This window comes from Saccoglossus kowalevskii, chromosome 4 (assembly GCF_978046115.1).
Source record: "Saccoglossus kowalevskii chromosome 4, keSacKowa6.1, whole genome shotgun sequence".
NCBI classification, from domain to species: Eukaryota; Metazoa; Hemichordata; class Enteropneusta; family Harrimaniidae; genus Saccoglossus; species Saccoglossus kowalevskii.
In genome coordinates, this window is record NC_140644.1 from 33,766,709 (window position 1) to 34,022,986 (window position 256,278).

At 33.6% G+C, this 256,278-nt stretch overlaps 2 protein-coding genes across 2 annotated transcripts; both read left to right on the forward strand.

Annotated features, from left to right (window-relative positions):
• Nucleotides 1-116,720: 116,720 nt before the first annotated feature.
• Nucleotides 116,721-189,613, forward strand: LOC102801589 (uncharacterized). Its single transcript, XM_085498397.1, has 99 exons — nt 116,721-116,901; nt 120,246-120,326; nt 120,472-120,558; nt 122,775-122,846; nt 122,947-123,027; nt 124,266-124,583; nt 125,125-125,451; nt 125,573-125,668; nt 129,009-129,107; nt 129,364-129,462; nt 130,170-130,250; nt 131,661-131,762; nt 132,229-132,330; nt 133,302-133,403; nt 133,774-133,872; nt 134,410-134,475; nt 134,766-134,867; nt 135,840-135,941; nt 136,314-136,412; nt 136,950-137,015; nt 137,307-137,408; nt 138,379-138,480; nt 138,851-138,949; nt 139,487-139,552; nt 139,843-139,944; nt 140,915-141,016; nt 141,388-141,486; nt 142,024-142,089; nt 142,380-142,481; nt 143,454-143,555; nt 143,928-144,026; nt 144,564-144,629; nt 144,921-145,022; nt 145,993-146,094; nt 146,466-146,564; nt 147,102-147,167; nt 147,459-147,560; nt 148,531-148,632; nt 149,004-149,102; nt 149,640-149,705; nt 149,995-150,096; nt 151,068-151,169; nt 151,542-151,640; nt 152,178-152,243; nt 152,534-152,635; nt 153,604-153,705; nt 154,077-154,175; nt 154,713-154,778; nt 155,069-155,170; nt 156,143-156,244; nt 156,617-156,715; nt 157,253-157,318; nt 157,609-157,710; nt 158,687-158,788; nt 159,159-159,257; nt 159,795-159,860; nt 160,150-160,251; nt 161,222-161,323; nt 161,695-161,793; nt 162,331-162,396; nt 162,686-162,787; nt 163,758-163,859; nt 164,231-164,329; nt 164,867-164,932; nt 165,223-165,324; nt 166,295-166,396; nt 166,768-166,866; nt 167,404-167,469; nt 167,760-167,861; nt 168,832-168,933; nt 169,305-169,403; nt 169,941-170,006; nt 170,297-170,398; nt 171,369-171,470; nt 171,842-171,940; nt 172,478-172,543; nt 172,833-172,934; nt 173,905-174,006; nt 174,378-174,476; nt 175,014-175,079; nt 175,370-175,471; nt 176,443-176,544; nt 176,916-177,014; nt 177,552-177,617; nt 177,910-178,011; nt 179,162-179,263; nt 179,634-179,732; nt 180,271-180,336; nt 180,627-180,728; nt 181,700-181,798; nt 182,169-182,267; nt 182,804-182,869; nt 183,784-183,882; nt 184,253-184,351; nt 184,889-184,954; nt 185,868-185,966; nt 186,339-186,437; nt 186,978-187,049; nt 189,294-189,613. Exons 1-99 carry the CDS (start codon nt 116,721-116,723, stop codon nt 189,611-189,613), a joined length of 9,855 nt encoding a protein of 3,284 aa, XP_085354523.1.
• Nucleotides 189,614-193,597: 3,984 nt separating this feature from the next.
• Nucleotides 193,598-243,458, forward strand: LOC102804954 (uncharacterized). The gene is made up of 35 exons (XM_085498398.1): nt 193,598-193,640; nt 193,745-194,065; nt 194,192-194,260; nt 194,616-194,705; nt 196,651-196,740; nt 196,945-197,067; nt 198,530-198,652; nt 213,168-213,485; nt 213,615-213,710; nt 214,247-214,327; nt 215,412-215,507; nt 216,519-216,614; nt 219,062-219,157; nt 220,117-220,191; nt 223,181-223,276; nt 223,609-223,683; nt 224,465-224,779; nt 225,198-225,572; nt 227,655-227,759; nt 227,859-227,948; nt 229,089-229,190; nt 230,056-230,157; nt 230,776-230,853; nt 231,685-231,759; nt 232,265-232,345; nt 233,372-233,680; nt 234,866-235,159; nt 235,273-235,368; nt 236,525-236,830; nt 237,348-237,668; nt 238,179-238,259; nt 239,927-240,295; nt 240,412-240,559; nt 241,445-241,507; nt 242,240-243,458. Exons 1-34 carry the CDS (start codon nt 193,598-193,600, stop codon nt 241,485-241,487), a joined length of 5,178 nt encoding a protein of 1,725 aa, XP_085354524.1. The 3' UTR covers nt 241,488-241,507; nt 242,240-243,458.
• The last annotated feature ends 12,820 nt before the right edge of the window (nt 243,459-256,278 follow it).

Here is a 256,278-nt window from a genome sequence, read left to right on the forward strand (position 1 = left end):
AAATAGGTAGCATGTACTAAGCGGAACGCCAACAAATAGGTAGCATGTACTAAGCAGAACGCCAACAAATAGGTAGCATGTGCTAAGCAGAATGCCAACAAATAGGTAGCATGTACTAAGCGGAACGCCAACAAATAGGTAGCATGTACTAAGCGGAACGCCAACAAATAGGTAGCATGTCCTAAGTGGAACGCCAACAAATAGGTAGCATGTGCTAAGCAGAATGCCAACAAATAGCTAGCATGTGCTAAACAGAATGCCAACAAATAGGTAGCATGTGCTAAACAGAACGCCAACAAATAGGTAACATGTGCTTAGCAGAATGCCAACAAACAGGTAGCATGTGCTAAACAGAATGCCAACAAATAGGTAGCATGTGCTAAGCAGAATGCCAACAAATAGCTAGCATGTGCTAAACAGAATGCCAACAAATAGGTAGCATGTGCTAAACAGAATGCCAACAAATAGGTAGCATGTGCTAAACAGAATGCCAACAAATAGGTAGCATTTGCTAAGTGGAACGCCAACTAATAAGTAGCATGTGCTAAGCAGAACGCCAACAAATAGGTAGCATGTGCTAAACAGAATGCCAACAAATAGGCAGCATGTGCTAAACAGAATGCCAACAAATAGGTAGCATGTGCTAAACAGAACGCTAACAAATAAGTAGCATGTGTTACGCAGAACGCCAACAAATAGGTAGCATGTGATCAAACAGAACGCCAACAAATAGGTAGCATGTGATCAAACAGAAGGCCAACAAATAGGTAGCATGTGATCAAACTGAACGCCAACAAATAGGTAGCATGAGATCAAACAGAACGCCAACAAATAGGTAGCATGTGCTAAGTGGAACGCCAACAAATAAGTAGCATGTGCTAAGCAGAACGCCAACAAATAGGTAGCATGTGCTAAACAGAATGTCAACAAATAGGTAGCATGTGCTAAACAGGATGCCAACAAATAGGTAGCATGTGCTAAGTGGAACGCCAACAAATAAGTAGCATGTGCTTGCTATGCAGAACGCCAACAAGTAGGTACATGTGCTAAACAGAACGCCAACAAATAGATGTCATGTGCTAAACAGAGTGCCAACAAATATATGTCATGTGCTAAACAGAATGCCAACAAACAGATGTCATGTGCTAAGCAGAACGCCAACAAATAGGTAGCATGTGCTAAGCAGAACGCCAACAAATAGGTAGCAACTTCTAAACAGAGTGCCAACAAATAGATGTCATGTGCTAAACAGAATGCCAACAAATAGGTAGCATGTACTAAGCGGAACGCCAACAAATAGGTAGCATGTACTAAACAGAATGCCAACAAATAGGTAGCATGTACTAAGCGGAACGTCAACAAATAGGTAGCATGTACTAAGCAGAACGCCAACAAATATGTAGCATGTACCAAGCAGAACGCCAACAAATAGGTAGCATGTACTAAGCGGAACGCCAACAAATAGGTAGCATGTACTAAGCAGAACGCCAACAAATAGGTAGCATGTGCTAAGCAGAATGCCAACAAATAGGTAGCATGTACTAAGCGGAACGCCAACAAATAGGTAGCATGTACTAAGTGGAACGCCAACAAATAAGTAGCATGTGCTAAACAGAATGCCAACAAATAGGTAGCATGTACTAAGCGGAACGCCAACAAATAGGTAGCATGTCCTAAGTGGAACGCCAACAAATATGTAGCATGTGTTAAGCAGAACGCCAACAAATAGCTAGCATGTACTAAGCGGAACGCCAACAAATAGGTAGCATGTACTAAGTGGAACGCCAACAAATAATTAGCATGTGCTAAACAGAATGCCAACAAATAGGTAGCATGTGCTAAGCAGAACGCCAACAAATAGCTAGCATGTGCTAAACAGAATGCCAACAAACAGGTAGCATGTGCTAAACAGAATACCAACAAATAGCTAGCATGTGCTAAACAGAATGCCAACAAATAGGCAGCATGTGCTAAGTGGAACGCCAACAAATAAGTAGCATGTGCTAAACAGAATGCCAACAAATAGGTAGCATGTGCTAAGCAGAATGCCAACAAATAGCTAGCATGTGCTAAACAGAATGCCAATAAATAGGTAGCATGTGCTAAACAGAATGCCAACAAATAGGTAGCATGTGCTAAACAGAACGCCAACAAATAAGTAGCATGTGCTAAGCAGAACGCCAACAAATAGGTAGCATGTGATCAAACAGAACGCCAACAAACAGGTAGCATGTGATCAAACAGAACGCCAACAAATAGGTAGCATGTGATCAAACAGAACGCCAACAAACAGGTAGCATGAGATCAAACAGAACGCCAACAAATAGATAGCATATGCTAAGTGGAACGCCAACAAATAAGTAGCATGTGCTATGCAGAACGCCAACAAATAGGTAGCAAGTGCTAAACAGAATGCCAACAAATAGGTAGCATGTGCGAAGTGGAACGCCAACAAATAAGTAGCATGTGCTAAGCAGAACGCCAACAAATAGGTACATGTGCTAAACAGAACGCCAACAAATAGATGTCATGTGCTAAACAGAGTGCCAACAAATAGATGGAATGTGCTAAACAGAATGCCAACAAACAGATGTCATGTGCTAAGCGGAACGCCAACAAATAGGTAGCATGTGTTAAGTGGAACGCAAACAAATAAGTAGCATGTGCTAAACAGAATGCCAACAAATATATGTCATGTGCTAAACAGAGTGCCAACAAATAGATGTCATGTGCTAAACAGAATGCCAACAAAAATGTGGCATGTGCTAAACAGAATGCCAAGAAATAGGTAGCATGTGCTAAACAGAATGCCAACAAATACGTAGCATGTGCTAAGCAGAATGCCAACAAATAGTGAGCATGTGCTAAACAGAATGCCAAAAAATACGTAGCATGTGCTAAACAGAATGCCAAGAAATAGGTAGCATGTGCTAAACAGAATGCCAACAAATAGGTAACATGTGCTAAACAGAATGCCAACAAATAGGTAGCATCTGCTAAGCAGAATGCCAACAAATAGCTAGCATGTGCTAAACAGAATGCCAACAAATAGGTAGCATGTGCTAAACAGAATGCCAACAAATAGGTAACGTGTGCTAAACAGAATGCCAACAAATAGGTAGCATGTGCTAAACAGAATGCCAACAAATAGGTAACATGTGCTAAACAGAATGCCAACAAATAGGTAGCATCTGCTAAGCAGAATGCCAACAAATAGCTAGCATGTGCTAAACAGAATGCCAACAAATAGGTAGCATGTGCTAAACAGAATGCCAACAAATAGGTAACGTGTGCTAAACAGAATGCCAACAAATAGGTAGCATGTGCTAAACAGAATGCCATCAAATAGCTAGCATGTGCTAAACAGAATGCCAACAAATAGGTAGCATGTGCTAAACAGAATGCTAACAAATAGGTAGCATGTGCTAAACAGAATGCCAACAAATAGGTAGCATGTGCTAAGCAGAATGCCAACAAACAGGTAGCATGTGCGAAACAGAATGCCAACAAATAGATAGCATGTGATAAACAGAATGCCAACAAATAGGTAGCATGTGCTAAGCAGAATGCCAACAAATAGGTAGCATGTGCTGAACGGAATGCCAACAAGTAAGTAGCATGTGCTAAACAGAATGCTAACAAATAGGTAGCATGTGCTAAACAGAATGCCAACAAATAGGTAGCATGTGCTAAACAGAATGCCAACAAATAGGTAGCATGTGCTAAACAGAATGCCAACAAATAGGTAGCATGTGCTAAACAGAATGCCAACAAATAGGTAGCATGTGCTAAACAGAATGCCAACAAATACGTAGCATGTGCTAAACAGAATGCCAACAAATAGGTAGCATGTGCTAAACAGAATGCCAACAAATAGGTAGCATGTGCTAAACAGAATGCCAACAAATAGGTAGCATGTGCTAAACAGAATGCCAACAAACAGGTAGCATGTGCTAAACAGAATGCCAACAAATAGGTAGCATGTGCTAAGCAGAATGCCAACAAATAGGTGGCATGTGCTAAGCAGAATGCAAACAACTAGGTAGCATGTGCTAAGCAGAATGCCAACAAATAGCTGGCATGTGCTAAGCAGAACGCCAACAAATAGGTAGCATCTTCTAAGCAGAACGCCAACAAATAGGTAGCATGTGCTAATCAGAATGCCAACAAATAGGTAGCATGTGTTAATCAGAATGCCAACAAATAGTTCACTTGATTTAGTAAGTGTATTTCAACACCATCTTTGAAAGATCGTCATTCAGAATCAAAATCAAATCATTCGATTTGCGGTTCACGTTCTGTCCGCGTCTGTCACACAGTGAAGATCTACAATCAAGGATTCATTATAAAAAAATAAAATTTCATTACCAAGTACTATATGATATGCGATAACAATTTCACGGAAAGCCAGCTTTCGCGCTTTTCAAGCGTTGGAAACGATCCCATTTTTACCCATCAATCGAACATATTTCTAAACAATAGCGTCACAAACGCAGCAAAAGGTTTAATTGAATACATATATCGTCAATACGCACGTTATACATGAACAAGGACACCGAACGGTTCATTGTGATTTGCGAACATCGTAAAGCACGTGATTAATGGCGAATGTACATTATTTTTCCATTTACGGATATTTTTTCACTACTAATTTCAAATGTTCTTTCATTTTTCATTTACGGATATTGTTCCACTACTAATTCCAAATGTACATTTAATTTCCATTTATGGATATTGTTTCACTACTAGTTTAAAATGTTCATTTATTTTTCATTTACGGATATTGTTTCACTACTAGTTTAAAATGTTCATTCTTTTTTTCATTTACGGTTATAGCTTCACCACTAGTTTCAAATGTTCATTCATTTTTCATTTACGAACATTGTTTCACTACTAGTTTCAAATGTTCATTCATTTTTCATTTACGGTTATTGCTTCACTACTAGTTTCAAACATTCATTAATTTTCATTTACGGTTATTGTTTCACTACTAGTTTCAAATGTTCATTCATTTTTCATTTACGTAATCTGTTTCACTACTAGTTTCAAATGCTCATTATTTTTTCATTTACGAATATTGTTTCACTACTAGTTTCAAATGTTCATTCATTTTTCATTACAGATATTGCTTCACTATTAGTTTCAAATGTACACTCATTTTCCATTTATGGATATTGTTTCACTACTAGTTTAAAATGTTCATTTATTTTTCATTTACGGATATTGTTTCACTACTAGTTTAAAATGTTCATTCTTTTTTTCATTTACGGTTATAGCTTCACCACTAGTTTCAAATGTTCATTCATTTTTCATTTACGGACATTGTTTCACTACTAGTTTCAAATGTTCATTCATTTTTCATTTACGGTTATTGCTTCACTACTAGTTTCAAATATTCATTAATTTTCATTTACGGTTATTGTTTCACTACTAGTTTCAAATGTTCATTCATTTTTCATTTACGTAATCTGTTTCACTACTAGTTTCAAATGCTCATTATTTTTTTTCATTTACGAATATTGTTTCACTACTAGTTTCAAATGTTCATTCATTTTTCATTACAGATATTGCTTCACTATTAGTTTCAAATGTACACTCATTTTCCATTAATGGTTATTGTTTCACTACTAATTTCAAATGTTCATTCATTTTTCATTTCCGGATATTGCTTCACTACTAGTTCCAAATGTTCATTCATTGTTCATTTACGGATATTGTTTCACTAATAGTTTAAAATGTCCATTCATTGTTTTTTTTGCGTATATTGTTTCACTACTAGTTTCAAATTCTCATTCATTTTTCATTTACGGATACTGTTTTACTACTAGTTTCAAATGTACATTATTTTTTTATTTACGGACACTGTTTTACTACTAGTTTCAAACGTACAATCATTTTCCATTTACGAATATTGTTTCACTACTAGTTTCAAACGTACATTATTTTTTCAATTACAGGTATAAGTTTCAAATTTTCGGATAACAAAAATCAAACATAATTAGTTTTAATATGCGATTAAATTTTGTTTTCAACTGTAATTTAGCTGTTAGTATTTGGTGAGTACCAATAATTTTCGAATTATTATATTATATAGTTATTAATAATAAAATACCAGAGTGTGCGGCGAATGAAACTAACATTGTAGCAGAGTGTTACTTAGTATTTAGAATGCTTATAGAGAATGATATTAGTATATTGCGCTATGTTGTGAGAGCAGAATATAATCGACCGTTGATTGGTGGCATGTTGGAATGAGCAACGGCTCTTCTCTCCGGTATTCTGAAAATTCAGTAAGTTCTCAGCTTTCCCGCACTGTCCCTGACCAATAAATAAGTAAACAATCTGACATTGAGTTATAATTTATGTATGTCTGTCATTATAAAATCAAGGTCTATATCCACAATTTACCCATAACGCACACGAATAGTTATACGAAATATAATTCATGAATAAAGAAAGAAAATGTGTTTACAAATCTGTTTTAGTTGCAACTATAGTGATTGACATCGTTAATGAGAAAAATACCCACATTTGAACATTTCACCCAAAACAATAACTGAGGTTTCATAGAACACAATTTTAGTACATTGTCTTAACAGATAAAACATAATCAGAAGACAAAAGTCAGCAATATTAGTAACTCGATGTTGTTCATAACGTATGCACACACTACTTTAATAAAAAACAGTGAACGGTTTAGGGGCAATCTCACAGTGTAATGCACACCCAACTGTTCTTATTAGAGTCACAAGTAATGTCACGCCCTCATAAGTGTATTACATAGATGTATGTATTACAACAATTCTCCTCGGTGACATCATATCCACTGGGAGTGAAGTGGAAGCAGTTCCTGTCTCTCTCTTCAACATGGAACCCAGTTTATCACTGAGTTCGTCGTTATTTGTTTTGTCGCAGTTACTCGTGATATCGCACTGTCAAAGTAAGTTTTTTTTTATATATTTTACTTTTTTTTATTTTATTTTATTTTATAATAAAATCGTTATCAGAGTCAATAGCGTCACTAATCATTTGTTTAAATATCAGTTGAATATTGTTTTTGGAAGTGCAGTATCTGTTCATCCCTGTTAGAAAATCAAATATAATTTTATATTTAGTTGTTTCCCCATTCATTATTGGGGTGATAGTTTCTACTCGCTCAATATTAGATGTCATATTCTAGAATCGTTGATACCGTCTTGTATTATTTGACCTATGATGGCACATGTGTAACGATACTTATACAATTTGGATCAGTGGGTCGTTGCAGGCTGAAGGGTCATACAAAATAGTATTACGATGGCGTCAGGGAAACAAGACACCACGATTTCTACCGTTTTTTTCTTTTATCACGTAACAACTTGGCATGGTGCTGTGAATTACTGTGCAATGTAGAGCGACACCTAACACTGATAATCAATAATGTCACCTTGTATAAACCACACACGTTTTTGAGTCAGTATTACAATGTATTCCACACGCATATTTGCACAGCTTGAGAATATGGTTCACTCTATTTAATCTCTCATTTCCTAAAGCAACTGTATATAAATCATCCTTCCCCAAACATAACAGCTACTTTTTTTTGGTTTCGCCTGTTGTTGCTAAATTAACCTTTTAGGGCAGAAGATTGTTTTACTATATTTTTTATTATGTTTTTGATTATGTATTGCTCTCGATATCTGTTTTATTCTTATCTGACAACACCGAGCGAGATCATGGTCGATTCCTAAATTTTGGATAATAAATAACAAACTGAAAAAAATGAGACAATACAAAAATAAGGAACTGAAGTTTATTAAAACCGCAAACCTTGTTTGCATATCATTGAGTTAGTGCACTCAGAATAGTAGTCAACGGGCTATTTCTGATCTATTTACACGATTTACACGATCCCAGTGTTTATTAAATGTGTTCTATAAACTCATGTTTACTAAATAAAACACTCAATTGTGAGTGATTAGATTTGACGTCATAGTAAGGCTTTACATGCAAAATTGTCGACATGACAAAACAAATAAACACCACTGCAACATAAAGATATGATTCACTCTGTTCATTGACAGATTTTACATTTCCACAATAGTAAGTTTATATCACGTCTAATTATGATAATTTGACCTGTGATTGATCTTGACCTAAATTTAACGTATTTGAAAACCAGCGGCCAAGGTCATACGTTATTATACTAATGGACAAAACCAGCGAGATAATATCATACTGCTCATTCATTGTTTTTGAATATTTTGTTTAACGAAAGGTGACTAAGTTTGTTAGTAAAACTACATAAATACAACACTTGACCGCACAGAAATATAATTTCAGGGTCAAGGTGTCGAGTTACCGTTGAAAAGTCATCTGATAGTTGAATAACGTTTTAATAACTGCTTACGTGACATAAGCATAATACTTGCAAATAACTAAGGCATACCATTTGTTATTGTACTACATACTCAATTAATTTTACTTTTTTACACAAAACATTTCCTAAATTTGAAAAACCAGGTTGACAAATAAAATTAAACCTACAAATGTATAATCACTTTGTTTGTATAATAAAATTCGACACTGATAGTAAACCTGGGTTATGTTTCTTTTATCTACAAGTTCTAGAGGAGACAACACCAAAATACTGTCCAGATGGCGGTTGGACACCATGGATTGACACAGACGATCCAGGGTTAACTCGTTTTGGTGGCGACTACGAGCTTCTAGCAGATATCATGGAACCATTCAACGTTTGTGAAACTCCTACGGATATTGAATGCAGAAAAGTTGGTTCTTCACTATTTTATGACGAAGTCCCAGGACAGAGAGAGATCGTATGTTTGACAAGGGTTGGTCTAATGTGCCAAAATAAGGACCAGGATTCTGAACACTGTGAGGACTATGAAGTTCGTTTCTACTGTCCATGCCGTAAGTACGGTCATAAATATTTGTCCTTGAGTACAACAATCAAAACACTCTTGTTGTTGATTTTGTCATTCTAATTGATTGATTCGTTCCAATTGCAAACCACAATTACTGTGTTATACGGATATCAACATAATAATTTCAGAGTGTGCTATATTTTAACAACATCAACAGTCGTGCGACGCCCTTTTAATGAATTAGTTATTATGCTGCACTGTCGCCGTAATTTTAGTTTATTCGAAAAAAGAGTTATTACGGTAAACCATATATCACCCCGGACTAACAATCAAAAGAATGGGCATGAGTTCGAATCATACCATGCTACTGAATCAGACATTATATACCCCCCTGACTCCGCTCTACCTATGTATTATCGGAAGTATGATTTTAGTGCACTCATATGCCAAACTTGATAGCATGCCTCCAAGTGCTTTGATATAGTTTGAAAGACCATTTGGCCATTTCAGCAAGCTAATGATATGCACACCTTGGATCTTGGCGTTATATCAAATGGTATTCTAATTATAGATATTTAAAACTTGTCGAATGCTAAATATTGCTAAAGGTCATGTGCGATAATTATTTGTCTAATTTCAATACTTATATATAATATATTCGATGTGAATGTTGATACCACGATTTACTTGTATATTAAAATTTTATATAAAAATATGATACTATAAAATATGTTTGATTGTCGATACTAACACAGATAATCGTAGGCCGACATGTAGGTAGCATATAATATAATTGTAAAACGATGCGTGCCTACACGTCATAATAACATGTTAGATCGACTTCTATGCCATACTATACGAATATGTTAGACAAACATTAATTACAACACCACAGATTGTTATATTATTGTTAATAAGAAAATAAAAAAGAACATTTTGTATGTAAAGGCACACTTAAAAGGCATAGATAGTTGACTTATGTTCTAACATAAGGTTTGCATATACGATTTAGACATGCTTTAATTACACCAAACATACCATCATATTTGGATTGTTGTTAATGACAATGTTAAATTTTGAAAAATGTGAAGAATTGTATTCTTATGCCTACATGCCTATGCCTAGGTATTCTACCTAGTATAACGCATTTGTCCATTCTCTCACGATTCATTGCCAGGGAACCGGACTATATCCTTCGTTTCAATTGTTGTTGGATCATGAGATATATATGTTATAAAACTCTGTTGTTTTTTATTATCTTCCTGCAGTTACTCTTGAAATAACAACAATAGCCCAGCCAACTTTTAACTACTGTCCCGACGGTAAATGGACACCTTGGTTCAACACCAACGACCCTGGTTCAATAGGTGACTATGAATTACTTGGGAGAATAGTAGCTACTTATGATGTGTGTATAAACCCTGACAGTATCGAGTGTAGAGTTGTAGGTTTAGAAGCTCTGTATGATGAAACTAGTGGCCAGGGTAGAGTAACGTGTCAACCGGATATTGGTTTACTGTGCTTTAATGAGCACCAACAATCAAAGCAGTGCCAAGACTATGAAGTCAGATTTTTCTGCCCATGTGGTAAGTAGAAACATTTATTTGGTTTATATGAAGTTCAATGTAAAGTAAAATAGTGGATTGTGTGCAGGTGCCAAAGCAGTTATATTTGATCTAGGTAGCACATTGTATCAATTTTATCAATTTCATAATATAGAACACAAAACAGGTAATTATTATTTATCAGTTTTATCATATTTTGTAATTTAATAATATAACACTTCCCGAAAGATATCTGTGACTTTAAATTGTATGAATGTTTTCTGGATAGTGACATACCATCTTTAATATATTCTGATAGTCTTTAATTGTTTTGACGCATAGTTGGACCTAACTTCATCGTATTATATTAACGACACACTGTGCATGCTTTGCTTCAACTGTTATGCAGCGTGAAATTGGGTAAAATTGTTCGCATCGTAGTTTTTCCTTAGAAGACGGAATGGTCTCCTTAAATCAAATACATTATTGTACCTTGAATGCATTTAGAAGAGTATAACGTTTCATTTTAGTGTGAAACAATGTGGTAACGCGTCGCGTGTTACGTAAACTGATAAGACATACAAGTATTAAAAGACAGTATCACGCAGTGAAATGTCAAATAAATCGAAACGAAACATTTTCCCATATAAATTGGCATTTCAGCCTCGTATTAACCACATTTTAGACATTTTTACAATATTTTCTTAATACGTAGGTTGCTCTAAATTTTCGTGTGACACCGAAAACTAAGGGTTTATCAGTTGTTGTATTCTGACGTCTTCTATTTTGTCTCTGTACAGTGTTTGTTCAATGATATTCAGACATTCTCATAAAGCATAATTCAAGTTTGCATTCATTCAGCATTCGGCAATACATTATCCGAAGTGAAAACTAAACTAAATTTGTATACATTTTCGAGGTCATGGTTGTCAGCAAATGTCTTGATATTTTGAATACATATAACAACGCCATGTAAGCTATATATAGAGTATAAGATAATATACTACGGTTGCCCATATTTACAACTGGTCCGCTTCTTGAACATCTGTCGCGTATGATACAAAATCGAATGATACTTGAAAATCGGTGCTACTTAAAAATCCCACGACTACGTGAAACTTGCCCCGCTACATGAAAATTGTTCGGCGACTTGACAATCGGTCGCACAGTTGACAATCGCTCCGCTACTTGAAAGTTGCTTCGCTACTTAAAAAACCGCCAGAGGCTACCTTCGACCTGCAGATTAACCCAGACGTACACACCATGTACAGTGCAACACTTTGCGCTGCAAGTCAGCGTCCTCTCCAAATACGTTTGTTCAAGTGTCTCACAGTATTGTTACATCGTACAGTCAGCCTTGTTTTACAAAATTGATTAGCTATAAAGCTTACACTTGCAGTTTTCAAAAATCATGGTGTTACTCTAATGGCTTATCAGACATGTAAGCGGAACAATACTATAACAATAATCAATTTACCCATTAATGAAAATCAAAAGCAACATAAATAGATAAAGATGCCCAAGTAAACAATATTTAATGATGAAACCCTGCAGTAAAGCGGTATAATTCAAGTTACCACAACAGGTGGTTCATTGATCTTTGCTTAAGACAGACCTTAATAAGTTCTAGGGAAAAGTATTGTGAAAATTACGGTGAAAAAAAGCAAATACATCGAATATATTCGTATAAACTCGTAACATAATGTATGGCCTATATATGAGTTATTTGGTTAATAATCACCCTCATTATATTGTTCCATTGTTAATTAATTATCGCACTAAGACTTGCGCACATTCTTTTTTTTCTGGCCAAATTAGACCATGATAAACGGATGAACGCAACAAATATAACTTGTTTCCTTGTTTAGCGTAACACCAATTATATCATTTTTAAAGAAAACATACGGGAATCAGTTGACTATATGTCTCACGACAATGTTATCGTTTAGGTAAATTTCTCTAAGAAAAAGGATTATAAAGAACAAAATATTGTTTTAATTCGTTGAAACCATGTATATGTATATGTAATTATAATTCCGGTCAGTAAACACAATTGACAAGCTCAAAGTCCTTCAAAATGGATGTAAACTAAAACTCAGATTTGTTGACTTTTTACCTTCAGTATTCTCAGAAACGCAGCCAGCTTTGAAGTGTCTAATTGAGAGTTGTCCAGGTCTACATGAACAGTTAAAATTTAAATCGAGGACAATGCCTTGACATAAATACGGAGCTCCTTAATTTTAACATTCGCGTCATAATTTAGTCATGTTTATATATATATTTCCCTGTTATTTTTGAGTTAAATAAAATTAAAGTGATATAAATATTCATATTACTTTGCAATTATAACTCTATATATAATTATCACCGCCTGATGATGGGTACATGTGTTTAGATGGTTTTGAATCTCAGTCGTCGACAGTACCTTCACCCCAGTTTGTGTCTACTATACGATGATGTATATCTAGTACTCAAGTATCAATCAAAGTATCAATGCACATATTCAGTTTGGTTTTCGGAAAACAATGGCAGTCTAGATACTGCCATCATTTTTTACATCCAAATTACCTGATTAGTTTTAGTTTGTGTGCCTTCTTGAGTAGTACAAAACGAATAAAAATAATTTTTAATGTATAATAATTCAAAATTATAGCGTTTAATGTTTTTTTACACAAAATACCATATTCAGAAATTCTTAAAAATTATCACAAAACGTATACATTATTGGAAATACTACAGCATAGACGAGGGCTGGTTGGGGTTCGGTTCAACATTCTGCTCCGAGTATGCTTTCCGACCAGCCTGCTATCGTTTCGTCTGTTCAAATTTCCGCCATCTTGAATAATGCATCATGTAACTTGTCATTGGATAAAAGTTTCATAATTAGTTGGAGAGAGTCGGTGACTATCATACCCATGAAAGACTTTATCTCCGACTCAAAACGATACAAACGTGTGGAATATGTCAATGTGAACGAATATGATTCCGCCGCGACTGCAAAGTGTGCACTCGTAGTCGTAGACACAAACTGCTATAACTCGGTAATGAATGAGTTGTCCGGGGGCGCTGGGTTACTGAAGGCATAATTATTTCCCATTGTCTTGCCAAAACCTTCCAATTCATCAACCAATTGAAGGTGAAAAATGTATTCCATACATCAAATTATGATTATGTATACTGCATTATAGACCATTATATGACCACGATTTTTTCGGCATGGGCTTTATGGGCAAAATTTTACTCGGGGTTTTTCGCTTACTTTTTAGAAATCATAAAGATTTCATTTTTTATCAGTCATTTTGGTAAGATGTGTGCGCGATATATATATATATATATCCTATGCTAGACCAAATTGCTGAAAGAAGATACCCCGAATTCCCATAACGTCATTTTTAAGAAGCTCATAAAATGCACACATTGGAATTATTTCAGAAAACTTATTGTTTGTGAAAAAGGTCTGAGCGACCGATTTTTTTTCAAGTAGAGATATTTTCATATAGCGGAGTAATTTCCAAGTACCACGTTTCAAGCAGCGGTATGTGTGTAGATTTTCAAGCACATTAATATATAATTAAAATTTTAACATTGTCCATGATAATTCAATGTAAGGTAAACAAACTATTTTGTGTCGAAACCTAATGGAACCTATCAGAAAGGTAATGTTTCGCATACCATTCTATTAAATAATATTCTTATGAGCGATTAGTATCAGACAAATATTTCAAAGGTAACGGAAAGATGCGAAAACACATTTTTAATACCCCATCATAATCCAGTCACCAATATAAAAATATTGATTGTTTATTAAGCAAATACCCCTAATTATACTATATCATTATCAATACCAGTAAATTGTATGACGTTATTGCTCCAGATTATCTGCAATAATATATCCTATTATTGAGCATCAAGGCCCCTTACCATGAATGCGAATACAATGATGTTTTCGGAAAATATTTAAAAAGCAGACAAACTACGTTGTAACAAGTCTTTAGTCAGCATTAAATAAAATGGTACATTGCCATAACAATACATTTCAATTTCAACAGTTGGTCGCCCAATCGCGTCGATGATCTTAGGTTAGTTCGGAGGGATGCTTTATCCAAGCCAATGCGATAATGGAAGTGGAGTATGTTTACAGAACGCGAGCACAGAGATGTAAATTTGCTTTTTGAATGTCACATTCTGGGGTCACAGTTTGAATACAGAAATTAAAGTAACTCGGTTTTCATGTGATTTTTATTTATACAGTCACGTTAAAATCAATGTTGCTTTGCTAATGGGATAACTAACATCCACATGTTCAATCGCTCGCTTGCTACGTCTGCCATATGCATACGAATGCATGAATCAGTTTGATACTTCAAAGTAATTGTCAAATCACTTGCCTCCGGTAGCATTGGAAAATAACTATTACGCAGACAGTTGCTAATAATATCTACACTGATGCTTTGAAACCACTCATGAGATGGGAACACGATATACGTACATGTACAGCGCGCTCTCATCCCTACGAACAGGCAGTCGATCCATAGCGACGACCTGGTTGCAACTAGCGTAGTGCGAAGCAACGGCCGGGCACGGCGTAACCGTAAACCGTTCACTCGGGTGTTCACCACAATGCTACATCATACCCCATATCAGTCACGTGTCCACTCGCAATGTAAAAGATTTAAAATACATTGATTATTTATTGGATTAAAATAATTTCGCTGTCGTGTTAAATGCCATACGAGATTGTAAAAACAAAATCCAAGAATTACGTTTTAAATTAAGCAGATTCAGGGGCGAGTGACTGTGAAACTTTTTCGTTCACTGTGAAATTGTCTTCATGTTTGCCGCTTTATAATGGCATCAAATTCACTGGTATTGACTACGCTACAAAATAATAACAATAATAAACTCCCAGCCAACCCATAATGGACTCAAGCACATTTGGTGATCCATATATCCATTTGCCCGGGTCGTACATTATTATTCAATTATAACACACCATGAACGGTGCACAATATAATATGTATTCGCACAGTCGCCATAGCATTACACACTCTCACCAGACACGTGTTATCACGTACACCAGCACATTTTAGTATATGTAGCATTTAGATCAGAAGCGCAATATATTGGGGTATCGCTGAACACATATTTCCACGTCGTACTTGGGGATTCCTGTTAAGAGCATGAACCATTTTGGCGTGACATGACCTAGATATAGATTTAGTTGGAAATGAATTTTCACAGCACGCATCTGGTTTGGCTCACCAGGACGGTGTTTGGTCATTCTGTGCACTTCTTGTAAGTCTGTTATTAGTTATTTTTTTTGGACTCAGTGGCCCTGAAAATCTAGTATTACATGTAATAACGTACACGTTTTAAGCGTGGAAGAACTCCGGTACAATTACTCATATAGAACAAAGCACGAATTTCAATGCAGATGATACTATTTTCACACAGTCGGGATTGATGGACATCCCGTAGAACAAATATTTCCACACGTCCCTTTGAATATATACGAGCGATATAACCCAAATACGCAAATAGACGTGACATGGCCTAGATTTATAGAATGACCTCAATCTATTTCGGAATGAATGAATTTTCATACATAGCTTTTACCCAATAATCAAATAGAATAAACAAATTAATTAAATTTTAGTTGTGTATAGATAACAATGTGGCCTATATACTGAAATAGTTACGGTTCGCAATAAACAGCGTACATTATCTAACGTATATATGTCATGAATATCTTTGCCAAAATATGGTTATTTAACATGCTTGTATATCTAATTGATATACCACCAGTAAAACATCTATGAACATTATTTTCTTGCAGTCGATGGTAGATCAACACCATCGCCTAGAATGATCGCATCCACGCCTTCAGGTTAGAATTGAATTATTATAATATTAATGAACGAATGCTATCGTCAATACAATACTAGTTCTCAGACACATACACCAATTTCGGATAAAATCTGCGATTATTTTTTAAACCATTATTATCTACTTAACTCGTATACCTGTATTTATTATGTAGAACATACTACAACACTACCGGCTGTTTTGAGAAGTGGCTCTACAAAACCAATAGCAACTACTGATAGGTCTGTCAGCGCTGGTGAGTGAATTTAATAGTCAATGAAATTAAATGGCGTTTAAGGACTAAGTTCATGATATCATCTTGACTGTCAGTCGTCATCGAAGCAGAATTTTAAACGTTCAATTGAACTAAAGTTTAGTGATCTTTTCCAGTATTTGCAATAGTTTAAGTTTATGGAAGCTAGATTATGTCGTAACGATTATAACACAAATACAGAATGCCTCATGCAAATAGTAGCATAATAATCCGCTTGCCATTGTCAACAAATATCCATCATTCAAAATAATATAATAGTCTTCCCACGATAAATAACTAGATAATGAGTATTAAACTTAGCCTAATTTTATGTGTGTGTGTGGGTGTGTGTGTGTGTGTGGGTGTGTGTGTGTGTGTGTGTGTGTGTGTGTGTTATTGTACTAGTGTTGTCATCATTACAATTATATTTGTAAAATTACTCTGTGAGGATGGGCATTCTAATACTTTTATTGAGGTCTAAATGTGCCCAAATGTAGCGGGCGTCTAGGTTGTATATTCAAATGTAAGGGCCCATATCACACTTCGTAAAACAAACAATTATTCCTGCTGTAAGTAATTCAAACAGTTTTCCTACCATAAACACTCAAATGAAAATTCTGATTCCAAGCACAAACATTCATTGCGTAATTGTTATACCCGGGAAATAATCAATGGTTAATCAAATTAGTTTCATGTTCTGTTGTTCACACAAAAGTAATTGTATTTAGCATCAATTACATTATAAATGTTGATATTGCTCAGCTACTTTGCTGCCTAAACTATGAATGAATATTCATGCCTTAACACGTATTACAGTGTATCAACCGACACCAACTGAACAACTGTATTCATTGTATTGCCCGGGAGGAAAATGGACTGAATGGATAAGTACGCCTGAACCAGGTTTAATGCAGTCTTTGTTTGGAGAATTTGAATTACTGGCAGATTTAATGGGACCTTTTGCCATTTGCGAAAACCCTACATTTATCGAGTGTAAGAAAGTTGGATCATCGCTTTTTCATGACGAAATACCTTCGCAGAAAAAAATAACTTGTAACGCTGAGATAGGTTTAATGTGTTTCCATAAGGACCAGCCCGACAACCGCTGTTTAGACTATGAAGTTCGTTTCTTTTGTTCGTGCCGTAAGTAGAAGCTTATATATATATATCATAGTGATTTATCTTGATAGTGTATATAATTATGCATTATTTTGACAATCGCAATCTGGTGATAAGAATATTTCTTTATTATCGCCGAGTATTAACAAATATTAAAAACGGTTCGTTCTCATTGGTCGTAGCGTCTTCATTGCGCAAACAAAATTTCTACTCATACAGCTATGCGTATATTCATTCAACTTATCATTATCAATTAGCATTTCATAGTTCTATATTGCGTGAAATCTCTTGAAATTACAAACGATTTGCAGTACGTCATCCATTATTTCATATTTGTCTGCTCAAAACTCTTTGGTAAACGTATCACGAGAGGTCCTACATGAGTTACGTAACCATTTATGTGTAGTGTCTATGTAACAATGTAACTACCGTCAATTTTAGCGCTAGATATTATTAATAAGTATTAATTTCTTAAATAATCAAGTAACTTCAATTATTCTTTCAGCTTACCAAAGATCAACTCCTGCCATACAACCAAGCCCCGTATTTTGTCCAGATGGCAAATGGACCGATTGGATGGACATCAATAATCCACGAACCGGTTACTCTGGTGGAGATTATGAACTACTCGGAGACATAATTGAATATACAGAGATGTGTTTAACTCCTACGGATATAGAGTGCAGAATCGTTGGATCGGCTCTGTTTTATGATGAAACACGTGAACAGAGAAAAGTAACCTGTGATCCCGAAATAGGATTATTGTGCTTTAACAAAGATCAGATCTCAAAACAATGTTTAGATTATGAAGTTCGTTTTTTCTGTCCTTGTCGTAAGTATAATGAATATATTCTTATCGACATAATTTGGTCTGCACGCAAAATGTAATTGTTATGCCAAGATGAAAAAGGTACATATCAACACTGAACAAGATGTTCTTCATTAAAAGGTGAAAACCTGCTTAAATTTACATACACCACGATGTGTAATTAGCGTACATCCGTGTCACAGCTATGAAGTATATCTCATTATTACATATTTACTGTGGCATTCATAGTTACAAGCTTGTTCAATAACATCAATATTATTGATTCAAAATATGCAAAAGAGATAAGATAATCCTTAAGATAATTTTACATACATTCGACATTCGTAACATGAATTGTCACGGTGTTATTTACACTACATTTATATTGTTTAATATTATGGTTACTCATATGTGAATAATATAACCTCCCCAATCATTTCCTCGAACAAACATGAATACCGTAAGCAGTGAAATAAATATGCAAATTAGTCACCTTTCTATGTAATATTTTCTGTATTTTCACGACAAATTATGCAAATAAATCGACTTCAAAGACAAAGTAAAAACAACGTTCATAACCAAAGTGACGTGCTCTGCTAAAGCTTCGTTTGTGTTTTTGTTCTTCAGAAATTGGGCAACAAATCGAAATGTCGTTTGAGGTGTTATTTACATTTTGATATCGAAGTTTAAATAAACATAAGTGTGCCCTGTGTCTCAAAAAATTTTCAAGGATTGTGTTATTTTCATTTTGTTCCCGATGAAGTGATTACGACTTTTCTGGGAGTTTGTGAGGAGTCTGAGATCACATGTAATAACGGAATGCCATTACTACGCCCTGACGTTTGTGGAGTGAGGTTATTTTTACTCATGATACGGCAAGTCTATGCTCACTCACTTCGCACGTGAAAATACGGCCCCAGAATACACTACATCACTAGTTAAATATGTCCACACCCCACAGGGTGAACCCAGAGTTATTTCTGTTTTAGTGGATAGGTGCCTCCCAGAGAGGAAGTATAAGACATTGTATGACGCCGAAAAGAAAAATATGGGTAATCTCCAGTTTTGGTAGGTTTAGAAAATATAGGTATTGAATTTTCAAAATACGTCATTTTCCTCGCTAAAAATTCCAAAATTATATTGTTTGTATCAAAATATATATTAGATTTTTTTTGTCTAAATTGAACCTATTCGGACAAAATAATTTGTCGTACAACCTAAAACTTAGTGACGTCATTTGACAGGAACTCAATTGATAAATGATTGAACCCATGGCTACATAGATGCATTCATCGAACTAAGCAAGTTAAAAGAGTTGGTATCAATAAACAATGAAGCCTTGAGCTTCAATGAAATGAACGTTACCAGATGTATTGCCGCCTCAATGTCTGTATTACCATCAACTCTAAAATACTAGAGTAGGATCTAGAATATGATGTGGTCCATGTGTAGAAAGAGAGAAAAACATCAACTGTTCTGAATGTAAATAAATGACTCCTCAAAGCAAATTTAAAATCTTTATACAGTGAAGGCTAGAATGAGTATTAAATATTTTAGCGTAAACACTTGAGCCCCGTGATGATATGGCATTGACTATCCGTATTAAAAACAGATATGAGGAAACATGCCATTTTGTTGTACACACGTTAGCAATTATTTCGTCGTATTGAAGTCAAAACTAATTGAAACATAGGTAATGATTTAGAGGCTACGACACGAGAATTAGGGTGTTCGGGTCCTGATGACGGATGAGTTTTCATCACGGAACTCAGTACTATACGATGAAGCATATGTTGTATGTTTTTTCTCTCGGTTTTGCCAGGTGTCACATCTTGTGCACAGTTCAATGCGTGAGGGCGTAATCAATGTTTATTTCTAAGGTAAAGTCTTGCAATTATTTACAATTTCGTAAAACAGATTCCGTATTTTATTTCACAAAACGTAATTTTCTTTTATGAATTCCGTATCCCAATTCATAAAACACAATGTTATTTATAAAATACATATTTCATTTTATGAAGCACAATTTTGATTTTGTAAATTTAACTTTTCATATTGTGGATAACTTTTCTATTAACTACCTCCCCTAATCCGACCCTTATCCTCATTCATCCAAATTAGTTGTATATGTCCTACTTGAGGACAGCTATACTTATCCAGAGAGGCATATACAATTGAACGGGAGTGTGAATGGATTAAGCCTGTACTTGTTGCCTCCATGCTGGTTCGGTACACACTATAACGCCCTCTACTTTACACTTAGTCAAATACTATCATTTGGTGACAACTACTCGACCAAGTTTCGTCAATGTTTGATCTGTCGGACTACATGAAACAACTGGGATTGCAATGTGATATTGTGTGTTTTCTTACGCATTCTCCATGACTTCCATGGGTTTCAATTAATTTCAAATTATGTTGGTACGTATTATATTCAAATTAACTTGCTACACAGGATAAAACAAATACTTTTTTTAATATGACATCTTTTTTATGAAAAATTATCATCGTTATTCTTCCGATCTTAGAACATCTTTTTAATTTTATGTATCTTTGTCAAATCTGAAATTTGAGAGTAATAGCAATCGAAACCTGACACATTGCGCCGTTTATCGAGTAAATTATTTATTGTCAATAAATTACAGAATACATTGTGTTCAATTTCTGCTTTGAGTACGCACTATCCTAAGAAGTTATGTTCCATTCTCGAAGTTCTTGCGGGTACAGCGGTAACACAAGTAAATTAATGGTCCTATAAATTACAAAATATAATTAGAAGAAACGTAATTGCCATATACTTCACAGATTACGATTTTTTGATAATTTTATTGAAGTTATTTAACATCAAATATTAATATAGAATTATAGTTGGAACAGGAAATGTCGCATGCGATTCGGCGACTTGATGACACCCTAAGAAGCTGGAATTTGAATCACAACTAAAGCTACTGAACTTCTTGATGATGTTTGGCTTTCTACAAGTCGTATATCTAGCGAATACCGTAGCTGTTGAATTCATTACAGTAGATATGTTACTTAATATGTCAACGGCCTCAAACACAATTAATGCACAACTAGATAGAGCAACTGATGATATTATTTAGATTTTATTATTTTATTTATTTATTTATTTATTTATTTATTTATTTATTTATTTATTTATTTATTTATTTATTTATTTATTTATTTATTTATTTATTTATTTATTTATTTATTTATTTATTTATTTATTTATTTATTTATTTATTTATTATTATCTGCTTTGCTTGACCCATTAACATATGAGCAATTTTTAAAGTTGATTTTGGATGTCGTAAAAAGAAACATTCTTACTTAAAATAGATTGTGTCATCACCAATAATTACGCTATTATTTCTCTCAATGGTGACAATACATTTTACATCAGTGGGGTAATCATAAATTCCACGATCACACATATCAAACGTCACACGTCAGCTATTACTGTTATTATAATAGAAAGCATTAGATCATCTATTGACGTATGCTTGATATCGGTTCGATATGCCATAACATACAACAAACATGTTACTGGTAGATTAGTGGTTGTTGCAGCAGACTCAGGTTTCCTGCTGCTGTCATTGGTCAGAAATGTGTTGATTCCATGCTATCATCTCTTAAAAAACATAGTACTGCCTTCCTACATAATTTGAAATGTTCTCATGATTACTTACCTTACTCAAACTGCCCGGTGGTGTACGTAATACACTGTAAGCATGAACACGATAACAGAACAGATATTCAATGTGAGTGATTTAATACGATTAATTCAGCTTCTTTAGCATTGTCATTCAAGATGTAAATTCACATCCACATAGTTTTCTCTTACATATTTTGCGAAAGTTAGATTAGACTAAAATATAATCATGTGAATAAACCTCCCTGTCATACCAGGCGCCGAAATCTAGGCTTGAACATTGTTCAAAAAGATTTTTCCTTGTTGGAAAATTTGGTACACTGTATGCATTTAACTGAACACAAAATTATCAGTATTGAATCACATAGTAGTTAAATTAAAATCAAGGAAATGCAATGTTTAAATTATTACAGGTTCGGAAACTGAAGCTCCAATTGAGGTAATGACAACAGGGTCCAGCAAAGCGACTACTGCAGCAATTACCGAAGCCACTACAAAGGATCAGTTGTAATTGTTAACATTTCAGAACGATCATTAAAAAATATACATATATACTGTATCTGGTCTTCTAATTAAGTGTTCATTATATTATTTAGCTACATAAAATAATTCAATACTTTAAACTGTCCACTAGTAGTTAAAAATAAATTACATTTGTTTTATTGAAGGTTTAAAAACAGACGCTCCAATACAGCAGACAAGTGAATCCAGAAAAGTGACTACTGTAGAAATTCCTATAGCTACTACTGAAGGTAAGTTTTGTTGTCTACATTCTGAAAATAATGATACTATATATAACTATTAATACAGATATTTGACCAGCAAAGTAAGTGCTCATGCATATTTCCTCATGCATAAGTATGCAAAATTAATTTTTAAAGTTATTTTTTATTCAGGAGTTCAAATTAATTTCAAATCTACTGCGGAGTACTAGTTTCATTGTTTATCATTTACTAAAATAACACATGTATTTATATTCGTTTGTTGTTTCAATGGTATCATATTACATTAAATCATAACTACAATCAGAAAAAAAAAGATGTATAATATTATGGTTATCAAGAGAATACAGAAGAGTATGCACCAAGGCAGTACTGGGTCGCATCGACACCCGATACGCGCAGTTCGGTACGATCATAGTACTGCCTTCCTGCATACTTTGAAATATTCTCATGATTACTTATCTTACTCGAACGTTCCGGCTTTGTACGAATTATATGGTAACGATGTACACAATAAACCGGGAGACTTGGATGATATTCAAATGTGAGTTAATTAATACGAGTAATTCTGAATCATTAGCATTGTCATTCGGGATGTAAATTGATTGCACATACAAGTCAATCACATAGTTTTCTCTTATACATTTTGCTGAAAGTTTGATTCGACTAGAATATAATAATGTGAATAATTCGCTCTTAAATACCAGACGCCGTGATCTAGACTTGAATATTGTTCCAAAAGACCTTTTTTGTTGGACAATTGGGTACAAAGTATTCATTTCACTAAACACAAAATTATAAGTGTTGAATCACATAGTAGTTAAATTAAAAATCGGGTAAATGCATTCTTTAAATGTTTTCAGGTTTAGAAACTGAAGCTTCAAGTGAGCTGATGACAACAAGGTCCGTCAAAACGACAACTGCAGCAATTCCTGAAACAACTACGAAAGGTCTGTTGTAATTGCTAACATTTCAGAACTATTGTGAATAAATATATTTATATGTATATACTGTATCTAGTCTTCTAAATAAGTGTTCTAGTATTTTATTTAGCTCCACAAAATAATTCAATATTTTAAACAGCCAATTAGTAGTTAAAATAAAGAATATTTGTTTTATTACAGTTTTGAAAACCGACGCTCCCATACAGCAAACAAATGAATCGAGAAAAGTGACTACTGTAGAAATTCCTATAGCTACTACCGAAGGTGAGTTTTGTTGTCTTCATTCTGAAAATAATGATAATATATATAAGTATTAATACTGATATTTGACCAGCAAAGTAAGTGCTCATGCATATTTCCTCATGCATAAGTATGCAAAATTAATTTTTAAAGTTATTTTTCATTCAGGAGTTCAAATTAATTTCAAATCTACTGCGGAGTACTAGTTTCATTGTTTATCATTTACTAAAATAACACATGTATTTATATTTGTTTGTTGTTTCAATGGTATCATATTACATTGAATGATAACTACAAGCAGAAAAAAAGATGTATAATATTATGGTTATCACGAGAATACAGAAAAGTATGCACTAAGGCTGTACAGGGTCGCATCGACATCCGATACGCGCCGGACGGTACGATCATAGTACTGCCTTCCTGCATACTTTGAAATATTCTCATGATTACTTATCTTACTCGAACGTTCCGGCGGTGTATGAATTATATGGTAACGATGTACACAATAAACCAGTTGCGTTGGGTGATATTCAATGTGAGTGAATTAATACGAGTAATTGAGAATCGTTAGCATTGTCATTCGGGATGTAAATTGATTGCACATACAAGTCAATCACATAGTTTTCTCTTATACATTTTGCTGAAAGTTTGATTCGACTATAATATAATAATGTGAATAATTCGCTCTTTAATACCAGACGCCGTGATCTAGACTTGAATATTGTTCCAAAAGACCTTTTTTGTTGGACAATTGGGTACAAAGTATTCATTTCACTAAACACAAAATTATAAGTGATGAATCGCATAGTAGTTAAATTAAAAACCGGGTAAATGCATTCTTTAAATGTTTTCAGGTTTAGAAACGGAAGCTTCAAGTGAGCTGATGACAACAAGGTCCGTCAAAGCGACAACTGCAGCAATTCCTGAAACAACTACGAAAGGTCTGTTGTAATTCCTAACATTTCAGAACTATCGTGAATAAATATATTTATATGCATATACTGTATCTAGTCTTCTAAATAAGTGTTCTAGTATTTTATTTAGCTCCACAAAATAATTCAATATTTTAAACAGCCAACTAGTAGTTAAAATAAAGAATATTTGTTTTATTACAGTTTTGAAAACCGACGCTCCCATACAGCAAACTAGTGAATCCAGAAAAGTGACTACTGTAGAAATTCCTATAGCTACTACCGAAGGTGAGTTTTGTTGTCTACATTCTGAAAATAATGATAATATATATAAGTATTAATACTTACATTTGACCAGCAAAGTAAGTGCTCAAGCGTATTTCGTCATGCATAAGTATGCAACATTAATTTTAAAAGTTATTTTTCATTCCGGAGTTCAAATTAATTTCAAATCTACTGCGGAGTACTAGTTTTATTGTTTATCATTTACTAAAATAACACATGTATTTATATTTGTTTGTTGTTTCAATGGTATCATATTACATTGAATGATAACTACTGCAGAAAAAAAGATGTATAATATTATGGTTATCACGAGAATACAGAAAAGTATGCACTAAGGCTGTACAGGCTCGTATCGACATCCGATACGCGCTGGTCGCTACGATCGTAGTACTACCTTCCTGCATACTTTGAAATATTCTCATGATTACTTATCTTACTCGAACGTTCCGGCGGTGTATGAATTATATGGTAACGATGTACACAATAAACCGGGAGAATTGGATGATATTCAAATGTGAGTGAATTAATACGAGTAATTCAGAATCGTTAGCATTGTCATTCAGGATGTAAATTGATTGCACATACAAGTCAATAACATAGTTTTCTCTTATACATTTTGCTGAAAGTTTGATTCGACTAGAATATAATAATGTGAATAATTCGCTCTTTAATACCAGACGCCGTGATCTAGACTTGAATATTGTTCCAAAACACCTTTCCTTGTTTGACAATTGGGTACAAAGTATTCATTTCACTAAACACAAAATTATAAGTGTTGAATCACATAGCAGTTAAATTAAAATCGATTAAATGCATTCTCTAAATGCCTTCAGGTTTAGAAACTGAAGCTTCAAGTCAGCTGATGACAACAGGGTCCAGCAAAGCGACTACTGCAGCAATTCCTGAGACAACTACGAAGGGTCAGTCGTAATTGCTAACATTTCAGAACTATCCTGAATAAATATATATATATATATATACCGTATCTGGTCTTTCAAATAAGTGTTCTAGTATGTTATTTAGCTCCACAAAATAATTCAATACTTTAAACAGCCAATTAGTAGTTACAAATACATAATATTTGTTTTATTAAAGTTTTGAAAACAGACGCTCCGTTACAGCAAACAAGTGAATCCAGAAAAGTGACTACTGTAGAAATTCCTATAGCTACTACTGAAGGTAAGTTTTGTTGTCTGCATTCTGAAAATAATGATAATATATATAAGTATTAATACTGATATTTGACCAGCAAAGTAAGGGCTCATGCATATTTCCTCATGCATAAATATGCAAAATTAATTTTAAAAGTTATTTTTCATTCAGGAGTTCACATTAATTTCAAATCTACTGCGGAATGCCAGTTTTATTGTTTATCATTTACTAAAATAACACATGTATTTATATTTGTTTGTTGTTTCAATGGTATCATGTTACATTAAATCATAACTACAAGCAGAAAAAAAAGATGTATAATATTATGGTTATCACGAGGATACAGAAGAGTATGCACCAAGGCAGTACAGGGTCGCATCGACATCCGATACGCGCTGGTCGCTACGATCGTAGTACTACCTTCCTGCATACTTTGAAATATTCTCATGATTACTTATCTTACTCGAACGTTCCGGCGGTGTATGAATTATATGGTAACGATGTACACAATAAACTGGGAGACTTGGATGATATTCAAATGTGAGTGAATTAATACGAGTAATTCAGAATCATTAGCATTGTCATTCGGGATGTAAATTGATTGCACATACAAGTCAATCACATAGTTTTCTCTTATACATTTTGCTGAAAGTTTGATTCGACTAGAATATAATAATGTGAATAATTCGCTTTTAAATACCAGACGCCGTGATCTAGACTTGAATATTGTTCCAAAAGACCTTTTTTGTTGGACAATTGGGTACAAAGTATTCATTTCACTAAACACAAAATTATAAGTGATGAATCGCATAGTAGTTAAATTAAAAACCGGGTAAATGCATTCTTTAAATGTTTTCAGGTTTAGAAACGGAAGCTTCAAGTGAGCTGATGACAACAAGGTCCGTCAAAGCGACAACTGCAGCAATTCCTGAAACAACTACGAAAGGTCTGTTGTAATTTCTAACATTTCAGAACTATCGTGAATAAATATATTTATATGTATATACTGTATCTAGTCTTCTAAATAAGTGTTCTAGTATTTTATTTAGCTCCACAAAATAATTCAATATTTTAAACAGCCAATTAGTAGTTAAAATAAAGAATATTTGTTTTATTACAGTTTTGAAAACCGACGCTCCCATACAGCAAACTAGTGAATCCAGAAAAGTGACTACTGTTGAAATTCCTATAGCTACTACCGAAGGTGAGTTTTGTTGTCTACATTCTGAAAATAATGATAATATATATAAGTATTAATACTTACATTTGACCAGCAAAGTAAGTGCTCATGCATATTTCCTCATGCATAAGTATGCAAAATAAATTTTTAAAGTTATTTTTCATTCAGGAGTTCAAATTAATTTCAAATCTACTGCGGAGTACTAGTTTCATTGTTTATCATTTACTAAAATAACACATGTATTTATATTTGTTTGTTGTTTCAATGGTATCATATTACATTGAATGATAACTACAAGCAGAAAAAAAGATGTATAATATTATGGTTATCACGAGAATACAGAAAAGTATGCACTAAGGCTGTACAGGGTCGCATCGACATCCGATACGCGCCGGACGGTACGATCATAGTACTACCTTCCTGCATACTTTGAAATATTCTCATGATTACTTATCTTACTCGAACGTTCCGGCGGTGTATGAATTATATGGTAACGATGTACACAATAAACTGGGAGACTTGGATGATATTCAAATGTGAGTGAATTAATACGAGTAATTCAGAATCATTAGCATTGTCATTCGGGATGTAAATTGATTGCACATACAAGTCAATCACATAGTTTTCTCTTATACATTTTGCTGAAAGTTTGATTCGACTAGAATATAATAATGTGAATAATTCGCTTTTAAATACCAGACGCCGTGATCTAGACTTGAATATTGTTCCAAAAGACCTTTTTTGTTGGACAATTGGGTACAAAGTATTCATTTCACTAAACACAAAATTATAAGTGATGAATCGCATAGTAGTTAAATTAAAAACCGGGTAAATGCATTCTTTAAATGTTTTCAGGTTTAGAAACGGAAGCTTCAAGTGAGCTGATGACAACAAGGTCCGTCAAAGCGACAACTGCAGCAATTCCTGAAACAACTACGAAAGGTCTGTTGTAATTTCTAACATTTCAGAACTATCGTGAATAAATATATTTATATGTATATACTGTATCTAGTCTTCTAAATAAGTGTTCTAGTATTTTATTTAGCTCCACAAAATAATTCAATATTTTAAACAGCCAATTAGTAGTTAAAATAAAGAATATTTGTTTTATTACAGTTTTGAAAACCGACGCTCCCATACAGCAAACTAGTGAATCCAGAAAAGTGACTACTGTTGAAATTCCTATAGCTACTACCGAAGGTGAGTTTTGTTGTCTACATTCTGAAAATAATGATAATATATATAAGTATTAATACTTACATTTGACCAGCAAAGTAAGTGCTCATGCATATTTCCTCATGCATAAGTATGCAAAATAAATTTTTAAAGTTATTTTTCATTCAGGAGTTCAAATTAATTTCAAATCTACTGCGGAGTACTAGTTTCATTGTTTATCATTTACTAAAATAACACATATATTTATATTTGTTTGTTGTTTCAATGGTATCATATTACATTGAATGATAACTACAAGCAGAAAAAAAGATGTATAATATTATGGTTATCACGAGAATACAGAAAAGTATGCACTAAGGCTGTACAGGGTCGCATCGACATCCGATACGCGCCGGACGGTACGATCATAGTACTACCTTCCTGCATACTTTGAAATATTGTCATGATTACTTATCTTACTCGAACGTTCCGGCGGTGTATGAATTATATGGTAACGATGTACACAATAAACTGGGAGACTTGGATGATATTCAAATGTGAGTGAATTAATACGAGTAATTCAGAATCATTAGCATTGTCATTCGGGAAGTAAATTGATTGCACATACAAGTCAATCACATAGTTTTCTCTTATACATTTTGCTGAAAGTTTGATTCGACTAGAATATAATAATGTGAATAATTCGCTCTTTAATACCAGACGCCGTGATCTAGACTTGAATATTGTTCCAAAAGACCTTTTTTGTTGGACAATTGGGTACAAAGTATTCATTTCACTAAACACAAAATTATAAGTGTTGAATCACATAGCAGTTAAATTAAAATCGAGTAAATGCATTCTCTAAATGCTTTCAGGTTTAGAAACTGAAGCTTCAAGTCAGCTGATGACAACAGGGTCCAGCAAAGCGACTACTGCAGCAATTCCTGAGACAACTACGAAGGGTCAGTCGTAATTGCTAACATTTCAGAACTATCGTGAATAAATATATATATGTATATACCGTATCTGGTCTTTCAAATAAGTGTTCTAGTATGTTATTTAGCTCCACAAAATAATTCAATACTTTAAACAGCCAATTAGTAGTTACAAATACATAATATTTGTTTTATTAAAGTTTTGAAAACAGACGCTCCGTTACTGCAAACAAGTGAATCCAGAAAAGTGACTACTGTAGAAATTCCTATAGCTACTACTGAAGGTAAGTTTTGTTGTCTGCATTCTGAAAATAATGATAATATATATAAGTATTAATACTGATATTTTACCCACAAAGTAAGGGCTCATGCATATTTCCTCATGCATAAATATGCAAAATTAATTTTAAAAGTTATTTTTCATTCAGGAGTTCACATTAATTTCAAATCTACTGCGGAATGCCAGTTTTATTGTTTATCATTTACTAAAATAACACATGTATTTATATTTGTTTGTTGTTTCAATGGTATCATATTACATTAAATCATAACTACAAGCAGAAAAAAAAGATGTATAATATTATGGTTATCACGAGGATACAGAAGAGTATGCACCAAGGCAGTACAGGGTCGCATCGACATCCGATACGCGCTGGTCGGTACGATCGTAGTACTACCTTCCTGCATACTTTGAAATATTCTCATGATTACTTATCTTACTCGAACGTTCCGGCGGTGTATGAATTATATGGTAACGATGTACACAATAAACTGGGAGACTTGGATGATATTCAAATGTGAGTGAATTAATACGAGTAATTCAGAATCATTAGCATTGTCATTCGGGAAGTAAATTGATTGCACATACAAGTCAATCACATAGTTTTCTCTTATACATTTTGCTGAAAGTTTGATTCGACTAGAATATAATAATGTGAATAATTCGCTCTTTAATACCAGACGCCGTGATCTAGACTTGAATATTGTTCCAAAAGACCTTTTTTGTTGGACAATTGGGTACAAAGTATTCATTTCACTAAACACAAAATTATAAGTGTTGAATCACATAGCAGTTAAATTAAAATCGAGTAAATGCATTCTCTAAATGCTTTCAGGTTTAGAAACTGAAGCTTCAAGTCAGCTGATGACAACAGGGTCCAGCAAAGCGACTACTGCAGCAATTCCTGAGACAACTACGAAGGGTCAGTCGTAATTGCTAACATTTCAGAACTATCGTGAATAAATATATATATGTATATACCGTATCTGGTCTTTCAAATAAGTGTTCTAGTATGTTATTTAGCTCCACAAAATAATTCAATACTTTAAACAGCCAATTAGTAGTTACAAATACATAATATTTGTTTTATTAAAGTTTTGAAAACAGACGCTCCGTTACTGCAAACAAGTGAATCCAGAAAAGTGACTACTGTAGAAATTCCTATAGCTACTACTGAATGTAAGTTTTGTTGTCTGCATTCTGAAAATAATGATAATATATATAAGTATTAATACTGATATTTTACCCACAAAGTAAGGGCTCATGCATATTTCCTCATGCATAAATATGCAAAATTAATTTTAAAAGTTATTTTTCATTCAGGAGTTCACATTAATTTCAAATCTACTGCGGAATGCCAGTTTTATTGTTTATCATTTACTAAAATAACACATGTATTTATATTTGTTTGTTGTTTCAATGGTATCATATTACATTAAATCATAACTACAAGCAGAAAAAAAAGATGTATAATATTATGGTTATCACGAGGATACAGAAGAGTATGCACCAAGGCAGTACAGGGTCGCATCGACATCCGATACGCGCTGGTCGGTACGATCGTAGTACTACCTTCCTGCATACTTTGAAATATTCTCATGATTACTTATCTTACTCGAACGTTCCGGCGGTGTATGAATTATATGGTAACGATGTACACAATAAACTGGGAGACTTGGATGATATTCAAATGTGAGTGAATTAATACGAGTAATTCAGAATCATTAGCATTGTCATTCGGGAAGTAAATTGATTGCACATACAAGTCAATCACATAGTTTTCTCTTATACATTTTTGCTGAAAGTTTGATTCGACTAGAATATAATAATGTGAATAATTCGCTCTTTAATACCAGACGCCGTGATCTAGACTTCAATATTGTTCCAAAAGACCTTTTTTGTTGGACAATTGGGTACAAAGTATTCATTTCACTAAACACAAAATTATAAGTGATGAATCGCATAGTAGTTAAATTAAAAACCGGGTAAATGCATTCTTTAAATGTTTTCAGGTTTAGAAACGGAAGCTTCAAGTGAGCTGATGACAACAAGGTCCGTCAAAGCGACAACTGCAGCAATTCCTGAAACAACTACGAAAGGTCTGTTGTAATTGCTAACATTTCAGAACTATCGTCAATAAATATATTTATATGCATATACTGTATCTAGTCTTCTAAATAAGTGTTCTAGTATTTTATTTAGCTCCACAAAATAATTCAATATTTTAAACAGCCAATTAGTAGTTAAAATAAAGAATATTTGTTTTATTACAGTTTTGAAAACCGACGCTCCCATACAGCAAACTAGTGAATCCAGAAAAGTGACTACTGTAGAAATTCCTATAGCTACTACCGAAGGTGAGTTTTGTTGTCTACATTCTGAAAATAATGATAATATATATAAGTATTAATACTTACATTTGACCAGCAAAGTAAGTGCTCAAGCGTATTTCGTCATGCATAAGTATGCAACATTAATTTTAAAAGTTATTTTTCATTCCGGAGTTCAAATTAATTTCAAATCTACTGCGGAGTACTAGTATTATTGTTTATCATTTACTAAAATAACACATGTATTTATATTTGTTTGTTGTTTCAATGGTATCATATTACATTGAATGATAACTACTGCAGAAAAAAAAGATGTATAATATTATGGTTATCACGAGAATACAGAAAAGTATGCACTAAGGCTGTACAGGCTCGCATCGACATCCGATACGCGCCGGACGGTACGATCATAGTACTGCCTTCCTGCATACTTTGAAATATTCTCATGATTACTTATCTTACTCGAACGTTCCGGCGGTGTATGAATTATATGGTAACGATGTACACAATAAACCAGTTGCGTTGGGTGATATTCAATGTGAATGAATTAATACGAGTAATTCAGAATCGTTAGCATTGTCATTCGGGATGTAAATTGATTGCACATACAAGTCAATAACATAGTTTTCTCTTATACATTTTGCTGAAAGTTTGATTCGAATAGAATATAATAATGTGAATAATTCGCTCTTTAATACCAGACGCCGTGATCTAGACTTGAATATTGTTCCAAAACACCTTTCCTTGTTTGACAATTGGGTACAAAGTATTCATTTCACTAAACACAAAATTATAAGTGTTGAATCACATAGCAGTTAAATTAAAATCGATTAAATGCATTCTCTAAATGCCTTCAGGTTTAGAAACTGAAGCTTCAAGTCAGCTGATGACAACAGGGTCCAGCAAAGCGACTACTGCAGCAATTCCTGAGACAACTACAAAGGGCCAGTCGTAATTGCTAACATTTCAGAACTATCCTGAATAAATATATATATATATACCGTATCTGGTCTTTCAAATAAGTGTTCTAGTATGTTATTTAGCTCCACAAAATAATTCAATACTTTAAACAGCCAATTAGTAGTTACAAATACATAATATTTGTTTTATTAAAGTTTTGAAAACAGACGCTCCGTTACAGCAAACAAGTGAATCCAGAAAAGTGACTACTGTAGAAATTCCTATATCTACTACTGAAGGTAAGTTTTGTTGTCTGCATTCTGAAAATACTGATAATATATATAAGTATTAATACTGATATTTGACCAGCAAAGTAAGGGCTCATGCATATTTCCTCATGCATAACTATGCCAAATTAATTTTAAAAGTTATTTTTCATTCAGGAGTTCAAATTAATTTCAAATCTACTGCGGAATGCCAGTTTTATTGTTTATCATTTACTAAAATACACATGTATTTATATTTGTTTGTTGTTTCAATGGTATCATATTACATTAAATCATAACTACAAGCAGAAAAAAAAAGATGTATAATATTATGGTTACCACAAGGATACAGAAGAGTATGCACCAAGGCAGTACAGGGTCGCATCGACATCCAATACGCGCTGGTCAGTACGATCGTAGTACTACCTTCCTGCATACTTTGAAATATTCTCATGATTACTTATCTTACTCGAACGTTCCGGCGGTGTATGAATTATATGCTAACGATGCACACAATAAACCGGGAGCGTTGGATGCTATTCAATGTGAATGATTTAATATGAGTAATTCATAATCGTTAGCATTTTCATTCAGGATGTAAATTGATTGCACATAGAAGTCAATCACATAGTTTTCTCTTATACATTTTGCTGAAAGTTTGATTCGACTAGAATATAATAATGTGAATAATTCGCTCTTTAATACCAGACGCCGTGATCTAGACTTGAATATTGTTCCAAAAGTCCTTTCCTTGTTTGACAATTGGGTACAATGTATACATTTCACTGAACACAAAATTATATGTGTTGAATCACATAGCAGTTAAATTAAAATCGAGTAAATGCACTCTCTAAATGCTTTCAGGTTTAGAAACTGAAGCTTCAAGTCAGCTGATGACAACAGGGTCCAGCAAAGCGACGACTGCAGCAATTCCTGAGACAACTAAGAAGGGTCAGTCGTAATTGCTAACATGTCAGAACTATCCTGAATAAATATATATGTATATACTGTATCTGGTCTTTCAAATAAGTGTTCTAGTATGTTATTTAGCTCCACAAAATAATTCAATACTTTAAACAGCCAATTAGTAGTTACAAATACATAATATTTGTTTTATTAAAGTTTTGAAAACAGACGCTCCGTTACAACAAACAAGTGAATCCAGAAAAGTGACTACTGTAGAAATTCCTATAGCTACTACTGAAGGTAAGTTTTGTTGTCTGCATTCTGAAAATACTGATAATATATATAAGTATTAATACTGATATTTGACCAGCAAAGTAAGGGCTCATGCATATTTTCTCATGCATAACTATGCCAAATTAATTTTTAAAGTTATTTTTTATTCAGGAGTTCAAATTAATTACAAATCTACTACGGAGTACTAGTTTTATTGTTTATCATTTACTAAAATAACACATGTATTTATATTTGTTTGTTGTTTCAATGGTATCATATTACATTGAATGATAACTACAAGCAGAAAAAAAGATGTATAATATTATGGTTATCACGAGAATACAGAAAAGTATGCACTAAGGGTGTACAGGGTCGCATCGACATCCGATACGCGCCGGACGGTACGATCATAGTACTGCCTTCCTGCATACTTTGAAATATTCTCATGATTACTTATCTTACTCGAACATTCCGGCGGTGTATGAATTATATGGTAACAATGTACACAATAAACCAGTTGCGTTGGGTGATATTCAATGTGAGTGAATTAATACGAGTAATTCAGAATCATTAGCATTGTCATTCGGGATGCAAATTGATTGCACATACAAGTCAATCACATAGTTTTCTCTTATACATTTTGCTGAAAGTTTGATTCGACTAGAATATAATAATGTGAATAATTCGCTCTTTAATACCAGACGCTGTGATCTAGACTTGAATATTGTTCCAAAAGACCTTTTCTGTTGGACAATTGGGTACAAAGTATTCAATTCACTAAACACAAAATTATAAGTGTTGAATCACATAGCAGTTAAATTAAAATCGAGTAAATGCATTCTCTAAATGCTTTCAGGTTTAGAAACTGAAGCTTCAAGTCAGCTGATGACAACAGGGTCCAGTAAAGCGACTACTGCAGCAATTCCTGAGACAACTACGAAGGGTCAGTCGTAATTGCTAACATCTCAGAACTATCCTGAATAAATATATATATGTATATACCGTATCTGGTCTTTCAAATAAGTGTTCTAGTATGTTATTTAGCTCCACAAAATAATTCAATACTTTAAACAGCCAATTAGTAGTTACAAATACATAATATTTGTTTTATTAAAGTTTTGAAAACAGACGCTCCGTTACAGCAAACAAGTGAATCCAGAAAAGTGACTACTGTAGAAATTCCTATAGCTACTACTGAAGGTAAGTTTTGTTGTCTACATTCTGAAAATAATGATAATATATATAAGTATTAATACTTACATTTGACCAGCAAAGTAAGTGCTCATGCGTATTTCGTCATGCATAAGTATGCAACATTAATTTTAAAAGTTATTTTTCATTCCGGAGTTCAAATTAATTTCAAATCTACAGCGGAGTACTAGTTTTATTGTTTATCATTTACTAAAATAACACATGTATTTATATTTGTTTGTTGTTACAATGGTATCATATTACATTGAATGATAACTACAAGCAGAAAAAAAGATGTATAATATTATGTTATCACGAGAATACAGAAAAGTATGCACTAAGGCTATACAGGGTCGCATCGACATCCGATACGCGCCGGACGGTACGATCATAGTACTGCCTTCCTGCATACTTTGCAATATTCTCATGATTACTTATCTTACTCGAACGTTCCGGCGGTGTATAAATTATATGGTAACGATGTACAAAATAAACCGGGAGACTTGGATGATATTCAAATGTGAATGAATTAATATGAGTAATTCATAATCATTAGCATTGTCATTCGGGATGTAAATTGATTGCACATACAAGTCAATCACATAGTTTTCTCTTATACATTTTGCTGAAAGTTTGATTCGACTAGAATATAATAATGTCAATAATTCGCTCTTAAATACCAGATGCCGTGATCTAGACTTGAATATTGTTCCAAAAGACCTTCTTTGTTGGACAATTGGGTACAAAGTATTCATTTCACTGAACACAAAATTATAAGTGATGAATCACATAGTAGTTAAATTAAAAACCGGGTAAATGCATTCTTTAAATGTTTTCAGGTTTAGAAACTGAAGCTTCAAGTGAGCTGATGACAACAAGGTCCGTCAAAGCGACAACTGCAGCAATTCCTGAAACAACTACGAAAGGTCTGTTGTAATTGCCAACATTTCAGAACTATCGTGAATAAATATATTTATATGTATATACTGTATCTAGTCTTCTAAATAAGTGTTCTAGTATTTTATTTAGCTCCACAAAATAATTCAATATTTTAAACAGCCAATTAGTAGTTAAAATAAAGAATATTTGTTTTATTACAGTTTTGAAAACCGACGCTCCCATACAGCAAACAAGTGAATCCAGAAAAGTGACTACTGTAAAAATTCCTATAGCTACTACCGAAGGTGAGTTTTGTTGTCTACATTCTGAAAATAATGATAATATATATAAGTATTAATACTTACATTTGACCAGCAAAGCAAGTGCTCATGCGTATTTCGTCATGCATAAGTATGCAACATTAATTTTAAAAGTTATTTTTCATTCCGGAGTTCAAATTAATTTCAAATCTACAGCGGAGTACTAGTTTTATTGTTTATCATTTACTAAAATAACACATGTATTTATATTTGTTTGTTGTTTCAATGGTATCATATTACATTGAATGATAACTACAAGCAGAAAAAAAGATGTATAATATTATGTTATCACGAGAATACAGAAAAGTATGCACTAAGGCTATACAGGGTCGCATCGACATCCGATACGCGCCGGACGGTACGATCATAGTACTGCCTTCCTGCATACTTTGAAATATTCTCATGATTACTTATCTTACTCGAACGTTCCGGCGGTGTATAAATTATATGGTAACGATGTACAAAATAAACCAGTTGCGTTGGGTGATATTCAATGTGAGTGTTGCTGAAAGTTTGATTCAACTAGAATATAATAATGTGAATAATTCGCTCTTTAATACCAGACGCCGTGATCTAGACTTGAATATTGTTCCAAAAGACCTTTCCTTGTTTGACAATTGGGTACAAAGTATTCATTTCACTAAACACAAAATTATAAGTGTTGAATCGCATAGCAGTTCAATTAAAATCGCGTAAATGCATTCTCTAAATGCTTTCAGGTTTAGAAACTGAAGCTTCAAGTCAGCTGATGACAACAGGGTCCAGCAAAGCGACGACTGCAGCAATTCCTGAGACAAGTACGAAGGGTCAGTCGTAATTGCTAACATTTCAGAACTATCCTGAATAAATATATATATGTATATACCGTACCTTGTCTTTCAAATAAGTGTTCTAGTATGTTATTTAGCTCCACAAAATAATTCAATACTTTAAACAGCCAATTAGTAGTTACAAATGCATAATATTTGTTTTATTAAAGTTTTGAAAACAGACGCTCCGTTACAGCAAACAAGTGAATCCAGAAAAGTGACTACTGTAGAAATTCCTATAGCTACTACTGAAGGTAAGTTTTGTTGTCTGCATTCTGAAAATAATGATAATATATATAAGTATTAATACTGATATTTGACCAGCAAAGTAAGGGCTCATGCATATTTCCTCATGCATAAATATGCAAAATTAATTTTAAAAGTTATTTTTCATTCAGGAGTTCAAATTAATTTCAAATCTACAGCGGAGTACTAGTTTTATTGTTTATCATTTACTAAAATAACACATGTATTTATATTTGTTTGTTGTTTCAATGGTATCATATTACATTGAATGATAACTACAAGCAGAAAAAAAGATGTATAATATTATGTTATCACGAGAATACAGAAAAGTATGCACTAAGGCTATACAGGGTCGCATCGACATCCGATACGCGCCGGACGGTACGATCATAGTACTGCCTTCTTGCATACTTTGAAATATTCTCATGATTACTTATCTTACTCGAACGTTCCGGCGGTGTATAAATTATATGGTAACGATGTACAAAATAAACCAGTTGCGTTGGGTGATATTCACTGTGAGTGTTGCTGAAAGTTTGATTCAACTAGAATATAATAATGTGAATAATTCGCTCTTTAATACCAGACGCCGTGATCTAGACTTGAATATTGTTCCAAAAGACCTTTCCTTGTTTGACAATTGGGTACACAGTATTCATTTCACTAAACACAAAATTATAAGTGTTGAATCACATAGCAGTTCAATTAAAATCGCGTAAATGGATTCTCTAAATGCTTTCAGGTTTAGAAACTGAAGCTTCAAGTCAGCTGATGACAACAGGGTCCAGCAAAGCGACGACTGCAGCAATTCCTGAGACAAGTACGAAGGGTCAGTCGTAATTGCTAACATTTCAGAACTATCCTGAATAAATATATATATGTATATACCGTACCTTGTCTTTCAAATAAGTGTTCTAGTATGTTATTTAGCTCCACAAAATAATTCAATACTTTAAACAGCCAATTAGTAGTTACAAATGCATAATATTTGTTTTATTAAAGTTTTGAAAACAGACGCTCCGTTACAGCAAACAAGTGAATCCAGAAAAGTGACTACTGTAGAAATTCCTATAGCTACTACTGAAGGTAAGTTTTGTTGTCTGCATTCTGAAAATAATGATAATATATATAAGTATTAATACTGATATTTGACCAGCAAAGTAAGGGCTCATGCATATTTCCTCATGCATAAATATGCAAAATTAATTTTAAAAGTTATTTTTCATTCAGGAGTTCAAATTAATTTCAAATCTACAGCGGAGTACTAGTTTTATTGTTTATCATTTACTAAAATAACACATGTATTTATATTTGTTTGTTGTTTCAATGGTATCATATTACATTGAATGATAACTACAAGCAGAAAAAAAGATGTATAATATTATGTTATCACGACAATACAGAAAAGTATGCACTAAGGCTATACAGGGTCGCATCGACATCCGATACGCGCCGGACGGTACGATCATAGTACTGCCTTCCTGCATACTTTGAAATATTCTCATGATTACTTATCTTACTCGAACGTTCCGGCGGTGTATGAATTATATGGTAACGATGTACACAATAAACTGGGAGACTTGGATGATATTCAAATGTGAGTGAATTAATACGAGTAATTCAGAATCATTAGCATTGTCATTCGGGATGTAAATTGATTGCACATACAGGTCAATCACATAGTTTTCTATTATACGTTTTGCTGAAAGTTTGATTCGACTAGAATATAATAATGTGAATAATTCGCTCTTAAATACCAGACGCCGTGATCAAGACTTGAATATTGTTCCAAAAGACCTTTTTTGTTGGACAATTGGGTACAAAGTATTCATTTCACTAAACACAAAATTATAAGTGTTGAATCACATAGTAGTTAAATTAAAAACCGGGTAAATGCATTCTTAAATGTTTTCAGGTTTAGAAACTGAAGCTTCAAGTGAGCTGCTGACAACAAGGTCCGTCAAAGCGACAACTGCAGCAATTCCTGAAACAACTACGAACGGTCTGTTGTAATTGCTAACATTTCAGAACTATCGTGAATAAATATATTTATATGTATATACTGTATCTAGTCTTCTAAATAAGTGTTCTAGTATTTTATTTAGCTCCACAAAATAATTCAATATTTTAAACAGCCAATTAGTAGTTAAAATAAAGAATATTTGTTTTATTACAGTTTTGAAAACCGACGCTCCCATACAGCAAACAAATGAATCCAGAAAAGTGACTACTGTAGAAATTCCTATAGCTACTACCGAAGGTGAGTTTTGTTGTCTACATTCTGAAAATAATGATAATAAATATAAGTATTAATACTGATATTTGACCAGCAAAGTAAGTCCTCATGCTTATTTCCTCATGCATAAGTATGCAAAATTAATTTTTAAAGTTATTTTTCATTCAGGAGTTCAAATTAATTTCAAATCTACTGCGGAATACTAGTTTTATTGTTTATCATTTACTAAAATAACACATGTATTTATATTTGTTTGTTGTTTCAATGGTATCATGTTACATTGAATGATAACTACAAGCAGAAAAAAAAGATGTATAATATAATGGTTATCAGGAGAATACAGAAGAGTATGCACCAAGGCAGTACAGGGTCGCATCGACACCCGATACACGCTGTTCGGTACGATCATAGTACTGCCTTCCTGCATACTTTGAAATATTCTCATGATTACTTATCTTACTCGAACTTTCCGGCGGTGTATGAATTATATGGTAACGATGTACGCAATAAACCAGTTGCGTTGGGTGATATTCAATGTGAGTGAATTAATACGAGTAATTCAGAATCGTTAGCATTGTCATTCGGGATGCAAATTGATTGCACACACAAGTCAATCACATAGTTTTCTCTTATACATTTTGCTGAAAGTTTGATTCGACTAGAATATAATAATGTGAATAATTCGCTCTTTCATACCAGACGACGTGATCTAGACTTGAATATTGTTCCAAAAGACTTTTTTTGTTGGACAATTGGGTACAAAGTATTCATTTCACTAAACACAAAATTATAAGTGTTGAATCACATAGCAGTTAAATTAAAATCGAGTAAATGCATTCTCTAAATGCTTTCAGGTTTAGAAACTGAAGCTTCAAGTCAGCTGATGACAACAGGGTCCAGCAAAGCGACTACTGCAGCAATTCCTGAGACAACTACGAAGGGTCAGTCGTAATTGCTAACATTTCAGAACTATCCTGAATAAATATATATATGTATATACCGTATCTGGTCTTTCAAATAAGTGTTCTAGTATGTTGTTTAGCTCCACAAAATAATTCAATACTTTAAACAGCCAATTAGTAGTTACAAATACATAATATTTGTTTTATTAAAGTTTTGAAAACAGACGCTCCGTTACAGCAAACAAGTGAATCCAGAAAAGTGACTACTGTAGAAATTCCTATAGCTACTACCGAAGGTGAGTTTTGTTGTCTACATTCTGAAAATAATGATAATATATATAAGTATTAATACTTACATTTGACCAGCAAAGTAAGTGATCATGCGTATTTCGTCATGCATAAGTATGCAACATTAATTTTAAAAGTTATTTTTCATTCCGGAGTTCAAATTAATTTCAAATCTACTGCGGAGTACTAGTTTTATTGTTTATCATTTACTAAAATAACACATGTATTTATATTTGTTTGTTGTTTCAATGGTAACATATTACATTGAATGATAACTACAAGCAGAAAAAAAGATGTATAATATCATGGTTATCACGAGAATACAGAAAAGTATGCACTAAGGCTGTACAGGGTCGCATCGACATCCGACACGCGCCGGACGGTACGATCATAGTACTGCCTTCCTGCATACTTTGAAATATTCTCATGATAACTTATCTTACTCGAACGTTCCGGCGGTGTATGAATTATATGGTAACGATGTACACAATAACCAGTTGCGTTGGGTGATATTCAATGTGAGTGTTGCTGAAAGTTTGATTCGACTAGAATATAATAATGTGAATAATTCGCTCTTTCATACCAGACGACGTGATCTAGACTTGAATATTGTTCCAAAAGACTTTTTTTGTTGGACAATTGGGTACAAAGTATTCATTTCACTAAACACAAAATTATAAGTGTTGAATCACATAGCAGTTAAATTAAAATCGAGTAAATGCATTCTCTAAATGCTTTCAGGTTTAGAAACTGAAGCTTCAAGTCAGCTGATGACAACAGGGTCCAGCAAAGCGACTACTGCAGCAATTCCTGCGACAACTACGAAGGGTCAGTCGTAATTGCTAACATTTCAGAACTATCCTAAATAAATATATATATGTATATACCGTATCTGGTCTTTCAAATAAGTGTTCTAGTATGTTGTTTAGTTCCACAAAATAATTCAATACTTTAAACAGCCAATTAGTAGTTACAAATACATAATATTTGTTTTATTAAAGTTTTGAAAACAGACGCTCCGTTACAGCAAACAAGTGAATCCAGAAAAGTGACTACTGTAGAAATTCCTATAGCTACTACCGAAGGTGAGTTTTGTTGTCTACATTCTGAAAATAATGATAATATATATAAGTATTAATACTTACATTTGACCAGCAAAGTAAGTGATCATGCGTATTTCGTCATGCATAAGTATGCAACATTAATTTTAAAAGTTATTTTTCATTCCGGAGTTCAAATTAATTTCAAATCTACTGCGGAGTACTAGTTTTATTGTTTATCATTTACTAAAATAACACATGTATTTATATTTGTTTGTTGTTTCAATGGTAACATATTACATTGAATGATAACTACAAGCAGAAAAAAAGATGTATAATATCATGGTTATCACGAGAATACAGAAAAGTATGCACTAAGGCTGTACAGGGTCGCATCGACATCCGATACGCGCCGGACGGTACGATCATAGTACTGCCTTCCTGCATACTTTGAAATATTCTCATGATTACTTATCTTACTCGAACGTTCCGGCGGTGTATGAATTATATGGTAACGATGTACACAATAAACCAGTTGCGTTGGGTGATATTCAATGTGAGTGTTGCTGAAAGTTTGATTCGACTAGAATATAATAATGTGAATAATTCGCTCTTTAATACCAGACGCCGTGATCTAGACTTGAATATTGTTCCAAAAGACTTTTTTTGTTGGACAATTGGGTACAAAGTATTCATTTCACTAAACACAAAATTATCAGTGTTGAATCACATAGCAGTTAAATTAAAATCGAGTAAATGCATTCTCTAAATGCTTTCAGGTTTAGAAACTGAAGCTTCAAGTCAGCTGATGACAGTAGGGTCCAGCAAAGCGACTACTGCAGCAATTCCTGAGACAACTACGAAGGGTCAGTCGTAATTGCTAACATTTCAGAACTATCCTGAATAAATATATATATGTATATACCGTACCTGGGCTTTCAAATAAGTGTTCTAGTATGTTATTTAGCTCCACAAAATAATTCAATACTTTAAACAGCCAATTAGTAGTTACAAATACATAATATTTGTTTTATTAAAGTTTTGAAAACAGACGCTCCGTTACAGCAAACAAGTGAATCCAGAAAAGTGACTACTGTTGAAATTCCTATAGCTACTACTGAAGGTAAGTTTTGTTGTCTGCATTCTGAAAATAATGATAATATATATAAGTATTAATACTGATATTTGACCAGCAAAGTAAGGGCTCATGCATATTTCCTCATGCATAAATATGCAAAATTAATTTTAAAAGTTATTTTTCATTCAGGAGTTCAAATTAATTTCAAATCTACTGCGGAATGCCAGTTTTATTGTTTATCATTTACTAAAATAACACATGTATTTATATTTGTTTGTTGTTTCAATGGTATCATATTACATTAAATCATAACTACAAGCAGAAAATAAAGATGTATAATATTATGGTTATCACGAGGATACAGAAGAGTATGCACCAAGGCAGTACAGGGTCGCATCGACATCCGATACGCGCTGGTCGGTACGATCGTAGTACTACCTTCCTGCATACTTTGAAATATTCTCATGATTACTTATCTTACTCGAACGTTCCGGCGGTGTATGAATTATATGGTAACGATGTACACAATAAACCAGGAGAATTGGATGATATTCAAATGTGAGTGAATTAATACGAGTAATTCATAATCATTAGCATTGTCATTCGGGATGTAAATTGATTGCACATACATGTCAATCACATAGTTTTCTCTTATACATTTTGCTGAAAGTTTGATTCGACTGGAATATAATAATGTGAATAATTCGCTCTGAAATACCACACGCCGTGATCTAGACTTGAATATTGTTCCAAAAGACCTTTTTTGTTGGACAATTGGGTACAAAGTATTCATTTCACTAAACACAAAATTATAAGTGATGAATCACATAGTAGTTAAATTAAAAACCGGGTAAATGCATTCTTTAAATGTTTTCAGGTTTAGAAACTGAAGCTTCAAGTGAGCTGATGACAACAAGGTCCGTCAAAGCGACAACTGCAGCAATTCCTGAAACAACTACGAAAGCTCTGTTGTAATTGCTAACATTTCAGAACTATCGTGAATAAATATATTTATATGTATATACTGTATCTAGTCTTCTAAATAAGTGTTCTAGTATGTTATTTAGCTCCACAAAATAATTCAATATTTTAAACAGCCAATTAGTAGTTAAAATAAAGAATATTTGTTTTATTACAGTTTTGAAAACCGACGCTCCCATACAGCAAACAAATGAATCCAGAAAAGTGACTACTGTAGAAATTCCTATAGCTACTACCGAAGGTGAGTTTTGTTGTCTACATTCCGAAAATAATGATAATATATATAAGTATTAATACTGATATTTGACCAGCAAAGTAAGTGCTCATGCTTATTTCCTCATGCATAAGTATGCAAAATTAATTTTTAAAGTTATTTTTCATTCAGGAGTTCAAATTAATTTCAAATCTGCTGCGGAGTACTAGTTTCATTGTTTATCATTTACTAAAATAACACATGTATTTATATTTGTTTGTTGTTTCAATGGTATCATATTACATTGAATGATAACTACAAGCAGAAAAAAAGATGTATAGTATTATGGTTAACACGAGAATACAGAAAAGTATGCACTAAGGCTGTACAGGGTCGCATCAACATCCGATACGCGCCGGACGGTACGATCATAGTACTGCCTTCCTGCATACTTTGAAATATTCTCATGATTACTTATCTTACTCGAACGTTCCGGCGGTGTATAAATTATATGGTAACGATGTACACAATAAACCAGTTGCGTTGGGTGATATTCAATGTGAGTGAATTAATACGAGTAATTCAGAATCGTTAACATTGTCATTCGGGATGCAAATTGATTGCACACACAAGTCAATCACATAGTTTTCTCTTATACATTTTGCTGAAAGTTTGATTCGACTAGAATATAATAATGTGAATAATTCGCTCTTTAATACCAGACGACGTGATCTAGACTTGAATATTGTTCCAAAAGACTTTTTTTGTTGGACAATTGGGTACAAAGTATTCATTTCACTAAACACAAAATTATAAGTGTTGAATCACATAGCAGTTAAATTAAAATCGAGTAAATGCATTCTCTAAATGCTTTCAGGTTTAGAAACTGAAGCTTCAAGTCAGCTGATGACAGTAGGGTCCAGCAAAGCGACTACTGCAGCAATTCCTGAGACAACTACGAAGGGTCAGTCGTAATTGCTAACATTTCAGAACTATCCTGAATAAATATATATATGTATATACCGTACCTGGTCTTTCAAATAAGTGTTCTAGTATGTTATTTAGCTCCACAAAATAATTCAATATTTTAAACAGCCAATTAGTAGTTACAAATACATAATATTTGTTTTATTAAAGTTTTGAAAACAGACGCTCCGTTACAGCAAACAAGTGAATCCAGAAAAGTGACTACTGTAGAAATTCCTATAGCTACTACTGAAGGTAAGTTTCGTTGTCTGCATTCTGAAAATAATGATAATATATATAAGTATTAATACTGATATTTGACCAGCAAAGTAAGGGCTCATGCATATTTCCTCATGCATAAATATGCAAAATTAATTTTAAAAGTTATTTTTCTTTCAGGAGTTCAAACTAATTTCAAATCTACTGCGGAATGCCAGTTTTATTGTTTATCATTCACTAAAATAACACATGTATTTATATTTGTTTGTTGTTTCAATGGTATCATATTACATTAAACCATAACTACAAGCAGAAAAAAAAGTTTAATATTATGGTTATCAAGAGAATACAGAAGAGTATGCACCAAGGCAGTACAGGGTCGCATCGACACCCGATACGCGCTGTTCGGTACGATCATAGTACTGCCTTCCTGCATACTTTGAAATATTCTCATGATTACTTATCTTACTCGAACGTTCCGGCGGTGTACGAATTATATGGTAACGATGTACACAATAAACCGGGAGACTTGGATGACATTCAAATGTGAGTGAATTAATACGAGTAATTCAGAATCATTAGCATTGTCATTCGGGATGTAAATTGATTGCACATACAAGTCAATCACATAGTTTTCTATTATACGTTTTGCTGAAAGTTTGATTCGACTAGAATATAATAATGTGAATAATTCGCTCTTAAATACCCGACGCCGTGATCTAGACTTGAATATTGTTCCAAAAGACCTTTTTTGTTGGACAATTGGGTACAAAGTATTCATTTCACTAAACACAAAATTATAAGTGTTGAATCACATAGTAGTTAAATTAAAAACCGTGTAAATGCATTCTTTAAATGTTTTCAGGTTTAGAAACTGAAGCTTCAAGTGAGCTGCTGACAACAAGGTCCGTCAAAGCGACAACTGCAGCAATTCCTGAAACAACTACGAACGGTCTGTTGTAATTGCTAACATTTCAGAACTATCGTGAATAAATATATTTATATGTATATACTGTATCTAGTCTTCTAAATAAGTGTTCTAGTATTTTATTTAGCTCCACAAAATAATTCAATATTTTAAACAGCCAATTAGTAGTTAAAATAAAGAATATTTGTTTTATTACAGTTTTGAAAACAGACGCTCCCATACAGCAAACAAATGAATCCAGAAAAGTGACTACTGTAGAAATTCCTATAGCTACTACCGAAGGTGAGTTTTGTTGTCTACATTCTGAAAATAATGATAATATATATAAGTATTAATACTGATATTTGACCAGCAAAGTAAGTGCTCATGCTTATTTCCTCATGCATAAGTATGCAAAATTAATTTTTAAAGTTATTTTTCATTCAGGAGTTCAAATTAATTTCAAATCTGCTGCGGAGTACTAGTTTCATTGTTTATCATTTACTAAAATAACACATGTATTTATATTTGTTTGTTGTTTCAATGGTATCATATTACATTGAATGATAACTACAAGCAGAAAAAAAAAGTATAATATTATGGTTATCAAGAGAATACAGAAGAGTATGCACCAAGGCAGTACAGGGTCGCATCGACACCCGATACGCGCTGTTCGGTACGATCATAGTACTGCCTTCCTGCATACTTTGAAATATTCTCATGATTACTTATCTTATTCGAACGTTCCGGCGGTGTACGAATTATATGGTAACGATGTACACAATAAACCGGGAGACTTGGATGACATTCAAATGTGAGTGAATTAATACGAGTAATTCAGAATCATTAGCATTGTCATTCGGGATGTAAATTGATTGCACATACAAGTCAATCACATAGTTTTCTATTATACGTTTTGCTGAAAGTTTGATTCGACTAGAATATAATAAAGTGAATAATTCGCTCTTAAATACCAGACGCCGTGATCTAGACTTGAATATTGTTCCAAAAGACCTTTTTTGTTGGACAATTGGGTACAAAGTATTCATTTCACTAAACACAAAATTATAAGTGTTGAATCACATAGTAGTTAAATTAAAAACCGTGTAAATGCATTCTTTAAATGTTTTCAGGTTTAGAAACTGAAGCTTCAAGTGAGCTGCTGACAACAAGGTCCATCAAAGCGACAACTGCAGCAATTCCTGAAACAACTACGAAAGGTCTGTTGTAATTGCTAACATTTCAGAACTATCGTGAATAAATATATTTATATGTATATACTGTATCTAGTCTTCTAAATAAGTGTTCTAGTATTTTATTTAGCTCCACAAAATAATTCAATATTTTAAACAGCCAATTAGTAGTTAAAATAAAGAATATTTGTTTTATTAAAGTTTTGAAAACCGACGCTCCCATACAGCAAACAAATGAATCCAGAAAAGTGACTACTGTAGAAATTCCTATAGCTACTACCGAAGGTGAGTTTTGTTGTCTACATTCTGAAAATAATGATAATATATATAAGTATTAATACTGATATTTGACCAGCAAAGTAAGTGCTCATGCTTATTTCCTCATGCATAAGTATGCAAAATTAATTTTTAAAGTTATTTTTCATTCAGGAGTTCAAATTAATTTCAAATCTGCTGCGGAGTACTAGTTTCATTGTTTATCATTTACTAAAATAACACATGTATTTATATTTGTTTGTTGTTTCAATGGTATCATATTACATTGAATGATAACTACAAGCAGAAAAAAAAGATGTATAGTATTATGGTTATCACGAGAATACAGAAAAGTATGCACTAAGGCTGTACAGGGTCGCATCAACATCCGATACGCGCCGGACGGTACGATCATAGTACTGCCTTCCTGCATACTTTGAAATATTCTCATGATTACTTATCTTACTCGAACGTTCCGGCGGTGTATGAATTATATGGTAACGATATACACAATAAACCAGTTGCGTTGGGTGATATTCAATGTGAGTGAATTAATACGAGTAATTCAGAATCGTTAGCATTGTCATTCGGGATGCAAATTGATTGCACACACAAGTCAATCACATTGTTTTCTCTTATACATTTTGCTGAAAGTTTGATTCGACTAGAATATAATAATGTGAATAATTCGCTCTTTAATACCAGACGACGTGATCTAGACTTGAATATTGTTCCAAAAGACTTTTTTTGTTGGACAATTGGGTACAAAGTATTCATTTCACTAAACACAAAATTATAAGTGTTGAATCACATAGCAGTTAAATTAAAATCGAGTAAATGCATTCTCTAAATGCTTTCAGGTTTAGAAACTGAAGCTTCAAGTCAGCTGATGACAACAGGGTCCAGCAAAGCGACTACTGCAGCAATTCCTGAGACAACTACGAAGGGTCAGTCGTAATTGCTAACATTTCAGAACTATCCTGAATAAATATATATATGTATATACCGTATCTGGTCTTTCAAATAAGTGTTCTAGTATGTTATTTAGCTCCACAAAATAATTCAATACTTTAAACAGCCAATTAGTAGTTACAAATACATAATATTTGTTTTATTAAAGTTTTGAAAACAGACGCTCCGTTACAGCAAACAAGTGAATCCAGAAAAGTGACTACTGTAGAAATTCCTATAGCTACTACCGAAGGTGAGTTTTGTTGTCTACATTCTGAAAATAATGATAATATATATAAGTATTAATACTTACATTTGACCAGCAAAGTAAGTGATCATGCGTATTTCGTCATGCATAAGTATGCAACATTAATTTTAAAAGTTATTTTTCATTCCGGAGTTCAAATTAATTTCAAATCTACTGCGGAGTACTAGTTTTATTGTTTATCATTTACTAAAATAACACATGTATTTATATTTGTTTGTTGTTTCAATGGTATCATATTACATTGAATGATAACTACAAGCAGAAAAAAAGATGTATAATATTATGGTTATCACGAGAATACAGAAAAGTATGCACTAAGGCTGTACAGGGTCGCATCGACATCCGATACGCGCCGGACGGTACGATCATAGTACTGCCTTCCTGCATACTTTGAAATATTCTCATGATTACTTATCTTACTCGAACGTTCCGGCGGTGTATGAATTATATGGTAACGATGTACACAATAAACCAGTTGCGTTGGGTGATATTCAATGTGAGTGTTGCTGAAAGTTTGATTCGACTAGAATATAATAATGTGAATTATTCGCTCTTTAATACCAGACGCCGTGATCTAGACTTGAATATTGTTCCAAAAGGCCTTTCCTTGTTTGACAATTGGGTACAAAGTATTCATTTCACTAAACACAAAATTATAAGTGTTGAATCACATAGCAGTTAAATTAAAATCGAGTAAATGCATTCTCTAAATGCTTTCAGGTTTAGAAAATGAAGCTTCAAGTCAGCTGATGACAACAGGGTCCAGCAAAGCGACTACTGCAGCAATTCCTGAGACAACTACGAAGGGTCAGTCGTAATTGCTAACATTTCAGAACTATCCTGAATAAATATATATATATATATACCGTATCTGGTCTTTCAAATAAGTGTTCTAGTATGTTATTTAGCTCCACAAAATAATTCAATACTTTAAACAGCCAATTAGTAGTTACAAATACATAATATTTGTTTTATTAAAGTTTTGAAAACAGACGCTCCGTTACAGCAAACAAGTGAATCCAGAAAAGTGACTACTGTAGAAATTCCTATAGCTACTACTGAAGGTAAGTTTTGTTGTCTGCATTCTGAAAATAATGATAATATATATAAGTATTAATACTGATATTTTACCCGCAAAGTAAGGACTCATGCATATTTCCTCATGCATAAATATGGCAAATTAATTTTAAAAGTTATTTTTCATTCAGGAGTTCAAATTAATTTCAAATCTACTGCAGAATGCCAGTTTTATTGTTTATCATTTACTAAAATAACACATGTATTTATATTTGTTTGTTGTTTCAATGGTATCATATTACATTAAATCATAACTACAAGCAGAACAAAAAGATGTATAATATTATGGTTATCACGAGTTAACAGAAGAGTATGTACCAAGGCAGTACAGGGTCGCATCGACATCCGATACGCGCTGGTCGGTACTATCGTAGTACTACCTTCCTGCATACTTTTAAATATTCTCATGATTACTTATCTTACTCGAACGTTACGCCGGTGTATGACTTATATGGTAACGATGCACACAATAAAACCGGGAGCGTTGGATGTTATTCAATGTGAATGATTTAATATGAGTAATTCAGAATCGTTAGCATTGTCATTCAGGATGTAAATTGATTGCACATAGAAGTCAATCACATAGTTTTCCCTTATACATTTTGCTGAAAGTTTGATTCGACTAGAATATAATAATGTGAATAATTCGCATTTTAATACGAGATGCCGTGATCTAGACTTGAATATTGCTCCAAAAGACCTTTTTTGTTGGACAATTGGGTACAAAGTATTCATTTCACTAAACACAAAATTATAAGTGTTGAATCACATAGTAGTTAAATTAAAAACCGGGTAAATGCATTCTTTAAATGTTTTCAGGTTTAGAAACTGAAGCTTCAAGTGAGCTGATGACAACAAGGTCCATCAAAGCGACAACTGCAGCAATTCCTGAAACAACTACGAAAGGTCTGTTGTAATTGCTAACATTTCAGAACTATCGTGAATAAATATATTTATATGTATATACTGTATCTAGTCTTCTAAATAAGTGTTCTAGTATTTTATTTAGCTCCACAAAATAATTCAATATTTTAAACAGCCAATTAGTAGTTAAAATAAATAATATTTGTTTTATTACAGTTTTGAAAACTGACGCTCCCATACAGCAAACAAGTGAATCCAGAAAAATGACTACTGTAGAAATTCCTATAGCTACTACCGAAGGTGAGTTTTGTTGTCTACAGTCTGAAAATAATGATAATATATATAAGTCTTAATACTGATATTTGACCAGCAAAGTAAGTGCTCATGCATATTTCCTCATGCATAAGTATGCAAAATTAATTTTTAAAGTTATTTTTCATTCATGAGTTCAAATTAATTTCAAATCTACTGCGGAATGCCAGTTTTATTGTTTATCATTTACTAAAATAACACATGTATTTATATTTGTTTGTTGTTTCAATGGTATCATATTACATTAAATCATAACTACAAGCAGAAAAAAAAAGATGTATAATATTATGGTTATCACGAGGATACAGAAGAGTATGCACCAAGGCAGTACAGGGTCGCATCGACATCCGATACGCGCTGGTCGGTACGATCGTAGTACTACCTTCCTGCATGCTTTGAAATATTCTCATGATTACTTATCTTACTCGAACGTTCCGGCGGTGTATGAATTATATGGTAACGATGTACACAATAAACCGGGAGAATTGGATGATATTCAAATGTGAGTGAATTAATACGAGTAATTCAGAATCGTTAGCATTGTCATTCAGGATGTAAATTGATTGCACATAGAAGTCAATCACATAGTTTTCCCTTATACATTTTGCTGAAAGTTTGATTCGACTAGAATATAATAATGTGAATAATTCGCATTTTAATACGAGACGCCGTGATCTAGACTTGAATATTGCTCCAAAAGACCTTTTTTGTTGGACAATTGGGTACAAAGTATTCATTTCACTAAACACAAAATTATAAGTGTTGAATCACATAGTAGTTAAATTAAAAACCGGGTAAATGCATTCTTTAAATGTTTTCAGGTTTAGAAACTGAAGCTTCAAGTGAGCTGATGACAACAAGGTCCATCAAAGCGACAACTGCAGCAATTCCTGAAACAACTACGAAAGGTCTGTTGTAATTGCTAACATTTCAGAACTATCGTGAATAAATATATTTATATGTATATACTGTATCTAGTCTTCTAAATAAGTGTTCTAGTATTTTATTTAGCTCCACAAAATAATTCAATATTTTAAACAGCCAATTAGTATTTAAAATAAAGAATATTTGTTTTATTACAGTTTTGAAAACTGACGCTCCCATACAGCAAACAAGTGAATCCAGAAACATGACTACTGTAGAAATTCCTATAGCTACTACCGAAGGTGAGTTTTGTTGTCTACAGTCTGAAAATAATGATAATATATATAAGTCTTAATACTGATATTTGACCAGCAAAGTAAGTGCTCATGCATATTTCCTCATGCATAAGTATGCAAAATTAATTTTTAAAGTTATTTTTCATTCTGGAGTTCAAATTAATTTCAAATCTACTACGGAGTACCAGTTTTATTGTTTATCATTTACTAAAATAACACATGTATTTATATTTGTTTGTTGTTTCAATGGTATCATATTACATTGAATGATAACTACAAGCAGAAAAAAGATGTATAATATTATGGTTATCACGATAATACAGAAAAGTATGCACTAAGGCAGTACAGGGTCGCATCGACATCCGATACGCGCCGGACGGTACGATCATAGTACTGCCTTTCTGCATACTTTGAAATATTCTCATGATTACTTATGTTACTCGAACGTTCCGGCGGTGTATGAATTATATGGTAACGATGTACACAATAAACCAGTTGCGTTGGGTGATATTCAATGTGAGTGTTGCTGAAAGTTTGATTCGACTAGAATATAATAATGTGAATAATTCGCTCTTTAATACCAGACGCCGTGATCTAGACTTGAATATTGTTCCAAAAGACCTTTCCTTGTTTGACAATTGGGTACAAAGTATTCATTTCACTAAACACACAATTATAAGTGTTGAATCACATAGCAGTTCATTTAAAATCGAGTAAATGCATTCTCTAAATGCTTTCAGGTTTAGAAACTGAAGCTTCAAGTCAGCTGATGACAACAGGGTCCAGCAAAGCGACTAATGCAGCAATTCCTGAGACAACTACGAAGGGTCAGTCGTAATTGCTAACATTTCAGAACTATCCTGAATAAATATATATATGTATATACCGTATCTGGTCTTTCAAATAAGTGTTCTAGTATGTTATTTAGCTCCACAAAATAATTCAATACTTTAAACAGCCAATTAGTAGTTAAAATAAAGAATATTTGTTGTATTACAGTTTTGAAAACCGACGCTCCCATACAGCAAACAAGTGAATCCAGAAAAGTGACTACTGTAGAAATTCCTATAGCTACTACTGAAGGTAAGTTTTGTTGTCTACAGTCTGAAAATAATGATAATATATATAAGTCTTAATACTGATATTTGACCAGCAAAGTAAGTGCTCATGCATATTTCCTCATGCATAAGTATGCAACATTAATTTTTAAAGTTATTTTTCATTCATGAGTTCAAATTAATTTCAAATCTACTGCGGAATGCCAGTTTTATTGTTTATCATTTACTAAAATAACACATGTATTTATATTTGTTTGTTGTTTCAATGGTATCATATTACATTAAATCATAACTACAAGCAGAAAAAAAAAGATGTATAATATTATGGTTATCACGAGGATACAGAAGAGTATGCACCAAGGCAGTACAGGGTCGCATCGACATCCGATACGCGCTGGTCGGTACGATCGTAGTACTACCTTCCTGCATGCTTTGAAATATTCTCATGATTACTTATCTTACTCGAACGTTCCGGCGGTGTATGAATTATATGGTAACGATGTACACAATAAACCGGGAGAATTGGATGATATTCAAATGTGAGTGAATTAATACGAGTAATTCAGAATCGTTAGCATTGTCATTCAGGATGTAAATTGATTGCACATAGAAGTCAATCACATAGTTTTCCCTTATACATTTTGCTGAAAGTTTGATTCGACTAGAATATAATAATGTGAATAATTCGCATTTTAATACGAGACGCCGTGATCTAGACTTGAATATTGCTCCAAAAGACCTTTTTTGTTGGACAATTGGGTACAAAGTATTCATTTCACTAAACACAAAATTATAAGTGTTGAATCACATAGTAGTTAAATTAAAAACCGGGTAAATGCATTCTTTAAATGTTTTCAGGTTTAGAAACTGAAGCTTCAAGTGAGCTGATGACAACAAGGTCCATCAAAGCGACAACTGCAGCAATTCCTGAAACAACTACGAAAGGTCTGTTGTAATTGCTAACATTTCAGAACTATCGTGAATAAATATATTTATATGTATATACTGTATCTAGTCTTCTAAATAAGTGTTCTAGTATTTTATTTAGCTCCACAAAATAATTCAATATTTTAAACAGCCAATTAGTAGTTAAAATAAAGAATATTTGTTTTATTACAGTTTTGAAAACTGACGCTCCCATACAGCAAACAAGTGAATCCAGAAAAATGACTACTGTAGAAATTCCTATAGCTACTACCGAAGGTGAGTTTTGTTGTCTACAGTCTGAAAATAATGATAATATATATAAGTCTTAATACTGATATTTGACCAGCAAAGTAAGTGCTCATGCATATTTCCTCATGCATAAGTATGCAAAATTAATTTTTAAAGTTATTTTTCATTCTGGAGTTCAAATTAATTTCAAATCTACTACGGAGTACCAGTTTTATTGTTTATCATTTACTAAAATAACACATGTATTTATATTTGTTTGTTGTTTCAATGGTATCATATTACATTGAATGATAACTACAAGCAGAAAAAAGATGTATAATATTATGGTTATCACGATAATACAGAAAAGTATGCACTAAGGCAGTACAGGGTCGCATCGACATCCGATACGCGCCGGACGGTACGATCATAGTACTGCCTTTCTGCATACTTTGAAATATTCTCATGATTACTTATGTTACTCGAACGTTCCGGCGGTGTATGAATTATATGGTAACGATGTACACAATAAACCAGTTGCGTTGGGTGATATTCAATGTGAGTGTTGCTGAAAGTTTGATTCGACTAGAATATAATAATGTGAATAATTCGCTCTTTAATACCAGACGCCGTGATCTAGACTTGAATATTGTTCCAAAAGACCTTTCCTTGTTTGACAATTGGGTACAAAGTATTCATTTCACTAAACACAAAATTATAAGTGTTGAATCACATAGCAGTTCATTTAAAATCGAGTAAATGCATTCTCTAAATGCTTTCAGGTTTAGAAACTGAAGCTTCAAGTCAGCTGATGACAACAGGGTCCAGCAAAGCGACTAATGCAGCAATTCCTGAGACAAATACGAAGGGTCAGTCGTAATTGCTAACATTTCAGAACTATCCTGAATAAATATATATATGTATATACCGTATCTGGTCTTTCAAATAAGTGTTCTAGTATGTTATTTAGCTCCACAAAATAATTCAATACTTTAAACAGCCAATTAGTAGTTAAAATAAAGAATATTTGTTGTATTACAGTTTTGAAAACCGACGCTCCCATACAGCAAACAAGTGAATCCAGAAAAGTGACTACTGTAGAAATTCCTATAGCTACTACTGAAGGTAAGTTTTGTTGTCTGCATTCTGAAAATAATAATATATATAAGTATTAATACTGATATTTGACCAGCAAAGTAAGTGCTCATGCATAATTCCACATGCATAAGTATGCAAAATTAATTTTTAAAGTTATTTTTCATTCAGGATTTCAAATTAATTTCAAATCTACTGCGGAGTACTAGTTTTATTGTTTATCATTTACTAAAATAACACATGTATTTATATTTGTTTGTTGTTTCAATGGTATCATATTACATTAAATCATAACTACAAGCAGAAAAAAAGATGTATAATATTATGCTTATCACGAGGATACAGAAGAGTATGCACCAAGGCAGTACAGGTTCGCATCGACATCCGATACGCGCTGGTCGGTACGATCGTAGTACTACCTTCCTGCATACTTTGAAATATTCTCATGATTACTTATCTTACTCGAACGTTCCGGCGGTGTATGAATTATATGGTAACGATGCACACAATAAACCGGGAGCGTTGGATGTTATTCAATGTGAATGATTTAATATGAGTAATTCATAATCGTTAGCATTGTCATTCAGGATGTAAATTGATTGCACATAGAAGTCAATCACATAGTTTTCTTTTATACATTTTGCTGAAAGTTTGATTCGACCAGAATATAATAATGTGAATAATTCGCTCTTTAATATCAGACGCCATGATCTAGACTTGAATATTGTTCCAAAAGACCTTTTTTGTTGGACAATTGGGTACAAAGTATTCATTTCACTAAACACAAAATTATAAGTGTTGAATCACATAGTAGTTAAATTAAAAACCGGGTAAATGCATTCTTTAAATGTTTTCAGGTTTAGAAACTGAAGCTTCAAGTGAGCTGATGACAACAAGGTCCATCAAAGCGACAACTGCAGCAATTCCTGAAACAACTACGAAAGGTATGTTGTAATTGCTAACATTTCAGAACTATCGTGAATAAATATATTTATATGTATATACTGTATCTAGTCTTCTAAATAAGTATTCTAGTATTTTATTTAGCTCCACAAAATAATTCAATATTTTAAACAGCCAATTAGTAGTTAAAATAAAGAATATTTGTTTTATTACAGTTTTGAAAACCGACGCTCCCATACAGCAAACAAGTGAATCCAGAAAAGTGACTACTGTAGAAATTCCTATAGCTACTACAGAAGGTAAGTTTTGTTGTCTGCATTCTGAAAATAATGATAATATATATAAGTATTAATACAGATATTTGACCAGCAAAGTAAGGGCTCATGCATATTTCCTCATGCATAAATATGCAAAATTAATTTTAAAAGTTATTTTTCATTCAGGAGTTCAAATTAATTTCAAATCTACTGCGGAATGCCAGTTTTATTTTTTATCATTTACTAAAATAACACATGTATTTATATTTGTTTGTTGTTTCAATGGTATCATATTGCATTAAATCATAACTACAAGCAGAAAAAAAAGATGTATAATATTATGGTTATCACGAGGATACTGAAGAGTATGCACCAAGGCAGTACAGGTTCGCATTGACATCCGATACGCGCTGGTCGGTACGATCGTAGTACTACCTTCCTGCATACTTTGAAATATTCTCATGATTACTTATCTTACTCGAACGTTCCGGCGGTGTATGAATTATATGGTAACGATGCACACAATAAACCGGGAGCGTTGGATGTTATTCAATGTGAATGATTTAATATGAGTAATTCATAATCGTTAGCATTGTCATTCAGGATGTAAATTGATTGCACATAGAAGTCAATCACATAGTTTTCTTTTATACATTTTGCTGAAAGTTTGATTCGACCAGAATATAATAATGTGAATAATTCGCTCTTTAATATCAGACGCCATGATCTAGACTTGAATATTGTTCCAAAAGACCTTTTTTGTTGGACAATTGGGTACAAAGTATTCATTTCACTAAACACAAAATTATAAGTGTTGAATCACATAGTAGTTAAATTAAAAACCGGGTAAATACATTCTTTAAATGTTTTCAGGTTTAGAAACTGAAGCTTCAAGTGAGCTGATGACAACAAGGTCCATCAAAGCGACAACTGCAGCAATTCCTGAAACAACTACGAAAGGTCTGTTGTAATTACTAACATTTCAGAACTATCGTGAATAAATATATTTATATGTATATACTGTATCTAGTCTTCCAAATAAGTGTTCTAGTATTTTATTTAGCTCCACAAAATAATTCAATATTTTAAACAGCCAATTAGTAGTTAAAATAAAGAATATTTGTTTTATTACAGTTTTGAAAACTGACGCTCCCATACAGCAAACAAGTGAATCCAGAAAAGTGACTACTGTAGAAATTCCTATAGCTACTACCGAAGGTGAGTTTTGTTGTCTACATTCTGAAAATAATGATAATATAGATAAGTCTTAATACTGATATTTGACCAGCAAAGTAAGTGCTCATGCATATTTCCTCATGCATAAGTATGCAAAATTAATTTTTAAAGTTATTTTTCATTCAGGAGTTCAAATTAATTTCAAATCTACTGCGGAGTACCAGTTTTATTGTTTATCATTTACTAAAATAACAGATGTATTTATATTTGTTTGTTGTTTCAATGGTATCATATTACATTGAATCATAACTACAAGCAGAAAAAAGATGTATAATATTATGGTTATCACGATAATACAGAAAAGTATGCACTAAGGCAGTACAGGGTCGCATCGACATCCGATACGCGCCGGACGGTACGATCATAGTACTGCCTTTCTGCATACTTTGAAATATTCTCATGATTACTTATGTTACTCGAACGTTCCGGCGGTGTATGAATTATATGGTAACGATGTACACAATAAACCAGTTGCGTTGGGTGATATTCAATGTGAGTGTTGCTGAAAGTTTGATTCGACTAGAATATAATAATGTGAATAATTCGCTCTTTAATACCAGACGCCGTGATCCAGACTTGAATATTGTTCCAAAAGACCTTTCCTTGTTTGACAATTGGGTACAAAGTATTCATTTCACTAAACACAAAATTATAAGTGTTGAATCACATAGCAGTTCATTTAAAATCGAGTAAATGCATTCTCTAAATGCTTTCAGGTTTAGAAACTGAAGCTTCAAGTCAGCTGATGACAACAGGGTCCAGCAAAGCGACTACTGCAGCAATTCCTGAGACAACTACGAAGGGTCAGTCGTAATTGCTAACATTTCAGAACTATCCTGAATAAATATATATATGTATATACCGTATCTGGTCTTTCAAATAAGTGTTCTAGTATGTTATTTAGCTCCACAAAATAATTCAATACTTTAAACAGCCAATTAGTAGTTACAAATACATAATATTTGTTTTATTAAAGTTTTGAAAACAGATGCTCCGTTACAGCAAACAAGTGAATCCAGAAAAGCGACTACTGTAGAAATTCCTATAGCTACTACTGAAGGTAAGTTTTGTTGTCTGCATTCTGAAAATAATGATAATATATATAAGTATTAATACTGATATTTGACCAACAAAGTAAGGTCTCATGCATATTTCCTCATGCATAAATATGCAAAATTAATTTTAAAAGTTATTTTTCATTCAGGAGTTCAAATTAATTTCAAATCTACTGCGGAATGCCAGTTTTATTTTTTATCATTTACTAAAATAACACATGTATTTATATTTGTTTGTTGTTTCAATGGTATCATATTACATTCAATCATAACTACAAGCAGAAAAAAAGATGTATAATATTATGCTTATCACGAGGATACAGAAGAGTATGCACCAAGGCAGTACAGGTTCGCATCGACATCCGATACGCGCTGGTCGGTACGATCGTAGTACTACGTTCCTGCATACTTTGAAATATTCTCATGATTACTTATCTTACTCGAACGTTCCGGCGGTGTATGAATTATATGGTAACGATGCACACAATAAACCGGGAGCGTTGGATGTTATTCAATGTGAATGATTTAATATGAGTAATTCATAATCGTTAGCATTGTCATTCAGGATGTAAATTGATTGCACATAGAAGTCAATCACATAGTTTTCTTTTATACATTTTGCTGAAAGTTTGATTCGACCAGAATATAATAATGTGAATAATTCGCTCTTTAATATCAGACGCCATGATCTAGACTTGAATATTGTTCCAAAAGACCTTTTTTGTTGGACAATTGGGTACAAAGTATTCATTTCACTAAACACAAAATTATAAGTGTTGAATCACATAGTAGTTAAATTAAAAACCGGGTAAATGCATTCTTTAAATGTTTTCAGGTTTAGAAACTGAAGCTTCAAGTGAGCTGATGACAACAAGGTCCATCAAAGCGACAACTGCAGCAATTCCTGAAACAACTACGAAAGGAATGTTGTAATTGCTAACATTTCAGAACTATCGTGAATAAATATATTTATATGTATATACTGTATCTAGTCTTCTAAATAAGTGTTCTAGTATTTTATTTAGCTCCACAAAATAATTCAATATTTTAAACAGCCAATTAGTAGTTAAAATAAAGAATATTTGTTTTATTACAGTTTTGAAAACCGACGCTCCCATACAGCAAACAAGTGAATCCAGAAAAGTGACTACTGTAGAAATTCTTATAGCTACTACAGAAGGTAAGTTTTGTTGTCTGCATTCTGAAAATAATGATAATATATATAAGTATTAATACTGATATTTGACCAGCAAAGTAAGGGCTCATGCATATTTCCTCATGCATAAATATGCAAAATTAATTTTAAAAGTTATTTTTCATTCAGGAGTTCAAATTAATTTCAAATCTACTGCGGAATGCCAGTTTTATTTTTTATCATTTACTAAAATAACACATGTATTTATATTTGTTTGTTGTTTCAATGGTATCATATTACATTAAATCATAACTACAAGCAGGAAAAAAAGATGTATAATATTATGGTTATCACGAGGATACAGAAGAGTATGCACCAAGGCAGTACAGGTTCGCATCGACATCCGATACGCGCTGGTCGGTACGATCGTAGTACTACCTTCCTGCATACTTTGAAATATTCTCATGATTACTTATCTTACTCGAACGTTCCGGCGGTGTATGAATTACATGGTAACGATGCACATAATAAACCGGGAGCGTTGGATGTTATTCAATGTGAATGATTTAATATGAGTAATTCATAATCGTTAGCATTGTCATTCAGGATGTAAATTGATTGCACATAGAAGTCAATCACATAGTTTTCTTTTATACATTTTGCTGAAAGTTTGATTCGACCAGAATATAATAATGTGAATAATTCGCTCTTTAATATCAGACGCCATGATCTAGACTTGAATATTGTTCCAAAAGACCTTTTTTGTTGGACAATTGGGTACAAAGTATTCATTTCACTAAACACAAAATTATAAGTGTTGAATCACATAGTTGTTAAATTAAAAACCGGGTAAATGCATTCTTTAAATGTTTTCATGTTTAGAAACTGAAGCTTCAAGTGAGCTGATGACAACAAGGTCCATCAAAGCGACAACTGCAGCAATTCCTGAAACAACTACGAAAGGTCTGTTGTAATTGCTAACATTTCAGAACTATCCTGAATAAATCTATATGTATATACTGTATCTGGTCTTTCAAATAAGTGTTCTAGTATGTTATTTAGCTCCACAAAATAATTCAATACTTTAAACAGCCAATTAGTAGTTACAAATACATAATATTTGTTTTATTAAAGTTTTGAAAACAGACGCTCCGTTACAGCAAACAAGTGAATCCAGAAAAGTGACTACTGTAGAAATTCCTATAGCTACTACCGAAGGTGAGTTTTGTTGTCTACATTCTGAAAATAATGATAATATATATAAGTATTAATACTAATATTTGACCAGCAAAGTAAGTGCTCATGCATATTTCCTCATGCATAAGTATGCAAAATTAATTTGTAAAGTTATTTTTCATTCAGGAGTTCAAATTAATTTCAAATCTACTGCGGAATGCCAGTTTTATTTTTTATCATTTACTAAAATAACACATGTATTTATATTTGTTTGTTGTTTCAATGGTATCATATTACATTAAATCATAACTACAAGCAGGAAAAAAAGATGTATAATATTATGGTTATCACGAGGATACAGAAGAGTATGCACCAAGGCAGTACAGGTTCGCATCGACATCCGATACGCGCTGGTCGGTACGATCGTAGTACTACCTTCCTGCATACTTTGAAATATTCTCATGATTACTTATCTTACTCGAACGTTCGGGCGGTGTATGAATTACATGGTAACGATGCACATAATAAACCGGGAGCGTTGGATGTTATTCAATGTGAATGATTTAATATGAGTAATTCATAATCGTTAGCATTGTCATTCAGGATGTAAATTGATTGCACATAGAAGTCAATCACATAGTTTTCTTTTATACATTTTGCTGAAAGTTTGATTCGACCAGAATATAATAATGTGAATAATTCGCTCTATAATATCAGACGCCATGATCTAGACTTGAATATTGTTCCAAAAGACCTTTTTTGTTGGACAATTGGGTACAAAGTATTCATTTCACTAAACACAAAATTATAAGTGTTGAATCACATAGTAGTTAAATTAAAAACCGGGTAAATGCATTCTTTAAATGTGTTCATGTTTAGAAACTGAAGCTTCAAGTGAGCTGATGACAACAAGGTCCATCAAAGCGACAACTGCAGCAATTCCTGAAACAACTACGAAAGGTCTGTTGTAATTGCTAACATTTCAGAACTATCCTGAATAAATCTATATGTATATACTGTATCTGGTCTTTCAAATAAGTGTTCTAGTATGTTATTTAGCTCCACAAAATAATTCAATACTTTAAACAGCCAATTAGTAGTTACAAATACATAATATTTGTTTTATTAAAGTTTTGAAAACAGACGCTCCGTTACAGCAAACAAGTGAATCCAGAAAAGTGACTACTGTAGAAATTCCTATAGCTACTACCGAAGGTGAGTTTTGTTGTCTACATTCTGAAAATAATGATAATATATATAAGTATTAATACTAATATTTGACCAGCAAAGTAAGTGCTCATGCATATTTCCTCATGCATAAGTATGCAAAATTAATTTTTAAAGTTATTTTTCATTCAGGAGTTCAAGTTAATTTCAAATCTACTGCGGAGTACCAGTTTTATTGTTTATCATTTACTAAAATAACACATGTATTTATATTTGTTTGTTGTTTCAATGGTATCATATTACATTGAATCATAACTTCAAGCAGAAAAAAAGATGTATAATATTATGGTTATCACGAGAATACAGAAAAGTATGCACTAAGGCAGTACAGGGTCGCATCGACATCCGATACGCGCCGGACGGTACGATCATAGTACTGCCTTCCTGCATACTTTGAAATATTCTCATGATTACTTATCTTACTCGAACGTTCCGGCGGTGTATGAAATATATGGTAACGATGCACACAATAAAACCGGGAGCGTTGGATGTTATTCAATGTGAATGATTTAATACGAGTAATTCAGAAACCTTAGCATTGTCATTCGGGATGTAAATTGATTGCACAAACAAGTCAATCACATAGTTTTCTCTTATACATTTTGCTGAAAGTTTGATTCTACTAGAATATAATCATGTGATAAATTCGCTCTTTAATACCAGGCGCCGTGATCTTGGCTTGAATATTGTCAAAAAGCCTTTCCTTGTTTGACAATTGGGTACAATGTATACATTTCACTGAACACAAAATTATAAGTGTTGAATCACATAGCAGTTAAATTAAAATCGAGTAAATGCATTCTCTAAATGCTTTCAGGTTTAGAAAAGTTCGTTTACAGGTCAGGTCTTATAAAGAATATAACTTAAATATGCAACGTTTCTGAAAACAATAATTGTGTGAAATGTTTCTGCAGATATCGTGACGGATACAGAAGAAACCACACAAACAGCAATTAAAGAAATTAGTATTACTGGTGAGTAACAAATAATTAGGTTATTAATGCATGATGCATTTCCCATGTCATAATGGTACATGTACCGTCATTTTACGTTCATATTAAAATTCAAAAATAAATGAAGTAGCTTCTATCTTGAATATAAAAATCACCAAGGCTTTTGTAAAAGTCGAATTACTTTCATCGTATTAAACAGTGATCTCTTGTCGAAGGCAATTTCGTTGTTAATAGTCAATATTTTATATGAAGTGCATTGATATCCACTGACCTATATTTGTCAGTTATACATTTTTGAATGCACCTGCTTAAAACTCCAAAATAAAATCAGATTCATTCATGTTATATTTAAGATTTAAAAGCTGAAGATGAAACTACGATGAGAATTTCAAGTACAGCACCACAAATACTTGATGTGGAAAGAACAGGTATGTTTGCTACTATAATTCAGTGTGGCATCGCATGTTTATCTAAAATTTCATTATCATTATTATACTCTCGACAACTATTCTCAAATATTTTTTTTTCAGGTTTGAAAACAGAAGTTCAAAGAGTGTCTACTTTATCTACTCCCATGATCGGTAAATCAACTGCAAAAGGTTCGTGTTTTAAGTTAAAATTCCGCAAGACATATATCTCGACCCAATAGGTATCTCGACCAAATAAACTGTCAAAATAAATTTGAACAATCTTCTAAGAGCTTATTATGAGTGCTTTATCCAACCATAGTGACATTATCCCTTCGCGATAATGTACTCGGACGTTGTGACCTTGACGCCTGCAGTCACTGGACATGTGCTGAACTGATAAAGATCTGGTGTGCTATATATTGTTTTCGACGGGATTAAAAATAGAGGGCGACAACACGTTCTAACATAATAATTATGTAACTGTGCAATGAGTAGTACAATTACATTAAATGAAATTACTGCGATTGACGAGACAAATTGCGTCGTTCACAAATCGAAAGGGTGGTAGGACATTATAATTATCAAAGCAAGAAGGTAGTCAACTTAATTATGTGTTCCTTGTAAAGAAGAGAGTATGACAGAACCCCACACCCTCCCTGTGGCTTTCGTTGCGTATGGAAGTTATTTTCACGAGTGATGCGGTGTATCCTGTGGCCCTACTTTCACGAGCGAAGCCTAATTTAGACATGCTTTAGACATATAAATGCCCCCTTCTCATACCTTGGGGTTAGAACACCGCAAGCATGTATGTCATCACACATCGCCATGTTGTGATGCATTACAGTGCTCTCTTGTTGGTAAACTAGTTTCAAATTTCTTTACGGACTTAATGTTCATACTCCTCTATGAGCATTATGTTATAAATCCACCAACAAACACATACATTTATAATTAATTGTTTGCTCATAGTAGAAAAACAAAGCAAATGTACATACATCTTCAGAAAACTTCAAATAAATCCATATCATCACACTTTAATGCTTAATTAAATGAAATGCAATCCAATTTTTGGCCGCCTAGTGGTGAAACATTAATTACAATGCACATTCATCTATTAATGAGATTCAAATAAAGGCCTTAGAAAATTTATGAAACAAGGACAGGTTTTGGCCACGTCTTCAATTATCAGTGTCTCAAAAACATATACTATATTGCACACACGGGATCAACGTCATGGTTACAGAACATGCTGGATAGCATCTTGGCCTAAGACCATATGGTAAGTAATTGCAAGCACAAATGTAATGTATATACAATTAAAAACCAATGTCTTTAAACACCACCGAAACTCTTTTTATTTGCACGACCAAGAGAATAGGTCGCGATAACAGTCATCAACTGATTAGCATGTGTGTGAACATTTGTGACTATTTGTAGTGTAGTGTTTCTACTATAGTGTTGGAGGTTCCTAATATAGGAAATCGAAAAGGATTACAGGCTCAGATAGCTACAAAGGACGTGCTGTTTCAATAATAATAGTCTGGTACACATATAATTACTGGTAACTACTGAATACATTTTGCCATGTCATTTAATTACACCATATAAAACTACAAGTATGCCACACTGTTCTAGGTCTTCTTTGTAACGTCTACATGTGTCACGCCTGGTGCAAAATTCTGCCATTCCGGTTTAGCTGTGAGTGTTCTACATATCATGACATATCAAATAGGCCATTGGAATTCTTCGATATCTTTTTGTTCTTAACTGATCTTTGAGCGATAATGAGTATGGTTGTTTTGTGAATATGTTTAACAACTAGAACATGCAATTATGACTATATAAATTACGAGAGAATTGTTCGTTTATCTGTACTCTGTCCTTATATTTCACAACACAAGCGACGCATTCTAGCATTGCGAAAACATCTAATCCACTAGCTGTATCTTTAGTACAAGAGGTTACATTTACAGGTTACATGCTGACTTGTTGTATGGTGTTAAACTTGTAAATTTGTATGAGTGGCTACGAATATGAATATAGTCTGATTATTACATTGGCAATGTTAATTCAACGACTTCATTGCAAGTTTATTAGCACTCCCAAAGCAAAAGCGTGTTAAAAGTCACATTGTTTGTTTGATTGTTGAAATCAACTTTGTCAGATTTCACAACTGAAGCTTTGTATTCCAACGTTTCCAAAACATCAATACAGTCAACTATTCACCGCTTCATATGTTTTTTAATTTGGATACCATTAAAAATCCAAACGGAGCTTATTATCGATGGAGATAATTTCTAATAATCATTATGAATTGTTTGATTATTTGTCTACATACTAACATATTTATTGACGATAGATGGTTTAATAGCGACTGCTGACAGAACTTCTACTACAGGTGGGTGTAGTGATCAGGTAAGGGAAATGCAAACGTTGTCTTATTTTTGTTCAATCAGGCACTCAGTACTTAAGAAATGAGCATTGCAGACACAACACATAATATTGAAGGTGCGATTGTTTGGTACTATAATCCAGTACGAAGACTATAAAATGCGAATTAAAATATATCATTTCATTGTTGTTGAAAACTGCCTTAAACTGTTTATTCTTTTCCAGATTATAAAACTGAAGCTTCAAGTATAGCAGTGGCTGATAGGCCAACAATATTACTCACATCACAATTTGATGAAGCTACTACTACATGCCAGTTGTTGAATCAACATGTATTTAATGAGACTTATTTGATTATAAATATATTAAAAACAAAACATGCAAACATGCATTCAGAAAGCGAGTTTGGGTTTTGAATGCTCATTCATTGTCCTTCAAATGTATGCAACGTATACGACCAAATAATGGATATTGTGTGTTCATGTTTTTTCTTCATTTTGAATGACTCATCTACTTGAAGAAACAAATGGTATTTATGATTAGATGAATTATAACTGAGTATTTATTTTTACGCCAAGAGAATAATATTTCCTAGACAAGGCAAATTATCTCAATTGTTAAAATTACCTTATTTCTTTACATTTTACAACTCAAGCTATACAATCATCTGCACAGCCAACATTAATTAAAAACGCCGCCTTTACTTGTATGGTTATGTGGCGAATACTGTCTGTCTCGAAATTGTACAACTTGAAAAAACAACTGTTCATATTGTCATTATAATCTAAATAAAGCTATATAGGCATATATCTAATTTCACTGCATTTGCATGATGATATACACGGCTTTATTTTATAACAGTTTTGGCAATGCTAGAATGCGTCGCTTGAGTTGTGAAATCTAAGGAAAGCGTACAAACGAACAAGTCTCTATTAATTTATATAGTCATAGTAATGATTGCATGTTCCAGTTGTTAAACATATTCACAGAATATCCATACTCATGATCAGTCAAAGATCAGTTAAGTACAAAACAAGTGTCGAAGAATTCCAACTGAGTCAAAGGCATATTTGATATGTTGATATGTCTTGATGTATAGAACACTAACAGCTCAACTGGGATGGAACAATTTTTTGCCAGGTGTGGAAAAGTATACGCTACAATGAGGACCTAGAACAGTGTTGCAGACATGTGGTTTTATATGATGCAATTAAATGACATGAATGAGAAATTGAAAAATAATAGATACCTTAAATATATTATTAAAAAAAACAAATAATGACGATAATCACTCACTATAATGTGCGTATTAAAATGAATGCTCTAAACTTAAACCACGATTATTGTCGTTTTTCTTTTTTGAATATGCTTGATTTATTTTTTTAAATTAAATTGCCTAATATGTTTTTTTTTTTCCAGAAGCTGAAGCTTCAAGTCTGGCGGCAACTGGTGTGTCGACAACAGTACCCACTCCATCAGTCGACAGGACTACTGCAAATAGTTAGTTGTTTAATACAAATTTCTGATTAACTAATATTACCACATATTAGAAGAGTTTTCATGATTACAAAACAATTATGTGTCACATCTTCCTGAATGCACAAACTTAAGAATTTTACTAGCAATACAACACAATGAATTGGTTTCTTTCAAATATTTAAACCCTTTCAAAATAGTCTGAACTATTGTTCTAAGAACCTAAATATATATTTATAGAGACCTGGTTTCTTTTGGATTCTGCAATTAGGGCTATCACAAACATGCTTTCTGTCATAAGTGTAATTTATCTCACATTTTCATTATTCCAAGTTATTGAAACTTATTTCATTTTACACATCTGATCGACAATTGGTTGTTATTATGTCATTAGGTTCTACCACAAGTAGAAAGACTACATATGTAGTTGAAATGAAGTCTATTATTCCACATATAGGTGTTACCACTGAAGAATTGCAATCTACACTCAAGGAAATAACTCTTCAAGGTAGGTCATATCAATTGCTCTAATGTTATTGGGTACCTTCTTTTAAACTAACCGAAAGTTACAACCTATGTGAATGTATCTGGAAATATGATATTCCAATCAATCAATCAATCAATCAATCAATACATACACATTTGTTTAATAAATCAAAAACCTTATTATTGCTTGACCAAGATAGATCGGTCGCGAAACACAAATATGTTGACTATGCACAACCAACAGTACTAAATTGATTGTCGTTTGTGTGAACATTTATTCTACTGTATTATTTGAAGATTTCAGACGTGTAAAATCAACATTTGCACTAATAATAACACTAAACATTTTAGTCTTGTACAATTCCATTTGAATCAGTTGTATTCAAAGTAGTGTGCTAGCAAATTAACATCACTAGCAAGTATATTTAAATAATTGCAAAGAGAGCATAGAAGCACATTTCAATGCACCTGATACAATTCAATTCATCCGGTTCTGACATTGAATTGTATATATTCCTCAGACCTATTTGCTGAATAAAGACACAGATAAGTAATACATTTTGAGTAGGAGGTTAGAAACCATAGTTTAAATAAAAACATTATCACAATGCATCGTATATGACGTTATATATTTCACTACGTCGATAGTCAATCAAATTTCATTATTGTAATTTGTCAGTTTTTTGGAGGCGTTTTCCTAACGTTTTGTGCGTTTTCATACTTTTTTCTTATCTTTACAAATTGCCGGTCGTCGTAGTGATTAAATTGTACAATAGAACGTCGATTAATATGATTACTCGTCGCGGAATTCAAGCTGTATTGCGCCACTCGTGTTACTGGGAGATTCGTTGCTTCTTTCATGAATTCTACTTTTTTTACCTATTTTGTTTGTCATGTTTTTTTCTCAAATCAACTATTTCCGTGTAGAAGTGTTAACAATAAATAAAAAGCGCTCAATCTGTCTTAAATATTCAACAGTTGGCCCAGTATGTTATAGATTAGTGTTATTGATGCACCAAGTTAGGTTAAATATTGAAATACTTAATGTCCCATTTTACGCTACTTGTTGAATCGATGTTGCCAAGATAGTTTTGTGCTATATAAGAAAACGAGCGAGGGGCAAACCCCTCCTCACTATACTGCCAGAATGAGTTGGTATAATTTTGTGCGTACTGCTATGACTTCAGTGGCGATGCGCTACGCCTGCTTTGGGGTTGTTTCGAGAACGAATGCAATTACTTTTTATAGCCCTCTCACAAACTAAAAGATGCAACAATTGTTATGATCAGATAAATTAAAAGAAAATAGTTAATTTATCAATAGTCCCAACGGCGCAATACGAGTATAAAAAGTAATGTATTATTTTTATTTTTGAATTTAACTATTTTTCAGATTTCACAGCTGAAGCAATACATTTCAGCACTGCCAAAACATCCGCTCAGCCAACGACTGCATTATTAGAAGAGGCTACAGTAACAGGTAATGTCAAATAAAACTATCAATTACCTGAAAAAGTTGTAATCATCCAAAGTAGATGTACAACTCAGAGCAATAAGATTACCAATAATTTTTCGTGTCGTCTACTTTAGAATTAATTTTCATATTATAAATTACTATTTGGTGTCCAAACGTTATTATTATATCGTAAATTAGTGGTTATTGAGTGATTTGTTAACGTTTGAACGGTCACTGGTAGCATAGTGGTTGTCGCTCCAGACTCATGATCGGTAGACCCAAGTTCAAATCCTACCTTAGGCTGAACATCAAAGGGTCAACCCCTACCCTGGGTGAGTGTGCCACAGACTCAATGGGAAGGCCAATTCCACTGGCCGAGATTCATTCACTAACGAATGCGACTTTGGGGGAAGCTTTGTTAAGCTCCGCAGATGCTTGTGTTCGACCGAGCCAGGATAGCGCATTAAAATTGCCTTTTGACAGAGAGATGGCCACACAGCCCAGTCATGTAGTCCCAAACATGAATATGACTTCTGTGGCAATTTGCACATACAAAAAAAAATCAGGAGAGACAACGGTGCCATTCAATGTCCAGAACTGTCGCCTGGCACAAAAATATTTAAAAAATAAAATATTGAAATATAGAAAAGATTTGAAAAAGTCATAGAAACCAGGCGCACTGGTAGTAATTCATTGCTAAATTTAATATTATATTTCAAATATTTACCAATATACTTAAAGGGTTGTTATCATTATTATCACATATTTGACAACATGTATGTAGTACATTCAGAACTTATATTTGATTTGATGAAAAATGTACAGCAACAAATTGAAAGATTCCAAACTAGCTGTACAACTCAAATTAATTTTCCTGTTTATAAATTTAATTTTTGGTGTACAAACATCATTATTGTATTGCAAATTACTGGTTATTGAGTGAGTTGTTAACATTTTAATATACAATATATATACAATATATATAAATGTTATAATGTTATTTGAATAAGTCATATAAATTACTGTTTTACTGGTAGTAATTGATTGTTAAATTGAGTAATATTTTACCAATATTTCAGTATACTTATTACGTAGGGAAATTATTTCCACATATTTTGTAAACATGTAGTACATTCAGTACGGCGCGCCAATGGATATTTGATTTTCATGTTTTACAGAAGTTGTTTCAGAAGTTGATTTAACAACATCTGATGTAGAACGTCTAACGACTTCTAGGGTGCCGGCATCAACAACGTCAGCTACAAGTATTGAAACACTTGATGGAGGTTAGTTCGAACACATGTAGTTAACAACTGCCTAACATGTATCGTTGATTGGCTAAACATTAATTACCTCGGTAGATACGAATGCGATTGACAGCACTTTAGGCATGTTGGACAAGATTACTATTCGAAACGATACTCCTGGTCGACTGAGTGGAGTTGAAATGAATCATATTTCATTCGCATGATTATTACTTATACATTGTTTCGGGAATACAGATTTGAAACCTACAGCCTAATAGTAAAGGAATACTCAAAACAACTGTGGAAATATTTGTATTCAACCTCGATCATTATTATTACCTACAATGCGGGAAATAACATATTTAATATATTGGACACTATGGAATATGACCGACTTATAAAACACGTATCATTTGTTATGGTTAAACAAACAACACAAAGAAGTGTTTACGAGTACACATAACATGTAAACAACTCTAAATATATAAAAAAAATAGAATATTTGTATAATTGTAGATATCACAACTGAAGCTAAATATTCCAGCGTTTTCATAAAATCAGTGAACTATTTCATTAATAGACACGGAAACATTTACAGGTAAAATTGATTAATGGTTAGTAAAAACTTGGAATTCAGATATGATTTAAATCAAAACTGAGCTCACCGTCGGCGGAGATGCTGTACAAAACCTAATAACTATTAATATGAATTGTTTAATAAAATTGCCTCAGAGATTTACTGTCTGAAGGGACGTCCGCCACAGATGTAGACTCAAAAAAGGGAACTACAAAAGTTGTGTTATTTTAGCATCTCATTCAAATCAAGCAATTTTAGCGTCAGAGCCTGTGGTATTGCTTGTCAGTCTGCACTAGTCTGTCTTTCTCACACACTACAATCAGGTTGACGAATGAGACATATTCTACCTCTTTTTAAATTATTACATTGGCATTCCGTTACAATTTTAGATTTTAGATACACGGAAACATTTACAGGTAAAATTGATTAATGGTTAGTAAAAACTTGGAGGAATTCAGATTCGATTTAAATGAAAACTGAGCTCACCGTCGGCGGAGATGCTGTACAAAACCTAATAACTATTAATATGAATTGTTTAATAAAATTGCTTCAGAGATTTACTGTCTGAAGGGACGTCCGCCACAGATGTAGACTCAAAACAGGGAACTACAAAAGTTGTGTTATTTTTGCATCTCATTCAAATCAAGCAATTTTAGCGTCAGAGCCTGTGTTATTGCTTGTCAGTCTGCATTAGTCTGTCTTTCTCACACACTACAATCAGGTTGACGAATGATACATATTCTACCTCTTTTTAAATTATTACATTGGCATTCCGTTACAATTTTAGATTTTTCAGACTCGAAAATATAAGACAGAAGGTGTCGATATGACTACTTTAAGTACTCTAGACATGTCAAAAGCTTTTTAAATGTGAGATTTTATGCTATCATACAGTACCATGATTATGAAATGAGGGGTTAAAATATATCAATTTTGTTCTATCTGCATTATCGTTTATTAACCTCCGAAAGTCTGCTTTGTTTGTTCATTCATTTCCAGATTTTAAAACTATAGCCTCTAGCATAGCGCCTACTGATGGTTCAACAGAATTACCTATTACACAGTTTGATGATGCTACTACTACAGGTCAGTTGTTTCAATAAAAAAAATCATTATTCATTTTTTGGGACGTCAAAAAAGCTATTTCATTGTCATTATCTAATAACAGAACAATGATGCAAAATATTGATCCAGTCAAAAAGGCAGAAATATTTACTGTCCATCTAACTGGTTACGTTACTGTGCATCTTGGTGTTTCTGTTTTTGCCGCACATGACTTACTCAGTAACTAGAATAAGTGGTTATATTTCAGATTATATAAATTTCACTACATATTCAATTTTACCCAAAGAGTATAATATTTCTTAGACAAGTTAATTTGTCTGAATTGTTAACTTTAACTGTTTTTGGAAATTTCACAACACAAGCTATATATACAAACGTTGCAAAATCATCTACCCAACCAACAACTGCATTAATAGAAGAGGCTACCTTTACTGGTAAGGCGAGTAATTCTTTGCCTCGAAAATTCGCAACTTGAAACGAAACCGCAACTGTTCGAATTAACGTTATAATCTGCCCTTACACAGAGCATAAAGCTTAGTAATATATCTACTTGCACTGAGAACTAGATTTATATGATGGCATACCAGTCTTTTACCCTATGACAGTGTAACACTCACTTGATACGAATATTTGGAAAGTGATTAACCTTGAGTAATTGCCGTTTTGCTGATTTGTATCTAACAATTTACGTTTAAAATACATTTGTTAAAATACTTATAAAAATGAAGCAACTGCTGACATTTACACATTAATTATATATCAAATATTATTGGTGAGATTATTTTCAATTTGTACAGAAGTTTTGACTTTTAAAGATATGGATGATTTGACAACAGTGGAAGAAGCTATAGTAGCTACTAGTGTGTCGAAGTCACCATATTTGTATGCAAGTACTGAGACAATTGATAAAGGTTAGATTGAATATGAGTACTTTTCAAAAATTTTTGTATGGAAAAATATTAAAATATTTGACTAGGTCACTGACACACGCATTGTTTTGGAATAGTCCATTTGTCGTGAAAGTAACAAATTTTGCAAGATGTTGGTCATTGTGCATTTGATGAAATTTGCCCAAACGTCGAAAACGGCAAAAAAAGAGATGTGTCTTTGTGAATATATGTTTTTAAATCAAAGATGACATTGAACACAATTTTATAAAAACATAACCTGGAATGTGAAATTATTAAATTGTGTATAGTGATCTTGTTCTTTACGATTTGTCATGTCATGAGGTCGGTATCACCGTGCTTGTATTGTGATTGTATTCCTTTATTGGGACAAAGTAATAAGTATGAACTAATTACATTCTACATTACTTTTCGTGATTAAAAATATATTTGTTATCTTTTTGATTTTTCAAACTAACATACATACATTTTGCCAACAATACAATAGGTTTGTTCCCAGGTTTTTAAACATTCCATGTTCCAAATATGCATCCAAAATATTGTTTCAGGAACATAAATATATATTTAATATATAGAGAAGAATTTTCTAGAACAATTTATTTAACATTGTTACTTCCATGATTGTAGTTATATTTCACGCGTTTGCAATATTCGAAGTTATTGAAATTAATTTAATTTTACACATCTGATTAGGGGTCAAATGTTATTTTACTTAGACATATTCCAAGAGTTTGTCATCACAGATCTACAATTTATATGTATTATGTCATTAGGTCCTACCACAAGCAGAGAGACTTCAGATATAGTTGACACGAAGTCTATTATTCCACGTATAGGTGTTACCACTGAAGAATTGCAATCTGCACTTAAGGAAATAACTCTTCCAGGTAGGTTATATACAGTACTAAAATGCTTGCAGTTTGTGTGAACCTCTTTCATTAGGATTACCTACTGCATTATTCGAAGATCTCAGTCGTTTAAATTCCTTTCGAATTAGTTGTATTTAAAGTATTGTGCTAACAAATTAAAATCACTAGCACGTCCATTTACATAATTGGAAAGAGAGCATAGATGCATATTTCAATGCACCCGATACAATTCAACTCATCCGATTCTAAGATTGAATTGTATATATTCCCATTTGCTGAATAAAAACACAAATTTATACATTTTGAGAAGGAGGTTAGGAATCATTTAAATTCCTTTCGAATTAGTTGTATTTAAAGTATTGTGCTAACAAATTAAAATCACTAGCACGTCCATTTACATAATTGGAAAGAGAGCATAGATGCATATTTCAATGCACCCGATACAATTCAACTCATTCGATTCTAAGATTGAATTGTATATATTCCTATTTGCTGAATAAAAACACAAATTAATACATTTTGAGAAGGAGGTTAGGAATCATAGTTTAAATAAAAACATTATCACAATGCATCGTATGTGGAGTTATATATTTCACTCCGTCAATAGTCAATCCAGTTTTATTAATGTAATTTGTCCATCTTTTGGAGGAGTTTTCACGATTGTGCATAACGTTTTGTGCGTCTCCCTAATTGTCCCTAAAAAACTCATTACTGTATTTTGTTAGCAAATCAATTAGCGGATTGCTCCACAAATTGACGCGTGTCGCAATGATTAAATTGTACACCAATAGGACGTCGATTAATATGATCTCTCTTTGCGGAACACTGTTAAACTTGATTTGTGCCGGTCGTGTTGCTGGGATATTCTTTTCTTCTGTCATGAATTCTACTTATTTAAATCTACTTTGGTTGCCATGTTCAGTTTGTTGTGTTGTTCTAGCTTTTTCTTTTCTATTGTTCTGCGCAATGCTTTTTTTTTCAAAATGACCACCTCTTTTGTGTAAAAGTCTTTGACTTTGCCAACAATCAAAGGAAGGAACCCTAGATCTGTCTTCAATATTCAGCAGATGATCTAGTATGTTATTGATCATTTGCAACCCATGTTACTTATGTCGTAGATTCAGTGTTGGTGGTGTTAACTTGCATGTGCCAAGTTGAGCTAATTTTTGGAGTAATACATGTTCCTCTTTTACGCTTTAAAGCAGACGCCTCAACGGGCAAACTACCTGTTGAATCGATGTTGCTAAAGTTTGACAATATAGTTTGTGCTATAATTCAGCAAAAAAGTGTGTCAACAGAAAAAGAGCGGGGGCACTATACTGCCAGGATCAGTTGGTATGATTTAGTGTATAACGCTATTCCTTCAACGGCGATATACTTCGCCGAGCTTTAGGGGTTGTTTCGAGGAAGGATGCAATTACTTTCTTATATAGCTCTCTCACAAACTAGAAGATGCAACAATTGATAAGATAAGTTAGAAGAAATAGTGAATTTAATAACATGAGTTAAAAAAGTCATCAATTTTTTACCATTATAAGATTTCACAACTGAAGCAACACATTCCAGCACTGTCAGAACATCCGCTGTGCCAACGACTGCATTATTAGAAGAGGCTACGTTAACAGGTAATGCCATATAAAACTACCAATTTCTTGAAAAATGTACAGCAACAATTTGAAAGATTCCAAACTAGCTGTACAACTCAAATTAATTTTCCTGTTTATAAATTAAATGTTTGGTGTCCAAACATCATTATTGTATTGCAAATTACTGGTTATTGAGTAAGTTGTTAACATTTGAATATACAAAATATATTATTATAATAATATATATATATATATTATAAACGTTATTTGAATAAGTCATAGAGTCATAGAAATTACTGTTTTACTGGTAGTAATTGATTGTTAAATTGAGCAATATTTTACCAATATTTACCTATATTTCAGTATACTTATTACGTAGGGAAATTATTTCCACATATTTTGTAAACATGTAGTACATTCAGTACGGCGCGCCAATGGATATTTGATTTTCATGTTTTACAGAAGTTGTTACAGAAGTTGATTTAACAACATCTGATGTAGAACGTCTAACGACTTCTAGGGTGCCGGCATCAACAACGTCAGCTACAAGTATTAAAACACTTGATGGAGGTTAGTTCGAACACATGTAGTTAACAACTGCCTAACATGTATCGTTGACTGACTAAACATTAATTACCTCGGTAGATACGAATGCGATAGACAGCACTTTAGGCATGTTGGACAAGATTACTATTCGAAACGATAATCCTAGTCGACTGAGTGGAGTTGAAATGAATCATAGTTCATTCGCATGATTATTACTTATACATTGTTTCGGGAATACAGATTTGAAACTTACAGCCTAATAGTAAAGTAATGCTCAAAACAACTGTGGAAATATTTGTATTCAACCTCGATCATTATTATTACCTACAATGCGGGAAATAACATATTTAATATATAGGACACTATGGAATATGACCGACTTATAAAACACGTATCATTTGTTATGGTTAAACAAACAACACAAAGAAGTGTTTACGAGTACACATAACATGTAAACAAATCTAAATATATAAAAAAATACAATCTTTGTATAATTGTAGATATCACAACTGAAGCTAAATATTCCAGCGTTTTCATAAAATCAGTGAACTATTTCATTAATAGACACGACAACATTTACAGGTAAAATTGATTAATGGTTAGAAAAAGGTTGGAGGAATTCAGATTCGATTTAAATCAAAACTGAGCTCACTGTCGGCGGAGATGCTGTACAAAACTTAATAACTATTAATATGAATTGTTTAATAAAATTGCCTCAGAGATTTACTGTCTGAAGGGAGGTCCGCCACAGTTTTAGACTCAAAAAAGGGAACTACAAAAGTTGTGTTATTTTTGCATCTCATTCAAATCAAGCAATTTTAGCGTCAGTGCCTGTGTTATTGCTTGTCAGTCTGCATTAGTCTGTCTTTCTCACACACTGCAATCAGGTTGACGAATGAGACATATTCTACCTCTTTTTAAATTATTACATTAGCATTCCGTTACAATTTTAGATTTTTCAGACTCGAAATATACGACAGAAGGTGTCGCTATGACTACTTTAAGTACTCTAGACATGTCAAAAGCTTTTTAAATGTGCGATTTTATGCTATCATACAGTACTATGACTATGAAATGAGGGTTACAATATATCAATTTTGTTCTATCTGCATTATCGTTGATTAACCTCCGAAAGTCTGCTTTGTTTGTTCATTCATTTCCAGATTTTAAAACTATAGCCTCTAGTATAGCGCCTACTGATGGGTCAACAGAATTACCTATTACACAGTTTGATGATGCTACTACTACAGGTCAGTTGTTTCAATACAAAATCATTATTCATTTTTGGGACGTCACAAAAGCTATTTCATTGTCATTATCTAATAACAGAACAATGATGCAAAATATTGATCCAGTCAGAAAGGCAGAAATATTTACTGTCCATCTAACTGGTTACGTTACTGTGCATCTTGGTGTTTCTGTTTTTGCCGCACATGACTTACTCAGTAACTAGAATAAGTGGTTATATTTCAGATTATATAAATTTCACTACATATTCAATTTTACCCAATGAGTATAATATTTCTTAGACAAGTTAATTTGTCTGAATTGTTAACTTTAACTGTTTTTGGAGATTTCACAACACAAGCTATATATACAAACGTTGCAAAATCATCTACCCAACCAACAACTGCATTAATAGAAGCGGCTACCTTTACTGGTAAGGCGAGTAATTTTTTGCCTCGAAAACTTGCAACTTGAGACGAAACCGCAACTGTTCGAATTAACGTTATAATCTGCCCTTACACAGAGCATAAAGCTTAGTAATATATCTACTTGCACTGAGAACTAGATTTATATAATGGCATACCAGTCTTGTACCCTATGACAGTGTAACACTCACTTGATACGAATATTTGGAAAGTGATTAACCTTGAGTAATTGACGTTGTGATGATTTGTATCTAACAATTTACGTTTCAAATACATTTGTTAAAATACTTATAAAAATGAAGCAACTGCTGACATTTACACATTAATTATATATCAAATATTATTGGTGAGATTATTTTCAATTTGTACAGAAGTTTTGACATTTAAAGATATGGATGATTTGACAACAGAGGAAGAAGCTCTAGTAGCTACTAGTGTGTCGAAGTCACCATATTTGTATGCAAGTACTGAGACAATTGATAAAGGTTAGATTGAATATGAGTACTTTTCAAAAAATTTTTGTATGGAAAAATAGTAAAATATTTGACTAGGTCACTGACACACGCATTGTTTTGGAATAGTCCATTTGTCGTGAAAGTAACAAATTTTGCAAGATGTTGGTCATTGTGCATTTGATGAAATTTGCCCAAACGTCGAAAACGGCAAAAAAGAGATATGTCTTTGTGAATATATGTTTTTAAATCAAAGATGACATTGAACACAATTTTATACAAACATAACCTGGAATGTGAAATTATTAAATTGTGTATAGTGATCTTGTTCTTTACGATTTGTCATGTCATGAGGTCGGTATCACCGTGCTTGTATTGTGATTGTATTCCTTTATTGGGACAAAGTAATAAGTATGAACTAATTACATTCTACATTACTTTTTGTGATTAAAAAATATATTTGTTATCTTTTTGATTTTTCAAACTAACATACATACATTTTGCCAACAATACAATAGGTTTGTTCCCAGGTTTTTAAACATTCCATGTTCCAAATATGCATCCAAAATATTGTTTCAGGAACATAAATATATATTTAATATATAGAGAAGAATTTTCTAGAACAATTTATTTAACATTGTTACTTCCATGATTGTAGTTATATTTCACGCGTTTGCAATATTCGAAGTTATTGAAATTAATTTAATTTTACACATCTGATTAGGGGTCAAATGTTATTTTACTTAGACATATTCCAAGAGTTTGTCATCACAGATCTACAATTTATATGTATTATGTCATTAGGTCCTACCACAAGCAGAGAGACTTCAGATATAGTTGACACGAAGTCTATTATTCCACGTATAGGTGTTACCACTGAAGAATTGCAATCTGCACTTAAGGAAATAACTCTTCCAGGTAGGTTATATACAGTACTAAAATGCTTGCAGTTTGTGTGAACCTTTTTCATTAGGATTACCTACTGCATTATTCGAAGATCTCAGTCGTTTAAATTCCTTTCGAATTAGTTGTATTTAAAGTATTGTGCTAACAAATTAAAATCACTAGCACGTCCATTTACATAATTGGAAAGAGAGCATAGATGCATATTTCAATGCACCCGATACAATTCAACTCATCCGATTCTAAGATTGAATTGTATATATTCCCATTTGCTGAATAAAAACACAAATTAATACATTTTGAGAAGGAGGTTAGGAATCATTTAAATTCCTTTCGAATTAGTTGTATTTAAAGTATTGTGCTAACAAATTAAAATCACTAGCACGTCCATTTACATAATTGGAAAGAGAGCATAGATGCATATTTTAATGCACCCGATACAATTCAACTCATTCGATTCTAAGATTGAATTGTATATATTCCTATTTGCTGAATAAAAACACAAATTAATACATTTTGAGAAGGAGGTTAGGAATCATAGTTTAAATAAAAACATTATCACAATGCATCGTATGTGGAGTTATATATTTCACTCCGTCAATAGTCAATCCAGTTTTATTAATGTAATTTGTCCATCTTTTGGAGGAGTTTTCACGATTGTGCATAACGTTGTGTGCGTCTCCCTAATTGTCCCTAAAAAACTCATTACTGTATTTTGTTAGCAAATCAATTAGCGGATTGCTCCACAAATTGACGCGTGTCGCAATGATTAAATTGTACACCAATGGGACGTCGATTAATATGATCTCTCTTTGCGGAACACTGTTAAACTTGATTTGTGCCGGTCGTGTTGCTGGGATATTCTTTTCTTCTGTCATGAATTCTACTTATTTAAATCTACTTTGGTTGCCATGTTCAGTTTGTTGTGTTGTTCTAGCTTTTTCTTTTCTATTGTTCTGCGCAATGCTTTTTTTTTCAAAATGACCACCTCTTTTGTGTAAAAGTCTTTGACTTTGCCAACAATCAAAGGAAGGAACCCTAGATCTGTCTTCAATATTCAGCAGATGATCTAGTATGTTATTGATCATTTGCAACCCATGTTACTTATGTCGTAGATTCAGTGTTGGTGGTGTTAACTTGCATGTGCCAAGTTGAGCTAATTTTTGGAGTAATACATGTTCCTCTTTTACGCTTTAAAGCAGACGCCTCAACGGGCAAACTACCTGTTGAATCGATGTTGCTAAAGTTTGACAATATAGTTTGTGCTATAATTCAGCAAAAAAGTGTGTCAACAGAAAAAGAGCGGGGGCACTATACTGCCAGGATCAGTTGGTATGATTTAGTGTATAACGCTATGCCTTCAACGGCGATATACTTCGCCGAGCTTTAGGGGTTGTTTCGAGGAAGGATGCAATTACTTTCTTATATAGCTCTCTCACAAACTAGAAGATGCAACAATTGATAAGATAAGTTAGAAGAAATAGTGAATTTAATAACATGAGTTAAAAAAGTCATCAATTTTTTACCATTATAAGATTTCACAACTGAAGCAACACATTCCAGCACTGTCAGAACATCCGCTGTGCCAACGACTGCATTATTAGAAGAGGCTACGTTAACAGGTAATGCCATATAAAACTACCAATTTCCTGAAAAATGTACAGCAACAATTTGAAAGATTCCAAACTAGCTGTACAACTCAAATTAATTTTCCTGTTTATAAATTAAATGTTTGGTGTCCAAACATCATTATTGTATTGCAAATTACTGGTTATTGAGTAAGTTGTTAACATTTGAATATACAAAATATATTATTATAATAATATATATATATATTATAAACGTTATTTGAATAAGTCATAGAGTCATAGAAATTACTGTTTTACTGGTAGTAATTGATTGTTAAATTGAGCAATATTTTACCAATATTTACCTATATTTCAGTATACTTATTACGTAGGGAAATTATTTCCACATATTTTGTAAACATGTAGTACATTCAGTACGGCGCGCCAATGGATATTTGATTTTCATGTTTTACAGAAGTTGTTACAGAAGTTGATTTAACAACATCTGATGTAGAACGTCTAACGACTTCTAGGGTGCCGGCATCAACAACGTCAGCTACAAGTATTAAAACACTTGATGGAGGTTAGTTCGAACACATGTAGTTAACAACTGCCTAACATGTATCGTTGACTGACTAAACATTAATTACCTCGGTAGATACGAATGCGATAGACAGCACTTTAGGCATGTTGGACAAGATTACTATTCGAAACGATACTCCTAGTCGACTGAGTGGAGTTGAAATGAATCATAGTTCATTCGCATGATTATTACTTATATATTGTTTCGGGAATACAGATTTGAAACTTACAGCCTAATAGTAAAGTAATGTTCAAAACAACTGTGGAAATATTTGTATTCAACCTCGATCATTATTATTACCTACAATGCGGGAAATAACATATTTAATATATAGGACACTATGGAATATGACCGACTTATAAAACACGTGTCATTTGTTATGGTTAAACAAACAACACAAAGAAGTGTTTACGAGTACACATAACATGTAAACAAATCTAAATATATAAAAAAATACAATCTTTGTATAATTGTAGATATCACAACTGAAGCTAAATATTCCAGCGTTTTCATAAAATCAGTGAACTATTTCATTAATAGATACGAAAACATTTACAGGTAAAATTGATTAATGGTTAGAAAAAGGTTGAAGGAATTCAGATTCGATTTAAATCAAAACTGAGCTCACTGTCGGCGGAGATGCTGTACAAAACTTAATAACTATTAATATGAATTGTTTAATAAAATTGCCTCAGAGATTTACTGTCTGAAGGGAGGTCCGCCACAGATTTAGACTCAAAAAAGGGAACTACAAAAGTTGTGTTATTTTTGCATCTCATTCAAATCAAGCAATTTTAGCGTCAGTGCCTGTGTTATTGCTTGTCAGTCTGCATTAGTCTGTCTTTCTCACACACTACAATCAGGTTGACGAATGAGACATATTCTACCTCTTTTTAAATTATTACATTGGCATTCCGTTACAATTTTAGATTTTTCAGACTCGAAATATACGACAGAAGGGGTCGCTATGACTCCTTTAAGTACTCTAGACATGTCAAAAGCTTTTTAAATGTGCGATTTTATGCTATCATACAGTACTATGACTATGAAATGAGGGTTAAAATATATCAATTTTGTTCTATCTGCATTATCGTTGATTAACCTCCGAAAGTCTGCTTTGTTTGTTCATTCATTTCCAGATTTTAAAACTATAGCCTCTAGTATAGCGCCTACTGATGGGTCAACAGAATTACCTATTACACAGTTTGATGATGCTACTACTACAGGTCAGTTGTTTCAATAAAAAATCATTATTCATTTTTTGGGAAGTCACAAAAGCTATTTCATTGTCATTATCTAATAACAGAACAATGATGCAAAATATTGATCCAGTCAGAAAGGCAGAAATATTTACTGTCCATCTAACTGGTTACGTTACTGTGCATCTTGGTGTTTCTGTTTTTGCCGCACATGACTTACTCATTAACTAGAATAAGTGGTTATATTTCAGATTATATAAATTTCACTACATATTCAATTTTACCCAATGAGTATAATATTTCTTAGACAAGTTAATTTGTCTGAATTGTTAACTTTAACTGTTTTTGCAGATTACATAACACAGGCTACACATACAAGCGTTGCAAAATCATCTACCCAACCAACAACTGCAGTATTACAAGAGGCTACCTTTACTGGTATGGCGAGTATTTTTGCCTCGAAAATTCAAAACTTGAAATTGAAACTGTTTGAATTAACATTATAATCTGCCCTAACACAGAGCATAAAGCTTAGGAATATATATACTTGCACTGAGCACTGAATTTATATGATGGCATACCATTCTTTTACCCTATGACAGTGTAACACACATTTGATAGGAATATTTGGAAAGTTATTAACCTTGAGTAATTGCCTTTGCGATGGTTTGTCTTTTCAAATATGTATCTAACAATTTACCTTTGAAATACATTTGTTAAAACACTTATAAATACTTATAAACTGTTGACATTTACACATTAAATTATATGTCAAATATTATTGGTGAGATTAATTTCAATTTTCACAGAAGTTTTGACTTTGAAAAATAAGGATGATTTGAAAACACTCGAATAAGCTATAGTAGATATATAGTAGATATATATTAAATATATAGAGAAGAAATTCCAGATTGAATTTATTTACATTGTCACTCTCATGATTGTAGTTGTATTTCAAATTCGAAGCTATTGAAATTAATTCTATTTAACACATCTGATTAGGGGGTCAAATGTTGATTTACTTATACTTATATACTTATATATTTTATGTCATTAGGTTCTACCACAAGTAAAACGATATCAGATGTATTTGAAACGATGTCTATTATTCCACATATAGGTGTTACCACTGAAGAAATCCAATCTGCAATTAAGGAGATAACTCTTCCAGGTAGGTTATATCAATTCCTCTAATGTTATTTGGTACCTTCTTTTAAACTTATCTTCTTTTTAAATAAATACAAAAATAAATAAAATAAATATTGAATCAATATTTGCGGACCGTGTGGCCGAATTACAACCTAGCCGCCTGGTTAAAATTGTTACAAAGGTCATTTCAGTCTGGTACAATCAGTTGTATTTAAAGTACTGTGCTAAGAAATTAAAATCACTAGCAAGTATACTCAAATAATTCGGAAATTGAGCATAGATGCACATTTCGATGCACCTGATACAATCTATTCTCCCCTGATTCTGAACTGCAATTGTATGAATTCCTTACCCTTCACGTGCACCTGGTCTGACTTCTTGTGGGGGTTTGTGATGTTCCGCTTCCATCAATTTTGTTAGTATATTTGTTACTGATATTTGGAGAATTGTTATTATTATTATAATTATTAATTAATTATGTATATAACTCTATTAATATTTTATATAAGAAGATAATTTAGAAGAAAATGATTATTTACCAATAGCCCCAAGGGAGAAACACGAGTTAAACAAGTCATATATCTTTGTTTTGATTATTGAATTTAACTATTTTCTGAGATTTTACAACTGAAGCAATACATTCCAGCACTGTTAAAAGATCCTTTCAGCCAACGACTGCATAGGGTTACGGACGAGACGAGTTCCCTCACTATAAACAATTTATATAAATATCTAAAAAAATATTTATATTTAAAATTCAATTTATACACTTATTTACTTAATTTTATTTACTCATTTGTGTATATATCACTATATTACTATATGTTTATAGTGAAATAAACTTTCATTCATTCATTCATTCATTCATTAGAAGAAGCTACAGTAACAGATGTCATATACAACTATCAGTTACATACAAATGTTACTAGAAACTGTAAACATCCAAACTAGCTGTATAAAAATATGTTGTATAGCAATATGATAAGCAATATTCTTTCGTGTTGTCGGCTTTGGATCAGAAATAATTTTCTTATTATAAATTACTATTTGGTGTCATTATGGTTATTGAGTGATTTGTTAAAATTTGAAAAATATGAACTGTATTTCAATAAGTCATTGATTGTTGAATTGAGTATTATATTAACAATATTTCTAAATATTTAGGTATACTTAGTACCTAGCAAAACAATATTCGAATGGTTTTGACCACATATTTTGCAAACTTGTTGAAAATTCAGGATTGCAATCTGACAGATATTTGCTTTTCATGTTTTACAGAAATTATTACTACATTTGATGCTTCTGGTTTGATAACATCGGATGTAGAACATTCAACAACTTCCAGTGAGACGGCATCAACAACATCAGCTACAAGTACTGAAACAATTTATGGAGGTTAGTTCGAACACATGTAGGTAACAACTACCTAACATGTATCATTGATTAAATAAACATTACCTTGGTAGACATGGATGCGATCACATTAGCCATGTTTGGATGAGATTACTATTCAAAATGATACTTCTAGTCGAGTGGAGTTTAAATGAAATAAAACGCAGCTCATTATTACATATAAATGGTTTGGGGAATACAGCCAACATTGCAAGGCTCGACAAAGATAGACTCACTGCCAGTAAACTAGTGAAAGGATACCTAAGACATCTGTGAATTTTTCATATTCAACCACGATCATTATACCCACTATACGGCAAATAAAATACCTAAAGTATAGAACATTGTACAATATGACTGACTAATAAGGCAGGTATCATTGAAAAGCTCACAATGATAATCAACTGTAATAGGAAGCACCAAAACCACTACAATATTTTCAAAATGACACAATTGATGTCAAAATTGTAAGTTTGTTTATTAGTGTATTGACAAAACAACGCGAGTAGATCATGAACACTTATTATGCTTACATAAACAACACAAAAAGTCTTCACCAGTACACATAACATGAAACAAATGTCTTGTTCATGAATATATGGATATGTTAATTTTGTTTCTCTGTTTACGCAATGATGACTTGTATGGTATTCATATTGTTTATCTCTATGAATACCTATGAATATAGTGTGGCTATTTTAATTTCAGAATGTTGTTGCGAGTTCATTAGCATCCCTAAAAGTGCAAATTGTGTTAAAAAGGAACATCCTTTGTATAATTGTTGAAGTTAACTTTTTTAGAATTCCCAACTGAAGTTAAGTATTCTAGGGTTTTCAGAACAACTAATACCATAAAGTATTCCATTAATCGACATTGCAACAATTACAGATAAAATCATGTAATGGTTTGGAAAAAGCTTTGGGGAATTTGGATACGATGTATATCAAAACTGAACTTATTGTCGGTAGAGATTATTAATATAATTATTATTAATATTAATGGTTTCATAAAGTTGTCTCACAGATTTACTGACAATAGATGTTTTAAGAACAGAATCTGATGGGACTGTTGGAATAGGTGTAAATCAGAGAAAGGGACTACAAAAGTTGTGTATTTTGTTCGAACACTAGTAGCATCAACGTCTATGTTAATGTTTGTCAATCTGCACTAGTCTGTCATTCTGTCAAGACAAAATCTACCATTTTTTTTATTAAATAAAATAAATTGCCAAAAGCTTTTGAAGGTGCGTTTGTTTACTACTATGACTCAGTACCAAGACTACGACATGAGAGTTAAAATCATTTGTTTGTGTTTTATCTTCATTAATGTTGATTAACATCTGAAAGTCTGCCTTATCTGTTCATTTCCAGATTTTAAAACTGAAGCCTCTAGAGTAGCGGCTACTGATGGGTCAACAAAATTACCTATTTCACATTTTGATGAAGCTACAGGTCAGTCAGTCAGTCATTAATCATTTATTGGGACTTCACACAGAGTATTTTATTGTCAAAATACTAATAACAAAACATGTAAAAATGTAATAATGTAAATGTAATAATATTGTTTTAAGATTTCACAACACAAGCTATACATACAAGCATTAGGAATCATTTTCACAGTCAACAACTGCATTAAAAGAAGAGGCAACTTTTTCTGCTATGGGCATATGGCGAGTAATGTTTCTCTCGAAAATTCACCACATCAAGCCGCAACTGGCCGAATTAACATAATATTCTGAATAAAGGCACAGTACTTTAAGCTATAGGAATACAACTACTTTCACTGAACACTGAATGTGTAAGATGGCACACAAGTCTTCACACTATTATAGGAATATTTAAAAATGATTAATCTTGAGTAAATTGCCTTTGTGGTGTTTATATGAAATGTTTCGTTTTCTTATATATGTATCTAACAATTTAAGTTTGAACTATTTTTTTTAAATTTATGTGAAGCAACTATTGACATTTACAAATTAAATCATATTGCAAATATGATGATATTATTTTCAATTTTGTGAACAATATATAAAAATAGTTTATAGCTTAAGTATATCTTTGTTTGAAATAGGATTGTCTTTTTAAACAGTGATGCCTCAACGGGCAAACTACTTGTTGAATCGATGTTGCTAAAGTTTGACAAGATAGTGTGTGCTATAATTCAGCACAAAGCGTGTCAACACAAAAAGAGCAGGTGGGAACCCGCCCCCACTATACTGCCAAGATCAGTTGGTATGATTTACTGCATTACGCTATGCCTTCAGTGGCGATATACTAAGCCTAACTTTGGGGTTGTTTAGAGAAATAATGCAATTACTTTCTTATATAGATCTCACATAACCTAGAATATGCAACAATCGATAAGATAATTTAGAAGAAAATAGTCAATTTTTCAATAGCCTCAACGGAGTAACATAAGTTAAAAAATCATATATTGTTTTTATTATTGTAAGATTTCACAACTGAAGCAACAAATTCTAGCACTGTCAGAACATCCGCTCAGCCAACGACTGCATTATTAGAAGAGGCTACGTTAACAGGTAATGCCATATAAAACTACTAATTTCCTGAAAAAAATGTACAGCACAAAAATATTAAGAATCCAAACTATTTCTAAAACTCAAAATAATTTTCCTCATATAAATTACTATTTGGTGTCCAACCATCATTATTGTACCGCAAATTATTAGTTATTGAGTGATTTGTTAACATTTGAATATACAACGATATAAAATATAAAAGTTATTTGAATAAGTCATATACATTAGGTTTATCGGTAGTACATTTGTAATTGATTGTTAAATTTAATATTATATATGAATATTTACCAATATTTCAGTATAATTATTATCTAGGGAAAGGTTGTTGTTGAAACAAATTATTTCCACATATTTTTTAAACATGTAGTACATTCAGAACGGCGCGCCAACGGATATTTGTCATATTTTACAGAAGTTGTTACTATGTTTGAAGCTTCTGATTTAACAACATCAGATGAAGAACGTCTAACGACACCTATTGTGCCGACAGCATCAACAACGTCAGCTACAAGTATTAAAACAATTGATGGAGGTTAGTTCGAACACATGTAGTTAACAACTACCTAACATGTATTGTTGTTTGAATGAACATTACCTTGGTAGATATGGATGCGATTGACATTACTTTGGCAATGTTTGGACGAGATTAATATTACAAACCAAACTCCTGGGCGACTGAGTGGAGTTGAAATGAATCATAGTTCATTCATATGATTATTACTTATAAATTGTTTCTATAATACTGATTGGAACCCTACAGCCAACATTTTAAGACTAAAGACGGATAGAAGTACTACTAGTAAAGGCATACTCAAAATAGCTGTGGAAATTTCCATATTCGAACTCGATCATTATACCCACGATGCGACTATACAATGTGACCGATTAATAAGACACGTTTCATTTGTTATGGTTAAACTAAAAACACAATGACACATAAAATGTACACATGAAATGTAAACAAATCTAAATATATGGAAAAATACAATTTTTGTATAATTGTAGATTTTAAAACTAAAGCTAAATATTCCAGCGTTTCAAAACATCACTCAACTATTTCATTTATATACACGACAACATTTAAAATTGATTAACGGTTTGAAAACTCAAAACCTAATAACTATTATATTGAACTGTTTGATAACATTGCCTCAGAGATTTACTGTCTGGTGGGACGTCCGCCACAGATGTAGAATCAGAAAAGGGAACTACAAAAGTTGTCTTATTTTTGCATCTAATTCAATCGAGCACTTGTAGCGTCAACTCAAGTGTCATTGCTTGTCAGTCTTTAATTATCTGTCTTTCTTACACACTACAATCATGTTGACAAATGATACACATTCTACCTCTTTTTAAATTAATTAATTCAGACTCGAAATATAATAGAAAGTGTCGCTATGACTACTTTTATTATTGTAGACATGTCAAAAAGCGTTTAAATGTGCGATTATTTAATACTATCATCTAGTACCATGACTATGAAATGAGGGTTAAAATATATCAGGACATATTGTCATATGTAATGCTGTGTCCTTGTTTAGGCTATAACGTAGCTCAGCCATGGTCAATATAATTTTTAAAAACGCAATCATCCTATCAATAATACTTGTATCAAACTTATAGTCAGTCACAGTGTAGGCATGAGCGACTAATTATGGAACAATACATTGATGGCATTGTGTGCTCACATGGTAAATATTGTTTTTTTATTCTCAAGCTAGAAAAATAAATAAATGGACAATAATATATTAGTAATAAATATAGCTATATACAAGATGTTGTTAATTCAATAATGAAGAAACAAATTGTGAATCCAAAATATTGTTTTAGGAACATAAATATATTTTAAATAAATAGAGAAGAAATTTCAGATGGAATTTATTTTACATTGTCACTTCCATAAGTGTAGTTATATTTTATATTTGAAGTTATTGAAATTAATTTCATTTTACACATCTGATTATGGGTTAAATGTTGATTTACTTATACTTATGCCAGTAGTTTTTCATCACACATCAACAATTCATATATTGTATGTCATTAGGTCCTACCACAAGTAGAGAGACTTCAGATGTAGTTGAAACAAAGTCTATTATTCCACATACAGGTGTTACCACTGAAGAATTACAATCTGCACTTAAGGAAATAACTCTTTTAGGTAAGTTATATAAATTGCTCTAATGTTATTGGGTACCTTCTTTTAAACTTATCTTCTTTTTAAATAAATAAATAAATAAATTTTAATTTTCTACTATAATATTTGAAGATTCCATGCATGTTAAATCAATATTCGCGGTCCGTGTGACCAAATTACAACCGAGCCAACTGGTTACAATTGTTACGAAGGTCATTTCATTCTGGTACAATCACTTGTATTTAAAGTATTAAATAATTGTGAATTGAGCATATATTCACATTTTGATGCACCTGACAATTCAACTCCCCCGGTTCTGAGTTGCCATTTTATGAATTCCTTAGACCTACTTGATGAATAAAAACACGAATAAGCAGACAAATCTACGGGCAATTACTCGTTGAATCGATATTGCCAAAGCATGGCAAAATTGTTTGTGCTATAATTTAGCAGAAAGCGTTTCAACAGAAACAGAGTTTGTGAAAAACGTCAACTCCGCTATGCTGCCAGTTAGTATGACTGAGTGTATAGGGTTATGCCTTCAGTGTCGATGCTCTACGCCTAGCTTTGTGTGTTATGTGTATAAGTTTCATTCATTCGTATACTACATTTATCCATGCCAGCAGCAGATGCTTACCCTTCACGTGCACCTGGGGGGGGGGGGGGTTGTGATGTCCCGCTTCCATCGATTTTGGAGAATGGATTATTGGTACTACTATAATTATTAATTAATTAATTATGTATAAAACTCTCGCCAGCTAGAAGATATAATATTTCATATGAGCAGATAATTTAGAAGAAAATAATTATTTATCAATAGCTCGAAGAAGAAACACGAGTTAAAAAAAAACATATATATATATGTTTTGATTATTGAATTTAACTATTTTCTAAGATTTCACAGCTGAAGCAATACATTTCAGCACTGTTAAAACATCCTCTCAGCCAACGACTTCATTATTAGAAGAGGCTACAGTAACAGGTAATGTCATATAAAACAATCAATTACATAAAAATTGTAATGTTTGTGAATCAATAAAGACAGAAACTGTTGCAACATATGTGGCCACGTCCAAGCTTTATTCTGCCCGTACTCCCAAAAACTACAGACTCCCTAGCACAGTTGTCATTCATAATATATTACATACTACAACGAACTACTGACTCCCTAGCACAATTGTCTTTCTTAATATATTACATTCCTCCTTCTTTAATTTGTAATTGCCCGAACTGAAAATATAATTTAAATACGTCTTATCTTAATCGAAAAATTCCCATTAAAATTAAATCTTTTCCAAATTACTACAAACCTATGTAAGTTACGTTATTCTGTTAGTATATTAGTATATCAGTTATTCCAATTATTTTTTTTATTCTTTCACAGTCCGCTCCTATCCGACATATAGTGTATTACTAACTACATTACTTATTTTCAAATTCAATAACAAATTACAATAAATATCAATTATTCAACCATAACATCATCAAGTATATCAACTCGAAGAAATCGAAATGAATGTTCAATATCAACTCAAAATCACATAAAAATTCATAGTCCCGTTCAATTTAATATTGCAGTCTGTCCGGCGGTGTTTTTCTCTCACAGGATATCTTCTTTCTATTTCTCGTTCTGGGATCTGATTACCATTATATTGTTAACCATTACCATTATACTGTTAACCATTACCATTATATTCTTCACCATTACCATTATATTGTTCACCATTACCATCATATTGTTTACCATTACCATTATGTTTACCATTACCATTATGTTTACCATTACCATTATATTGTTTACCATTACCATCAACCATATTTCCGATATTATACTTGTATGATATCATCTTGTTCGGGATCTTCACCTTATAAGATACAGAGCCACTCCTTTTCTCCGGGTATCCATTTTTCCCCTTCTCTAAAATTTCGTATCATTACGGTTTCACCAATGTCGAATTCTTTATGCTTTCTTGGTTTATCGTGATAATATTTCTGATTGCTTTGACGTTGTACTACATGACCTTGTATATTTGGTTTTAATAAATCTAGCCTGGTCCTCAGTTGTCTTTGTAAAAATAATTCTGATTTGTAATGTTTGTGAGTAAATAAAGACACTGTTGCAACACGTGTGGCCACGTCCAAGCTTTATTCTAGACTGCCCGTACTCCCAAAAACTACAGACTCCCTCGCACAATTGTCATTCATAATATATTAAATACTACAACGAACTACTGACTCCCTAGCACAATTGTCATTCTTAATATATTACAAAAAATGTCACTAAAACGGTGAACGTCCAAACCAGTAGACTGGCAAAGTTCTGACTTCTTGTTTGTTTTACAAAAAGAAATAATTAATTGTTGCTTTAGTCCATTTAGCGTGATCGCGAAAACTAACTGAACCTGACAGCTAAAGAAATCCCGACTGGACGCATCTCCGGGCATTTGACTGATATTAATTATTCATGATGTCATTGATTATTCGTGAGTGAGTGTGTGAAAGTGAACGTGACCTTTTAAAGGTTGATTCGATTTGATCGCAGAGATGGATACTTTATCTTTCTATGTGCAAAGGCGATACTTTCATTCATGCTTACTGAAAACAAGTCGATTTCATTCTCCAATCTATATAAGTATTCTTTCAAAATCGCTGGAACCTCAGAGGTAAAAGGTCACGTAATTTAACATAGACGTATACAGCTGCACTTTGATTCGGTGTTAATGCTAGTCAACATCTTTTAATTAGCATAATCACCGGAGTTATTCCGCTCCGGTTTTCACACCAACGCAAGGAGTCGTCTGCAGATGCGTCCAGGCGGAATTTCTTTCGCAGTCACGCTAGTTTTCGCGATCACGTTAACGTTGCTAAATTGACAATTAATTATATTTTTTGTAAAACAAAATAGAAGTTCCGACTTTGCCAGTCTACCAAACTAGCTGTATAACTCAGTGCAATTTGATAAGCAATATTCTTCCTAATCGTCGGCTTTGGATCGGAAATATTTGTCTTATTATAAATTACTATTTGGTGTAAAAACAACATTATGGTTATTGAGTGATTTGTTAAAATTTGAAAATATAAATAAGTCATTGATTGTTAAATTGAATATTATATTACCAATATTTCCAAATATTTAGGTATACCTAGCAAACAATATTCAAATATTCGATATACCAAAAACATATCGTTGATTAAATAAACATTACCTTGGTAGACATGGATGCGATTGAAAGCACATTAGGCATGTTTGGATTAGATTACTATTCAAAACGACACTACTAGTCGAGTGGAGTTTTAATGAAATGAAACGCAGCTCATTATTACATACAAATGGGTTGGGGAATACAGCCAACATTGCAAGGCTCGACAGAGATAGACACACTACCAGTAAACTAGTGAAAGGATACCTAAAACATCTGTGAATTTTTCATATCAACCCTATCATTATACCCACTATGTGGCAAATAAAATATTTAATTTTTAGGACATTATACAATATGACTGACTAATAAGGCAGGTATCATTGAAAAGCTCTCAATAATCATCAACTGAAATAGGAAGCACCACATCCACTACAATAATTTCAAGCACGACACACGATATTTATGTGAAAATTTGAGGTTTTTTTTATTATGTATTGACAAAAGAATGCGAGTGGATCATAAACACTTATTATGCTTACACAAACAACACACAACGTATTCACCAGTGCACTAATAGTACATAACAAGTAAACATATATCTTGTTCATGAATATATGGATATGTTGATTTTGTTTCTCTGTTTACACATGCTGACTTGAATGTTGTTGCTAGTTCATTAGCATTCTTAAAAGTGCAAATTGTATTAAAAAGTAACATATTTTGTACAATTGTTGAAGTTAACTTTTTCAGAATACCCAACTGAAGCTATGTATTCTAGCGTTTTTAAAACATTAATACCATAAAGTATTCCATTAATCGACATTGTGACATTTACAGATAAAATCATGTAATGGTTTGGAAAAAAGCTTTGGGGAATTTGAATACGATTTATATTAAATCTGAGCTTATTGTCGATAGAGATTATTCCGGAAGTGCTGTACAACAAGCTATAATAATTATAAATATTAATGGTTTCATAAAGTTGTCTCACATACTTACTGACACTAGATGTTTTAAGGTGTAAATCAGAGAAAGGAACTACAAAAGTTGTGTATTTTTGTATCTTGTTCAAACACTAGTACATCAACGTATATGTTAATGTTTGTCAATCTGCACTAGTCTGTCATTCTATCAAGACAAAACCTGCCAATTTTTTAATAAAATAAAATCAATTGTCGAAAGCGTTGAAAGCGATTGTTTAATACTATCATACAGTACCATGACTATGAAATGCGGGTTAAAATATATCAATTTTGTTCTATCTGCATTATCGTTGATTAACCTCCGAAAGTCTGCTTTGTTTGTTCATTCATTTCCAGATTTTAAAACTATAGCTTCTAGTATAGCGCCTACTGATGGTTCAACAGAATTACCCATTACACAGTTTGATGAAGCTACTACTATAGGTCAGTTTTTTTTCAATTAAAGTCATTATTCAAGATTGGGACTTCACACAGAGCATGTTATTGTCAATATACCAATAACATGGTAACAATACCCCAAGATAATAATATTTCCTAAACAAGTCAAATTTCCTCAATTGTTAACTTTAATTCATTGTTTTAAGATTTCACAACACAAGCTATACATACAAGCATTAAAGAATCATCTTCACAGTCAACAACTGCATTAAAAGAAGAGGCTACTTTTACTGGTATGGTCATATGGAGAGTAATGTTTGTCTCGAAAATTTACAACTTCAAACCGCAACTGGTCGAATTAACATTATATTTTGAATAAAGGCACAGTATATTAAGCTATATGAATATATCTACACATGTCTTTCACACTATTATAGGAATATTTAAAAAGTGATTAATCTTGAGTAATTGCCTTTGTGATGTTTATATGAAATGTTTAGTTTTCTTATATATGTGTCTAAAAATTCAAGTTTGAACTAAATTTGCTGAATTGCTAAAGTTTGACAGGATAGTTTGTGCTATAAGTTAGCTTGTCAGCAGAAAAAAAGAGTGGGGGGGATGAGGACCCCCCCCCACTATACTGTCAATGTATAAATAGCCTCAACGGAGTAACATGAGTTAAAACAGACTCTCGCCATCCACTAATTACATTGTAAAATCCACAGTAAGAACACAATAGCTTTACCGATATTGTCAGTTCTCATAAAATGATACATAATACAATAATAAACTTATGTCAAAAATATATAGTACGATGTCAAAAAATCGCCACCCAGTTCACAACGTTCTGTACAGTCTTGAGAAATCGCTGACCATGAGGCAATTATAATCAGCGATGACGCAATGGCGTCGCCAAAGAACACGGCCACTCTCAGAAAATCACAACTACTCCCGATGATTCAAGGCTTCACGATCTGATGAATGTCAAGTTCCTTGAGCCCCACGTAGCAAAAGATCACTCACCCTTATCGATCAGTTCCTAAGTCACATCAATTCGGTCATCGAAGACACAGTCGAACGCTGGATGACATCAAGTTGGTGCAACGCAAGTTCGACAGTCACTCTGATTTCTTCGCGGTACGGGAATAACATAAACTCATAAAACACGTTCTTGTTCACATTTCCAGCACAATCCCGCTTTCCACTCCTGCAATCATTTTCTCTGGCCTGCACCTTCTTCTCTTGCGCCCGGAGTCGCGTGACATCCTAGGACGCACCAATCACTGCCGCGCGTCTCAACAGGCGTCAATCATGAGGCCAAAACTTTTCCATGACGTCACAAATACGGGTTACCATAATACGGGCCCTTAATCACAAGAAATATAAAGAAAACTACATAGAATTAAAGAAACAGTAAATTTACCCTGGTTTTACCGATTTGAAACCTACAGCCAAAATGTCAAGGCTAACACAGATAGAAGCACTACTAGTAAAGGGATACTCAAAACAGCTGTGGAAATTTTCATAATCAACCTCGATCAGTATATCCACGATGCGGCAAATAGCATATTTAATATATAGGACACTATACAATATGACCGACTAATAAGAAACGTATCATTTGTTATGGTTAAACAAACAGCACAATGAAGTGTTTACATAGCATGTAAACAAATCAAAATATATGGAAAAATACAATCTTTGTATAATTGTAGATTTTAAAACTGAAGCTAAATATTCCAGCGTTTTCAAAACATCAGTCAACTATTTATTTATAGACACGGCAACATTTACGGGTAAAATTGATTAATGGTTTTGAAAAACTTTGGAGGAATTATAATACGATTTAAATAAAAAAAATGAGCTCATTGCCGGCAGAGATGATTTCGGAAGTGCTGTACAAAACCTAATAACCATTAATATGAACTGTTTGATAACATTGCATCAGAGATTTACTGTTTGGTGGAACGTTCGCCACAGATGTAGGATCAGAAAAGGGAACTACAAAAGTTGTGTTATTTTTGCATCTCATTCAATCGAGCACTTGTAGCGTCAACGCAAGTGTCATTGCTTGTCAGTCTTTAATTATCTGTCTTTCTTACACACTACAATCATGTTGACAAATGATACACATTCTACCTCTTTTTAAATTAATTAATTCAGACTCGAAATATAATAGAAAGTGTCGCTATGACTACTTTTAGTATTGTAGACATGTCAAAAGTGTTGAAATGTGCGATTGTTTAATACTATCATCTAGTACCATGACTATGAAATGTGGGTTAAAATATATCAACTTTGTTCTATCTGCATTATAGTTGAATAACCTCTGAACGTCTGCTTCGTTTGTTCATTCATTTCCAGATTTTAAAACTGAAGCCTCTAGTATAGCGGTCACTGATGGTCCAACAAAATTACTTATTACACAGTTTGATGAAGCTACAGGTCAGTTTTTTCAATCAAAAGTCATTATTCATTTATTGGGACGTCGTAAAGGCTATTTTAGTGTTATTATCTAATAACATGCAGATATAAATTAAGACATTGATGCGAAATATTAAACCAGTCTAAAATGCAGAACTATTCACTGTACATCTAATTGTTTACTGGTTACGTGTCTGTGTCTGTGAAAGCTATTTCATTGTCATTATCTAATAAAAGAACAATGATGCAAAATATTGATCCAGTCAGAAAGGCAGAAATATTTACCGTCCATCTAACTGGTTACGTTACTGTGCATCTTGGTGTTTCTGTTTTTGTCGCATATGACTTACTCATCAACCAGAATATGTGGTTATATTCCAGATTAGATAAATTACAACTACATATTCAATTTTATCCAAAGAGTATAATATTTCTTAGACAAGTCAATTTGTCTCAATTGTAAATTTTAACTTTCTTTGCAGATTTATCAACAAAATCTATACATACAAGCGTTGCAAAGCCATCTACCCAACCAACAACTGCATTAATAGAAGAGACTACCTTTACTGGTATGGCGAGTAATTATGCCTCGAATATTAAAAACTTGAAATTGAAACTGTTTGAATTAACGTAATATTCTCCCCTAACACAGAGCATAAAGCTTAGGAATATATATACTTGCACTGAGCACTGAATTTATATTATGGCATACCATTCTTTTACCCTATGACAGTGTAACACACATTTGATAGGAATATTTGCAAAGTGATTAACCTTCATTAATTGCTTTTGTGATGATTTGTCTTTTTAAATATGTATCTAACAATTTACGTTTGAAATACATTTGTTAAAACACTTATCAAAATGAAGCAACTGTTGAAATTTACACATTAAATATTATGTCAAATATTATTGGTGAGATTAATTTCAATTTTCACAGAAGTTTGGACTTTGAAAGATATGAATGATTTGACAACAGTGGAAGAAGCTATAGTAGCAACTAGTGTGTCAGAGTCACCATATTTGTATGCATGTACTGTGAAAATTGATAAAGATTAGATTGAATATGAGAACTTCCCGCCAATTTTTGTCAGAAATAATGTTAAAACTGTAGACTATACTAGACTGCCACACGCACTGTGTTCAAATAATCGACTGGTAGTGAATGAACCAAATTGTCCAAGATTTGCCCAAACGTAGAAAGATAACTTGCTATGGAAAACAAACATATATATGTCATTCTGGATATATTGTTTTAATTAAAGATGACATTTAACACAATTTTCAAGAACATAGCCTGGAATGTGAAATTATTAAATTGTGCAGTGATGTTGTACTTTATGTTTTGTCATGTCATAAGGTCGCTATCAATGTGCTTGTATTATGATTGTATTCCTTAATTGGAACAAAATAATCAGATTGAACTATTCGCATTCGAAATCTTCAGGACATGATGCCATATGTAATTCTATGTCCTTTGTTTAGGCTATAACGTAGCTCTACCATGGTCAAAATAATCATCATATCAATAATACTTATATTAAACTGATAGTCAGTCGCAGTGTAGTCATGAACGACTAATTAGGGAACAATACATTGATGGCATTGTGTGTTCACGTAATAAATATTGTTTTTATTCCCATACAAGGAAAATAAATAAATGGATAATAATATATTTGTAATAAATATAGATATATACTTTACAAGATATTGTTAATTCAATAATGCAGAAAAAAATGTGAATCCCAAATATTGCTTTAGGAACATAAATATATATTAAATATATAGAGAAGAAATTCCAGATGGAATTTATTTTACATTGCCACTTCCATAAGTGTAGTTATATTTCATATTTGAAGTTATTGAAATTAATTTCATTTTACACATCTGATTATGGGTCAAATGTTGATTTACTTATACTTATGCCAGTAGTTTTTCGTCACACATCAACAATTCATATATTTTATGTAATTAGGTCCTACCACAAGTAGAAAGATATCGGATGTAGTTGAAACAAAGTCTATTATTCCACATACAGATGTTACTACTGAAGAATTTCAATCTGCAGTCAAAGAAATTACTCTTCCAGGTCGGTTATATCAATTTCTCTAATGTTATTGGGTAGCTTCTTTTAACTACATGGAAGTTGCAACCTCTGGAAAATAACATAAATAACATAAATAACATAAACATGATAGCACAACCAACAGTAAATTGCTTGTCGTTTGTGTGAACTTTTTTTATCTAGATTTTCTACTATATTAATTGAAGATTTCAGGGGTGTTGAATCACAACTTGTGATCGTCGTGCCACCAGTACAACCTAGCCACCTGGTTCAACTTGTTACGAGGGTCATGTATTATACAGTCATAATAACACTGGGCATTTTAATCTGGTACAATTCCGTTGGACTCAGTTGTATTTAAATTAGTCTGCAAACAAATTAACGTCAATAGCAAGACTATTTAAGTAATTGGAAATTGAGCATAGTTGCACATTTCGATGCATCTCATACAATTCAACTCACCTGCGTCTGAGTTGCAATTGTATAAATTCATTAGGCCTATTTGCTGAATAAAAACTCATATGAGTAATAAAGCTTAAATAAAAAAAACACATTACAACAATGCATCATTTGTTGTGTTGTTCTAGTTCGGTATACAGCTATTTCCTTTCTGTTGTTCTGCCACGTGTTTTTTTTTTCAATTCGGCTACGTCTTCCATGTAAAAGTGTTGGACTTTGCCAACAATAGTAAAAAGGAACTCTCAATCTGTCTTCAATATTCAACAGTTGATCCAGTATGTTATTGATTATTTGCATCCACTGTTTATAATGTCGTAGGTTCAGTGTTGGTGGTGTTACCATGCATGTGCATGTGCCTAGTTAAGTCAATAGAGTTCTTAATGTCCTTCTTTTATGCTTTAAAATAGCGAAATCTATGGGCAAATTAATTGTTGAATCAATGTTGCCAAAGTATATCAAAATTGTTTGTGTAATAATTTAGCAAAAAGCTTTTCAACATTATGCTGCCAGTTAGTATGACTGAGTGTATAGCGCTAATTTTGTGTGTTACGTGAATGCATGTAATTACTATGTATTTAACTCTCTCACCAACTAGAAGATGTAATATTATATGAGCAGATAATTTAGAAAAAAAATATTTATTTATCAATAGCCCCAAGGGAGCAACACGAGTTAAAAAAGTCATATATCTTTTTTTTATTATTGAATTTAACTATTTTCTAAGATTTCACAGCTGAGGCAATACATTCCAGTACTGTTAAAACATCCGCACAGCCAACGACTTCATTATTAGAAGAGGCTACAGTAACAGGTAATGTCATATAAAACTATCAATTACATAACAATGTATATTAAAAAATGTAAACATCTAAGCATTATTCTTTCGTGTCGTCGGCTTTGGATAGGAAATAATTTTCTTATTATAAATTAGTATTTGGTGTCAAAAATAATTATGGTATTGCAAATTACTGGTTATTGGATGATTTGTTAAAATTTGAAAATATCAACCGTATTTCAATAAATCATTTATTGTTAAATTGAATATTATATTACCAATATTTCCAAACATTTAGGTATACTTAGTACCTAGCAAAACGGTGTTCTTAAAACTATTCAAATATTCAAATTAGTAATACCACATATTTTGCAAACTTGTTCAGGATTGCAATCCAACGGATATTTGTTTTTCATGTTTCACAGAAGTTGTTACTATGTTTGAAGCTTCTGATTTAACAACATCAGATGTAGAACGTCTAACAACTTCTAGTGTGCCGGCATCAACAACGTCAGCTACAAGTATTGAAACAATTGATGGAGGTTAGTTCGAACACATGCAGTTAACAACTACCTAACATGTATTGTTGATTAAATGAGCATTACCTTGGTAGATATGACTGCGATTTACAGCACTTTAGGCATGTTTGGACGAGATACTCCTAGTCGACTGAGTGGAGTTGAAATGAAATGAAATGAAACGCAGCTCATTATTACATATAAATGGTTTTGGGAATACAACCAATATTGCAAGGCTCGACAAAGGCATGTTTGGACGAGATACTCCTAGTCGACTGAATGGAGTTGAGATGAAATTAAACGCAGCTCATTATTACATATAAATGGTTTTGGGAATACAACCAATATTGCATGGCTCGAAAAATGCATGTTTGGAAGAGATACTCCTAGTCGATTGAGTGGAGTTGAAATGAAATGAAACGCAGCTCATTATTACATATAAATGGTTTTGGGAATACAACTAATATTGCAAGGCTCGACAAAGGTTGACGCACTACTAGTAAACTAGTAAAGGGATACCTAAAACATCTGTGAATTTTTCATATTCAACCACGATCAATATAACCACTATGTAGCAAATAACATATTTAATGTGTAGGACATTGTACAATATGACTGACTAATCAGGTATCATTGAAAAGCTCTCAATAATAATCATCAACTGAAATAGGCAGCACCACATCCACTACAATAATTTCAAGAACGACACAAACTATTGATGTGAAAATTGGAGGTTATGCTGCCAGTTAGTATGACTGGATGTACAGTGTTATGCCTTCAGTGGCGATGCTCTACGCTTTGTTTTGTGTGTTACGTGAATGCCTGTAATTACTACGTATATAACTCTCTCACCAACTAGAAGATGTAATATTATATAAGCAGATAATTTAGAAGAAAATATATATTTATCAATAGCCCCACAGGAGCAACAAAAGTTTAAAAAGTCATATATATATTTTTTTTATTATTGAATTTAACTATTTTCTACGATTTCACAGCTGAAGCAATACATTCCAGCACTGTTAAAGCATCCTCTCAGCCAACGACTGCATTATTAGAAGAGGCTATAGTAACAGGTAATGTCATATAAAAGTAGTCTGTCATTTTTGACATATATGCCACACTACAATCTGACAAATAAAACAAAATCTACCAATTTTTAATAAAATAAAATAAATTGCCAAAACCTGCATGCGTATGGTTGTGTGTTTGAGTGCTACTATAATCCAGTATCAAGACTATAAAATGAGAGTTAAAATCCTTTTGTTCTAGCTTCATTATTGGTGATTAACCTCTGAAAGTCTGCCTTATCTGTTTATTCATTTCCAGATTTTAAAACTGAAGTCTCTGAAGTATCAACAAAATTACCTATTTCACATATTGATGAAGCTACTACTACAGGTCAGTTGTTTCAATCAAAGTCATTAATCATTTATTGGGACTTCACACAGAGCATTTTATTGTCAATATACTAGTAACAAAACATGTAATCATGTATTTAATTTTACCCCAAGTGAATATAGTACAGTCAATTTATGGTTTGACCCATCACAAAGTGCAACAGAGATTATTTCTTCATAATACATTCCGGGGAGGTGCCCAGATTGACATAATAAGAGTCTAGGAAAATATATGCTTCCGAAATATACCTAATTTGCATATATTCAAAATGGCCGTTTGGTGCATTTTTACAACATGGAAAATATAATTATTAGAACATATCTTTAATTCTAGATGACATTTGTTAGATATTCAAGTTGCTCTGATATGGTTTGGTGTGTGTGTGTCTGTGAATGAATGTGATTGTGAAACATTTGATTGAATACCAATCCATTTGCATAAATCCAATATTGCCGTCAAAATAGTATCATTATATGTGCAACCTTGGGTGGCCCCTCAGAGTCTGTTCCTAGAAATGACTCCGTGAGCAAAACATACTAGTGACCCGATGTTCACCCCCGATCCTGAAATAGTCACTCTCGGTAGGACTGTCACTTCTGGTAGTCCTGCATTCGGTATTGCTTTTGATCCCGCCGAGTGCTGGATGTAGGATGGAATGCACAGACGGTGTTGATGGGCGGACCTTGGTCCCCACGGGATAGAGGTCTAAGTCCTTCGGGTAAGTAAATGTTATGCTCAACCTTTTCCGCTGGACCAAGCCCTGCCCCTTCGAGCAGTGTTTGAGACCGAAGCCAACAGAGTCTAGAGTAAAATCTCGCGCCCGATCGGATCCTTCCGTTCCTCCCTCGACCCCGGTGCCATGATTTTTTTTGGTTCTGTGGGACAGGCAAGGGGGTGGCCGTGTTTATGGAATATTGTGACCAGTTAGTCATAAAACAATCCACGCCCTGAGAGCAGAGTGGTGACCCTCAACCTTCGAGTTGCGGCCAGCCCACTGGAACTAATTGTTTAGTGCCGCCAGCTCGCTGAAGTCTCAATGGCGGAATGCACCAGCCTCCTAGACCAACAGACACAGCCATTGCTGGGAAACCACATGGCTAAGCAGGATATACTGCAGTGTCACCGGCTCTCGTGGCAGGGGCTGCCTCTGTACAGTGGGATGAGGTTTTGGCTGTTTTCACTGGGCGCACCACCGTCTCAGTTACGCAGGCTGAACCTCCCCCACCTTTTCTTTTTTGAGGATGGAAGGAGGTTCGATGCTTCAAGATCCCACTGGTACACGTGAGACTCGCGAATCAGTTTGGCTTCTGCCAAGGACAAGCGGTAAGGATCCCAAGCTCAGAAAACGTAACAACCAAAGGGTGCACCCACTGGCCATATGTAGCCAGGAGGCAAGCGTTCTGGCTCTTTTGGGGGAGGGGAAAATGGCGACCCCACGAAGAAGAGACCAGGTAGTCCCCCCATTCCTCAGGGTCGCCTACCCAGCTCGCAGGGGAAGCAGATTTGATGCTTTCGCTTGCAACAAGGGGAATGGGTATATGTTTGGTTGGAGTTGGAACCTATCAAGTTCTACAGGCATTGCAGGGTCTCACCTCGGCAGAGGAGAGATCACCTAATATGGAACTGCCAAACCCACACATTTCTGTCACACTGATTGCGCCGGTGTATTCTGGTTCAGAGACAGCGTAACCAATCCCTGGATTCTCTAGGTGGCGATTCACGGTTACAAGATTCAGCTGCAATCTCCACCCCTTGGCACCAGAGCCCATTCGGGGAACTACCAGGAGACCCCCAAAAAGTTGGAGCAATCCGACAGGAGGTAGATAGTTTGTTTACGAAGGGCGCTATACACAGTATAGGGGACCCGACGTTAAGTCCGGGCTTCTACCCGCAAGTATCAGTGGTTCCAAAGACTACAACTGAGACTCAGTTGGCTGTGCCCAGTATGAGCTTCCTGGAAATGCCGAGCACCATATTATTCTCCATGCTCTGTTTCTACTGATTAGCGGCGCTGGATTTGAGCTATACTTACCCACACTTACTGATGCACTCAGTGAGTCAGCGACTCCCTTGAATTGCCCATTTGGGCCAAGTATGTATTCGTCATAGTGTGGAAACAGGTAAGGATAACACCAGATTTTCTAGACGAGTTGTGCCTCCTAGTTTATCAAGCAAGTCCCACCCTCAGCCAACACAACAGTTCGACACGGAGATGGGCTTGGTACGGTCACCACACTGCTGTTGCCTAAATGACTTAGAGACGAGGCTAGCCTGTTGTCCTACCATTAGGAGACTGTTTACTGTTTCAATCAGAGGTCTAGACCCCGAACGAACCAACCAATTGGAACTTATCGGTTGTGTTGGCCGCTCTAAGCAGATTGCCCTTTGAGCCTCTCCGATCAGCACCACTCAAACGTGTGATTCGAAAAACAGTCTTCCTACTCACCTTCGCCTCAGGGGCGGCGGGCTGAACTAGAGGCCCTGACCTTCTCATGATAAAGACATGAATCAGGTTTCTCGCCAGGAAGCAAATCCCAGAACGCGATCCACAACCGATCGTCATGCCTGTAATGACTGACAAGGAGGCAGCACCTGAATTTCTCTTGAAGATAGTGAGATGCAACTGCTTCATAGACTGTCGCAGTCCGAAGTCTCAGAATTATAACTATATAATACAGTTTGTTAAATCAAAAGTAAAATTTATAGAGTTGAAAATTCACGTTTAAATGGTCTATTATGTATATAGTATAGCAGAATTGTAGATCCAACCATAGTGTTTCATTCTCTAGTTTTTCATTTAGATGTGACGGCCATGTTGGATTTATGCAGATGAAGCACCCATCTACTCAGGAAAACATTTATTTACATCTTTTTTGTACTGTACGATTCTGTTTAAAATTGTAGCATCTTAAACTTAATATTTATGCCACATAGAAGAAAAGCTGGAAGAGAAGTTACATTAAATAATTATATTATCGCGGCCATATTGGATTTATGCTAATTTTCATCTACCCAATCAACACATTTGGCACTCTCATACCGTCTCCGACTCAAAACTGTACCATAGCATCATGAATTTTTAAAATACCTCTTCTAGAATTAAAGATATGTTGAAATAGTTATATATTCCATATTGTAAAAATGTGCAAAACGCCATTAAACGGCCATTTTGAATATATGCAAATTAGGTATATTTCGGAAGCCTAGATTTTCCTAGACTTTTAGTATGTCAATCTAGATACCTTTCTGAAAAGCGCTCTGAAGAAATTATTTCTGTTGTAATTTGTTACGGGTTGGCCCCCCTTTTCTAGAATGAATGGACTAAATAATATTTGTTTAAACAAGTCAATTTTCCTCAATAGCTAACTTTCATATATTGTTTTAAAATCTCACAAAACAAGCTATACATACAAACGTTAGAGAATCATTAAAAAGGAAGAGAAGGTTAGATTGACTATCAGTGAATTGCTTTCCTAACAATTTATGTAAGAAAAAACGTTGGACAGTAGACTAGTAGATTGTAGTGCGTCATGAAAGTGCCAGATTTACCATAATGGTGTTCATTCTGAAGTGTGCCCAAACAATATATGTTTTTGTGAATATATTGTTTTAACATTTTAACATAATTACGCAAATTGCAAAAACATACATGAACGAGTAAATATGTAACAATACATTGATGACATTGTGTGCTCGCAAAATAGTATTGTTATTCTCATACAAGTAAAATAAATATATAGAATACAATAACATTAGTAATATATATTGATATATACTTGAAAAAATTGTAATTAATATAATAATACAGAGAGAAAAAATAGAAAAATATTTAAAAAATTATACCTTAAGTATATCTTTGATTGAAAGAAGATTGTATTTTTAAATAGTGATGCCTCAACAGGGAATCGATGTTGCTAAAGTTTGACAAGATAGTTTGTGCCATAATTCAGCAAAAAGCGCGTCAACAGAAAAAGAGCGGGGGTAGATCCCCTACCAATACTGTCAGGATCAGTTGATATGATTTAGTACATAACGCTATGTCTTCAGTGGCGATATACTACGCCTAGCTTTGGGGTTGTTTCGAGAAAGAATGTAATTACTTTCTTATATAGATGTCTTACAAACTAGAAGATGCAACAATTGATAAGATAAATTAGAAGAATATAGTCAATTTACCAATAACCTCAACGAAGTAACACGAGTTAAAAAAAGTCATATATTGTTTTATTATTATAAGATTTCACAACTGAAGCCACACATTCTAGCACTGTCAGAAAATCCGTTGAGCCAACGACTGCATTATTAGAAGAGACTACGTTAACAGGTAATGCCATGTAAAACTGCAAATTTCCTGAAAAAAATTTGCAGCAACAAATTGCAAGAATAAAAACTAGCTGTACAACTCAAATTCAATTTCCTCTTATAAATTACTATTTGGTGTCCAAACATCATTATTGTATCGCAAATTATTGGTTATTGAGTGATTTGTTAACATTTGAATATACAACTTTATAATATATACACGTTATCTGAATAAGTCATAGAAATTAGGTTCACTAGTAGGAATTGATTGTTAAATTTAATATTATATTATCAATATTTACCTATATTTCAGTATACTTATTACGTATACATATTTTGTAAACATGTAGTACATTCAGAACGGCGCGACAATTGATATTTGATTTTCATGTTTTACAGAAGTTGTTTCTATGGATGAGAGTTAGTTAATACATATGTAGTTAACAACTACCTAAAATACATCGTTGATTGAATGAACATTACCTTGGTAGATATGGATGCGATTGACAGTACTTTGGCAATGTTCGGACAAAATTACTATTAAAAACCAAACTCCTGGGCGACGGAATAGAGTTGAAATGAATCATAGATCATTCATATGATTATTACTTATAAATTGTTTCGACTGATTTGAAACCTACAGCCAGCATTTCAAGGCTAAACACAGATAGAAACACTACTAGTAAAGGGATACTTAAAACTACTGTGGAATGTTTTCATATTCAACCTCGATCATTATACCCACAATATGACAGACTAATAAGACACGTATCATTTGTTATGGTTAAACAAACAACACAAAGAAGTGTTTATGAGTACACATAACAAATAAACAAATCTAAATATATATAAAAATACAATATTTGTATAATTGTAGACTTTATAACTAAAGCTAAGTATTCCATTATTTTCAAAACATCAGTATCGTCAACTATTACATGTATAGACACGGCTACAGTTACAGATAAAATTAATTAATGGTTTGGAAAAAACTTGGAGGGAAATGAATACTACAATTTAAATCCAAACTGTGCTCATTGTTGGCAAAGGTGATTTCGAAAGTGCCGTAAAAAAACTAATAATAATTATTATTATGAGTTGTTTGATAAAATTGCCCCAGAGATTTACTGTCTGACAGAATGACCGCCACAGGTGTATAATCAGATAATGGAACTTCAAAATGTGTGTAATTTTTGCATTTTATTCAATCAAGCACTTATAGCGTCAGTATTATTGCTTGTCAATCTGTATTATTCTGTCATTCTTGGCATATGTGTCACACTACAATATCATCCAGTACCAAGTATATAAAATGAGGGTTAAAAAATGTCAATTTTGTTCTATTTGTATTATCGTATTAACCTCTGAAAGTCTGCTTCGTCTGTTCATTTATTTCCAGATTTTAAAACTGAAGCCTCTAGTATAGCGCCTACTGATGGTTCAACAGAATTACCTATTACACAGTTTGATGAAGCTACTACTACAGGTCAGTTGTTTCAATCAAAAGTCAATGGTTCTATTTCAGATTAGATAAATTAAAACTACATATTCAATTTTACCCCAAGAGTATATTATTTCGTAGACAAGTCAATTTGTCTCAATTGTTAACTTGACATTTACACATTAAATATTATTGGTGAGATTATTTTCAATTCACCATATTTGTATGGAAGTACTGAGAAAATTATTGATAACGGTTAGATGGAAAATGAGTACTTCCCAACAAGTTTTGTAAGGAATAATGTTAAAATTGTAGACTAGGTCACTGTCACAAGAATTATGTTGGAATAGTCGATTTGTCATGAAAGTACCACATTTTCTAAGATGTCGGTCATTGTCCATTTACTGAAATTTGCCGAAACGTCAAAAGATAAGTGGCTATGGCAAAAAAAGAGATATGTCTTTGTGAATAATTGTTTTAAATTGAAGATGACATTTAACACAATTTTGAAAAACATGTGAAATGAAAGGTGAAATTATTAAATTGTCTATAGTGATGTTTTGTCATGTCATGAGGTCGGTATCAATATGCTTGTATTGTGATTGTATTCTTTTATTGGAACAAAGTAATCAGTTTGAACGATTTGCATTCAAAATTACCTTTGTTTAAGCTATAACCTAGCTTCATCATGGTCAAAATAATTTTTAAAAACGCAATCATCATATCAATAATACTTATATTAAACTGATAGTCGGAAAATTAGTCAGTCACAGTGTAGGCATGAGCGACTAATTATGGAACAATGCATTGATAATAATAATTTGCTCACATAATATATAGTGTTTTTATTCTCTAACCAGGATAATAAATAAATGAATAAAAAAATATTAGTAATAATTATAGATATATACTTTACAAGATGCAGACAATAATGTCAATCCCAAATATTGTTTTAGGAACATAAATATATTTTAAATAAATAGAGAAAAATTTCAAGCTGGAATTTATTTTAAATTGTTACTTCCATGATAATAATCATTGTAGTCATATTTCATCACATCTGATTTGGGGTCAAATGATTAATTAGACTAATTCCTGTAGTTTTTCATCACACTTCTACAATTCATATGTATTATGTCATTAGGTTCTACCACAAGTAGAATGACTACGGATGTAGATGAAACAAAATATTTTATTCCACATATACGTGTTACCACTGATGAATTGCAATCTGCACTTAAGGAAATAACTCTTCCAGGTAGGTTATATCAATTGCTCTAATATTATTGGGTACCTTCTTTTTAACTACATGAAAGTTGCAACCAATGGCCCTGTGGCTTTTGAAAGTAAATGATAGTATGGTGGCCAAATAAATAAAATATCTGGTATGTTTACCTTCTTCACTGAATGTCTCATCCATTTTTAAATCTTTTATTTTGTTATTAGATTTCACAGCTGAAGCTACACATTCCAATATTGCTAAAACTACATTATTAAAAGAGACTGCAGGTAACAATATCAATTATTTCAAAAATGTACACCTAAAAACATCCAAACTAGCAGTGCAACTCATAATGAGCAATATGACGAGCAATACACGTTCGTGTTGTTTGTAAAAAAAATCACGGATTTGAAAAATCAATTCTATTATTAGTTACTAAATGGTGTCCAAATATTGTGATATTGCAAGTTACAACTGGTTATTGAGTAATTGTTTGTCGAGTTTTTTTAATGAATTACCAATATTTGAATATATTTATTTCAAAATTAAAGTAGAGATATGCATACAAAAGAAGAATTGTTATTCCATATGATATGGAAATATGTGAATGATACAGTTTTTAGTTAATTTGGATGACATTACTGAATCGAAAAACAAGGTTTAGATAACAACGTGTTCACCAGCGTAATGCATAACCAACGTAACATTTAAACACATGTGTTGTTTTTGAGTCAGTTATATATGCTATTTATTTTGTGGTTTTGCACAGGCAAATTTGACACGTGTCGTTCTACTTGTATATCTTCTACGTGAATAAGAATATCGTGTTGTGTATAATTTCAATTGTCTACAATTAATTTGATTTTTTTCAGATTTCACAAGTAAATCTATACATTCCAGCATTGCCGAAACGTCTCCACAGTCAACTACTTCAATTACGGAAGTGACTACTTTAACCGGTAAAATTATTTAATGAATGTCATATTTTGGAAAAAGTTTATTTTTGACTGTGAGATGATGTCGAATTGAAGGGTTGTACATCCAATTAATCATTTAACCTAATTGTTCGATACTGGCAGATCTATTTACAGCCGTTGCTGTAAGGGTGACTGTAGACAGTACTACTGGAACAGTAGGTAAACTAACTAAAATAGTGCATATTTCGTTTATCAAATTTAACCTTATATTTGTTGCAGTAATTATAATATGTAGTTATACGCAGGAATGAACATAATATTCATTACAAACCAATTAGAAATAATTACAGCCGAAATTAATTGGCAAAACGTATTTGCAATTACATTACCGTTAACAAACTTCCTTTTAACATTAATTCAGACTGAATCTCTGGACAAATGACAAATAAAACATGATATGTGGTTGTTAAAAATAGCCTTCGATAGATTAGAGTTAACTTGTTTAATCCTAGTTATACTGCCCGGCCACTGTTCCCAAAATGGTGCACATTCGAGAACAGTATCATCAGCCGGGAAAAATCGGCTAGGCATTGCACGAGAATAAACCGTATGAATACAATTAAGAATATAACTAAAATGACATAATGCAATAACGAATATAACAAGTCGTCATAACCTAATGACAAATGGATATATTAATACGGCAAATAGACATTATACAAACATGTGGTCGAACAATTTTAGCGATCCGCAAAGCTCATTGTCAACCATGGCAAAGCTAACGTTCACAGTGAGCTCTGACGGTCTCTAAAACTGTATGTCCATCGCTGGTATTATTAACAATTGTATAATTATACTGAATACATTTTGAAACAGAAATTGTGGCTCTCAATCTTGGCATTATTCCAGGGCGCACCAATATACAAATTGAATTAGTTCAATATCAGTGATTGGATTCAATTAAGTTTTATCTTGGACGCCTTATTTACTTTCATGGTTGTGTTGATAAACCTAATTTCAGGAGCTTCAACCTGACGAAGAATTACGAAGCGTTCCGAACTAAAACGAGGTGCACACGGACCTACACACTGCTTGAGTATAGGCCTATTTTAACACCATTGTCTCTCAAAAAATACACTGTAAATTATATGTAAATATACTAAAAAAATACACAAAATACGTGACTAAATCAAACAAAGCGGTGCAATCTCAAGTCCGCGACTCTCAGATTCTGTAGAATGACGGATCGAATGTCTCAAAGCGCGTAGCTGTGCAGGCTGGTGAAACTCGCGGCAAAATGTCACGCGAAATCGCTACATCATAGTATTCTCTCCAATGGAATAGTCAAATAGTGAAAACAAACCTGGCAAACTAATTATTTCATGAATATTGCCGCGTATCGTGTTATTGAAGTAAATCAGGTGAATACGGGAGGACAATACCCGGATGGCGGTAAACATATGAATATGACAGCAGGAAGACATTATAAGTCTACTTGTAATGCGTGAACCTGTATGGGTTTTCGTAGTCATAAAAAGATACGGCGAATGAACACAATGCAAAGACTAATTGACATAATATAATGACAGACTGACTTAATATAATGACAATGACCATACTTTAATGACCAATGGACATAACCAATGCGGAATAGTTATTGGTCAAAACAAACGCATTGATATAATGTCATAAAATGTGTTGTGCAGACGCTCGCAATGCTTGAATTTTATAACATGAAGGGGTTCGTCGTACTTTCATAAACAAAGAAACAACTTTTCTTGTATGTATTGATGACAATGATTGTCATACTGAATATATTAAATTAGGAGCATACTTGAAATAACACAATGTAGAGAAGACATTACACTAATTATTATTATTGAGGTTTATTTCAGATTAAAAAAGAATAATCCATAGAAGTTAAAAAAGATGTATACATCAAAATATCTCTTGCACCACAGTTTCAAAAAAACATTATCCAACAAATTGGAAATAGAAAATACAGCTGTAACAAGTGGTTTGCCAGACAAGTGCAAACGTGAAAGAAAACTAAACACTTCTTCCTAACAATTTCGTCAAACGTTAAAGAGAAAAACCAACAAACATCAAACTATTGCTTTGAACATAAGAGTGTTTAAAACCGGACAATTTTCGAAAAAAACACACTTGTGAATGAGCTCTGCGCAAATTACGATAAGACTGAATGGTGAAATTACAACATGAATAATATGAAACATCACAAAAACAGAGAAGAAATAACACTTAACAAGCAATGATGCAAACTTAAAATCACGAATGATAACATTGCCTCTAACATTAAACATTCTGGTATTGTTATATATATCACTATGATCTTTAAGATCAGAGGTTATTAAATGACCCAAATATTTATACACGGCAACATACTTAAAAATTCTACCATTTAAAAGGATAGACACTTTATAATGCGATAATTATTATAATGCGAAGTCTTCTTTTCATTAAAGAGAACTAAACACCGGTTACTTAACTGACCACAACCATCCTCTAACATCTGCTGACCATATGATCAAGTAGAAACAATGACTATGCCACTGAGTTAAACTAGAGCTGACAAAATCTTACTAAGATTATTTAAATACACTGTAAATTTGATAGTCGAAATAATGCCTCTTTGTTTCACACCATTTGAGCACCGAACGAATCTGATAAATGGCAATTCCAACGAACAACACATTCTTGACACCTATACCAATAAGTCAATCATTTTTCAAACAGAATATCATGGCGAACATAATCAAAAACTTTAGAAGCATCCATTAAAGTAACAAAACCCGGAGAATTTCGACGCTTATAATAGTGTAAAAATTCCTTCAAAACAAAAATGTACATATCAGTGCCATGACCAGGTTTAAAACCAAACTGGTTATTTGTAGTAGATAGAAACCCAGTGCAATGATTAAGGCATATTATCTCAACTTATATGCAACTGTTGTTACAGCAACTGGACGGTAATTTGATTTATCACAGATATCACCCTGAATCTTTGGGTATTGGGACTTCAACAGTAGTCATAAAAGGTGTAGGAGTAATTCCATAAACAAGTATAGCAGTAAAACAAAGAGACAATAATACATAAAGTCTAGAGGGTGTAAACCTAAAGTGTTCAGAAATGATACTGTCAATGCCGGTAGATACACCGAGTTTCAGATCTCTAACCAGATCACAGATTTTACTCTGATGAACCACCATGTCTTCACTAAACTTGTTAGTTAGATTGACTGTTGGGATGTCAATACCGGTTCAAAGTGTTTTTTTCCACATTTCAGCAACCTTCACGACACCTGCACACCCACGACCGAGGAGGGCGCAGGAGCTTTACTCTTATGCTTTGTTATTTTTTTCCAGTAGTCATTCGGGTCATTTTTAAGCTGTTCTACTAAATCATTCGCACGAAATTGCTTCTCAGCTTACATACAATTAGCAAGTTGTCTATTGAACTGTGCTATAGATCTACGCATTATCTCAAAGAAAGGGCCAGATTTTGGAGAACCCTTATCTTTCAAAATTCGTGCTTTGTCGTGAAGATCCTTGACTAATGTGTTGTTGACTAACGAGTCAAAGAGGATACCCGATGACTTGGAACTACTGTCAGATCCCCAGTCGAATCAGGATTGGACATCCCTCAAGTCACTACTAACAGACCAGTTAAAGAGGCTATCCGACGAACTAGGAACTACTGTCAGATCACCGGTCAAATCAGGATTGGACATTGTCGCATACGACTTATTTATCACTTCCGTGTCACTGAGAATGTTCTAGAACCGTACTGTGTCTGGGTGGAATATTCTAGATTTTTTTTTAGAAAATGGTTCAATAGGTAATAGAATACTGTATTGTGTGTATCGGAATCGTTCAGTTCCAGGAGGCAAGACGGTACGTCAAGTGGTTGTGCCGAAACTGTTGAGGACTCGTGTTATGGAGATTGCCCATGATTCAATATTTGGTGGACACATGGGGATAAAGGAAACAGAAGACCGGATTGTGACTAGCTTTTATTTGTCTGGGCTACATCCAGATGTTACCAGTTTTTGTCATGTGATGTGTGCCAGAAGACTGTTTCAAAAGGATCAGTTGTGAAGGCCCCATTAGGTAAGATGCCTTTAATTGATATGCCATTCAAGCGTGTGGCTATAGATTTGGTTGGACCAATTACACCAGCCAGTGACAGGGGTCATCTATACATCTTAACTATGGTGGACTATGCTTCACGGTATCCAGAGGCCGTTCCACTTAAAAATATAGATACAGAGACTGTAGCCGAGGCGTTGATTGACTTTTATAGGCGATTGGGGGTTCCAGAAGAAGTACTAAGTGACTTTGGGACTCAGTTTGTGTCAGAGTGCATGCAAGAAGTATCAAGATTGCTCAGCATTAAGAGACTGACGTCTACTCCCTATCACCCCATTTGTAATGGACTGGTGGAAAAGTTTAATGGTACTTTGAAGAAGATGTTAAAGCAGTTGTGCCATGAACAACCAAGGCAATGGCATCGGTATATTAGTGCTTTACTCTTCGCATATAGAGAGGTACCACATGAGTCAACTGTTTTTTCCCCATTTGACCTATTATATGGTCGAACGGTTAGAGGCCCAATGAAGATCCTTAAAAAGTTATGGACCAAAGAAAGCGATACTCCTGAGATAGTCAATAGTTACCAGTACGTGTTTGAGTTGAGAGATCGGTTAGAACAGACTTTAGAGATTGCTCGAGAGGAATTACAAAAGGCACAGAACCGATACAAGTGTTACTATGATCGTAAAACGAAGAAGCGAGTGCTTAAGGAAGGAGATAAGGTGTTAATTTTGCTGCCGACTGACAACAACAAGCTATTGATGCAGTGGAAGGGTTCTTATGTGGTGGAGCAGGTAATAGGCGAACACGATTATCGAGTGAGGGTAGGTGACAAAGTGAAGACGTATCATGTAAATATGTTAAAGTTGTATGTTGAGCGGGAGACGTCACCTCAACCAGATGGAAGTTACTCACCAAATACGGCCATAGACTTGATGAATGCTGTGCGCGCAGCTACAGCGGGGTGCAACGAGTCAGATGAAGAGAATGCTGTAGACGAAGATGAACTTCTAGAGTTAGGAACTTGTAAACCCAAGGAGTCAGGTAAAGATGTTCAAATTGGTACAGACCTGACAGAACACCAGAGGAAAGAACTGGTGGGTTTAGTCAATACCTATGATAAGGTGTTTACTGACTTGCCAGGAAAGGCCAAGATAATCATAAGATTGACCTGACAAATGATACACCAATACGATCTAAGCCATACTCACTACCATATGCAATAAGGGAGAACCTTAGGCAAGATATTGAAGATATGTTAAAAATGGGAGTAATCAGGAAGTCTACATCACCCTATGCGTCACCGGTGGTGATTGTAAAGAAGAAAGATGGACCGAATCGCATATGTGTAGACTATATGAAATTAAATAAGGTCACTGTAACCAACACTGAGCCAATGGTAACAACAGGGGACATATTTCAGAGGTTACATAATAGTAAGTTCCTGTCAAAAATTGATTTAAGTAAGGGTTATTGGCAGATACCAGTAGCTGAAGAAGATATACCAAAGACAGCATTTGTTACTCCCGATGGAATTTTTAAGGATGCCATTTGGAATGAAGAATTCGGGACCTCCTCTGGTGCGGGGAATCGGGAAATTATTGTCAGGTATGGATGGGGTAGGAAGCTATATAGATGACCTGATAGTTTATTCAAGCTGCTGGGATGAGCATGTTAAAGTATTATCTGAGTTGTTACGAAGACTAAGGGCAGCGGACATAACAGCTAGACCATCCTAGTGTATTCTGGGTGCATTATCAGTATAATTCCTGGGTCATGAAATTTGACACAATTGGGTGAGTCCGAGTCACGACAACATGGAAAAAATTCGAGAAGCGCAAAGACCAGCGACCAAGAAAGGTGTCCGATCATTCTTTGGGCTGGTCAATTACTACAGAGACCACATCCCCTTATTCGCAACTATTGCATCACCCCTGAGTGATCTAAGGAAAGGACAACCCAACAATGTTGTATGGGGAGAGGCCCAGGAGAAAGCATGTAACACTTTGCGGGAATACTTATTGGGCAAACCAATTTTGAAGTTGCCAGACCCACAGAAACCATTTGTGTTGCGGACGGACACGTCTCAGGTAGGAATTGGAGCAGTACTTGTGCAGAATCATGGTGAGAAGCTTCATCCAGTTGCGTATGCAAATAAGAAGTTGTCCGATGCAGAAAAGAAATATTCAACTGTAGAAAGAGAATGTTTAGCCATTGTATGGGGCGTGAATAAATTTCGCCTATATTTAGCCGGTGTGGAGTTCATTTTGCAGACGGATCATAAACCATTGTCTTACCTGGATAAAGCCAAGTTTGCAAATGACCGAGTGATGAGATGGGCGATGACTCTGCAAGGATATAATTATCGTGTTGAAGATATTTCTAGACGGGACAATGTGGTAGCGGACTACCTGAGTAGATTGATGGACTGAGGAACTTTTGAACAGTATAGTAGAATGTTATTCGTTTATGATTATATTTCATATTTTATTATATTCCACTGTATGTGATTTTCGAATTTATGTACTCAGAACTTTATTCAGTTCGATTTGATATATTGTATTGTTGTTTTATTTGAAATTGTTATCATATTCGTATTATTGACGTCGTTGCTAGTCATGTAATATTATATGTTGTAATATTTTTGAGAGGGGAGGCATGTCGCATACGACTTATTTATCACTTCCGTGTTACTGAGAATGTTCGAGAATCTTACTGTGTCTGGGTGGAATATTCTAGATTTTTTTTTAGAAAATGGTTGAATAGGTAATAGAACACTGTAGGAGGCAATAGAAGGTAATGGAACATTCTAGAAATTGGCAGTAAGTTCCAGACTCATTATGTATGCTGATGTAATGGTTTATTTACAGACAGCGGGGGTATATATAGGGGAGTTGTTCAGCACTGAGTTCAGATCGGAGATCTCGTTGAATTGTATTGGAGTTTAAGTATCTAGTTATTGGAGTAGTGGAGTTTTACCGCGTTATTGTACTTGATTTTGCAGAATATAGTAATACCAATACCAGTTGAAACCTCATCTGTTGGCTCCGTGTTCGTATGTTATCATCGCCGTCAGGGAAGTCTTTCTGTTACTGTTGCTATTTTGGTATTTGAACCGTCACACCTGTACTATACCAATTACGGTAATATTACGTTGCGTGTGACAGACATCCCTCAAGTCACTACTAATAAACGAGTCGAAGAGGATATCCGGCGACTTGGAACTATTGTCAGATCCCCGGTCGAATCAGGATAGGACATCCCTCAAGTCACCACTAATAGACGAGTCGAAGAGGATATCCGATGACTTGGAACTACTGTCAGATCCCCGGTCGAATCAGGATTGGACATCCCTCAAGTCACTACTAACAGACCAGCTGATGAGGCTATCCGACAACTTGGAACTACTGTTAGATCCCCGGTCGAACATGTCTGCATCACCAGAGATGTTGCATTTCGACATCTACAGGCTCAGATCAGCATCGAGTTTTATCAGAAGAGCAAGCAATCACTAGGCTCCAGTCCTCTCCAGTCCATCATCTGGTTATATCAGAGCCACTGTGTTGCTACAGTAACTGTTTCCTTTTTTACAACACCGGATACTGTGTTCCGTTCTCCATATGCTCCAGCTGGTTTGCTTGTTTTACCATGTGACAACTACGAATAAATATGCCCCATATATCAGTCTTCAACAAATGTAGAAATATTATAGTTTTATTTACTTCATTATTCATGTCTGTTCACTTCAAATCAGTAGTTGTGTAGACATTTGTGTAGACATAACATATCTCTTGTATTCTGTCATTATTTTGTATGAAATGTTTGATTCAAAAATGTGTCTTAATTTGGACAGCGCTTCGCTTCTGATTAATATTCGAACTCACTTTGAATAAGTTAGACAAATATTTAACTTAAACATTAGTAGTAGTAATTGAAGTGATGTAATAAAGTAACTAGTCTGCTTATGCTAGCTAGACACAATCTTGATTAGTTACTCCATTTAATTGCAACTTCCGCCCACCACACCGCATTGCCTTTGGAAGGTGATGAGCTGCAGCATGGACAAGCGGAGCGTAACTAATTATTCTGCGTGTATTACCCATAATTTCCAAATAATTAGATATACCTAGAGTTTCTATACAAAATAAAACCTTAATATCACTTTGATTAAAAAGTGCAAAACAAACACTATATCCTTACACAACAGTGTAAGCATTTGATTTGACTAATGAGCAAGGGCCTAGCTGAAGTATGATTTTTAGATGTTAAAACTGTAAAAGTGTTGCCATGATTACAGCTAGGATTGTTGACAGGACAAACCTATAATTTGCATTAAAAGTTTCTTTTTTTTAATTATTTGTGATCTCATATATGATTCTCCCGCCTGCTAGAATATGCGATTTTAAATATAATTTGTTAAAGAGACTTGTTAAATTGTTCAATTGAAATATTTTTTTACGATTTCACAACGCAGGTTACATATTCCATCATTTACTAATAATCTACAACTGTAATGAATGAAGTGGCTACCGTTTACAGATAAAATAATATAAGAAACGTGCAAGTAGTAGCACAAATAGCAGTAGAAACTGATTAAGGAAATAATGAGTGAAATAAATATGTTTTCATTGTTGGCATTGTGAGACAATAACACACACCAATAAAACAATTACTCAGTGAAGATATTCAGTGCTGAATATTTGTGCACCGATTACTGGGTGCTTAGTGATCTTGTTGGTATTTAATTCATTCAATGAAGCATATTTGAATGTGCCCAAACCAGCTTCACTGTCAGTAATTCATTTCTAAATTCAATGATATTTAAATATATCTCTTTGATAGAGTCGTTAAAACAATGTTGTGCAATCAAAGCAACTACTGTCACATCAAATTAACTTTCAGATACATTCAGTGTCTATATTTTTTATACAATTTACAGAAGTTGGTACTTTGTCTGACACGTCTAATTTGATAATGTCAAAATCAGAACGTCCGTCACCTTTCAATGTACTTACCTCAACAACATCCAGTGCTTTTGCGGAAAATGTCCTTGTGCTTTCACACCGGCGACCGAGGGATTATCAAAATACATTTCATGAAAACAGTATAGACTGAAATATAATTTGTTGAATAGAGACTTAAACTTACGAATACCACACATGGTTAACTAAAAGAATATTGTTTTGCAACTAGCAGGTTTATTGACATTCGATGTTATGAGGGTGACGTCAGACAGGACTACTTCAACAGAGAAAATGTGCTTATTTCTTTCATTGTAATCAACCTGACACTTCAGCAATTAATCTACAGGAATATGTATTTCAACTATGTTGTATTATCAGATGTGAAAACTGAAAGAGAAGGTTTAGCTACTACCGACAGAGTTCAAGCATCAACACAAGCAACAAGTGTAGAGATTAAAGGTTTGTTTGTTACCATGCTTCAGTACACTGGCAATTAAATCCGAGATAAAATATTTTCTTAGCATAACGTATTATTTTAATTATTTGGGTTACTTGATTTCTTGATTCCTTAAATAAGGGTGTTTATTTGTTTCTTTCTTTTTAGATTTGACAACTGGAGCTCCAAATGTGGTGGCGATTGGTAAGTCTACAAATGCACTTACTCCATCATTTCACAATGCTGCTACTAATGGTTAGTAGTTTAAGACAAAATCATGCAAATAATAGTCTTTTACGCGGCGAGCGCTCACGATTAATCACAAAAAGTACGATTGTGTCTTTGTAAACGTAAATATATAATGATTTCAAAAATAAATCAATGTTTAATTGCAATCAAATAAACTGGCCTCAGCGCTTGGTCATGGAAACAGCGATTTGCAGCAACGTCTCTTTTAGGAATAAATAAAATCATTTCAGCTATTTCTTCACAGAGTTATTTTGAGGTACTCATAATACCACAAGGTCGAACACCGAACACCGTCGAAACATTGCATACATCCTTTAGTTGACTTACGTTCACATCAAACATTGCATACGTCCGTGAGTAGTGTTTCGAACACACCAAACATTGTGAACTTCATTGAGTAGTGTTTCGAGCACACCAAACATTGTAAACTTCATTGAGTTGTGTTTCGAACACACCAAACATTGTGAACTTCATTGAGTAGTGTTTCGAACACACCAAACATTGTGAACTTCATTGAGTTGTGTTTCGAACACACCAAACATTGTGAACTTCATTGAGTTGTGTTTCGAACACACCAAACATTGTGAACTTCATTGAGTTGTGTTTCGTGCACACCAAATATTGTGAATTTCATTGAGTTGTGTTTCGAACACACCAAACATTGAGTAGTGTTTCGAACACACCAAACATTGTGAAATTCATTAAGTTGTGTTTCGAACACACCAAACATTGTGAACTTCATTGAGTTGTGTTTCGAACACACCAAACATTGTGAACTTCATTGAGTTGTGTTTCGAACACACCAAACATTGTGAACTTCATTGAGTTGTGTTTCGAACACACCAAACATTGTGAACTTCATTGAGTTGTGTTTCGTGCACACCAAACATTGTGAATTTCATTGAGTTGTGTTTCGAACACACCAAACATTGAGTTGTGTTTCGAACACACCAAACATTGTGAACTTCATTGAGTTGTGTTTCGAACACACCAAACATTGTGAACTTCATTGAGTTGTGTTTCGAACACACCAAACATTGTGAACTTCATTGAGTTGTGTTTCGTGCACACCAAACATTGTGAATTTCATTGAGTTGTGTTTCGAACACACCAAACATTGAGTTGTGTTTCGAACACACCAAACATTGTGAAATTCATTGAGTTGTGTATCGAACACACCAAACATTGTGAACTTCATTGAGTTGTGTTTCGAACACACCAAACATTGTGAACTTCATGGAGTTGTGTTTCGTGCACACCAAACATTGTGAACTTCATTGAGTTGTGTTTCGAACACACCAAACATTGTGAACTTCATTGAGTTGTGTTTCGAACACACCAAACATTGTGAACTTCATTGAGTTGTGTTTCGAACACACCAAACATTGTGAACTTCATTGAGTTGTGTTTCGAACACACCAAACATTGTGAACTTCATTGAGTTGTGTTTCGAACACACCAAACTTTTTGAACTTCATTGAGTTGTGTTTCGTGCACACCAAACATTGTGAACTTCATTGAGTTGTGTTTCGAACACACCAAACATTGTGAACTTCTTTGAGTTGTGTTTCGAAGACACCAAACATTGAGTACGTCCCTGAGTTGTGTTTCGAACACACCAAACATTGTGAACTTCATTGAGTTGTGTTTCGAACACACCAAACCTTGTGAACTTCATTGAGTAGAGTTTCGAACACACCAAACATTGTGAACTTCATTGAGTTGTGTTTCGAACACACCAAACATTGTGAACGTCATTGAGTTGTGTTTCGAACACACCAAACATTGTGAACTTCATTGAGTTGTGTTTCGAACACACCAAACATTGTGAACTTCATTGAGTAGTGTTTCGAATACACCAAACATTGTGAACTTCATTGAGTTGTGTTTCGAACACACCAAACATTGTGAACTTCATTGAGTTGTGTTTCGAACACACCAAACAATGTGAAATTCATTGAGTTGTGTATCGAACACACCAACTTGTAACCTAAACTATTCAATTAATTTTGTATCGCTCGACTCTCCACTTTTTTCGACTCCCCGCTTTCAAAAGGCATATGTCGTTTCTATAGGTACAACAATCACATAGCAAATTCTACTGTTTTTCATACAAATATTAACAACAATTCATGCTTTGTTGTAGAAAGTATAGAATTTATATGCGACTACTAAGGTTGATGATTAAACCTTATAAATAAATGAGTATTGTTTTTACTCAGGTGAAAGCGATTCAACAACTAAGAAGTTTATTAGAGCAACACCATTGGTAACTGAAGAATCTACTACATCAAGTTAGTTGTTATAAGTGTTGGCGCAAAAAATATTTTTCTATTTTTTTTACCAATTCTTCTTTTTTAACAACTCGTTTGCTTTTTGTTTTTGCATTTGTAGAATATAGCTCTGTTTCAACTGAAGTGACCTCCGTTGAGCTTGATACAAAAACTATGATAAGTAAATCAACAACTGTTTCAGGTTAGAACTATGTCAATAATTAAATAATACAATTTGTATCTGTCTATGTTAGCCATTGCAAATAACTAGATTTTTTACTGTATCGATTCAAACTTAATCAAACTTTATTTTTTTGTGTATAAAGAACAGATCAAATCAACTTATTTTTTCATTTTTTACTGACATAGACACTACTAATACACAGCCAGAACAGAAAACATCCGTTGGCAGTACTATGCTACATACTTTACCTTTTATAACACGATCCACTGCAAGAGGTCGCTAAACATATTCTCAGTGTCATCAATCCAATAACATCATATACAGCTAACTCTAATAAACAAATAATGTCATAGCGCATACAGTGGAGAAACTGATATAACCAAATTAACATGTTCCAATTAAGGCAGCACAAGAACTGCACAGCTCAATTATATCAGAATTGATAGTGTGATGCGTGCGCAAAAATAAGTAGTCGCAGTATACGATCATAAAGAAAAATATTTTCTTTGAAATTATTACAGGACTGAATTGGACAACACTGCCCTAAGCCTGGCCTTTTGATACACACTGGCAAAATGTGCCAATTCGCCCAGACCAATGACAAAGTGAAAACTAATAAAATCAGTCAGCAAAAGTACACAGTATAGACAATGATAAAACACGGAGAACGATTCTAGAAAATTTCAAACTGTATATTGCCTGTCAGATTTCAGAACATGAGTCTCTCTTTTGGGACTGTAATCTGGCTCATTTTAAATAACCCTCGTTCAGTGTGACAAATTTGCCTGAATTCAACTGAAAAAAATAGTTAATAATCCAGGAGTTGTTTAGTAATAAATATTATTAGACCTAAATGGAATCACTGAAATAATGTTATTATTGTACATCTTGCCAGACACGACATGATATCGTGTTTACCATACAACATTGAGCAGTATCTGAAAACAAGCATAAACCCGAGAATAATAAAGCCACAATTCTTTGCACATAGTGTCAGCGATCAGTTAAAAAATCACACATTGTCTATGCCATCAAAAATATTAAAAAAAACAAGGATTATTAAATATCTGTGTTATCGCCATTACATTATAAAAGGTAAATAGCGCGTAATTTGTTTAGTTACTGAAAGAAAAGTCATTGAAAACCATTTTAGATAATAATTATAATATGGACTTTTTTCCATTGACAATTATCCTAAGCAACATTTAACAAAACAGTCAATTCGCTTTGTCTTACAAAAAACTCATTTTTTTCAGTACATGGAATAACTGATCAGTCAATGCTACAATTTTGCCCTTATGGAGGTTGGACGGATTGGATTGATATGAATGATCCAGGTTCGAAATTTACCGGGGGAGACCAGGAACTATTATCAAAAGCTATGGAGTTCCATTTCATCTGTAATGAGCCAACTTATATAGAGTGCAGGGAAGTTGGTTCTAAACATTATTATAATGAAATAGAAGGACAAGTGAAAGTCACATGCCACCCTGATATAGGTCTACTGTGTTTCAATAAGGACCAGAAAAACCGTCAATGCATAGATTACGAAGTTCGCTTCTACTGTCCATGTCGTATGTAATCGTTTTTATAATAATTTCCTTACAATACACCAACTATATATCATTTGTAATTACAGTAGAATACATAGAGTTTTATAGATAAATATCAATCAACACCACAAATAGTTAGTTTTCAATTTTTAGAATGCAGGTCAAAACTATACAATAGTAAATATACTTGGAATTAAGAATGGAAAAAATATAACGAGCGTATAAGTAAATACAATAACATTGTTACGAAGATGATTTCAGATGGCATCAATTAGCACATGTATTTAATACGTCCGTATGTATGTATCGATGAGTGTTCGCCGTACTGATTTGTTTAGTATGCTCTTCAATTTTGTTTATTCTTGTAGATTTTTTGTCAATTGTTGTCATTCATTTGCTTTATGTTGTATTGTGTCTTTGGACGCGTAGCTCTACCCATACAACTTTTATATAAATATTTAATGGATATTGCATCTCACAATTGTACATGTACATATACGTATAAGTGTCATCATACTGAATCAAATATAGCATTATAAAACATATTATATATATGTTTCAGCTGATCAAAACGTGATACCACCAGCTGAGGACAAAGTCGTTCTCTGCAAAAAAAATGAGTGGACACAGTGGATAGATATGAGTAACCCAGATACCATTGGTTTGCGTGGCGATTATGAACTGCTCGGGGAGATGATAAAACCTTATGGGGTTTGTGAGGACCCAACTGATATTCAGTGCAGAGTTGTAGGCTCTCATCACTTCTATGACGAAGGCCATGCACAGAGGAAAATAGTTTGCGAACCACATATAGGATTTCTGTGCTTCAATTATTATCAGCTTTCAAAACAATGTATGGATTATGAAGTCCGATTTCTCTGTCCATGTGGTAAGTTAAACATTGAACTTTACGAAAGATGATGTAAGAATTATTATACTATCAATAATACATAAAAAAAATAAACTGTGCTTGGTAATGCTCAAGCTTAAAACACTATCTGTTTTTACAGCATTTCCCGTGACAGGTATGCCTGGTCTAACAACCGATGTAAGATTACCCGATGAAACAAAATTGTTAACGAAATCTAAAGACTTGCCTGTACATGGTGTGTATAATTTTTAAGTGAATATATTTTGTAGATTGTCACATGATCACAAATGTCAAATTTTAACAAACAACTGCAAAATCCATGGAAATGGAATTACAACATGCACTGAAATCCTTACCAAACATTTATATCTAATTTTTCGTCTAATATAGATATTCGTTTTAGATCTACAGACGAAATCTAGATGAAGGGTAGACGCAATACAGGTGCCGAATAAACAACATGTAGGAATAGGCAAAATGTAGACAACGAATAGGCGAAAAGTAAACGACGAATAGATGCAATGTAGACAAAAGAATAGACAAAATGTAGACCAAAAATTAAGTGATGTGACAGCGTTATAAATGGAATAATAATACATTTTTTTTTCAAATTGATGTTCATAGCTGCACCAATTATATATATATATATATTATACATTAAAGCCTATGTGTTTCAAAGTGATCTTTGGATGAATGAACATGTTAGTAATCACAGTTTTACCAAGTGCCCTTTTTTAGTTGCACAGGGTATTTACGGCTCTGTAACTAAGTGGGTAGCTGTAACAGTAGCGAGTAAGTGTCACACTATCATATCCAGTGGAAAAAGATTTGTTGAAACAAGATAATATTTCAACATTGATTGAACATTACAAAAATATTAAATAGGACCAACGTCAAATATCAAGTATAGCAACGTCGAATACATGTCATTGGAATGAGGTTAAATTAATATTATAATCCAGCATCATAACAATTTTCATTTAAACACATTGAGTAGACAAATTGATGAACCTTTATTGCTATAGAACTAGCGTAGATGAAAAGTAGACATAGCATAGATGAAAAGTAGACATAGCATATATGAAAAGTAGACATAATGTAGATGAAAAGTAGAACTAGCGTAGATGAAAAGTAGACATAGTGTAGATGAAAGGTAGACATAACGTAGATGAAAAGTAGACATAGTGTACATGAAAAGTAGACATAGCATAGATGAAAAGTAGACATAGCATAGATGAAAAGTAGACATAATGTAGATGAAAAGTAGAACTAGCGTAGATGAAAAGTAGACATAGTGTAGATGAAAGGTAGACATAACGTAGATGAAAAGTAGACATAGCGTAGATGAAAAGTAGACATAGCATAGATGAAAAGTAGACATAGCGTAGATGAAAGGTAGACGTAACGTAGATGAAAAGTAGACATAGTGTAGATGAAAAGTAGACATAATGTAGATGAAAACTAGAAATAGCGTAGTAGGAGTGAAGACAGCGTAGATGAAAAGTATACATAGTGTAGATGAAAAGGTAGACATAGTGTAGATGAAAAGTAGACATAATGTAGATGAAAAGTAGACATAGTGTAGATGAAAGGTAGACATAACGTAGGTGAAAAGTAGACATAGTGTGAATGAAAGGTAGACATAGCACAGATGAAAAGTAGACAGCGTAGGTGAAAAGTAGACATAATGTAGATGAAAAGTAGACATAGCATAGATGAAAAGTAGGCATAGTGTAGACGAAAGGTAGACATAACGTAGGTGAAAAGTAGACATAGTGTGAATGAAAGGTAGACATATCACAAATGAAAAGTAGACATATCGTGGATGAAAAGTAGACATAGCGTAGATGAAAAGTAAACATAGCGTAGATGAAAAATAAACATAGCATAGACGAAATGGAGATATAGAAGACCCGCCATCACAAAGATTATCCCGGCGGGGATTAACAGGCGATTATCATCAATATCGTCAGATAAAAAGATGTTTGACATCGCGGCACCACCCTACCAAAGAGCTCTACGCGAAAGTGGTTACAACCACCAATTAAAGTTTGAGCCCCCCCCCCCACGGAGAAGGGTAAAAAAACAGGCCACGCAGTAATGTTCTTTGGTTCAACCCACTATATAGCTACAACGTCCGTAACAGCATCGGCAAGCGATTCTTGAATTTAATTGATAAGTGCTTCCCGACTGGCAATAATCTCAGGAAAATTTTCAACCGAAATAGCATCAAAGTCAGCTATAGCTGTGTGCACAATATAAAAGTAAAGAATAAAAACAAACGACAACTCGCGACTGATAAGAGTAACACAACTGATAAAACGAAAGTCAACAAACTATGCAATTGTCCGAAAAACACGGCATGTCCACTGGTCGGGAAGTGTTTGCAGTCCGGCGTGATATACCAAGCGGAAGTTACGCAATTAGACAAACAAACTAGCGAAACGTAAGTCGGGCTCACTGGAAATGAATTCAGAACAAGGTACAGAAACCACACTGCCTCATTTCGTAATCAGGCCTCTAGAAATGCGACAAAACTAAGTAAACATGTTTGGTCACTCAACAAAAATAAATATTGAGCATAGAATAACATGGACAATTCTTGTTCGTGGTAGCCCGTACAGTAGCTCCAGCAAACGATGTATACTATGTTTGAAAGAAATTCGACACAGATCAAAAACCTTATTATGTAACACCTGTACGTTTTTAATTAGTATGTTAATTTGCGAAGTTTATAATGTATGCTCGTTGGTGCAGTGAATTATTAAACATAAAGCTCCTGATGAGTGAGGTAACTGTATCTTACGAAACAGTGCTGTCGAGTTTCAATATTCATGTATTTGTGTATTAATTCCTCTATTACCGTATTTATTCGCTCTACATACATTTTGTATTGAGCACTTTTGCTTTGGAATAATCGACTCCCACATCTAGACTATATATATATAAACAAAACATAATCCTCCAAAATAAATAAATAAATAAAACTCTGCACATCATATCATGAGTAAAACAATAATGGACAAGTACATATACAATTTAGTTGCAAACATTCCTTATATCATACATATTAACAATGACGAAAATTATTTGTATTGATAATAACGAGATATTAATTTTATAGTACATTGTTGAGTGTATGGTGTTTCAGGGAAATTTTGAAAGTTATTCTATTAGTAAAATGTTTGATTGGTTCAGGTAGAGAATTTTAATGTTTTACGGCTGAATGGACAGTATGTGCACGGTAAACTGCAAATGAGATTAGCCATACATCTTTCTTTTGCAAAAGAAGAATAGGCTATACTCGTGTATGATTGGCGTTTACGCATATTTCTAAACAATAGCTAATATGCGGGAGAATCATGGAACTGTATAACAAAAGTAAAACTGACTGAGCACATAATGTCTGATCTGTGAGATAATACCAACTTTGGAGGCAATTATTTTGTTTTACTTGTTTAATGCAATTTTGTCCTATGTAGATCTAAATGTTTGATAAGGGAAGGTGCACCTGTTTTAGGTACATGATTTCAATATTTCTTAATATAAATGATGAGTTGATGTCTCAATTATAGACGTGACATTAACAAGCGAACCAGTTATTTTAACTGCCAAACCAATGGATGAAAAGACGATCGGAGCAACTGTGTCTCATGCAGAGACGACTGTAAAAGGTTAATATATCCTATTGTCATTATTAACTTTTGAACTACCACTAATACAACAGTTGACTTTTCAGATATTTGCATCAACATACAAAGCCCAATGTTACGTAATTACACATATACGCCTATTTATTAGTTTGAGTAGGTGTTGTTAGAATGTCGTAGTTGACAAATGTATCCTATTGTGTTTAGACTTTTCCACACTGACCATTCCATTCCAATTCACTCAAATCGATAACAATTGTTCTACTTTCTATAATCATAGACATTCCGTTAACGAGTGTGCCAGTTTTGTCAACAACAAAGTCAGTGAAACCACCGATGAACAGTTCAAATCCGCCTACTGGAAGGAAAACTGAAACAGGTAAATCAAACTACTACATTTGTATTTTGTACTGTTGAACAGATACAAAAATAAAATTGCAATTAAAAAGAACTTAGCACTTTATTAACATTTTGAGTTTCCGGCGATTTTTGGAAACAGACACTCAGAAAAAAGGGACACCACGTTGATTGCAGTCTTCTACCAGGGTACTAACTTGTTTACCTATATCTATCTCATTAAATCCCATATCATTATACTAATTTCAGAAACTTCATACGCTAAATTAAACGAGCTATGTAACAATAATTATGGGGAACAAATTGTAGCTTATAACCCGATGCGTAATTTGTATCATGCAATAAAATCATGTTATACCGAATGTGAACGACGAAAGAAATACGCCTCTCAACTACAACTCTGTTATCCCACACTATCGCTTCAACATGTGTATGTGTTATTAGGGAGGTGACAGTAGAACCGAAGGTGAACAGTATACAGGTAATTGCCCAATCAAAATCAGATGTTCATTTTACGCGTTCGTGTTCATGGGCATTTGTTTCCATACCTTCGTTTACTTACATTAGTTATTATAAATGATATGCTAATTAATGAGATGATTAGGCATGTTTCGGGTATCAACTGTTTTGAATGGGCTGACAGAATTGTAATATGTGTGGTTTTGTACATGTTAAACGATTCATCTGAGCTCACCACTACATCGCTATTCAACATACCCCAAATTATAGGAGTTCCTTTAACAAGCGTACAAGATGTGCAAACAACGACAACAAGACTGACATTGCCCCGGGAAAAGACGACTGAAGCAGGTAATAATGACTTTGGCTGTATATGTTGGCTGCTGATTAGGTTTAAGTGTTTGTTTGTTTTTCTTTTCATTCATTTCAGTGTAAGAGTGGGAACGGTATTTTAACAAACACTTGCAACACAAGCAACAGCCCAAAAATATGCACCATTATTCATTCTATTAGAACACTTATAGTAGTTCTGAACTTCAGTCACACATATTTTGACCAGGTCAATTCAAAATTGCCGCCAACGAATCAATGTTTGCATTGAAACAAGTTCGTATATTCTGTTCGTATTTTTCTGTTTTATATGCTCCATTTCGTGACGGCAAATATCTGCAATTGTTACATAATAACTCACATATTAATAGTTTAGTTGAAATAGATCATAATACAAATTCTGTACTATCGTAAGTAAACAGGTTGTGTTGTTCAACATGTATTTTGTTCAATATCAATCACCCAATGTAGTGGAAAGATCATTTCATTGCTGTTTTAACTAATTATGTACTTTAAATTGCATATAATTTGAAATTTTTGATTTTTTATTTGAATTGCATGCATTTAAACGAAATTAAATACAAATACCCACGTTGTTCATAGATGATATAATTCAACAACTTTGTTAAAAAAATCGACCTTTAATGTACGCATAATTGTAAATTACATCACATGTTGATGAGCAATTATTTTCATTAATTAGACCAATTTAAGTATTGCATCATCATGTTTCTATGTATTATGTCACGAGATTCAATACATTCCACCACAAAAATAAGCACAACAAACGTGTTTGAAACTATTAGTCCATATTTAAGTCAATCCACCGAGGAACTGCAATCTGCAATCAGGGAAACAACAATTCAAGCAACATTATTTCAAATATTGTATTGTTTTGGGTAGGTGTCCATGTACATGAAAATTTAAAGACTTTTCACCCCAGAGCAAAATTTGCGAACTCAGCTGTAAATCGTTTATTAAAATAAAATTTCAATGTTTCGTTAATGATTATTACCACTCTGAATGCCTTTGATGTGTTTGGTATTATCGATAACGAAAGTACCGTTCATACGTTCTGAAGGAAAGAAGTTCACATATTTATTGTTCTTTTTGTGTCTACAACCAAAGACTGTGAAAAGAACGCCATTACTGGGAATGTGTCTCAGGGGGTGACGACTGAAAAAAATAGTTATGGTAGTCTGTTTAGCTTCATATTTGGTTATACTTTATTTATAAAAAAAATAGTGCATCAAAAATTGAAATATCTGGACAAATAACAGTGTACAATTGTTACATTATGACTCATATAATAATATTTTATGTTTAGCTGCAAATATCATAATACTCATTCTGCAGTATCATATGTAGTCATTTGCTCATTGCACATTCTATACTACAGATAAACACACTCGTACATTTTCTCATTTGTAGAATCCATTTCAACGACGAGCATTCCATTTGTATCGACATCAAAAGACGTACCATCAACTACACCCGAACTGACTTCACCTCACAAAAAGACGACTGAAACAGGTAACAATTCATCTGGCTCCATTAATTGGCTGTTGATGACTTCATATCTGCAAATATTATTAACAAATTTTGTTGTTCAACATGTATTTTGTTCAATATGAATCACCTAATATCGTGGAAAGATAAATTCATTGCTGTTTCTCAGTTACGGGTCATATTGGACTGAAAAGTATTTGCAATAGAAGCTCAGTGGTGCGAGAAATGCAATACGCTAGCATGCAGTTGTATGTGACATGCCAAGAGAACGAGTAACTCATAGTATTTCTGGTGAATGGTAGCGTATTTGGTGATAACAGAAAGTGTGGCTCCCCTCACATGCTAGATTTTTTCCTCGATATTGTTCAAGTGATTTGTGATATTCTCAATATAACAATAGCTTGCCGTTTATTTATCAGTACGAGTATCTTTCTGCATAATTTTGTAATGTATCATGCTGTAAATAAAGTATGTCTTGTTACGTTTGCAGAATTTTACACTGCGACTGACTCATTTGAATCCACGATTGGAACTACGAGTCCTACAATCACACAAACATCATCGGTCATTACAACTCAGCGGGGCGATACAGGTGAGAAGTGTCATTTGTCTCATGCTATCAATTTATTATGTAGTTTATTTTTCATTTAATTTGAAATGTTTGATTGTTTTATTTGAATTGTATGCATTTAAACAAAATTAAATACAAATATCCATGTTGTTTATAGATGATATAATTCGATTACTTTGTTGAAAATTTTACTTTAATGTATGTATAATTGTAAATTACATCATATGTTGATGAGCAATTATTTTCATTAATTAGACCAATTCCAATATTACGTCATTATGTTTCTAAGTATTATGTCACGAGACTCAATACGTTCCCCCACAAAAATAAGCACAACAGTCGTGCTTGAAACACATAATATTAGTCCATCTTTAAGTGAATCCATTGAGGAATTGCAATCAGCAATCAAGGAAATAACAATTCAAGTTACATTATCTCAAATATTGTAATGTGTTGGTAAGCTTTTTTTAAAAACTACATGAAAATAAAAGACTTACACCCCGTAGCACAATTTGCAAAAAAGCTGTAAATATTACATTGAAATATAATTTCAATGTTTCGTTAATGATTGTCATCTCTCTGAATGCCTATTATGTGTCTGGTATTATCGATAAAGAAAGCACAGTTCAAACGTTCTGGAGGATAGAAGTTCACATGAATAGCGTTCATTTTGTGTCTACAACCAAAGACTGTGAAAACAACGCAATCACTGGAAATGTGTCTCTGGGGGTGACGACTGAAAAAAAATAGTTATGGTAGTCTGTTTAGCTTCATATTAGGTTGTACTTTATTTATAAAAAAAATAGTGCATCAAAAATTGAAATATCTGGACAAATGACAGTGTACAATTGTTACACTGTGACTCATATAATAATATTTTATGTTTAGCTGCAAATATCCTAATACTCATTCTGCAGTATCATATGTAGTCATTTGCTCATTGCACGTTCTATACTACAGATAAACACACTCGTACATTTTCTCATTTGTAGAATCCATTTCAACGACGAGCATTCCATTTGTATCGACATCAAAAGATGTACCATCAACTACACCCGAACTGACTCCATCTCACAAAAGGACGACTGAAACAGGTAACAATTCATCAGGCTACATTATTTGGCTGTTGCTGAATTCATATCTGCAAAAATCATAGACCGGCTTTGTTGTTTAGCATGTATTTTGGTCGATTTAGGGCGACGATCTTTGAAAACAATGTTTATAGAAGTCTATTTAGCTTCACATGTGGTTGTACTGTCATTATAAAAAAACATTAGTGCTTCAAACAGCGAAATATCTGGACAAATAATAATGTACAACTGTTACACTGTGACTCATATATTAATAGTTTATGTTTAGTTACAATGGATCATAATACAAATTCTGTAGTATCGTATGTAAACATTTGCTCATTGAACATATTCTGCTACTGATAAACACACTCGTGCATTTTTGCATTTCTAGAATCCATTTCAACGAGCGTACCAGTTCTATCGACAACCAAAGAAGTACCATTAACTACACCCAAACTGACTTCACCTCACAAAAAGACGACTGAAACAGGTAACAATTCATCTGGCTACATTAATTGGCTGTTGATGAGTTCATATCTGCCAATATTATTAACAGATTTTGTTGTTCAACATGTATTTTGTTCAATATGAATCACCTAATATCGTGAAAAGATAAATTCATTGCTTTTTCTCAGTTACGGGTCATATTTGACTGAAAAGTACTAGCAATAGAAGCTCAGTGGTGTGAGAAATGCAATACGCTAGCATGCAGTTGTTTGTGACATGCCACGAGAACGAGTAACTCAGTGTATTTCTGGTGAATGGTAGCGTATTTGGTGATAACAGAAAGTGTGGCTACCCTCACATGCTAGATTTTTTCCTAGATATTGTTCAAGTGATTTGTGATATTCTCAATATAACAATAGCTTGCCGTTTATTTCATCTTTCATGTAACGTATAATAACTAATTTTAATGAAGTTTTGTAGATCAATATTGATAGGTAGGAATAAAACATCACATTACGAAAAGAATCATAATGATATCGTCACCGAAATCATCAACACCAATGATTAATTATATCAACAGCTAAAAAAGTACACAAAGCAACAACCATACCAACTCTGGCTCCGGATGAAGAAATAACCGAAACAGGTTAGTAATATCCGATAGGATATAAACATTGGTAACTCTATTTTCATCAATGACATAATTAACTACTTCTGAATTCTACAAATTTAAAACTGAACAGTAAGAACTCTTTCAACAGCGTTTAGTAAAATGGGGTGGTAACGCTGAGTTGTTGATCATAGTTGTTACTATTGAATACAATTATTGTCATATCTATGTTGATTTCTTTTCAAAATTTATCAGTACGAGTATCATTCTGCATAATTTTGTAATGTATCATGCTGTAAATAAAGTATGTCTTGTTACGTTTGCAGAATTTTACACTGTGACTGACTCATTTGAATCCACGATTGTAACTACGAGTCCTACAATCACACAAACATCATCGGTCATTACAACTCAGCGGGGCGATACAGGTGAGAAGTGTCATTTGTCTCATGCTATCAATTTATTATGTAATTTATTTTTCATTTAATTTGAAATGTTTGATTGTTTTATTTGAATTTTATGCATTTAAACAAAATTAAATACAAATATCCATGTTGTTTATAGATGATATAATTCGATGACTTTGTTGAAAATTTTACTTTAATGTATGTATAATTGTAAATTACATCATATGTTGATGAGAAATTATTTTCATTAATTAGACCAATTCCAATATTACATCATTATGTTTCTAAGTATTATGTCACGAGACTCAATACGTTCCACCACAAAAATAAGCACAACAGACGTGCTTGAAACACATAATATTGGTCCATTTTTAAGTGAATCCACTGAGGAATTGCAATCAGCAATCAAGTAAATAACAATTCAAGTTACATTATCTCAAAAATTGTAATGTGTTGGTAAGCTTTTTTTTAAAACTACATGAAAATAAAAGACTTTCACCCCGTAGCACAATTTGCAAAAAAAGCTGTAAATCTTTCATTGAAATATAATTTCAATTTTTCGTTAATAATTGTGATCTCTCTGAATGCCTATTATGTGTTTGGTATTATCGATAAAAATAGCACAGTTCAAACGTTCTGGAGGATAGATGTTCACATGAATTGCGTTCATTTTGTGTCTACAACCAAAGACTGTGAAAACAACGCAATCACTGGAAATGTGTCTCAGGGGGTGACGACTGAAAAAAATAGTTATGGTACACTGTTTAGCTTCATATTTGGTTGTACTTTATTTATAAAAAAAAATAGTGCATCAAAAATTGAAATATCTGGACAAATAACAGTGTACAATTGTTACATTCTGACTCATATAATAATATTTTATGTTTAGCTGCAAATATCGTCATGCTCATTCTGCAGTATCATATGTAGTAATTTGCTCATTGAACATTCTATACTACAGATAAACACACTCGTACATTTTCTCATTTGTAGAATCCATTTCAACGACGAGCATTCCATTTGTATCGACAACAAGAGACATACCATCAACTACACCTGAACTGACTCCATCTCACAAAAGGACGACTGAAACAGGTAACAATTCATCTGGCTACATTCTTTGGCTGTTGCTGAATTCATATCTGCAAAAATCATAGACCGGCTTTGTTGTTCAGCATGTATTTTGGTCGATTTATGGCGACAATCTTTGAAAACATTGTTTATAGAAGTCTGTTTAGCTTCACATGCGGCTGTACTGTCATTATAAAAAAAAACATTAGTGCTTCAAACAGTGAAATATCTGGACAAATAATAATGTACAATTGTTACACTGTGACGCGTATATTAATAGTTTATGTTTAGTTACAATGGATCCTAATACAAATTTTGTAGTATTGTATGTAAACATTTGCTCATTGAACATTTTCTGCTACTGATAAACAGACTCGTGCATTTTCGCATTTCTAGAATCCATTTCAACGAGCGTACCAGTTCTATCGACAACCAAAGAAGTACCATTAACTACACCCAAACTGACTTCACCTCACAAAAAGACGACTGAAACAGGTAACAATTCATCTGGCTACATTAATTGGCTGTTGATGACTTCATATCTGCAAATATTATTAACAGATTTTGTTGTTCAACATGTATTTTGTTCAATATGAATCACCTAATATCGTGGAAAGATTAATTCATTGCTGTTTCTCAGTTACGGGTCATATTGGACTGAAAAGTACTTGCAATAGAAGCTCAGTGGTGCGAGAAATGCAATACGCTAGCATGCAGTTGTTTGTGACATGCCACGAGAACGAGTAACTCAGTGTATTTCTGGTGAATGGTAGCGTATTTGGTGATAACAGAAAGTGTGGCTACCCTCACATGCTAGATTTTTTCCTAGATATTGGTCAAGTGATTTGTGATATTCTCAATATAACAATAGCTTGCCGTTTATTTCATCTTTCATGTAACGTATAATAAATAATTTTAATTAAATTGGCGAGATCAATATTGATAGGTAGGAATAAAACATCACATTACGAAAAGAATCATAATAATATCGTCACCGAAATCATCAACACAAATGATTAATTATATCAACAGCTAAAAAAGTACACACAGCAACAACCATACCAACTCTGGCTCCGGATGAAGAAATAACCGAAACAGGTTAGTAATATCCGACAGGATATAAATATTGGTATCTTTATTGTCATCAATGACATAATTAACTACTTCTGAAGTCTACAAATTTAAAACTGAACAGTTAGAACGCTTTCAACAGCGTTTAGTCAAATGAGGTGTTAACACTGAGTTGTTGATCATAGTTGTTACTATTGAATACAATTATTGTCATATCGATGTTGATTTTTTTTTCAAAATTTATCAGTACGAGTATCATTCGGCATAATTTTGTAATGTATCATGCTGTAAATAAAGTATATCTTGTTACGTTTGCAGAATTTTACACTGCGACTAACTCATTTGAATCCACGATTGGAACAACGAGTCCTACAATCACACAAACATCATCGGTCATTACAACTCAGCGGGGCGATACAGGTGAGAAGTGTCATTTGTATCATACTATCAATGTATTATGTCGTTTATTTTTCATTTAATTTGAAATGTTTGATTGTTTTATTTGAATTTTATGCATTTAAACAAAATTAAATACAAATATCCATGTTGTTTATAGATGATATAATTCGATGACTTTGTTGAAAATTTTACTTTAATGTATGTATAATTGTAAATTACATCATATGTTGATGAGCATTATTTACATTAATTAGACCAATTCCAATATTGCATCATTATGTTTCTAAGTATTATGTCACGAGACTCAATACGTTCCACCACAAAAATAAGCACAACAGACGTGCTTGAAACACATAATATTGGTCCATTTTTAAGTGAATCCACTGAGGAATTGCAATCAGCAATCACGGAAATAACAATTCAAGTTACATTATGTCAAATATTGTAATGTGTTGGTAATCTTTTTCTTAAAACTACATGAAAATAAAAGACTTTCACCCCGTAGCACAATTTGCAAAAAAAGCTGTAAATCTTTCATTGAAATATAATTTCAATTTTTCGTTAATAATTGTGATCTCTCTGAATGCCTATTATGTGTTTGGTATTATCGATAAAAATAGCACAGTTCAAACGTTCTGGAGGATAGATGTTCACATGAATAGCGTTCATTTTGTGTCTACAACCAAAGACTGTGAAAACAACGCAATCACTGGAAATGTGTCTCAGGGGGTGACGACTGAAAAAAATAGTTATGGTACACTGTTTAGCTTCATATTTGGTTGTACTTTATTTATAAAAAAAATAGTGCATCAAAAATTGAAATATCTGGACAAATAACAGTGTACAATTGTTACATTCTGACTCATATAATAATGTTTTATGTTTAGCTGCAAATATCGTCATGCTCATTCTGCAGTATCATATGTAGTAATTTGCTCATTGAACATTCTATACTACAGATAAACACACTCGTACATTTTCTCATTTGTAGAATCCATTTCAACGACGAGCATTCCATTTGTATCGACAACAAGAGACATACCATCAACTACACCCGAACTGACTCCATCTCACAAAAGGACGACTGAAACAGGTAACAATTCATCTGGCTACATTCTTTGGCTGTTGCTGAATTCATATCTGCAAAAATCATAGACCGGCTTTGTTGTTCAGCATGTATTTTGGTCGATTTATGGCGACAATCTTTGAAAACATTGTTTATAGAAGTCTGTTTAGCTTCACATGCGGCTGTACTGTCATTATAAAAAAACATTAGTGCTTCAAACAGTGAAATATCTGGACAAATAATAATGTACAATTGTTACACTGTGACGCGTATATTAATAGTTTATGTTTAGTTACAATGGATTCTAATACAAATTTTGTAGTATTGTATGTAAACATTTGCTCATTGAACATTTTCTGCTACTGATAAACAGACTCGTGCATTTTCGCATTTCTAGAATCCATTTCAACGAGCGTACCAGTTCTATCGACAACCAAAGAAGTACCATTAACTACACCCAAACTGACTTCACCTCACAAAAAGACGACTGAAACAGGTAACAATTCATCTGGCTACATTAATTGGCTGTTGATGACTTCATATCTGCAAATATTATTAACAGATTTTGTTGTTCAACATGTATTTTGTTCAATATGAATCACCTAATATCGTGGAAAGATTAATTCATTGCTGTTTCTCAGTTACGGGTCATATTGGACTGAAAAGTACTTGCAATAGAAGCTCAGTGGTGCGAGAAATGCAATACGCTAGCATGCAGTTGTTTGTGACATGCCACGAGAACGAGTAACTCAGTGTATTTCTGGTGAATGGTAGCGTATTTGGTGATAACAGAAAGTGTGGCTACCCTCACATGCTAGATTTTTTCCTAGATATTGGTCAAGTGATTTGTGATATTCTCAATATAACAATAGCTTGCCGTTTATTTCATCTTTCATGTAACGTATAATAAATAATTTTAATTAAATTGGCGAGATCAATATTGATAGGTAGGAATAAAACATCACATTACGAAAAGAATCATAATAATATCGTCACCGAAATCATCAACACAAATGATTAATTATATCAACAGCTAAAAAAGTACACACAGCAACAACCATACCAACTCTGGCTCCGGATGAAGAAATAACCGAAACAGGTTAGTAATATCCGACAGGATATAAATATTGGTATCTTTATTGTCATCAATGACATAATTAACTACTTCTGAAGTCTACAAATTTAAAACTGAACAGTTAGAACGCTTTCAACAGCGTTTAGTCAAATGAGGTGTTAACACTGAGTTGTTGATCATAGTTGTTACTATTGAATACAATTATTGTCATATCGATGTTGATTTTTTTTCAAAATTTATCAGTACGAGTATCATTCGGCATAATTTTGTAATGTATCATGCTGTAAATAAAGTATATCTTGTTACGTTTGCAGAATTTTACACTGCGACTAACTCATTTGAATCCACGATTGGAACAACAAGTCCTACAATCACACAAACATCATCGGTCATTACAACTCAGCGGGGCGATACAGGTGAGAAGTGTCATTTGTCTCATACTATCAATGTATTATGTCGTTTATTTTTCATTTAATTTGAAATGTTTGATTGTTTTATTTGAATTTTATGCATTTAAACAAAATTAAATACAAATATCCATGTTGTTTATAGATGATATAATTCGATGACTTTGTTGAAAATTTTACTTTAATGTATGTATAATTGTAAATTACATCATATGTTGATGAGCATTATTTACATTAATTAGACCAATTCCAATATTGCATCATTATGTTTCTAAGTATTATGTCACGAGACTCAATACGTTCCACCACAAAAATAAGCACAACAGACGTGCTTGAAACACATAATATTGGTCCATTTTTAAGTGAATCCACTGAGGAATTGCAATCAGCAATCACGGAAATAACAATTCAAGTTACATTATGTCAAATATTGTGATGTGTTGGTAATCTTTTTCTTAAAACTACATGAAAATAAAAGACTTTCACCCCGTAGCACAATTTGCAAAAAAAGCTGTAAATCTTTCATTGAAATATAATTTCAATTTTTCGTTAATAATTGTGATCTCTCTGAATGCCTATTATGTGTTTGGTATTATCGATAAAAATAGCACAGTTCAAACGTTCTGGAGGATAGATGTTCACATGAATAGCGTTCATTTTGTGTCTACAACCAAAGACTGTGAAAACAACGCAATCACTGGAAATGTGTCTCAGGGGGTGACGACTGAAAAAAATAGTTATGGTACACTGTTTAGCTTCATATTTGGTTGTACTTTATTTATAAAAAAAATAGTGCATCAAAAATTGAAATATCTGGACAAATAACAGTGTACAATTGTTACATTCTGACTCATATAATAATGTTTTATGTTTAGCTGCAAATATCGTCATGCTCATTCTGCAGTATCATATGTAGTAATTTGCTCATTGAACATTCTATACTACAGATAAACACACTCGTACATTTTCTCATTTGTAGAATCCATTTCAACGACGAGCATTCCATTTGTATCGACAACAAGAGACATACCATCAACTACACCCGAACTGACTCCATCTCACAAAAGGACGACTGAAACAGGTAACAATTCATCTGGCTACATTCTTTGGCTGTTGCTGAATTCATATCTGCAAAAATCATAGACCGGCTTTGTTGTTCAGCATGTATTTTGGTCGATTTATGGCGACAATCTTTGAAAACATTGTTTATAGAAGTCTGTTTAGCTTCACATGCGGCTGTACTGTCATTATAAAAAAAACATTAGTGCTTCAAACAGTGAAATATCTGGACAAATAATAATGTACAATTGTTACACTGTGACGCGTATATTAATAGTTTATGTTTAGTTACAATGGATCCTAATACAAATTTTGTAGTATTGTATGTAAACATTTGCTCATTGAACATTTTCTGCTACTGATAAACAGACTCGTGCATTTTCGCATTTCTAGAATCCATTTCAACGAGCGTACCAGTTCTATCGACAACCAAAGAAGTACCATTAACTACACCCAAACTGACTTCACCTCACAAAAAGACGACTGAAACAGGTAACAATTCATCTGGCTACATTAATTGGCTGTTGATGAGTTCATATCTGCCAATATTATTAACAGATTTTGTTGTTCAACATGTATTTTGTTCAATATGAATCACCTAATATCGTGAAAAGATAAATTCATTGCTTTTTCTCAGTTACGGGTCATATTTGACTGAAAAGTACTAGCAATAGAAGCTCAGTGGTGTGAGAAATGCAATACGCTAGCATGCAGTTGTTTGTGACATGCCACGAGAACGAGTAACTCAGTGTATTTCTGGTGAATGGTAGCGTATTTGGTGATAACAGAAAGTGTGGCTACCCTCACATGCTAGATTTTTTCCTAGATATTGTTCAAGTGATTTGTGATATTCTCAATATAACAATAGCTTGCCGTTTATTTCATCTTTCATGTAACGTATAATAACTAATTTTAATGAAGTTTTGTAGATCAATATTGATAGGTAGGAATAAAACATCACATTACGAAAAGAATCATAATGATATCGTCACCGAAATCATCAACACCAATGATTAATTATATCAACAGCTAAAAAAGTACACAAAGCAACAACCATACCAACTCTGGCTCCGGATGAAGAAATAACCGAAACAGGTTAGTAATATCCGATTGGATATAAACATTGGTAACTCTATTTTCATCAATGACATAATTAACTACTTCTGAATTCTACAAATTTAAAACTGAACAGTAAGAACTCTTTCAACAGCGTTTAGTAAAATGGGGTGGTAACGCTGAGTTGTTGATCATAGTTGTTACTATTGAATACAATTATTGTCATATCTATGTTGATTTCTTTTCAAAATTTATCAGTACGAGTATCATTCTGCATAATTTTGTAATGTATCATGCTGTAAATAAAGTATGTCTTGTTACGTTTGCAGAATTTTACACTGTGACTGACTCATTTGAATCCACGATTGTAACTACGAGTCCTACAATCACACAAACATCATCGGTCATTACAACTCAGCGGGGCGATACAGGTGAGAAGTGTCATTTGTCTCATGCTATCAATTTATTATGTAGTTTATTTTTCATTTAATTTGAAATGTTTGATTGTTTTATTTGAATTTTATGCATTTAAACAAAATTAAATACAAATATCCATGTTGTTTATAGATGATATAATTCGATGACTTTGTTGAAAATTTTACTTTAATGTATGTATAATTGTAAATTACATCATATGTTGATGAGAAATTATTTTCATTAATTAGACCAATTCCAATATTACATCATTATGTTTCTAAGTATTATGTCACGAGACTCAATACGTTCCACCACAAAAATAAGCACAACAGACGTGCTTGAAACACATAATATTGGTCCATTTTTAAGTGAATCCACTGAGGAATTGCAATCAGCAATCAAGTAAATAACAATTCAAGTTACATTATCTCAAAAATTGTAATGTGTTGGTAAGCTTTTTTTTAAAACTACATGAAAATAAAAGACTTTCACCCCGTAGCACAATTTGCAAAAAAAGCTGTAAATCTTTCATTGAAATATAATTTCAATTTTTCGTTAATAATTGTGATCTCTCTGAATGCCTATTATGTGTTTGGTATTATCGATAAAAATAGCACAGTTCAAACGTTCTGGAGGATAGATGTTCACATGAATTGCGTTCATTTTGTGTCTACAACCAAAGACTGTGAAAACAACGCAATCACTGGAAATGTGTCTCAGGGGGTGACGACTGAAAAAAATAGTTATGGTACACTGTTTAGCTTCATATTTGGTTGTACTTTATTTATAAAAAAAAATAGTGCATCAAAAATTGAAATATCTGGACAAATAACAGTGTACAATTGTTACATTCTGACTCATATAATAATATTTTATGTTTAGCTGCAAATATCGTCATGCTCATTCTGCAGTATCATATGTAGTAATTTGCTCATTGAACATTCTATACTACAGATAAACACACTCGTACATTTTCTCATTTGTAGAATCCATTTCAACGACGAGCATTCCATTTGTATCGACAACAAGAGACATACCATCAACTACACCTGAACTGACTCCATCTCACAAAAGGACGACTGAAACAGGTAACAATTCATCTGGCTACATTCTTTGGCTGTTGCTGAATTCATATCTGCAAAAATCATAGACCGGCTTTGTTGTTCAGCATGTATTTTGGTCGATTTATGGCGACAATCTTTGAAAACATTGTTTATAGAAGTCTGTTTAGCTTCACATGCGGCTGTACTGTCATTATAAAAAAAAACATTAGTGCTTCAAACAGTGAAATATCTGGACAAATAATAATGTACAATTGTTACACTGTGACGCGTATATTAATAGTTTATGTTTAGTTACAATGGATCCTAATACAAATTTTGTAGTATTGTATGTAAACATTTGCTCATTGAACATTTTCTGCTACTGATAAACAGACTCGTGCATTTTCGCATTTCTAGAATCCATTTCAACGAGCGTACCAGTTCTATCGACAACCAAAGAAGTACCATTAACTACACCCAAACTGACTTCACCTCACAAAAAAACGACTGAAACAGGTAACAATTCATCTGGCTACATTAATTGGCTGTTGATGACTTCATATCTGCAAATATTATTAACAGATTTTGTTGTTCAACATGTATTTTGTTCAATATGAATCACCTAATATCGTGGAAAGATTAATTCATTGCTGTTTCTCAGTTACGGGTCATATTGGACTGAAAAGTACTTGCAATAGAAGCTCAGTGGTGCGAGAAATGCAATACGCTAGCATGCAGTTGTTTGTGACATGCCACGAGAACGAGTAACTCAGTGTATTTCTGGTGAATGGTAGCGTATTTGGTGATAACAGAAAGTGTGGCTACCCTCACATGCTAGATTTTTTCCTAGATATTGGTCAAGTGATTTGTGATATTCTCAATATAACAATAGCTTGCCGTTTATTTCATCTTTCATGTAACGTATAATAAATAATTTTAATTAAATTGGCGAGATCAATATTGATAGGTAGGAATAAAACATCACATTACGAAAAGAATCATAATAATATCGTCACCGAAATCATCAACACAAATGATTAATTATATCAACAGCTAAAAAAGTACACACAGCAACAACCATACCAACTCTGGCTCCGGATGAAGAAATAACCGAAACAGGTTAGTAATATCCGACAGGATATAAATATTGGTATCTTTATTGTCATCAATGACATAATTAACTACTTCTGAAGTCTACAAATTTAAAACTGAACAGTTAGAACGCTTTCAACAGCGTTTAGTCAAATGAGGTGTTAACACTGAGTTGTTGATCATAGTTGTTACTATTGAATACAATTATTGTCATATCGATGTTGATTTTTTTTTCAAAATTTATCAGTACGAGTATCATTCGGCATAATTTTGTAATGTATCATGCTGTAAATAAAGTATATCTTGTTACGTTTGCAGAATTTTACACTGCGACTAACTCATTTGAATCCACGATTGGAACAACGAGTCCTACAATCACACAAACATCATCGGTCATTACAACTCAGCGGGGCGATACAGGTGAGAAGTGTCATTTGTCTCATACTATCAATGTATTATGTCGTTTATTTTTCATTTAATTTGAAATGTTTGATTGTTTTATTTGAATTTTATGCATTTAAACAAAATTAAATACAAATATCCATGTTGTTTATAGATGATATAATTCGATGACTTTGTTGAAAATTTTACTTTAATGTATGTATAATTGTAAATTACATCATATGTTGATGAGCATTATTTACATTAATTAGACCAATTCCAATATTGCATCATTATGTTTCTAAGTATTATGTCACGAGACTCAATACGTTCCACCACAAAAATAAGCACAACAGACGTGCTTGAAACACATAATATTGGTCCATTTTTAAGTGAATCCACTGAGGAATTGCAATCAGCAATCACGGAAATAACAATTCAAGTTACATTATGTCAAATATTGTAATGTGTTGGTAATCTTTTTCTTAAAACTACATGAAAATAAAAGACTTTCACCCCGTAGCACAATTTGCAAAAAAAGCTGTAAATCTTTCATTGAAATATAATTTCAATTTTTCGTTAATAATTGTGATCTCTCTGAATGCCTATTATGTGTTTGGTATTATCGATAAAAATAGCACAGTTCAAACGTTCTGGAGGATAGATGTTCACATGAATAGCGTTCATTTTGTGTCTACAACCAAAGACTGTGAAAACAACGCAATCACTGGAAATGTGTCTCAGGGGGTGACGACTGAAAAAAATAGTTATGGTACACTGTTTAGCTTCATATTTGGTTGTACTTTATTTATAAAAAAAATAGTGCATCAAAAATTGAAATATCTGGACAAATAACAGTGTACAATTGTTACATTCTGACTCATATAATAATGTTTTATGTTTAGCTGCAAATATCGTCATGCTCATTCTGCAGTATCATATGTAGTAATTTGCTCATTGAACATTCTATACTACAGATAAACACACTCGTACATTTTCTCATTTGTAGAATCCATTTCAACGACGAGCATTCCATTTGTATCGACAACAAGAGACATACCATCAACTACACCCGAACTGACTCCATCTCACAAAAGGACGACTGAAACAGGTAACAATTCATCTGGCTACATTCTTTGGCTGTTGCTGAATTCATATCTGCAAAAATCATAGACCGGCTTTGTTGTTCAGCATGTATTTTGGTCGATTTATGGCGACAATCTTTGAAAACATTGTTTATAGAAGTCTGTTTAGCTTCACATGCGGCTGTACTGTCATTATAAAAAAAACATTAGTGCTTCAAACAGTGAAATATCTGGACAAATAATAATGTACAATTGTTACACTGTGACGCGTATATTAATAGTTTATGTTTAGTTACAATGGATTCTAATACAAATTTTGTAGTATTGTATGTAAACATTTGCTCATTGAACATTTTCTGCTACTGATAAACAGACTCGTGCATTTTCGCATTTCTAGAATCCATTTCAACGAGCGTACCAGTTCTATCGACAACCAAAGAAGTACCATTAACTACACCCAAACTGACTTCACCTCACAAAAAGACGACTGAAACAGGTAACAATTCATCTGGCTACATTAATTGGCTGTTGATGACTTCATATCTGCAAATATTATTAACAGATTTTGTTGTTCAACATGTATTTTGTTCAATATGAATCACCTAATATCGTGGAAAGATTAATTCATTGCTGTTTCTCAGTTACGGGTCATATTGGACTGAAAAGTACTTGCAATAGAAGCTCAGTGGTGCGAGAAATGCAATACGCTAGCATGCAGTTGTTTGTGACATGCCACGAGAACGAGTAACTCAGTGTATTTCTGGTGAATGGTAGCGTATTTGGTGATAACAGAAAGTGTGGCTACCCTCACATGCTAGATTTTTTCCTAGATATTGGTCAAGTGATTTGTGATATTCTCAATATAACAATAGCTTGCCGTTTATTTCATCTTTCATGTAACGTATAATAAATAATTTTAATTAAATTGGCGAGATCAATATTGATAGGTAGGAATAAAACATCACATTACGAAAAGAATCATAATAATATCGTCACCGAAATCATCAACACAAATGATTAATTATATCAACAGCTAAAAAAGTACACACAGCAACAACCATACCAACTCTGGCTCCGGATGAAGAAATAACCGAAACAGGTTAGTAATATCCGACAGGATATAAATATTGGTATCTTTATTGTCATCAATGACATAATTAACTACTTCTGAAGTCTACAAATTTAAAACTGAACAGTTAGAACGCTTTCAACAGCGTTTAGTCAAATGAGGTGTTAACACTGAGTTGTTGATCATAGTTGTTACTATTGAATACAATTATTGTCATATCGATGTTGATTTTTTTTTCAAAATTTATCAGTACGAGTATCATTCGGCATAATTTTGTAATGTATCATGCTGTAAATAAAGTATATCTTGTTACGTTTGCAGAATTTTACACTGCGACTAACTCATTTGAATCCACGATTGGAACAACGAGTCCTACAATCACACAAACATCATCGGTCATTACAACTCAGCGGGGCGATACAGGTGAGAAGTGTCATTTGTCTCATACTATCAATGTATTATGTCGTTTATTTTTCATTTAATTTGAAATGTTTGATTGTTTTATTTGAATTTTATGCATTTAAACAAAATTAAATACAAATATCCATGTTGTTTATAGATGATATAATTCGATGACTTTGTTGAAAATTTTACTTTAATGTATGTATAATTGTAAATTACATCATATGTTGATGAGCATTATTTACATTAATTAGACCAATTCCAATATTGCATCATTATGTTTCTAAGTATTATGTCACGAGACTCAATACGTTCCACCACAAAAATAAGCACAACAGACGTGCTTGAAACACATAATATTGGTCCATTTTTAAGTGAATCCACTGAGGAATTGCAATCAGCAATCACGGAAATAACAATTCAAGTTACATTATGTCAAATATTGTAATGTGTTGGTAATCTTTTTCTTAAAACTACATGAAAATAAAAGACTTTCACCCCGTAGCACAATTTGCAAAAAAAGCTGTAAATCTTTCATTGAAATATAATTTCAATTTTTCGTTAATAATTGTGATCTCTCTGAATGCCTATTATGTGTTTGGTATTATCGATAAAAATAGCACAGTTCAAACGTTCTGGAGGATAGATGTTCACATGAATAGCGTTCATTTTGTGTCTACAACCAAAGACTGTGAAAACAACGCAATCACTGGAAATGTGTCTCAGGGGGTGACGACTGAAAAAAATAGTTATGGTACACTGTTTAGCTTCATATTTGGTTGTACTTTATTTATAAAAAAAATAGTGCATCAAAAATTGAAATATCTGGACAAATAACAGTGTACAATTGTTACATTCTGACTCATATAATAATGTTTTATGTTTAGCTGCAAATATCGTCATGCTCATTCTGCAGTATCATATGTAGTAATTTGCTCATTGAACATTCTATACTACAGATAAACACACTCGTACATTTTCTCATTTGTAGAATCCATTTCAACGACGAGCATTCCATTTGTATCGACAACAAGAGACATACCATCAACTACACCCGAACTGACTCCATCTCACAAAAGGACGACTGAAACAGGTAACAATTCATCTGGCTACATTCTTTGGCTGTTGCTGAATTCATATCTGCAAAAATCATAGACCGGCTTTGTTGTTCAGCATGTATTTTGGTCGATTTATGGTGACAATCTTTGAAAACATTGTTTATAGAAGTCTGTTTAGCTTCACATGCGGCTGTACTGTCATTATAAAAAAAACATTAGTGCTTCAAACAGTGAAATATCTGGACAAATAATAATGTACAATTGTTACACTGTGACGCGTATATTAATAGTTTATGTTTAGTTACAATGGATCCTAATACAAATTTTGTAGTATTGTATGTAAACATTTGCTCATTGAACATTTTCTGCTACTGATAAACAGACTCGTGCATTTTCGCATTTCTAGAATCCATTTCAACGAGCGTACCAGTTCTATCGACAACCAAAGAAGTACCATTAACTACACCCAAACTGACTTCACCTCACAAAAAGACGACTGAAACAGGTAACAATTCATCTGGCTACATTAATTGGCTGTTGATGACTTCATATCTGCAAATATTATTAACAGATTTTGTTGTTCAACATGTATTTTGTTCAATATGAATCACCTAATATCGTGGAAAGATTAATTCATTGCTGTTTCTCAGTTACGGGTCATATTGGACTGAAAAGTACTTGCAATAGAAGCTCAGTGGTGCGAGAAATGCAATACGCTAGCATGCAGTTGTTTGTGACATGCCACGAGAACGAGTAACTCAGTGTATTTCTGGTGAATGGTAGCGTATTTGGTGATAACAGAAAGTGTGGCTACCCTCACATGCTAGATTTTTTCCTAGATATTGGTCAAGTGATTTGTGATATTCTCAATATAACAATAGCTTGCCGTTTATTTCATCTTTCATGTAACGTATAATAAATAATTTTAATTAAATTGGCGAGATCAATATTGATAGGTAGGAATAAAACATCACATTACGAAAAGAATCATAATAATATCATCACCGAAATCATCAACACAAATGATTAATTATATCAACAGCTAAAAAAGTACACACAGCAACAACCATACCAACTCTGGCTCCGGATGAAGAAATAACCGAAACAGGTTAGTAATATCCGACAGGATATAAACATTGGTAACTTTATTGTCATCAATGACATAATTAACTACTTCTGAAGTCTACAAATTTAAAACTGAACAGTAAGAACTCTTTCAACAGCGTTTAGTCAAATGAGGTGGTAACACTGAGTTGTTGATCATAGTTGTTACTATTGAATACAATTATTGTCATATCGATGTTCATTTTTTTCAAAATTTATCAGTACGAGTATCATTCGGCATAATTTTGTAATGTATCATGCTGTAAATAAAGTATATCTTGTTACGTTTGCAGAATTTTACACTGCGACTGACTCATTTGAATCCACGATTGGAACAACGAGTCCTACAATCACACAAACATCGTCGGTCATTACAACTCAGCGGGGCGATACAGGTGAGAAGTGTCATTTGTCTCATGCTATCAATGTATTATGTAGTTTATTTTTCATTTAATTTGAAATGTTTAATTGTTTTATTTGAATTTTATGCATTTAAACAAAATTAAATACAAATATCCATGTTGTTTATAGATGATATAATTCGATGACTTTGTTGAAAATTTTACTTTAATGTATGTATAATTGTAAATTACATCATATGTTGATGAGCATTATTTACATTAATTAGACCAATTCCAATATTGCATCATTATGTTTCTAAGTATTATGTCACGAGACTCAATACGTTCCACCACGAAAATAAGCACAACAGACGTGCTTGAAACACATAATATTGGTCCATTTTTAAGTGAATCCACTGAGGAATTGCAATCAGCAATCAAGGAAATAACAATTCAAGTTACATTATGTCAAATATTGTAATGTGTTGGTAATCTTTTTCTTAAAACTACATGAAAATAAAAGACTTTCACCCTGTAGCACAATTTGCAAAAAAAGCTGTAAATCTTTCATTGGAATATAATTTCAATTTTTCGTTAATAATTGTGATCTCTCTGAATGCCTATTATGTGTTTGGTATTATCGATAAAAATAGCACAGTTCAAACGTTCTGGAGGATAGATGTTCACATGAATAGCGTTCATTTTGTGTCTACAACCAAAGACTGTGAAAAGAACGCCATTACTGGAAATGTGCCTCAGGGGGTGACGACTGAAAAAAATAGTTATGGTACACTGTTTAGCTTCATATTTGGTTGTACTTTATTTATAAAAAAAAATTGTGCATCAAAAATTGAAATATCTGGACAAATAACAGTGTACAATTGTTACATTCTGACTCATATAATAATATTTTATGTTTAGCTGCAAATATCGTCATGCTCATTCTGCAGTATCATATGTAGTCATTTGCTCATTGAACATTCTATACTACAGATAAACACACTCGTACATTTTCTCATTTGTAGAATCCATTTCAACGACGAGCATTCCATTTGTATCGACAACAAGAGACGTACCATCAACTACACCCGAACTGACTCCATCTCACAAAAGGACGACTGAAACAGGTAACAATTCATCTGGCTACATTCTTTGGCTGTTGCTGAATTCATATCTGCAAAAATCATAGACCGGCTTTGTTGTTCAGCATGTATTTTGGTCGATTTAGGGCGACAATCTTTGAAAACATTGTTTATAGAAGTATGTTTAGCTTCACATGCGGCTGTACTGTCATTATAAAAAAAAACATTAGTGCTTCAAACAGTGAAATATCTGGACAAATAATAATGTACAATTGTTACACTGTGACGCGTATATTAATAGTTTATGTTTAGTTACAATGAATCCTAATACAAATTTGGTAGTATTGTATGTAAACATTTGCTCATTGAACATTTTCTGCTACTGATAAACAGACTCGTGCATTTTCGCATTTCTAGAATCCATTTCAACGAGCGTACCAGTTCTATCGACAACCAAAGAAGTACCATTAACTACACCCAAACTGACTTCACCTCACAAAAAGACGACTGAAACAGGTAACAATTCATCTGGCTACATTAATTGGCTGTTGATGACTTCATATCTGCAAATATTATTAACAGATTTTGTTGTTCAACATGTATTTTGTTCAATATGAATCACCTAATATCGTGGAAAGATTAATTCATTGCTGTTTCTCAGTTACGGGTCATATTGGACTGAAAAGTACTTGCAATAGAAGCTCAGTGGTGCGAGAAATGCAATACGCTAGCATGCAGTTGTTTGTGACATGCCACGAGAACGAGTAACTCAGTGTATTTCTGGTGAATGGTAGCGTATTTGGTGATAACAGAAAGTGTGGCTACCCTCACATGCTAGATTTTTTCCTAGATATTGTTCAAGTGATTTGTGATATTCTCAATATAACAATAGCTTGCCGTTTATTTCATCTTTCATGTAACGTATAATAAATAATTTTAATGAAATTGGCGAGATCAATATTGATAGGTAGAAATAAAACATCACATTACGAGAAGAATCATAATACTATCGTCACCGAAATCATCAACACAAATGATTAATTATATCAACAGCTAAAAAAGTACACACAGCAACAACCATACCAACTCTGGCTCCGGATGAAGAAATAACCGAAACAGGTTAGTAATATCCGACAGGATATAAACATTGGTAACTCTATTTTCATCAATGACATAATTAACTACTTCTGAAGTCTACAAATTTAAAACTGAACAGTTAGAACGCTTTCAACAGCGTTTAGTCAAATGAGGTGGTAACACTGAGTTGTTGATCATAGTTTTTACCATTGAATACAATTATTGTCATATCGATGTTGATTTTTTTTCAAAATGTATCAGTACGAGTATCATTCGGCATAATTTTGTAATGTACCATGCTGTAAATAAAGTATATCTTGTTACGTTTGCAGAATTTTACACTGCGACTGACTCATTTGAATCCACGATTGGAACAACGAGTCCTACAATCACACAAACATCATCGGTCATTACAACTCAACGTGGCGATACAGGTGAGAGGTGTCATTTGTCTCATGCTATCAATTTATTATGTAGTTTATTTTTCATTTAATTTGAAATGTTTGATTGTTTTATTTGAATTTAATGCATATAAACAAAATTAAATACAAATATCCATGTAGTTTATAAATGATATAATTCGATGACTTTGTTGAAAATTTTACTTTAATGTATGTATAATTGTAAATTACATCATATGTTGATGAGCATTATTTACATTAATTAGACCAATTCCAATATTGCATCATTATGTTTCTAAGTATTATGTCACGAGACTCAATACGTTCCACCACAAAAATAAGCACAACAGACGTGCTTGAAACACATAATATTGGTCCATTTTTAGTGAATCCACTGAGGAATTGCAATCAGCAATCACGGAAATAACAATTCAAGTTACATTATGTCAAATATTGTAATGTGTTGGTAATCTTTTTCTTAAAACTACATGAAAATAAAAGACTTTCACCCCGTAGCACAATTTGCAAAAAAAGCTGTAAATCTTTCATTGAAATATAATTTCAATTTTTCGTTAATAATTGTGATCTCTCTGAATGCCTATTATGTGTTTGGTATTATCGATAAAAATAGCACAGTTCAAACGTTCTGGAGGATAGATGTTCACATGAATAGCGTTCATTTTGTGTCTACAACCAAAGACTGTGAAAACAACGCAATCACTGGAAATGTGTCTCAGGGGGTGACGACTGAAAAAAATAGTTATGGTACACTGTTTAGCTTCATATTTGGTTGTACTTTATTTATAAAAAAATAGTGCATCAAAAATTGAAATATCTGGACAAATAACAGTGTACAATTGTTACATTCTGACTCATATAATAATATTTTATGTTTAGCTGCAAATATCGTCATGCTCATTCTGCAGTATCATATGTAGTAATTTGCTCATTGAACATTCTATACTACAGATAAACACACTCGTACATTTTCTCATTTGTAGAATCCATTTCAACGACGAGCATTCCTTTTGTATCGACAACAAGAGACGTACCATCAACTACACCCGAACTGACTCCATCTCACAAAAGCACGACTGAAACAGGTAACAATTCATCTGGCTACATTCTTTGGCTGTTGCTGAATTATTATCTGCAAAAATCATAGACCGGCTTTGTTGTTCAGCATGTATTTTGGTCGATTTAGGGCGACAATCTTTGAAAACAATGTTTATAGAAGTCTGTTTAGCTTCACATGCGGCTGTACTGTCATTATAAAAAAAACATTAGTGCTTCAAACAGTGAAATATCTGGACAAATAATAATGTACAATTGTTACACTGTGACGCGTATATTAATAGTTTATGTTTAGTTACAATGGATCCTAATACAAATTTTGTAGTATTGTATGTACACATTTGCTCATTGAACATTTTCTGCTACTGATAAACACACTCGTGCATTTTCGCATTTCTAGAATCCATTTCAACGAGCGTACCAGTTCTATCGACAACCAAAGAAGTACCATTAACTACACCCAAACTGACTTCACCTCACAAAAAGACGACTGAAACAGGTAACAATTCATCTGGCTACATTAATTGGCTGTTGATGACTTCATATCTGCAAATATTATTAACAGATTTTGTTGTTCAACATGTATTTTGTTCAATATGAATCACCTAATATCGTGGAAAGATAAATTCATTGCTGTTTCTCAGTTACGGGTCATATTGGACTGAAAAGTACTTGCAATAGAAGCTCAGTGGTGCGAGAAATGCAATACGCTAGCATGCAGTTGTTTGTGACATGCCAAGAGAACGAGTAACTCAGTGTATTTCTGGTGAATGGTAGCGTATTTGGTGATAACAGAAAGTGTGGCTACCCTCACATGCTAGATTTTTTCCTTAATATTGTTCAAGTGATTTGTGATTTTCTCAATATAACAATAGCTTGCCGTTTATTTCATCTTTCATGTAACGTATAATAACTAATATTAACGAAATTGTGTAGATCAATATTGATAGATAGGAATAAAACATCACATTACGAAAAGAATCATAATAATATCATCACCGAAATCATCAACACAAATGATTAATTATATCAACAGCTAAAAAAGTACACACAGCAACAACCATACCAACTCTGGCTCCGGATGAAGAAATAACCGAAACAGGTTAGTAATATCCGACAGGATATAAACATTGGTAACTTTATTGTCATCAATGACATAATTAACTACTTCTGAAGTCTACAAATTTAAAACTGAACAGTTAGAACTCTTTCAACAGCGTTTAGTCAAATGAGGTGGTAACACTGAGTTGTTGATCATAGTTGTTACTATTGAATACAATTATTGTCATATCGATGTTGATTTTTTTTCAAAATTTATCAGTACGAGTATCATTCGGCATAATTTTGTAATGTATCATGCTGTAAATAAAGTATATCTTGTTACGTTTGCAGAATTTTACACTGCGACTGACTCATTTGAATCCACGATTGGAACAACGAGTCGTACAATCACACAAACATCGTCGGTCATTACAACTCAGCGGGGCGATACAGGTGAGAAGTGTCATTTGTCTCATGCTATCAATGTATTATGTAGTTTATTTTTCATTTAATTTGAAATGTTTAATTGTTTTATTTGAATTTTATGCATTTAAACAAAATTAAATACAAATATCCATGTTGTTTATAGATGATATAATTCGATGACTTTGTTGAAAATTTTACTTTAATGTATGTATAATTGTAAATTACATCATATGTTGATGAGCATTATTTACATTAATTAGACCAATTCCAATATTGCATCATTATGTTTCTAAGTATTATGTCACGAGACTCAATACGTTCCACCACGAAAATAAGCACAACAGACGTGCTTGAAACACATAATATTGGTCCATTTTTAAGTGAATCCACTGAGGAATTGCAATCAGCAATCAAGGAAATAACAATTCAAGTTACATTATGTCAAATATTGTAATGTGTTGGTAATCTTTTTCTTAAAACTACATGAAAGTAAAAGACTTTCACCCCGTAGCACAATTTGCAAAAAAAGCTGTAAATCTTTCATTGGAATATAATTTCAATTTTTCGTTAATAATTGTGATCTCTCTGAATGCCTATTATGTGTTTGGTATTATCGATAAAAATAGCACAGTTCAAACGTTCTGGAGGATAGATGTTCACATGAATAGCGTTCATTTTGTGTCTACAACCAAAGACTGTGAAAAGAACGCCATTACTGGAAATGTGCCTCAGGGGTGACGACTGAAAAAAAATAGTTATGGTAAACTGTTTAGCTTCATATTTGGTTGTACTTTATTTATAAAAAAAAAATTGTGCATCAAAAATTGAAATATCTGGACAAATAACAGTGTACAATTGTTACATTCTGACTCATATAATAATATTTTATGTTTAGCTGCAAATATCGTCATGCTCATTCTGCAGTATCATATGTAGTCATTTGCTCATTGAACATTCTATACTACAGATAAACACACTCGTACATTTTCTCATTTGTAGAATCCATTTCAACGACGAGCATTCCATTTGTATCGACAACAAGAGACGTACCATCAACTACACCCGAACTGACTCCATCTCACAAAAGGACGACTGAAACAGGTAACAATTCATCTGGCTACATTCTTTGGCTGTTGCTGAATTCATATCTGCAAAAATCATAGACCGGCTTTGTTGTTCAGCATGTATTTTGGTCGATTTAGGGCGACAATCTTTGAAAACATTGTTTATAGAAGTCTGTTTAGCTTCACATGCGGCTGTACTGTCATTATAAAAAAAAACATTAGTGCTTCAAACAGTGAAATATCTGGACAAATAATAATGTACAATTGTTACACTGTGACGCGTATATTAATAGTTTATGTTTAGTTACAATGAATCCTAATACAAATTTGGTAGTATTGTATGTAAACATTTGCTCATTGAACATTTTCTGCTACTGATAAACTACCTCGTGCATTTTCGCATTTCTAGAATCCATTTCAACGAGCGTACCAGTTCTATCGACAACCAAAGAAGTACCATTAACTACACCCAAACTGACTTCACCTCACAAAAAGACGACTGAAACAGGTAACAATTCATCTGGCTACATTAATTGGCTGTTGATGACTTCATATCTGCAAATATTATTAACAGATTTTGTTGTTCAACATGTATTTTGTTCAATATGAATCACCTAATATCGTGGAAAGATTAATTCATTGCTGTTTCTCAGTTACGGGTCATATTGGACTGAAAAGTACTTGCAATAGAAGCTCAGTGGTGCGAGAAATGCAATACGCTAGCATGCAGTTGTTTGTGACATGCCACGAGAACGAGTAACTCAGTGTATTTCTGGTGAATGGTAGCGTATTTGGTGATAACAGAAAGTGTGGCTACCCTCACATGCTAGATTTTTTCCTAGATATTGTTCAAGTGATTTGTGATATTCTCAATATAACAATAGCTTGCCGTTTATTTCATCTTTCATGTAACGTATAATAAATAATTTTAATGAAATTGGCGAGATCAATATTGATAGGTAGAAATAAAACATCACATTACGAAAAGAATCATAATACTATCGTCACCGAAATCATCAACACAAATGATTAATTATATCAACAGCTAAAAAAGTACACACAGCAACAACCATAACAACTCTGGCTCCGGATGAAGAAATAACCGAAACAGGTTAGTAATATCCGACAGGATATAAACATTGGTAACTTTATTGTCATCAATGACATAATTAACTACTTCTGAAGTCTACAAATTTAAAACTGAACAGTTAGAACGCTTTCAACAGCGTTTAGTCAAATGAGGTGGTAACACTGAGTTGTTGATCATAGTTGTTACTATTGAATACAATTATTGTCATATCGATGTTGATTTTTTTTCAAAATGTATCAGTACGAGTATCATTCGGCATAATTTTGTAATGTACCATGCTGTAAATAAAGTATATCTTGTTACGTTTGCAGAATTTTACACTGCGACTGACTCATTTGAATCCACGATTGGAACAACGAGTCCTACTATCACACAAACATCATCGGTCATTACAACTCAACGGGGCGATACAGGTGAGAGGTGTCATTTGTCTCATGCTATCAATTTATTATGTAGTTTATTTTTCATTTAATTTGAAATGTTTGATTGTTTTATTTGAATTTAATGCATATAAACAAAATTAAATACAAATATCCATGTAGTTTATAGATGATATAATTCGATGACTTTGTTGAAAATTTTACTTTAATGTATGTATAATTGTAAATTACATCATATGTTGATGAGCATTATTTACATTAATTAGACCAATTCCAATATTGCATCATTATGTTTCTAAGTATTATGTCACGAGACTCAATACGTTCCACCACAAAAATAAGCACAACAGACATGCTTGAAACACATAATATTGGTCCATTTTTAAGTGAATCCACTGAGGAATTGCAATCAGCAATCAAGGAAATAACAATTCAAGTTACATTATGTCAAATATTGTAATGTGTTGGTAATCTTTTTCTCAAGTTAAAACTACATGAAAATAAAAGACTTTCACCCCGTAGCACAATTTGCAAAAAAAGCTGTAAATCGTTCATTGAAATATAATTTCAATGTTTCGTTAATAATTGTGATCTCTCTGAATGCCTATTATGTGTTTGGTATTATCGATAAAGAAAGCACAGTTCAAACGTTCTGGAGGATAGAAGTTCACATGAATAGCGTTCATTTTGTGTCTACAACCAAAGACTGTGAAAAGAACGCCATTACTGGAAATGTGTCTCAGGGGGTGATGACTGAAAAAAATAGTTATGGTAGTCTGTTTAGCTTCATATTTAGTTGTACTTTATTTATAAAAAAAAATAGTGCATCAAAAATTGAAATATCTGGACAAATAACAGTGTACAATTGTTACGTTCTGACTCATATAATAATATTTTATGTTTAGCTGCAAATATCGTCATGCTCATTCTGCAGTATCATATGTAGTCATTTGCTCATTGCACATTCTATACTACAGATAAACACACTCGTACATTTTCTCATTTGTAGAATCCATTTCAACGACGAGCATTCCATTTGTATCGACAATAAGAGACGTACCATCAACTACACCCGAACTGACTCCATCTCACAAAAGGACGACTGAAACAGGTAACAATTCATCTGGCTACATTCTTTGGCTGTTGCTGAATTCATATCTGCAAAAATCATAGACCGGCTTTGTTGTTCAGCATGTATTTTGGTCGATTTAGGGCGACTATCTTTGAAAACAATGTTTATAGAAGTCTGTTTAGCTTCACATGTGGTTGTACTGTCATTATAAAAAAAACATTAGTGCTTCAAACAGTGAAATATCTGGACAAATAATAATGTACAATTGTTACACTGTGACTCGTATATTAATAGTTTATGTTTAGTTACAATGGATCCTAATAAAATTTTGTAATATTGTATGTAAACATTTGCTCATTGAACATTTTCTGCTACTGATAAACACACTCGTGCATTTTCGCATTTCTAGAATCCATTTCAATGAGCGTACCAGTTCTATCGACAACCAAAGAAGTACCATTAACTACACCCAAACTGACTTCATCTCACAAAAAGACGACTGAAACAGGTAACAATTCATCTGGCTACATTAATTGGCTGTTGATGACTTCATATCTGCAAATATTATTAACAGATTTTGTTGTTCAACATGTATTTTGTTCAATATGAATCACCTAATATCGTGGAAAGATAAATTCATTGCTGTTTCTCAGTTACGGGTCATATTGGACTGAAAAGTACTTGCAATAGAAGCTCAGTGGTGCGAGAAATGCAATACGCTAGCATGCAGTTGTTTGTGACATGCCAAGAGAACGAGTAACTCAGTGTATTTCTGGTGAATGGTAGCGTATTTGGTGATAACAGAAAGTGTGGCTACCCTCACATGCTAGATTTTTTCCTTAATATTGTTCAAGTGATTTGTGATATTCTCAATATAACAATAGCTTGCAGTTTATTTCATCTTTCATGTAACGTATAATAACTAATTTTAATGAAATTGTGTAGATCAATATTGATAGATAGGATTAAAACATCACATTACGAAAAGAATCATAATAATATCGTCACCGAAATCATCAACACAAATGATTAATTATATCAACAGCTAAAAAAGTACACACAGCAACAACCATACCAACTCTGGCTCCGGATGAAGAAATAACCGAAACAGGTTAGTAATATCCGACAGGATATAAATATTGGTATCTTTATTGTCATCAATGCATAATTAACTACTTCTGAAGTCTACAAATTTAAAACTGAACAGTTAGAACTCTTTCAACAGCGTTTAGTCAAATGAGGTGGTAACACTGAGTTGTTGATCATAGTTGTTACTATTGAATACAATTATTGTCATATCGATGTTGATTTTTTTTCAAAATTTATCAGTACGAGTATCATTCGGCATAATTTTTTAATGTATCATGCTGTAAATAAAGTATATCTTGTTACGTTTGCAGAATTTTACACTGCGACTGACTCATTTGAATCCACGATTGGAACAACGAGTCCTACAATCACACAAACATCATCGGTCATTACAACTCAGCGGGGCGATACAGGTGAGAAGTGTCATTTGTCTCATGCTATCAATGTATTATGTAGTTTATTTTTCATTTAATTTGAAATGGTTGATTGTTTTATTTGAATTTTATGCATTTAAACAAAATTAAATACAAATATCCATGTTGTTTATAGATGATATAATTCGATGACTTTGTTGAAAATTTTACTTTAATGTATGTATAATTGTAAATTACATCATATGTTGATGAGCATTATTTACATTAATTAGACCAATTCCAATATTGCATCATTATGTTTCTAAGTATTATGTCACGAGACTCAATACGTTCCACCACAAAAATAAGCACAACAGACGTGCTTGAAACACATAATATTGGTCCATTTTTAAGTGAATCCACTGAGGAATTGCAATCAGCAATCAAGGAAATAACAATTCAAGTTACATTATGTCAAATATTGTAATGTGTTGGTAATCTTTTTCTTAAAACTACATGAAAATAAAAGACTTTCACCCCGTAGCACAATTTGCAAAAAAAGCTGTAAATCTTTCATTGGAATATAATTTCAATTTTTCGTTAATAATTGTGATCTCTCTGAATGCCTATTATGTGTTTGGTATTATCGATAAAAATAGCACAGTTCAAACGTTCTGGAGGATAGATGTTCACATGAATAGCGTTCATTTTGTGTCTACAACCAAAGACTGTGAAAAGAACGCCATTACTGGAAATGTGCCTCAGGGGGTGACGACTGAAAAAAATAGTTATGGTACACTGTTTAGCTTCATATTTGGTTGTACTTTATTTATAAAAAAAATTGTGCATCAAAAATTGAAATATCTGGACAAATAACAGTGTACAATTGTTACATTCTGACTCATATAATAATATTTTATGTTTAGCTGCAAATATCGTCATGCTCATTCTGCAGTATCATATGTAGTCATTTGCTCATTGAACATTCTATACTACAGATAAACACACTCGTACATTTACTCATTTGTAGAATCCATTTCAACGACGAGCATTCCATTTGTATCGACAACAAGAGACGTACCATCAACTACACCCGAACTGACTCCATCTCACAAAAGGACGACTGAAACAGGTAACAATTCATCTGGCTACATTCTTTGGCTGTTGCTGAATTCATATCTGCAAAAATCATAGACCGGCTTTGTTGTTCAGCATGTATTTTGGTCGATTTAGGGCGACAATCTTTGAAAACATTGTTTATAGAAGTCTGTTTAGCTTCACATGCGGCTGTACTGTCATTATAAAAAAAACATTAGTGCTTCAAACAGTGAAATATCTGGACAAATAATAATGTACAATTGTTACACTGTGACGCGTATATTAATAGTTTATGTTTAGTTACAATGGATCCTAATACAAATTGTGTAGTATTGTATGTAAACATTTGCTCATTGAACATTTTCTGCTACTGATAAACAGACTCGTGCATTTTCGCATTTCTAGAATCCATTTCAACGAGCGTACCAGTTCTATCGACAACCAAAGAAGTACCATTAACTACACCCAAACTGACTTCACCTCACAAAAAGACGACTGAAACAGGTAACAATTCATCTGGCTACATTAATTGGCTGTTGATGACTTCATATCTGCAAATATTATTAACATATTTTGTTGTTCAACATGTATTTAGTTCAATATGAATCACCTAATATCGTGGAAAGATAAATTCATTGCTGTTTCTCAGTTACGGGTCATATTGGACTGAAAAGTACTTGCAATAGAAGCTCAGTGGTGCGAGAAATGCAATACGCTAGCATGCAGTTGTTTGTGACATGCCAAGAGAACGAGTAACTCAGTGTATTTCTGGTGAATGGTAGCGTATTTGGTGATAACAGAAAGTGTGGCTACCCTCACATGCTAGATTTTTTCCTTAATATTGTTCAAGTGATTTGTGATATTCTCAATATAACAATAGCTTGCAGTTTATTTCATCTTTCATGTAACGTATAATAACTAATTTTAATGAAATTGTGTAGATCAATATTGATAGATAGGATTAAAACATCACATTACGAAAAGAATCATAATAATATCGTCACCGAAATCATCAACACAAATGATTAATTATATCAACAGCTAAAAAAGTACACACAGCAACAACCATACCAACTCTGGCTCCGGATGAAGAAATAACCGAAACAGGTTAGTAATATCCGACAGGATATAAATATTGGTATCTTTATTGTCATCAATGCATAATTAACTACTTCTGAAGTCTACAAATTTAAAACTGAACAGTTAGAACTCTTTCAACAGCGTTTAGTCAAATGAGGTGGTAACACTGAGTTGTTGATCATAGTTGTTACTATTGAATACAATTATTGTCATATCGATGTTGATTTTTTTTCAAAATTTATCAGTACGAGTATCATTCGGCATAATTTTTTAATGTATCATGCTGTAAATAAAGTATATCTTGTTACGTTTGCAGAATTTTACACTGCGACTGACTCATTTGAATCCACGATTGGAACAACGAGTCCTACAATCACACAAACATCATCGGTCATTACAACTCAGCGGGGCGATACAGGTGAGAAGTGTCATTTGTCTCATGCTATCAATGTATTATGTAGTTTATTTTTCATTTAATTTGAAATGTTTAATTGTTTTATTTGAATTTTATGCATTTAAACAAAATTAAATACAAATATCCATGTTGTTTATAGATGATATAATTCGATGACTTTGTTGAAAATTTTACTTTAATGTATGTATAATTGTAAATTACATCATATGTTGATGAGCATTATTTACATTAATTAGACCAATTCCAATATTGCATCATTATGTTTCTAAGTATTATGTCACGAGACTCAATACGTTCCACCACAAAAATAAGCACAACAGACGTGCTTGAAACACATAATATTGGTCCATTTTTAAGTGAATCCACTGAGGAATTGCAATCAGCAATCAAGGAAATAACAATTCAAGTTACATTATGTCAAATATTGTAATGTGTTGGTAATCTTTTTCTTAAAACTACATGAAAATAAAAGACTTTCACCCCGTAGCACAATTTGCAAAAAAAGCTGTAAATCTTTCATTGGAATATAATTTTAATTTTTCGTTAATAATTGTGATCTCTCTGAATGCCTATTATGTGTTTGGTATTATCGATAAAAATAGCACAGTTCAAACGTTCTGGAGGATAGATGTTCACATGAATAGCGTTCATTTTGTGTCTACAACCAAAGACTGTGAAAAGAACGCCATTACTGGAAATGTGCCTCAGGGGGTGACGACTGAAAAAAATAGTTATGGTACACTGTTTAGCTTCATATTTGGTTGTACTTTATTTATAAAAAAAATTGTGCATCAAAAATTGAAATATCTGGACAAATAACAGTGTACAATTGTTACATTCTGACTCATATAATAATATTTTATGTTTAGCTGCAAATATCGTCATGCTCATTCTGCAGTATCATATGTAGTCATTTGCTCATTGAACATTCTATACTACAGATAAACACACTCGTACATTTACTCATTTGTAGAATCCATTTCAACGACGAGCATTCCATTTGTATCGACAACAAGAGACGTACCATCAACTACACCCGAACTGACTCCATCTCACAAAAGGACGACTGAAACAGGTAACAATTCATCTGGCTACATTCTTTGGCTGTTGCTGAATTCATATCTGCAAAAATCATAGACCGGCTTTGTTGTTCAGCATGTATTTTGGTCGATTTAGGGCGACAATCTTTGAAAACATTGTTTATAGAAGTCTGTTTAGCTTCACATGCGGCTGTACTGTCATTATAAAAAAAACATTAGTGCTTCAAACAGTGAAATATCTGGACAAATAATAATGTACAATTGTTACACTGTGACGCGTATATTAATAGTTTATGTTTAGTTACAATGGATCCTAATACAAATTTTGTAGTATTGTATGTAAACATTTGCTCATTGAACATTTTCTGCTACTGATAAACAGACTCGTGCATTTTCGCATTTCTAGAATCCATTTCAACGAGCGTACCAGTTCTATCGACAACCAAAGAAGTACCATTAACTACACCCAAACTGACTTCACCTCACAAAAAGACGACTGAAACAGGTAACAATTCATCTGGCTACATTAATTGGCTGTTGATGACTTCATATCTGCAAATATTATTAACATATTTTGTTGTTCAACATATATTTAGTTCAATATGAATCACCTAATATCGTGGAAAGATAAATTCATTGCTGTTTCTCAGTTACGGGTCATATTGGACTGAAAAGTACTTGCAATAGAAGCTCAGTGGTGCGAGAAATGCAATACGCTAGCATGCAGTTGTTTGTGACATGCCAAGAGAACGAGTAACTCAGTGTATTTCTGGTGAATGGTAGCGTATTTGGTGATAACAGAAAGTGTGGCTACCCTCACATGCTAGATTTTTTCCTAAATATTGTTCAAGTGATTTGTGATATTCTCAATATAACAATAACTTGCCGTTTATTTCATCTTTCATGTAACGTATAATAACTAATATTAACGAAATTGTGTAGATCAATATTGATAGATAGGAATAAAACATCACATTACGAAAAGAATCATAATAATATCATCACCGAAATCATCAACACAAATGATTAATTATATCAACAGCTAAAAAAGTACACACAGCAACAACCATACCAACTCTGGCTCCGGATGAAGAAATAACCGAAACAGGTTAGTAATATCCGACAGGATATAAACATTGGTAACTTTATTGTCATCAATGACATAATTAACTACTTCTGAAGTCTACAAATTTAAAACTGAACAGTTAGAACTCTTTCAACAGCGTTTAGCCAAATGAGGTGGTAACACTGAGTTGTTGATCATAGTTGTTACTATTGAATACAATTATTGTCATATCGATGTTGATTTTTTTTCAAAATTTATCAGTACGAGTATCATTCGGCATAATTTTGTAATGTATCATGCTGTAAATAAAGTATATCTTGTTACGTTTGCAGAATTTTACACTGCGACTGACTCATTTGAATCCACGATTGGAACAACGAGTCCTACAATCACACAAACATCGTCGGTCATTACAACTCAGCGGGGCGATACAGGTGAGAAGTGTCATTTGTCTCATGCTATCAATGTATTATGTAGTTTATTTTTCATTTAATTTGAAATGTTTAATTGTTTTATTTGAATTTTATGCATTTAAACAAAATTAAATACAAATATCCATGTTGTTTATAGATGATATAATTCGATGACTTTGTTGAAAATTTTACTTTAATGTATGTATAATTGTAAATTACATCATATGTTGATGAGCATTATTTACATTAATTAGACCAATTCCAATATTGCATCATTATGTTTCTAAGTATTATGTCACGAGACTCAATACGTTCCACCACAAAAATAAGCACAACAGACGTGCTTGAAACACATAATATTGGTCCATTTTTAAGTGAATCCACTGAGGAATTGCAATCAGCAATCAAGGAAATAACAATTCAAGTTACATTATGTCAAATATTGTAATGTGTTGGTAATCTTTTTCTTAAAACTACATGAAAATAAAAGACTTTCACCCCGTAGCACAATTTGCAAAAAAAGCTGTAAATCTTTCATTGGAATATAATTTCAATTTTTCGTTAATAATTGTGATCTCTCTGAATGCCTATTATGTGTTTGGTATTATCGATAAAAATAGCACAGTTCAAACGTTCTGGAGGATAGATGTTCACATGAATAGCGTTCATTTTGTGTCTACAACCAAAGACTGTGAAAAGAACGCCATTACTGGAAATGTGCCTCAGGGGGTGACGACTGAAAAAAATAGTTATGGTACACTGTTTAGCTTCATATTTGGTTGTACTTTATTTATAAAAAAAATTGTGCATCAAAAATTGAAATATCTGGACAAATAACAGTGTACAATTGTTACATTCTGACTCATATAATAATATTTTATGTTTAGCTGCAAATATCGTCATGCTCATTCTGCAGTATCATATGTAGTCATTTGCTCATTGAACATTCTATACTACAGATAAACACACTCGTACATTTTCTCATTTGTAGAATCCATTTCAACGACGAGCATTCCATTTGTATCGACAACAAGAGACGTACCATCAACTACATCCGAACTGACTCCATCTCACAAAAGGACGACTGAAACAGGTAACAATTCATCTGGCTACATTCTTTGGCTGTTGCTGAATTCATATCTGCAAAAATCATAGACCGGCTTTGTTGTTCAGCATGTATTTTGGTCGATTTAGGGCGACAATCTTTGAAAACATTGTTTATAGAAGTCTGTTTAGCTTCACATGCGGCTGTACTGTCATTATAAAAAAAACATTAGTGCTTCAAACAGTGAAATATCTGGACAAATAATAATGTACAATTGTTACACTGTGACGCGTATATTAATAGTTTATGTTTAGTTACAATGGATCCTAATACAAATTTTGTAGTATTGTATGTAAACATTTGCTCATTGAACATTTTCTGCTACTGATAAACAGACTCGTGCATTTTCGCATTTCTAGAATCCATTTCAACGAGCGTACCAGTTCTATCGACAACCAAAGAAGTACCATTAACTACACCCAAACTGACTTCACCTCACAAAAAGACGACTGAAACAGGTAACAATTCATCTGGCTACATTAATTGGCTGTTGATGACTTCATATCTGCAAATATTATTAACAGATTTTGTTGTTCAACATGTATTTAGTTCAATATGAATCACCTAATATCGTGGAAAGATAAATTCATTGCTGTTTCTCAGTTACGAGTCATATTGGACTGAAAAGTACTTGCAATAGAAGCTCAGTGGTGCGAGAAATGCAATACGCTAGCATGCAGTTGTTTGTGACATGCCAAGAGAACGAGTAACTCAGTGTATTTCTGGTGAATGGTAGCGTATTTGGTGATAACAGAAAGTGTGGCTACCCTCACATGCTAGATTTTTTCCTTAATATTGTTCAAGTGATTTGTGATTTTCTCAATATAACAATAGCTTGCCGTTTATTTCATTTTTCATGTAACGTATAATAACTAATTTTAATGAAATTGTGTAGATCAATATTGATAGATAGGAATAAAACATCACATTACGAAAAGAATCATAATAATATCATCACCGAAATCATCAACACAAATGATTAATTATATCAACAGCTAAAAAAGTACACACAGCAACAACCATACCAACTCTGGCTCCGGATGAAGAAATAACCGAAACAGGTTAGTAATATCCGACAGGATATAAACATTGGTAACTTTATTGTCATCAATGACATAATTAACTACTTCTGAAGTCTACAAATTTAAAACTGAACAGTTAGAACTCTTTCAACAGCGTTTAGTCAAATGAGGTGGTAACACTGAGTTGTTGATCATAGTTGTTACTATTGAATACAATTATTGTCATATCGATGTTGATTTTTTTTCAAAATTTATCAGTACGAGTATCATTCGGCATAATTTTGTAATGTATCATGCTGTAAATAAAGTATATCTTGTTACGTTTGCAGAATTTTACACTGCGACTGACTCATTTGAATCCACGATTGGAACAACGAGTCCTACAATCACACAAACATCGTCGGTCATTACAACTCAGCGGGGCGATACAGGTGAGAAGTGTCATTTGTCTCATGCTAACAATGTATTATGTAGTTTATTTTTCATTTAATTTGAAATGTTTAATTGTTTTATTTGAATTTTATGCATTTAAACAAAATTAAATACAAATATCCATGTTGTTTATAGATGATATAATTCGATGACTTTGTTGAAAATTTTACTTTAATGTATGTATAATTGTAAATTACATCATATGTAGATGAGCATTATTTACATTAATTAGACCAATTCCAATATTGCATCATTATGTTTCTAAGTATTATGTCACGAGACTCAATACGTTCCACCACGAAAATAAGCACAACAGACGTGCTTGAAACACATAATATTGGTCCATTTTTAAGTGAATCCACTGAGGAATTGCAATCAGCAATCAAGGAAATAACAATTCAAGTTACATTATGTCAAATATTGTAATGTGTTGGTAATCTTTTTCTTAAAACTACATGAAAATAAAAGACTTTCACCCCGTAGCACAATTTGCAAAAAAAGCTGTAAATCTTTCATTGGAATATAATTTCAATTTTTCGTTAATAATTGTGATCTCTCTGAATGCCTATTATGTGTTTGGTATTATCGATAAAAATAGCACAGTTCAAACGTTCTGGAGGATAGATGTTCACATGAATAGCGTTCATTTTGTGTCTACAACCAAAGACTGTGAACAGAACGCCATTACTGGAAATGTGCCTCAGGGGGTGACGACTGAAAAAAATAGTTATGGTACACTGTTTAGCTTCATATTTGGTTGTACTTTATTTATAAAAAAAATTGTGCATCAAAAATTGAAATATCTGGACAAATAACAGTGTACAATTGTTACATTCTGACTCATATAATAATATTTTATGTTTAGCTGCAAATATCGTCATGCTCATTCTGCAGTATCATATGTAGTCATTTGCTCATTGAACATTCTATACTACAGATAAACACACTCGTACATTTTCTCATTTGTAGAATCCATTTCAACGACGAGCATTCCATTTGTATCGACAACAAGAGACGTACCATCAACTACACCCGAACTGACTCCATCTCACAAAAGGACGACTGAAACAGGTAACAATTCATCTGGCTACATTCTTTGGCTGTTGCTGAATTCATATCTGCAAAAATCATAGACCGGCTTTGTTGTTCAGCATGTATTTTGGTCGATTTAGGGCGACAATCTTTGAAAACATTGTTTATAGAAGTCTGTTTAGCTTCACATGCGGCTGTACTGTCATTATAAAAAAAACATTAGTGCTTCAAACAGTGAAATATCTGGACAAATAATAATGTACAATTGTTACACTGTGACGCGTATATTAATAGTTTATGTTTAGTTACAATGGATCCTAATACAAATTTTGTAGTATTGTATGTAAACATTTGCTCATTGAACATTTTCTGCTACTGATAAACAGACTCGTGCATTTTCGCATTTCTAGAATCCATTTCAACGAGCGTACCAGTTCTATCGACAACCAAAGAAGTACCATTAACTACACCCAAACTGACTTCACCTCACAAAAAGACGACTGAAACAGGTAACAATTCATCTGGCTACATTAATTGGCTGTTGATGACTTCATATCTGCAAATATTATTAACAGATTTTGTTGTTCAACATGTATTTAGTTCAATATGAATCACCTAATATCGTGGAAAGATAAATTCATTGCTGTTTCTCAGTTACGGGTCATATTGGACTGAAAAGTACTTGCAATAGAAGCTCAGTGGTGCGAGAAATGCAATACGCTAGCATGCAGTTGTTTGTGACATGCCAAGAGAACGAGTAACTCAGTGTATTTCTGGTGAATGGTAGCGTATTTGGTGATAACAGAAAGTGTGGCTACCCTCACATGCTAGATTTTTTCCTTAATATTGTTCAAGTGATTTGTGATTTTCTCAATATAACAATAGCTTGCCGTTTATTTCATCTTTCATGTAACGTATAATAACTAATTTTAATGAAATTGTGTAGATCAATATTGATAGATAGGAATAAAACATCACATTACGAAAAGAATCATAATAATATCATCACCGAAATCATCAACACAAATGATTAATTATATCAACAGCTAAAAAAGTACACACAGCAACAACCATACCAACTCTGGCTCCGGATGAAGAAATAACCGAAACAGGTTAGTAATATCCGACAGGATATAAACATTGGTAACTTTATTGTCATCAATGACATAATTAACTACTTCTGAAGTCTACAAATTTAAAACTGAACAGTTAGAACTCTTTCAACAGCGTTTAGTCAAATGAGGTGGTAACACTGAGTTGTTGATCATAGTTGTTACTATTGAATACAATTATTGTCATATCGATGTTGATTTTTTTTCAAAATTTATCAGTACGAGTATCATTCGGCATAATTTTGTAATGTATCATGCTGTAAATAAAGTATATCTTGTTACGTTTGCAGAATTTTACACTGCGACTGACTCATTTGAATCCACGATTGGAACAACGAGTCCTACAATCACACAAACATCGTCGGTCATTACAACTCAGCGGGGCGATACAGGTGAGAAGTGTCATTTGTCTCATGCTATCAATGTATTATGTAGTTTATTTTTCATTTAATTTGAAATGTTTAATTGTTTTATTTGAATTTTATGCATTTAAACAAAATTAAATACAAATATCCATGTTGTTTATAGATGATATAATTCGATGACTTTGTTGAAAATTTTACTTTAATGTATGTATAATTGTAAATTACATCATATGTAGATGAGCATTATTTACATTAATTAGACCAATTCCAATATTGCATCATTATGTTTCTAAGTATTATGTCACGAGACTCAATACGTTCCACCACGAAAATAAGCACAACAGACGTGCTTGAAACACATAATATTGGTCCATTTTTAAGTGAATCCACTGAGGAATTGCAATCAGCAATCAAGGAAATAACAATTCAAGTTACATTATGTCAAATATTGTAATGTGTTGGTAATCTTTTTCTTAAAACTACATGAAAATAAAAGACTTTCACCCCGTAGCACAATTTGCAAAAAAAGCTGTAAATCTTTCATTGGAATATAATTTCAATTTTTCGTTAATAATTGTGATCTCTCTGAATGCCTATTATGTGTTTGGTATTATCGATAAAAATAGCACAGTTCAAACGTTCTGGAGGATAGATGTTCACATGAATAGCGTTCATTTTGTGTCTACAACCAAAGACTGTGAAAAGAACGCCATTACTGGAAATGTGCCTCAGGGGGTGACGACTGAAAAAAATAGTTATGGTACACTGTTTAGCTTCATATTTGGTTGTACTTTATTTATAAAAAAAATTGTGCATCAAAAATTGAAATATCTGGACAAATAACAGTGTACAATTGTTACATTCTGACTCATATAATAATATTTTATGTTTAGCTGCAAATATCGTCATGCTCATTCTGCAGTATCATATGTAGTCATTTGCTCATTGAACATTCTATACTACAGATAAACACACTCGTACATTTTCTCATTTGTAGAATCCATTTCAACGACGAGCATTTCATTTGTATCGGCAACAAGAGACGTACCATCAACTACACCCGAACTGACTCCATCTCACAAAAGGACGACTGAAACAGGTAACAATTCATCTGGCTACATTCTTTGGCTGTTGCTGAATTCATATCTGCAAAAATCATAGACCGGCTTTGTTGTTCAGCATGTATTTTGGTCGATTTAGGGCGACAATCTTTGAAAACATTGTTTATAGAAGTCTGTTTAGCTTCACATGCGGCTGTACTGTCATTATAAAAAAAACATTAGTGCTTCAAACAGTGAAATATCTGGACAAATAATAATGTACAATTGTTACACTGTGACGCGTATATTAATAGTTTATGTTTAGTTACAATGGATCCTAATACAAATTTTGTAGTATTGTATGTAAACATTTGCTCATTGAACATTTTCTGCTACTGATAAACAGACTCGTGCATTTTCGCATTTCTAGAATCCATTTCAACGAGCGTACCAGTTCCATCGACAACCAAAGAAGTACCATTAACTACACCCAAACTGACTTCACCTCACAAAAAGACGACTGAAACAGGTAACAATTCATCTGGCTACATTAATTGGCTGTTGATGACTTCATATCTGCAAATATTATTAACAGATTTTGTTGTTCAACATGTATTTAGTTCAATATGAATCACCTAATATCGTGGAAAGATAAATTCATTGCTGTTTCTCAGTTACGGGTCATATTGGACTGAAAAGTACTTGCAATAGAAGCTCAGTGGTGCGAGAAATGCAATACGCTAGCATGCAGTTGTTTGTGACATGCCAAGAGAACGAGTAACTCAGTGTATTTCTGGTGAATGGTAGCGTATTTGGTGATAACAGAAAGTGTGGCTACCCTCACATGCTAGATTTTTTCCTTAATATTGTTCAAGTGATTTGTGATTTTCTCAATATAACAATAGCTTGCCGTTTATTTCATCTTTCATGTAACGTATAATAACTAATTTTAATGAAATTGTGTAGATCAATATTGATAGATAGGAATAAAACATCACATTACGAAAAGAATCATAATAATATCATCACCGAAATCATCAACACAAATGATTAATTATATCAACAGCTAAAAACGTACACACAGCAACAACCATACCAACTCTGGCTCCGGATGAAGAAATAACCGAAACAGGTTAGTAATATCCGACAGGATATAAACATTGGTAACTTTATTGTCATCAATGACATATTAACTACTTCTGAAGTCTACAAATTTAAAACTGAACAGTTAGAACTCTTTCAACAGCGTTTAGTCAAATGAGGTGGTAACACTGAGTTGTTGATCATAGTTGTTACTATTGAATACAATTATTGTCATATCGATGTTGATTTTTTTTCAAAATTTATCAGTACGAGTATCATTCGGCATAATTTTGTAATGTATCATGCTGTAAATAAAGTATATCTTGTTACGTTTGCAGAATTTTACACTGCGACTGACTCATTTGAATCCACGATTGGAACAACGAGTCCTACAATCACACAAACATCGTCGGTCATTACAACTCAGCGGGGCGATACAGGTGAGAAGTGTCATTTGTCTCATGCTATCAATGTATTATGTAGTTTATTTTTCATTTAATTTGAAATGTTTAATTGTTTTATTTGAATTTTATGCATTTAAACAAAATTAAATACAAATATCCATGTTGTTTATAGATGATATAATTCGATGACTTTGTTGAAAATTTTACTTTAATGTATGTATAATTGTAAATTACATCATATGTAGATGAGCATTATTTACATTAATTAGACCAATTCCAATATTGCATCATTATGTTTCTAAGTATTATGTCACGAGACTCAATACGTTCCACCACGAAAATAAGCACAACAGACGTGCTTGAAACACATAATATTGGTCCATTTTTAAGTGAATCCACTGAGGAATTGCAATCAGCAATCAAGGAAATAACAATTCAAGTTACATTATGTCAAATATTGTAATGTGTTGGTAATCTTTTTCTTAAAACTACATGAAAATAAAAGACTTTCACCCCGTAGCACAATTTGCAAAAAAAGCTGTAAATCTTTCATTGGAATATAATTTCAATTTTTCGTTAATAATTGTGATCTCTCTGAATGCCTATTATGTGTTTGGTATTATCGATAAAAATAGCACAGTTCAAACGTTCTGGAGGATAGATGTTCACATGAATAGCGTTCATTTTGTGTCTACAACCAAAGACTGTGAAAAGAACGCCATTACTGGAAATGTGCCTCAGGGGGTGACGACTGAAAAAAATAGTTATGGTACACTGTTTAGCTTCATATTTGGTTGTACTTTATTTATAAAAAAAATTGTGCATCAAAAATTGAAATATCTGGACAAATAACAGTGTACAATTGTTACATTCTGACTCATATAATAATATTTTATGTTTAGCTGCAAATATCGTCATGCTCATTCTGCAGTATCATATGTAGTCATTTGCTCATTGAACATTCTATACTACAGATAAACACACTCGTACATTTTCTCATTTGTAGAATCCATTTCAACGACGAGCATTTCATTTGTATCGACAACAAGAGACGTACCATCAACTACACCCGAACTGACTCCATCTCACAAAAGGACGACTGAAACAGGTAACAATTCATCTGGCTACATTCTTTGGCTGTTGCTGAATTCATATCTGCAAAAATCATAGACCGGCTTTGTTGTTCAGCATGTATTTTGGTCGATTTAGGGCGACAATCTTTGAAAACATTGTTTATAGAAGTCTGTTTAGCTTCACATGCGGCTGTACTGTCATTATAAAAAAAACATTAGTGCTTCAAACAGTGAAATATCTGGACAAATAATAATGTACAATTGTTACACTGTGACGCGTATATTAATAGTTTATGTTTAGTTACAATGGATCCTAATACAAATTTTGTAGTATTGTATGTAAACATTTGCTCATTGAACATTTTCTGCTACTGATAAACAGACTCGTGCATTTTCGCATTTCTAGAATCCATTTCAACGAGCGTACCAGTTCTATCGACAACCAAAGAAGTACCATTAACTACACCCAAACTGACTTCACCTCACAAAAAGACGACTGAAACAGGTAACAATTCATCTGGCTACATTAATTGGCTGTTGATGACTTCATATCTGCAAATATTATTAACAGATTTTGTTGTTCAACATGTATTTTGTTCAATATGAATCACCTAATATCGTGGAAAGATTAATTCATTGCTGTTTCTCAGTTACGGGTCATATTGGACTGAAAAGTACTTGCAATAGAAGCTCAGTGGTGCAAGAAATGCAATACGCTAGCATGCAGTTGTTTGTGACATGCCACGAGAACGAGTAACTCAGTGTATTTCTGGTGAATGGTAGCGTATTTGGTGATAACAGAAAGTGTGGCTACCCTCACATGCTAGATTTTTTCCTAGATATTGTTCAAGTGATTTGTGATATTCTCAATATAACAATAGCTTGCCGTTTATTTCATCTTTCATGTAACGTATAATAAATAATTTTAATGAAATTGGCGAGATCAATATTGATAGGTAGGAATAAAACATCACATTACGAAAAGAATCATAATAATATCGTCACCGAAATCGTCAACACAAATGATTAATTATATCAACAGCTAAAAAAGTACACACAGCAACAACCATACCAACTCTGGCTCCGGATGAAGAAATAACCGAAACAGGTTAGTAATATCCGACAGGATATAAACATTGGTAACTCTATTTTCATCAATGACATAATTAACTACTTCTGAAGTCTACAAATTTAAAACTGAACAGTTAGAACGCTTTCAACAGCGTTTAGTCAAATGAGGTGGTAACACTGAGTTGTTGATCATAGTTGTTACTATTGAATACAATTATTGTCATATCGATGTTGATTTTTTTTCAAAATGTATCAGTACGAGTATCATTCGGCATAATTTTGTAATGTACCATGCTGTAAATAAAGTATATCTTGTTACGTTTGCAGAATTTTACACTGCGACTGACTCATTTGAATCCACGATTGGAACAACGAGTCCTACAATCACACAAACATCATCGGTCATTACAACTCAACGGGGCGATACAGGTGAGAGGTGTCATTTGTCTCATGCTATCAATTTATTATGTAGTTTATTTTTCATTTAATTTGAAATGTTTGATTGTTTTATTTGAATTTAATGCATTTAAACAAAATTAAATACAAATATCCATGTAGTATATAGATGATATAATTCGATGACTTTGTTGAAAATTTTACTTTAATGTATGTATAATTGTAAATTACATCATATGTTGATGAGCATTATTTACATTAATTAGACCAATTCCAATATTGCATCATTATGTTTCTAAGTATTATGTCACGAGACTCAATACGTTCCACCACAAAATTAAGCACAACAGACGTGCTTGAAACACATAATATTGGTCCATTTTTAAGTGAATCCACTGAGGAATTGCAATCAGCAATCAAGTAAATAACAATTCAAGTTACATTATCTCAAATATTGTAATGTGTTGTTAAGCTTTTTTTTTAAAACTACATGAAAATAAAAGACTTTAACCCCGTAGCACAATTTGCAAAAAAGCTGTAAATCTTTCATTGAAATATAATTTCAATGTTTCGTTAATGATTGTCATCTCTCTGAATGCCTATTATGTGTTTGGTATTATCGATAAAGAAAGCACAGTTCAAACGTTCTGGAGGATAGAAGTTCACATGAATAGCGTTCATGTTGTGTCTACAACCAAAGACTGTGAAAACAATGCAATCACTGGAAATGTGTCTCTGGGGGTGACGACTGAAAAAAAATAGTTATGGTAGTCTGTTTAGCTTCATATTAAGTTGTACTTTATTTATAAAAAAAATAGTGCATCAAAAATTGAAATATCTGGACAAATAACATTGTACAATTGTTACATTGTGACTCATATAATAATATTTTATGTTTAGCTGCAAATATCCTAATACTCATTCTGCAGTATCATATGTAGTCATTTGCTCATTGCACGTTCTATACTACAGATAAACACACTCGTACATTTTCTCATTTGTAGAATCCATTTCAACGACGAGCATTCCATTTGTATCGACAACAAAAGACGTACCATCAACTACACCCGAACTGACTCCATCTCACAAAAGGACGACTGAAACAGGTAACAATTCATCTGGCTACATTATTTGGTTGTTGCTGAGTTCATATCTGCAAAAATCATAGACCGGCTTTGTTGTTTAGCGTGTATTTTGGTCGATTTAGGGCGACGATCTTTGAAAACAATGTTTATAGAAGTCTATTTAGCTTCACATGCGGTTGTACTGTCATTATAAAAAAAACATTAGTGCTTCAAACAGCGAAATATCTGGACAAATAATAATGTACAACTGTTACACTGTGACTCATATATTAATAGTTTATGTTTAGTTACAATGGATCCTAATACAAATTCTGTAGTATCGTATGTAAACATTTGCTCATTGAACATATTCTACTACTGATAAACACACTCGAGCATTTTCGCATTTCTAGAATCCATTTCAACGAGCGTACCAGTTCTATCGACAACCAAAGAAGTACCATTAACTACACCCAAACTGACTTCACCTCACAAAAAGACGACTGAAACAGGTAACAATTCATCTGCCTACATTAATTGGCTGTTGATGACTTCATATCTGCAAATATTATTAACAAATTTTGTTGTTCAACATGTATTTTGTTCAATAGGAATCACCTAATATCGTGGAAAGATAAATTCATTTCTGTTTCTCAGTTACGGGTCATATTGGACTGAAAAGTACTAGCAATAGAAACTCAGTGGTGTGAGAAATGCAATACGCTAACATGCAGTTGTTTGTGACATGCCAAGAGAACGAGTAACTCAGTGTATTTCTGGTGAATGGTAGCGTATTTGGTGATAGCAGAAAGTGTGGCTACCCTCGCATGCTAGATTTTTTTCTAGATATTGTTCAAGTGATTTGTGATATTCTCAATATAACAATAGCTTGCCGTTTGTTTCATCTTTCATGTAACGTATAATAACTAATTTTAATGAAGTTTTGTAGATCAATATTGATAGGTAGGAATAAAACATCACATTACGAACAGAATCATAATAATATCGTCACTGAAATCATCAACACAAATGATTAATTATATCAACAGCTAAAAAAGTACACACAGCAACAACCATACCAACTCTGGCTCCGGATGAAGAAATAACCGAAACAGGTTAGTAATATCCGACAGGATATAAACTTTGGTAACTCTATTTTCATCAATGACATAATTAACTACTTCTGAAGTCTACAAATTTCAAACTGAACAGTAAGAACTCTTTCAACAGCGTTTAGGAAAATGAGGTGGTAACGCTGATTTGTTGATCATAGTTGTTACTATTGAATACAATTATTGTCATATCGATGTTGATTTTTTTTCAAAATTTATCAGTACGAGTATCATTTTACATAATTTTGTAATGTATCATGCTGTAAATAAAGTATATATCTTGTTACGTTTGCAGAATTTTACACTGCGACTGACTCATTTGAATCCACGATTGGAACTACGAGTCCTACAATCACACAAACATCATCGGTCATTACAACTCAACGGGGCGATACAGGTGAGAAGTGTCATTTGTCTCATGCTATCAATTTATTATGTAGTTTATTTTTCATTTAATTTGAAATGTTTGATTGTTTTATTTGAATTTTATGCATTTAAACTAAATAAAATACAAATATCCATGTTGTTTATAGATGATATAATTTGATGACTTTGTTGAAAATTTTACTTTAATGTATGTATAATTGTAAATTACATCATATGTTGATGTTATTATGTAGTTTATTTTTCATTTAATTTGAAATGTTTGATTGTTTTATTTGAATTTTATGCATTTAAACAACATTAAATACAAATATCCATGTAGTTTATAGATGATATAATTCGATGACTTTGTTGAAAATTTTACTTTAATGTATGTATAATTGTAAATTACATCATATGTTGATGAGCATTATTTACATTAATTAGACCAATTCCAATATTGCATCATTATGTTTCTAAGTATTATGTCACGAGACTCAATATGTTCCACCACAAAAATGAGCACAACAGACGTGCTTGAAACACATAATATTAGTCCATTTTTAAGTGAATCCACTGAGGAATTGCAATCAGCAATCAAGGAAATAACAATTCAAGTCACATCATGTCAAATATTGTAATGTGTTGGTAATCTTTTTCTTAAAACTACATGAAAATAAAAGACTTTCACCCCGTAGCACAATTTGCAAAAGAAGCTGTGAATCTTTCATTGAAATATAATTTCAATGTTTCGTTAATAATTGTGATCTCTCTGAATGCCTATTATGTGTTTGGTATTATCGATAAAGAAAGCACAGTTAAAACGTTCTGGAGGATAGAAGTTCACATGAATAGCGTTCATTTTGCGTCTACAACCAAAGACTGTGAAAAGAACGCCATTACTGGAAATGTGTCTCAGGGGGTGACGACTGAAAAAAATAGTTATGGTAGTCTGTTTAGCTTCATATTTGGTTGTACTTTATTTATAAAAAAAATAGTGCATCAAAAATTGAAATATCTGGACAAATAACAGTGTACAATTGTTACATTCTGACTCATATAATAATATTTTATGTTTAGCTGCAAATATCGTCATGCTCATTCTGCAGTATCATATGTAGTCATTTGCTCATTGAACATTCTATACTACAGATAAACACACTCGTACATTTTCTCATTTGTAGAATCCATTTCAACGACGAGCATTCCATTTGTATCGACAACAAGAGACGTACCATCAACTACACCCGAACTGACTCCATCTCACAAAAGGACGACTGAAACAGGTAACAATTCATCTGGCTACATTCTTTGGCTGTTGCTGAATTCATATTTGCAAAAATCATAGACCGGCTTTGTTGTTCAGCATGTATTTTGGTCGATTTAGGGCGACTATCTTTGAAAACAATGTTTATAGAAGTCTGATTAGCTTCACATGTGGTTGTACTGTCATTATAAAAAAAACATTAGTGCTTCAAACAGTGAAATATCTGGACAAATAATAATGTACAATTGTTACACTGTGACTCGTATATTAATAGTTTATGTTTAGTTACAATGGATCCTAATAAAATGTTGTAGTATTGTATGTAAACATTTGCTCATTGAACATTTTCTGCTACTGATAAACACACTCGTGCATTTTCGCATTATTAGAATCCATTTCAACGAGCGTACCAGTTCTATCGACAACCAAAGAAGTACCATTAACTACACCCAAACTGACTTCACCTCACAAAAAGACGACTGAAACAGGTAACAATTCATCTGGCTACATTAATTGGCTGTTGATGACTTCATATCTGCAAATATTATTAACAGATTTTGTTGTTCAACATGTATTTTGTTCAATATGAATCACCTAATATCGTGGAAAGATACATTCATTGCTGTTTCTCAGTTACGGGTCATATTGGACTGAAAAGTACTTGCAATAGAAGCTCAGTGGTGCGAGAAATGCAATACGCTAGCATGCAGTTGTTTGCGACATGCAAAGAGAACGAGTAACTCAGTGTATTTCTGGTGAATGGTAGCGTATTTGGTGATAACAGAAAGTGTGGCTACCCTCACATGCTAGATTTTTTTCCTAAATATTGTTCAAGTGATTTGTGATATTCTCAATATAACAATAGCTTGCCGTTTATTTCATCTGTCATGTAACGTATAATAACTAATTTTAATGAAATTGTGTAGATCAATATTGATAGGTAGGAATAAAGGATCACATTACGAAAAGAATCATAATATTATCGTCACCAAAATCATCAACACAAATGATTAATTATATCAACAGCTAAAAAAGTACACACAGCAACAACCATACCAACTCTGGCTCCGGATGAAGAAATAACCGAAACAGGTTAGTAATATCCGACAGGATATAAACATTGGTAACTCTATTTTCATCAATGACATAATTAACTATTTCTGAAGACTACAAATTTAAAACTGAACAGTTAGAACTCTTTCAACAGTGTTTAGTCAAATGAGGTGGTAACACTGAGTTGTTGATCATAGTTGTTACTATTGAATACAATTATTGTCATATCGATGTTGATGTTTTTTCAAAATTTATCAGTACGAGTCGCATTCGGCATAATTTTGTAATGTATCATGCTGTAAATAAAGTATATCTTGTTACGTTTGCAGAATTTTACACTGCGACTGACTCATTTGAATCCACGATTGGAACAACAAGTCCTACAATCACACAAACATCATCGGTCATTACAACTCAACGGGGCGATACAGGTGAGAAGTGTCATTTGTCTCATGCTATCAATTTATTATGTAGTTTATTTTTCATTTAATTTGAAATGTTTGATTGTTTTATTTGAATTTTATGCATTTAAACAAAATAAAATACAAATATCCATGTTGTTTATAGATGATATAATTTGATGACTTTGTTGAAAATTTTACTTTAATGTATGTATAATTGTAAATTACATCATATGTTGATGAGCATTATTTACATTAATTAGACCAATTCCAATATTGCATCATTATGTTTCTAAGTATTATGTCACGAGACTCAATATGTTCCACCACAAAAATAAGCACAACGGACGTGCTTGAAACACATAATATTGGTCCATTTTTAAGTGAATCCACTGAGGAATTGCGAGCAGCAATCAAGGAAATAACAATTCAAGTTACATTATGTCAAATATTGTAATGTGTTAGTAATCTTTTTCTTAAAACTACATGAAAATAAAATACTTTCACCCCATAGCACAATTTGCAAAAAAAGCTGTAAATCTTTCATTGAATTATAAATTCAATGTTTCGTTAATGATTGTGATCTCTCTGAATGCCTTTTATGTGTTTGGTATTATCTATAAAGAAAGCACAGTTCAAACGTTCTCGAGGATAGATGTTCACATGAATAGCGTTCATTTTGTGTCTACAACCAAAGGCTGTGAAAAGAACGCCGTTACTGGAAATGTGTGTGTCAGGGGGTGACGACTGAAAAAAATAGTTATGGTAGTCTGTTTAGCTTCATATTTGGTTGTTCTTTAATTATAAAAAAATAGTGCATCAAAAATTGAAATATCTGGACATTTAACAGAGTACAATTGTTACATTCTGACTCATATAATAATATTTTATGTTTAGGTGAAAATATCCTTATACTCAATCTGCAGTATCATATGTAGTCATTTGCTCATTGAACATCTTATACTACAGATAAACACACTCGTACAATTACTCATTTGTAGAATCCATTTCAACCAGCATTCCATTTGAATCGTCAACAAAAGAAGTACCATCAACTACACCCGAACTGACTCCATCTCACAAAAGGACGACTGAAACAGGTAACAATTCATCTGGCTACATTCTTTGGCTGTTGCTGAATTCATATCTGCAAAAATCATAGACCGGCTTTGTTGTTCAGCATGTATTTTGGTCGATTTAGGGCGAATATCTTTGAAAACAATGTTTATAGAAGTCTGTTTAGCTTCACATGCGGTTGTACTGTCATTATAAAAAAACGTTAGAGCATCAAACTGTAAAATATCTGGACAAATAATAATGTACAATTGTTACATTGTGACTCGTATATTATTATTTTATTTTTAGTTGCAATGGATCCTAATACAAATTGTGTAGTATTGTATCTAAGCATTTGCTCATTGAACATCTTCTGCTATTCATAAACACATTCGTGCATTTTCTCATTCATAGATTCCATTTCAACGAGCGTTCCAGTTGTATCGACAACCAAAGAAGTAACATCAACTACACCTGAACTGACTTCACCTCACAAAAAGACGACTGAAACAGGTAACAGTTCATCTGACTACATTAATTGGCTGTTGATGACTTCTTATCTGCAAATATTACTAACAGATTTTGTTGTTCAACATGTATTTTGTTCAATATGAATCACCGAATGGCGTGAAAAGATCAATTCAGTGCTGTTTCTCAGTTACGGATCATATTGGACTGAAAAGTACTTGCTATAGAAGCTCAGTGGTGCCTGAAATGCAATACGCTAGCATGCATTTTTTGTGACATGCCAAGAGAACGAGTAACTAAGTGTATTTCTGGTGGATTGTAGTGTATTTGGTGAAAACAGAAAGTGTGGCTACCCTCGCATGCTAGATTTGTTTCTAAATATTGTTGGAGTGATTTGTGATATTCTCAATATAACAATAGCTTGCCGTTTATTTCATCTTTCATGTAACGTATAATAACTAATTTTAATGAAATTGTGTAGATCAATATTGATAGGTAGGAATAAAACATCACATTACGAAAAGAATCATAATAATATCGTCACCAAAATCATCAAAACAAATGTTTAATTATATCAACAGCTAAACATGTACACACAGCAACAACCATACCAAATCTGGCCCGGGATGAAGAAATAACCGAAACAGGTTAGTAATATCCGACAGGATATAAACATTGGTAACTCTATTGTTATCAATAACATAATTAACTACATCTGATGTGTACAAATTTAATACTGAACAGTTAGCACTTTTTCAACAGCGTTTGTTCGAATAAGGTGGTAACACTGAGTTGTTGATCATGGTTGTTACTATTGAATAAAATTATTGTCATATTCATTAATTAAACCAATAATAATATTGTATCATTATGTTTCTATGTATTATGTCAAAAATAAGCACAACAGATGTGCTTGAAACCCATAATATTAGTCCATAGTTAAGTGAATGCACTGAGGAATTGCAATCTGCAATCAAGGAAATAACAATTCAAGTTACATTATTTCAAATATTGTAATTTTTTGGTGAGCTTTTTTTCAAACTACATGAAAATTAATAGACTTTCACCCCAAAGCACAATTTGTAAACACATCTGTAAATCGTTTACTGAAATATAATTTCAAAGTTTTGTTAATGATTGTGATCTCTCTGAATGCCTTTTATGTGTTTTGTATTATCGATAAAGAAAGCACAGTTCAAACGTTCCGAAGGATAGAGGTTCACATAAATAGTGTTCATTTTGTGTCTACAACCAAAGGCTGTGAAAACAACGCCGTTACTGGAAATGTGTGTGTCAGGGGGTGAAGACTGAAAAAAATAGTTATGGTAGTCTGTTTAGCTTCATATTTGGTTGTTCTTTAATTATAAAAAAATAGTGCATCAAAAATTGAAATATCTGGACAAATAACAGTGTACAATTGTTACATTCTGACTCATATAATAATATTTTATGTTTAGGTGAAAATATCCTTATACTCAATCTGCAGTATCATATGTAGTCATTTGCTCATTGAACATCTTATACTACAGATAAACACACTCGTACAATTACTCATTTGTAGAATCCATTTCAACCAGCATTCCATTTGAATCGTCAACAAAAGAAGTACCATCAACTACACCCGAACTGACTCCATCTCACAAAAGGACGACTGAAACAGGTAACAATTCATCTGGCTACATTCTTTGGCTGTTGCTGAATTCATATCTGCAAATATCATAGACCGGCTTTGTTGTTCAGCATGTATTTTGGTCGATTTAGGGCGAATATCTTTGAAAACAATGTTTATAGAAGTCTGTTTAGCTTCACATGCGGTTGTACTGTCATTATAAAAAAACGTTAGAGCATCAAACTGTGAAATGTCTGGACAAATAATAATGTACAATTGTTACATTGTGACTCGTATATTATTATTTTATTTTTAGTTGCAATGGATCCTAATACAAATTGTGTAGTATTGTATCTAAGCATTTGCTCATTGAACATCTTCTGCTACTCATAAACACATTCGTGCATTTTCTCATTCATAGATTCCATTTCAACGAGCGTTCCAGTTGTATCGACAACCAAAGAAGTAACATCAACTACACCTGAACTGACTTCACCTCACAAAAAGACGACTGAAACAGGTAACAGTTCATCTGACTACATTAATTGGCTGTTGATGACTTCTTATCTGCAAATATTACTAACAGATTTTGTTGTTCAACATGTATTTTGTTCAATATGAATCACCGAATGGCGTGAAAAGATCAATTCAGTGCTGTTTCTCAGTTACGGATCATATTGGACTGAAAAGTACTTGCTATAGAAGCTCAGTGGTGCCTGAAATGCAATACGCCAACATGCATTTTTTTGTGACATGCCAAGAGAACGAGTAACTAAGTGTATTTCTGGTGGATTGTAGTGTATTTGGTGAAAACAGAAAGTGTGGCTACCCTCGCATGCTAGATTTGTTCCTAAATATTGTTGGAGTGATTTGTGATATTCTCAATATAACAATAGCTTGCCGTTTATTTCATCTTTCATGTAACGAATAATAACTAATTTTAATGAAATTGTGTAGATCAATATTGATAGGTAGGAATAAAACATCACATTACGAAAAGAATCATGATAATATCGTCACCAAATTCATCAAAACAAATGTTTAATTATATCAACAGCTAAACATGTACACACAGCAACAACCATACCAAATCTGGCCCGGGATGAAGAAATAACCGAAACAGGTTAGTAATATCCGACAGGATATAAACATTGGTAACTCTATTGTTATCAATAACATAATTAACTACATCTGATGTGTACAAATTTAATACTGAACAGTTAGCACTTTTTCAACAGCGTTTGTTCGAATAAGGTGGTAACACTGAGTTGTTGATCATAGTTGTTACTATTGAATAAAATTATTGTCATATGCATTAATTAAACCAATAATAATATTGTATCATTATGTTTCTATGTATTATGTCAAAAATAAGCACAACAGATGTGCTTGAAACCCATAATATTAGTCCATAGTTAAGTGAATGCACTGAGGAATTGCAATCTGCAATCAAGGAAATAACAATTCAAGTTACATTATTTCAAATATTGTAATTTTTTGGTGAGCTTTTTTTCAAACTACATGAAAATTAATAGACTTTCACCCCAAAGCACAATTTGTAAACACATCTGTAAATCGTTTACTGAAATATAATTTCAAAGTTTTGTTAATGATTGTGATCTCTCTGAATGCCTTTTATGTGTTTTGTATTATCGATAAAGAAAGCACAGTTCAAACGTTCCGAAGGATAGAGGTTCACATATATAGTGTTCATTTTGTGTCTACAACCAAAGACTGTGAAAAGAACGCCATTACTGGGAATGTGTCTCAGGGGATGGCGACTGTAAAAACTAGTTATGGTAGTCTGTTTAGCTTCAAATTTGGTTGTACTTTATTTATAAAAAAAATAGTGCGTCAAAAATTGAAATATCTGGACAATTAACAGTGTACAATTGTTACATTCTGACTCATATAATAATATTTTATGTTTAGCTTCAAATATCCTAATACTCTTTCAGCAGTATCATATGTAGCCAATGGCTCATTGAACATCTTATACTACAGATAAACACTCTCGTACAATTTCTCATTTGTAGAATTCATTTCAACCAGCATTCCATTTGTATCATCAACAAAAGAAGTACCATCAACTACACCCGAACTGACTCCATCTCACAAAAGGACGACTGAAACAGGTAACAATTCATCTGGCTACATTCTTTGGCTGTTGCTGAATTCATATCTGCAAATATCATAGACCAGCTTTGTTGTTCAGCATGTATTTTGGGCGATTTAGGGCCACTATCTTTGCAAACAATGTTTATAGAAGTCTGTTTAACTTCACATGTTGTTGTACTGTCATTATAAAAAAAAACATTAGTGCATTAAACAGTGAAATATATGGACAAATAATAGTGTACAAGTGTTACACTATGACTCATATATTAATAGTTTATGTTTAGTTGCAATGGGTCCTAATACAAATTCTGTAGTGTCGTATGTAAACATTTGCTCATTGAACATCTTCTGCTACTGATAATCACACTCGTGCATTTTCAAATTTCTAGAATCCATTTTAACAAGCATTCCAGTTCTATCGACAACCAAAAAAGTACCATTAACTACACCCGAACGGACTTCAACTCACAAAAAGACGACTGAAACAGGTAACAATTCATCTTGCCACATTAATTGGCTGTTGATGACTCCATATCTGCAAATAATATTAACAGGTTTTGTTGTTCAACATGTATTTTGTTCAATATGAATCACCGAATGTCGTGGAAAGATCAATTCATTGCTGTTTCTCACTTACGGATCATATTGGACTGAAAAGTACTTGCTATAGAAGCTCAGTGGTGCGAGAAATGCAATACGCTAGCATGCAGTTCATTGTGACATGCCAAGAGAACAAGTAACTCAGTGTATTTCTGGTGGATGGCAGTGTAGTGTAATGTGATAACAGAAAGTGTGGCTAACCTCACTTGCTAGATGTGTTCCTTAATATCGTTCAATTGATTTGTCATATTCTCAATATAACAATAGCTTGCCGTTTATTTCATCTTTCATGTAATGTATAATAACTAATTTTAATGAAATTGTGTAGATCAATATTGATAGGTAGGAATAAAACATCACATTATGTAAAGAATCATAATAATATCGTCACCAAAATTATCAACACAAATGTTTAATGATATCAACAGCTAAACAAGTACACACAACAACAACCATACCAACTCTTGCCCCGGATGAAGAAATAACAGGATCAGCTGCAGGTTAGTAATGTCGGATAGGGATTTGATTGGTGATTTGTACAAAGTTTAATATTTTTATATAATATTATTGTCATATCGTTAACAAAATACTTTTTTTTTAAATTCAGCAGTACGAGTATTATTCTGCATAATTTTGTCATGTATCATGCTGTAAATAAAGTATGTCATGTTACGTTTGCAGAATTTTACACTGCGACTGACTCCTTTGAATCCACGATTGGAACTACGATTCCTATAATCACACAAACATCGCCGGTCATTACCAATCAACAGCATGGTCCAAGTTAGAAGTGTAATTGTCTCCCGCTATCAATTCATTATGCAGTTTATATGTCATGTAATTTGAAATCTTTGAATATATTATTTTGATCGTATACATTCAAACGTTCATAATGGTAAAATTGGATACTTTTTGAAGAAAAATGTGATTTCATAATGTATAGCATACTAGCATAAATGACATGTTGATGAACAATTATGTTTATTAATTACGCCAATTCTAGTAATGCTTCATTTTAAAACCATTAGGTGCTATCACTGATCAATTGCATTAAGCTGTTTCAATTGCATAAGCGAAAATTGATGATTGAAAAATTAAGCCAATGTATCCTGAACAATTATCACCACACAGAATGCTTTTTATGGACTTAATATTTTCGATAAAGAAGGCGCATTTCAAATAAACGAACGTGATTACTGGGAAGTTGTCCCACGGGGAGACGATTGAAGAGTTGATTCATGTTAACTTGTTTAGCTTCATTTATTTTTTATTAAAATATCAATTGTTCCTTAAAATGTAAATGTTACAATAAACATAATGTACATTTCACAGCAAAAAATAATATTCCAACCTTTCCTAACACGGGCGTTCTTTGGGGGTATTTGTGTATTGGATGAATATTCGACAGATACATATGCTTTATACCTGATACGACTAGCAGTGAACAAATGTGTTACTCCAATTAAGCATTTGTCTATAATTATAAAAGAGATGATTACACAACGCATAGACGGCTAGAATGTGTGTAGTTGCCATATTTATCTAACATACACACCAGGTAGAATCTGCACTTTTCACACACATAGGGGCAGGGATCGCATTCAGCCATATTAACATAAAATGTGAACTGTTGTAAAACTGAAATTTAGTGAAGTTTAAGTATGCACAATTGATAAATAAACACATATGTAGTATTGAGTGTAACATAACATTTACTCTATAATCGCCTTGCATAGATTGAATTGATTTCAATTTGTTGACATGGCATGAAACCATGTCAAATCGTCTTAATACCTCCCATAGTCGACAGGTCACACATTGTTATGGTTCATGCACCATGTATAGACTGTAGTTTAACATGCTTTCACATAATTGCACCCGTGCTGAAATTATCGCATTCTCTCTCATTTATAACGGGTGTAAACTAATACCAATGTCATATATTGCTCATAATATTATAGATTTCATATAACCAGTGTGATTATTGTATTGGCAACTATGTAGGGGAATGAAATATTTATGGTTTTAGTTTTATTATAAAAACTTTTGCCTCTCATAATTGTACAAATCATAATTTACAATAGTCGTATATTGTCTCATATATCAATTATATACGTTTAGTTGGAATGGGGTAGAACGTATTATGTAGTATCATGTGTAGATATTTGCACATTTAACATCACTACCTTCGACAATACAATTTATTTTCTTAATTCACCCCTTTGAGCATGTTTCGTTAATGATGGAAATGGAGAAATCAACAAGCAATCAGACTCAAGGAAGACTTGTACTGGGTGCTAAATACATCAAATGTATTCAAATAATCGTCTCGGTGTAAACTCCCGTCTGTCCGAATATTATTCTCGCACATGGTGGTGATCTTAAGTAGTTAAAACACCAGAATGTAAATAAGTTTTGATGAAATTTGAGGAAGATGCTGGATTAATCCGGATGTAAATTTTAGTATAATCTGATGAGTGTGTAAACAAAAACTATAGGCTTCAATGCGCATATATATCATACATCAGAGAGTGAAATATCAATATAATTTTGAAGAACAATAACGTTTTAAGGTCAAGCAACGATTTTAATAGCAAATACTTTTACTATTATTTCGTTCGCCTATCTGAATGTTTGTTTTAAAAAATCGTGTTTCTGTGAGCTGTAGACGTAATTCATATGTGTTTACATACATATTTTTCATGCATCAGTGTATACATATGATACATTTCATTTGATTACAGTTGAAGAAACAACATTAGTTCACACAACCTCTAACTTATGTCCAGATGGTAAATGGACAACCTGGTTCAACACTAACGACCCTAATGCGATAGGTGACTATGAATTAGTTGGGATGATACAAGCTATTTATGATGTATGCATGGACCCCGTCAGTATCGACTGCAGAGTTGTAGGTTCAGCGTCTTCGTATGATCAAACTAGTGGTCAGGGTAGAATAACGTGTGAACCGGATGTAGGTTTATTATGCTTTAATGAGCACCAACAATCAAAGCAGTGCCCAGACTACGAAGTCAGATTCTTCTGTCCATGTGGTAAGTAGTCTAATTTTAATTAATTAACTATTCAACTTTATATGTGTGTGATCAGTGGTTTTCTTGTTGATGGTGCAACAAAGTAACACATATTATTATATTTTATGTTTCTTTCAAGGAAATTAGAAACCAATGTTTCAAATAGACAATCAATTATTTATATTTCTGGTTTCATAAAATCTTCTCTCAATTATATTGATCTTCATTTGTTTTTACACATACTCCGTATTATTCCTACAAGAAACTAAAGATGTTATTAGACGGGTATTGATAGTGAATGTGGGGGAAATATCTTTGAGTATCACAAACTTTCCAATATCATATGATGTTGATCGTTTTACGAATTATTTCTTGAGTTATTGTTAACAATAATATTATTTCGAATAATTCTGGGAGTTTATGATGTTGACTAAAATATGTGTGTGTTATAAAACTGCAGACATTTGAGACGTCATTTAAAATGTTCCTAACCTCAACTTCTCCGCGCATAGAAATGTATTTTTCGTAGATATGGAAATGTAAACATGGGATAACAGGATAACAAATCTTGATCTGACAATATCAATATGCATAATATTATGTTAAAACATGTGGCGTGTCCAGAACAAACCATGTGCTTAATACATCTGACAATGTACTTGATTATCCAATGTGAGCTGAAATCATTATTAGTACGTGTATGTTGACATAATGAACATTATTCATATTGTAGAACTAAGCACCACAACTGCCACGCCCGAATTGACGGAAGAAGTTAGGCAGACCACCAAAGCTGATTCCACTACTATCTCGCTATCAACACCAGCAGGTATGTTGAATATACGTGCATATTTGCATATGTATGATATATATTTTTTTATCCAGATCATGACAACATTGTTTCATTTTCTTTGTTTGTGTTTTTCTTTGCAATATATATCATTTAATATAATTTTAATCCCATTATTAGTACAATGTTAATCTAAACAATTATAGCAAAATTCAAATTTAAATATGTTTTACAAACCCATTATCCAGATGTCCAACAAAAATTTTATGTTTTTCTCATGCTGTTCTGTTCCAGACCTTCGATTTTGTCCACGTCAGAAATGTATGTCAGTGTCTTATTCTAGCTCACACCAACAAAATGTGAAATGAGCATGCTCAATACCACAATCTACCTCGCAGATTTACGCACAGCGACACCTAGATCTGAATTAGAAACTATTATTATTACTATTATTAGGTCCTAGTGTTACAGGAGAATTAGATGTTGCATTAAATAAAAAGTTGTAGATATAATAACATTAAACTGCGCATAAACATATGTCATACGTAATCACTGTATTTTACAACAAGCACAATAATATGTTCTAATGCTTCACAGCAGTAACATATTGTAACAGGAAGATCCCTCTAGTATAGCACTGTGCCAAACATACATTACGTGCTTCTTCGGAGTGACCATGATTTGGATTTGATCACCGTAGTAAACTAAATTTGGGGATAATTAGAAAAACCGCCGCTAGCTCATTCACCGCAAACTTGTATCCCACTGAATAGTAACAGTTTAATTTGCTCACTGTCAATCAGATTATAGCGAATTATGTGTCCAGATTTGTTTACATTTAGAAGTCTGACTAAAACTATTGATTCAGTAGTTTACGTTTTGAATTCCAGAGGAACTTGTTTATTACAGACATATATGCGAACATATAATATTTTGACATATTATAATTTGATTTAATTGTTTCAGGAACTGTATACGCGCCTTGTATTTCTTCTTTCTACCATCCATCCATTTTGTATTTAGTGTAGATTTTTAATGGCCAAGTGTATTCATGTAACTAACCTAAACAAATTGTATATATATTATTCTAGAGTTTTATGTTTCATTATAACACTGAAATATATCATCTTATGATATAATTATCCATTTTTCCATATGAATAGAATCTTGGACTAAAACATCTTTGAAACAAACCACTAAAGCAGATGTAACCACAATTTTGCAATCAACTGAAGGTGGTAGGTAAACTTATATATACATCACTTATTTTTGTTTATATAATTAGTACAATCATTTCGATCACTATTACTTCTAGCATGATAAACTAGCGAAGGACAAATGGATATAGAAAATGCTGACTGACTGCACTCATACATAGTTTGTATCGATAGTCCAAATTATATTGGTTACTCTTTATATATTGATTATTAATATATTGTTAGATAAACATATCAAATAGTTTAATTGCTATGCAATATGAAATATCTAACTAGCTTTGAGAGAAAATGTTCACACTTTGTTGATTTTTAATATATATGATGCAGGATTTGCTCACACCTTTCTAAACACTTGACATAACACCATGCATACGGTGGAGATCATATGCGTATTTTTATGTATATAAGTTTTGTATTTTAAATCGAAAATTTCAATTTAAGAAAGGATTAGTAAACTATAATTTTAGAAACAAGTTTAAGTGTTCCTGATTTGTGAATGTATTTTTATTGCATTTCGGATGCATGGTTATTCACTTTCACACATATCACAGAACAAGGGATTATAACCGTAGCACCCGAGTTGACTACACTAGTAAACCAAATAACTGAAGTTGATGTCACCACAAGTTCGCCCTCCGCGGCTACTGGTAAATAGTCCAATATTAAATTTATTATGATTATTATTATTTACATACATTACAAAATTCTAATACAGGCAAAGCTTACATAGATGTGCTTTGTTAGTATGTTTTAACTTCAGGGGTTTCATTAATTTAACTAGCCTACAAAACTTTAAGTATATTCATTGTACACGATTTGTAATATCCATTGTATTTCGTACGATTATATGATAATTTACGTTTACGATAAATTACGTTTATCACAAAACAAGAGACTATACCCACAGAACTCGAGTCGACAACACCAGAAAAACAAACCACTAAAGCCGATGTCGCCACAATCTGGCAGTCTACAGCTACTGGTAAATAGAACAGTATTATATTTATTAGTAAAATTATTATGATCAAGACCAATTTACAGATATAAATCCGAATTTCAAATACAAGCAAAGCTTAGATTTTTCTATGTTTTTCTATGTCTGTAAGTTTTAATTTCAGAAAGCTTTTCATCAATCTAACTAGCCTACAGAATTTTGAATATATTCATTGTGCACGATTTTTAATTCATTGTATTTCGTACGATTATATGATATATATATATATATATATATATATATATATATATATATATATATAATCACAGAACAGGAGACTATACCCGCAGAACTCGAGTCAACAACACTAGGGAAACAAAGCACTAAAGCCGATGTCACCACAATCAGGCAGTCTACATCTACTGGTAAATAGAACAGTATTAGTAGAATATAAATATTATCTTATCCTAGTGTTAAGCCTTCTAGCTTGACAAAATGACATATATAATGGTACTGTATGTGAGAATGCTTCATCTCATAATATACATATTTAGGCGGGGAGATATTTCAATTGTCTATAACTGTGATGTTAATAAAATTGGCGTGGTCAGTCAATTTGACAGTTCAAGCATGATTGTCTGATCTATTAGACTATTTCTCATATTAAATACATTTATTGATTAACGTTTTATAGAAAATATTTACTATGGAAACACACTGCGTCTAAACACATAGCAATTGGAAGTATGAAATTATTGAACATGGCATAGAAGGGCTAAGTCATATGATGGATAGTGACCAGTTACAATATTTCATGATTCAATCTTGGAAAAATATACATAGGTTTAATTGAAGTATTCATTTGTTCGTCCATGTGTATATACAGCCAAAGATGTGCAAGTATAATTTGACAAAGATACACCAAATACAGATATAGAATATTGTTAATGAAATTGTTTTCGTTTTTTTTTAATTTGACGTAACACAATATTGATTGGCTTAAATGTGCACATAAAGCCATGAAGATATAATATATTTATTTCTATCTTAACATCAGTCCTACTGTATATTGATGTCAGATACATATCAAATAGCCCTTGAGCAGTTAATGAAATGTAAATTTTGGTACAGTAATTTCCCTCAACTACTGAATTATATCCTATATTTTGATCATTATTTGATCATGATTGTGAAAAATGTGTTTATTTTTATCTTATAGCAATTATTCATGAAGGAACAACTTTAGATCAGGCATCGTCTAACTTATGTCCAGATGGTAAATGGACAAACTGGTTCAACACTAACAACCCTGATTCAATGGGTGACTATGAATCACATGGAATGATACGAGCTACTTATGATGTATGTATAAACCCTGTCAGTATTGAGTGCAGAGCTGTAGGTTCAGAGTCTCCGTATGATCAAACTAGTGGTCAGGGAAGAATAACGTGTGAACCGAATGTAGGTTTATTATGCTTTAATGAGCACCAACAATCAAAGCAGTGCCCAGACTATGAAGTCAGATTCTTCTGCCCATGTGGTAAGTAGTATTTCGACAAGTACTATGCTAATCGCCTTTTTGAACTTTCAGTTCTATTTGTTTTTATTTATATCATATTCTGTATGATTATATACTGATCTACTCTCACATATGTCACTGGATTAGTTGATACAGTCGTAGCATCTGAAATGGCAGTCGCAAAAAAGACCACAGTCCCACAATCAACTGTCGCTGGTGAGTAAACACATATGTATATATGTATTAGTATGGTCATTGTAATTAAGATACCCTTTGTTTTAGAATTGCTAGCATAATAATATCTTGTTCATTTATTTCGTATCGGAGCATATATTTTAATAAATAATATTAAATAATTGTAAGTGTACAGACCGACGTGCTAAAGACAGTAGAGGTTATGTTCTTATACAAAATGAGACTTTTGTTCAGTTGCGGGTATTTAAGATGTTGAATAACTGCACGCATAATAAGCACTTTCATATTTTAATTTAACCATGATAAGTATATATTTTGTATCATCCAATCACAATCCTTTCGGAAAACAATGGATTCACGTATGTTATGGAACCAGGCACTATAGTCCAAAGACCAGAGTTGAAAACAGAAGTGAAACAGACCACCAATGCCGATACCACCACACTCGCGCAATCAACATCAGTAGGTATGATAACATTTCATTCTGTTAAATAAGATGTAGTGTGTACAAAACTAAATGCTTCTAGACATAAATATTGTAAATTAAATGGTCCACATGAACTGAATATGAGCCTGAAATAAAGAATTATAAAAAGAATAACAAAAATGCAAGTTTTCCCCAAAACAACAGATATGTTCACTAAAAATTTATATTATTGCCAAACAATGAAAATAAAAATGCCAGAGTCTTAGTTTTTTGACGAATATAAATATACCAGTAAAGTATCATATCATTTCTCACCAACTGTAATGCCTAATTATATCTTGACCAAAGTGGAGGTGTCGCGGGTCACGTGGTGGAGTTATCAACAAGACGTGTCTCAAATATAAAGTGACAAGGCATACTTGGATGTTGAATTGTGATTAAAACTGTGAATGCCATATTTTTTATCAGTTGCAATCGAGCGACAACAAGATGCGAATAACACTTGACATTGACATGACTTTTCCCAGAAACCTCCATCGGCAACCCATTAGCCCAGACGTTAATAACTTGCTTGATATTGTTCTAACCGCTTCGTTCACATTTTTCAATAATTGAGAAAACCGTCTTCTCCTCAACTCCACACGTTTCACCAAGACTAAAGCTGCCCAGTCTCAGCTGAGGTGCAAGGTCAAATTTACAAAAGTGATTAAAAAAATATGCCACAGTTATCTGTAGCAATTAAAGTTAGCATATGAATGCAACAGTTGAAATTACACTCAGCATATGAATACAAAAGTGTCCGGTTTACATTTAGCATACAGACATGTCTATAGTCTGTGATGATTGAACACTAATTTGGCACACACACAAAAAGAAAACGTTTTAGTGATGGACTTCGTCAACCAAGTACAAGCAGGAACTCTTATATAAAAAGACACGCAGAATAGCTTGAAATCTACGTGACTAAATGAGAATGTTTGTGCTGCAATTGTGATCGCATAACGAACAGATTACACAGTATATATTAAAGCTGAGTAGTCATCAATTCAGTAAGCATATCTTTTGTTTTCAATCCGTCACTGCACCTGGTAAGTAAATATATGGATGTCGTAATTACCCAAAGCTTGTCTCAAGTAAAGAAACCGAAATTGCGCACAGTAAATTTTCACAAACGATATAAAAATTATACAATATAATGTTTCATATTCTGATTTGTTTATTCTAATTTTTCCCGCTCTCTACCTTAAGTAAACCCTTGTGATTGTAAATACCCGTGGTGAATATCATAGGTTTTGTTTTCACTAAAACAATGATTACTTTTTATTGTTTTAACGTACATTAAGTTTGCTCGTAAAAATAATATCACTTTTAGGAAGAATGGTCTACCAAGTTGACATCACATAATACAGTATGAGGCAAGTACTTAAAAGTACTAAATTGCCTAATAATATAGTGGCCCCCATGATATTACTATATCGTATATTTAATCGAGTGAAATGTTTCTTTATCAAATTAATTCAAATGTTTTCATCGCATTACACCTCACGTTCTAATGGTTCCGATAAACAAATCCAGAACTGACGTCTTTGATCAATGCACCCTTCAATGTATGTATATAACACTCATGTTTGAAATAAGCGTCTCAAAACCGACCAGAATGTCTGGAGATAGTTTACTTATTTTCATGACAATTTTGGTAAAACAAGGTTTCAAACTGATGTTGAGGCTAAATGCACTCATACATGCCTGTACAACTTGTGTCATCGAAAGTCGTATACAACCTATTTTTTTGCAATTAGAATCCCTCAATTTCCCGAGAAAGTGTGTCTTAGTCCAATTCTTTAATTCTAAATCATCTTTTTGTAAGTTTTGTAAGACTGAAGTCTAAATATATTATTCCTGTTTATTTTATCTTCAATTTTAACACAAATCGGCATTCTGTATGGTGATACAATGATTCATTTTACATATATTACTTTACCAGTGACTATCACTGCGCCACCCGAGGTGACAACAGTAGGGAAACAAACCACAAAGCCTGAGTTAACCACAATATTACAATCAAATGAATTTGGTAAGTAGGCCTATATATATATATTTCTATTATCTAAAACTGTCACTTCAATATATTTCAGTTCAAAAGTATTATTCACTTGTTTTAGTCATGCGATTTTAATATCATATTTCGATTATTGCTAATGTTTTTTGTTTGTTTTTACTTTATCGTATCGTCATTAAGTGTTAACACAAATACAAATTATATTTAATATGCCACCAGACCCATTACGTTCCACCTCAAGTACTGGTATGTCAGGCGAATTTGAAACGAAATATATTAATCCATCTGTTGGTTCAACCACTGAAGACTTGCAATCCACATCTAGAAAAATAACTATTCCAGGTGTGATATTTGAATTGTTTTAATGCTATTGGTTAATATCGGTTAAACTACACAAAAGGTTCATTCTCAATTGTGATATATGATGAAGGTAATTTGTTATTCATGCAACAATGTGTTTGTCTGTCGTGTAACAATATCTGCACTCTCAGCATCACATGTATTACTGTACACTATTACCTGTATATGGAATAATATGAGTGACGACACCAATACGACATATTACGTCAACGTTGGGATCGTGTGAGATCTCGCACAACACTGTATATAGTCTGTGATGATTGAACAAACAATAACATGGCAGAAAAAAAAAACATTTCAGTGATGAACCTCGTCAAACAAGTAATAAAGAAACTTTTATTTAAAAAAAAGACACTCAGAATAACTTGAAATCTACGTGACTAAGTGAGAATGTTTGTGCTGCAAATGCGATCGCGCAACGGTCCGACTACGCAGATTATATTAAAGCAGGAAGGTCAATGCCAATTATTTTTTTTGTTTTCAGTCCGTCACTCAACCTGGTTAGTAAATATACAGAGTACGTGTTTACCCAAAGCTGGTCTAAAGTAAATGAACCGAAATTGCGCACAGTAAATTTTCACAAACTATTTAAATATTATACAATATAATGATTATTTTTTTATTCTCATTTTGCCCCTCTCTCTTTTACCTTAAGTAAACATTTGTGGTTGTAAATATCCGAGGTGAATATCAGAAGTTTTGTTTTCACTAAAACAATGATTACTATTTATTGTTAAAACGTACATTGAGTTTGCCTAAAAATAATATCACATTTAGGAAGAATGGCTTACCGGGTTGGCATCACATAATAGAGCATGGGACAGATTTACGGTTTTAAATACTAAATTGCTTAATAATATAGTGGTCCACATGATATTACCTAATTCTATATCGTATATTTTGTAGAGTAAAATGTTTTTTTATCAAATGAATTCAAATTTTCTCATCTCATTACATCTCATGTTCTAAAGGTTCCGATAAACAAACAATCTATCTATTTAACAATCATTTTTGAAATAAGCGACTCAAAACCGACCAGAATGTCTGGCAATACTTTACATATTTTCATGATATTTATGGTAAGACAATGTTTTATACTGATATCGACGCTAAATGCACTCATAAACGTCTACATAACTTGCGTCATCGAAATTCGTATACAATCTATTTTTTGCAGCAATAAGAACCTCTTAATTTTCCGAGAAAGTGTGCCTTGGCCCAAGTCTTTATTACTAAATCACCTTTCAATTTAATTTCACAAACACGTTATTTTAAATAAAGCCTCTCAAACTGAATTCTATATAAAGTGATACTGTTTATTTTATCTTCAATTTTAACACAATATTTCGATTGTTGCTAATGTTTTTTTTTGTTTATTTTTACTTAGTATCGTATCATCATTAAGTGTTAACACAAATACAAATTATATTTAATATGTCAACAGACTCATTACGTCCCACCTCAAGTACTGGTATGTCAGACGTAGTTGAAACGAAGTCTGTTAGTCCATCTGTTGGTTCAACCACTGAAGACTTGCAATCCACAATTAGAAAAATAACTATTCCAGGTGTGCTATTTGAATTGTTTTAATGCTATTGGTTATTTAAGCAATAATCCCCCCGCCGAAGGCGTGTATATTCAATTTACGACATATATGCACGAGCCGCAGGCGAGTGCATATATGGAGTGAATTGTGCAATATCGAGTGGTATACCCAACTTCGGCGGGGGGTTATTGCTATTATATTATACCAGTATATTGACTATTCGACAAAACTAGTAAAAAAAAGAATTTACTTGCATCTACTATAAGATTATGAATATGGCCCTTGAACATGAATATTTATAGAACAGTATGTAGTTGTACACTGAATGCACACAAAAAATGCACACGCAACACAAATTAATTACAAACTTCTTTTATTCCGCGTGATAACAACACGTATCCACAGTGAACAGCTTAAACACAGAAATTAGCATAACAAAAGATGACCTTTTACTGACTACGTCAACACCATTTGGAATACGGCGTCCTGTACACTTTGGATTAACAAAATAACAGATTTTCCACGTTTTCATTCCGGTTTTTGTACAATTTGGACTGTAATTGGCCCATTCAATGTACAGTTGTGAAATAAACCGGATGTCTGACTCATCATACTGCTTGTAACTGTGGATAATTGACGTTCAGCAGTACTTGTTTCGACCGAAGTTTGAGACACAGAGGGACGCAGTGGGGGAATCCGTGGTGGTGTATCATGTACGGTGACCGGCACGGCGATCTCAGACCCAACATCCGACCTGGATACATTCTTGGTATAACCAAGGATTTTTGACAGTATGCCTGACAAGTTTTTTCGTTGTTCTGAGGTAAGTTTGTTGGTGTATGATCGGATGCTCGCCTCGTTTTTGTGACAGGACACACGTACATGATATGTCTTGTCTCAACTCCGGCCGAATCAAGGACTGTGCACGCCGTCGCTCTAATACAGTGGTTGGTGTACACTCGGGACAGATCTGCAGCTTTCGAAATAACCTTCATCATCTTCCCTAATTTATTTACTCCCAGTGGAGAATTGCAATACCATGTATAGTCGTTGAATTCTACGTCATCCCGTGGTCTTTGAAAAAGATGGCAATTACCCGGATGCAATTTTGTTAGGTAAAATTCAAACGCCGCTACAGGGCACCGGTCGTTATTGGTGGCATACATTTTTGCCTGGGCTTCGTAATCATCGTCGGAATGATTTTTTGTTTTTTTTTGAAAAGCATATTCAATGATTTTTTTCCATCGGCATCGAATTTTGTCCTAAACGAATTCGCATTCCTTCCCGGTCACGTCTACCAAAATGAAAAGTTAAATCAAACCAAACTTTTCTAATTAAACTAACTGGAGTACTTGTCGATAGCATTTTGGTTTCGACCAATTTCTTCAAATCGTCCCTGCAGATTGCTATTTTGTGTTCAACATTATCAACTCCCTCCATTTTAAGTTGTTTAATTAAACCTTTGAAGGTGTTGTTGGCAGTGTTGAATTCACGGTCTTGCATACTGTTCAGGTTGCGATTATATGGTGATGAGTTGATGTGTCGGTTGATCGCCGCTCGCACTGCACCAAAACTCGATCTCCCGTATTTCTCTCCTGGTTGACTCCGCATCTCAGCATAAAACTGTCGTAAAACATTGTTGAGATCTTCAACACTCAGATGCTCGAATTCAGGGTTTTTCCCAGTTGATCTTAGCCAGTTTGTTTAAAAAAATGGGAAACAGCGTTTCAGTAAAATTGAAACCGTATTGTAAACAGTATCGTCTTACCGGTGAAATGAAAACAAGAAACTCACCTTTCACAATTCTTATTCCCCATCCTGTTTGCTTTTTTGTATTTTTGTGATAGGTAAATTTGATGTTTAAAAACCTTTCACTTAGGTAACCGGCATTCGGTCGTTTTCCACACTAGACTCACAAGAAACACACACAAGCTCCATTCATGTTCCAACGATTCTCTGCTAAGTCCCTGGTTTTCACCCAAGACAACATTAAATCACTTTTTATTTCTTGTCACTCCTTAACCAATTACAATCAGTATAAGAGACTCCAAGGCCTTGCCTTCAAACAAACAACCAATCACATGAAAGTTTTACACATCATAATCAATTGATTAATCGTCAAGCTATTTAGAAAACCACTACTACATTGTCAACACTAACTAATATTTATGTGGTAATAGTCTTGCAATAACATTCCACAAAGATGCCACATTAGTTAGAATCGCAAACAAGATTGGTTTAGGATTACAGCTACTGTACTGTAATCTTTTAAAACTGCAGACTCATAAGATGTCTTTGGCTGATTTCGACTAGCTCGCCATCTGGCCTTGTCATTAACCTTTATCAGTAGATGTCATGGCAACCACTGTCAATCTGACTGACTTCGTCATTTAACACCTATCAGTAGATGGCATGGCAACCACCGTTAGGCTGAAATATAAATCATGACACAACCCCCCTTTTTAAATTCTGCATGTTCTCCGAACATACCGTTCCAATACCAAGGATGTCATCACATTTATATTTCACACGTCAAATAAAATACACTCTAATATAACAAAATACATAGTTTCAAATGAGTAAATACAATGATTACATATGGTAATTATAATTTCAAATAAAAAGCTATAAATTTAAACACTACTGTTATGATTCTAAAATACATTAGTTATATATATATATTTAAATAAAAAGATTATGAGGTTAAATACATTGGTTATATTTTCGAATATCCTACTCTATCAAAAAGAGGTGCCAGCACTTCACTTACTACCCAACTATTCAGCCTCGGGCTCCCTATCTAATGCATACTAGTAATATCCCTGGGAATCTCAGTATATACTTCAGATAGACCTACCAACAATCTATAATGATTCCCCACTCCTTCCACAGCCATGCACTTACTATCTTTCCACTTTGGTATCTTAACGGCTTTGGGCAAAGGAATTACACGTTCTACTCCATGAAATTTGTATTTTAAATCACTCCATTCGATATTCAACACAGACGAAATTATACCACATTTAATTGTTAAATTCTCGATCACGGGTCGCATTGCAAAGGCCAAATGACTCGGAGACACGTACAGGGTCATAACATTTACCAAGACATACAGCTTGTCATTGGATATCTCTAAAATTAACTTAGTACGGGGCAATTTAGGTGCACGATACATTATAGAGCGATTACGATAACACTTGCACAATCGAATAACCGCCAATATCAATAAAAATCCTGAACACATCAAAATCAGAATTAAAGTTTCATTTCGAAGTTGGATCATGGAACTCTTCAAATCTCGCAAGGGATGGTCCGTAATTAACTCGTCTACTGGCAAATATAACGTTTTAGCCCGGGCCCTGGGAAGGGTTGCAATCAATATGCTCAAAGTTCTCACCTTACAAATTGTATATACTGACAAAATCAGCGACCCTGTGCATATAATAGCCAGAATGATTTCAATTATAGTAATAGTTTTGACCTCCAAAGACGGTAAGGCAGGGGTTTCATCAATTGTGTCACTAAATAATTTGTCCGCCATAGAATAATAAATTGGTTTGTTTTTCCTTAATAAATCTGTCGTTCTGTTTAAATCTACCACCAAACGTGTGTCAGAACGTACAATTTCCTCGAAATTTCCTCTGCTAATGGTGATGTTAGGGAGTTGTACTCGCCACAGGGTTTCATACATCGATTCCCCTGTAATTTCTGTCAAGTCATCTGGGTCATAAAAGGGTATTAAAAATGGCAAATTTGCCGGATGCAGAAACGTGGGGGCCTCGTCTTCTGTGCAACTAGTTAACAATGGCGATATATAGAAATTGTCTGAATGTATAGCGCATCCGCATGGCAATTTAATTATACACATTGTACAACCTTCGATAGACTCTGGGCTTTTATCCCCGCATGCTATTAACCATTTTGTATCATTGCTATTCACCAAAATATTCCCCTGTCCGATTTCGAGAATCTTAGGGTCGTATACTGGATTAAGTATTAAATCTATTTTACATGTGTTATGAATTTCCTCTTTATTATCATAGAACAAAGCCTTCGTACACGACGACTTACGCATATTTATCATGGTAATTACAGAGGGACAATCTTTTACTGTCAGACCAGTACAAAACGAAATTTGGTCTGTACTCATTTCAATGTAGTAAGTTTCATCGTCATTAACCCCAAAATACTCTGCAACTGACGTTACCTTCGTGCGCCTGTTCTTTGCTGTATTATTGTCGAAATGCTGAGGTTTATCACCTAAATCATAAGGGAGGGGCATAGGCATGACTATCACTTTATACACTTCGAATATGACGTTTTTTATTGTAATGGGGATTCCAACCTTTATGTACACATTATTGTCTGTACGCCGAAATGTCACTCTCGCATTATGGTAATAATAATTCAAATTTGTGTATGCTATATCAAAATTAGGATATTTATTTCGTAGTTTCTTTCGCACTGCCCTTAAAGCATCCCCTAACACCCGTGGTCCAACCAACTGCAAAGGTAACCTTTCTTGTCTCCCTTTCAAGTAATTGTAACGCTTGCAGCCGTTGAATAGCATATCGAAACATTAAATGTGTGGATCGCCGTTCATAATTTAATTCTTTTTCTAACGCCTCTTGATTTAGTTCCATTCTGTTCAAGCGTTCTCTCCATTGCGATAAATCAGATACGATCGAATAAATGGCCTCATGGTTTTCCTTAATCCCATTCAGAGCATTCCCTATTCTTTTATTTGTTGTGAAAACATATGAATTTAAATCATCTTCGTATGCAACAAATTGATCTGTCATAACCTCGGTGGAACTTTCCAATGCCGCTACATGTCGTCTCAAAATATTTACGTCGTTCGACGTGGCCGTTCCGAATAAAGATTTCGATACCTTCCCTACAAAGTCTAACAATCCTCTCTTCTGTCGTTCATCACCCAAATCCTTTTTCTCTATCTTTGGAAATAACACACGAATCGCTCGCTCATCTCTCGAAATATGATACATATAGAACTTATTCCGTTGCTCAACTAACTTCAAAGTTTCCCCGTATTCCTCACAAAACTTCGGAATGAGGTGAACTGTTTCATTCGAACATAATGACCCATTCACACTCATCGTAGGAATATCTAAATAAGGTATTGCGAACGTACGATGCCAGTACGTTAAGCTGTTATCGATGTTTGCTACTCGTTCAAACAATACTCCATAATTGGGGCGCAGAACATAATCTCTCATCTGCACAGACGATTTCCATCGTACGACCAGTAATACACTAATAAATATCAACGCTATTCTCATCTTGACATCAATTTCTCGGGAGACGCACTATAAATTAGTAATGAAATGAAAAGAAAGGGGTATGACACATGATAAATGAAAAATCCGTGGTCAATTCTCAATTTACGTGGTCGAATGGTAGGATTAAGTACCCACCTAAAGTGTTTCCTATGTTCTCATCAAAATGTCCATGGCGTCACCGCCCGGCGTCTTCATGAAAGTGTGACCTCCAACACCAAACCTGTACACAGCTAGAGTGCGGGCATCACACCTCCATGTAATTTAAACTTGGATTTTATCATGGATTCTTTCCACGCTCTTTGAGAAATGATCTCGTATGAATGAATTCGTTAAGTATTATTGTTAGTAATGAATGATGTGCGTCCCAGGGCCTAAATAACATTCGTCTTGTCACACACTAATCTTTTTTTAATATACTTCTAAACTATTAATCAACTTCTTCCGCTTTCTCTTATTCGCTTTTGTCGACCCCATAAGGGGTATCGGATGGTCTTCTAAAAATAATCTCGTCTGTTCGTTTAAATTTTCATAACATTCCCAAGAATTTTGATCTTTTGGGTACCCCACCCATTTAATAAGATACTCTTTTCTACCGTTCCTCAGCCTCCCCTTAATAATTTTTTTGATACCAACATATCGGCTATTCTTACTATTCATCTCTGTGTCTCTGGGTCCTACCGAATCATTTTCTCCTTCAGGTATATCATCTAAATTAGGAACACTTTCTCCAGGAATTTCCGTTTGAGTGGGTGGGGGTTCACTTTGCATTTCCGTACCCCTCTCATCAGTATTCACGATTTCAAACTCAGGGGCTTCCCCAAATATATCCCCGTCATTTTGTTCCTCGCGTAAAGCTCCCCGTTTCAATCTGTTCACATGGACTATATTTTTAAATATTTTCCCATCACATATGCGTTGCAATCGAAAGTTCACGAGAGATACTTTTTCGAACGTGCGATATGGGCCGTGCCACCAATGTTCTAATTTTTTACTCAACCCCGATGTTGCTTTTGGCGTGTACAAATAAACAATATCCCCAACTTGGAACGTACTCTCTTTCGCTCACCGGTCAAAATAATATTTCATTTTTCTTTGATTAGCTTCAATGCATTTTAAAGCAGTCTCATGGGCAACCATTAATTTTTCCTTCAGTAATTCCGCATAATCTCGGGGTACTTTATTCTCTTGTTCTGGTTCTAACAACACTGTGTCTATTGGCAACGTCGCCCGTCTCCCATACGTTAAGTAAAACGGTGTTTCTTGAATCGTTTCCTGTTTAGTTACTCTATACGCAAATAACGCGGCCGGTTTAAATACATCCCAATCTTCCTGTCTAGAGTCGCAAAACATACTTAATATTTGAATTAATGTCTGATTAAAACGTTCCGTATTCGCGTTACATTGTGGGTTATATGGCTCTGATTACTTCCGACAAGAAATGTTGACCCCTGTCTGACAAGAGACATCTTGGTGCTCCGTACCTGCATATAATTTCATCAAATAGAATCCTAGCTGTTGTTCGAGCATTCATGTTTTCCGTCGCAAACGCCTCAGCCCATTTCGTAAAATAATCAGTAAACACGATAATATACCGATTTCCCGCTCGAGTTTTATGCATGGGCCCAATAAAATCAACTCCGACCCTAGGGGCTTCTATTTTTAACGGTATCAAGGGGGCCTTGGAGCGTAGTTTAGGAGATTTCCTAGTGGCGCAATCTACACACGTAGACACCCAACTGTGGATTTCAGAAGCCATTTTTGGCCAATAATAACGCTGCCTGATTGAAGCATAAGTTTTTGCAAACCCAAAATGACCCGCCGTTACTTCATTGTGAAATTGTTCTAAAACGCGATTTCTTAATTTATGCGGAATGACTAACTGTTTTACGCAATCCTGTTCTTTACTAAATTTACCCTTGGAGAACCAGAGGTGATATAATTTTTCATTTTCCATAACATATTCGTCTCTAGTATATGCTAATATTCGCGCCTTGCGCGGTTCAGGCGGTAGGGTGCCGTTTATTAAATAATCTATTATTTGGCTTATTTCTTGGTCGGCTCGTTGCATTTCGCTAACATTGCACCAGCCTGTGTCTGCAGGCGTTCCACCGACCCCATTTCCTTCGCAATTTACGTCTACTGTTCCTTCATTATTAATTTCTGGTTGGGCTTTATCAGTCACTAAGGATATTATTCCAATCAAATCATCGTCTTCCTCTAATTCTGTAAACGTTTGGGGCCCCTCATAGGTACGTCTAACAATGCATCCGCGTTTTGGTGAATCTTACCGGGCCTATGTACAACTTCAAAATCATACTGTTGTAGCGCAATGACCCACCTTCCCATTCGACCCTTAGGCCTTACTAACCGAATATATACTTTAAACTTGAATGATCTGTTATTACCTTGAATTTTGCGTGCCTTAAATACGAGTCGAAATATTTAATACCTACCACTACGGCCAAAGCCTCTAATTGTGTCATATGATAATTACGCTCTGCTGGGGTCAACGCCCGCCCACCATACGCAATAACTCTCTCACGCGTGTCTTGTAATTGCGATAAAATAAAACCAATGGCTTGCCCAGAGGCGTCGCAACTTAATATAAATGGTGTCTCAAAATCGGGGTATGCCAATATAGGTGGATTTGTTAGCGCCTCTTTCAGCTGTTCGAATGCCTGTTGACATTCTTCCGTCCATTCAAACGCAATATTTTTGCTAGTCATCGCATTCAAAGGCCTTGCTATTTTCGCATATTGGAACACTAACTTTTTATAATAATTACAAATACCTAAGAATCCTCTCAAACTTCTTACATCACGTGGAACGGGGAAATCCCGTATGGCTGCACATTTTTCTGGATCTGCTCTGATACCGTCCTTACTTATCACATGGCCTAAATACTTCACTTCTTTACACGCAAAATTACATTTCGATAACTTCAGTTTTAAATTAGCCTTTCTTAACCTTTGGAATATTTGATTCAGGGCCCCTTAATGTTTCTCAAAAGTATCGGAAAATACGATTATATCATCTAGATAAACTAAACAACTCTTCCAATTCAATCCCCTAAGCACAATATTCATGAGCCGTTGAAATGAATGTCCACTCCCAGCGACCCCCATCGGACAACGGGTAACAGGTATGGCTCTAATTTTGTGATTGCATTCAACTTTCTATAGTCAACACAGAATCGATAAGTACCCCCAGGTTTCGTAACCAAGACAACCGGAAAACTCCATTCTGAGACAGAAGGTGAAATTATATCTTCAGATAACATATCATTAATTTGTTTTTCAATCTCCGATCTTTTTTGAGGAGTGACCCTGTATGGCCGACAACTAATTGGGTCGGGGTCGCCCACCAATCTTATTTTATGTTGGATTATATGCCATATGTCCGGCAATTTCAGCAAATATATCTCCATTCATATTTAAAAATTTCCTTAATGTTTCTTTTTGTTCAGAGTTTAAATCTGCCCCCGCCATGTCAACATTAAAAGGGTTTACAGTTTCACTAGTGTAATCATCATACTTAAACTCATTCAACTTTAAGTGCTCCCCCTCTGAGCCGACGTTAATTATGCCAGTATCCGGGGTCAAACAATGTATCATTCCAACTTTAATGCCTCGAGGAATTTGAATTTATGTGTCTAACGGATTCATTATTCTAATTGGCACCTTATTCTTATGTATTTCAAAAATGCCTTTTGCAGTCAATAACCCGTACTTAGATAAATTATTCACGCACCTATTTTCTGCAATTACACCATTTGGATAATGATATCGAGTTTTACAAGTTATAATTTGCTGTGTCTTGGGAGGGATTGTAATACTATTTTGTGTCCATATTGGTGACTTTGGTCTCAAGTGAAACTTTCGGGATGAGAAATCAATAACTGCTTTATGTTCCGCTAGAAAATCTGTTCCAATTATCACATTACTTTTTGTATAGTCAACAATGTGGAAAGGAATGGTCACTTTTTGATCCGCTATTTCTATCTTGACATAGATTCGACCTCTGAGCGGAACTATTTGACCGTTCACAGTACGTGCTGAACTTCGAAGGGGGGATATATTTTACGATTTCTTAAGTTTGGAAAGTTTCGCATGAAACTTCTTGAAATAACTGAAATCTCAGCTCCCGTGTCTACCAATGTCCATACATATTTATCATCTAATCTTACTTTAATTAAGCTGTTTCTATAGATATCGGTTGATACTGAACACAAAAGAGGGCTTTCTACCATTTTTTTCCCATGGCTAGTCGGTCTATTTTCCGCCCTTGCTAAAATAGACTTTTTGGGTTTAAATTGCCCCCCTGTTTTTCGTTATCAGAATTTTTAGCAATATGGCCTTTCGCCCCACAACTATAACAAATTATTTCTTTCAAATTCCCTTTTTGTGCCCATCCCCGACATTCTCTTGCCCTATGACCTCTTTTGCCACAATTATAACAATTCCCACTGAAATAACTTCCACGGCTAACAGCCGGCTGCTGAATGACCTTGCTTATTACAAATGCCGCATATCGGAATTGTATTGAATTTTCTACCTTGGTGAGTTAGGTTTGAACCAACTTGACTCTCTGGTCCCTGGAACTGCTGCGGGCTGTATACGTACTGCGGTTGATGTTGTTGTAATAATTGTTCAGTTTTCTGTGCTAACCTTTCCACGCTGAGTTCAATCGCTGATAAATCTGCGCCATTCTTTTTTTTTCTCCCCTTCCTGCATATGACAAGCTATCTCACTCAGTCTGGCTCTTCGTCTGGCTTCATCAATCGTTTGAGGCTGATGGACAATCACCTGACTCTTGATGTCATTCCGTAGCCCGGCGCGAAAATAACGTAATTGTTCTTCGGGTGTTTTACGAAATCGGGCACAACGCGACTTGATATTTGCTGAGTATTCTTCCACGGATTCGTCGGCTCCCTGTTTTCGCTCAGACAGTTCTTGTTCTAGTATCCAGACTAAATCGGCGTTTTCAAAATATGCAATAAAGGCCGCCGTCAAAGCTTCATAATCATCTCTTACTTGGGCTGGCAATTCATTTACCCACATCTCGGCTGGGCCAGTCATCAACATCCTGAAACCTGCAGCTTTTCTATCATTCGGCAGTTAGTTAAAGTCTGCATAAGCATTAAATCTCTGTAACCAGGTTGTCGTATTCTCTGATTGTTTACCTTTAAACGGAGCTGGCCCGATTCCCATGTTGACAGGCGTTGGACGATTTTGAAGATCTTCCACAACTTCCTGTATTCCTTCTACTGCTTGTTGTGTCATTCTTGGATCTCCAGCAATAGCTTGTGTCATTTGTCCAAGATGTTCTGTTAAAACTTCACGGATTCCTTCCATCATGTGTGTCTTTTTTCTTGTAATCATACAGTGTTCACAGGATGATTTTTGTGTTGAACACAATGCCCAAGGGTTATCCACCACGTGTGATAGGTAAATTTGATGTTTAAAAACCTTTCACTTAAGTAACCAGGATTCGGTCGTTTTCCACGCTAGACTCACAAGAAACACACACAAGCTCTATTCATGTTCCAACGATTCTCTGCTAAGTCCCTGGTTTTCACCGAGACAGCATTAAATCACACTTTATTTCTTGTCACTCCTTAACCAATTACAATCAGTATAAGAGACTCCAAGGTCTTGCCTTCAAACAACCAACCAATCACATGAAAGTTTTACACATCATAATCAATTGATTAATCGTCAAGCTATTTAGAAAACCACTACTACATTGTCAACACTAACTAATATTTATGGGGTAATAGTCTTGCAATAACATTCCACAAAGATACCACATTAGTTAGAATCGCAAACAAGATTGGTTTAGGATTACAGCTACTGTACTGTAATCTTTTAAAACTGCAGACTCATAAGATGTCTTTGGCTGATTTCGACTAGCTCGCCATCTGGCCTTGTCATTAACCTTTATCAGTAGATGTCATGGCAACCACTGTCAAACTGACTGACCTCGTCATTTAACCCCTATCAGTAGATGCCATGGCAACCACCGTTAGGCTGAAATATAAATCATGACATTTTTTTCGTCCTTCAATCCCTCAATCTCATCTAGTTGGTCACCAGTTAAACTTACAAATCGTGTTTTCTTTGTTGGAGGTTCGCAATCCGCTTCAAAGTTACAACACGGAGGACAAGACATGTTTTACTTGTAAGTAAACACAGCGTTCTAGCGTTCGTTCAGGTTTGTGTGGCTAACGACGATCACCCAATGACCGACACTCACAACTTGGATCTCGCCATTAACAAAAAGCAATATTATGGTTATATAATTTTTCAGATGTTTGAAGTCGGTAATTTTTCCAATATTTTTCCAAAATGCAATCACTATATTTTTCTAAAAATCAAATAATACCGGTTTTATGTATTTCCGTATTAAACCTGTAGTCAATTCATGTTCCAGTGCCACTAAGTTTAGCCGTGCATTATCAGCCAATATACCATGGATTGCATATGCAAATTTTGTGTTTGGATCAATCAAATCAATGGATTAACACCATCAATATACTGGTATAATATAATATCGGTTAAACTACACAAAAGTAATATATGTGAAGGGCAATTTGTTATTCCTGCAACAATGTGTTTATCTGTTGTGTACAAATATCTGCACTCTCAGCATCACACGTGAGTTCACTATTAAAAATACATAATTCAACTCTCAAATATCTCCGCTTGTAGAAGTCCATATCACGAGTGTATACGTATCTCCTGTGCCGACAACCAAAGAAATGAAACCAACGACGACAGGGGAGAAAACTGAAATAGGTTGCTTAATTTAATTAATTTTGTCAACAACATACACACATCTGCACTTAAAATATCTCCACAAACTATTATTTCCCTTATTTGCAATAAACATATATCTTTTTACGTGTATTTTGAATGGGTTATTGAGCATTCTATTATATAATTTGCATAGATTTGAACATTGGACACTCAATGCTACTTCCATTTCTACAAACACAAACAGCTAAAGTTGTGCATCTGAACGAATTTGAGCTACTACACGTTCCTTCTAAATACCAGGAACGTTAACCTTTATTCAACTCTGTGTGCAAGACAAGTTTATACAAATCGTTTTTAAATGTATTTTTAAAATGGTCACTGAATATTAAAATCTAACGAATGACAACAATGATGGACTTAAATGTTAAAATTTTGATTTGTATTGGTATATATTAAACCACACCCAGTTACTGTGGAGTGTATTTCTGAAAGCGTTGCAGCTGACGTGTTAGCCTTCTTAGATGAGTGGTTAACGCGTTCGGTGTATGCGCGAGTTTGAATTTTGTGTTACGCGTTGTTATGCGAATTTTCACTTGCCTTCAATCGTTCTCAATGCATAATGCTGACTCCTATCCTGATATTCAGATTCTTTAACAGTTTGTTCTCCAAACTACTGATATAATCGTTTGATTTAAAGGAATTAACCATTGTTGGCTATTTTGTTTAAATAATGAAAATTTAATAAAATGTAATGATCTAAATATCGTACTTCACATAGTTGCCACCATCTTGTCAATTTTCATACACCTTATATTGGTTAAACTCAAAATGAATGCAAGAATTGTGGTGCACAGTGACCAGGTTAATTTATACAAGATATAATCATTAATGGGATTAACTGTACTGGAGATTATAACTTACATTGAACACAGGAAGTCGGAATTTCTTAAGAAGGATTTTTTTTTACATTTGTTAAGGTCAATGGTGTCAGTGAACTTCAAAATTCTAAGCGTCCTTAAAGACCAAAATCGTGCACAACACAGCAGTGGTACCTTGTACTAATTTTGTTTTTTTGTTTAGACACTATAATTCATCTAGTTTTGAATATGAGATATGAGCTCCTTAACATGGACTAAAAAGTCAATGAGACGCTATATTACTTCCTATTATTCTGCAGTCTGTACTTTCAGAATTTGCTTTGGTACTGTTTTACAACAGTAGAATTAACATCTACAACTTCGCGGTTACAGTACTGTGTAATCATAGTTAAAATGACGGCAGATTGTTATATATAAGTTTGGTTATTCCATAGCATGTGATAACTGATGTTTCCTTCTATGCGTGAAAACAATTGGGTCTAGTCGGCATGCAAACATGTGAGATTAACTTAAATCCTAACCCGTGATTGGTGTGAATACGACTATAGCCGCTTTCAGTTGTACATACCATGCCAATTAAACAATGTCAGATGTTAATAACTTATAATTAAATTTTGGGGCAGTAGTCTGCATGTTGCCTAGAAACAGAGTGACAGCTTCTAGCAATATGCGCATAGCATATTCTTGAGAAATGTGAAATTGCGATCTAAGTAATTTGTGTACTAAAACATCAATTAGACAGATCCTAAGACACGTCAATTATTAGTTATATGACGCTTCATGTGTCTCTAGTTTGTTATTGATCTTCTTTATGACTACTCGAACATTTACACTAAATGTGGTTTGACATTTGACCTGTAACCAAAACTTAAAAGTAACATTTTAACCAAGAATATTTTGAAAATGATAACAATCTGCAACAAGGAGAGAGCAAATATAAACATTGTAGTCAACAAAATCGTCCTGAGTTGGTCATGAAAGCAGAGATTTTATGCCTAACAATACAATAATGCTGTTGACTATATAATTTTATCATTATAATTAGTAAAAAAAATTAACCTGTTTGACATACTTTCAGCAACATTGTAGGTCTTCTTTCTATTCTCTCTACGATGCATGTAAATGATTTATAAGTCTAGTTTCATACAAGTGTTATCAATTGGGAAGTTGTTAGACAAATATTCTAATAACAGCAACACATTCGCTAATTCAGTGATAATGTGGGGCAGTCTGGACATCTTTAACAAAGACATGACATTATTGGCTTAACCAGAAAAAGAACTGCCGTGAATAATATCGCAGTAATGGCATTGTTCGTCGGATGTATAGGAATCATGCTAGACTCAGAATCTAGATCAGGCAAACCAAGAATTTGCTGTCTGAATACTTTGGCTTAAATGTGTAAGGCCCATTCTAAGTTCGAAGTGGCCCATAGTAAAAGAACGCGAGGAATTACATCGATCTTGGAAAATATATACCATAGGGACTGTATTCAATGAAAATGCCCGGATGTAGTTAGCAATTCGTTGCTGTTGTTTCTTATCTTCGTAGTATGCCTACGTTTTATTTTTTATCAAGATATGTTTGTATTTTATTACAGTATCCCATGAAGTAACAACAATAGCTCAGACATCGTCTAACCTATGTCCAGATGGTAAATGGACAACTTGGTTCAACACTAACGATCCCGATACAGAAGGTGACTATGAATTAGTGGGGATGATACGAACTATTCATGATTTATGTGTGAACCCTGTCAGTATCGAGTGCAGAGTTATAGGGTCAGAGTCTCCATATGATGAAACTAGTGGCCAGGGTAGAATAACGTGTGAACCGGATGTAGGTTTACTGTGCTTTAATGAGCAACAACAATCAAAGCAGTGCCCAAACTATGAAGTCAGATTCTTCTGCCCATGTGGTAAGTAGTATCTGGATAAGCACTGTGCTAAGTTTCAGTTTAACAAACTCGTTTTGTTAACTAACCTAAACAGAATACATAAGTATATATTGGTTATATAATTTTCACTTCAATTTTCTCATATCTCAGAGCCAACAAATACAGCCACAATGTCTGTGTTGCCAACGGAGACGAAACAGGCAACTGAAGACGATTCTACAACGTTCATACAATCAACCTCAGCTGGTATGTAGATGTATACATTATTTGCATTATTTCGAAACCTTGGTAATTATTTGCTGATAAAATTGAAAATTGTCACACTAGCGATCATTGTTATCTTAACCGATTGTGTTCAGATATCACACATTTTCAGGCTTCACATACACATCCTATCATCTGGGATATTTAAGCACTTGTATCCATTTCGTGATCTGATTCAAAGATGAATAATGGCCATTTCAGTGCCTGATAGCAATTCTGTTTTATTAAATTTGGTTTGGTACATACGGGGGGACATAATTGTTTTTCGCAATTTAATTGAAGGCGGTCATATTGCGTGCTCTTTAAAAAAAACAATCATTAAAATCAGGCAAATATGGCATTTATGACCTTTGTATATGGAGACTGTGTCATATCAATATTATTGGCCAGTCTTTTATTATGAACTTTACATCAGCGAAAGTATAGTTAATAATATAGTTTTTGAGAATTGTCATTGCTCACTGTAACATAAATTTTTGTTCACGAATTATTATATATCCCATGATCCCCTACTACAGCTACAGTGTCTGTGCTGACAGCGGGAGCAACACAGACAACTAAAGTAGATTCCACCACAGTCACACAATCAAGCTCAGCGGGTAAGTTAATACATGCTTTGGTATATACATTTTAGAAAACCTTTTTTACCCTGATTATCTTACAATTTTATTAACTATAATATAATAGGTAAGTTGATTATAAAAGTAGGGGATATATATATATCATATAAACAATAAGAAATATGTATTGATAATTTCAAAAGGGTTTGAATAAAAAAAGCATTCGCACCCTGTTGTCTCATTCAAACCCGTAATTTAGCGTATATGATTCAAAAGCCAAGGTATAGAAACACAAGTTCTCACACACTGGACAGTCATAGTTTACATAATTACCACATGGCAACAAAAATTGGGAACATTGTAAAAATTACTAAATATCCGATTGCGAGAGCGCACTGCGAAATTTTTCTTGGAATTTGCGTCATGCATTGTCCGTAATAAAGTTCATTGAAATGTGTCCCCGATAAAAAACTATTTGTTTTGTTTGTTTTTTGTCCGCTTTCTTTCTTCATGATTTCATCTTTGGCACTTGCAATAGATATTATTTTGTGACAAAGCATTTTCTTTAAAAAAAATGAACGTGAAAAAATATGAATTATTGGTGAAAAAAGTATCACCCAGTTACGGCATTCTCATAGATAGGTAGATAATTAGTATTACGTTTACAGTTCAATTGAAATGTTTCTGACTATGCTATATCTATGTTCCGTTCTTTCTTTGTTATTAACAATAATAATTTGTTATGACTATGTTCATTACTTTGAACAGCAAACGGGTTAAATTCATGTATCTAAGCAATCAACTTCGCTTTAATATTATTTTTAAAAGAAAAGAAAGCTTACTAATCGCCTCTCCCCCACATACCAGCATTATAAGTTAACAAGTACTATTTCCCATTTTAAATAATCGCAGATTGTGAACGACACTAATATTTTATCTGAGAGTCTCACAGACAAATGACTAAATACAATTTATCGATCACAACGTGACTGTCATTATGTTGTCTGTTCGATGGACTAAATAAGTTAATTATTTACAGTTTTAAATATTATAACTATTTGTTTTGAGAGTCCTTGAATGTATTCGTTTCCGAATTGATTGTATCAATTTACCTCTATCACAGGACCCACCACTACGGATGTAGTGACCGAGTTGCCAACGGAATCGAAGCAGACCACGAAAACCAGTGCCATAACAATTAAACAATCGACGTTAGCTGGTATGCACACGTTATCTTTTATATTTTTATTTTCACCAAAATACTCATCGGTATCTTTTAACAGTATAATTCAAAAGAATCTTTTCATTCTGTTTTCAACACAAAGGTGCCATGGTTAGCCTACTAATGATCAGATAACTTTTGTTATGATGAATTTCACGATTTCTATTTATCTCATCAAAAATTAATTGTAATTTGCAAAACAAAAGAGATGTCACTTTACCAATTTAAAAGGGACATGATTACTCACGTAATCACCACTTAAATTAAATTATTGCTATTTGCAGTATGAACTGTGGTGGGCAATTACAATGTTATCATGGGCTAACACAACAATTTTCAGAGCAATGTAACGGTATAGTAGCCAAAAGACTGAAAGTTTTAAAATCGTAATCAGGTAACAAACTGCTGTATTAGATTCATCATCCCGAGCTACTCTCTTTTAATTTCCATATCTGTTCTCAATATAACGGTTCAAAAATCATATGAAAACAAATCATTGTTCTTTAGGTCCACACATAACGATGGGACATTTATTGTCAACAATACAATTATTTCAGATCTTAACACGTGGCTTTAGTTCAAACCTCTTGTGACCTTAGATAAAATAGTGCTGCATTAATGAATATAATGCATATTTATCTATTTGTTGAGATATGCATTAACATGTTATATCTTGAATTCTCCTGACTCGGAAAAATGCCTGACTGTCACATATATATTTGAAATGCTATGCAACACCACAAAGTGCCGCTCCTCACAACTGTCGTGTCAAGATTTGAGGTCGGTCGCCGAATTCATTATGTTCGATATTCTTCCTCATAGACTGTGGCGACTTATGAGAATATCAAACAAAAAACCTGTGACAGAACGCAGTATTTTACTTGTTCGCAGTGAATAACATAGAAATATATACAGTTTTAAATATTCTAATTTTCTGAATTAATAGTTGCTGAAGTACAATTACTTTTTTAATGATTAATGATACACCTTTCCATATATATATCACAGGACCCAACACTACAGCTACTGTAGCCGAGCTGCAAACAGGAGCAAAACAGACTACTACAGCAAGTGCCACAACAATTACAGAATCAATTTTAGAAGGTATGTCGGACTATAATTTGTTTTGTTACACTACGTTCGGCTCAATGTCTACACCACGTGACCTGTCAGTGTAATGTAAAACAGTATTTTAATTTCATTATCAGTGTTCAGAGTCAATATTAGTTTTCTGATCTGTCTGTTCGTATCAAATCAAATATTGGTTTTTGTAACAACACTTGGATTACTTGAAATTTATAGTGCATGATTTCTTTCTATATATTCTCTCAAATATAACACTGTAATGTGAAGAGCACACCTCGCTATGGGAATAAATAGTTAAATCAATGATTTTGTTACATATGTTAAAACGGTGTTAAATGTAACATGAAATATTTTGCGGTTGGCGTTAATTTGTTGCAAATTTCGATAGTGCGAAATTTTACTTGACTAGAATCCTAAATTACCCTAAATCGTAAGAAAATTATTGTTGCTGCAATAATAAAATGATAATACCGATCAAGGGGAATAAAACAAATCATCAGAAATAGTAAAAAAAGGAGTTAGACGTTTTGAGTACAAACCTTCGTTAGTCTTGTACCCATGAGCAAATATGCAGGATAAGTTGTGATGAAAATGAAGTAGTGGATAGGAAATGATGTCGAAGCAATTATGTAGGGAATACAATAAACTGAATATTAATGCAATTGTGCGTACATCGTGTGCATATGCAGGCGAATCTACCAATTGATGTCTCCAATGAAGTATGTCACAACAAGTACATTTAATGCAGTGCACACGATTGGAGGATGTACATCGGAAAGATTATTTAATATGTAAAGCACCTGTGTTTGTGGTGAAGACATGCTTGCAAGTGTAACATCGGTGTCGATTACATTGTATGACACCTGTAATAAATTAAACAAATTGGTGGTGCTAAGGTGGTCATTAACAAAGCGAATACATCAACAAAGAGATCATTAAAATATACTTCTATCACTTTTGGTGATTTGACCCATTGTTGCAGTTACAGTTGTATTCATATGCTAAGTGTAATTGTTCCAGATAACTGGAATATTTGGTAACCTCCTATTTTAAAACAGTTTACCTAGACTAGACAACTTGTTCACTGATGAGAAGATAACATTCTTGCCCAACAATTGACAACAGTTGGTCAGGAAATAGTTTCAAAAATATAATATTAAACACAACAGATATATTTTCTAATGAATGGGCTATTAACACCGTGGTAAAGACTTTCTGTTTTCGCCATTGTGAATTTGTTTCGTTTTTTGCCGAAAAATAAAGTATTTATACATGAATTGTTGAACACACTACATAGTTTGTAATTTCATTCAGCTTCTTCCAGTCATAATTCACGACAAATACAAGGCACAAATATAGAGAATATAACAATGTTTTCTGTGATAATTTTGTGCAAATTAATTATTTATGGATGCATAGGAAATACATTTCGTTATGAAATATCCTTAATACAAATTTCCGAATTATCTTATCAAAATCCGTTTGTTCAGTTTTTTTCTCCCAAAAAACGAAAAACAAATCACAATGTCGAAAACGAAATGTCTTTAACATAGTGTTTATTGCAGTTTATCAATGAAAAGAAAATGGTAATATCGATATCAGGTGTCATTTATAATACATATAAAATATATGTGTTTTTTTTATTTACGCAAATTTACATACGTTCGGGGCTGTGCTCTGGTAATATGTGTGTGTGTATGTATTGTATATGCGCGCGTGTGTGCATTCGTGTGTACGTGTACTTGCATTGCTATATTTTCCGAGGACCAAAATACACATATATACTAACTTCCGAAGACATACACACCTTCCGAGGACCATTTTTATAGTTCTCGGAAAACATAATTTATATTATTAGTTAATTCGATTATTAATACGTTTTGCGTAGCTTAGGTTTAATATCAGGGGAAGGTATGGCTCAGTTTATATTAATATTAATATAATTGTACCATACCTTACCCCGATACTAAACCTAAGCCTCGCAAACATTTCTATGTTCAGTCACGGGTTAATCAGGTTTTGTTTAATTAAACTTAATTAAAATGCAATTCTACATTGTATTTCATTGTAATTGAGTTTGATTAAACTCGATTAAAACGCAACCCTATATAGGGACGCGTTTTAATCGAGTTCATATCCCAACTATATTAAAAGTTAATTCAACTATATTAATAGTTAATCCAATGAAGTCCTCGGAACATATAGCAATATAAGTATGTGTACGTGCGTGTGTTTTTGTGTGTGGTCCGAGACACTTACTCAAATGTGCGGGTTTACTATTAAATCTGACTCGCGCCCTCGTGAATAGGTTTCCCCGATTTTGAACATGAGTAGCCTGTTAATTTGACCGCTACGGACTTATTGAATATAGTAGCAGAAAGTTCTTGAGAATTGTCATTGCTCACTGTAATATGAATTTCTGTTCACGAATTATTATATATTATCCGTCTCTTCATATATCCCAGGGTCCCCTACTACAGCTACAGTGTCTGTGCTGACAGCAGGAGCAACACAGACAACTAAAGTCGATTCCACCACAGTCACACAATCAAGCTCAGCGGGTTTGTAGATATATACATCGTTATTTACATTATTGAAAACCTGATTTATTATTATATTATATTACAATTATTATACAATTATATTAACTATAATGTAATAGTAAGTTGATTATAAGAGATGGTAATATATATATATATCATATGAACAATAAGGAATATATTATCAATGGTTAGTTTATCGTGACCTTTATATCGGCGTCAATGTTTTAATTTTGCGCGATTGACATAGTAACAAATTACGTTTGTATTTATAATAAATATTATCGTTATACTATTTATAAACTATCAGGTTGTTACAAAGATTCTCGTATATACGGGGAATGTACCCACCGACGCGTAGCGAAGTCGTCGTTTGTAGGATAATCGTAAATACGAGGCCCGCGTTTTGTGCTTTCATGCTGCTCTTATTAGGCAGGTCTCAAAATTACAAATACTTGATGATTTAGCATATTGAAAAAAGTTGTTTTGAGTAAATTTGTAACAACTTAGATAGTGTTGGCATCCTACAATCCATGGCGTGTAGTACATGATTTACATAGTTCATAATTAAAATAACGGTGAAACGGCAAGATGTAAATGAAATGTACAATGATCCTTACTAACACTCTCTCCCTTACATACCAACATTAATTTAACAAGTACTATTTCCCATTTTAAATAATCGCAGGTTGTGAACGACACTAATATTTGATTACTGTCTCTCGCACAACGCGACTTTAGTGTGATAATGTAAACGAATGGCTTTATTGTGACAATATAAACGCTGGGGGCGCTATTTACAATAAAATGATCATGATCAACTAATTTGCTTTGTGTGTGCCTGTGAACCTAACTGTCATTATGTTCGATGGAGTAAATAATTTATATATTTACAGTTTTAAATATTATAATTATCTGACTTAAGAGTTTTTGGAAATATTCTTTTCCGAATTGCTTATATCAATTCACCTCTATTACAGGATCCACCACTACGCATGTAGCGGCCAAGACCATGGAAACCAGTGCCATAACAGTTAAACAATCGACGTTAGCTGGTATGCACACGTTCGCTTTTATATTTTCATTATCGAAAAAATACTTTTGTATCAATGTCTTTGTTATGTCGAAACTTCCCTCAATAGAATTAGAGTACTGTGTACTCAGATAGTCAGCCACTAACTTCTCCGCAACTGTTATTGCGTCTCTCTTAAATATGTAGTTCTGAAGAAATGATGTGCAAGTCAATATGCAGCTATGCTCAGTATGGTTACTATGTAAATACATAATGGCTAAATATCAGTACATGAAACAAACTCTGTTTTATATACATACTTCTAAAATGTCGATATCACAAATACAATTCTCTCTCTTTCTCTATTGAATAGTATAACTAGTATTCTTTGTGCAAGAGTTTCATACACACTTGTGTGATTGCGAAATTTTCATTTTCAAAATATTGCATTAAACAACACCTAAACCTATTTCTGATGTATTTTGCATTAGGTATAGCCTGGTTTATGGTTTTATGATCTTTCAGTAATAAGAAAACATTTTCCCGGGTCTCACTTTACCTAACTTGATTTGGTTGAATTTTTTGGCAAGATCTCTCAATGGAACATATCTCCATCACTATCACCACCGAAGGAGTTTTATAAAATTTCACATATGGTCATCTTGGTGTTTTCAAGTTTAAACATAGAGCTGCAATAAATTTTGCCTGTTTCCCTAACCACTTTTTTTCGCAAACACAATAGAGTCTAATCAGTTCCAAATGGAGAGAACCTTGTTCTTTCCAGTTGCACGACATGGCACTAGTAGGCAGATCTCCCTTATCATTAATATGTACATTGAATTGTATACTATTGTAACAAACTGTTTAGTCGACATGAGTTTCCATACTTTCATTGTGGTAGATGAAATAATTGTATCCTCAATTGCTTTACACTGAGCACTTTGTGCTTTTAGTTCACATTATAGAACATTTCAAATAATGTTTCCATGACAAATCCATCTTCATTTGTTGCTAATGTGATAGCGTGAAGGTATGGTGTCGGTTATTCTACCGACGTCAGTATCTACATATTGTCATATTTCCCCTACTGGTCAGTGTGGCAAACAAACTCGGAATACATAATGGTTCTGCATGTTACCACAAGCAACGTTTTTACACAACAAATATACGACCCACCAACCTAGAATGGACGAAAACACACTTTGTGTGACATTTATGTGAGAGGTGTTAAGCAAACATGTATATGGAGTAAAAAGCGTGCTAAAGTCCAATATCTGTTGGTGGAAAGATTGTTATTATTATGTAGTGATGTCAATAACTGTCATTCTTAAATATCGATAACCCAATCTCATCTGACATAATAACACGACACGGAACACCGATACTGCCATCTAATTGTATCAACCGTAGATAATTTGCTCCTATCACGATTTTGGCTTCAAAATACGGTGAAAATATTTTAGGATCTTCTTCTAATGAGATGTTCGTATGCATGGGATTTTCCCAAATTTTATTTGTGGTTTGCATAATTTCACCTTAACGTGTGGTTGTATTTGTTTTATTATTATGTATACGCCACCTAACTGTAGTATTACTCAATACAAAAAAAACAGAGCCACACTGTATTCGCGTTCTGTAAAATACTTCCATTCATGGATCAAATTTTTGGGGTAAACCCCCGGTTTGAGAGACCTAGTCGAGCGACCACTCTGATAGCGGCATTAGCCGCAGAAACAAGACATCTGCGTACTATATATAACGCTGCGCCCAGGCGCGCTTTAACGCACCGAGCAGACTAAGATTGTTTGATTTTAATATGAAATCCATTGTTATTGATAGTTAACAATTTTATTCATATTATTTAAAACACCTTTCACATAAATACCGCTAAATAGGTGTAATATGAAAAAATCTTACATAGCTTAATGTTACTGCTACTGTATGACACATATGAAAAAAAAATATTTTTATGATTTCACTTTTCAGTATCCATTTTACTTCCTGTTCGATCCATACATCTGTGCGTGCGTCGATCCACATCTTTGTTTTGGATATGTCTTAAAGGGGCACTTCTAGTTAAGCCTAATCTCACAACAAATTTACTTTCTGGAATAAAATTACAATGGATAACAAAAGATAGATTAACTTTGGAAATAACATAAAAAAATAGTGTCTCATGATTCTTTGGTGCAATCCCTGGGATTGGAAGGTTCCCCTTTAACTCATTAACATTCAAACTTCACTAATACGTCTTATACCTCTGGATTTATATACACGTACATTGGGTCGTTTCGTTACATTTATTGTAGTGTCACCTGTACGCCAGCTGACTGTTAATCTATTCACTACAAAAAAAAAAACGGAACACACTCACAACTGAATTTACCTCTCAGGTGCCCCCGTTCTGTATACATACTCTCATTCATGTATCACTGTTTTAGGGGATGATTCCCCGTCCCCCCAGTTGATCTCAGTTCATCAACTCAATCAGATCTCAGTTCATCAATTCAACCATAGACCTAGTCAGGCGACCACCCTGACAGCGGCATTACCCTCGGAATCAAGACGTATGCGTACTAGATGTAACGCTGCGCATGGGTGCGCTTTAACGCACGGAGCAGACGAAGATTGTCTGATTTTAATATAAAATCCGTTGTTATTGACAGTTAACAACTTTATTTGATGCTTATTTTAGTATTATATACTTGTTACCCTCTCTTTTATTAGTTTTTGCAAATATCATTGTATTCACATCCATGGTATGGGCGGGTCCGTGATGCTCAATAATGTGATATATTATTGTGAATAACCTGAGGCAATGATGATATAAAATTCACTGGTATGCTTCAATATAATAATGTTTTTACACGTAAAGCTCTAAATTGCCGACTTGTCTATATAACAATAACTAAGTTATGCTTATTATGTTTAGCTCACAGTTTAGGCTGGTCACTGTTCAATGTAAAGTTATCCACGTCATTATAAATTCGTTTCACGATCGATTACATGATTATCCACCTTCTCATTCCCAGAACCAACAACTACAACTTCAGTATTCGAATTGCCAACAGAGACAAAACGGACAATTAAAGTCGATTCAACAACAAGCAGACAAGCAACTTCAGATAGTATGTATATGTTTGCATTTTTGTTTTGCATTATTTATGGATTATAAATATGTTCATTACGAAGCTACCTTTACAGTACACAAACTATCGGTTCAAGTAGAATTACTGTTTTTTGCAATCTATTTATTGTATTATTGTTTGTAATACTACAAAACGATATTAGGACAAGAAGTGTATAGACGGACAGTCTGACCTGATAAATATTTATTTTGTTAACAAGAGAAGTCATACTTTATTTACCCAACTCAAGTCATCCAATAATATAAGAATATGGGATTATATTACTCCGTACAATTTAATTACTTTTTTTACTTTTTTTCTGTATATCACAGTGGCTGCCACACCGACTGCAACTCACAAGATGCGAACGCAAGTGAAACCGGTCAGGACAGTCGCGCAATCAGCCGGTAATATTCGCCTTTTGATCTAGGAATATTCAATTTCATGCGTGATCTAGCAATCATCAGGCCAACAAAAGATGCATATTTAACATATTAATTGCACAAACATTTTTAAAATGTATTTATTATATTTTTTAAATAACTAAATGATGATGTTATTACAAGTGGTGCTAACTAATACAAGTGTATGTTCGGTAAATTCACTATTAGTTTGCTGAATAATAGTAATAATAGTTATATGTGTACATTATACAAGAACATTCATCAATTCCGTGGTAAATAACCCGGATAGGAATTTTGCGTTCAATATGAATGGGCTTGTTTTTGCGATAACGACACCTTACAAAGTAGCAATTGGTGCTCGTATTGTGTATTACTTTTTTACTTGGTTTTTAATTTTGCAGTATCTACTCGATTAATATCAACTTAGTACACTCGTTTCCACAGGGTGCGAATTAATTAATGGCCTAATTACAACTGTATAACTGAGTTACGTTTCAGGTTGTTAATCATATTGGTATATATTCAAAAGTTGTAAACAATTGTTTTGCTACAATTTTTATATTGCAATTGTAGGTTTAAGTGATGGGCAACACTTACCTAATTTATTATGCGAGATATTCATATTTGATAAATGATGTCCATATAATTAAATTTCGACAAAGATTATAACATTTTGTCACAAAATCATAACATTTATAACATCATGTCGTGTATATTTCGAGTTATTGTAAGCTAATATTCTCGTTAATGATTTTCACGTGTAATGTTTCATTACACGTTTCAGTAATACCAGATGGTCAGCAGCAACAATCGTATTGTCCAGACGGGAGGTGGACCGACTGGATTAACTTGTGGCACCCGAGTACAAGGAGCTCGGGTGGAGATTTTGAACTACTAGGAGCCGTAGTTCAGGATCGTGGTATTTGTTTTAGCCCTGTATATATTGAATGCAGAGAGGTTGGTTCAGCTATTGCCTATGATGAGATACCAGGGCAAAGAAAAGTAACATGCGACACAGGCCTAGGTTTAATGTGCTTCAATAAAGACCAAAAACCAAACTACTGTGCCGACTACGAAGTTCGTTACTTCTGCCCATGTCGTATGTACTCCATGCTCCTAATATTGTCATATTATGATATGTTCGTTTTAGGTGGATTGCGTTCACAATACAGAAATGCATTTATATTAAATAATAGTTATAATAATGTTTCAGACTATAACATTTAGACTAGTTTATTTTTAATTAATGTTAATGTTTGATGTAATAAATTATGAATATATGTGTATACTTTGTAATTGTTGTTGTAACACACTGTTAAATTTGCGATGTTTCGTTCCAAATAACATCAGCATAGTGTGTCTCAGAATAGAATGCAAACGTTCTATGTATCAATAGTTTTATTGGTGTATGTATCTGAACTACGAGGAATCGTGTATCGTATTCATGTCCATGGTGGGAATAGTACCAACGACTTAAACATAACGTAATTAGATGTTTGTATTCTTCTCTGTAACAGCTGATCAATCATTAACAACTACAGTCCAGCCAAAGTTAGGTTACTGTCCTGATGGTGAATGGACTGATTGGGTGGATACATATAATCCTGGTTCCAGTCATATAGGTGGAGACTATGAAATCCTAGGAATGATAATGGAAGTCTATGATATGTGTCTGAATCCTACAATGATACAGTGCAGAATAGTTGGCTCCGCTTCATTTTATGACCCAACAGTCAATCAGGAGAACATAATTTGTGACATTGCTATAGGATTAATGTGCTACAACAAAGATCAAGCCTCGAAACAGTGTCCGGACTATGAAGTTCGTTTTTTCTGTCCATGTGAAGACGATGTACTAGCAACTGAATCAGGCATAGATGACGATGACTTAGGTATGTCGATATGCATATTATATGCTACAAAAACCATTCGTCGAACACAGTCACATTTTTAAGTATAATTAATATCATTGAAAAAACATGCTTCTATGAAAACTTGATTATATGAAAAATTTTAACTGCAGTTTAAACATGAAGAATTTAGACAGTAAGTCGAAAACTAAATATATCAATAATAAATCAATTTCAACACTATTTCAATTTGGTTGATATTTTGAGAAAATAAACCTCTCGCTAAATTAATAAACATGGACTTGCATTCAACTGGGTCCAACAAATAGTCCTTTGGACTATTATTGTTGGTAGCATATTTAAGTTTGCTAATGAAGCATATATGTGACCAGTGTTAAAACTGAACATATGGTTGTTTATTTAAATATTGTTTTGTAGAAAAAAAAAACATTTGGCATTTGTGACATATACCCCAGTTTATTGAATAAATTCGACTATGTAAATAAAATGCTCAAGATTAATAGTTCATGAAAAAATAAAGAAAAACAAAATACCGTTGATTACACTTGCTGTGATTACGATGATCGTAAACAGCAACAAAGCGCAAAGCAATGAAAATAAGTGACCTGTCATTAAATACTATATATTTATATGCGAAAATCAAGCAAAATCTTAAAAAACTTGTACAGTTTTATATAGGAAAAAAATGAATGTTGAAAAAAAAAGGTAATGGATAATTCAAAGGGAATTCTCGGCGAACAAAAATGTCTTCATTTGAAATTCTACAATAAAAAATAGATAATGGCCAAGAAATGCTCCAACGCCCGCATACAAGTGGAGAAGGCATTATGTAAGAAGAAATGTGTTATCGTTCAGGGAGAATGACCCCGCATAAATCGCCAGGTTGATGGTGGAACCGTTTCTTTCAGTATGATATTCGTGATCTAGTGCTAGGTTATATCAGTCTTTCATTTTAAATATTTCAAAAAACATAATATTGGCTATTGTGAACGAGCATTTGTCAGCATTTGTCAGAGTACAAGATTACTATGATTGTAGTAGTTTGTAATTAACAAAAACAAAAAAAGCAGTTTGTTTAGGGAACATTAGAAAAAGTGACAATGCAGTCGGGAATATAAACTGGAAACAATCTGAAACTCTCGCTTGGAAAATTTATTGGACGATTTAATATGTCTCTACATGGCAGCATTTAATTAAAAAAAAAAAAAAATTATATTTTTTGTATCAGTTATCAGCTTACAAAATCATAACAGTTGTCTAAATTATCATCGACAATTTTGTGAAACGTAAACTAACAAATATCGAATAAAGTCATCAAAGAACAATTGTAATTGTAAAGTACAAGCACTTCACGCAATTACGTTTAACGTGAAGACTCCACGTTGTCTGCCATGTCATGATTATATATGCATTATATTTCGAGATGAATTCACATTAAAGTACTCGAGGAGTTGTCATACTGGAGAAATACATTCAAATATATATTGATAATTTATAAGCGTTTATAAGCAATTTATATAATGCAAATATGAATTTCAACAATACAAAATAAAATTCATAGTATATCAACCTGTTACATTCATTTCTATAATGGGGCATGACTAAAGCAACATGCCCGAACAATGGTATGAACTGATGCAACTAATTCTACTTGGGCATGTTTGTATATAATTGTCACATAAACATTCTAGTTTCTGTGCCGAACTGAATGAAGGGATTTAAATAAATAAGTAACTACCAAAGAATTACGGAAGCACTTATTGCCGTTTGAATATTACCCTCAGTGACAAGATACTATCAGAATCATAAATATAGTTTATATTGGATGCCCTATTGTTACATAACCAGTCACTACATTCCGTTTTACGAATATATAAAAACAATCTTGTCTGAAGTTTGCAGTAATTTAATTTTGGAAATCATTACAGTAATTTAATTTTGGCAATTATTTTTAAACACCAACTATTTGCGACTGCACTACATCTGCATTCAGCTATTCCATGGCCGCTGCTATTTAATAATGTCACAAACTAAGAACATTTAGCAAGAATTCTGTCCAGTTTTCATTATTGGAAATCTAGACATTGTTTTTATCACTTACAGCAACTCCGAGTACACCGACTCTAACGGGTTCCTCTACTGCAAGTCAGTCTCCGAGAATGGTAAAAGAAGACGACTTTGGTGTAAGTAGAGATCTGACTACAACAGGTAAGTGATTTAATCCGAAAACATATGATAATTTTACACATGCATTCATTTTATTGCGTATTTCAACTATTACTTGATACGATCAATATACTCTAATAGATCACCATAATCCGAATAGTTCAACTGAAGATGTACGAGCCAGCACGACAAGACCTACTTACTATGAAACAGACAAATCAATCACCACTGGTCAGTAGATCATTGTACTGTGTATATAGGTTTAACAACCTAAGTGTTGTCAATAAATTGGGGACGTTTATAGAACCAATTCGAATGTAATATGTTAATATTAATCTGATCGAGGATTGCCTGGTTTGTATGTTTGAACTTACAGTGTCATGAAATGATTAGTATATTTTCTCGATTGCTATGTAACATAACCACAAGTACAACGAAACACATTACTCATGCAATCACAATGCTTTAGTTTAATTTGACATTGAATTTGTCGGACGCGAATAATTATATCATGTTTTAGCTAACAACATCGTGAATGATTGTTATGTGAGAAATTGGGTTAATTTGCGAATCTCAATAAAATGAATTAAACATGTGATTTTCCTTGAAGCAAATCAACGTTTAGGAGAACAAACGTGATCATTCAACAATTCTTAAAACACGTGAAGAATTATATATATATATGTATTGGGATTGTCAGAAAATGACTCTGAAACCTTTAAATATATACTGAGTAATAGTATTTTTGACATTTTAACATATATACCTTGCAACACAATTGATCGGAGCCTTTGGCTGATGACCAGCGTCACTTTGGTGCAACTTGCCTTAAGAATATAAGAATTAAAAACTACCAACGTTAGAAATACACTTAATATTAGAAAGTCGAGTTCAAGAATGTACTCCTGTTTTTAATAAAGTCAGTCTTCTTTAAGTTTTTCAAATATACATGAAAATGTACTTTTAAAGCTTCCAGCTATAACTCGGCGGTACTTTAATCTTTATGCTTATGTGTTCATGTATGCATAGTAACTACTAATTTGTTTTTACATTGCAAGTAATTGGATGATGATTTCAGAATGCCTCTATGTATCAACTTGGGTCAGCATTATGGACTCAGTTGTAGAATATGCTACTCAAATGACTAAATGAGGAGAGATAGATTTGGACACTTAGCCTGGGTGGGGGAAGGCAATATAGATGTGCGTGATTTGTCGCATTCACAGATACACTATATTGTAGGAGCCATATTAATTCTGTTTACTAGAAATAACAATAATGATGCAAACAGAGAAAAACAGGACGCATACATTTGTTGCATTTTAAAAAGTTAATTTACTGAAATATGGACATGTTTTGTGTCACTTACAGCAACCCCGATCTCAATAACTTCGACGGGTTTCTCTACTGAAAGTCAGACCCAAAGTTTGATGAAAGATGACTTTGGTGTAAGTAGAAATCTGACTAGTACCGGTAAGTTATTAACTTCGAACAAACAGATATGATAATGTTACACATGTATTCATTTTCTGGGCGTATTTCAACTATTACTTGATACGATCAATGTACTCTAATAGATCACCATAATCCGAATAGTTCAACTGAAGATGTACGAGCCAGCACGACAAGACTTACTTGCCATGAAACGAACAAATTAGTCATCACTTGTCAGTAGATCATTCTACTATCTCATACGTTTAATAACACATTAGTTGTCAATAAAATTATGAAGTGAACAGAACCAAGTTAAATATAGTATACCTATTATTCATGTTTGTAGGATTACCTAAGTTTTTTTTTTAATCAAACAATGTTAGATTAAACTTTAGTATTTTGAAATCGTTTGATGACTAATGGTACAATGAGACACAATAGCACTTTAAATTTTCTCACAAACGAAATAGCCAAACGCTATAGATAGAATGTATGTATTTGTAATGACATTCACTTTAATGTTGGCAATTATCTTTATATGCCAACAACTTGTGACTACTCTGCTTCTGAGTTCAAGGATGCTTAGTAACTACTAATCATGGTTTTACATTGCAAGTAATTAGAGCGTAAATCCATAAGATAATTTCAGAAAGCCCCAATGTATCAACTTGAGTCAGCATTATGGATTATAGATTTTGACAATTAGCCAAGGTGGGGAAGGCAATACAGATTTGAGTAGTTTGTTGCATCCACAGATACACGTAATTGCAAGAACTTTATTAACGACATTCGGTTTACTAGAAATAACAATGACGATGCAAACAGAAAAAAATTGAAACACATGTTTGTGGAATTTTAAAAAGTTAATTCACTGAAATTTATACAAGATTTGTATCACTTACAGCATCCCCGATAACAATAACTTCAGCGAGTTCCTCTACTGAAAGTCAGACCCAGGGTTTAATAAAAGACGACTTTGTTGTAATTAGAGATATGACTACAACAGGTAAGTGATTAACATGAATCAACCAGATATGATAATGTTACACATGCATTCATTTTTTGCGTATTTCAACTATTACCTGAAACGAACAATGTGTTCTAATAGATCACCATAATCTGAGTAGTTCAACTGAAGATGTACGAGCCAGTACGACAAGACTTACTTACTATTAAACAGACAAATTAGTCATCACCGGTCAGTAGATCATTGTACTATGTACTATATTTGATAAAACATGAGTTGTCAATAAAATGATTGAGTGTATAGAACCAAGTCGAATGTATTATATTATATATTATTCATATATTATTCATCTTTTTAGGATTACCTAAGTTGTTTTCTTAATCAAACAATATTAGATTAAGCTTTAATATTTTGATATCGTTCGATAACTAATGGTACAATGAGGCACAAGGCCACTTTAAATTTTCTATCTTGGTCAAATATTAAAAATAATAGATTATTTCTCACAAACAAAATAGCAAAACGCTATAGTTAGAAATTTTGTAACTTTACTGGCATTGATTGAACATATTTTGAACCGCTACATTTGTAAATATTTGTTGTCACTGCTTGTTTAATCTCAATTATAATTGTTATATAATGTATGTAACTTTATAGACCATCATACGCCGAGTGTTTCAACTGGAAACGTGGGTACAAGCACACTATCACCTATTTATAAATTGGTCACAACAGGTAAGTAATGTTTTTTTTCTGGTAGATTTTAATATGTCTCACCAGTAGAGTGCAACTATAATTCACACGTTGACGTGTATACCTTTAAATCAAATAAAATACTTATTATAAATTTATTATATTATAGAATCCCGGATGTGTCGCTATATATCTACTAGTACTGATATGTGCACATCGTTTGTATTCCTGTTGTTTTTTTTAATCGTCTCAACCCTGGTTGATATTATTATTAGTTATTATTAATAATTAGTTTTTCATTATCATTATTATAATTTACTGTACGTAGCTAGCGCTTGTAACTTAAATTTCGCACGGTATTCCTGGATCTGTTGTTATTTTATCAAGGCAATTTGATTACTCGTTGTGTGTCGTACATACATCTTGGTTTCATTAAATTGTTCATTTAACCGGAAATGTGTTGTTTGTTTCGTTTTATTTATGTTCGAGTGGCCCAGTTCAGTCTGCTCGCTCGTCATGTACAATCATCGCGGCTTTTTAAATATCGGACAATTGTCCGTAAAAAATCATAAATGTGAGAGTAATTTCGGAAGGTATTATTGAATATAAGTACATAAGAACTATTGGAAGTATGGTGAAACAGATACTTGTGAATGGAGAACATTTCGGATGTTGTCATTAGAAAGGAGAGGAGAGATCGATGCAGCCTTTCACAAAATGTTTGTTTTAATCGGTATAATAATATAAATATTAACCAAAGCTTCGGTCGATATATAGATTTGACGGTCGTCAGTGAGCATGACAGTGTACTCTTCGGGTCGACAAATCTGCATATAGACCTCAATATCGCATGCTATTTTGCTTCTGATATAGAACAATCGGCTACAAGTGTCATTGCAGATGTTACCTCGGATTTGAAGATAGATAGTTCCACACCATCAAGTACTGGTTAGTAAAAGCATTTAATTCGTTCATACATGTTATGGGATTTTAGTTAGTTTAGCATTTTACTATGTTATTTTGCTTCTTCTGTTTAAAAACCGCATACTCCCTTGCCTATCTTGCACATACTAGCGATATATTTTACTAAAATAGAACAGACAGAAGTAAACACAGTTAACCAAGAGAAACAATAGTTCTATTCTATGATAGTATACTGCAGAGAATAAATTAGTTAAATTAATATTCTTTCTTTTACCAATACATGTAAAAAGAAAGTTACCGTATAATAGAAAATGTACGCATTCAAAGTGAATATGAACACGATATGACTAAAATGTCAAACGTTCGATTGCTCCTGAGATACAATTTTAAACATAAAAGCGTTACCTACTTGTAAAACATTTTATAATATTATTTCTTTCTACTTAATGTACATAATTTATCTGAATCATTGGACGATTGGCGTGTTTAGAAGTTAAAATACAATATTTTTGCTTTTCTTATGAAATAGAAAAGACGCCATCGACAACAGATCTTACCTCAGATTTCGAAAAAACGATTTCAACATCTTCAGCAGTAACATCAACTACTGGTTAGTGAATGTATTTTTTTTATATTTAAACTCTTTAGATTATAATACCATACTCTTCTTGTTTTGCTGTTTAATATACCGGGGGTAAACCCCTCTGCCACATATGTACATGTGTTATTTTAGGTACTTGATATGATGTAAATATATTTCTAGTAGAATAATCCTATTATGTCATGGTACAATCCTTAGCAAACAATAACTAACTCACACAAGGAGGCATACGTAACATGGGTTTGACATATCACAAAACTAGCATGAAATTAAAGACGGCCTTAAAATCTGAAAGTCGTAGTGCAACTATTCGTAATATGATAGTATTATTCCTGTGATTTTACTTCAAATGAAAAATACAATACAAGGACACTGTATATGACAATACATGAATCACTGCTGTAGTCACAGGACAAGGACACTGTATTTGCCAATACATGAATCACTGCTGTAGTCGCAGGACAAGGACACTGTATATGACAATACATGAATCACTGCTGTAGTCACAGGACAAGGACACTGTATATGACAATACATGAATCACTGCTGTAGTCACAGGAAAAGGACACTGTATTTGCCAATACATGAATCACTGCTGTAGTCACAGGACAAGGACACTGTATTTGCCAATACACGAATAACTGCTGTAGTCACAGGACAAGGACACTGTATTTGCCAATACATGAATCACTGCTGTAGTCGCAGAACAAGGACACTGTATTTGCCAATACAGGAATCACTGCAGTAGTCACTGGGCAAGGACACTGTATATGACAATACATGAATCACTGCTGTAGTCACAGTACAAGGACACTGTATTCGCCAATACATGAATCACTGCAGTAGTCACAGGACAAGGACACTGTATTTACCAATACATGAATCACTGCTGTAGTCACAGGGCAAGGACACTGTATTTGTCAATACATGAATCACTGCAGTAGTCACAGGGCAAGGACACTGTATTTGCCAATACGTTAATACACATATATAGATATGGTAAATTAACACAGAATTCCACTCTCTTGTTACCAGTTTCTAAATTTATGGCAACTGAGCAGGTGGCAAAGAACACGTGGTCCGCGTGGATAGATTACGATGATCCAGGAACAACTATATCCGGAGGAGATTATGAAATAGTAGCAGAATTGTTGCGATCGTATGACATATGTGAGCCTACCACAGCTGTCCAGTGTAGAGAAGTTGGGACACATATTGTTTACAACGAAGTCCCAGGGCAGCGAAATGTAATATGTTCACCACAGCTAGGTTTGATGTGTTTCAATAAGGACCAAGCATCAAGACGTTGTGCTGATTACGAAGTTCGTTTCTCCTGTGAAAGAGGTATGTTTTGTTATCAGTTACTGAATCGATTGATTGTGTCAAATTCTGCATGTGTTGCTATTAAGCAATGATCCATAGATTTCATTTGCGCTTTGACTATATGATTGTGGATACAAATGTCTTCGCTTGTTGTCTCTTTATGTGTTTTTTGTTTGTTTTTGTCTATAAAATTTTTAGAGGTTCTTTGTTTATCAAATAACATTATGTATGTCAACATTAGACACATAACATGGCCTAAAATGGTATAACGTCATGGTCTTGTATTGTTAAAAGCATCATGGGAGTTTTGTATGATACCATTGCAAAATTCGACAAGAATGCCTGTCTTTATGCTGTTTTTGTGTTTATTAAGAAGCGTTTCTGCTGAATAATAAATGTGTTGGTATGTTGTCCTTTATATTTTATCAGTTTCTATGCTATGTACTTTTGTTTTCATCTTACAAGTTAACGCCAATGAATTATGTCGGTCGTAGTCAAAATGAGTCTGGCTTTTTCAAATAGTTTCCCCGTCCGATAAGCTATATGTTGTAGCTAAGGGCATTGGTTTGTTGTATAATGGCTGAGGTGTGACTGCATTGCATTATCAAAAGCTAGTTTATTTTCATAGTGTTTACTCTATCTTGGGTCAGGGCGGATTTGTATATGTTGGCAAATAATCTGTGTATCAAAATTCCAATAATTTGTTTTCTCTGTTACAACTTCTACAAGATTTCCAAGCCATGTAGACTTGCATATATAATTACAAGTATCAAATTAGTGCTGTATCTCTGCCTTTGTTTAATTCGATAAATATGTTTCTTTTTTGAATATATACAGTGACTGTTTATTTCCGTTCCCAGTACTTGCTTTGAAAATGTATTCAAATAAATTATACTGACAGGTGTTTGATGTACAATACAGCATCAATGTAGTCCTATGGCTTACTGCGTGCCTCACACTATGATATTTTTGACAGGACAGCCACTTTGTGGTTTTGCGTACTAATCTGTGCCATTGTGGTTTCACGGTTCGAATTTATTGAAATCTATTTTCACTGTATGGTCAAAATGATTTCACTCCTAGCCTGACGAGATGCACAATAATAATAATATTTTAAGGATTTCGGTATATGATAATATCTAATCGTTAATCACACAATAAAACGTTTTTAGTTTGAGCAATGATACATTACTCTTTGTATTTCAGTGGAAACTCACACTGCAGAATACGAATGGACTGAATGGATTGACAGGTCTGACCCAGAGGGTGGTTATTCTGCCGGCGACTATGAACTACTTGGAGATTTAATTGAGACACTCGGTGTTTGTGTAACACCTTTGGATATCCAGTGTAGAGTCGTCGGTTCTGGTTCCTTCCATAGTTATGTAGCAGGAAAGAATAAAATAACATGCAACACAGACGTGGGTCTCGTTTGTTATAATAAAGACCAAAAATCGAAGCAATGCATGGACTATGAAGTTCGATTTCTTTGTCCTACCGGTAGGAACATTTTACAGTATTGTTTCATTGTCTTCGCCAATGGGCCACATTTTACAAAATTACCCAAGTTCCATTGTTTTTATTAAGAACGTCACCCGTGTTTTGTTTCACAGGGCGGGCCCAGGCTGAAAATGTTCATAAACGTGCCGCTGTTCTAGAAACCGTGACACAAGTACCATCCCTTATTCTTAGCGAACAGAGTGAAACAGGTTAGTAACCACATCTAATCGTATATGAGTAAGTACATTACTGAGCCCTATTAGCATAAATACATTTGGACCGATTTAATTTGATTGAAGAGGAATGGACAACTTATATTTTATTCTTCATCACATTACGCATTTAGTCAACAGTTATGATGTATCGGCGTCTTATCGCTGACCTACGACGCATTTTAGGCATGTGTTTGACGAGATCGAGTTCAGTACATGACTCAGTTAAAAGATGGAATAAAAGTCTGTCTGTATTATAAACATGTTGTAGTATCATTTACGATAATTGTCATCTGTATTATCAATGTGAAAGGATATCTTACTTTAGAGCTACAGTCGAACTACAAAAGCTTATTGAACTTAGTTTTCCAATTGAATATAACCAATTATTTACGAGTGTAGTTAATTTTATACTATTTAAGTTTAGAAGTTATGCTAAATTTTGTTGATGGAAGAACAAGACAGTGCAACTCAAATATACATTGAAGTGGTTTTAATTACACCAATTTACAATATTAGACAACACGTAACATAAAAGCCTGTTTTGGTAACATGATACAAAATTTGTGTCTCAACAAGAGGATCGTTCAATACCATACAGAGCATCACATTATTGCTAGATCGTTCATCGCCGTTAATACAAACGATAACTGATCATCACTGGTGTGTCAGTGGTAGTACAATGTGTCTGTAACGTGTGAACATATTTTGCTGACTAGCCACAAACATCCTATGATCTAATATTATAATTAATGTCAATTTTGACACGTCACGAGAGATCTATATAGAATCGTAATAAGGAATGTTGTCTGACTGACGAGTTGTCCGGTCTATTCTCCAGTACGCTTGCCTAAATAGTTTTGCAGGTAGTAAAATATGCGTCTCTTGAAAATCGTTACATGACGTATATGTTCTGCGGTATTTTCAAAGTTGAGACACAACATAAGGTTGAGCTAAAAGAAATGTTACTTTAAAGGTATGGGGAATTGCTAATATTAAAATTCAAAACATCCTACAGCAGATCAACGTATAAAGCTCATTCTGTGCTCTTTGATGTGTGTTTAGTTTCTTACTGCACCTTACATGGAACTTGTTGCCTCCCTTACAAATGCATTTTACCTAGTTATGCAATATTATATTTATTGGAATTCAGAGACACATTCCAAACTGCCACCAACGTCTTGTCAAAACGGTGGCAGGTGGACGGAATGGTTTGACACTGATGACCAGAACTATGGTGGTGACTATGAATTGCTTGCTGACATAATGGAACCGTTCGCCGTATGTGAATCGCCAATAGATATTGAGTGCAGAGCAGCTGGTTCAAGGTTGCTTTACAATGAGATACCTGGACAGAGGGAGATTACCTGCATGCCGCAAATAGGGTTAATGTGCTTTAATAAGGATCAACTGTCCAAAATGTGTGAAGACTACGAAGTTCGTTTTTATTGCCCGTGTGGTAAGTATAATTTTAATATAATGCTTGACAAGAATAACAATTGTTTTCGTTATTCTATCATAATCATAATTTAGGAATTGGTTTCACTTCGATTATTTGTTGGTGATTGGACACACATCATAAGACACGAATTGTATTTGCACGTGTGATATAATGTCGCAAATATGTAAATATTCAATTCTAAACTTCGCTGCACATATTTATTTCATCCATGTCCATAGATTAACAAATTAGCAATTACGTTACCAATGTATCCCTGATATTTAAATATAGTGATGACCAAACAATATATACATTTATTTTCTAATCGCAATATAGTAGCTGACGGTGATTAGTGTTCATAACACTCTACAGTGGTTAGAATCCACGTTCACAAATTGTGATCACTTATTTAACTGTTCGCCTAGAAAGCTGGGAAGTGGATACATTGGATAAATAGGATACCAGATTCGTGACGATAACATATCTGATTTTTTTAAAGTTATGCATTAATTGTCATGATATATGTATGTTTCAGATGAGTTCATCTCCACCCCTGTGGTACAACCATCTTCAACCATCTGCCAGGAAGGTCAGTGGACACAATGGATCGACATAGATAACCCAAATCCTGGCCAGACTGGTGGTGATTATGAGCTAATTGGCGAAATAGTTAAACAATACCCCATGTGTGCAAATCCGACAAACATTGAGTGTCGAGTTTTAGGTTCACTCCATGATCAAACCATTGGACAGAAGAAGATAACGTGCAGCACTGAGGTGGGATTGCTGTGTTTTAACAAAGATCAGAGCTCGGGACAGTGTCTTGACTACGAAGTTCGTTTTTTCTGCCCCTGTCGTAAGTATCCTCCACGTAAATCCTATAAATGTGAAAGTGTAAAAAATGTTCAGCCTATACTTACCAGTACTGAAAGGAGACTCCATATATTCATATTAATATACTATTAACACTCTGGTGTACTTGATGTCGGAAATTCGGATTTGACGTCGTACTTGATGTTCATCTTTTGACAATGATTTAAATTCATTTCTATGAAATGTCATATGTATGGTGAACTAAACGATGCGTTGCACCATTATTCAGCAAGGTTGTTTACAAACATGATTTACTAAAGAAGCGTCGTTTCAAATATCCAATACAATCTGAAAGGTAGCCATACGAAATCATGCACACTTCTCCAGCACTAGGCTGCCCGAGATGCCAAACTTAATATAAACTATAAGGTTTTTCGTCTGTGACGTAATCTAAAATGGTGACGTCGTAAATGAATAGATTACAATCTTGTTTTACATAAACTATAAGAACACCTTAACCGATAACAAATTCAACTATTCTCTGTATAAACAGATACGATTCATGAGACATTAGCTGCTGATTTACCAGCTCTGAATCAAATCACTACAAGAATGAAATCATATACCCCTACAGGTTAGTTGTTTGTACTATAAATTTTATACTGGCATTTGCTGCTTCACAATTTGATAAACAGTGACTGCGATTAAACCTTACACTTACATTTTTATTTTTTATAACTAGTTTATATAGATCGATATGGCATAGTTATTGCTATTCCATATTCATACAACCCTCAGTGTCCATACCATTCTCCTGTTTTTTCGTCGTCAGTAAACGGCATTCATTATACAATGAGCATAACCGATCGACGTGCATGAATGACAAATGCAGTCAACATACCCAACGGTGATTGAGAAATTTGGGTCATTATTATATTTAAGGTTCGGAGAAGGTATTGTTAAAATGTGTAATAATTTGAAGGGTTGTTGAGGTCGGGGGAATTTGAAATGAGATCTCTCAAATACACAAGAAATATTTTGTAGAACGACCAACATCATGAGATATTGTTTTTTCTGAGCCATAGTGTCAAAATGTCAATCTGCTTGCCCTGATCTCATATTGTCTGAATTCATATCAGTCTGCTTGCACTGACCAATCAGATTGCATGGATTCATATCAGTCTGCTTGCACTGACCAACCAGATTGTCTGAATTCATATCAGTCTGCTTGCACTGACCAATAAGATTGTCTGGTTTCATATCAGTCTGCTTGCACTGACCAATCAGATTGTCTGGATTCATATCAGTCTGCTTGCATTGACCAGCCAGATTGTCTGGATTCATATCAGTCTGCTTGCACTGACCAACCAGATTGTCTGGATTCATATCAGTCTGCTTGCACTGACCAACCAGATTGTATGGATTCATATCAGTCTGCTTGCATTGACCAACCAGATTGTCTGGATTCATATCAGTCTGCTTGCACTGACCAACCAGATTGTCTGGATTCATATCAGTCTGCTTGCACTGACCAACCAGATTGTCTGGATTCATATCAGTCTGCTTGCACTTACCAACCAGATTGTCTGGATTCATATCAGTCTGCTTGCACTGACCAACCAGATTGTCTGGATTCATATCAGTCTGCTTGCACTTACCAACCAGATTGTCTGGATTCATATCAGTCTGCTTGCACTGACGAACCAGATTGTCTGGATTCATATCAGTCTGCTTGCACTGACCAACCAGAATGTATGGATTCATATCAGTCTGCTTGCACTGACCAACCAGAATGTCTGGGTTCATATCAGTCTGCTTGCACTGACCAACCAGATTGCTTGGATTTATATCAGCCTGCTTGCACTGACCAACCAGAATGTATGGATTCATATCAGTCTGCTTGCACTGACCAACCAGAATGTATGGATTCATATCAGTCTGCTTGCACTGACCAACCAGATTGCCTGGATTTATATCAGTCTGCTTGCATTGACCAACCAGATTGTCTGGATTCATATAACATAGTGTATTTACATTGAACCGCTATGATACATATAATGAATAATAAATTATGGAAATATTTTGGTAAATATAACATGATTATCTTCAACGCTGTTTTTACGGAAAACATGAACGCCTTAATTATAGTGTGTCAGACATGTAATCCTTTTTTAATTGTGTATATAACAAAAATAAGTTGAATTACTATACATTTTTAGTATGACATTTAATGTGTAGCAGTGTTTGAATATTTGCCATACTGATATATATGCTGCATTACTTATTTCATTGTGTTTGTAGTTGACATCGTGACAAGTCATTTACCGTCATCACTATCTGTGACAACAGAACGTGCAGCCACAGATTCAACCTATAAATCTCATGTTTATTCAACAACTGAAAAATCACCAAGCATCACCAGTGTGACACTTCATTCGTCAGCTGAAAAAGCAAACACGCCAGATCGAATAAACACTCTTGCTCGGTTTAAAACTGAGAATACTTCAGTTACTTCGAAACATGGAAAAGCAGATACGTCGTCTGTTGTTACTGGGGCGAAGGAATTAAATTCTGAGAACACAAAACGTATTTATGAAAATAAAAGCACGCGCTTGACATTTTATGAGAAGTATACAGATCTTGCGGATGAGGGAATACAGCTAATGACAGGTATTGTGTTATTCAACTGTAATATAATGAATTCCAATTCAGTAAATTCTTGACACTATACTGTCTTCGAAAACAAAATCCACTGTACATATAAGCTAATGTTAATTTCATCTTAGGTAATCCCGTGAAATCTAAGCAGGTAGAAGCGAAGTACACGTTTATTACAGTTATATGTATATTGTTTGTGATTGTTATGATCATCGCTGCAGTTCTTGTTATGTACAGTGCATTTAGAACAAAGAAAAATATACGAGGTAGATACACGTAAGTATGACATCTATCGTTTTTGCTAACTATCTCATTCTGGTCAACAATTATTGCACTGATTATCAATTGAGTGTATCATGACGTAATACGTTATGTTGGGGCTTGGTCAATCTGACTATGTCTCTTTGCTTAAATTAATTTAATCAACTGCGCCCCATTTATAATTATATTCGATTATGTTTGATATGTTGTATGGTGAAATTCCGAATCTCGGTTTCACAGATCTAAAAGTTGAATTTATATGAGGAACTCGGCATCTGTGTAAAATATTATAGAATCTTACACTATTATTTATTTACTTAACTCGCACTAACACAAATAACCGTAGCCTAACAGTACACGCTCGATGACTGATACTAGTTCTGTCAAGCGTGACCTATACGCCCGCGAGTACCGCTTATGCTGAAATTATTTGACTCCCATAAGTACTTGATGGGTCACGGATGTTGTTTCTAAATTGTCTTTTATTTTTTGTTTGTTTCTTTATTGTTGTTGCTTTGCGAAGACGAATGTAAAATACACAGTGTCATTATTCTATCAGTAACTATGCATAGTATAGTATTCATAGTATCCATATTTGTTTCGCACTGCACTTCTGTTTTACTTAATAACATGGCGTCAAGTTCGGTCAAGTATTTATGCTTCCGTATTTTTTGTCCAATATCTTTGTTGAGTCACCTAAATATTCAAGGTGTCACATATGAATTTATTACCTGATATTCTTGCATAGATGACGAAACACAATTATGAAAATGTTGTTTCTGGGAATATTTAAGTGATTAAATACTAGAGATTGGAATAAAATGAATTGTAAGCAACTTAGTGCAAAATAAGAGTCTCAATAAAGTTATTAAATATGTCGTATAAATGTTCGTGTTGCAGGTTAACACCACAACGACAGCGCGATCCTGGAATGAATGTGTGACGTCACTAAGAACATGCCAAGTAGGTAGTTAACACGTTTAATATGAGTTTATCACAAACATACCGCAAAGTACGCACGAAGGCAGTACGGTGATTGTACCCACCCACGCGTAGCATAGCGTACTGGTAGTACGGTGATCATATTGACCGATGCGTAGCATACTGCCTGAGTGCATACTTTATCGTATTCTCGGGGTAAACTTATTACTGTACAACTTTTTTACTGCTTGTAGTAATAATTTATTGAGCGATATACTGAAATAACAACGTGAACGTTTTGCGCTCCGCGAGCGTTTGCGCAAGTAACAGAATATTATCTACATCATACGCTATAGCGCCCTGGTGTTCAGTGTATGTTGACTTCAAAACAGATACCAGCCATATTTTCGAGAAATGTATGGTTGTATTTTAGTGGAAAGTCACTATTTTGGCATTATAATGCTTTTACCTATGTTCCCAAAAATATGGGTTTGAAAATGTGTCAAAAAATGCAATTTTTTATAGTATTGTGTTCTGTGGAATAGTTCTAAAATATTAGGACACATTTCTCAAAAAGAAAACTGTGACACACAAAATAATGCTATTTCATTGTACTGTGGGGCATTAGCTTCATGGTTGTACATAATATACTAATGAACATTAATTCTAATACTAGATGTGTAAAATGTTCACAGTGATATGTTTTTTTACAAATTTATTCCTTGTAGACAAAGTATGAAAGTACCCGCTTATTTTTTTTTTTTTTTTTTTCAGGTTACAACATTCCACTTCCTGTGTCACGCTTGATTTGCAGTCCAATTCATTGTACTTCAGAAACGGTGAGAAGATCACGTAGCCGCCATATTAATATCATCATTCGTAACGTTTTTTAAATTTGACATATAATTATTGTGATTCAGCCGTTTTTGCACTAAGGAGAATAGCATATGTTCAAATATTATTACACTATTGTAAATTAATAAATATTGTGCTCGTGAATGTTAATGTCAAGATTCAGTTAGTATCAAAATAACTATGTTACTGCTGACTTGTCTATTTACAACAACTTTTCATATACTTACAATATGAAAAATAGTTTATTTTAAATAGAAAAATATTTTTCAAATTTCACATTTTAAATTTGAACCTAGTGTAGGGAATTAGAGCAAATAAGAAATGTGACCAAGCTTATAGAAGGCATCATATATCGCCGAACAGATATACCACATAGGCAGCAAAATATATTCGAAGATGTGTTTCAAGTACATTCTGTTACAATTCAAACTTTTGTGATTTTTCATATTGGGACACCTTTTTTTCTGTCAAAGTGTCAAATCTGGTTCATTGAATAAAACACAAACGATGCTGGTGGACAAAGTGATGACTCCATATAATGTTGATGCCTTCCCAATGAGAAAAACTCTTGTATTCTCGTTAGCAGGCATTTTCACGGCCTGGCAACCATCACAGTGAAAACAGAGAAACTCTAAAAAAACTGTACTTCGGAATAGTTTTGCGATTCCCTTGGACAGGGTAGCACGATTGCTATTACATGAATAATATATAGAAATTCGGTTGCTTAAATCAATGTGAATCAAAATAAACTTAACTATATGCCCGATAGTACGATATACATAAACTGTGCAAAAATATTAACTTTAGTATTTTATTGTTCACACGTAAAAGTATAAAAACGTTTTCAATAGATTAGTTACAAGATTACTGTGAATTTCAAATGATATTTTTACTACAATTCACTGAGTTAATTGAGTCATTTTAAAAAGAGTATAACACATTTACCGCGAGAGTTTTATTGAGTGTGCCTAATTTGCATATGTTAAAAATTATCCAGTTTTGGACCCTACCATGAATTAATGCCATTTTTTCCTTGATTAGTTTAACCAAATTGATTTTTTTTTCATATATATCCAGTTTTGTTATTTTTCAATTAAGAAAAATGCAATGAAATAAATCTATATTTCTCTCACCACAATCAGTTTGTTGTACATCCTTTGCTGACATATTTGTCAAACTGATACTACACAATACCTAAATCATTGTATGGACAGTCAAATAATAATAAGCAATTGATGCATCAATACACAAAGTTAGTAAATACAATTACCAGCAACTAAGTTAAATCAATATTAGCAGCAAATGAAACCCACTAAGAAGAAAATTACTATTTTGAATAAATACAATTTCATGAATTGTACAATTTTAATTTGTAAATTGCTACTTTTGTACAAAGAAGTACATGTGTTTGTTTATGCAGTCTTTCTTGTATACATAAAATGTACAAGTTTATTCAGAAGTTGTAAACGTTTTTACAAACAAAACACAATATTGGTAAGGGTTGTTTGAGTGGGTCTCGTATTACGATATTAAGGCTCTTCAGTTGTGTTAGGTTACACATATATAGATACAATATTTAGGCTCTGCATTGGTGAGAAGGCTTGCATATAAGATATATAGACCTTGTAGTTAGTAGGTTACTCATTATACAATATTTACCTCTGCATTGGTGTTGAGAGAGGACTTGTATATGAGATATATAGGCCTTGTAGTTAGGGTACTCGTATATACAATATTCAGACTCTGCATTGGTGTTGAGAGATGACTTGTATATATGATATATAGGCCTTGTAGTTAGGGCACTCGTATATACAATACTAAGACTCTGCATTGGTGTTGAGAGAGAACTTGTATATATGATATATAGGCCTTGTAGTTAGCGTACTCGTATATACAATACTCAAACTCTGCATTGGTGTTGAGAGGGGACTTGTATATATGATATATAGGCCTTGTAGTTAGGGTACTCGTATATACAATACTCAGATTCTGCATTGGTGTTGAGAGAGGACTTCTATATAAGATATATAGGCCTTGTAGTTAGGGTACTCGTATATACAATACTCAGACTTTGCATTGGTGTTGAGAGAGGACTTGTATATATGATATATAGGCCTTGTAGTTAGGGTACTCGTATATACAATACAAAGATTCTGCACTGGTGTTGAGAGAGGACTTGTATATATGATATATAGGCCTTGTATTTAGGGTACTCGTACATACAATACTCAGACTCTGCCTTGGTGTTGAGAGATGAGTTGTATACAAGATATATATGTCCTGTAGTTAGGGTACTCGTATATACAATATTTGATTCTGTATTGGTGTTGAGAGAGGACTTGTATATAAGATATATAGGCCTTGTAGTTAGGGTACTCGTATATACAATACTCAGATTCTGCATTGGTGTTGCGAGAGGACTTGTATATAAGATATATAGGCCTTGTAGTTAGGGTACTCGTATATACAATACTCAGATTCTGCATTGGTGTTGCGAGAGGACTTGTATATAAGATATATATGCCTTGTAGTTAGGGTACTCGTATATACAATACTCAAATTCTGCATTGGTGTTGAGAGGGAACTTGTATATATGATATATAGGCCTTTTAGTTAGGGTACTCGTATATACAATACTCAGACTCTGCATTGGTGTTGAGAGAGGACTTCTATATAAGATATATAGGCCTTGTAGTTAGGGTACTCGTATATACAATACTCAGACTCTGCATTGGTGTTGAGAGAGGACTTGTATATATGATATATAGGCCTTGTAGTTAGGGTACTCGTATATACAATACAAAGACTCTGCACTGGTGTTGAGAGAGGACTTGTATATATGATATATAGGCCTTGTATTTAGGGTACTCGTACATACCATACTCAGACTCTGCCTTGGTGTTGAGAGATGAGTTGTATACAAGATATATATGTCCTGTAGTTAGGGTACTCGTATATACAATATTTGATTCTGTATTGGTGTTGAGAGAGGACTTGTATATAAGATATATAGGCCTTGTAGTTAGGGTACTCGTATATACAATACTCAGATTCTGCATTGGTGTTGCGAGAGGACTTGTATATAAGATATATAGGCCTTGTAGTTAGGGTACTCGTATATACAATACTCAGATTCTGCATTGGTGTTGCGAGAGGACTTGTATATAAGATATATATGCCTTGTAGTTAGGGTACTCGTATATACAATACTCAAATTCTGCATTGGTGTTGAGAGGGAACTTGTATATATGATATATAGGCCTTTTAGTTAGGGTACTCGTATATACAATACTCAGACTCTGCATTGGTGTTGAGATAGGACTTGTATACATGATATATAGGCCTTGTAGTTAGCGTACTCGTATATACAATACTCAAACTCTGCATTCGTGTTGAGAGGGGACTTGTATATATGATGTATAGGCCTTGTAGTTAGGGTACTCGTATATACAATACTCAGACTCTGCATTGGTGTTGAGAGAGGACTTGTATATATGATATATATGCCTTGTAGTTAGGGTACTCGTATATACAATACTCAGACTCTGCATTAGTGTTGAGAGAGGACTTGTATACAAGATATATATGTCTTGTAGTTAGGGTACTCGTATATACAATATTTGATTCTGTATTGGTGTTGAGAGAGGACTTGTATATAAGATATATAGTCCTTGTAGTTAGGGTACTCGTATATACAATACTCAGATTTTGCATTGGTGTTGAGAGAGGACTTGTATATAAGATATATAGACCTTGTAGTTAGTGTACTCGTATATACAATACTCAGATTCTGCATTGGTGTTGAGAGAGGACTTGTATACAATATATATATGCCTTGTAGTTAGGGTACTCGTATGTACAATATTTGATTCTGTATTGGTGTTGAAAGAGGACTTGTATATATGATATATAGGCCTTGTAGTTAGGGCACTCGTATATACAATACTAAGACTCTGCATTGGTGTTGAGAGAGAACTTGTATATATGATATATAGGCCTTGTAGTTAGCGTACTCGTATATACAATACTCAGACTCTGCATTGGTGTTGAGAGGGGACTTGTATATATGATATATAGGCCTTGTAGTTAGGGTACTCGTATATACAATACTCAGATTCTGCATTGGTGTTGAGAGAGGACTTCTATATAAGATATATAGGCCTTGTAGTTAGGGTACTCGTATATACAATACTCAGACTCTGCATTGGTGTTGAGAGAAGACTTGTATATATGATATATAGGCCTTGTAGTTAGGGTACTCGTATATACAATACAAAGACTCTGCACTGGTGTTGAGAGAGGACTTGTATATATGATATATAGGCCTTGTAGTTAGGGTACTCGTACATACAATACTCAGACTCTGTCTTGGTGTTGAGAGAGGACTTGTATACAAGATATATATGTCCTGTAGTTAGGGTACTCGTATATACAATATTTGATTCTGTATTGGTGTTGAGAGAGGACTTGTATATAAGATATATAGGCCTTGTAGTTAGGGTACTCGTATATACAATACTCAGATTCTGCATTGGTGTTGCGAGAGGACTTGTATATAAGATATATAGGCCTTGTAGTTAGGGTACTCGTATATACAATAATCAGATTCTGCATTGGTGTTGAGAGAGGACTTGTATATATGATATATAGGCCTTGTAGTTAGGGTACTCGTATATACAATACTCAAATTCTGCATTGGTGTTGAGAGGGGACTTGTATATATGATATATAGGCCTTTTAGTTAGGGTACTCGTATATACAATACTCAGACTCTGCATTGGTGTTGAGATAGGACTTGTGTATATGATATATAGGCCTTGTAGTTAGCGTACTCGTATATACAATACTCAAACTCTGCATTCGTGTTGAGAGGGGACTTGTATATATGATGTATAGGCCTTGTAGTTAGGGTACTCGTATATACAATACTCAGACTCTGCATTGGTGTTGAGAGAGGACTTGTATATATGATATATATGCCTTGTAGTTAGGGTACTCCTATATACAATACTCAGATTCTGCATTGGTGTTGAGAGAGGACTTGTATATAAGATATATAGGCCTTGTAGTTAGTGTACTCGTATATACAATACTCAGATTCTGCATTGGTGTTGAGAGAGGACTTGTATACAATATATATATGCCTTGTAGTTAGGGTACTCGTATATACAATACTCAGATTCTTCACTGGTGTTGAGAGAGGACTTGTATATATGATATATAGGCCTTGTAGTTAGGGTACTCGTATATAAATATTTGACCCTGCATTGGTGTTGAAAGAGGACTTCTATATAAGATATATAGGCCTTGTAGTTAGGGTACTCGTATATACAATACTCAGATACTGCACTGGTGTTGACAGAGGACTTGTATATATGATATATAGACCTTGTAGTTAAGGTACTCGTTATACAATACTCAGACTCTGCATTGGTGTTGTGAGATGACTTGTATATAAGATATATAGGCCTTATAATTAGGGTACTCGTATATACAATACTCAGATTCTGCATTGGTGTTGAGAGAGGCCTTGTATATAAGATATATAGGCCTTGTAGTTTGGGTACTCGTATATACAATACTCAGACTCTGCATTGGTGTTGAGAGAGGACTTGTATATAAGATATATTGGCCTTGTAGTTAGGGTACTCGTATATACAATACTCAGACTCTGCATTGGTGTTGAGAGAGGACTTGTATATATGATATATAGGCCTTGTAGTTAGGGTACTCGTATATTCAATATTTGACTCTGCATTGGTGTTGAGAGAGGACTTGTATATAAGGTATATAGGCCTTGTAGTTAGGGTACTCGTATATACAATACTCAAATTCTGCATTGATGTTGAGAGAGGACTTGTATATATGATATATAGACCTTGTAGTTAGGGTACTCGTATATACAATACTCAGACTCTGCATTGGTGTTGAGAGATGACTTGTATATAAGATATATAGGCCTTATAGTTAGGGTACTCGTATATACAATACTCAGACTCTGCATTGGTCTTGAGAGAGGACTTGTATATAAGATATATAGGCCTTGTAGTTAGGGTACTCGTATATACAATACTCAAATTCTGCATTGGTTTTGAGAGAGGACTTGTATATATGATATATAAGCCTTGTAGTTAGGGTACTCGTATATACAATACTCAGACTCTGCATTGGTGTTGAGAGAGGACTTGTATATAAGATATATAGGCCTTGTAGTTAGGGTACTCGTATATACAATACTCAGACTCTGCATTGGTGTTGAGAGAGGACTTGTATATATGATATATAGGCCTTGTAGTTAGGGTACTCGTATATTCAATATTTGACTCTGCATTGGTGTTGAGAGAGGACTTGTATATAAGGTATATAGGCCTTGTAGTTAGGGTACTCGTATATACAATACTCAAATTCTGCATTGATGTTGAGAGAGGACTTGTATATATGATATATAGACCTTGTAGTTAGGGTACTCGTATATACAATACTCAGACTCTGCATTGGTGTTGAGAGATGACTTGTATATAAGATATATAGGCCTTATAGTTAGGGTACTCGTATATACAATACTCAGACTCTGCATTGGTCTTGAGAGAGGACTTGTATATAAGATATATAGGCCTTGTAGTTAGGGTACTCGTATATACAATACTCAAATTCTGCATTGGATTTGAGAGAGGACTTGTATATATGATATATAAGCCTTGTAGTTAGGGTACTCGTATATACAATACTCAGACTCTGCATTGGTGTTGAGAGAGGACTTCTATATAAGATATATAGGCCTTGTAGTTAGGGTACTCGTATATACAATACTCAGATACTGCACTGGTGTTGACAGAGGATTTGTATATATGATATATAGACCTTGTAGTTAAGGTACTCGTATATACAATACTCAGACTCTGCATTGGTGTTGTGAGATGACTTGTATATAAGATATATAGGCCTTATAGTTAGGGTACTCGTATATACAATACTCAGATTCTGCATTGGTGTTGAGAGAGGCCTTGTATATAAGATATATAGGCCTTGTAATTAGGGTACTCGTATATACAATACTCAGATTCTGCACTGGTGTTGAGAGAGGACTTGTATATCTGATATATAAGCCTTGTAGTTAGGGTACTCGTATATACAATATTTGACCCTGCATTGGTGTTGAAAGAGGACTTCTATATAAGATATATAGGACTTGTAGTTAGGGTAATCGTATATACAATACTCAGATTCTGCACTGGTGTTGAGAGAGGACTTGTATATATGATATATAGACCTTGTGGTTAGGGTACTCGTATATACAATAATCAGACTCTGCATTGGTGTTGAGAGATGACTTGTATACAAGATATATAGGCATTGTAGTTAGGGTACTCGTATATACAATACTCAGATTCTGCATTGGTGTTGAGAGAGGACTTGTATATATGATATATAGACCTTGTAGTTAGGGTACGCGTATATAAAATACTCAGACTCTGCATTGGTGTTGAGAGATGACTTGTATATAAGATATACAGGCCTTATAGTTAGGGTACTCGTATATACAATACTCAGACTCTGCATTGGTCTTGAGAGAGGACTTGTATATAAGATATATAGGCCTTGTAGTTAGGGTACTCGTATATACAATACTCAAATTCTGCATTGGTGTTGAGAGAGGATTTGTATACATGATATATAGGCCTTGTAGTTAGGGTACTCGTATATACAATACTCAGACTCTGCCTTATGTTGAGAGAAGACTTGTATACAAGATATATAGTCCTTGTAGTTAGGGTACTCGTTTATACAATACTCAGATTCTGCACTGGTGTTGAGAGAGGACTTGTATATATGATATATAGGCCTTGTAGTTTGGGTACTCGTATATACAATACTCAGACTCTGCATTGGTGTTGAGAGAGGACTTGTATATAAGATATATAGGCCTTGTAGTTAGGGTACTCGTATATACAATACTCAGACTCTGCATTGGTGTTGAGAGAGGACTTGTATATATGATATATAGGCCTTGTAGTTAGGGTACTCGTATATTCAATATTTGACTCTGCATTGGTGTTGAGAGAGGACTTGTATATAAGGTATATAGGCCTTGTAGTTAGGGTACTCGTATATACAATACTCAAATTCTGCATTGATGTTGAGAGAGGACTTGTATATATGATATATAGACCTTGTAGTTAGGGTACTCGTATATACAATACTCAGACTCTGCATTGGTGTTGAGAGATGACTTGTATATAAGATATATAGGCCTTATAGTTAGGGTACTCGTATATACAATACTCAGACTCTGCATTGGTCTTGAGAGAGGACTTGTATATAAGATATATAGGCCTTGTAGTTAGGGTACTCGTATATACAATACTCAAATTCTGCATTGGTTTTGAGAGAGGACTTGTATATATGATATATAAGCCTTGTAGTTAGGGTACTCGTATATACAATACTCAGACTCTGCATTGGTGTTGAGAGAGGACTTGTATATATGATATATAGGCCTTGTAGTTAGGGTACTCGTATATTCAATATTTGACTCTGCATTGGTGTTGAGAGAGGACTTGTATATATGGTATATAGGCCTTGTAGTTAGGGTACTCGTATATACAATACTCAAATTCTGCATTGATGTTGAGAGAGGACTTGTATACAAGATATATAGTCCTTGTAGTTAGGGTACTCGTATATACAATACTCAGATTCTGCACTGGTGTTGAGAGAGGACTTGTATATCTGATATATAAACCTTGTAGTTAGGGTACTCGTATATACAATATTTGCCCCTGCATTGGTGTTGAAAGAGGACTTCTATATAAGATATATAGGCCTTGTAGTTAGGGTACTCGTATATACAATACTCAGATTCTGCACTGGTGTTGAGAGAGGACTTGTATATCTGATATATAAGCCTTGTAGTTCGGGTACTCGTATATACAATATTTGACCCTGCATTGGTGTTGAAAGAGGACTTCTATATAAGATATATAGGCCTTGTAGTTAGGGTAATCGTATATACAATACTCAGATTCTGCACTGGTGTTGAGAGAGGACTTGTATATATGATATATAGACCTTGTAGTTAGGGTACTCGTATATACAATAATCAGACTCTGCATTGGTGTTGAGAGATGACTTGTACATAATATATATAGGCCTTATAGTTAGGGTACTCGTATATACAATACTCAAATTCTGCATTGGTTTTGAGAGAGGACTTGTATATATGATATATAGGCCTTGTAGTTAGGGTACTCGTATATACAATAATCAGACTCTGCATTGGTCTTGAAAGAGGACTTGTATATAAGATATATAGGCCTTGTAGTTAGGGTACTCGTATATACAATACTCAAATTCTGCATTGGTTTTGAGAGAGGACTTGTATATATGATATATAGGCCTTGTAGTTAGGGTACTCGTATATACAATACTCAGACTCTTCATTGGTGTTGAGAGAGGACTTGTATATAAGATATATAGGCCTTGTAGTTAGGGTACTCGTATATTCAATATTTGACTCTGCATTGGTGTTGAGAGAGGACTTGTATATATGGTATATAGGCCTTGTAGTTAGGGTACTCGTATATACAAAAGTCAAATTCTGCATTGATGTTGAGAGAAGACTTGTATGTATGATATATTGGCCTTTTAGTTAGGGTACTCGTATATACAATACTCACATTCTGCATTGGTGTTGAGAGAGGATTTGTATACATGATATATAGGCCTTGTAGTTAGGGTACTCGTATATACAATACTCAGACTCTGCATTGGTGTTGAGAGAGGACTTGTATATAAGATATATAGGCCTTGTAGTTAGGGTACTCGTATATACAATACTCAAATTCTGCATTGGTTTTGAGAGAGGACTTGTATATATGATATATAAGCCTTGTAGTTAGGGTACTCGTATATACAATACTCAGACTCTGCATTGGTGTTGAGAGAGGACTTGTATATATGATATATAGGCCTTGTAGTTAGGGTACTCGTATATTCAATATTTGACTCTGCATTGGTGTTGAGAGAGGACTTGTATATATGGTATATAGGCCTTGAAGTTAGGGTACTCGTATATACAATACTCAAATTCTGCATTGATGTTGAGAGAGGACTTGTATACAAGATATATAGTCCTTGTAGTTAGGGTACTCGTATATACAATACTCAGATTCTGCACTGGTGTTGAGAGAGGACTTGTATATCTGATATATAAGCCTTGTAGTTAGGGTACTCGTATATACAATATTTGACCCTGCATTGGTGTTGAAAGAGGACTTCTATATAAGATATATATGCCTTGTAGTTAGGGTAATCGTATATACAATACTCAGATTCTGCACTGGTGTTGAGAGAGGACTTGTATATATGATATATAGACCTTGTGGTTAGGGTACTCGTATATACAATAATCAGACTCTGCATTGGTGTTGAGAGATGACTTGTATACAAGATATATAGGCATTGTAGTTAGGGTACTCGTATATACAATACTCAGATTCTGCATTGGTGTTGAGAGAGGACTTGTATATATGATATATAGACCTTGTAGTTAGGGTACGCGTATATACAATACTCAGACTCTGCATTGGTGTTGAGAGATGACTTGTATATAAGATATACAGGCCTTATAGTTAGGGTACTCGTATATACAATACTCAGACTCTGCATTGGTCTTGAGAGAGGACTTGTATATAAGATATATAGGCCTTGTAGTTAGGGTACTCGTATATACAATACTCAAATTCTGCATTGGTGTTGAGAGAGGATTTGTATACATGATATATAGGCCTTGTAGTTAGGGTACTCGTATATACAATACTCAGACTCTGCCTTATGTTGAGAGAAGACTTGTATACAAGATATATAGTCCTTGTAGTTAGGGTACTCGTATATACAATACTCAGATTCTGCACTGGTGTTGAGAGAGGACTTGTATATCTGATATATAAGCCTTGTAGTTAGGGTACTCGTATATACAATATTTGACCCTGCATTGGTGTTGAAAGAGGACTTCTATATAAGATATATAGGCCTTGTAGTTAGGGTAATCATATATACAATACTCAGAATCTACACTGGTGTTGAGAGAGGACTTGTATATATGATACATAGACCTTGTAGTTAGGGTACTCGTATATACAATAATCAGACTCTGCATTGGTGTTGAGAGATGACTTGTACATAATATATATAGGCCTTATAGTTAGGGTACTCGTATATACAATACTCAAATTCTGCATTGGTTTTGAGAGAGGACTTGTATATATGATATATAGGCCTTGTAGTTAGGGTACTCGTATATACAATAATCAGACTCTGCATTGGTCTTGAGAGAGGACTTGTATATAAGATATATAGGCCTTGTAGTTAGGGTACTCGTATATACAATACTCAAATTCTGCATTGGTTTTGAGAGAGGACTTGTATATATGATATATAGGCCTTGTAGTTAGGGTACTCGTATATACAATACTCAGATTCTGCATTGGTGTTGAGAGAGGACTTGTATATAAGATATATAGGCCTTGTAGTTAGGGTACTCGTATATTCAATATTTGACTCTGCATTGGTGTTGAGAGATGACTTGTATATATGGTATATAGGCCTTGTAGTTAGGGTACTCGTATATACAAAACTCAAATTCTGCATTGATGTTGAGAGAGGACTTGTATGTATGATATATTGGCCTTTTAGTTAGGGTACTCGTATATACAATACTCACATTCTGCATTGGTGTTGAGAGAGGATTTGTATACGTGATATATAGGCCTTGTAGTTAGGGTACTCGTATATACAATACTCAGACTCTGCCTTATGTTGAGAGAGGACTTGTATACAAGATATATAGTTCTTGTAGTTAGGGTACTCGTATATTCAATATTTGACTCTGCATTGGTGTTGAGAGAGGACTTGTATATAAGGTATATAGGCCTTGTAGTTAGGGTACTCGTATATACAATACTCAAATTCTGCATTGATGTTGAGAGAGGACTTGTATATATGATATATAGACCTTGTAGTTAGGGTACTCGTATATACAATACTCAGACTCTGCATTGGTCTTGAGAGAGGACTTGTATATAAGATATATAGGCCTTGTAGTTAGGGTACTCGTATATACAATACTCAAATTCTGCATTGGTTTTGAGAGAGGACTTGTATATATGATATATAAGCCTTGTAGTTAGGGTACTCGTATATACAATACTCAGACTCTGCATTGGTGTTGAGAGAGGACTTGTATATATGATATATAGGCCTTGTAGTTAGGGTACTCGTATATTCAATATTTGACTCTGCATTGGTGTTGAGAGAGGACTTGTATATATGGTATATAGGCCTTGTAGTTAGGGTACTCGTATATACAATACTCAAATTCTGCATTGATGTTGAGAGAGGACTTGTATACAAGATATATAGTCCTTGTAGTTAGGGTACTCGTATATACAATACTCAGATTCTGCACTGGTGTTGTGAGAGGACTTGTATATCTAATATATAAGCCTTGTAGTTAGGGTACTCGTATATACAATATTTGACCCTGCATTGGTGTTGAAAGAGGACTTCTATATAAGATATATAGGCCTTGTAGTTAGGGTAATCGTATATACAATACTCAGATTCTGCACTGGTGTTGAGAGAGGACTTGTATATATGATATATAGACCTTGTAGTTAGGGTACTCGTATATACAATAATCAGACTCTGCATTGGTGTTGAGAGATGACTTGTACATAATATATATAGGCCTTATAGTTAGGGTACTCGTATATACAATACTCAAATTCTGCATTGGTTTTGAGAGAGGACTTGTATATATGATATATAGGCCTTGTAGTTAGGGTACTCGTATATACAATAATCAGACTCTGCATTGGTCTTGAGAGAGAACTTGTATATAAGATATATAGGCCTTGTAGTTAGGGTACTCGTATATACAATACTCAAATTCTGCATTGGTTTTGAGAGAGGACTTGTATATATGATATATAGGCCTTGTAGTTAGGGTACTCGTATATACAATACTCAGACTCTGCATTGGTGTTGAGAGAGGACTTGTATATAAGATATATAGGCCTTGTAGTTAGGGTACTCGTATATTCAATATTTGACTCTGCATTGGTGTTGAGAGAGGACTTGTATATATGGTATATAGGCCTTGTATTTAGGGTACTCGTATATACAAAACTCAAATTCTGCATTGATGTTGAGAGAAGACTTGTATGTATGATATATTGGCCTTTTAGTTAGGGTACTCGTATATACAATACTCACATTCTGCATTGGTGTTGAGAGAGGATTTGTATACATGATATATAGGCCTTGTAGTTAGGGTACTCGTATATACAATACTCAGACTCTGCATTGGTCTTGAGAGATGACTTGTATATAAGATATATAGGCCTTATAGTTAGGGTACTCGTATATACAATACTCAGACTCTTCATTGGTCTTGAGAGAGGACTTGTATATAAGATATATAGGCCTTGTAGTTAGGGTACTCGTATATACAATACTCAAATTCTGCATTGGTTTTGAGAGAGGACTTGTATATATGATATATAAGCCTTGTAGTTAGGGTACTCGTATATACAATACTCAGACTCTGCATTGGTGTTGAGAGAGGACTTGTATATATGATATATAGGCCTTGTAGTTAGGGTACTCGTATATTCAATATTTGACTCTGCATTGGTGTTGAGAGAGGACTTGTATATATGATATATAGGCCTTATAGTTAGGGTACTCGTATATACAATACTCAGACTCTGCATTGGTCTTGAGAGAGGACTTGTATATAAGATATATAGGCCTTGTAGTTAGGGTACTCGTATATACAATACTCAAATTCTGCATTGGTTTTGAGAGAGGACTTGTATATATGATATATAAGCCTTGTAGTTAGGGTACTCGTATATACAATACTCAAATTCTGCATTGATGTTGAGAGAGGACTT

Bases quoted from the DNA above. Each gene is read 5' to 3' on its own strand.
- LOC102801589 (XM_085498397.1), top strand. From the start codon at position 116,721: ATGGAAAAAATTCGAGAAGCGCAAAGACCAGCGACCAAGAAAGGTGTC. The intron at 154,779-155,068 runs GTTAGTAATATC...TTACGTTTGCAG, and splicing joins TGAAGAAATAACCGAAACAG to AATTTTACACTGCGACTGAC. The intron at 186,438-186,977 runs GTAACAATTCAT...TGATATCAACAG, and splicing joins CAAAAAGACGACTGAAACAG to CTAAACAAGTACACACAACA.
- LOC102804954 (XM_085498398.1), top strand. From the start codon at position 193,598: ATGTCAGATACATATCAAATAGCCCTTGAGCAGTTAATGAAAT. The intron at 194,066-194,191 runs GTAAGTAGTATT...TCACTGGATTAG, and splicing joins CAGATTCTTCTGCCCATGTG to TTGATACAGTCGTAGCATCT. The intron at 223,684-224,464 runs GTAATATTCGCC...TACACGTTTCAG, and splicing joins GACAGTCGCGCAATCAGCCG to TAATACCAGATGGTCAGCAG.